Below are 246,525 nucleotides of genomic sequence, written 5' to 3'. Positions count from 1 at the left end.
AAAGAGATGGGAGGCACAGAGAGAGAGAGAGAGAGAGAGGGGATGTGTGGAGTGGTGAACAGCAGAGAGGGCAATAACACAGAGAGAGAGAGAGAGACCCCACACCCCCCCCAACAATCTGCGCCAAACTAACCCCCCCTTATCACGTCATCGAGACGACTCAAAGAGCTTCACAGGATTTTTACTGTGAAGTGTAGTGACTGTGTATTTGTAGACGAATGCTACAATTAGCAGATTATGATTAACTACACATGCAATGCCCTCACTAGTCTGTGATCGGGAGTGGGAACCTTGGCCGATTTTCTCACTCCGACCCTCAGCCCAGGGCCACTGAGGCTATCTCTAGCCCCCACCTGCTTGCCCTGACTGCAGTCCTCTGGCTCAGCACAGACTGAGGATTGAGAGCGTGACTGTGTGGTTCAGGTGCTCGCTGTATAAACACCCGGTGCCTACTTACCTTTGGTGACAACCTAACGAAAGCTGGCGTCTGCGTCATTAAATAAAAGATTGGTCATTCGCTTCATGGCTGTTTGTGGGTCGTTGCTGTAGGCAAATTGGCTGCTGAATTTATAATAATAATAATAATAATAATCTTGCATTTGATATAGCGCTTTTCACGTCGGGAGGACGTCCCAAAGCGCTTCACAGAACACACTGTAAAGTGAATTGACTGTATATTTGTGGGCGAACGCGGAAGCCAATTGCGCACAGCAATGTCCCACAAACAGTCGTAGATTGAAAATGACCAATTTATTATTGTTTTGTTTTGGAGGGATTATTATTAGGCTCTGTGTGGAGTAAGGAAACTTGCCCGAGGTTTCGCCCTCTGCCTGGAATTGAACTCAGGTCTCTCACTTGCAAAGCGAGTGCTCTAACCACTGAGCCACAGGACTCCACACATTAGGCAAATTGGCTGCTGAATTTGACTCCAAATACACAGTAAATCCTGTGAAGCGCTTTGATGTGTCCTGATTTGAAAGGCACTATTCCAAATGTAAGGATTATTATTATTATTGATTGATTATTATTAATGCACTGTTAATCTATCGGCCCCAGTTTGGTGGATGTTATTGGATGTCTTTAATAATAATAATTAATAATAATCCTGACATTTGGTATCGCATTTTTGGCATCGGGAGGATATCTCGAAGCACTTCACAGGATTTCTACTGTATGTTTGGAGACATAGTAAAGCTCCCTCTACACTGTGCGTCCACACTCCGAGGTCTGGGTTTTGTGGGCAAACACGGCAGCCAATTCGGGCACAGCAATGTTCCATGATGGGAGTGACCATTTTTTTAAATATATACCTGGGGGGGGGTCGTTGGCCAGGACACCAGGAGAGAGAAACCTTCTCCTCTTTTTGAATAGCTCTGCGGGATCTTTAACGTCGACTTAAATAGGTGGACAGGGCCTTGGTTTAACATCTCATCTGAAGGATGTCTCATCTGCTGAAGCAGTGCATTAGAATGTGAGTCTGGACTATGAGCTCAAAGTTCTCTCTCTCTCTCTCTCTCTACCCTGCAACTCCAACCCCCCCCCACCCCTCGGTGTAGCCTCAGAACCACTGTCCCCCGGGGCAGAGGAAGAAGAGGAGGATGAGCTCGAGGAGACTGAGAACGGAACGCCTGGAAAAGGCCACGGTCTGCGAGGAACCCTGCTGACCCGGCGGGGCATCACACTGCGAGTGCTCCTCAAGGACAAGGTCATCCAGGCCGGGGAGGGGCTGCTCTCCATCCACTACCTGGTAAGACACATTCCTCGCCCGCTTTCAGCAAAAGGTTTATGTGTTGGTGGTGCGGAGCTCACCCCTCTGACCCCTTCCACTGACTGCTCCTCTGTGTGTCTCTGGTCACTCTCCCTGTCTGGCCTGTCCCGCTGTGTGATTGAGCTCTCACCTTCACCATCACCCACTCACGGCATTAATACTGCGCGGACAGTGTAGAGGGAGCTTTACTGTGTCTCTATCCCTGACCTGGGATTGTGGACGCACAGTGTAGAGGGAGCTTCACTCTGTCTCTAACCTGTGCTGTAGTGGGAGTGCTGGATGGGGAAACTGAGTACCTGAAACCTCACGAGTCTCAAACGTATTATTTGGATGGAGGGACGTTTTATAAGATTGCTCTGGAGTGTTTTTTTTGCTGTGATGTTTGCAGGGGAAGAAGTTTGTGGGAGACTTGCTGCCTGATGGGAAGATTCGCTGGCAGGAGACCAGCCAGGTCTTCAACTCTCCCAGTGCCTGGGCCACTCACTGCAAGAAGCTGGTCAACCCGGCCAAGAAGTCCGGGTGTGGCTGGGCCTCGGTCAAGTACCAGGGCCAGAAGCTGGATCAGTACAAGACCATGTGGCTGAAGAAACAGCGTCCGCAACTCCAGAGCCCCGAGATGGTGAGGACCCCAGTCGAATGTTCTGCCCATCACGCTCCTGCTCCACTGTTTAATGTTTCCTTTATAACCACAAGTGACATTTACGCAGTGCCTTTCACGCCAGGAGGACATCCCAAGGCGCTGGGCAGTCAGAGATTTGGACCCGAACTGGAGGTTAGGATCAGGAGGGGTGGTGGGCAGGGAGAGTAGGGGTAGGAGGGTGACCGAAGGCACGGTCGAAGAGGAGGGCACTTGAGACGGGCCTTGTGCTTTATCGTAGAACCCTCGACATTTACTACAAAAACAACTACAACTTGTGTTTACACCGCGCCCCCAAGAGCGCTTGACAGTGCTGGAGCCTGCACTGAGCTGGAGGGAGGGCGGAGGTGACTGTTGGCACGGTTGCAAAGGAAAGTTTTCAGGCGTAAATCTGATGATGGGGGGCAGGGGGCAAGGCAGAGGGATTGAGGGTTTCGGGGAGTAGTGGCTGAAACCGATGGTGGAACGGAGGAGACAAGGGACAAGCAGGTGGCCAGGAGCCAGTCGAGCGGAGGCAGCGGGTGGTGGATCGGGGAGTAAGCAGGTCGGAGAGATAGGGAGGTGCCAGGGCATAAAGAGATTTAAAGACGAGTGTGAGGATCTTGAAATCGATTTACAGAGAAGAAGGAGACCACTGTCGAGGGCTCTGAGACGTCCTCCTGACGTGGAAGGCCGGTGCGAATGTAAAGTCGTTGACTTTTTGCAATTGGTTGGGTTTTCCCAGCAGATCCTGGCCAGCGAAGGTGAAGATGAGGAACTGGCCGAGGAGGAAGATTACGAAACCCGGGAGAGCAAAATTCCCAAAGTGGACGGAATCCCGGGCAAGAAAGTGGAGCAAAAGATCAAAAAGCTTCAAGCTAAGAGCTCTCGTGACATCAGTCTAACAGGTAACCTGTGCCTCTAATCCATGATAAACTACAGAGGAAGTGATAATCTTCAGCAAGAAACCAACGGAGTCCTGTAGCTCAGTGGTTAGAGCACTCGCTTTGCAAGTGAGAGACCTGAGTTCAATTCCAGGCAGAGGGCGAAACCTTGGGCAAGTTTCCTTACTCCACACAGAGCCTAATAATAATAATCCCTCCAAAAACCAAAAACAATAATAAATTGGTCATTTTCAATCTACGACTGTTTGTGGGACATTGCTGTGCGCAATTGGCTGCCGCGTTCGCCCACAAATATACAGTCAATTCACTTTACAGTGTGTTCTGTGAAGCGCTTTGGGACGTCCTCCCGACGTGAAAAGCGCTATATCAAATGCAAGGATTATTATTACTATTATTCTATTAACGCTGGCACAGATCAGGGCTACAGGAACCCTCTCAGGGCATTAGGATTATTTCCCCCCCCCAGCCACACCCAAAAAAAACAAAGGGAAAAGTTGGGAAAAATCATATTCCACAGAACAAAGTCAGTGTTCCTCACACATAAACTAAAGGTTAAAGCTGCAGAACTGGGTTTCCTTTGAAACATTGACTGTGCGGACTTTATGCTCTCTCTGCTTGTCATGTTATTAGTCTTTTAAAGAAAACTGGTCGTATACGACTATTTAAGGTAAAACGGGGTGTATTATAAAAAGGTTATTGACCCTTTTTAAACGTGACTTTTTTTCTTCGAAGGAAGTCGACACCTATACTTTTACACAAAACAAACAATCATTGCAGTTACTTTCAGTTTCGATACTGTCCATTGCTGTGCGCAAACTGGCTCCCACCATCGCCCACAGAATACACAAGATTTAACGATTTAACAGTGTAGGTGCCGTGAAGCATGTTGAGATGTTTTGCTGTTGTACAACAACAACAACAACTTGCATTTATTTGGCACCCTTCGCGCCGGGCGCAGCCTTGTAGGCACAGGATCAGGTGTGAGGAGTATTGATTGTCATCGGTTTCCTCTTTGTGTTTTCTGATCAGAAGACAACGGGCAATATGGGAAGAAGCTGGAAAGCAAGGACCGGTGCCCTGTTCGATACTCCAGCCTCGGAAGCAGAGACTCAGGCAGGTGGGTACAGCCTTAGTTATAATAATAATAATCCTTGCCTTTGATTCAGTGCCTTATCACCTCGTCAAGACGCCTCAAAGCGCTTCACAGAATACGCTGTAAAGTGGATTTACTGTGTATTTTGTGGACGAAACGCGGAAGACAATTGCGCCCAGCAGCGTCCCACAAACAGTCGTGGGTTGAGTGACTAAATTTGGGATTATTACCCCCAGAAAGCGACCCATCAATCGATTAACAACCAGGTTCCTACTTATTTCTGGGTAAACAGAGGTGTGTGGAGTGAGGAAACTTGCCTAAGATTTCACTCTGCCCAGGTATTGAACCCAAATCTCTCGCTTGCGAGGCGAGGGGTCTAACCACTGGGCTACAGGACTTGATACTTGTGTTTGTGTAGCAACTCCAGAACGCTACGGCTTCGCTTTTAATGTGCAAACTTCACTTCTGCGTTCCCTTTTGTTACAGAGATCCCCACACACTGGTCGAGTTGATGTCCTTTACCTCGGTGAATAGATTTCAGCCCTTCAACGTAGCAGTTTCCAGCAATGTCCTGTTGCTGGTGGTGAGTATAATAATAAATAGAAATATAATAATAATCCATGTATTTGATATAGCGCCTTATTGCGTCATTGAGGCGTTTCAAAGCACTTCACAGGATGTATTCACAGAGTATTCAACCCAATTGAGCTGCGGACACCTGAGGCGGTGGAAAGGGTCCATGTTATTTGCGAGTCACGAGTGCTTTGACCTCTGCCGTAATCCCCTTTACATTTCTCGAACAAATGTTTTTCTACGGTTAAGGCTTTTGCAGTCTTGCTGGTGCCGTTGAGCCTCTTGTATCGTTTCTGACACCAGGGCGGTTAATTTACAGAAGCCCTAAATCTGAACTGATGATAGGCAAACTGGTCAGTCGGCGAAAGGCTTTGGTCAGACTGGGTGTCTGACACACGCAGAAACCTGTCGCCGTGATCAGCCAGGTGTCTGGCACACAGGGAAAAACCATCACCATGATCAACCGGGTGCCTTGACACACGCGGAAACCCTGTCGATGTGATCAAACTAGCGTGTTCGGGTGTGGAAACCCAATGCCGTGATCAGCTGGGTGCCTGACACAAATTATACAGAGAGTTCCATACATCCCGTGCAAATTCCTTCTCCGCTTGTGAAGTGGAGTCCCAAGAAAGTTCCTGAAGGAGAACCATCAGCTGACGTTCCGTGCAGGTCTGGCGCCCGGAATTGCTGTGATCGTTTTCCCTGAAGAATCTCACTTTGTTTCTCCTTTTTTTGTGTGTGTGCGTGTCTGTGTGTGCGCGTGTCTGTGTGTGTGCGTGTCTGTGTGTGCGCGTGTCTGTGTGTGCGCGTGTCTGTGTGTGTGCGTGTCTGTGTGTGTGCGTGTCTGTGTGTGTGTGTGCGTGTCTGTGTGTGTGTGTGCGTGTCTGTGTGTGTGCGTGTCTGTGTGTGCGCGTGTCTGTGTGTGCGTGTCTGTGTGTGCGTGTCTCTGTGTCTGTGTGTGTGCGTGTCTCGGGGGAAACCTCTCAGCATTTTTTTGTGATAATTTCAAGTCCGCAGCATTTTGAATCGTAAATCGAGCAAAAGAAAAAATAGGCCAAATCAGCGGATGCGGGACTGAACCTGGATTACTCAGATAGTTACCACAGAATGTTACTGCACGGAAACAGGCCATTAGGGCCCTTTGTGCCAGTGTTTAGACTCCACTTCAGCCTCCACCCCTCCTAATCCCTTCTCCTTCATGCACCTAATAATAATGAGCCTTATGTTTGGTACAACGCCTTTCATGTCAGGAGGACGTCCAATAATAATAATAATCCTTGCATTTGATATAGCGTCTCATTATATAGTTGAGATGTCTCAAAGCGCTTCACAGAATATACTATAAAGTGAAATTGACTATTTTGTGGGCGAAGCACTTCACAGGATTCACTGAAGTGGAGTGACTATGTATTGTAGGCAAATGGGGGAGACCAATTGCGCACAGCAAAGTCCTGCAAACAACTAACTTTATCTGGAGAATTGTTGGCCAGGAAACTGGGAGAAACTTTTGAAATAGTGCCATGGGATTTTTTAACATCCACTTGAACAGGCACAGGTGAGACTTGGGTGTAATGACTCATCTGAAGGACGGCACCTCCCAACAATGGAGCACTGACCAGTGCTTTGGGACGTCCTCCCGACGTGAAGGGCGCTCTATAAATGTAATTGTGTTGTTGTTGTTGAGTGCCAACTTAGGCTATGTGAGTTCCAAGTCCTATCGTGGGGCTTGAACCCAAACCCTGTTAACTCCGAGTTGAGAGTGCTCGTCAGCCAGGGTGACCCCAATATGACACCTTGTTAGAGTAGGGATTGTGTGAGGCAGTTTGCCGCACCAGGCTCCGCGACCACATCACTCCCACCCTCGCTCGCCTCCACTGGCTCCCCATCCCCCAGAGGATCGAATTCAAGATCCTCACCTACAAGGCCATTCACGGCCTCGCTCCCTCCTACCTCTCTGACCTATTATCCCCCCACGTACCTGCCCGTACCCTCCGTTCCTCTGGCTCTGGTCTGCTCCACCTCCCCCGCCCCAACCGCCCTACCATCGGTGGCCGGGCCTTCAGCCTCTCAGCCCCGAGGCTCTGGAACTCCACCCCCAGTGCCTTCGCCGCCTCCTCCCTTTCCTCCTTCAAGGCCGGTCTCAAGACCTTTCTCTTCAGCCGTGCCTTCAGCTCCGCTCTTGACCATCTACCCCTCCTCCTCGCTCCCGCCCTTCCCTCCCCTCACCCTGATCATTTCCCCTCTGCTCGGGTCCCGACCCAACTGTCCAGCGCCTTGGGACGTCCTCCCAACGTGAAAGACGCTCTATAAATGGAATCTTGTTGTTGTTGTGGGGATTTGTTCCTGACAATTAAGGTGTTTTTTTTTCCTGTTGTGTAATTTTGTTTCTTGTAGGATTTCCACTGTCACCTGACGAGGAGCGAGGTGGTGGGGTATCTGGGGGGACGATGGGACACGAGCACACAGTGTACGTATTGTGGTTTATCCACTGAATGAATGGCCTTTTGGGGGGAGGAGGTGGGATGGGGCTTTCTATTCTGTCTGAATAGTCTGTCACAATACTTCGTGAGCTTGTGTTTTTTTAATGAGTGAATGAATAAAACTATCAGCATTTTATCGGGCATCTCGTTACCTCGAAGTCTCTGACTCACTCAAGAGTCGCTTGGGAAACAGAGCTAATCGTGGCCCTAGTTTCCCCTCTCCTCCCACCCCCCCCCTGCGCCCCTCAAATTACAATAAGTAACTGACATGTTTTGATGAGGGGTGGGATATCGGCCAGGACTGGAGGGAGAAGGTCTTGATTTCCTCCCCCCACCCCCCACACTCCAGTGACAGTCTCTCTTTTCACAGTGTTGACTATTCTCCGTGCGTTTCCGTGTCGGGTTCGTCTCGGGGACAAGGATTCGGCCTCCGCAGTGGAAGAAGAGGTAAAGAAAAAAAAACCACAACAATACCCTCGTTCCCGGATTCCGCCCAGTCCCCGAATCCTGGACTTTTCCGGGTCGGAGCCTGGGGACCTGCCTGGCTGTTCGGTGCCGATGTTACCCACACCTTTTAAGTTAAGATACGGTAACCTGATAACTCGTCACTCCCAAGGCAAAAGAGTTCAGTGACGTGTTATCAGGAGTGCCGAGTTAGTCAGATGTGTAAACGCCTAAATAAATGTGGCTGAGATATCAACAGCAATGATGACTTAAGTGATAGTGACTGGTTAAGTCAGGGTCAAGTTATCAGAAGTTTAATGTAACGAATAAGCAATGAACTACAGTGTATTGGAGGGTGGGGAGCGTGGGGGCTGATTAAGGGCAGATAAACGGGACTAGAAAGGTTGTTTCCTCTGCCACGTTGCCTGAACCTAGAGAGGGCTGAAAGCCGGGCTGATCGGATGTCGAATGATACAACTAGTGACTCTCCTCCGTTGGAGTGGGGGTGAGGTAAGCGAGCTCTCCTGGGAGCTGAAATGGCTCCAAGGTGACATTTTTGGCAACGGTGGTCTCTAGTCCGATTCCCGAGCTGGGTGGGTTTGTAGTATTGCAGAGCACTCACTGCTGCTGACAGCACAGCCCGGCCTGGCTCATCAGCAGGACCTTGAAGGACAGACCAGTCACTGGGGGCAGAGAGTCATCCCACTCCTGTTAACCCCTGCAAGCCAAAGCCCTAATAGGTAAGGTGGTTCTAGCTGGACAAGCAGCGGGAAAGCTTGCCGTGTTGTGTAAAGCCGGAGTGACTGACCCACTTGTGCCCTCTTCGCCCCAGATCTGCCAGAACCTGTTCCTGCGAGGTTTGTCACTGGTGGGCTGGTACCATAGCCACCCCTTCAGCCAGGCCCTCCCCTCCCTCCAGGACATCGACTCCCAGATGGACTATCAGCTCAAGCTGCAGGGCAGCACCAACAGCTTCCAGCCATGTCTGGCTCTCATCTGTGGTAAGTGCTGCTGCTTTTATTTGGTGCCGAGCAGTAGAACCAGAGGACACGGCCTGCGATCGAAGGGGGTAAATTCAGAACAAAACACTACTTCAGTGAGCGAGCGGCAAACTTATGGAACAGGCTCCTGAGGGAAACAGTGGAAGCAGAAAGTGTTGATACTTTCAAGGACAAATTAGATAAGATTTCTGTTAGGAAATAATATCTCGAGATACAGCCTTTAGTTTGGGACATCACATGATGTGATAAGCGACGGCGAGGCCGACGGAAGGCAAACTGGATGGAACTTAGGCTTCTTTCGCCAGCAAATTCCTACATTACTTGTTACTTGGTCGTTACATCCCAGCTTGACCATAAATCCCGGCTCGCTGGACTTCCCAGTTCTTCTCTCCACAAGCCACATATTATCTGGAACTCTGCAGCTCCTGTCCTTTCTCACGCTAAACTCTTTGTGAGGCAATCACCCCCATCCTCGCCCAACTTCACTGGCTCCCCATCCCCCGGAGGATCCTTGTCCTCGCCTTTAAAGCCCACCATTGTCTTGCTCCTCCCTAACTCCGCGACTTGCTAAACCCTTACCAACCCGTCCGCTCCCTCCACTCGGCGGGCACTGGCCCGCTCCACTATTAGACCTTCAGCCTTTCTGCCCCCACCCTCTGGAACTCCATCCCAGAGCCCCTCTGCCTTGCCCCTTCCCTGACCTCCTTCAAGGCCCATCTCAAGACCTTCCCCTTGCCAGACTATGGAAGGTGTCACAGCCAAGCCTGACCTCTCTCTACCTGCTGCACCCCCACCCCCCCACCACTCGCCATGCACACACACAGAACCAGTAGGAGGCGATGTGTAGGGACCAGGAGCAGTGACTCCGGCTGGTTTAACCCTCCCTCTGACCCGTGTGATTTGCATTCATAAGGACAAAACTGCAAAGTATCTTCACTGCTTTTCTCTCTTCCTTTGAAGCACCGTATTACCATGGCAACGCCGAGGTGGAATCTAAGATCTCTCCCTTTTGGGTTATGCCCCCTCCAGAGGTAAGTGATTCGTCTTCCCCACCCCTCCCGCTCTGTGTGGGTGGGGTGGGGTGGCTGAGTGAGTGTGGGTGGGTAAGTGAGTGAGTGTGGGTGGGTAAGTGAGTGAGGGTGGGTGAGTGAGTGAGGGTGGGTAGGTGGAAGCCTCACACACGAGGTCAGAGCCACCATGATCGAGAGGAGAGCAGCAAAGCTGAAACGGTGAGGTGAGGTACCAAACGGACACAGCAGCTCCTTGGCACCATTTACCCAACCTCCCTGTTTGCTGATTTGCTAACTGTCTTCAATTCTGGGGAACCTTTTTTAAGCTAATGGATTGTTGACCAGGATACCGGGCGAGAGAGAGAGAGAGAGAGAGAGACTGCCTTCTCTTTTTGACTAGTGCCCAATGGGATCTTCAACGGCCACCTGAAAAGATAGAGATGACCTCGGTTTAATATCTCATTTGAAGCACAGAACCTCTGGAATGCAGTAAATCCCCAGCGCTGCCCTGTAGTGTCAGCCTAGACCATGTGTACATGTGTGTGGGGGGGGGGGGTGTGGTGGGGTGGGAGATTGACCCCACAACTCTTCTGAGTCGAAGGCAATGGGCTATCCAGTGAGCTAGTTTTTTTATGTTGATGTTTCCAGCAACGATCGAATGACTATGGTATTCCGATGGAGGTGGAGATGACCTTTGTGCAGGACGCGTTTCTGACGCCAGATGTCCTGCATGAAATGGTAACAACAATCGCTCTTTATTTGCGGGGATAAGAGAAAAGCTTTTGCAGCGTCTGATAATCATCCAGGGTGGGCTCGCATCTCAGCCTGCACACGGCTCAGAGTGCTCGCAAGACGTTAACTGATTGGGGGCTTTCAATTCTTGAAGGATATTAAGGTCTCAGAGGGGACCTTATAGACGTGGGCAAGATTTTACATGGGATTGAGAAAGTCAACCCAGAACAACGGGGGTTGGGGCTGTAAATGCACAGATTGCTCTTCTCTCTCTCTCTCACGCTCCCTCTCTGCTCAGACACACTTACGCATTCATGGACACAGACCTAGACATTCAGAACGACACTCACACACACACACATGCAGTGGATACACTGTCACATACACACTTATGCACACACAGTCGCTCAATTTCACACTCAAGACACTTGCGATACACACATTGACACACACACATTCATACTCACCTGACATATATATTATATATACACACACACACACTCGCCAAAATACTCAGATACTCTAACGCATATATATACTCAGACACACACACACACTCACCTTCAGACACTGACGCATACACACACACGTACACACACGTACACACTTGAGAACATTTACACATCTCGAAGTCTCTGTGAGTTGCTGAGCTCTGACTGGTTACAGATGTTGCTGCTGGAATACTACAAGGCAGCCCCAGACCTGGTGAAGTTCAAGGACAAATGGCAGGAGGAGAAAACCTACCTGGACAAAGTTAAAGTAAGTTTAACGTCCGTTCTGTTATTGATAATCAAACCCCAAGAGGAGATCCCCAGAGCTCATTGTTAGAGGCATCATCCTTTGAGGGTTAAGCCGAGGTCCTGTCTGGCTCTTATCTGAATGTCTGCATTACTCCCCAAATATACAGTCAATTCACTTTACAGCATATCCTGTGAAGCGCTTTGAGACGTATAGAAGATGTGAAAAGCAGTATATCAAATGCAAGGTTTATTATATTATTACTCCCTCCTGCCCTCCTTTTAGATAACAACTTGAGACCTTCCTCGTCAACCGTGCTTGCTGTCACCTCCTCCCTCCCCCCGGCTCTGTGTCAGGTTCCGTCACTGTTAAGCGCTCCGAGACACTGCCCCGCGTGAAGGGGGCTGCGTAAATGCAAATTGTTAAAGATTTTGTTAGGATTGAAAAGAGGAGGGAGTTTCTCCCTGTGTCCTGATTGTTCACTTCATTGGCTGTTTGTGGGACATCTGTGTGTGTCTATAAATACACTTTTCAGAAAAACTGAAACATTTAGATGTTATTACAGTAATATTCCTTGCATTTGATACAGCAAGGATTACCGTTCTAACATTGAAACAGGCGTTATATCAAACACAGGGTTTATATTATATTTTTGCGTCTTTTGAAGGGATCGCTGGCCACCAAGACACCGAAAGACCAAATGTTTGCTAAAGTGCTGGAGCACATTTATAACCAGTTGGACAACTACAGTTAAGTCACCCGCCCGCCCGCTTCTCTACGTCCCAGAGAGCACAACGAGCGACAGAGGAGCTGGTTGGTGATCAACCATTTGGACAACTATTTGGAAGAGATTAAGACCTGCACCTTATATGATCATTCCACAACCCCCCCAAAATGTTCCCTAAATTTTCAACCAGACTTTACACACTTACAAACACCAAACCTCTCTCTCCCCCCCCCCCCACCCCCACACCAATCTCTCACCTGCCTCCTTCGCCCACTTTCTGCTTTTCGAACACTATTGAGGAAATGGACGCAAAGTTTGGCTCAGGTTCCAATTAGTGGAAGTTGTCCATTAGGAACCACAATGCGAAATAGTTTCGACCCGATATTCTGAGCATTAAACGTTCAACCAGACTTTACACACAGTAAAGTGGTGAAAGGAGAATGGATTCCCCTCCCTTCCCCCCCCTGGTGCTTTATTTAAAATTTGACCCTCTTCCTTTGTATAATAATCTCCCATGACAGTTTCAATCCCCTGGGTGCAGGAGGGGCTGAAAACTGTTCCCATATCTTTGTGTGACCCTCGGTAGCTGGATTGAGGGAGGGGTTGGGGTCTTTGGGGCGGTGAGGTGGGGGGACCGATGGTGAGCAGGGCGGGGAACGTGAAGCAGCCCAATGTCCGTTGAGCGGAGGGAATGGGCAGCTTGGTAAAGTTTTAGTAGGTCGCAGAGGTAGGGAGGAGCAAGACCACGGAGGGCTCTAACAGTGAGGACAAAGATCTTAAACTCGATCCTGTGGGGAATGGGGTATCGGTGAAGCCGGGAGAGGGTGGGCCCATGGAGCTTAATGCAGGAGAGCGCGAGCTGCAGAGTTTGAACAATCTGCAGAGTTGTGGAGGGGAAGAATTGGGAAATCGGACGAGCAGGGATGAGGTGCCAGAGGGCTGTTGCCCAATATTGTATCACAGTGTCTCTGTCAGGGAGGGGAGTGGGGGGGGAATGGTGAGAGAGGAGAAATGTCAGTGTAAGGGAGACAGTGAGCAGTCAAAACACTTCTCTGTATCCAGCACTAAGAGCCCAAGCCAACTGTTAACCAGTCTTTTCCAGCTTCTCAACAGGACCGTGCAAGTTGGAGACATGTTCTCTGCCCTGAAGCCCCGTGCAGCTGAGGCTGCTCACGTGAACGAACGTTTTACAATCACCATTGTGTACAAAAACAGCTTTATTCGCCAACACTGTACTGTGATGGTTTTGTTTTGGCGTCAACCTTATCCTCCCTCCCTCCCCAGCACTCGCAGTAATTCTTTGAGGAGATGCCAAACAAGAAGTTAAAGATGTGACTTTGTTTTCCCTCCCACCACCCACCCCACTTCCCCACCACCCAGAGTGTGATGGGATTAACAGGCTGTGCTCTGTATAGTCTATAGTCCAGTTAATGTGTTTGTGTCATTTCTGAGTATGTTTTAAAGCACTTTAGAGAATCTTTAGAGAATCTAGTCAGAAAAAACCCAAGCGGTCCCTGCAAGCTCCTGGGTCTGAATTGGCTCCTTCAACAGCAATCCTTTCAGTCCCTGTTTACCTGTCCTCTCTCGGTCTCACGTCTGGTGAGATCTGCTAACTCAGCCCAGACCAGCGGCCGATCTAGAATCCTTCCCTGGTCTTCACACTGGGCAGAGGCGGCTTTACCAGAGGAGCCACCAAAAAGCTCCCACTTGTCTGTGAATACATGGCCCCCAACCACACTGGGCAACCATTTGCTTCAACAAAGGCCCTTTCATTTAAAAAAAACTAGAATCAAAATGTAAGACCTGTCTGCCTCTTATGGTTTACTTACAATGTGGACACTGTGTGGCTTTGTATAAAGTTCAGAGCCAGCCTTTCTGATCCGTTGCCTAAAACACTAGTCTGTAATATAAGTAATCTGCTTGGTTAGCCCTGGCTAACCTTACTTTGATGTACGGGTGTTAGTCGATTGGCAGATGGCTTTCTGGAGATAATAATCTCAAGAAAAAATTGTGTCGTTCAATCCATGACTGTTTATGGGACACTGCTGTGCGCAATTGGCTGCCACCCTTTACCCACAAATACAGTCAATCCATTTTACAATATATTCTGGGACGTCTCGGCATCGTGATTTGGCTCTATATCAAATACAAGAATTACTATTTTTATTACTATTACATCAAAGATCTCTCACCTTCAGCAAATCTGTGCCCACTAGTTAAATTCAGAACAATAAGTCTAAATTTCCAAACATGTGGGTGTGCATGTAAGCTTTTCTGTGTGTTTTGCGTCAAAAAGATTCAGAGAAAAGTGGGTGGGGAGGGAGGGTTAGGGTAGGGAAGAACAGGCTCGACTTTCAAAGCATAGAGAAAAGTCAAACAGGTTCCTTGAGACAGAAGTAGAGTGGGAGTTTTGTGCACAAGCCCAAACACCAGTAGATATTTAGCAAACACTAACATGGTCTCTGAGATGTGTTGTGAATGTATTAACTTAAGATTTTGTAAAAAAAAAACATTTCCCTGAATGGAGGGGAGAGAAAGAAACAAAAAAAAGTTTTATTCCCTCCTGATATTGATTTGCATCGTTCCATTTGAAACATCCACGGAGCCTCTGTTACTGCCGAGGCAGAGGTGGAGCTTCGTAGAGAGCTGGTCGATGTGTTCTTGGGCTCCAATTCGGCAGCCCTACAAAACGCAACAGAAGAAAACAAAACCTGCCCCCAGGCAACTACGTGGATTGTAGTTTGCTCTCCCCGACTCCAAACCGTAATCTCCACCTGGTTCTTCTAATCCTTTTTACAAGTTAATGGTTCATTTCTGTTTCTTCGGCTCTTGCGTGTCACAGCCAGCATTTAAGTAATGCTGGCTGGGGGCTGGGGGCGGGGGGGGGCGACAATCCCAGGGAATGTCGTTCAGGGAGTGCTTTCAGGAACCCAGCACCATAGACAGGACAATTTCCTTTGATGAATTCCCGCACTGTGAGCTCCGAGTTTCAGTCATTCTCTCGCTGGATCTCTCGCAGCACAGCAGAGAGTGACCAGCACTGAAGGCCACAGCGGTGCACTATTGCAGGACAACTTCTAATCTCTCATGTTACTCTCGTTAACACATCTCTTATCCGCCCTGAATTGAGAAGGGGTTTTATCTTATGGTTATCGTGTTCCTGAAGACTCTATGGATTTAATATAAAAACAATGTGTAAATAGTTGTAGCCTTTGTTTCATTAAATTGCAATTAACTTGTGGAGAGAAAGCCAGATGTAGACATTTGTTTTTTATTCCAAAGTATAATTTTTGTAAATTTAGTTTTCGTTAATAAAAAGGTTTTGAAAATTTTGTGTCAAACTATTAATACAAATAGTCACTACACTTCACAGTAAATCTTTTGTCAGCCTGGCGAAGTTGGTAACACTCCTATCTCGAGTCAGAAGGGCGCAGGTTCAAGCCCTACATTGGGGCTTTGAACTCATCGTCAAGACTGACTGTGCAGCTCATTGCTAGTGGAAAGCGCTGCACTGTTTGAGGAGCCATCCTTTGGATGAGACATTAAAAGCAAAGTCCCTTTGAGCTGGGTTCAAGATCCCACACCACTATTTAGAAAGAGAAGCAAGTTTCTCCCACTGTCCTGGCCAACAACCCCCCAGAATGTTTCTATAAATCAGTGGCAATTTGTGAGCGAATGCAGCAGACTTGTGCTGAAACAGCCACAAAATGACCAATATATTTTTAAATCTGAGGGAGTGTTGGTTAGAAGACCAGGAGAAACTCCTTTTACTTTTCACACAGTCCACGGGATCTTTAACAGGCAGCCAGGACCCTCAGTTTAACATTTCAGCCCAAGAATGGCGCCTCCAGCAACATAACTTCCTCCAGGACTACAAGTGGAATGGCGGCTATGGATACGAACTCCAGACTCACACTTGCCTTGCTCAAAGTCCTGGACATTGGCCTTGATTGAGAGAGGCAAAGGTGCTACCAACTGAGCCGTGGGTTAATCTGCTCTGGCCAAAGAGGCTGATCTCAGTTGCAACCTCCATCAAGATGACATTGGGAAGGGAACAAAGGAGGTTTGCTTCCCAATGCCCGGCTAGAGGTCAGCAGCTGAACAAGTGGTCTCCTTACGACAACCTCCAGACACAAGATGTACTAGTTACAAATCCTTCGGTGACTTGTAACTTAGGGTCTCAACCACTGGTTCAGAAGAACATCCATTTTTGGATCAACAGTATGACTGAAGACAACCAAATTAAAACATTTTGATGACCTCGAAAGTCTGAAAAGCAATGTGTAACATGCAACATTTACATACGTTTATAGATTGCCCTTCAAGCGCGTAGCATCTCAGAGCGCTTGATGTGGAGTTGACACTGAGCCGGGGAGGGAGGGGACACAGACATTGTTAAAGAGGAACATCATCAGGTGTGATCTGAAGACAGACAAGAGGAATTGAGGCAGAGTTCCAGAGTTTCAGGACATAGTGGGTGAAAGCACAGCTGCCAATGGAGGAGCGGAGGGGACGAGGGACATGTAGAAGGTCAGAGTCAAGTAGGGTGACAGCAGGTCGGAGAGGGAAAGGAGGGAGCTAGGCCATGAAATGATTTGTACAACAGTGTGAGCGAGGATCTTGCAACTGACCAGTTCTGCAGTCGGGAGCCAGTGGAGCCTGGTAATGATTGGGGTTGATGTGAGTGCAGCGCTTGGTAGGGGTGAGAATATGGGCAGCGGATTTTGGGATTAAACACATGGTTACGGAGAGTACAAATGCAGACAAATTGCCTCGACAAAACCCAAGCCCAGTCACCTGCTGCTGGTTTATTCTTTACATAATCCTAACAAAAAAAAACACTACAGTGTATAGTTCTATACATACTACATGCAGGATTAAACGGTAAAAAAAGATACATATTTTGAGTTACAAGTCCATAACTTTATATCTTTATCAAAAGATAGATCAGGTTCTTAAAGCATTAGTACAGATACGATCACAGATTGTTAACTCTCACAAAGCCCTCTGTGACGGTATAAAAAAAAAGTACGACACTGATATACGTGGAACGTCGTGATTAGTGTTTACAAAGAACTAAGTGTGAATCTGGGAGTTCCGTGGCCCAGTCTCCAACCGAGGACACTTCTGCAGGTCTTACACTGGGATCATTTGTCACATTCCGAGGTCAATGCAGACATCGGTACGAAATGGTTCAAACTTTCACGACAGTTAAACGACAGAGTGCAGGCCAAAGGTATCGAGGTCGAGGCTTATTCGAGCGCCGGGCAAAAACAAAACAAAGTTTCAAATCCATTCCAGTTACTTACGCGTGAATATAGGAGAGTGGCCCAATGCAAGAGTCGTGCACACAGATGATAAAGAGTGACTGACAGTCACGCACACACACACACATGCACGGAGAAAGATACAGAGAAAGACACGCACTCATGCACAGATACAACAAACACACGCACACACACACACGCACAGACACAAACAAAGAACGATACAAAGATCAAGTGAGACACACACACACTCGTACACACAGTTTCAGAGAGAGCAAGAGAGGGAGAAAAGGAAATAGGGGGAGACCTATCCATGCAGTGTGATGCACAAAAAGACACTTGTGCAGAAATGCATCGCCAAACAGATACCATCCGGGGATTTTTCGAACAGATCAAGAATTCTGGGGGAAAATATCTCCAACTTCCTCGTGCATACGTACACAAAGATAGAAGAGAGGTTAAGATACAGACAGACTCACACATACTCAGAGACAGATGCACACATACACAGAGGCAGACGCACACATATACAGACAGCAAGCCCTACAGAGAGAATGTGGGGGGGGGGGGGGAGGGGAAGGCAAGTGTCAAAATTTTAATTTGTTAGAACTCCCACCCTCTGGGACGCAGAAAGTAAAAGGGAGATTAGCAGCCCCACGGCCAAGAACAGGAGCCCTGAGACAGGATCATGGCAGACAAGGCATATCAGAAAGGCCCACCTTGACTTCACCTCCCACCCCATCCCTCCACCCAACTTCTCTGAACGGTCGACAGATGGAAAGATAACACTGCCATTTGGTTATTAAGATTCCATAATTGTAGTCAACTGAAAAATTCTCTGAGCCACGTACAGCACTTTAAACAGCACGTGTTAACTGCAACAAATTCATGGCATTAAAAATTCCAACCTTTATTACGGTCCAGGATTCGCCACTCTCTGGCGTCTCGGGAACGAAAAGCAAATTAAATAATAATCTGGACTTATTTTTCTAAATTTGACAAAATGATTAACTTTAATCTGTGAAAAAAATGATAGGGTTTTCCATTAGGTATTGTTAGCTTTTATCTAAATCCTGCAACTGATTACTTTAGCAACAATATTCCGTAGCCACGATCTCACTGCCTTTTACAGCTGCAAAGAAAAATATTAGAAAAAAAAACAGCCAATCTCGGCCAAGGGACTGACTGGACTTTACATTCAGCCTCAGATTCCTGGGCTTGGGGAGGAGAGAAAAAGGAAGCAAAAAGAGAGGTGGGGGCTAAGGGGTTTAATTGCAATGCTAGATTCCCTGCTGGAAGTGACTGGAAAGCACATTGATTCAGAACGGAATTAGCTCGGCTGCAATGCCCCCTCCAAACCGCCCCTACTCTTGGACAAGCAAAGAATGGATATCTGAGCGAGGCGGGAGAGGGAAGTCCATCTATGGGAAAGTGCTTGAGTCAACACCTTCGGGTGGGGGCTTGAGGTTGAAGAAACTTGTGATGTGGCGGATGAGGAAAGAGAAATTAAGAAGCTACTGTTCCGATCCATTTCAGAGCGAGCTAAGTAGCAGTGTCACACACCCAGACTTGAGTTACTTACGGTTTGTTGAAAAGATGCATCTTGATTAACAGAGCTGGAGAGGGATAAGGATGAGGAAGAGGAGCATTTAGGTCAGAACTGAGAATGAGAAGCTTCCTTACGAGGGTACGGCTCCGCCGAGGAGAACAGAGGGGGACTTGCCCCTGTGTTAAGGCAGTCGCTGGTACATTTTTGACCACCTCAAGTCTGAGGCTATTCCCCATCACTAATCATTGGACAGATAGGGTTTCCTTAATCCCCTCAAAAAGGAAATAAAGAGGAGCAAAAACCCTTTCTCGACATGGGGTAAAAATGACTGACGGCCAATGCTGTAGGGAGTACTTAATGCAAAGAGGGGGAAGGAGAATAGCACCTTACTCCCCACATCCCACTTTACTGCTAAGAAACGATTTGTCCATTTGCGCCGCACTCTGGCGGTGACCTGTGCTACTCCAAGCTGAGGTCCTCACAGCTCTCACCTCCCCATGGACATGTCCTGCTGGCCTGCAGCAGTCTGATACAATGCCCACAGCCTGCTCTCAGCGAGTTAAATAACAGGAGCATCACCATTCCTCCTTAGGTACCACTTACTACGCTGGTGTTTCAAATGATGTGCTCCTCTGACTCCGATGGCTCACCGGGTAAAGCCACAATCTGGGTCAGAGCTACATTACACAGAGCACAAGTTCAGGTTCCTGGCCTGAGTTTAGTTGTTCCTGGCTGGAGCAGCATTTGGGACAACTATCGGCCTGTTTTTTTTTCGGGGGATGGGGAGGTGGGAGGGAGTGGAAAGAAGAGGATTTTTTTTTTCTTTTTTTTTTAAAAATCAGTTTGGTTCCTGTTCCCAACCCAATCTCCAGTGATCACTGCTAAAAACTGCAGCGGCGAGGACAGAATCAGCCACAGTGTGAGGTTCGCAAGGGTTGCGACTTTCACAGAATCAGCTGCGATGCCCCCCCTCTCCTTCCCGGCTATTGGATAACCTGCAGACCGCGTCTGGGCTCAGATAAAGAACGGCCTCTTGGGCAGGTTTCAACGGGCGCCCAGCACCCTTACGACTGTTCCCAGCACGAGGCAGGCAGCCCCCGAGAGGAGAGGAGGAGGAGAGGAGGGAATCAAAAAGAAAAGTCTAATTCGGCTCTTACGCTTCTGTCAGCCCGAGCCAGAACGTTAAGGAAAAGGATCCGTGCTCCTGAACACCGACCTCTCACACACCTGCTGGAGGACATTCAGAGCAGCTCGGGTGCACTTCAGACCTCACATTAACCCAGGGAAAAAAAAATCAAACACATTTTTCCTGTCGATTCAAAATGACACGATGCATTGGATGCCACGGAACACTGTACTGTGGGAACAAACAGAGGACGACGTGGGTTCTTAAATTAAAGGAATGTTTCAAAAGCATCCCTCCATTTGGATCAGTTCCGGTGTCCAGTTCAGCACGTTTAGTGAGGTAATGGGACCAAGACGTCGACATAATTGACTGGGAAGAATCCCGACTGGCCGTGGAGCATTCCTTCATACCAGTTGTCGTCGATCTGGTTGGTCAGTGTGATGATATCCCCCTCCTTGAATCCAAGTTCCCCCTCGTTCTCTGGCTCAAAGTCGTACAGCGCCTTGCAGCACGGCTGATCGAGGTGAGCTTGAACAAAACACAAGAGAATTCAATCAACAGCTTGCACAAAGGAAAGCCTAATAACGGGTCTGATATTACCTCAGATTCCCATTCCGCTCACTGGCTTCAAAGATGTAAGATTTTCCTTACAGCAGGAACTTCCTGTTGAATCAAAATTAATCTGAACAGTGAAATACTTGGAAGTAACATCTGTGCTGCGGACTGTAACTCACAACAGTTTTCTTTCTTCTGTGACAATTGCATGCTGTTAATATGCCAGTAGAGCAGCAGTTAGCTTCGGGGATCATTGGAAGTCATCATGGGGGACTAATCTGCAGCTTCTGTAAACTGTAGCATTGTGCGAGAGCACCGTACTGTGGCAGACCAATTTTCAGTCTTTGCCACTTTTCGGGATCAGCCGATATTCGCGCACCAAGAATTGCAAGCTATGCAGCAAATCCATTTGACTGACAGCCAATTAGCCCTCGGCACCTCCATTCGTACACAAGTCCAAACAAAACTTCCATCAAAAACCTGCTCTAAATTTAGAGCACGGAGTGCTGGAGTGACTGTTGCAGGCTCGCTTGCGATTTGTTTGGAACGTAAACCAATACTGATCATTTAGCCATCAACAAAATTAGCTTCCCTGCTGAAATAAAACACTAGCAGAAAACTTCCAACACCCTTCATAAAAAGAAAACCTGAAAACAAAGACAGAAGTCGCTGTGAATGCTCAGCAGGTCAGGCAGCATCTATGGAGAAAGGAAAGTGAGTCAACATTTCAGGTCCACGACCCTTCCATGGACCCAAAACGTTGACTCACTTTGCTTTCTCCATCGATGCTGCCTGACCTGCTGAGTGTTCCCGGCGCCTTCTGTTTCTGTTTTCAAATTTCCTGCACCTGCAGTATTTTGCATTTTGGTTATAAAAGAAATCCTCTTTTACCGCGCATTCGGTCATCTCCCCTCCTACTTCCTACCTGACCTGGTTTCCAGTTTGTCTCTGTGAAGGGTTTTGAGATGTTTAACGATAATAATAATAATAATCCTTGCATTTGATATAGCGCTTTTCACGTCGGGAGGACGTCCCAAAGTGCTTCACAGAATATACTGTAAAGTGAATTGACTGTATATTTGTGGGCGAACGCGGCAGCCAATTGCGCACAGCAATGTCCCACAAACAGTCGTAGATTGAAAATGACCAATTTATTATTGTTTTTGGTTTTGGAGGGATTATTATTAGGCTCTGTGTGGAGTAAGGAAACTTGCCCAAGGTTTCGCCCTCTGCCTGGAATTGAACTCAGGTCTCTCACTTGCAAAGCGAGTGCTCTAACCACTGAGCTACAGGACTCCACGATGTGAGGCGCAAAGCTTATTGTGGTGCTGAGATCTCAAGCCTGAGATCTGGAAAGGAGACAATGTTGTGTTGTGCCAGTGGGTGGTGCTGTGCTGCTGCTAAAGATGCCGCCAACCGCGCGTGAATCACCACCAAAAAACTTCAAACATTAAAGTATCTGCCTCTCACGTGGGAGGAACAAAACCAGCCACACAGCCCCACACTCAGGAATGACTGTTAACAGCTCGTTGTCATTATTTTCAGAGTTTTTTTTACGATTCATAGGACAAGCATCGATCGGCGCTCAAACACGACAGGCCCTGCAGCCCTGGAGAAGCGGGAAACAGATCAGGCGCTTGGGCCCACTACTCACGAGGAGACCCAGCCGATGCCGTCCGTGGCTTTTCTGAGCGGAACGAAGCTGTTTTGGAGCACAACAGAAAATAAGAGTTCAATGTAATGTATTAAATGGGACTGAAGTGCAGCTCAAGGATAAACCATTCATACTAATCAAACTGGATCTAAATCTAATCATTTTCTTTCTCCCCCCAAAAACCTAATGAGTTTTCTCCTCCAATAGGGTGACTAAGGCTGCGGTCTTCATTGACTGTCAGACTGCACTATTCCCTGTGGATTATTCATTCCCCTTTTTCTTCTCTCTCATTAAGTTGATAGACTAAGCGCTTTGGGACGTCCTCCGGACAGAGAAGGCCTATACAAGTGGCAATTGTAACCTCCATTGAAATGTGGCAGGACAGAAGGACGCATGGAACAAGAAGTCTACCTGGTCCATCAAGCCCACTTCCTCAACATCCACACAAAACCTCTCCTATCCTGCCCTCAGGTTACCCAGTCTACCTTCTGGGGGTAGTTTTATGTAGAGCCTTCCTAATTCCAAAATATAATAAACAAACAATGCAGTACATTCAACTATCACATCGCCACGAGTCTGTCCTTTCATCCAGACATTAGTCTCTTCCTTTGGCGGCGTCCCATGTAGTTTTTGCACAGCTTTAATAATAATCTTTGCACTTGATATAGAGCCTTCTCGCATCGCTTCTCACCAAAGCACCTTGAGATGCCTGGAAGACGTGATAAGGCACTATATCAAATACAATTATCATCATTGAGATTTCTCAAAGCGCTTTGCAGGATATACTGTAAAGTAGTTTTGACTGTATTTTGTAGGCAAAACTCAGCAGCCAGTTTGTACATAGCAATGTCCCATAAACGGCCATAGAATTAACCAATTTTTATTGAGGGCATTGTTGGCCAGGATACCAGGAAGCTTTCAAACTTCACAAATCTATTGATCTTTACAAACCAGATCTCGTCTTAAAAATAAAAACTATGATGAATTAATTTCTCTGTCCCTCCCCCTCATACAAAAGCCCAACAGTTAATGGAAGCTTGCCCTCCATATTCATTTATATGCGTTTTGCCCGCAAATATACAGTCCAATTCACTTTAGTCTGTTCTGTGAAGTGCTTTAAGACGTCTATTATTATTATTAGTATTATTATGTCAGTCAATCAGAACAGTCAGGGAAACTAATCAAAATTGAATTACAGACAAATGATCAAATAACATCAAATAAGAGATGACACTTGCTTTTGAAACCAATTTTAACTCACAGAAAGAGATTCGAAGTGTAGGGGAAATTCAGGGAAGAGCTGGACCAGGTACAAGCCATTACATAGAACAAAGGCAGCTGTGCATTCATTTGAGATATTACAGAGGTATCCCAAGTCCCTGAATAATTTATGTTCAGCATTTGTTCTTTCTGCTCTGCACCAGATACGAACAACAGCAGCAGTAGTTTAGCGTTCATACCCACAGGCACTGCTGTCACTTATGTGAAGGAGATGCTTAACAGTGCATGGATGTAGATCCATCTCTGTATGCCCGCTGAATGTCTGGTTGCAGTCAAAACATGCAGTCCATGTATACAGACATTGGCATGCACTGCATGTGTGCCATCACCATTCGCCCGGGCAGCAGGCATGAGTTTGCAGAACGGAGGGTATGGCAGAAGAGTGGGACTGGAGGGATTTGACGGTCAAATTGAGGATATCATGGATCACGTAGATAATAACAATGCTTGTATTTGACATAGCCTTATCAAGTTGTCCAGACATCGCAAACCGCTTCACAGAATATATGCTAGCGAATTGACTGCATATTATATGGGCAAAACGCAACAGCCAATTGCACACAGCAGGTCCTACAAACAGTCGTGGATTGAGTGACCAAATTATAAATTTTTTTTGGCAGGGATAATTACCTCTGGAAAGCAATCCGCCAATCGACTAACAACCAGGTTCCGACTTACTGTTAGGTAAACAGAGGCATGTGGAGTAAGGTTTTGCCCCACCTATGAATGAAACCCGGGTCCTCTCACTTGCGAGGCGAGTGTTCTAACCACTACACTGCAGGATTCCACACAGATGGGAGGGAGGGATATTTTTCACTGGGTTGAGGTACAATAAATAGACCAGGCAGTAAGTAAATCTACTCCTCACCAGATACAGCTTGGTGCTAAACATTACAGAGTTTGGTGAGAAAAGGCCTGATCACGCAACAACTGATAAATAACACTCACATGTGCAGTCAGCCTTTTACACATAGAACAAAGCTTCGCTCTCCTCAGTCTGACCCTCGTCTGTCTCACTTGCTCTCTCTCTCTTATCCCCTCTCGAAAGAGAATACTTCTGAAGGAAGAGGTGGTAGCAATCTGGTAAACTAATCTAGTCCATATATTAAGCCCGACAGCCTGCCAGCTGGATCACATGTGGTCTCAACTAAATTTTCTGGTACGACTTCATACCACAATCAGAACAGCTCATCTAAGGGTGGTTTGGGGGTGGGGGGGGGAGAGGCAATCAGGGTCCTTGACAATGGCACCCAAGAATCAAATCAACCCTCTCGGTCTCAGTTGGCTACTTCCTGAACTATTCGGATGCCTAGCATTTCAGAGCACAATATCTTTTAACTCTGCAAAGCCAAATCCCTAAGGGGTAGTAGTAGTGGCCCTAGCTGGACAATCAGGGAGAATCTTGCCAGACTGTGCTCTCAATGGCAAAGCTGCGTAGCTTTAGCTGATTGAACTCCCAGCAGTAACCCACTGGAGGGTCCTCAAGCCTCAGCTCTCCTAACCTGTGCCTCATACTTTCCAGGATTAGTAAGCAAGGTAAGTCCCTCCATGCAGAGAGTGCACATGCCAGACACAGGGAATTTTCTGTGTGTAAGAGGGATACATATGGGGTTTGGATACTCTTTATGTATGGCGATGGGTTTCCAAATGTGTCAAGCACCCGACTGACCAAAATAAAACCGTCATTTCCCCCCTTCATTTCAGTCCAGTTTTCACAATTGGTACATCCTGTTCAGTAACGATCCAGATATTATCAAATTCTTCACCATAATAAAAACGGAAAAGATAATCTTGGTGCATTGCTGGTTGCAGAGCAACAGGAGGCCCAGCACATTCCTGCTGAGCACAATGAACAATCAGTCTCAGAAGATAGTGGGCTTTTGTTCCTCACCGATTTACTCCTGTCCCCTCCACTTAACCAACATCCACACATAATAATATTATTATTAACATCCATACATGTGAACCTTCGAACAGTACATTGGGTAGAATCAGTGTCACCCGAGTGTCAGCCTGGCTCAGTTGGTAGCACTGTCACCTCTAGGTTAGAAGCTTGTGGGTTCAAGTCCCACTTCAGGCCTTTGAGATCACAGTCTGGGCTCACACTCTAACTGAATGCCAGGAGAGTGCAGTGTGGAGTTATAATTCTTTCCATAAGACATTAAACTAAGATCCCGTCTGCCTGTTCAGGTGAATGTAAAATATTCTGTGGGGCTATTTGGAAAGAGAAGGGAGTTACTCCCAGTGTCTTAGCCCACAATTCCCTGGATAAAATTGGCCATTCACTTCATAGCTATTTGTGGGACATTGCTCTATGGAAACTGGCTGTTGTATTCGCCTAAGAAATACAGTCACTGCACTTTACACTAAATCCTGTGAAGCATTTTCAGACGCCCTGACATGAAAGCGATATAACAAATGCAGGAATTATTATTTGTCGAGAGTTAACAAACTGGTAAAACAGGTTTGATGGGCTGAATGGCCTCCTCCTGTGTTCTATGTGTCCTAAGACCAATGGACATACAGGAGCCCAGCCCAGCTCAGACTAACAGAACCTATCTCTCACCTTGTGTTTTTGTTGGTCCGCTGTAAGAGAAGCCACCATTAGAATGGTCTGTATCTCCGTAATCGGAATAACTACTTCTAGGTTTGGGCTGATATTCACGCCTGGGACGACCGGAAGCATCTTGTATCCTGCAAACAAAGAGTTAACACAAGAAAGGACGCAGGATTAACAGCAACAAACAACAACAACCACTTGAATTTATATACCATTAACGTTTCAGGCCGATGTCCTTTCGTCAGACAAAATGTCATCGGCCTGAAATGTTAACCTCTCTCCATTGATGCTGCCTGACCTGCTAACCTCCTGAGTGTTCCCTGCGACTTCTGTTTTTATTTCAGTGTTTTGCCTTTTACATTTATATAACACCCTAATGCGCGGGGCAGCAACTCAAAGCACTTATTAATCCTTTCCTAGTTCACAATAGTTGAACAGGAACTTTCAATACACTGAATCAACCCGTTTACTTTGTGGAGCTCAGCTCTGGAAGCTTGAAGTCCAGAGGAAAGAGCAGAAAAACTAAACAGTACAAGGGAGTCACATAGAACGGAACAGAAACGGTTCTTTGACCCAACTAGGCCTTATTTTTCGACAGTGGGCAGGATGACAATTGAGCAGAATACTCTCAATAATAATAATTATATCCTCTTGCATTTGATATAGCGCCTTATCACTTTGTTCAGACATCTCAAAGTGCTTCAAAGAATACATTGCAAAGTAGATTGACTGTGTATTTTGTGGGCAAAACGCGGCAGCTAATAGTACAGAGCAGCATCCCACAAACAGTCATGGATTTTTTTTAAAAAAATTGTTGTTTTCCTTGTGTTTCTGTTTGGTTTCAAAATGAAAACTAAAATTTAAACACTCTCCAGTCACTAACGCTTCTCCCTGTGGTCCAGACTGTGATCATATCCCAAACAGACTCCGCAGTCTTAACTAGTTCATGAAGGGTTTTTGAAAATATACTTCACATATGAAAATGACTCACTGACTCCTAGGCTGAGACATCTGCAACAAATTAAGGTTGCTGGTGGTTAGGAGTCAAAAATAAAATCCAGAGGTTTCAGACAGTTTTTAAGTCTTGGCTGCACATAAACAACTTCCTACCAACTGAGCAGTGATGGTTTGTGAGTTTTTACAATTTCTCCCATCTTGACCGTGCCAATTATGAGACAGGCTTGCAGGCGTTTAACTATAAAAGTCACCACCATTTGAGACGTCCTCCTGACGTAAAAAGCTCTATATCAAATACATGGATGATTGTTATTTTCTCCTTAAACTGAGCTTTTCATAGTTTCACTTTTACCTAAATCTTGCTCAAGCTTTTTATATTAAAGCACACTCGATTCTCCTCTACAGCAGGAAGATCAGCAAAAAACTGGAAATATGGAGCTTTGCAGATATGACTAACACTCCAAAGACATGTAGCTTACAGTGTTATCTTTGATAACGTCAGGATTCATGCTATTCATATGAAAAAAAGTGGTGCTTTGCCTCTAGAATTGATTTCACACTGACAAAAGGGGGAGAGGGGAAAGAAGGCAGGAGACAAACAAGCATGTGTGCGGTGGGGGGAAGGGAAACAAAACATTTCATTTCAAACTAGATCCCTTTGGAGCAGTGGGAGATAAGATTCCCATCGAGAAGCTGGTATGTGGCAGGCTCACAGTGGGGCAGCCGTGGAAAGTACTTACAAGTTCTGTCAAAGGCTAAAGTCACTCAACTTTGAAGGGTTATTCATTAACCAGAGGCACCAGCTCTGAGCAAATGTCCCCTTCTCACCCCCTCAACTCACACCACCACACACTTGTTTTTCAAAAGAACCTTTTTTGGCCAACAACCAACCCATCGCCAGGAAGTGTTTCCGCCAAATCAACATTTACAGGAGCAGTTTCCAAGGATACAGACCACAGACGGTGAAAAGAATGCATTCCGAGAAACTCGCAGAAAGTATAGGACTGAAACAAAAAAGAAATCAGCACTTCCAAAAAACCCCAAAGAATAAATAGTAAGGTCCAGGTCTAAATTCAGGGCAATTGTCCCATTATTGCAGGTCCCAATTTGCCTGGGTTTGAGACAAAACAACTAATCTAGTCTGACGTGAATTTCAATTAACCCCTTCCAGCCCATTCTTCCTTGAGTGAATGGCTTGGAGAAATCTGAACAAAAGCAGCAACAAAAATATTACATCTGTATAGCGCCTTTCACATCGGGAGGACGTCCCAAGGCGCTGGTAAGTGGCACAGTGATTCACGGTGAGTGGCAGAATGTGGGTGGGAGATGATTAGAGCCACCTGGAGGAACTAATACTGTTCTTTATTTTTAATTATTTTTAATAATTCCTTATTCTAAACCCCTGATAATAATCCCTCAAGAAAAAAAAACCAATAACAATTTGGACACTCAATCCACGACTGTTTGTGGGATGCTGCTGTGCGCTGCGTTTCGCCCACAAATATACGGTCAATTCATTTTACAGTATATTCTGTGAAGTGCTTTGAGACGTCTAGAAGACATGAAAAGCGCTATATCAAATGCAAGGATTATTATTATTATAATACTGGTTAGCTACGATATCTACATTTATTTATCATCTCCAGATAAGCGCATGTCAGTCCACTTCACAGGATATACTGTCAAGTGTCTGTATTTTGTGAGCGAAACACTGCAGACAATTACCCATAGCAATATCTCACAAATATCCATGGAGTAAGTGATCAATTTTATTTGGGGGATTAGCCAGGACACCCAAAAGAAGGAAACTCCCTTCTCTTTTTATTTATTGGTGAACCTAACACTGACACTAATACAATGCGGAGAATAGCCTCCTGCTGTGCTGCAGATTTCTAAGGTTCTCTCAGCTGCAGCTTTACCAGCTAACTACAACATCTATTTGCTCTCTCTGTTGAAGTTTGGTATGAACTGCTTGTATAACTGCTCATTTCTGCTACTGAGAAACTCGCACAACAAACAGACCTCCTTGCTTTTAAACGCAACCCAGTCATCAATACCAACTGTCTTTCCTACTATGTTGGGCAGGACCAGTTTTGCAGGGCTATGGGGAGAGCGCGGAGGAGTGGGATTGATTTGGAAGCTCTTTTAAAAGAGCCGGCACAGACACGATGGGCGAATGGCCTCCTCCTGCGCTGTATAATTTGACTTTAAGCTCATTCTCCTGCCTGTTTCGATGTTTTAAAACACTGTCCTAGACAGAGTGCCGCGCACAATGATTTAGTGTGACACACAGGTGTTTGCTATATGCAGGGTCTCCTCAACTGAGTGGAGTAAGAGAGTGTTTCTTACCTCTCCTTTAGTTTGTCTGAGAGCTCATCCAGTATCTGTACCGCTTGTCTGTGGTAATCAAGTTGGGCCTCCACCAGGGCTGACATTTGACTCACTTGCTCGATCTGCAAACAATTGCTCCGAGTTAAGCTTAGTTCAGGTTATTGCACACCCAGATTCTAGAACACGAAAGTCATTGACAGGTTCATTCCTCATAAAATAGGTTACTCTGCTTTATTCTAACTGTAAAATACTTATTTGCCAGTTGGAGGGCTCAGAATCTCAGCAGAGTTTCAGTGCCGGCAATTCAAAAGAATTGAGAAGTCCAGTACTCGCCAATAGTATAAACAGGCTCATCCTATCATTATGAGGTTAAACCTCAGTAAAAAGGAATTTCCTGCACTTTACCAATACAAAGGTCTGATGTCCATGTCCTGCAATGAACCTCTCATGGCTTTGGCAAGCAAGGTTGAGTGTATATCTAAATTTCCCAAAGCCTCATTGATCATTACAATGATCCTTCAGTCTGCTCAGTTTCTTTATATGAAATGCGTGAAGACATACTACACATTTCATCAACCTTGAAATGGAGAAGCACTGAACAGACACAAGTAGGATTAGAACCTCTGGTCCCAAGTTCTGTGCACAACTTATTGAGTTAGCCAGTTTGATCTAATTTTTGTATGTTTACGAGGAAGATACCAGGAAGTTCGTAGCCAGGACAAATGTAAGACAGAGACAGGGGATCAAAAAGAGAATTTAAGAAAAACTACCTCACACAAAGGGTAGTGAGTGTGTGGAACTCACTGCCTGAAGTGATAGTTGGTTGAATCAGAAGGTGGAGATGCATCTAAGAGGAAGTTAGACCTTCACATGAGGGAGATGAAAATATAGAATGATATGGGAAAGAGTAAAGAAATGCGTGGAGACAGCAATGATGTTTGATCAGATATTACTGGTTACTGCAAAGAACGCAGTGTAATGTGGATCTGTGAAAAGTAACCCCAGAGCAGGGCAGAGCAGACGGAGTTGCAAAGCTCCTTACGTCAGTTTCTAAAAGGTTGTACATGCTGGTCTCAGCCACTTCTTTGGACTCGTCAAACTTCTCCATGGCTTGTCTGATCTCCTCCTCAGGGATCTTGCCCTGCCGTTTCTTCTTGTAGTCGTAATCCAAGCGCCTGCCCTCCAGCTTCTTCAGGTGGTGCTGACAATCCAAAGTCAAGATAAATAGTTTAGAGCTTTAATTCGTACCATGCAGACTTCTAAATCAATGCAGAGCATTGCTAATAATAATAAAAATAGTAATGCTTCCATATGATATGGCACCATATCATGTTGTTGAGACATCTCAAAGTGCTTTACAGGATATACTGTAAAGTGGAGTGACTGTATTTTGTGGGCAAAATGTGGCTGCCAGTTAACCACAGCAATGCCCTACAAACAGCCATGGGATTGAGTGACTCATTTTATTTGAGGGATTATTAACTAGGACACCAGGAAAAAAAACATCCACCTGAACAGGCACCAGGGATCTCGGTTTAATATCTCATCCAAAGGCGGTACATCGTACAACACAATACACCTAGCACTGCACTGAAGTGTCAGCTTAGACAATGTGATTCCAAATCCTGACATGGGGCTTGAACCCACACCTTTCTGACTCAAAGGCAAGAGTGCTACCATTGCGTCAGATTAACACACAACACTTATTATCAAATGCAATACTTTTTTTAATAGAAAAAATTGACAAACGTTGCAGGCAATTTGTGCTGAGCAAGTTCTCTCAAACAGCAGTCATGCGACCGCCCAGAAGGTGGAAGGCAAACTAGATGGACCTTGGTCTTTTTTCGTCTAGCATTTCTTATGTTCTTATGAATGATATCTGCATTGTTTGTCAGGACACGCAGAACAAGCAGGAGAATCACCAGCGCAATGTGTTTTTATATATAAGTCGCCCTTTCCCAATAAATTACCTGTATTTCTTTCAAATCTTTATCACATAGACTCTGTAATGGATCAATAAAGTTCTGTTTGACTTCAATGTCCAGAGAGTCCTTCACCTCTGCCATCCTCTTCATTGATTCACCAACGTCGATGAGCGCTCCTCCTTCAATCAGACAGAATGAAAAGATAAAAATGGACTCAGTTTACACAGCACTGCAATGCCAATACTCACCTGGACCACATCACAACCAGAGACATGTAACTGCAGCTCTGCCTGGCCAGGAAAAGGGCATCTTCAAAAATAGTTGGCACAAAACACAGATAATCATGAGTATTCGGAGTCCTGTGGCTCAGTGGTTAGAGCACTCGCTTTGCAAGCGAGAGACCTGAGTTCAATTCCAGGCAGAGGGCGAAACCTTGGGCAAGTTTCCTTACTCCACACAGAGCCTAATAATAATCCTCCAAAAAACCAAAAACAATAATAAATTGGTCATTTTCAATCCATGACTGTTTGTGGGACATTGCTGTGCGCAATTGGCTGCCGCGTTTGCCCACAAATATACAGTCAATTCACTTTACAGTGTGTTCTGTGAAGCGCTTTGGGACGTCCTCCTGACGTGAAAAGCGCTATATCAAATGCAAGGATTATTATTATTATTATTATTATTATTGGTGCCAAGGTTGTGACTAATTTAAGAAGAGCCAAGTCTAACACTCCCTTCCCTGGGGATGTGGATAAAAAGGATGATGGAAAGGCAAGGACATGAATAAAATTGACAATAAAATTAATTTTACAAAGGAACAATTTCACAAAGTACAGTAAACCCCACACACGTCATATAAGTTGGGACTATACAACAAAAACAACAAATTATAAATGTTTAGCGCCTTCCATGACAGGAGGACGTCCCAAAGTGCTGGACAGTGAGGAATCTGCACAGAGCTGGTGGTTGGGATCAGGAGGGGGTGGAGAACGGGGAGGGTAGGGGTAGGAGGATGACCGAAGGCTTGGTCAAAGAGATGGGTCTTCAAGGAGGCAAGGGAGAGGCGAGGCGTAGAGATTGCGCCATGGAGTTCCAGAGGGGGGGCAGAGGGGCTGAAGGCTCACCGCCAATGGTGGGCATGCAAGGTGGGGGACGTGAGGCAGGCCAGAACCTACTGAGCAGAGGGAGGTTGGTAGGGGGTAAGGGGTGAGGAGATCGCAGAGCTAGGGAGGAGCAAGGACGCAGAGGTCTTTGAAGGTGAGGACTGTACATTTAATATGACTTCTGCAAAGTATAAGTAATTGCCAAATTTGCAGAGAATATAAACTCTTGAATGGGACTTGGGAAGATAATAATAATAATCCTTGCATTTGATATAGTGCTTTTCACATCTTCTAGACGTCTCAAAGCACTTCACAGAATATGCTGTAAAGTTAATTGACCGTATATTTGTGGACGAAACGCAGCCAATTGCGCACGGCAGCTTCCCATAAACAGTCGTGGATTGAAAATGACCAATTTATTATTATTGTTTTTTTTGTTTTGGAGGGATTATTATTAGGTGTGTGGAATAAGAAAACTTGGCCGAGATTTCGCCCTGCCTGGAACACTCGTTCTAACCACTGAGCTACAGGACTCCACATGTATGACTTAGGCAATTATGATTTATATAGATCAGACTTATGTGTGTTTTACTGTATAACTGTCTCAAGGCCCCTTTCAGAGTCTTATTGTTGAGTATCAGAATCAAGTAATAAATGTTCACATTTTTTTAAAAAAACGTCAAGCTTCTTTCCTTGCGATGTTTTCTCCTTGCTCAAGATAAGAACCAATACGTCTTTCTCTCCCTTGGCTTCTGTTGGATGGATAAAATGATTTCCAGGCAATGATACTTCACTTACCGAAGTTTGATTCTTCACCCAAATCCCGTCCAAATTTGTTCATGGATTCTCCGAGAAGCCCTTCCGGTTGAGGGTAGCCTGGATTCTTCACTTGCCCTCGAATCTTTGACATTGTGTTCAGCATTGTGAGTTTTGCTCTGGATGCTGTATGAAGACAGAATCGATTAGTTTTCCCCATAGAAAAAGCCACAGAAGATGCACAAGATTACAGACGTCCATGCCAAAACAAAGACTGACAAATAGCTGACAAATTCCATGATTGAATGGCGGGGCACGCTCGAAGGGTCGAGTAGCCTACTCCTGCTCATACATGTTATGTTAGCTGCCATCAGCTCGCAAATACCGTATTCAATACTGTAACAATTGTCTTTATGAAAATTAAAGACATTGCAATAGTCTACCAAATTGAATTGTAATTTGTTACCCATACAATTCAAAATAATTAATCAGAAAAAACTATTTTCTTCCAAACACCTCATTTCACAAGAACCTTCACAAGATTACATGAGTATCGCTAATACAGAGACATGTTCACGGCCTGTAAACTGAAGACATCATAAAGTCCTTGTGTTTTCTTTGTTGTACATGAAATCATAACGTTCATCTAATCGATAATGGGCTATCTCCTTGCAGAAAGCTCCTGAACACCCATCAAATCAAGCTAAAACTCCAGAATAATCAACCATGAACACATTTCAAATTTAATCTGCACCCCCACCATACTAGCAGCACCAACAGTTAAGTCTCAAACAGACTCACGTGGAGTATAAACACTGGCATGAATTGAATGGCGGGTTTCTGTACATTATACAGTCTCTATAAATCAATGCAAACAGAATCAGTTTCTCAATTGTGATCCATTGGGTGATTTTGAAACTACCGTACTATAGTTAAAGACAGCTGGAACGCTTTTGCAGAAGTTTTTAAAATTCCATTCGCGAGTTAATAATTATACCAAACAATCTATTGAATTCAGCTTGAATTTTACCACTTAAAAGCCACATCAGCTGCGATGCCCTGGTACCATCAGCAGAGAAACAAGATTCACCACGAAACCTCACACGTCATCAGGGCCAGCTCTGTATTCCCCAAAGCCTGGGCGCTTTGGTCAGTAACTCAAATCAGAACAATTGCAAAGCCATTGCATAGCTGCACCCATTACTTACGACAGTCACATTTTTCACAGCACAATTATTTTCTTTGCTCTTTTAGCCTCAGCATATATATATATATAATACATATAATATATAATATATATAGGTCATTATCAAATATTAAATAACCCAATAAACTTTTTCTTTCTAAAATCACATTTTACTTTTTGAAGGGTGAGAAACACTCGCTTACGGCATTGGCTAACAGCCACAATGAAGTGGTGCAGAAAAAAACGGTTGTTAGCCAAGAAAATTTTAGAGGCCCTGCTTAAACTTGCACTAGTACCTAGTTTAATCCTTGGGATTTATTTTTGTGGATCAATAAAACAATGTACTTTGTCACAGCTCCGATTTGGTACTGATTTTTATTAGCTGCAAGATTCGGAATTCAAGAATTTATTGAAATGCTTAACAGACGTTCGTTCCATCAGGAAATGAATTTTAAAAGCTGCAGAGGAAATTCATCCTGAAACTCCTAGAGTTCTGCCTTTGCTTTCTGCCCCTTGGAGAACACAAACCTGGTTCTCATCTGTTGACAGTATGAGGGAAATGCCACGTCACAAATCACATGCAGGGCTTTGTGGTGCAACAGCAATTATTTATTAATAGTATATTCTGAAAACAGCCAATATTCTTCATCTGATTAGTTTTTCCTCTCCCCTTCTCTCCTGACACCAATGGCTTTCTTTTTCATTATATAATTATTTGGGGAGGACAAGTTTGCAGGGCTATGGGGAGAGAGCGGGGGAGTGGGATTGATTTGGATAGCTCTTTTCAAAGAGCCGGCACAGCCACAATGGGCCGAATGGCCTCCTCCTGTGTGGTATAATTCTATGATTTTACTGGGAAAAGTGGGTGTGTGAGAGAGAGAATAGGAAGAGGGGATTGATTAGGGGTGGAGGCTCTTGTAAACACTGGCATGGACTAATTGGACCAAAAGGCCTGTTTTACTGCTGTACAGTCTATGCAATTCTATGTAGCTCGTCATCACCATTATTCATGTGTGAGTCTTGGCAGTGTGAGGTACAATTAACACAATTAACACTGAATGTCCACACACCGCATCAAGTTAAACACCTCAAAGCACTTCACAGGAATGAAGGTTAAACGTAGGGACTAGGCCTTTGTAGGCACAAGAACAAGCAATGCCCCACAAACAGCCAGAATGACCAATTTAACTGGAGACTCTGTTGGTCAGGATCCTGGGAGAACTCTCTTCGATTTTTGAATTGTGTTAGTTCTTTAACGACCATTTGAGCAAACTTCTGACTGCTTGTCCAACTAGGACCACCCTAATCGTTGCTCCCTGGCTCAGGAACTAGATTACCGAGACCACCACTGATGATTCAACTCCAATATTCTGTTGGCAACATGTCACTTAGGTGCCCTCTCAACTCCGAGGAGACACCACTTACTTTCTTCCCCCATAGGAAGATAGTCTGAGTAAGCAGTTAAGAACTCAACTTAACATCCCATATGAAGGACGGCACCTTCAATAATGTTGTGATTCTAAACACTACGTTAGAATGCCAGCCTAGATTATGAGCTCAAATCCCCCTGACAGAGAACATACCCACAACCTTCAGACCCAGAAGCAAGATTGTTACCAACTGAGCCAAGGTAATAGCCAAGGCTTAGTTGCTTGATCAATCAGTCCGCACCAATGAATTTTCGGCACACAAGCAACATAACTGATGACATGGTTCTTACTGGTTGGAAGTATAGGAGTGATGACGGCGGTTTTTATTGGGGTGGGAACAGTACCAGAGGACAGGGAGAGGTTTATGATGTCAGTGAGTAGAGAGACAAGGAGGTGGAGCTGGGAGGTAAGGAGAGGAGTAGGGATGGGGTCAAGAGAGCAGGTGGTCGGTTTCATGCGTAGGCCCACATGAAAGGCGCTTTACAAATGTAATTTTGTTGTTGTTGCCATTGTACAAGTAGATTATATTCCAAATGAAATGCGAGTTCTCATTGCTATTGCGCCTTCTGTTCCGGATTATAATCCTGGATGCAAAGCGATAGCGTATCCTGATCGACCCTGGAAAATCACAGCACCAGCAAGTAATGCAACGGTACTCTTTTGCAAGCAATTGGCAACTCCAGATAAGGCTCCCAGGTCATTTCAAAGCACCCATCCCCATTAAACTAATGCAGCTATTCTGGAACTTATGGTGTGTTTCTTTGTTACACAAATAGACTAGAAGCTGAAGAGACAGGTCCCCAGAGTGCACTAAACAAGAGGATTCATTGTGATAGCAAAAGCTTATTTTCCTGAATTCTTGATAATTGTGTGGTTTGGAACTCCAGTCCAATCCATCAGCTTCGCTCCCTTCCTTCTTTCCTTCAAGGCCCTTCTCAAGACCGTGCCTTCGGTCACCCTCCTACACCCAACCTCCCTGTCCTCCACTCTTCCTGATCCCAACCTCCAGCTCGGGTCCAAATCCCTGACTGTCCAGCACCTTGGGATGTCCTCTAAATGTGAAAGGTGCTATTCCCACGTAATTTGGTGGTTATGCTGTTTCAGTATTTTATTTTTCTGAATCTGGCAGCATGGATTGCCACAATTCCCAGTAGCAAATCCTTCAGATCCATTGTGCAGTCAGGGGCAGAAGGTTGTGGGTACGTTCTCTGTCAGGGGGATTTGAACTCGGTCAAAATCATTTTCACTCGACATGGAACAGTTTGTAAAATGGCTGTGTTGTTTTCTAGTCGTTTCATTCTCTTTAAATGCAGCAGTAAAACCACCAAATGCATACAATGCACAGCTGGAAGTTATTACTCACATTCCTATACATGACTGTAACACAAAGATGTTTCCTTAGCTATGTCACAACCCGAAGATCTAAGTGCTGCACAGAAAATATATTTTCCTGCTCTTCACACATGACTTGTGCTCACTGGCTTTGGCCTCCTCACCAGTCATCAGCAATCGTTTGCCAAAGTCGCCAACATGTTTTAAAGTATAGTCCTTCCTCTTCGACAGTGCATATGCACCCTTTCCCCTGGTCCGATTCGTGCTCGGCCATTGTCAATTGCTCTGGGATGCTAATCAGCATGAGGGTGCTCTCTATATATATATTTGTGGTGGTGGTGACCACTGTTTTTCAGAGTTCAGACAGCAGGTTTGACCGTGGTGGGCCTGAAGAAGAGGCTGAAAACCACATGCACACCAGACATCGACCAAGAGCAGAAACCCTGGTTTAATTTCCTAACCTTGAGCACTGAGAGCGATTGTAGTGTCCATATTCACATCCGTGCAGAGATTAGCAAACTGAGCACAGGACGAGAATCAAAGTTGAGATGTGTAGCTCAGCCAGCTACTGATTAAATAATTTGAATTGTAGCGAGTGCCATGTTGGGAACATTTCTCATTATGTGAAGTTCTTTTGAGAAGTTTTGATGTGACAAAGGCTTGAAACAAGGTAGTGGCTAATACAACTCTGCCTGCATCATTGTGAGTTTCCAATGCTACAGCCTAGCAGCACATTACAAAGCAAATACACCAGAAGTGTACAGTTCATTTAGAAATCAACATTTCCTGTCTCAGGCTCCTGGCACTCTCTTTTACCTGGGTTGGGTTGCAAGTACTCTGTGGTTTTGGTCAACACATCCATCACAGCTTTGCTGGTGATATCCACTTTCTGAAACCAAGCAACACAATTAACAGTAATCTCACCTTGGTTCAATGTGCATCAATAAGTTGTCAATAAATCAAATGGTGATCAGAGGATGTACATTAAAAATGGTGAAAGCTTGGAACAAATATTCAAAATATTTCTTGTGATACAGGTATGCCCCCCCACACCTTGCCTCCTTCAAGGCCCGTCTTAAGACCCTACTCTTCAACCAAGCCTTTGGCCACCCTCCTACCCATAACCCTTCCTGCCTTCTACACCTCCTGACCCCAATCCTCAGCTCGGGTGCAAATCCCTGACTGTCAGCGCCTTGGGACATGACCCCGACGTGAAAGGCACTGTGTAAATATAATTTATTGTTGTGGTTTGGAACAATTTGCCAGGTGAGTGAATAGACCTTTATTTTAAGACAAGTGTTAGGTAGGCCCTGTTGGGAACTCATGATATTGAATGTTAAATATCCAGCAGATGGCACTAATAGTAACTTTTTCAATGGATCAGTTCTACACATTGTTGCTCCACTTAATCTACACTGACTGGTAGCCACTTCCCCTTGATGTAAGGAACTTCAGATTAAAATTGATGTAAAAATCTTGCCAGTTAGATTTCAATTGCTCAATCAGTTGTTCACAAAATATTGCCATTATTTAGCTATGCCCTGGTGAAAGGAGAAAGTTCAACTTACTGTTTGCAACATTAAATTATGTTAAAATAACAATCACTAAGTTCTGATGTGTTCTGTAAGACTTACTTACTCACAGAGTCCTGCTATGCTAAGGATATGTAGAAGTTTTCAACAGTTCAGTGCAAGAATTATCAGTTGCGATGCTTTTTTAGTGTCTGTAATGAATTGCATTTACGCTGTACATTTTGCAGCTATGTTGTTCAATTTTCCCAAACATGCTGTGCAAATTGCTGGTCCCTTAGCAATCTTAGTTAGAGATGGTGGTTGTATAGCAAGACCATGTGTTTTTTGCATCAATACCATTGCATATCATGTATTCGCTCCCCGCCAAGAAGCCACGGGTGTCTTAACTACAGTACCTTCTATTTCAATCATCTACAGAGCTCTGCATTTCAAGTAGGGACAAACCAAGCAGTTTCTCTTTCTCCTGCAGATAATTGAGCTTTAGGCAGTTTAGTCAGAAAGCATCGTGTCTGGGAGGAAAATGGTACACTTTGTGGATTCAGTACAATGACTCCATCTGTGGATTAGCTTTGAGTCTGGGTTATTATGAAGGGTAAAAAAAAATCTGATATGGCCTTAACATTTCCTGTAAGACTTGGGACGGGTGAGAGTTCAGGCATTGTAAATAATATAACCACAATCAGTGTCTTTGTGTATCCTAATCTATGGTAATATAGTCTATTTCCTAAAACAGAGAGATTTATAGTTACCATCAGGCTATGTAGAACTAAGGAAGTCTCCAAAATCCAAGAAAAAACATTCTGATTTCCTTAGGCTCTTAGCACATCCACCAATGTTTCTCTGAGCTGTAAACCACTTTAAAAACTATTAAAGCTACACCAACTGACAGGACTGTGCAAAAGCAGCTAAAAATGTCCTTGCAATCTTGATAATATTAAATGAATTTGGTAAATATCCAAGTCTGTTAGTAGCCCAGTTTGATGTAGTTTATATATGAACTTCTTCCACTCCTTTTGTTTCAGTTCTGATGAAGGATCCTTTAATTCGGATTATGATTAATTCTATTACAATAAAAGATGTACAGTAGTTGGGTTCCCATTGCGCACAGCTAAGGATATGAAATAGACAAACACCACCAATTTATATAATGCCCGTCATGTAGCATCTCAGAATAATTCACAGAGATGCAGGCTGGACACTGAGCAGGGGCAAGGAAAAGGGGGAGGTGATCATAGGCCCGGTCAAAAAGATAAGTTTTAAGATGGGACTTGGAGTGAGAGGTAGCGAGATGGAAGGATAGAAGAAAGGATTTCTGAGTTTAGGGGCCTCGAAACTGAAGGCTCGGCCACCAATGGTGGTGCAAAGGGGACAGGGAACTTGCAGCGAGTCTAGGGAAAGGAAATGACTAGGGTAGAAGATTAGAGAGAGAGAGAGAGAGATGCTAGGTTGTGAAGGGATTTATAGGTGAGGACCTTGAAATCAATCTGATGGCAGCTAGTGGAGCTTAGTGAGCACCTGGGATGATGGGAGGTACACAGTTTGATGCAGGTGAGGATATAGGCTGCAGTTTGGGATAAGTTGGGAGTTTATGGATGGTGGAGTTTGAGAGTCCAGATGAGATGTAACAAAGGTGTAAATACGGATTTTTGCAGTATTTGGCGTGAAACTGGGGTGGGGGTGAGTGATTTGAGCGGAGGTGGAGAAAAGCAGTCATGGTCAGGGTGATAAACCCATCAATTCACCTACCCGTTCCATGTCTTTGAAGTCTTCATCTAGTTTGGTTCCTTCTGCACCGCCCACCTTTTCACTGACCAGCTGAAAAGAAGAAAACAAAAGTGTTTAAACACTTCAAAATAAGAATGAAAAGTGAATAGTAATATGGTCATTTTACAATAAGGAAGCTCAATTTTAATGTCCTCCAGTAGCTTTTGGAATAACAGAAACAGTCGCCGCTTAGAAACCTCCAGAGGTGACTGTGCAAGCTATAAGTTCTACTATCTTCAAGAATCCTACACTCAAACTCATCTCATTTGATCTGGTCAGTCATAGGATTGAGTCAGTCTAGCCTCTGAGCCAGATGGGGTACAAGTGCCATGTCAGCACAAGACCTCACAATGTAGGCTGACGTTCCAGGGTAGCACTGGGGGGGGGGGGGGAGAGGAGTGTTGTATTGCCAGAGGAGTCATCCTTCAGATGAGGCATTAAACCAGGGTTTAAGTGGATGTAACGAACCCATGACACTGTTCAGAAAGAGAAGGTTTTTTTCCAGCAATCTTCAGTTAAATTGGTCATTGGGATCCAATGGGCATATTTCCAGTGGGCATATTTGCCCACAAATGCACATTGACTACATGCCAGCAATTCCTTGAAATACCTCAAAGCACTTTACAATATCATACTTACTATACCAAGGCCTGGATTATTATTTTCCTAAGATTTCTTGGTTTTGCTAGTCAGTGCTCGGTATATTGCTTCATCAATCTTGATTTAATTGCTCTGTTCTGTAAATGTATTTTTGGTTTAATTGGAAAGAGTCTATGTTTGCTTGTAACACTTTCCATCTTTTGAAAGAGACTAAGATCTAACCTGACTATAGAAATATATGAAAATAGAGGGTTAGTTGTTGGCTGTTAAAGCCACGTCACTAAAAAGCGAGCGCTACAAAGGCACGCTACAAAGGCACGATTATAACTAATTAGAGATGATCGACCGTTATCATGCTCACCAATGAAAAAATGTAAAATTAACTGACGGAGTCTTAATTATAAAGCAGGAATGTGGTAAGGATTGACTGCACGGTTGCAAAGTTGTTGCAAGGAGACAGGAATGTTTGCTATACATGTAGATGGCAAAGCTATGCAAGAATATAAATATACAAGCACTAGGGCTTCCCAGAGGTACAGTGGATGAAGTTATTGCTTGGTGAAGCACTAAGTTATACAGACTCAGCTGACTTAATTGATCTCAGAGTCCCTGGGTTTGTGACGATAAGCCAGGATTCCCACTATCCAATAATTCCCCCAGCTGGAAAGCATGTGTGAGTGGATGTCGGGCAATGACATGATCAGGGACGGTTGTGATCTCTATGAAGACTCACCATTCAGGTTTGTAATATGGAGGATCAACACTTGGACAAGGTACTTGGGAAAGGAGAAAAAGCGGGGGGGGTGGGGAAGAGAGGAAGAGAAGAAAGTTGACAAAACAAACATGTGTACTGAGGGACAACATACTTGCATAGTACTGAGATAGGTTGCACTTAAAGCCTCAAATTACCTGCATTAACTTTGTACTTTTATATCTGAGATTTAACAACAACAACTTATATTTCGTGGAGTCCTGTAGCTCAGAGGTTAGAGCACTCGCTTTGCAAGTGAGAGACCTGAGTTCAATCCCAGGCAGAGGGCGAAACCTTGGGCAAGTTTCCTTACTCCACACAGAGCCTAATAATAATCCCTCCAAAACCAAAAACAATAATAAATTGGTCATTTTCAATCTACGACTGTTTGTGGGACATTGCTGTGCGCAATTGGCTGCCGCGTTCGCCCACAAATATACAGTCAATTCACTTTACAGTGTGTTCTGTGAAGCGCTTTGGGACGTCCTCCCGACGTGAAAAGCGTTATATCAAATGCAAGGATTATTATTATATTTATATAGCAGCCATCACACATGGTAGAATTCCAGAGCACTTAAATTTGAACAATATCTTGATGAAGATATCGGTCACAGGATTAAATTTGGACATTTCTGGTTTGCAAATACCAACAGTTACTAAAGTGAAATTGTAGAAAAGTTGCTTAATTAACCGTGTCCCTTAGGGTCCCCTGAACAGCAGAAAGGTCAGAATACTCAAGAGTTTTCAGTGTGGCCAAAGTGACAGAAAACATAAATAGTCCCAGAGGTACAAAGGAAAAACAAGGAAGTTGCAGGGAATGGAGACTCTGGGGAGGTAGTGGGTGGGATTCAGCAGAAAAACCACTTTCATACTGACCAGAAAATGGAATAGTCAATGGGAATCGGGGGTCCTACACGAGTTTCACAGCAGAGTATTCATCTCCGTAGCTTTATGGATCGCTCTTGTTTGTAAATGACCAGCAATGAATTGAGAACATACCAGTGCAATGTTTCAAATGTCAAGAGAAACAAAATAATCGACTGCAATTCACCAAACAAGATTTGGAGCTTGCAAATATCACTTCAGACAGGCACCATGTTTTAATGAGACCGATGAACTTAAGAGATAAATCTTCGCATTAATGCACAGGCAGCCACTCATCGCTGATTGTGGACAGTATCATTGTGGGAAACATTGATTTTGCATCATGACCGGGAGTGGGGCACAGGGGCAGTGATCGATATAAACAGCGGTGAAGCAAATACACTGTTATATTTATAGCACATGAGCAATCCAAACCACTGGGAACAAGATAAAATGGGGTGGAATAACATGCACACGAGCCACAGCTTTAACAAGGAGAGAGAGCCCACAGATGTGACTCTACTGGTTGCTGGGAGCTGAGAGAGAAACAATAGGAAAGTTAAACATTTCTAAAGCAGTTTTTTAAAAAAAACAATTGAGGGTCACAGGCTCAGGCGGTGCCTCACTCGAGGAGCAATGGTTCCATGCCCACAATTCCCCACACAGTCAGGGGGATGTGAAATACAATGTTGTATACCTATTTTCAAAGGATATTATCCTGCCAGATTTTGTATTTTTAAACTTACTATCCTATCCCACTCAATGTTCAAACATGTTTTGCAAAGCTTGTTTGCATTCTTGATAAAACAACACCCAAAACCCACAGCAAGCATCAGAAGTGGACATTTCTTTCTTGGATGAAAAAAAATCTTATGATACAACTGTATAAACAACATTTTGATTTATTTTGTTGACCAGTTTGGCATGAGTCATCCATGCACAATCTATGGCCACCAACTATCCTGACGTAAAGCTTGAATCCATAACCTTCAGAGAATGTAAAACCAAGTCAAAATGGCTACTGAGAGAAGATTATTGCAGACTACAGCATATAGCTCGGCCAATGTGCTAGGCGCCAACCAGTGATGCAGCAGGAGCCCGCAGGCACAACACTCCCAATCACATCCATCATGCGCTCCATAAAAAAGAAAGCAAACTGGAGGCAGCTTCATCCCTGAGGCTGAGATACTGACACAGCCATAGGACCAGGTTAACATGCTTACATGCACAGAGATTTATGCCAAGTATTTACTGTTTCAAGTGAGTGATATAAGTCCCATTAACAAAGCAATTAGGAACAGGAAAACAGATTTGCACTTCAGGCCCTAAACACATTGTTCAAGGCTGATGACAGCTCGGAGCAGATACAAAACTGCACAAGTTTCAGTTTTTTAATGTCAATGGACTGGCTATAATACTGCATCAAGAGTCCTTTACAAAGTTCATCGTCTTTTCATTGGAGTATTCAAGACATTTTAAGAAGCCATTCTTGAGCCGATTCGGAATCGATTTGCCCAGTCTGCATTCAAATTGAAATGGTACAAATCTATATCCCCTTCAAGGTGGTTTCTGGCGGGAGGCTTCTGCAGCTCAACCTCACCATCACCCTTACCTTTCATTATGTCATCACCCAAACCATATATTATATATATTAAAAAAAAGCTACTGAACATACCAACACATTTACATCCATGAACACAAACCTCTCCAAGTGCTGAAGTACCTAGAATCCCAATCTACAAGTTACTCAAATAGGTACTTGCACCCGAGTGAAGACATCAAGCCCTTTCACTTTATTCCACACATTCACATTGGGTTTCAGGTCAACAGATAGACAGTACAAGAGAAAATTATTGTTTGCTAAAAAATGCGTCCTTTTCGACCTCGAATTACTGACTCCCACTTAACAATTTCATTCGTATAAAAACAAAATCGTACACAAGTACACAGTCACTACACTTCAGACTTTCAGATGTTCAACTTTAAAAAGCAGATCACGTGAGGATGATTATCACTACTACTAAGTTATTTGCCAAACTGCACCACACGGTTTAAAAAATACTAACACTAATTTCATCAGTGATGCTTCTGCCTGGGGTAGAGAAGCTATGATGTAGGTTCACAGAAATACACAGGAACAGGAGTAGGCCATTTAGCTTCTCAAGCCTGTTTCACCATGCTATAAGATCATGGATGATCTGTACCTAAACTCCAGGATCATTCTGGTTTCGTTTTGAAAATACTGTAATGGACTCTGAAAATTGGCAGTGTGGAAAGAGGCTTAGGTGGGACTTTGTATTATTCCAGGGAGGAAGTGGGATCTGTGCCAAATAACATACTGGGCAGCCCTCCCTAGGTGAAAGGCCCTATACAAATGTAATTTTGTTTGTATAAAAGGCATGACCAAGCCCCAATATGCCATTTATACCCTGGACAGCAGCACAAGGAGATCGTGCTGCTCAGAGGACACAACAAAGGCACCTTATGGTCTAACCACATGGGTGGCTGTTAATGCAGGTTGTGAATATTGTGGGACTGAGCTGGGCAGAACCATTGAAGCATAGAAGTGGTGTGGAAGTGTTAGCCCAGGTGCCTGCAACCGTGGGGTCAGAGAAGTAATGAAGTACCACCACCCGACTCGGAGTCAGGCTCCGCCACTGTTAAACACTCTGATGTTACCCTGTGTGGAGGGCACTATATAATTGCAAGTTGTTGTTGTTGCATGCTAACGCTCACTTTTTCGGGTCCATTCCTACATCAGACTATTTCTTTCAGTTAGGCCGCAATTCCAGAAGTACTGATTCCACCCCTCTGGTCTCAGCTAAACAGCCATTTGGTTGTGTGTCAGCTGTTTTTTCAACTGTGCAGGATCATCACAGCCAAGCGTGATTCTGACAAGGTCAACTGCACTACTTTTGGTGACTGACATCAGTTACCTCAGCACAGGACATGGATTGATTCTGGAACTATGCAGCTGAAGTCCTCGTGGAGTCCTGTTGACCAGTGGTTAGAGCACTCGCCTCGCAAGTGTAGCGTGAGGTGGTGGATTGGGGAGGAAGGAGGTTGGAGAGGTAGGGAGATGCCAGGGAGTGAATGAACCTGAACACGAGTGTGAGGATCTTGAAGTCGATCTGTTCGATGATGGGGAGCCAGTGGAGCATGTGAACCTGGTCGTTAATCAATTGGCGAATCGCTTTTCCGAGGATAATAATTCCTTAAAAATAATAATAAATTGGTCACTCAAACTACGACTGTTTGTGGGACACTGCTGTACACAATTGGCTGTTGCGTTTTTCCCACACAATATATAGTCAATTCACTTTACAGTGTATTCTGTGAAGCGCTTTGACAAGATGCTATATCAAATGCAAGGATTATATGCAGCTCAGTCAACTATTCGAAAACACCCTAAGCAAAGGGGAAAGTAATCAAATTCAAACTGTATAGAGCATTCAGCAACTTCTTGAAAATGAGTCAGGCAATTGTTCACACAATGAAAGGATAAATTGCACCTAGGAGCCTTGTTCCCCCTCTAACCAAGTCAACAATGAACATCAATAATGCTCTGACATTTGTCAGCAGGGAAATACACATCGAGTTGGAGCAACTAATAAATACTTCAACCGCTGAAAGTAATCACAATTAATATCGACATCCAAATACATTCAGCCCTGAATTAAGATCCAATTATGGGACTGTGCAAATTCTTTTCTGGCATGAGATCTTATTGGAACTGATCACCCTCACTGAAGTGACGTACAACAGAGCACAGTATTAGTGAGCTGCCAATGCAACCCACAGCAAGCTTATTTCAAGAATACAGAACAAAAAATAATATTCAGATGGATTTCTGCATGCTCAGCAACTGCATTTTCCTTGTGTATAGACTTTAACCTCCGATCTATTGCAGATTTTTTTAAAGCATCAATGTGGAATAGTCCTTTCTCAAGCCACCTGGAACTGATCCACAATCCTGGGCAGCACTCCAGCATGTGGACTAAATACTGCTTGGCTCTCTTGCCTAATGAAGTTGGGTGGTGGGGGGAAAAAGAGTGTAATGGCTAAAGCATGTTTTGGCACCTGGCAGAGGTTAGAGCCAACAAAAGTTGGATAGTCAATATCAAGTACTGAAGCCGCATGTGCTTTGGATCAAAACTTGTACAGAGGCAATATCTACAGTAAACTCAGGAGAGAGACAATCTTTCTGGGGCTAGTGGAAGTTTTTTTTTAAATGACAGTACCACCAAATGAGATCAGTTTAATATTGCAATGCTAACTTTCCATACATATGATGCAAATATGATGTGCCCCAGGGAAAGCATTAGCATGAGGTAACTAAGTAACTCGGGGGCATCACTTTCAACTTTATCTGGTAAACGTTCTGCAATAATATGAGACATTCTAATTAATAATAAAAATAATCCTTGCATTTGATATAGCCGCGTATCACATCGTTGAGACATCTCAAAGCGCTTCTTTGAATGTGCAGATTTCTTCAGAAACACTTTAATTTAAATCATTGTACAACAAAAGCATTCAATTTCAATTTATGAAGCTCCCCAACTTACACAAAGATCTGGCGTATCCTAAAGAAAGCAAATAAATATTGGTACAAGTGTACTAGTTATTGGCACTTTCGACTGATTCAAATAACAACTGAACAAATTGTAAAAGGTGTGCGCAGTGAGCACAGTGTGTGCACACGCGTACATGCGTTCTAGACAAATTCTATCTTTCCCCTCGGTTGAAAATGCACATCAGGAAGATATTGTTAACCGGGCTGATGAGGTGATGTGCTGCTTCAGGTGACAATGCAGAACCAATTGACAGTGTGTAAAACCAGTGGACCAAAGTAGACACCGTCAGTGGAATCCCCTTCCAATTTGGTAACTTACATCCTTATTGTCCACTTCTCAATAATTTGCTCAACAAAGAGATCAAGTTACACAAAACCAAACGCAGGAGGATAGACAACCTCAGGCTAATTGAATTCCTTCTTGATTAGAAAGGGAGTTGGTTTAAGTTGGAGAGTAAAGGAGTCCCAGTGGAGCAATAAGGAAAAAGCAAGTTCATACTTGCGACTATCTACACTAACTTACTCACATCAGCCAAGTTATTGGGGCATGTTTAATAATAATAATAATCCTTGCATTTGATATAACACCTTACCACATCTTCGAGACGTCTCAAAACGCTTCACAGGATACACTGCGAAGTGAATTGATTGTGTTTAGTGGGTGAAACATGGCAGCCAATTGCACACAGCAGCATCCCACAAACAGTAATAGATCGAGTGACCAAATTATTATTTTGAAGGGATTATTACCCCTTGAAAGCGATACGCCAATCAATTAACACGTGGATTCCTACTTACTGCTAGGTAAACAGAGGCGTGTGTGTGGAGTAAATAAGAGAGAGAGCCCCCATATTGACCCGGGTACCTCATAACAGCATTTACAAGGGTATCACAGACAAAGGTTGCATCAGGCAGGAATTGAAGTATTGGAAATGGACATACAAACACACACCTACAGGTCCTCAAATACACTTTCCTTGCTTCACAATATATTCTGTTAAAAACGACTGCTTGCAATAACTTGCACAGATCATTCAATTTACTCTGTGCTTCCATACAAAAATCCTGAAGAATCTAATAGAAAGTCAAGTGAATTGATTTTGTGAGAATATCTGAAAGTTACAGGAGCATGACGACACATACTGCTCACTGACTTGACAATGGTGAGTTACAAAGCCAGGTTGATTTGTACAATAATCACCCTACAACCCTCTGGGTCTATCAAGTAAATGTTAACATTGATTTTTATTGGAGGAGAATGGAAAATTCAATACTTCATGCTGCAGAGCAGGATAGAGGCTCGCCTCCAGTTTCCCACATGCTGACTTAATATCAATCATGCTGTTAGGTGAATGATGCGAGCCAGGAGATCAGGCAGCCCACGTAAAATAGGAAAGATTTAAGATTGTTTTGACAACTTCACACACTTCTAGTGAATATACCCAGAGTCATTAGAGGGAGGCATGGTCAGAAATATTGGGACTTTAAACTCACAGCTTAGGCTGACACTCCATTATCAGAGGAGCACTGCATTTTTGGAGGGGCCATTGTTTCAATGAAACACTAAACCAAGGTCCTATCTTTCTATTCAAGTGGATGTAAATGATCCCAAGGCACTATTCAAAGTGAAAAGCAGCTTCTGGTGTTCTGGCCAACGCTCTCCAGGTATAATTAGTTATTTATCCCATTGCTGCATGTGCTTGCAAAATTAATTAGTATTAATCTCCTTTCATTTGATATAGCACCTTTGATATCATAACCGATCCTAGATTTATGCAATCAAGTGTAGAATCGAGAGAGTCAACAAATGAGGACTTATATCACAATCTCTGTCCTCTGTTCCCCCACTTCGGTCCAGGGTGCAAAGGTGAAGCAAGAAAATGCAACTAAATGTATATAAAAAATAACACTACAACCAGAGTACGTTATGACCATATAATAGGATATGCATTTCCAATCACAACAAGCAAATCATGAAGAATTTAGCCTGCATCCCTTGAAAGTAAGTGGTTTATGATTTAGTCAATTCCTATTATGGGATTTACTTCGTTGTTAACATACTTCTGCTAATATACATGCTGCAGAAAGATATATAAAAAAATTGCCGTTTCAAACTAAACAAAAATGCAACCTTCAGTCTAAATTTTAATAACACATTCCCCAGAATCCTTATGAGTTGTTATGAGCAATATCACAGGTAACAGGGCCAGAGGCTGACAAGAGAAGCTTATGAATAAAAGAAACACTTCATAATAAAAATGGATGATAATGTCCTGGAAAAATACAGCACAGATCCAGCTTGCCAGTGGAACTATAATAATACTTGCATTTGATATGGCATTTTATCATGTCTTCGAGATGTCTCAAAGCACTTCACAAGAACACACTGTAAAGTTTATTGACTGTATAGTTTGTGGACAAAACACGGCAGCCAATTGCGCACAGCAGTGTCCCACAAAAGGTTGTGGATTGAGTAAAAACATTTTTTTTAAATTTTTGAATTAATTATTATCCCTGGAAAAGCGATCTGCTAATCGACTACCAACCGGGTTCCTACTCACCGCCAGGTAAACAGAGGCATGTAGAGTAAGGAAACATGCCCTGCCTGAATCGAACCCAGGTCTCTTGCTTGCGAGGCGAGTGCTCTAACCACTGAGTTACAGGAATCCAAGGGGAAAAAAATGTAATGTGATGAGATGAAATGAACACCATAACTGTTAACAGTGAGCCATGATGACCCAACGTCTGCCTGGACCAGCCCCAAAATACTCACTACAGGTCACCTTCCTATTATGTGTATTGTTGCAATTGATGGTATGTGTTAAATGAAGTCTTAACTGCAGTCAGAAATACCATTATACAAGAAGCTGATCCTTCAGACAGCCAAAGATTTTGGCAGAAATCAAGAGTGTGCTACATTGTTCTCTCACTTGTGACATTTTCTGCAAGTTAAGCTGTACAGAAAGGATTTGATCGGAAGGTCACTTTCAAAACTGCAGATAGGCACAAAACTGCAAGTTGCACATCTTTAATTCTCAGAACAGATTGCAGGAAGTTTGTCGATTGGAGTGTTTCATGCGAAGAATACATCTCTGAGGGAAACTGGGCTTAGATGTGTTATTTTATTTGGGATTCCCACCGCTTGTACACAACGTAATGTATCTTCAATATACTGCAGTAACACACAGAGCCTCACCCACAATCGGGTTAAGACTGTAACATTTAAGAAGGAAGAAAGGGTGCATCTGTATTTGGACCTACAATTTTGCAGAAGATGTGGGGAATTAAATTATTAAGTCTCTAAAATTAGCAACATAAGTGAATAAGGACATAAAGTAAATAGAATTCTGTTTTTTTGTCCAGAGGAACAGAATACAAAATCAAAGTAGTAATGTTAAAGTTGTACAAAATATTGGTTAGACCATATTTAAATACTGTGTACAATTCTGATCACATAACCACAAGAAGGCTTTTGTGACAATGGAGAGAGTGCAACATAGATTTTCTATGCAATTAGCAGGGTTGAAAGGATATAACTATTGGGAAAGACTAGCCATGTAAGCCTTTTTTCCTGAGATGAGGTAATTCAGAGGGAACCTGAGCCAGGTGTTTAAAACAGTGAAAGGGTTTGAAAAGGTGACCATAAATAGACCATTTCTACTCACTCGAGAGCCCGTAATAAAGAGGCATAAATATGCTCCACAAACCGATTCAATAGAAAATTTAGGAGGAACGTCTCCACACAGAAGGTAGTGAGAATGTGGAACCTACTCCCAGAATCTGTGATAGAAGCAGAATGTATAAACTCATTTAAAAGGAAAATTAATGCATATATGAGAAAGGAATAGAGAGCAGGCTAGTGGGGGGAATCAGATGGGTGGAGGATCACATGGAGTACTTGCACACCTATTGAGCCAAATGGTCTGTTTTGGTGCTATAGTTTCTATGTCATTCTACAATTGCTGTGCGCAATTGTCTGCTGAGTTTCACCCACAAAATAGTCAATTCACTTTACAGTATATTCTGTGAAGCACTTCAGTGAACATTACCAATAGTGTTGTTGTTGTGAACATTTACAACCAGTAGCTGAAACATCAAGCCTGAATTGTACAGTAATAGTTCTTGAAGGGCTGGGAACAACAACAACAACAAGATTCCATTTATAAAGCGCCTTTCACGTCAGGAGGACGTCCCAAGGCGCTGGAAATCGTGCTTTGAGGCATCCTCTCGACTTGAAAGGCGCTATAGAAGTGTAAACTTATTGGAATTATGAATATGAGAAAGGGTTCCCAAGATTGGATCATTTTGTTGAGTAAGTTGCCGCTCTCTGGAACTCCACCCCCGAATCTCTCTGATTCCGGAATTGGAGCACCATCATGTACATTGGTGGGACAGACACCAATGGGTGCAGATTGGCTGTTAGTCATTGCATTGCTTGGGATGCACATGAAATGTTGATTCACCAGGAAAACTAGTTCTGCTCCCTAATAGTTAATCGTTTAGCCAGTAATCAGCCAAGTCACTGAGTCGAGGGAAATCCTAGAGTTACTCATCTTAGCCAGCAGTAAGAGCTACAACTGGCCTCAATAGATCTGTGTTAAAAGAGTAATTTCAGTGGGCATCCCCCCATTTTTTTTGCTGCAAAGTATACGTGTGCCAACACAGGAAGACAGATTGAGCTCAGATGTGAGACTCCTGCATTTGAACTCCCTGCCAACGCTTGCACCTCACACATGAATAATGTGTCACTCAGAAATATGTACAGCAGTAGAAGGAAGAGAGTAAAACACTTTCAGCATTGTTGCTAAGAAAATATTTATTCAGCAGACTATTGCTTCAGTGAGTTGGACGAATAGGAAACGACCACTGTGAATAGAACCTTCCCTCCCCTCACCCTGACCATTTCCCCCTCCTCGCTCCCTCCCTTCCCTCCCCTCACCCTGACCATTTCCCCCTCCTCGCTCCCTCCCTTCCCTCCCCTCACCCTGACCATTTCCCCCCTGCTCGGGTCATGACCCAACTGTGCAGCGCCTTGGGACGTCCTCCTGACGTGAAAGGCGCTCTATAAATGGAATCTTGTTGTTGTTGTTTGCGGTAAGATTAATAAAATATCATTTACAACAGGCTGAACATTGCAAAACTATAAAAATCATCTCTACAGATGAAACAGTAGCAACTAAAAAACTAACAATCTTCATACTGACCTGGTCACTGAGAACTGCTGATAATGCACAACCACAGCACTGAAAGCCAAAACAATCACAATATTATCACTCAATCTATTCCAAAGACAGTTAGTCTCTGTATCCGAGGATGAAACTAGAGAGAGATATGGATATATGTAATGTATTCGTCCCATATGACGTTAACATCCAAGTAATCATTTTTCGCCCTCGATTGAAAGAAACATTTTTTATCTTTGAAAAAACACCTCAAACAACAAACCATAGAGATCAGAATGTGGTAGGTATGCATTATCATCAGAGCTGAGGTAGTTTGAGGTTAGCCAGGGCAGCAGTAGAGATAAACAGCTTTAGTGCCTCTTGCGCTGAGTGGAGAGGAAGGGAATATTATTCAGTTTCCTCCTCTTGCTGTCGTGCTGACAGGGAAGGCGTTAGGTGAGCCCAAGATAAGGCTCATTAATGATGCCCTTCATGGTCTAAAAGCCTACAGACTGACATTCTCCGTCTATTCTACCTTTTAGATTCATAGAATGTTACGGCACAGAAGGAGGCCATTCGGCCCATCAAGTCTGTGCGGCTCTTTGACAGAACAAGTCACTTTCACTAACCCCAATCACCAGCTTTCTCCCCATAACCCTACAAACCAGTCCTTCCCAGATACCTATCCAGTTCTCTCTTAAAAGCTTCACTGCCCTTTCGGGCAGATCATTCCAAAGTCGAACAACTCACTGAGTGAAAAAATTTCTTCTAACCTCCCCTCTGCTTCTTTTGGTAGATATCTTAAGACTGTGACCGCGAGTCACAGACACACCTACCAGCGGAAACAGCTTTTCCCTATCTCGCCTGTCGAAACCTTTCATGATCTTGAAGACCTCTATCAGGTCCCCGCGTAACCTTCTCTGCTCTAATGGGAAAAGTCCTATCTTCTCCACTGTTCTCATAGCTAAGGTTCCCCATTCCTGGTATCATTCTCGTGAATCTCCTCTGCATCCTTTCCAGTGCCTTAATGTCCTTCCTGAGGTAAGGTGCCCAGAACTGGACGCAGTACTCCAGCTGAGGCCTAACCATTTTGTATAGATTAACCATAACCCCTACTCTTATACTCTATGCCCCTACTAATAAAGCTCAGTACACCAAATGCCTTTTTTACTGCCTTATCTACCTGCCCCACTACCTTTAATGATTCGCTTACTTGAACACCCAGATCTCTCTGTACGTTCACCCCCTTAAGATTGAGCTCCAAGTCTATATTGCCTCCTATCATTTTTCCTCCCTAAGTGTATCACCTCACACTTATCCACATTGAAATCCATCTGCCACATGTCAGCCCATTCCACCATTCTGTGTATGTTTGCTTGCACTCCGTCACAATCTTCTTCACTATTTACTACCTTACCTAACTTTGTATCATCTGCAAACTTGGAAATCGTGCTCTCTATGCCCAAGTCCAGATCATTAATATATATTAGAAAGAGCAGTGGTCCCAATACCGATCCCTGGGGGACACCGCTGCACACCTTCCATTTGGAGAAACACCCATTAACCACCACCCTCTGCTTTCTGTCACTCAGTCAGTTCTTAATCCAAACTGCCACTGTCCCCTTAATACCGTGGGCATCTAATTTTTTTATTAATCTCTTATGCGGTACTGTGTCAAAAGCCTTTTTGAAATCTATATAAATAACGTCCACCGCATTTCCCTCATCAACCCCTGCAGTCTCCTCTTCAAAAAATTCTATTAGATTTGTTAGGCAAGATTTGCCTTTAACAAATCCATGTTGGCTGTCTCTAATTACCTCATGTTCCTCTAAGTAGAGATTTATTCTGTCCCGGATTATTATTACCTAAATAATAATAATCCTCGCAATTGATATTGCGCCTTAACACGTCTTCAAGATACCTCAAAGCACTTTGCACACTGTAAAGTGAATTGACTATACTTTGTTAGAGAAACACGGCAGCCAATTGCACACAGCGGTGTCATACAATCAGTCGTGGATTTAGTGACAAAACATTTTTAAAAATTTTTAATAAGGGATTATTACTCCCGGAAAAGCAATCCGCCGATCAACTAACAACAGTGTTCCTTCTTACTGCTCGGTAAACAGAGGCGTGTGGAGTAAGGATACTTGCCCAACGTTTCGTCCTGCCTGGGAATCAAACCCAGGTCTTCTCGCTTGCAAGGCGAGTGCTCTAACTACTAAGCTACAAGACTGTGCCACCTATGTAAAAGACTATGTAAAAGTCATGCACAAACCTTTTTATCTATAAAGAGATTCACCTGCACATTTCCACTTCTTGTGTCATATTTCTAACAGGCATAGTTTCATTTTTCCTTTCCACAAAGGCCCTTTGGCACAGTGACTTCTGCACTACTTATACACACACAACGGGGTGTGTTTTCAGCACCAACTGTATAGCAGGCCCATTTTGTTTTGTTGATTCACTCCACTAAAATATTTCTCCCTTCCCCCACACCGGAAAGGAATCCAGTGCATTTTGAATGAAGAGCACTAAAATGATTGTTGCAATTACCTTTCCTGGCAGAGGAATAGTATTTAAACACAGGCTACTTCCTTGCCAATTTCTGATCAATCTGGCACAAGACCTCACAGTTTAATCCCTAATGTTTATTATAACAAACATAGTTGTGCTCCAGATGGGGAATATGAAGTTTCACATGTACAGCCAGGGATGGGCTGCATGTACCTGATCGAGAGATTCATCAGCAATTTACCAACAAACATGCTGCAAAAATTGAGGCTTAACCAGGATGAATCGTCACAAGGTGATTTTGATAAAAGATAACCACTTCATCTCCTTCACCACCTCCACCCTTCGCCCCACCTCCACCAGACCCATCACCATCTTCTACCGCCCCTGGAAGAAGTTACCCCACAATCCCTAACCGCTGCCTTGGAGTCCTCTGAACTCCTCTCCCTCTGGCCTTCAAGCCTCACTGACCCCTCTTCTGCTTTCACCCTCCTCCACAACACCCTCTCCTCTACACTCGACACTCTTGCACCCATCACCTCCCGTACTGTCTCCTACTCTCGCTCCTCCCCCTGGTTCACCACCCACCTCCGCTCACTGAAGAGCCAGGTGTGGGCCGCTGAATGCACCTGCCTCAAATCTGGCCTAACGGTCCACCGACAAATCTGGCTGGACCTCTTCAAAATCTACCGCTCCACTCTAGCCTCGGCCAAGTCGTCCTTCTACTCCAGGATAATCCTGGAGGCGAACAAACAACCCCAGGCTTCTGTTTTCTACCACATCCCGACTCCTCCGTCCCCCCCGCCACCCCGCGCAGGTCATCTCCAACCTTCACTGCAAGGAGATGCTGGATTTCTTTGAATCCAAAATCAAGGGAATCTGCTCCGCGGTCACTCCCCCTCCAACTTCCACCCACCCTCCACCCCTTCCCTCCCACACTCCGACTCCTACCCATCCTCCCCTACACACCTACGAACCCGTTTCCCCACCCTCTGTCACTGAACTCATCCTGTCCCTGAAACCCACCACCTGCTCCCTTGACCCCATCCCCACTCCACTCCTTATCTCCTTCACTGAGTCCTGAGCTACAGGACTCCTACAGGAAGATGTAATACCCAGTTGTTTTAAAGTTCTAAACAGCACTGTAATGGTCAATTCAAGGTGCCTAACTTCAGGTTACTTTTGTTGACAGAAGAGGAAGAATCTGAACAGTAGATGTGGCCTATAGCAAAATTAGAAGCTAATTGATGGACAGAATCTCTCATTCCATTTGAAGGGAATATAAAATAGAAGCATTTATGTTCTTGCAGTGTGCTGAAGACCTGTTCCATTCATGGCTCTTAGTAATAATACTAATAATGACATTATTGATATAGCATTTTTCACATCAGGACAGTCTCAAAGTGCTTCTCTTTTTTTACTATAAAGCATAGTGACTGGGTTTTATAGGTGAACATTGCAGCCAATTTCCACATAGCAATGTTCCACAAACAGCCATGAAGTAAATACCAATTTTATTTGGAGAATTTAGGACACCGGGAGAAATTCTCAGCCTTGTTCGAATAGTGCCGTGATTTAACATCTCATTCAAAAGACGGCACTTCCAACATTGAAGCAGCAGTATTGTATTGGAATGTCAGCTTCGACTGAGTTCAAACTCTTGATGTGTGCTTGTTTTTTTCCAAAACGATTAAAGGAAGTCATTTCTAGAATTTTGTTCAAATGAGGAAACTGAGGTGACCCATTAGCCGCAGATATTTCTCGCGTGCTCCTCTTAGCAAAAAATCCAACATCTGAGGGCAGGGGAAAAAGTTTAGTCTTTTGAAATAATTCTGCGGAGATGGACAGTTTGCATTCATAGATGGATACCACCAGAAAGATTACCCAACTGCAGAACAGGGCCCAATGAAAAAAGCCGAGCGTCTTTATATCATGGTGAAAGTTGAAGACAGCTTTGGTGACCTTCTCGCTCGCAATATCAAAACAGTGTGAGGCAGCAATAAACAAGGACACTGCTAAATCAACTGAGTTCAGACCCCATGATTTTCTGCTCAAACTGCACAATGTTCTAGTTATAAATGAAAACCTGAACAATGCAGAAACTTCCCTTTTCGGACAAGGATTCATCTCGGTTAAATCTGCAAATGGAAATGAGATTAAACTAAGTTAAAGTAACAAGTCTATTTAAGGTCAATTATCGCACACCAAAACAACCAGCCTCTTGAAGCAGAGAACATGAATGCCAACACGGTTAGAGAATAAATAATAAGAGTTGGAAAGAAAATTCTCCTCTTATGAAGCTGTGCTTTAATCCAAGATCATATAAAATTACCTCTTATTTAAATTTCTCAAATTGTGGATGCTCACTGGAATAATTTGTTCATCACTGGTCATAATATGGCTGCAAAAGCATAGCTGCTTTTCGGAGTGAACAATTATCTCCCCAACAGAGCCTATCTCAATCATAACCTCAGTCCCAACACAAGCAAAATCCTAAACCGTGCCTTTGTTACCTTCAGACTCGATTTAAGACTTGCCTTCCCTAATTACCTGCCACAAGCAACAAATTATCCAGAATTAGGTAAGCAGGATATGTCCCTCCAACCAACCGAACTTGGTTTGAATGCTCATAAGCGTGGTGATGAGTCTTCGCATGTGTCAGACACCCGGGTGAACTGCCCATACACATTATGTTTAGTCCACTTTCTCTCCCACATGCCCCATCCTTGCCTGGTTGCACTGGCTTCCCCAGCAAACTCTAAACTCTTGCAACCCCACTTCCTTTGCTTTATAAGCTCTGACCTCTCTCTTCATATCCCCCCCAACACTCTTCCCCATTCCCCATCATCTGTGAGTGAGATTTCCCTCTGCCTAACACCTTGCTTTTAAAATACACCTAACAAATCCTTGACTGTGCCTTTTCTTATCTTATCCCTATCCTCAGAGACATCTCTCCCCAATCAGACTTTGCAGAGAATTTTGAGGCTTTCCTGCATGAAATACAAGGGTAAATTGCTGTTGACAGAAACAACCAAAATACTAAAGATACTGAGTAGTGGAATGCTCTTTAGTAATTCTGCTGATGTACCCACTATTTGACAAAGACAATGGGCATTGCTGGGCTATCTCTAGAGCTCCAAATGCCAATTTCTTGGAAAACAAAGTCTGCTCGAATATCAGCAATTTAATTCATGCCAGATATTTATGGCATTGATCCCATCTCACATCATCCTTTAATGTTACACATTTTATTAACCTTGAAAGGACAATAGAGGCTGAGTAGATATCAACTCAGAAATTTAGGTTCCTAAACAATGCTGAACTGACTTGAGCTAAGTGCTATTTGAAAACCATTCAGTGAACAACACAAAACATACTACTAAATTGACAATTCTTTGGATGAGATGTTAAAATTGTGTCTCCCCGATGAAGTGAAAATTAAAGATTCCATGGCATTACTCAAAACGAAAAGGACATTTCCACTGGTGTACAAGGCCAACATTTTATCATTCACTTCATGCTTGTCGTAGAACAAAATTGGCTTCAACCCACAAACACAGTCACGATATTTTATAAAACCTGAAGCAAGTTGAGGTTTTCATCGTTCTTGGCTCTATATAAATAGCAAGGATTATGATCATTGTTAAAATGCAATTTCTTAGAAGTTATGCATTTAAGAAAACAAAAAGGCACCACCAAAAGTTTGAAGCTGTAATCATTAATTGCAAATCTAGCTGTTCCAGAAACTCTTCATATTCACTTCTCCATCCTGCTTCTCAGTCTATGTCAATGGCACGATTGTGACTCTAGCCAATTATACAAAATGAAAAGCAGGAATGCAACAAAGGCATCTAAACATGCAAGTTGCAAAGGAGGAGACATTTCTTGAATGATGGAATCTTTGGTAATTGTGAACAAAGAGGTCTACACTGTACTGAATTCACACGCCACACCACAATTTCACTTACATTGCCGTTTTTTGCTAAATGAAAAGGATTGTTATTTTCAGTTTAAAAACGCCTCTACGATATTCTAAGAGTTCAGACTCCAAAATTCATCCCACAGCTGGTTGGTTCAATCGGCAAACAAAACCAGGCCAAGTTAAGTTGCAGTATTTATTATAATGTAAGGCGGCAATAAACAAGGACAGGCTACACTGCCAAATCAACCAAGTTCAGATACCTAGATTTTCTGCTCAAACAGCACAATCTTCTAGTTATGGTGCATGAATATAAATGAAAATCTCAACAATGCAGAAACTTCCCTTTTCGGACAAAGACTCATCTCGGTTAGGATACTCGTAAGCGTGGTGATAAGTCTTCTCATGTGTCAGACACCCGGCTGAACTGCCCAAAAGCATCAAAGAACTGTTTAGTCCACTTTCTCTCCCAGATGCCTCATCCTTGCCTGGTTGATTTTTGGCTGTAAGATCGCTGAGCTCATTTTCAACGCCTTCATGGCTGTGCCCCACCCAAACTCTAAACTCTTGCAACCCTACTCCGCAACGCACTCCCTATGCTTTATCAGCTCTGACCTCTTCATGTTCCCCCACCACTCTTTCCCATTCCCCACCATCTGTCAATGAGATTTCCCTCTGCCTTTTAAACCCTGCTTTTAAAATACACCTAAAAATCCATGACTGTGCTTTTTCTTACCTAATCCCCATTCTCTGAGACTTCTCTCCCCAATCAGACTTTGTAGAAAATTTTGAGATATTTTCCTGCATGCAATACAAGTGTAAATTGCCATTGACAGAAACAGGACATCTCAAAGTGCTTCACGGGATATAGTATAAAGTGTATTGACTGTGGATTTTGCAGGTGAACACGGCAGCCAATTTGCACACGGCAATGTTCCACAAACAGCATGGCCCGTGAAGTGAATGACCAATTTTCTTTGGGAATTATTGGCCAGGAAACCAGGAGAAATTCCCTTCTGTTTTCCAATAATGCAATTGGATCTTTGAAGTCCACCTGCAAAGGCAGATAGGAATTTTGGTTTAATGTCTCATTTTGTAAGTTTTAGCAAAAGTGAACTCCAGAGCAAGTCTTGTTGCTTTTGAGAGTTCAAATATTAACTAAAAACTGAAAGTTCTAACTGCTTTTATTACTTTATAATTAATAAATTAATAAGAATAATGAGAAGTTAGAAAGAGATGAGGCTTCTCAGGGATGTGGATGGCCCTGCCAAGTAATGTTGCAGAAGCAGAATCTATTGTGGGTTTCAAGAGGAAAGTAGACAGGTATATGAAAGATTGAAGGAGAATGGGGATAAGGCAGGGCATTGGGATTGAATGAATGGTTGGGTAGGAAGCTAACAAAATCAGCCAGGGTTTCCAATCCAAATTCTTTCCAGTCACTGCAGCTGGTGTGAGCATGAGCAAGGTCAGGATCTGAAGTTCAGGCTGTGTTGCAATTCCCCCAGTGGTCAAATAGCCTGTCTACAATCACGAAGGATTAATAGGGGGGAGTACTTAATGCAGACAGATGGCTGTAGCCCAGTACAGTAGAAGGAAAAATGGAGTCAGAACTCCTATTGGAGAGGAAAGAAAATTAGCATCACCTGTGGTGCTGCACTAAACTTGTTGGCAGTTTTTGGTTATTCCGTTGATCCTCATTTTTTAAAAAAAACATCAGTGTCAAGACTTGGAAGTGTCCATTTCTTAACTAAGCAAGTGTGATGGTAACATAGTTATATCCATGTCCACATTGTTTAAAAATGCCTGAATCTCTGTAATGACTCACACACTGAAGAAACAGAACGGCACCCTGACAATCTGCCAATTCTTCTATTTATTTGCTTATTTTACAAGTATAAGGATTTCATGATATATACACATAATCATTTTTCCATTTGGTAAGTTCAAAAATATTTCTTCTTTCCCTTCCCCATCCTTAAGATCCCTTGGAACACACACCCTTGCCTGGCTGAGAGAACGTGCAATCTAATCTCTCTGTTCTCAGGCCTACACGAATGCCACAAACAAACTAATTAGATTGGCCCATCTAAACACCCACCCTACCATTCTCCATCATAGCATCAAGCTGGTTTTCAAATCCAGTCCAAGTCTGGCAACCTTTTCCAGTCACTGATTACCCTCGAAGTAAAGAAAAACTTCCTGTGTCCCGAAATTGCCCTTTACAACTCTAAACTGTAAACTTTACAACTCTAAACTTACAATTATGGAGTCCTGTAGCTCATTGGTTACAGCACTCGCCTCACAAGCGAGAGATCTGGGTTCAATTCCCAGCAGGTCGAAACATTGAGCAAGTTTCCTTCCTGCCTCTGTTTACTTAGCAGTAAGTAGGAACCCGGTTGTTAGTTGATTAGCGGATCACTTTTCCAGGGGTAATAATTTCTTCAAAAATAATAATATGGTCACTTCAATCCACGACTGTTTGTGGGACACTGCTGTGCGCAAATGGCTGCCGCATTTCGCCCACAAAATATACAGTCAATTCACTTTACAGTATATTCTGTGAAGAGCTTGGAGACGTCTCAAAGACGTGATAAGGCACTATATCAAATGCAGGGATTATTATAAACCTATGTCCTCTTGTTCTAATATCTTGGTGCATCATCAAGTATTGATCTAGGTTTAACATCTCACTTGAAGGACTGCACCTGTAGCAGACAACTAGAACAAATTGCTGGGACGATTTCCTTACTCTCTTGCCTCCCTCCTCGCCCCGATCCAATCCCTTATAAAGATTTTTTCAGATTTTAATGCAAGAATGCATTCATGGCTGTGGTCAACAGAGAAATGCCTTGCCGTCAGAGAAGGCAAAGTATTCTCCAGTGTAACTGGTTTATAGTTTGTTCCTGCCCCAGACTGAAATTACATTTAAAGGATCTACTGGTATTGTTTCCAATGCGCCACGGCAACAGAGTATTGAAAGAACAGCAGGCGTACTGGAACACAAGATCAGAGGGCAAAGTTTTCTTGTAAGGAGGAATGCCACGTAGGAAATTGTTCAAGTTGTCGAGAGACTAGAATGACATGGAATCTTTATAAAACCTTCTCGTTATGTATGAAGTCAGCGATTTGCATATTAAAATCCAACACAATAGGTTGAAGAGTGAACTCCTGATAATACGACTCTCGCATATATCATCGCATGGCTCATCACGCTGCAAGTATCCAGTTACATGCAAAATGTAAATAAGGAACCCCTTTTATTTCATCACTTGCTTATAACGTATAAAGTCGCATTCAACACATCCTCGTAAGTAAAGCATTGGATACATCATCGGAACGAACTTGCCTGCACCACTCAGCCAGCCGTGCTGTGAGCCGGAGACACTCAGCAAACTCTCACAATGAGCTGCCTAGCACTTGAAAACTTTTGACTATCTGACCCTTTGATTATCAGGGCCTATTCCCCCCCGCCCCCCCGCCCCAAGTAGAATGAGATGATTACTTTTGCAAGCTACTTTTAACATTTCTAACATGCAGTTTGTGCTTTTCAGGAGTGTTATTCTAATTATCACTAGAATGAGAGTGGCAAGATGGTTAAACGCATGCTCTCGTGAAATATACTACCTTGCAAGTTGGGGAGGAAAAGCTATGCATGTGTAGGAAGGCTGAGCAATATCTAACTGTCTGCCATGTTTTGACGTGTTGAAATTATAGTAGTGTATTTTGTTATTTGCAATTTGTTTATTACATGTTTGATGTTCACATATAACCTACAAATACAGCTTATTTGTTCAATAACACTGCACAATAATAACATCTTTTGAGAAGTGCATAGTTTCTAATATAGTAACAGGAAAAAGAAACAGAAAATAAGCACTTTTATAGACACTATACATAAAAACTTAATTATACTGTACTTAGCTTCAACAAGTTTTGACAAATAAACTGACAGGCGCTGGAGCTGCTCCATCACACTGCTGCTTGTTGTGCGCAGGCCTCCTGCGCTTCTAGTGGCCCAGGAGGACTACATAGTCACCTTGGATATAGATTCACTGAGCCCCATCACTTGGAATGATGCTACATCAAGAGTTTACTGTATTTACAATAAAACATTGCATATTCTCTCAGTCTAGTCGATAAAGATACTGCTTGTACCCAAGTTCCATATTTTTTCAGATAGCTGATCTCAGACAGAATAGCAATTGGAACAACAATTGGCCTCAATATCTATGGGTAAGAGAGAAGTTAGCCAGAGTTCGAGCCCTAGGTCACTATCCATTACGTATTTGCTGGAAGATACACGTGTCGAGGCCTGGGGCCCTAGAGTGTGCGCTAGCGTACTGCTGGAGTTTAATTAGCTGAAGCTACAATCACATCCATTGAGATCTGTCTGGCAAGTTTCCTGTTCCTTGTCCTGCTTAGATTACCCTACTCCTTAGGGCTCTGGCTTACTGGGTTAACAAGAGCCGAGTGGGAAGAATCCCTGCCTCTAGTGTGCCAACGAGTCAGACTGGCTGCCCTGGAAACTGCAGACCCACCTGGCTCAGGAACTAGACTACTGAGACCACCATCGAGGGTTAACTCAATTCGAACGTTTTGTTGCCAGGCACATCATCTTGAAGTCAGCTAAACTCAAAGACCCAGATTACCTCTCCCCCCCCAAGGAGAACAGTCACTAGTTGGTAATTAAATGGATCGTGGTTCCATTAAAGCAAATCATGGCACCGGAATTAAAAATCTAGATTTAGCATACCCTAAGTGCTTGTAGAAATGAATGAAAACAGAAAACAGAAGGCATTCCTTCAGGAGAAATAAAGCAATGATCTTTGGATCTTTCATGCAACATAAATACAGCATTTTGTCACAATATAGGTAAAATATAATTAAGAGTAGAATGTCAATCCAAGGTTACAGACTGCAGGCAATGTCTTACCAGGCAACCCCTAAAGCACACCAGATTTTTAATTAAAGACTCCAGCAAGATGGGTACTAATTTGTGCAGATGTCTAAAGTTTCATTTAGCTATTTTAATGACAGTAAACATGATTAATGGATTCACTGAATTACACCATAATTACATGCCTGATTTTCTTTAAAATAAAGTTAGGAGTGGAAAAACGAAGGAAACCACAGCTGTCACTGGGCAGGTATAACTTGTTAAAAATAAATCAACTAAATTCTACCCTTTCAGCAGCACTGAGCAGATGTCAGACATACTGACATAAGAAACAGGAATAATTGGTGCTGCCAATGATATACAGAAACCCAAGTAAAATAGCTCAATTCTATTATATTTTTTGGTACTGTTGCTGGAATGGTTCAACTTCTTGTTTTTCTGATTGTTTTTGTGCGTTTTGAATTTTGAGTCCCTTTTCACCGATCTCAGCAGTACGGGAGTCAAGCATTAAACGGGAATAGGAGAAAACCATTTGGACATTTAGGCTTGCCTCAACAACAACATTACAACCGGAGTAGTTCCCCTGGGTTATAGCAGAGAAAAATCAGCTAAGTCTCTCCCACTCATGGCTGCTATCCAGATCTTTTATATACCGGAGGTGCTCTAGTCTGGATGTTGGTTGCGGACAGAAAAGATCAACCCACGATGCCTCCCACAATTAAACAGCCTGCCGATCCTCACCACTAAGATTCACACAATTAATGGCTGTTTGCGCAAAGTACCAGATACTCGGCAAAAAAGTGCCTGCGGAATTGTACTCCAGTAAAAGGGAAGGAAAAAAGAGCAAGTTCCCTTTGAAGAGGGAGGAGAGAAAATTGGTATAATTTGTTTTTCTTCTCCTACTGACTTCCTCATGCTATACATTCCATAGTCAATGGGATGGGCAAGACTGGATCTGTTTTACTCAACTGGGTTCCTAATTTAGCCACCAATAGAATGGAAGCACAACATGGAATTGATAACTTCTCTCTCACACCCACCATTTTTGGGAGATGACTCAGAACACTTAGCACCCATTGCAGGCAAAGCAGAGGTGGAGCAATCCAATTGTGTTCGAGGAATCACTGGAATGCAACAATAATATAATAATCCTATCATTTGATATAGCGCTTTATCACATCGTTGAGATTTCTCAAAGCGATGAGCGAGTTTTCGTAGGTTTCCTGGACCGCAACCCCCCCACCCCACCCACCGCCCCCACCCCACATACAAAATGGTCATTCACTTCACGGTTGGTTGTGTGCACAAATTACCTACTGAATTCATCTATAAAACACAGTCACTATAGTTTAGAGTAAATTCTGTGAAGCACTTTGAGACATTCTCTTGACTGGAAAGGCGCATCATCAAATGCAAGGAGTATTATTACCATGATTTTACTCAGTTAATAGGATATGAAATCTGCTGTCAAAAAACAAGGTTGAAGTACAATAAATAATAGCTTTTAAAAGGAAATTGGACAAGTAAATTTGAAAAAATATATAAACAGATAAAGGGAAATGGAAAGCTCTTTTATTATAACAAGGAGACAACAACAACAACAAAATTACATTTATAGAGGAGGACGTCCCAAGGCGTTACAATTAGCTTTTTGGTCACTACAATCACTACGCAAAGTTACAATAGGATGAGTGGGACAAGAAATGAAAGCAAAAGCCCAACCGTAAAAAAAAGTGGCACATTAATTCTTAAGATAATTGGAAAATTCAACAACCCAACAACTTGCATATACACAGGGCCTTTTACATAGAATGTATGAGCCCTTTACAATGAGAGGCTGCAGACTAAGCAGGGGAGAGGGCTAAGGTGAACATAGGTCAAAGGCAGACAGAGAGGAGGAGAGATAGAGGGTGGGAGTTCCAGAGGTTAGGGACGTAAACTGTGAAAGCTCAGCCACCAATGCCTGAGGTCGAGGGTACGCTAGCTGCATAAGCAGTGGGAAGCTTGCTAGACAGTGCTCTTTATGGCAAACTATGCCGTTTTAGCTGGTTGTACTCCAATACTTCACTAGACTAATCTAATACTCTACAGAATTAGATAAGCAGGGTGCATCCCTCCAGGGAGAGGGTGCCCATTCCATACCAATAAATACCTCTGGAGTTTTCTTGTAGAAGGGGGACACATGGAATTTTCAGTTTGGTTTGGATTCTCTTAAGCAAGCTAATAGCCAGGGAAAAAAATCAAGTAGTATCCAGGCGACATCTATTCTGGCTTTTTAAAACTGTTTGCTGGATAGGTTCACCAGAAAATATACAGTCAATTCACTTCACAGTATATTCTGTGAAGCTGTTTGAGACATCTCACGATGTGATAAGGCGCTACATCAAGTGCAAGGATTATTATTATATTAAAAAAACTGAACATGTTCTCTGGGAACTAAACACTAATAATCCTATAACTTGCAAGTGCCACAGATCCCAATTACTTTTATTGCACAATTCAATGGAGGACAATCATTAATCATGATAGGGAAGATCATAGCACTTTCGAAATATTTGGAGATCGAATTGCAGCCTGTAAATTGATTCCCCAGCTATAAAATATACAATGGATTCTGTATTCAGGAGTGTTTGCTAGACAGGTAGGTGTGGCAGGTCGTCAAGCAAAAGATTTTATAATAATGTAATTATAATCCTTGCATTTGATATAGCACCTTATCACTTCTTCGAGACATCTCAAAGCGCTTCACACAATATACTGTAAACTGAATTGACTGTATATTTTGTGCACGAAACGCATCAGCCAACTCACACAGCAGTGTCTCATAAACAGATTACCAAATTTTTAAAAAATATATTTTGAAGGAAAAGTGACCTGTCGATTGACTAACAACCGAGTGCCTACTTACTTCTAGGTAAACAGAGGCGTGTGGCGAATGGAAACTTGTCCAACGTTTTTGCCTGCTGGGAATCAAACTCAGGTCCTTGAGGCAATTGCTCTAACCACTAAGCTACAGAATTCCACGTTTTATAGTGAATTGTTACAACTGACGGTAAGGAATACAGCAATGATATTTACCTAGTGAGTAGGAAAATCAAATTAGTGCTAGGAAGATCAAATTTGATTCCGAGTTGACTCATCTGCAATGTGCCCCACAGGTAACTAACCCTCTACACTTACTATCAGGACTCACATGAATAATGTGCATTGGGTGAGATTCCAGAAGACATCCAAGAAATTATTCCATCGATAGAAGGAAAGGAATCAAAACGCTTCCACCAGAGGTTGGGGGAAGGGATGAAAATGGAAGGAGAAAAGCTGGCATGAGAATAAAAAGGAAAACATCACATGATGGATGCTGTTGTACAATCCTCGCCTCCTTCCAAAAAAAAGCAGTGTACTGGTTTATATACAGCTCAATGTTTACATGAATGCCACAGTATTCAAGCACACAAAACAGTTTTAGAAAATAAATGACTTACAGTCCACTTTTTTTAAAAAAAATTCTAGTCCAATAAAGCAAGCAGTCCTGGAAAGTGTTTGTGAAACTGCTAAATTCCCTGGCAGCTGATTTTAAGTCGTCCACATGAAACCTTCCAGTGTTCAACTGAACGAGAAATACAGATGTCATAAAAAAATCTATTGGCGGTAAGGAAGATGCTCTGAATAGAATTTACATGCACACAATGTACATGACTACAGTGCAATGCAACTTGGCAGCACGTTGTACAAAGAAACCCGACACCACAACACATGCAAGCTATTAAACATTTACTAGCATTTCTATGGGCACAAAATGTCTTTTTTTTTCAACTCTGGTCTGAAAATTTCAACTCTGGTCTGAAAGGGCAGTGAACTCCAATTCGATAACAGCTTTTAAGAGAGAACTGGATAGGTATCTGGGGAAGACGGCTTTGCAGGGTTATGGGGAGAAAGCTGGTGATTGGGGTTAGTGAAAGTGACTTGCTCTGTCAAAGAGCCGCACAGACTTGATGGGCCGAATGGCCTCCTTCTGTGCCGTAACATTCTATGAATCTATGAATTGAAAGATGAAATTCATGTCATTTGAGTTTATCATTGGAGATAATTCTCATTGAAGACTGAGTGAGGAGTAATTCCTCAATGAAACAGTTAGAAAACAGTTAGAAATTTGTCTCTATGCTACAGCACATTATCCTGAACATCCAGATGTTAACAAATAAAACGACTAGTACTGTTGGTATTAAAGAGGCTGTAGCATTAATATAGATGGTGTGTCAATGAGAAATTTCATGAATGGGAAATGCCTGCAAATTATTTCTATTTGTTCAGGTGATTACACAAATCTCAAGCGTTGCTTGCTAGGGTGACAAGTTTAGTATGGTTAAGTTGCAAGCAATCCAGGAATGAATCACAAAGAGTTATTAATATTTTCTTTGTTAGTATTAACCTAGAATGAACCTAAGAAATCCCCTGCAAGCAGTCACAAAGCTCTTATCTCAAGATTCCAATTATAAAACAGGGTTTATAAATATCTGAGTTACAAAATCAGATTACAGCCTTCTAATCTCATTTCTATTATGTTCTTGGACTAAAATAGAATCTATCTGATGAAAGCTGAAGTATATTCATATTTAAAGATAAATAATAAATTATTTTAATTGGTAGCAGCAAGCAAAACGTTTCAACAAATGACACCGTTGCACAACTACACGATTAAAGGTGGGGGTGGATGAAGAAAGCCTTTCAGTCCATTTGATCTCACATTTCAGAACATCAACCATTCCATTTTTCCATTAAGTGTTAAACGTATTCCTTAAGAATATTCTGGACCTGAACCAAACTTCCTGGTAAACACACCCACCTGTATATAAAGAAATACAATACTTCCTAGTGTCAGGCATAAAATTGCTGTCACACTAACTGCAAATACAGTGAGGTTTTCCACGAGTGAGTCTCAATTTTCACAAGTTTATCAAAAATATTCCATGGTGGTGGTAACCTATTTGGAAGTTTTGTGCTTTGTAAATATTCACTAAGTGTGCTGGTTGTGGCAGGATTTTACTGCTAATCCACAAATATACAGACAATTCACTTTACAATCTATTCTGTGAAGAGCTTTGAGACGTCTAGAAGACGTGAAAAGCATTATAACAAATGCAAGTATTATTATTATTATTAACCCAGTTTGCTTCCCAGTGCACCAAATTGGATTTCTACAGTTCATTGAATAATCCTGACATTTCTATTACAAGAGTCTTTTCAACAAAGGGATGAACTGGAAACTGAACAATTCTGCACTGTAACCTGAGCGAGGCTGTCACCACCAGGAAAGAGTATTTGTATATCCAGCCTATCATTAATTCATGCAGAGAATTGCTGATGTGAAACCGGCCAGGTTATGAGCAATCGCCTTGTTTAATCTGCACAAAGATCTGGAAAATAATGCATCGAAATATACTATTAAGCATCTATAGCCAATTACCTAAGTGTGAAATCCAGGTTGAGCTGTGGTCAACACAGAAAGTTTTCATTGAAAGCTAGCCATGAATGCCATCTAAAATCCCAGGACTTGTGGAAGGGAATCACACTAATACTACAGGATATCATTCACAATAGGGGGATTTCTAAATGTTTTTCATGTTAGATTAAGAGATCAATCGCTAACGATATACACCATCAATCTCATGATAATTAACATTTTGGTAAATCAGCTTAAAGCAACAGAAAGAAACGAGTCAACCAATTGTAAACAGCATTTGAACCAGATTAAGAGAAGGCCAGCACACCTTCAAGCAACCAATTTAATAAAGCATCATAATTGGTTTGAAAGGGGATCCAAGACACTCTGACATTGCTACACGCACTCAACTGGCTCCAGGTAGGTTAAGGAAAATGGGAACAAAGCCAGAATTAGATCGAGCAGTCTCTTTTCTACCCATTTGAGGGGGCTGAATTCCATAGATCCTGTTTGATACCACATTCCCGTGGCCATTCTTACAGTTTGACAGCAAGTATCAGCAAACTGTTGAACTCTTAGGGGCATCATAACCATCAGTGGGAGACAAGTAAACTCTGTAATGCATTATTAATGCACAATTATGCAAAAAATGCAAGGATTATTAATTAATAAGGTGTACGGACAATGCCCTACATAAACAAAAATAGAAAATCTCCACTCTTGAAATCCTGAAACAAAAGTATTGAGAACATATGATGCTATAGAAACTAAAGCTAACTGGAGTCTGCATGATGAGTAAGTTATTAGTTTGGAGGAACCGTAAACTCAACCCTCTGTCTTACCCCTTCTCCACCTGTAAAAGCCATCTAAAAAAATGCAGTCACTTCCCTCCTAACCCCCTCCAGTGTCTGGAAACATCCTTGTGAAGGCATCACTCCACATGAAGAGAGCTATATAAAGGCAAGTTATTATAAAGAGCACAATTATGTTCCTGCTTCAAAGACACAGTATTATAGTGCAAAATCATTATAGTTGGCAAGTTGCTTTCAGTGTTTCCATCAACTAACTAGATTTTTCTGGAAATGTTTTGCCTCCTTCTCTCTGTGGAATGGTTCATGAACTGCATGGAATGGTTGGGGGGTAATTGTGGCCCTGCACAAGTCAGTGTCAGCAAAATATTTGATTAAAGGTTACGTTTTAATTGGAGTCAATGTTGAGTTAGCAAATTTCAGCTGCAGAAGTAGTAGCTGCAAACAACTGGGCTTTGTGCTCAATGAGTGCAACGGGGGGGGGGGGGGGGAGGATAAGATATCCAGTGACTTCTGCATGAAAATGCATTGTTTGTGGATGGGTTCAGGCTTAACTTTGATGCTCTCACTATCTAAACACACATTTGAAGACTACTTCCCCGAGGCAGCCTTTATATACGTGAGCAGTAGGCAGGAAAGAGTAGCTTGTATGATAAAAAAAAGCAAAAGAAATTGTGGGTGGGTTGAGGGCAGGAGAGAGTAAAACAATCTCCAATAGATTTCCAGTTGTGCATTTCAGCTGACATGGATGGAGGATATTTCACTGTCCCCCATCTGTTCCCCACATATTGCTTGGTTCCACTGGAGATATATCAATTAGCTTGGGATCCTGAATCCCTCCCATAACAACAACAACAACAAGATTCCATTTATAAAGCGCCTTTCACGTCAGGAGGACGTCCCAAGGCGCTGCACAGTTGGGTCATGACCCGAGCAGGGGGGAAATGGTCAGTGTGAGGGGAGGGAAGGGAGGGAGCGAGGAGGGGGGAAATGGTCAGGGTGAGGGGAGGGAAGGGAGGGAGCGAGGAGGGGGAAATGGTCAGGGTGAGGGGAGGGAGGGAGCGAGAAGGGGGAAGAGAGTCGAGAGGGGAGCTGAAGGCTCGGTCAAAGAGAAAGGTTTTGAGACCGGCCTTGAAGGAGGAGAGGGAGGAAGCGGCGAAGGCACTGGGGATAGAGTTCCAGAGCCTCGGGGCTGAGAGGCTGAAGGCCCGGCCACCGATGGTAGGGCGATTGGGGCGGGGGACGTGGAGCAGACCGGAGCCGGAGGAACGGAGGGTACGGGCAGGTAGGTAGGGGGATAGTAGGTTGGAGAGGTAGGAGGGAGCGAGGCCGTGAATGGCCTTGTAGGTGAGGATGAGGATCTTGAAATCAATCCTCTGGGGGATGGGGAGCCAGTGGAGGCGAGCGAGGGTGGGAGTGATGTGTTCCCGAAGCCTGGTGCGGGACAGTACACGAGCTGCAGAGTTCTGAATGATCTGCAGTGTGGAGGGAGGTGGCGGGAAGGCCGGCGAGGAGAGAGTTCCCATAGTCCAGCCTTGAGGTGACAAAGGCGTGGACCAGGGTTTCAGCAGCGTGAGGGGTGAGGTAATGCCGTAGTCTGGCGATGTTCCGGAGGTGATGGAAGGCGGTGCCAGTTGTGGTGCGGATGTGAGGGAGAAAGGACAGCTCAGGGTCGAACAAAACGCCGAGGTTCCTGACTGGCTTTGAGAGGTGGAGAGTGCGGCCTTGGATGCTGATGGTGTCGGCGCCTGAGGTGCGGAGGCGCTAACGCGAACCAATCAGGAGGGCCTCGGTTTTTCGCACGTTGAGCTGAAGAAAGTTGTCTCTCGTCCAGGACTCGATGTCGGACAGGCAGCTGTCAGGACATCGGTGGTCGTGGAGTTGAGAGTAGAGGAGGAAAGGTAGAGTTGGGTGTCATCCGCATACATGTGGAAGTTATCTCCATGTCTGCGGATGATATCACCAAGCATGTAGAGGGTGAAGAGGAGGGGACCGAGGACAGAGCCCTGAGGGACTCCACATGAGACAGTACGGGGGGGTGGAGGAGAAGCCATTCGTCGAGACAAAGTGAAGACGGTGAGAAAGGTACGACCTAAACCACTCAAGGACACTGCCTTGAAGGTTGAGGTGGGAGGACAAGCGGTGGAGGAGGATAGCGTGGTCGACCGTATCGAATGCTGCCGATAGTTGTCAACGCAGCGGGAGATGGGAGCCACACAGAATAATACACACTCCAACAAGGAGAATGGCTGGTGCAGGTCACTGCCCTTTCACCTCTAGGTTAAAATCCAGAATGAATGGGATGAAATTCCTCTGCACAGTAGATGCAAAGGTGCTAGTGGAGGCACATCTTAAAACAACGCACAGTAAAATGGCAAATGAACTTAGAACTGCACAAGATATTTGGTGAGAGAAATTTAAAAAATATTTCTGGCAGTTGGGGAAGGTCTTTTCCGTGTGCATGTGTGCATAACTCGTGTCTCACTGTACCAATACTGACTTACACGCGCTTGACATAAGCACTGGATATATGAAATAGAGAATGTTGATTTCCCAAAGATCTCACCATAAGCACAAAATTCACCCCATGAGCGATTCTTAAACTTCACTGTTGTTCCAAAACTCAGATATTACATTCACTCCTCGAGCATAGAAATATTGATTGCAATCCAAGGTCATAGCAGTAAACTACCTACCCACAAGTCTGAGTATTTTAGTGCGTGTTGTAATGCTGAACACAAAGGATTTATGCATTACTCTACACTCAATGTTACGTCCAACACAAGAGACAACAGTTTATCATCTACAGTCCATAACTCCTGTCATTTGGGTCCTGCGGGTCTATCTCCATACTGTACGTTTTGTTTTCTTTTACTACAAATATCTTTATGCATGCATAACCTGCAATTGGAGATGCTAGCAGGCAGTAAACTAGACTGCCCGAGTACCATTTCAATCACATTTATTACAGGTTCAGTAGAATAAACAGGAAAACCCAAGAGAAGATTGCAATCTTCTCCCTGGAAAACATGAATCACGTGTAACGAGTCCATAATACTCCTCAATTTACAACAACAGATTGCCATCCATCAACACGAAGATTTCTTCAATTACCTGGTTTAATGTTCACATCTAGTCAAATAAATGGTTTCCTCCTTGCCAATTTTGTCTCCTCTCCCTCCTCTCCTAGCAGAGTTTTGACTGACATTTATACTATAGGTTCTGGACACCCTTTCATACCTTGCACAAGTGGATTATATTATTACTACTTATACTTGCACTTTCACAAGATTGATCTGGGCAAAGAAGGTCCTTCAATCCATCCAATCTCATCGCAGCAGAACACACAGCCACCCGATTCCCCATCACTGCATCAAGCTGCTTTTTAAATGAAAGTAAGCTTCTCAATGAACATAGGCAGGGAATTCAGCCCAGCCCGATTCTGTCCTTACTGTACAATCATACAGGTGTACCTTCCAGCAGGGACCTCTGGACACCAATCAAGAGTTCAATCCTTGGCTTCTTCCTCTTCATAATTTGTAGTCACTGAAATCATTGCTGTGTTCCCAACTGAGATTAGCTAATTCAGCAGTGACCTGTACAAATACATTTACTCTTGAATCTATGGTTAAGTGCTCCCTGTGTGAAGGGTGCTACATAAATGCAAGTGGTGATGTTATAATTGCACAATCAGTAAAAATATTCCATTAATCTGGTCTAAAAGCCACAAGTCCTGTAACTTAGTGGTTAGAGCACTCGCCTTACAAGCGAGACATCTTGGTTCAATTCCAGGCAGAGGGCGAAACCTTGGGCAAGTCTCCTTACTCCACACAGAGCCTTATAATAATCCCTCCAAAACAAAACAATAATAAATTGGTTATTTTCAATCCACGACTGTTTGTGGGACACTGCTCTGCGCAATTGGCTGCCGCGTTTCGCCCACAAATATACGGTCAATTCACTTTACAGTCTATCCTATGAAGCGCTTTGAGACGTCGAGAAGACGTGAAAAGTGCTATATCAAATGCAAGGATTATGGTAAATTAAAGCACAATTATGGGTCAAATGTGTTTTGAGGATTAATACTAGCATGGAAACCTCAAAATCTAATTTTTAAAAAAAAATTCCAGTGATTTATCACATGGGGCCCTGGGGTCTGTTCACTTTGTGCCAATATACATAGCAATTCAATGTTTCTGACAACAGTAAATCTGAACAGTCACTGAAAGTTTTGTTTACCCTCGTTAAGTGCAACTAATGGACCTATAATCCAGGAAATTGAAGGTTCCTTTCTGGTTTATCTGGAATCAACAAACCTCAACCAAGGAAGTGGATATTTGCATAAAAATTGGTCTCAGTACCTAAAGGATATTTTTGAAGGGGGGTGTGGGGGGGGTGTATTTGGCCATTGTCAGTGCTCCCATTTGCTCCCAATGACCCTGAAGGAAAATTCATGTGTTTGGACTTCGGGTGAGTACAGGATTAATATTGGCTGTGATACACTCAATGGTTTTCTGACACATTTTCCAGCTTCTGACGTGAAGACCAGATACCTGATCGGTTGGTACTGAAGACCAATCTTGCATACGTAAGTCATTGTCCTCTGGAAGGGAGCAAAGGAAATGAAGTAATGAACTAATGTGCAGGTAGTGCCCATTATGCAAACATGCCCGCAGATGTATTTTTATGGAGAATCTCGCAACATAAACTTTGCTCTCAGAGTTTCAGGTATCAAAAAGGCTCTGATGAGTTATTGGAAACCACACGGTACTACAGTTCTGTCATACAATGTCAGCGCCTTGGGAAGTCCCGCTGAAGTGACAAGCACTATACAAATGTAATTTGTTGTTGTTGCTGTTCCAGAGGCGTCCATAGAAACTTACAGGATAGAAGGCAGCCATTCAGCCCATTACATCTGTGTTGGCTATTAAAAGCAATCCTTTCAATTCCATTTACTTGGCCTTTCCTCATGCCCCTGTAGTTGATTCAAGTAGCACTGCCAGAAGTAACCTGCTGCACTTGACATAGTCGCAAACACTGTTCAGCTATTCATTTCCCAGAGAGCTTCACACTTTATTTTGCATATGACCGTCACTATATAACAGGTGCATGCATGCCTTCCTGTCACATGCAGGAGTAACGCAGACAGCTGTCTACATGAAATCCATACAGATTGACTTATAAAGTGAAAAAATAGGCTGCATGATTGAGACATCTGTTTAAAAACAGGAAACGTCACGGAATCTATGCAGCCTGTAGACTGGGTTAGCTGACCAAGGTACTACATTTTCAACACCCTGGGCTGAACATTTGAAAAATTAGCTACGATTCCCACTCCCGATCACTATCCAGTGACCTCCTTGTTGGAAAACGTGCACATGTGCATGTCAGGATGAGAACAGTCTACGTGAAGAACGCACATTTCTTTCTTCACTCTTACAGAAGTCGACTAACAATCTCACATACGATAACTTTGCACACATTCCAATGAAAACGTGCATCATGCTGTTAACTATCAAAACCAGAACAGCTGCAAGGTTAGTCTGATTCCAAGGTACAAAAAACACCGTGAGCTTTCTGATAAACCAAATTTCAGCTACAGTTTGCAAATTTCAAATCGCTGTACAATTTCAAAGCTGTACCATTAATTCAGAGGATGGTTCCTTTTCATGTATGCTATAATAATAATCCTTGCATTTGATATAGCGCTTTTCACGTCTTCTTGACATCTCAAAGCGCTTCACAGAATAGACTGTAAAGTGAATTGACTGTATATTTGTGGGCGAAACGCGGCAGCCAATTGCACACAGCAGCGTCCCACAAACAGTCGTGGATTGAAAATGACCAATTTATTATTGTTTTGTTTTGGAGGGATTATTATTAGGTGTGTGGAGTAAGGAGACTTGCCCAAGGTTTCGCCCTCTGCCTGGAATTGAACCCAGGTGTCTCGCTCGCAAGGCAAGTGCTCTAACCACTGAGCTACAGGACTCCACAGGACTACTATATCCTGCACGGTTGCATAATTGACCTCACCGTGACAAACAATGAGTTGTAGGTTAATCGGGGGGGAGAGGGGGGAGAGAGAGGAGAAAAGTGGAAGGAAATTATAGAAAATTCCCTGGATCAGGATCTTACTCAAGTATAAACCTTCCGTTAAAGAAACATCATTGGAATAGAATAGACCTTTCAATCTGAGCAAGCAAGGAAGTCTGGAATTTGTGCCTGGAGTCTCTTTTTAACAGAAGTCATTGGTGCCTTTATTTTTTCCACTTTTCTTCCTGCCCAATTGGGTTGACCCAAGTTAAACTGCATTCCTGTAGTTAACAAGACAAAATTCTAGTTCTAAAGAATCATTGGCTCTTTGTTCTCCTGTATTTTACACAACCCTGTTCTCTAGGTGATACGCAAAATCATTATCAAATTGCAGTACTAAGAGAACTCATAAGTTCCGGTCTTATATATAGTAGTAATTAAGACAACAGCTGCTGCAATAAGATGCTATAAAAAGTAATTTGCATAGCAATTAGAATTTTAAAAGGCTGAGTAATATACCACCAATTTTATAGTGAACCCGCTATCTACAAACTATACTGAAGACCTAGAGGCAAATAAAATGGGTTAGCAGACAAATGGTTCAATATCTCTGATGTTAATCAGAGATTCAACAACAACTTGCATTTATATTGCACCCCTCATGTAGGGTAGTATCCCAGAGCACTTAAATTCTGCTGTTCTTGTGGTTCGGCTAAACATTAATCCCACAGCACAAGGGGGAGGGTGGTTGAAGTTCTCTAGGTGTCTTGGCAAGATTCAGATCTGAAAGGGATTAAGGTCATTAAATTCTAAGTAGAGCTTGTGGGATTTTTTAAAATATATATTTAACAATGAATACCAGAAAAGCTATGCCCATTCAGGTCAGGATTTCATTTGGTATTGCAATTTCACTGCTGAATCCAACAGGCACCATTGTTTCAATCCCCAGATGCTATATTAATGTGGTCAGAGGAGTGTAGATTTACATCTGTATATTTAATTATAAAGTAGTTTGTTCCTCATAACATATAGGAGCAGAAGTAGGCCATTCTGCCCTTCGAGCCTGCCCCGCTATTCAATCATGGCTGATCTTCTAATCTAACTCCAGCTAATAACCTGACACTGCCTTATCCCCATATCCCTTAATCCCTTTTGCAATAAGAAATCTATCTATCTCAGTCTTGAATATGTTCAAGGACTGAGCATCAACAGCCCTTTGGGGTAGTGAGTTCCATACATTCACTGCCCTTTGAGTGAAGAAGTTCTTCCTCAACTCAGTGCGAAAGGGCTGCCTCTGAGTTTAAGGTTGTGACCCCTGGTTTTAGTTTCTCCAACCAGGGGAAACAATCTCCCACTATCTACTCTATCATGCCCTTTGATGATCTTATAGGTTTCTATAAGATCCACTCTAATTCTTCTATATTCTAGAGAATATCGGCCCAAATTGGTCAGCCTATCCTCGTAACTCATCCCCTTCATCCCTGGCACTAACCGAGTAAATCTAAGCTGCACCCCTCCAAGGCAAGTACATCCTTCCTTAAATAAGGAGACCAAAACTGCACACAGTATTCCAGGTGTGGTCTCACCAGGGCCCTATACAGTTGCAGCAAGACTTCCCTACTCTTATACTCTAATCCTTTCATAATGAATGCTAACATACCGTTCGCCTTCCTAATTGCTGCTGCACCTGCAGACTAACTTTCTGTGATTGGTGTACAAGGACACCCAAGTCCCTCTGAACGCTAACACATTCCAATCTCTCCCCTTCTAAAAAATAACCCGCTCTACTGTTTTTGCTACCGAGGTGGATGACTTTGCACTTCCCTACATTATACTTCATCTGCCACCTACTTGCCCAATCACCTAACCTATCTGTCGCGCTGCATTTTTTTAAAGTCATCCTCTGTGTTGACACTTCCTCCTAGTTTCGTGTCATCCGCTAATTTAGATGTATTAAATTCGATGTCCTCATCTAGATCTAAATAGCTGAGGCCCAAGGACTGATCCTTGTGGCACTCCACGAGTTACATCCCGCCAATCTGAAAAGGACCGGTTTATCCCTACTCTTTGTTTCCTACCCATTAACCATTCCCCAATCCACATTAATATGCTCCCCCCAATTCCATGGGCCCCTATCTTTTGGACTAACCTTATCGAATGCCTTCTGGAAGTCCAAATAGACCACATCCACTGATTCACTTATCTAGTTTACTCAAAATATCCTCAAAAAATTTTATGAGATTTGTCAAACATGACTTCCCTTTTGTAAAGCCATGTTGACTTGGCCTAATTATATTGTGTTCCCCTAAATACCGCACTACCACATCCTTAATCAACGATTCTAAATTTTTTCTTATCGCTGATGTGAGACTAACTGGCCTATAGTTCCCCATCTTTTCCTTTCCACCTTTTTAAATAGTGGTGTGACATTTGCGATCTTCCAATCCATGGGGACTGTTCCAGAATCCAAGGAATTTTGGAAGATCAGACACAAGGCCTACACTATCTCATAAGCTCCTCTTTTAAAACCCTGGGATGCAAACCATCCGGACCGGGGATTTGTCACTTTTTAGTGCTGACAGTTTCCCGAGCACCAATTCTCTACTAATGAAAATTTCGCTAAGTTGCTCCCTGTCCTTATCCCTTTGGTGCATCTCTATTGTTGGCAGACTGGTTGTGTCTTCTAGGGTGAAGACAGATGCAAAGTACCCATTTAGGGACTCTGCTAAGTCTTTATCCCCCGTTACAACTTCTCCCGTCTCTGACTAAAGTGGACCTACATTTACCCTCACTAGCCTATTCCTTTTAATATATCTGTAAAAACTTTTACAATTAGACTTAATGTTCCTAGCTCTTAATGAGTTTTTAGTTTTTTTTGCTGGTTTCTAAAACTTTCCCAATCTTCAGATTTGCTGCTTTTCTTGGCAATTTTTTAAGTTTATAAGCTAAAAAGTTTCTGGAAGGTATATATCTGTGATGTGTCCACACTGAAGTCCAAAACCTTATGCTTCAAAGGGTACTTTTAATATATCAATTATGTTTTACACAAAGTACTGCAAAGGTCTTTGAATCAACAAATTTTACTGCCTATTAATTGTTCCTTTATTGCCCAGCTGTTATTTCAACTGGAAATCTACACATGCAAGTGACCTCTGGCATGTAAAAAGTGCTGAAGACAATCAAATGCACTTGTTTGGGTTATAAAGAGACATGAATTCACATAGTCTGAAAAGAAAGTTTGCAATTAGATTCTTCACAGAACCAGAATTATGGCAGAATTATGTTAATGACAGGAATGCAGCTCAACTTGGGTCAACCCAATTAAGTAGGAAGGAAATTGGGGAAAAAAATAAAGGCACCAATGGCTTTTGTTAAAGAGAGACTCCTTATACGAATTCCTGACTTCCTTGCTTGATCAGTTTGAAAGGTCTATTGCGTTCCAATGACGTTTGTGTAACGGAAGGTTTGTACAGTAGTGATGTTTTATGCGCCGTGTTTCGCCCACAAAATATAGTCACTCCACTTTACAGTATATTCTGTGAAGCTCTTTGAGACGTCTCAAAGACATGATGAGGCTCTTTATCAAATGCAAGGATTATTATTACTTAAAATAAGCCGCTGATCAAGGGAATTTTCAAGAATTTCTTCCCTCTTCTCTTCCCCTCCCCCTATTTACCCCACAACTTATTATTTTGGTCATGCTGAGGTCAATTAAGGAACAGAGCAGGATTTAAAGCATATTTAAAGCACTATCCTGCTGGAGTCCAAAGTATGCAATCAATCAGAAAGAACCCCACAGGAGAATTGAGAATTGTATAAGATATTTGCCACTTTTTCCCAGTGGAGTAAAGTGAAAGGTTAAACATATTTCAAGCCTAAAAGACAGATTGCTTTTACAAAATCCACTCTTCTGAAGATGCTGACCCAGGTCGGTAATTCCACAGTGATGGATATCCTCTGCTACATTCAAGTAACCAATGATCATGTTTAATAATAATCCTTGCATTTGATATAGCGCCTTATCACATCTTCGAGACGTCTCAAAGCTCTTCACAGAATAAACTGTAATTTGAATTGACTTTAATTTAATGTATGTGTTTAGACAGTCAGGATAGGCAGGTGTTCGACTGGGGACATCACAATCGAGCCAGAGTGTCCTCACTGACTTCAACACAAAAGCATTTAGCAGTAATCAACAGCGGGAACCTTGGCTGATTTTCCCTCCCTAGCCCATGAGAGCTGAGGCTAATCCCAGTGCCCATCCTGCTCTCCTGCCTCAGATCAGAAAACTCAGCTGTGACCTTCATAGTCTGCATACCTTTCTGTACACTGGGTAGTGTATTTACCTGTTTGGGAAACAGGTGGGTACTTTCTATATAGTAGTGTATAGTACAATGTATATACAGAAAGACAGCAGTGATGTTTTCCAAGTAATTAGGAAGGAAATGCCTCTTGCACAGCCTGTTATTTCTCAACCTGAGCTGTATGTGCTGCTGCCAGACTACATGGACCACTAAGGGAGTGACAGTATAATGATCCAAAATATTTATGTGGAAAGATTGCCCATTAACGTCCCCGGCAGGTTGTTTTCAAACCCTCCTACATCCTGCATGCTATCTCTTAACTGATCATGTTAAAGTGCTGATAATTTTAACATGCAGCTGACGCACACCATTTTGATTTCCTGCTCGTTTTGTCGTCCTTCCTCACTTCCAGCCCAGGCTCTTCCCCTTCCCCTTCTGATTTCTAATCTTTACTTTCTGGGGGGAAATTATCTTATCGTAATCCTGCAGTAATTTATTGTGACTGAATGTGAAAAACATTGTGCATCAGGACAACAATCAGTTGCTCTGGACGGAATCAGCCCTCAACTCCCTCATACTTTGCTTCTGATGATTTACTTGATATATAATATAATAATCCTTGCATTTGATATTGCGCCTCATCACGTTGTTGAGATGTCTCAAAGCGCTTTACAGAATATATTGTAAAGTGGATTGACTGTATTTTGTGGGAGAAATACAGTTAATCCACTTTCCCTTCTTTTCCCTTTTATTTTCAAGATGTTGACTGATGCTGAATTAGTTGCCCCGAGAACTGGTCACTTTTCTGTATCTCGGCCAGTGACTGTTATGTGTGAGCATGAGTGTTGTATTTGACTGCAGGGATGCATTGCTACGGAAACTCACTCTGGTGATCACACTGGAAAGTAATCCGGAGTGCCTGAGTTTCACTTTCCTATTCTGGGACGAGGCACCAAAGGGCAACAAGGTCCCATAAAACTACATCCTCAATGAAAGGATCCAAGTCAAAATAATTTGGGAGATGAAGGGTTAAATTGGTGAGGAAAACATTCATCTAAACCATCAGTGCATGCATCTGCTACAGAGCTTGTCATGCCATTACAGTTTATTACATAAAATAGGTGGGAAATGGAAGCCTGAGTCATCAAATCCCATTCTCTACCACTTCCTCACAGTAGGTTAATCTGGCTGTGGCACCTCTTGGATAGGAAATGCTGGAAAGTGTGGGTGTGTGACTACCTAAAAGTGAGCAAACAAGGGAATTTATTTTGTTTTTGTTTAAAACAAAAAGTTTTAAGACAAAATCATTCCTTTCATCAAGTCTAGCTTTCGACAGCACTCTTTGTGAAGCAAACTCCAGTATTCCCTGATGCATACCACAGCACATATCTGCATTCTAGACTTTACAGTACATTCAGATCCTTCCTACATTTACTTTTTGGCGATACGCTGGGCTAATAGAAAAGTGCAGCGATGCAGCACAAGCGGCAAATGGGCTTCACTCAGAGCAACCGCTGTTGTGATTGTCTGTATATCTCTGTCTGTGTATGTCTCTTTGTGTCTATGAGTATGTGTGTGTCTGTGAGAATGCGCGTCTCTCTCGGTCTGTGAGTGTGTCTCTGTGAGTGTGTCTCTGGGTCTCTGTGTGGTTCCAGGTCATGAGAGGCAGGAGGTGGTGAGCTCCTGTAGCCTCGCTCATGTCCCTCCCAATAAAAAAGTCACCCAGTTTTGTTAAAGAGGCAGTTAATAATTGTTTTTGGAACAATCAATGTGTTATTTCCTCATGTTTAGTTTTTAATCAATAAAGTGAGAAAATGTAGCAGTAAAATGTACCTCAACATGACCAACCAGCGCCCTGCAATTTCACTCAGAATTTGCAAATTTCCCTGCAATTTGGAGCAAATATTTCCACACTTTTCTATTTGCCCAGGTGATAAGATGTGGATGCTTCAAAAGATTAATTGTTTCCCAACATTTGAGGAATTATACATTTTTCAAGAATTCATTGAATCTTCAGAAAGCCAAAGGGATCAAATAAACCGGGGGTGGGTGGGAAAATGGGGTTAAATATTTTAACGTAAGGAAATAAACTTGTCCAAGGAATTGCTCTTCAGGATACTTTTTTCTGCGCCTTTACTGTACTCATCTCATGGCAATGGTTGCAGATCAGATTGAGAGATAGTAAATGCCTGGAGCTATGAAGCTGAAATCAATTGAGGGCTTCAAAACCTAATATATTGTACAAGCAATTTTCCTTATACCCACTCAGGTTAAATTTGAAAGATATCCATCCTTGTTACATTTGCTCCAGTCCCATCAGACCAAAACAATACTGTTCTTACAGTCAACATTGATGCTTTTGTAAATAATGGCAGAGGTCATGGACATTTGACATAGTAAATGGTTATATTCTAGCATTTATCTTATCATAATTGCCAACACAGTACATTCCGCTTACTATGATTTATGATTACATTGAGTTTCATTTCTGTTGCTTAAATGTGATTCTCAGATATTGGTAATGCTCTGGTTGGACCTGAGACATGTGTGGGAGTCAGATGCTGACAGAACTGAGCTTGGCAGTGAACAGAGGCCAGGATATACTAACCAACCAAACCCTTACACATGTTCCATACAGAAATTGTGTGTTCAGGGAACTTTTGCTCAGCATATTAAATAACAGTTACAATACTGTGACAGAGAGATGGGGAATGCCATGAAGCAAACTAACCTATGCTAAGCATATACTAATGAAGACAAAATGTCTGTCTGTGTGTCTGCCAAGAATGCAATAACCGACTGAGGTAGAGATATGATTTATACCTCATCGGAAAGGTTTTGCATGGGGGAGCATCATAGGCACATTTTTTTCAGGGATGCCTCTATTATCTACACAAATAACAATGAAATGTCTGTCTGTGTCAGGAGTCCTCCCAACAGGAGTCGTATGCAAATTTGTGAACAAGGGATGCTAACAAGTTCAATAGCACATTTCTTAGTCTTAAGGGATAAAGATGCCTAAGAAGCGAAGATCAAGCCTTTCAAGGACAAATAAAAATGTCAGACGAAAGAGAGAAGGCCAATTAAATGCAACTGATTGCAAGCATAGATCCAATGGGTACAGCTAGCATTTGCATAAAGTCAAGAAGACAAACTTGGTAAGAGACCCTTTTTACTTGTCTGGGAATACATACTCCTCCACTGAAGCACTGTTTCACCTCTCAAACCACATCCAATAACATGGCTTACAGAAGTTCCACCAGCTCACCTCCACTATTGGAGTCAAACCTTAATTTGCCAAGAGGCCATTCTGAAATGAATCGAGGATTCATCCACCATGTCTGGAGTTCTCTGCCACTAGCACTAGCTGCCTCTATTATTCCAGTTTTCCTCTGCTGCAAACCAATATCACTTCCATCAGTAAAGAGATCAGGAGTGAAAACCCAGGAGTCCTGTAGCTCAGTGGTTAGAGCACTCGCTTTGCAAGTGGAGACCTGAGTTCAATTCCAGGCAGAGGGCGAAACCTTGGGCAAGTTTCCTTACTCCACACAGAGCCTAATAATAATCACTCCAAAACCAAAACAATAATAAATTGGTCATTTTCAATCTACGACTGTTTGTGGGACATTGCTGTGGCAATTGGCTGTCGCTTTCGCCCACAAATATACAGTCAATTCACTTTACAGTATATTCTGTGAAGCGCTTTGGGACGTCTGGAAGACATGAAAAGCGCTATATCAGGCTTATTATTGGATTATTGGTAAGAGATTATTAGGATTATTATTATTATTATCTCTTTCATATCAAATTGGTTGCTGCCGAGAATTCTTCAGATGATCTGAGCATCTGTGCTGTATCACTGGACTGCGCAAAAACTTTTAAAGAACCTGCTTCTGAGCTGAACTCAAACTGATTTGCACCAACTGCATTCATGTTGCGATTCACCCCAAATAATCCAAGATCACTCCACCATAATCAAAGACCATGAGAGATCTTGTGGGCTAAGGCACCAGTAGTTGCTGCACTAGAAGGCTGCAGGTTCAAATCCTGAGTTTGTGGCACAATTAGTCTCGGTGCTTCCTGGGCTCCAGAGGTATGTAATCAAAACAGTTTTGCACCCAAAACATGACTTAAGCGATTGGTGCTGGTATGGACATCAGGTGAGAACGTGGACATTAGGTGGGAATGGAAACAAACACAGCTGTGATGTCCTTCCTGCAAAATGACCTGCTATACAGATACTTAAAAGAGCAGCTGTGCAGAAAGAGATACAAAACTACACAATTCTGCAAAGCTTGACAATCTCTAGAATATAAATCCCCACCATCTTCTTTTTGAGAGGAAACAGCTTTCCCCAAATCCTGCCTGTTCCCAACCCATTACCGGTTGTACTCTAAAAATTTGATTGAGTCAGCTCACTCAAGTAAATAGACAATCACAGCTAATTTGTCTATGTTTACGATACTTAAGTTTCCCTCTGGATATTGGGAGACCAATATAATATGGATCTCTGCTGTCCTTTACAACAACTTGTTGGAAGAGAATCTGGCTGTGTAAACGAGTTCCAGAAGGAGATGGAAAAGTACAAAACTGCTGTGAAGTTCTTAAGCACTTTCCCTGATTCTAAAATGCATCCAGCCGTTATTAGGCAGTTATTGTGGATATTTCTGCAGATTCTCTATTTTAGGCAGCATCTTATCTCCAGTAACTAGTGTAATCAACAGTTTATGTAAATATATATATTTCTGAAGCCTGATATATATATGTGTGTCCATTGAAATGAATAGACAAGGGGGTCTACTTTGCAATATTCACAACCTACTTTGACATGCTAATTAAGACTTCCAGCTGTAGATATAGACACTACTAAATAACCGATGACATTGACAACCGATATTCGCAAAAAGGGCATATTCCATTCCACATGCAGGGCAATTACCATGCATAGGTGGCATGCAGATGTGGAACTCTGCCTGGTTTCTATACACTTGTTTTTGCATATGTGAGACACCAAGCTGATAAAACAAAAATCATAGCTCTCTGTGAAATCCAAAAGCCAGCGTTTTGCTCTTAAACCTTTTTTTTTTGCATGTTGCCTGCTTTTGGAAGTCGCAATTAACTGCAGATTAGCTGGCTGTCAATATTTACAATCTGAAGTTGCGTGTACTAATATTGTGACTTAAACTCCAGTGAAAAAGTTTGTAATATTTTACATATTTGAGGTCAATTCTATCATGACAGCTACAAGTTTATCATAAATAACTAATGGCTTCTCATTCCCCAAGGAAGCAAATGCTAGACACACTGGAAACCGTAATAATGATTATACACCACAGAGCCTAATCAACAGCTGGAATGAGTTACCAGCAAAATGTTCAAGGCCAGTGCACAGGATTTACAAAACAGCCTATTGCTGCAATAAGATGATACAGTTGAGAATCTGGAAGGATGAGAAATGGGCTGATTGGCTTTCTTCATTGCAACCTCTCGGGATTTGGGGAAAAAACAGAATGTGAAAGGAATTTCAGCAACCTATCTCCTCTTGCATTATAGTCCATTTATCTCCCTTCTGTCGCAGATATAAACTTACATCCCAAATGAATCATCTATCAAGGGCCAGTATGAAAATATACAGCTCCACACTGGAGGACAGTATACAAAGAGAATCATAGACCAGTGAGGTCAAGTTCAATCCCAGCTTGTGTTAGGTTAGCTCACTGAATTTCAAGCAGCATTAGGGGTGATACAGTTGGCTTCAGTGCCCAGATAGGTGGGGGGAAAAAAAAATTGAATTTATATAGCACCCTTCACATGGAATAGTGCGAGCACTGTAAGTTGGCCAACTTCAATTGCCAGTGACCCGCCTGCTCTAGGCGAATATGTGTAAACATTGGGTTAAGACAAGATCAAGGCTCAGCTATGATACTTCCCTTGATTGAATAGCCTACTGACTGACACACACTGTCAAGGCTCACACCTCAGAAATATAATGAATGTCAATGATATAAACACATTCAGTTGATCCTAAGTCAAAACTCATTCTCATTTTGATAGAAGTCAAAATGAGCGTATATTGTACAGTTTTAGAGAGTAAAGAGATAGAAATTTAATACAGAATTTAATGCAACAGTCCTCACCAACTCTTTTCAACGGCTAATCCATACAGCGTTTATCCAAAACTGAAGATTTAATAACCGTTTCAATAACCAGTCTGTGTAGATGCTTACAGTTTTGAAACTTGCAATTGATTCTTTTCACAAGTTCATGGATGGTTAATAAAATGAATAAAATCGTCAACAATGGATCTTACGATCTTGTATTATAATCGACCATCAAAGAGCCCACATTCCATCCCTCAACATACAAAAATGTTTTCTGTATGTACAAATACAAGATTTTATTTTTGATAAATTTTAGAGAGATTTTATTAAATTTGTTTTCATCAGTTATCAACAAAACACACTCACTCCACTTTATAGTATATACTGCCATCCTACTCGCTCCCTCCGCTCAGCGGGCACCAGCCTGCCTCACGTCCCCTGCCTCGCTCGGCCCACTTTTGGCGGGCGGGCCTTCTGCCACTCTGCCCTACCCTCTGGAACTCCATCCCACAGTCCCTCCACCTCATGCCCTCTCTTGCCCCTTTCAAGACCAATCTCAAGACCCTCCTCTTCGACCGTGCTTCCCCCTCTGTCCTCTACCCTCCCCGACTTCGACCCCCAGCTCGGGCCCAAAACTCTGTCTGTTCAACACCTTAGGACTTCCTCCCGATATGAAAGACGCTTTACAAATGTAATTTTGTCGTTGAAGCGTTCTCCCAATGCTAAAGGCGCTATACTAAATGTAAAGATTATTATCATTTCTGTTAGACAGAAAATCTTGTGCAAAAGAGGCCAACCTGCTCCATGTAATTTATAAAACCAAAAATCCCTTTAGCTTTCTTCAGCTTTGTCTCCTTACCTTGTCACTTTTAAAGATTTACATAAGTTTCCCCACATCTATGCTTTTAGAACTTCTTTTAAACTGTTACCCTTTAATGTACACTTGCTCCCGTATTCTTCCTCCTAAAATGTATAACGTGCACAATTCTGTATTAAATTTCTGTCTATTTCCTCCTGAGGTTGCCAAGGTTTCTTCAGTGTTAATATATGCTCATTTTGACTTCTATCAAAATGAGAAGTCCATATTTTTGTCCGCAGCAGTTAGAAATTATAAATAATAATAATCCTTGCATTTGATATAGCACTTTTCATGTCTTCTGGACGTCTCAAAGCACTTCAGAGAATATACTGTAAAGTGAATTGACTGTACATTTGTGGACGAAACAAGGCAGCCAATTGCGCACAGCAGTACCCCACAAACAGTCGTGGATTGAGTGACCAAATTATTAATTTATTTTCTTGAGGGACCATTATGAGGCATGTGGAGTAAGTAAACAAGGTTTCACTCTGCTGGGAATCAAACCCATGTCTCTCGCTTGCAAAGCGAGTAACCACTGAGCTACAGGACTCCAAAATTGTGCCCTTTTACCGGACTCCATATAATAAGAACATGAGCAATGCTAGACGAAAAGAAGATCAAGATCCATTTAGTTCGCCTTCCACCTTCCTGCAGTCACATGCACGTATATCCCGAACTACCTATGTACTATATCCCATAATGTTATTTCCTAAAAGAAAACTATCTAATCTGCGTTTGGAAGAATCAACACTTCCTGCTTCAACAATCTCCCTAGGGAGCCTGTTCCAGAGGCTGTTCCACATTCGCTCATTGAAATAGCGTTTGTGTAGATTGGTTCTGAATTTACCACTTCAATCGCAGGCCATGCCCTCTGGTTTTACTATTCTGCACAAGCTGTCATGATCTATATTGACTAGCCCCTTTAAAATCTTTAAGATGGCAATCATGTCGCCTCTCAATCTTCTTTTCCAGTGTGAACATGACCAATTTACTTACTCTATCCTCATAGTCCATCATTTTGGTTGCCATCCTCTGTATCTTCTCGATATCTCCAATATCCTTTTTGTACTGCAGCAACCAGAACTGTACACAGTATTCTAAGTATGGTCTCAACAATGATTTATACATTGGCAGGATTCCCCCACCATTTTGGCTTGCTATTGATCTTTTGATACCACTTTTTATACCATTTATATCACTTATGTAAATGGAGAAAAANGCACTGGTGCGAAATAAAGACGTCTGGGGTACACCATTGTTATATGTACTCCCACTCTGTTCTTTAAACAACTTTTTATCCAAGCTGCCATCTTTTCTATTAATATCGTTCAGCTTGATTGCCTTAACTAGGCCTCTTATGCAGGCAAATTATCAAAAGACCTTCTGAAAATCCAAATGCATCACATCCACAGCACTACTTTTATCCGTCAGCTTATCTCGCGTCTCAGTTTACCACTGGGAAACATTTCTCCGACTTCCTTCCTCTCAATAAGTCAGACTCAATTGTTTCACAAATCATAATACTGTTCACTCAGACTATAAAACTGCTGTCAAGTGATTGAAAGGTAACATTAATCTATTTTAATTTTGATCTTGACAAGTCAGTTTGGTTAACCGTAATTAGAGGCCATTAGTGAGCAAAGACTACTTTTCTAAATGACAGTTTTATTAACATGAAACAAAGTAATTTTCCAGCTCTAGAAAGAATAATCAGCATGGCTCGGACAGCTAATCTTGCAACACAATAGTTTCACACTGTCCAATACATCCTGTTCAGTAGGTCCTTTTCTTTTAGATTTGTATGTGTTCATCATCCCTTTCTGTTCATACATTTACACTCAGGCAAGAAATCATTATAAATGTAGCTTTGATTCTAATTTGAATACACGACAATGTAGATAACGGTACACAGACAAATATCCAGAATTTATAATCATGTACTTTACATTCAAAACCTAAACTAATTCCTCACAGAACAAATTGCATAATTCATATTGCATAGAATGACTACTATGGAGTAAGCCTCTAAGTACCTTTTTTTTGCATATACCATAGAGACAAACTAATTTTATGATAAAAGAGCCAATGGTCACTTTGTATATCGAGTTCTGTGACCTCCCAAAGTTTGGAATTTAATGCATTTGAGAAATATTGCTCGTTGCTCCCCTCAGTATACTTTTTTCGGCAGCCAGTAAGTAAACGTTGACAGAAACAAAACTTGTTTGTTAAGTATACACATTCTGGACCGATCTATATTAGAGAGAGAGAACCTTTCAAATCGAGTAATCAGTGCTCCAGTCATCAAATACAAATTTGTAATGTATTTGAACAATCCAGGTGCTGTGACAGGTTGTGTTGCCGCGCTTTGCGATGGAATTACGGCAGTCAATTTCGCACAGCAGTGTCCCACAAACAGTCGGGGATTTAAGTGACCAATTTTTTTTAGAAGGAATTATTACCCGCAGAAAAGCGATCCGCCAATCGACTAACAATCGGGTTCCCACTTACTACAACGTAAACAGAGGCGTGTGGAGTAAGGAGACTTGGCCAACATTTTGCCCCGCCGGGAATGGAACCCAGGTTTCTAACTTGTGAGGTGAACGTTCTAACCACTGAGAGCTACAGGACTCCACAAACAGTTAGAGTAAAATAACCAAAGAGTTAGAAAATCATGTGCTTCAATACTCCCCACCCCAGCGCATTAAAAGCGCAACACGATGAATGTCAGGGCACCTCGGTTTACACTTCAGGTGTTATTTCTAAAAAAAAATGAATGCCCACAGCAGTAAGTGGATCTGCTGACTCGGACTGCGCATGTCACACTTCGATAAAATTGATGATACAAGTTGATAATTCATAACAGGATTTATAATACATGATATATAATAGCATACATAATAAATATATCATAAATAAGAATGTAAACACAAATTTTAATACTGATGCAAAAAATACATTTTGTAGTAGGAGGGGGCCAAAGAAAAAGAAATGAGATTATTCTGTACAACTATTGCAGTTTCAGAATGCAATGTTGAGTTGAGGGCAATGCTTACTCGATGAATTCCACCAAAAATAAGCTTTCGATCCAAATCAATTCTTGATTTCACCCTCCCCCATAAATAAAAATTGCAATCCCACCTGCCACCTATGTGCTGCATTCAGAAATTATTCTCAGGAAGTTCCCAACAATTCTTAAGCATTAGTTTTCTTAAAAAGAAACTTGCAATTAAGAATGAATTTAGGAACGTGGAAGCTTCTTAAAATTCAGGCACGTGTCTTTCAAGAACAACTGAAAAAACAGCTGCAAAAATTTAAAAAAGCGCAAAAATTATTTTTTTAAAAAACGTGCAGATTCAGGAACGAAAGAAGAAAAGTCTAAGGTCAAGTCAAGAGTCAGTTGGAAGTGAAATTCACATTCTGTCTGGTAGTAATATTACTATTTTCTTAGCATTTCAGAGTATCCAGGAATTAACGAATTGTTGGAAGATCGGCTGTAACTTGCAGGTCAGTTTTCTGTTATGTTCTTAAAAGACTCCAACGGGGGGAAGGGGTGGAGAGAGAGAAGGTCTTCAACTTTAAGTCGAAGTTTAAGAAGCTGCCAAATTCTAGAAAGCCAAGCGCCAAAACAGAGTCAACGTCGAGCCAGATGGAATTCAGATTTAGATTCATTCCAACCCCAACTCTGGATATGTGAGACTTTTCTCCTCAGCATTTCTTTATTCTGTTTTTTATATAAGGAGAGGGAGAGCGAGAAAGAGAGAGGGGGGGGTGGAGGGACTCTTAAATTCCAGTCACTTGTGAAGCCTTTCTCTCTCTCCTCACCACCCCCCCCCCCCCCAAAAAAAAATATGGTGTAGATTCCTAAAGTAAACCTATTGGAAAGGTACAATTTCTCTTGTCGTCTCTTCCACCTCCTCCGCAGAGACCTGCAGCAGCAGTGTGTGAGAGTGAGGGAGGGAGGGAGTGTGAGGGTGAGTGTGAGGGAGAGAGGGAGTGTGTGAGGGAGTGAGTGTGAGGGAGCGAGGGAGTGTGTGAGGGAGAGAGGGAGTGTGTGAGTGAGTGTGAGGGAGAGAGGGAGTGTGTGAGTGAGTGTGAGGGAGAGAGGGAATGCGTGAGTGAGTGTGAGGGAGTGTGTGAGTGAGTGTGAGGGAGAGAGGGAGTGTGTGAGGGAGAGAGGGAGTGTGTGAGGGAGAGAGGGAGTGTGAGGGAGAGGGAGTGTGTGAGGGAGTGAGTATGAGGGAGAGAAGGAGTGTGTGAGTGAGTGTGAGGGAGAGAAGGAGTGTGTGAGTGAGTGTGAGGCAGAGAGGGAGTGTGTGAGTGAGTGTGAGTGAGTGTGTGAGTGAGTGTGAGGGAGAGAGGGAGTGTGTGAGTGTGTGTGAGGGAGAGTGTGAGGGAGTGAGAGAAAGAGAGGTGAGGGTCGGTCGGGAGAGTGTGGAGTGTTGCGGTGAGAGGGAACGGCAGTGGTTGCGGGGGCGGAGGAGCGAGACTCCGGGCAGGTTGCGGGGAGGGGGGCGGAGAGAGAGAGAGAGAGAGAGAGAGAGGCGAGTGTCACGGGGGGTGGAGGGGGGGCACCGGCCGCCGCTTTACCTGACTGGCCTTGTAGAACTGCTTCTTCAGCCCGGCCACCGACATCCTGACCGACTACCGGCCCCGACCCGACCCGACCGCACAGTCGTCGTCGTCCCCCCTCCCAACTCCTCCTGACTGTCTTGTCACCGCCTCTCCTCTCCTCTCCGCTTCTCGAAGCTCCTCGTCTCCCCTCAACAGCCACAGCCGCCTTTCCGGGCGGACGACGACTCCCAACGCGCGAACCGATCCTGTCAGGATCTTACATGGCAACCGCGGCGAACTGCCGCCAACGAGCGTCCGCACCCACTCCCCCGCCCCCCCCCCCGGCAAGATGGGGGAACGGCCGCGCGTTCAGAGACGCTTCCCTTCCTGCCTCCTCCCACCGCTGTTCTCCAGCTCCAGCGCCATCCCTCGGTTGGACGCGGCACCTGCGCTGACGTACACTCTGCGCTGGGTCCTCCAGGCACAGCGCCGCCTGCCGGCAGGGCAACTCCGGGCTGCCCGCGCCGCTTCGCACCAGTGCACAGCGCCCCCTCTGGAGGGAGATAGCATTGCCTCTATTCCTCTCTGCAGCTCTGTCATTGTTATTATTAATAATTAATAACAATAATAAAGATGGACTCAATTATCAATAATAATAATCCTTGCATTTGGTATAACGTCTTTGAGACGTCTTAATAATAATAACAATAATAATCTTTGCATTTGATATAGCGCTTTTCACGTCTTCGAGACGTCCCAAAGGGCTTCACAGAATATACTGTAAAGTGAATTGACTGTGTATTTGTGGGCGAACGCGGCAGCCGGTTTGCTAAACCCTAACCCTAATTGTACATTTAATCAATGACAATATTTTATATTGCACGGTGGACCTTTGATAGAATGTTTCTACTTGTTGGGTTGAAAAGGGAGGAGATAATGTAAATGATAAGATAGAGCATAAATTATATAATTTATATAGCACCCTCCAGGTGGGCAGTGTCTCGAGCCGGAAACACAGTCGAAGAGGAAAGTGGTCGCGTGCGATTTCAAGATGGGCAAAAAGAGGTCAAGATGGAGGGAAGGAAGCAGGAAGGTCCAGAGGTTTGGGGCACAGTGGCTGGAAAATAATCAAATCAACAACTGCAACTATTTATTTACATTTATATATCGCACTCGCCGCCTCAGGAGGACGCCTTAAAGTGTTTCACATACCCAACTGGGAACCTGAGCTGAGTGGAGCTGAGAAAGGTGCCCAAAAGTGTGGTCTTAATGGAGGAAAGGGAGGCAGATAGTCTCTTTAACCCCCCCCCCCCCAACTAATGGAATTAATTAGGCAGGGGACATGAAGCAGGCTGGTGTTGCTGAGTGGAGGGAACAGCCAGATTAGTAGGTTGAAAGAGGTCGCAGAGATGGGGTGTAGGGACAAGAACATGGAGGGATTTGAATGCGAAAACGAGGATCTTGAACCTGATGTGCATGGGGATAGTCTGAGCTTGTTTAGTGTGGAGCTGAGGAATTCAGTAGGCAGAGAATTGGAATAATTGAGCCTGGATGTGATGAAAGGATGAACGAGGGTCTCAACAGGGATACACTTGCAGGGAGTTAGGAGAAGTCAAAGTAGAGGCGGGCAATGTTGCGGACTGAGTCAATGCCAAACAAATGAGAGCCCCAAAGTAGGACAGTTGAGGGTTGAACAGAACTCTGAGGTTCCACACCGGTTCCTTGACGGAGAGTGAGCATCCGTGCAGTCAGAGTTGTGAAATGAGAAGGCGCTGATGGGAGCCGAGCACAAGGACCTTGGTCCTGTTGACATTTAGCTGGAGAAAGTTAGGACAACCGGGATTTCATGTCTGACAGGCAATTGGTCAGAAAAGCAGTGGTCATGCAATTGAGAGTAGAGGCAGAGAGATAGAACGCATCCACATACATGTGAAAATCTAGTGATGAGTTTAGGAGCACTGTATTTTATTCATGTAGAGGGTGGTGAGAATGTGAAACTGAATGCTGGAAATTGTGATTGAAACAATTGTACATAACTGTTTAGATCCTATCTAGATTCAAAAAGCATTAAATTAAAAAATAGAATATTCACCCATCATCACCATTTTTTAATCCTGGCCTTTTTTTCCTTTACAGGCAGCATTCTGAGATGTTTGAACATTACAATTCTTACATCAAATGTCAAATGCAAGGATTACTACTGTATTATCGTCCCTACGTCATCGTATATTATCATCGAGCACAGTTCAGTAGTAATAATAATGATCATTTCACATTGCGAGAATGTCTCAAAGTGCTTCACCGCAAGAGCATGATAACTGTGTGTTTGTAGGCTATGGAGACGGTCAATTTTTCACACAGCAGTGAACCACAAATAGCCATGAAGTGAGTGATCAATGTTATTTGGTGGATTATTAGCCAGGACACCGAGAGAAACTCCCTACTATTTTTGAATAGTGCCATGGGATCTTTAACGTTGACTTGAACAGGCAGATGGGGCCTTGGTTTACCTGTTTATCTGAAGTACGGCACACCCCCAGCATTGCATTGGAGTGTCAGGTTTGATGACATGAGCTCAAAGTCCTGACATGGGGCTTGAACCACAAACTTTTGACTCAGATGCGAGAATGCTACCAACTGAGACATGCTGACGGAAACAGTTCTTATCTGTAATTCAGTTGTTGCACTACACAGTTTCCAGCACTAAGTTTCACATTCTCACGTGCCTCTGCGTGAATCAAGTGTTCTGAGATGGTACCCCACATGAAGGGCACTATATAAGTGGTTATTGTTATTGTCATAAAGTACTCCTAAACTCTCTATTAGATTTCTACATCGCTGCATACGGCCCAAATCGCTCTGTGAAACTATGCAGTCAATGCATTTCTTCTACCAAGGAGACATTACCATAAATAGGAAGCTACTGAAGCAGATTATTAAATACAACTATAATTAACAATAGTAAAATATAAAATATTGTATTAAAGAGGAAATACTTTCAGCAAAGAAGTGAACGCTTCATGTGCCAGGGTTTGCATATGAAGACACATGCAAATATCTTGTACGAGAATGCAAACCATTAGCCGTAAATACTCCTTGCATTTGCAATAGACACTTTGACGTCAGGAATAATAATAATAATCCCTGCATTTGATATAGCGCCTAATCGCGTCTTCGAGACGTCTCAAGCCATTTTAATGGGATCATAAGATGGAGCGACTGTGTGTTCTGTAGGCGAATACGGCAGACAATTTGCACTCAGTAGTGACTCATGAACAGCCATGAAATGAATGACCAATTTTATCTGGGGGATTGTTAGTCAGGACACCGGAAGAAACTCTCTTCTGTCCCTGAGTATGAGGGATCCAAATCCTAAATACTTTAACAGGAATTTATTTTCACTTGAGAAACCTTGATTGGTTTTGAGCTTGAAATCCGTTTAAAATACAATGTTATTTTGACAGGCAATGACTGAGTAACAATCGACAACCGTTGATACCTGATAATCCAAACCATCAATAAACTTGCATTGTTATCGGAAGAACTCCTCAAATAGATGTTTTCACAATTGGAGCAGAACAAGTAAAAAATGATACAGGCCGGTGAATCCGAAGGTTCAGATATTCGATTGCTGTGCTATCTCATTTCCCTTGCACATTGTAAACTGAATCCGTTATTATTTTTGCCAGCAAGGAAATTGGATCCATTAACGCGAAAATCTGTCTTTCATGACTTCCTTGTTGCCGTGACATCTGTTTGGAATGAATGGCAGCAAGAACTAAAGAGGTAGAAAGGTACCCTATTTACTGTACACAAGAAGCTCCCCATTCGATTTATTGATAGAAAACGTTTTCAATTCCTGCTACAAACATAGACACTTTGCAGAGTTTCTTCAATGCCTCATCAGGTTCAGTGAGCAGCTGAGCCAATACAGACTGTAAAGCAGCAGGGTTGAATCCTTAGTGTTGTTATTATTATTAGCCTTCAGTAATTATAATTAACGACTGTTTCTGGGACACTGCTGTGTGCAATTGGCTGCTGTGTCTCAACTCATAAAAATATACAGCGAATTCACTTTACAGTATATTCAGTGAAGCACTTGGAGATGTCTCAAAGATGTGATAAAGCGCTATATCAAATGCAAGGATTATTATTATAATACTCCTAGTCTACACTGGGTTATCTCACCTCAGTCTACACTGAGTTTGCTGTTAGCAATTAGGGCACAACAGATTGGGTTGATTGCCCTGGTCAAGAGAGGGCAAAGCAGCTCGTAATTCCTCCTGAGGAATCATGTGTGTAAATGTGTCCACCAGGCACATGGTTCATTCACCTTATAGGCAAAACTAGAGTAGAGCTCCTGAACATGGAGGGAACTTCAAACTACTTGCAATGATCATTCTCAAAGAGGTCTCAAAGAGCTTCACAGAATACACTGTAAAGTGAACTGACTGTGTATATTTGTGGGTGAAACGTGTCAGCCGGTTGCCTACAGCAGTGTCCTCAAACAGTTATAGAATGAAGAGACCAATTTATTATTGTTTTTTTTTGGAAGGATTATTATCAGGTGTGTGGAGTAAGGAAACTTTCCCAAGGCTTCGCCCCGGCGAACCCAGGACTCTCGCTTACGAGGCGAGTGCTCTAACCACTGAGCTACAGGACTCCACGAGGGTCTTTTTTCTCCGAGCAAATTCTTATGTTTTTACATTCTTACTCTTTCACAAAGATTTCAAAGCTTTCTATCATCTCTTATTTGTGAATGATTAAGGAAGAAAGATTAGGCTTCATTGGTAGGAAAGTGTTTGACTGTACGCTGATATGAGCATATTATGTGACCGGTGTATTAACTGCAATAATGGTCATTGTTTAGGAGTTTTGCATTGCAGATACAACTTATCAATACAGCAATTTGCATGATTTAGGTTGTAAAATCGGTGGTTGTGGTCAATGGCTCAGAAAGAACAGGATAAAATTGGCAATCAACAGAAGTGAGACATCTTTACCACTCAACAAGGAAACAGAGATGTAAATCACTCCCACATTTAAATTTTAAATTCTGCATGTATTTGCATATAGAATGGGCTCTGAATCTATTAATAGTAATATTTCTTACATTTGAATATAGCACCTTTCACTTCGGGAGGACGTCTTAACACGTTTCACATTGTATATTGAAAAACAGGGTGATTGTATGTTATGTGAGTGAGTGTGGCAACCAATTTGTCATCAGCAATGTCTCAAAAATAGCCAGGAGGTAAATGAATAATTTTATTTGGGGGCATGACACCGGGAGAAACTCCCTTCTCTTTTCGAGTAGTGCCACTGGATATTTGACATCCTCCTAAACAGGCGCTGAGACCTCGGGTTTAAAGTGCCATCTGAAGGACGACACCTCCAACAATCCAGAGCTCCCCCAGCATTGCATTTGAGTGTTAGCCGAGACCAGGGGTTGATTGCCGCTTAGAGACCCTCTCACACATGATCAAAAAGACAAGAAGAAGAAGCAATAGAAATGTTTTATTTAGTTGTAACGCAGTGCTTTCACTCCTTCCTCTTGACTTTTTGACACTGTAGCTCAGTGGTTAGAGCACTCGCTTTGCAAGTGAGAGACCTGGGTTCAATTCCCGGCAGAGGGCGAAACCTTGGGCAAGTTTCCTTACTCCACACAGAGCCTAATAATAATCCCTCCAAAACCAAAAACAATAATAAATTGGTCATTTTCAATCTACGACTGTTTGTGGGACATTGCTGTGCGCAATTGGCTGCCGCGTTCGCCAACAAATATACAGTCAATTCACTTTACAGTGTGTTCTGTGAAGCGCTTTGGGACGTCCTCCCGACGTGAAAAGCGCTATATCAAATGTGAGGATTATTATTATTATTATATTATTATGTCAGCACCTTGGGACGTCTTCCCGACTTGAAAGGCGGTATACAAACGTAATTTTGTTGTTGTTGATGTGTGAGAAGGCTTCCTAGTTATTTAGACCAATTGAAAACAAAGCCAGACACATCTCGAAATAAAAACATTTATGTTTAAACTCGGGTAAATATCGCGCCTTCCTTGTTTTTAATTGAATGTTCACGAGAAGGACAGCTCGCTCCGATATTTAGATTTTTTAATCTTTTTAAATTTAATTTCCAATCGTTGCTGTTAGTTCTTTCCTTTAACATTGTGGATAATCCCCGTTGCTCTCGTCTGCACTCACGCGCCATCCTCCATTGTCCTGGTGACCAGATGCAGTGCTCAAGGTGCTGTCTAACCAGATCAGAAAAAATAATGATAATAATTGGGTCACTTCAATCCACGACTGTTGGTGGGACTCTGCCGTGAGTAATCGGCTGTCGCGTTTCGCCCACAAATATACGGCCAATTCACTTTACAGTATATCCTGTGAAGGGCTTTGGGACATCTCGAAGATGTGATGAGGCGCTGTGTCAAATGCGAGGACTATTATTATTACTGAGAATGACTCTGGGGGCTCAAAACTCGGGTGATTTGGCTAAGTATAAATTGCTTAGCCTCCCTGCGTGTCGGGCTCCCCAACTCCTCGCTCCACAGGCATGAGTGTGACGCTGTCGTTGTCTGCGGCCGCGACAGTAGAATAATACAACAGTGTTGATCACAATAAGCAATAATACGAATTTGTCTTTTTTTTATATTACTCTAATAAACCGCCGTACGAAATGCCAGAGTTACATTATTGTTATAACAACAATAATAATTAAAAAAAACCTGGACACAGAGTGGACTGAAGCACTTTAATGCTGATTTCCTGTTGGATGAGGAAAAAAAAATTGCCTGAAAGACCACTTTGGTCCCAAATCAGCTGCTGTGAGGAGCGCGCGTGACGTCACGCCCAAGCCCCGCCTCCTCCCCCCGCTGGCTCCTCCCCCGCCCCGCCCCGCCCGCCACCCGCTCGGGAGATTGACAGCTTCAGCGACCAATTAGCCGCGGGCGGATACCCCACGCCGACCAATCAGGGCCAGCGAGCGTGAGGGGCGGGCGGTGGACGAGGCTGCGCGGCTCCGGGAGGGGGAGGGGTTGCATTTGTAACGTTAATCGGTTGCATTCGTTTTTTCAAATGTAACTATTCCGACAGTAAGTCAACGGTTTTCAGTTGAGGTGGAGCGGGAAATAACGGCCGGGATTGAAGGTGGCGGAGGGGAGAGTGAGAGAGGGGGAGGGATCGGCTGCGGCTCACGTGACCGCGGCGCAGCCAACACGTCGCGCGCCGGTTCCCGCCAAATGTTTGAGAGAGACACACACACACACACAGAGCGCGAGCGGCAACTGTGGAGGGAGTCCGGCACTGAGGGGAGAGTGTGTACACAAGGAGAGAGAGGGAGGGAGGGAGAGAGAGAGAGAGCTCGGCCCCAGGACCGAGGGGGAGAGGGACAGACCGGGTCTGAGGGAGGAGGAAGGGGGAGAGAGAGAAAAACACACCGGGACTGAGGGGGGAGATCGAGAACCCCGCACTGAGGAAGGGTAGGCCCCGACCCTGAGGGGGTGGGGGGGAGAGTGAGTGGGGAGGGAGAGAGCCCCTGAATAGGGGGGGGAGAGAGCCCCTGAATAGGGGGGGAAGAGAAGTGTGAGCGGGGGGGGGAAGAGAACCCCCAAATTGTGGTGGGGGGGGAAGAGTAGGCCCCGGACCTGAAGGACCCCCGACCCCGACGGTGGGGAGGGGGAGAGAGGGCGCGAAGAGCCGCCCGGTAGCCTCAGCGGAGACTCGCTCAGCCGGAGCCGGGGAGGAGGTGAGTGAGGTGAGGTGCGGTGCAGCCCGAGCCCGGGCCGGTACAGTGAGGGAGGGCCGAGCGGCGCAGGCCTCACCCGCCCGGGCGGCCGCTCAGTGGAGGGAAGAATATCGGCGGGTATTTTTATTCCGGGGGGCAACTTCCCCTCCTCCCCTCCCTCCCGCCCGCCCCCCGGCCTCTGCCTCTCCCTCTCTCTCTCTCCGGAAGGCGGGAGGCAGAGCCCAGCCTCGGGGGGTGTGTGTGTGTGTGTGGGGGGAGACTACCTGTGGGGGAGAGCGTCTCTTCTGATAGTTTTCACTAACTTTGCAGCCCTCTCCGCTCCGGGAGGTTTGTCTGACGGCCCCGGGGTTACCGTGACTGGATTCCCGCTGGAAGCCGCGGCCGGGAGTCCAGTCACTTTCTCGCTGAAAAAGTTTTGTCGTTTTTTTTTGTGTTGGGGTGGGGGAAATAAGGATTCTTGAACTTTTTTTTTAATTTGAATTTTTTTTTCGGTTCTCCCCACCACCACCTCCACCTCCTCCCCCCCCCACACTCCCGCCTCGCTCGTGGCTGACGTTGTCGCCCACTCCTCCCGTGGATTTCTGTGCTGCTTTTGTTTTTGTGGTTTCGGTCTGGTCAACACACCCGCCAGAAGGTATTTCTCTTCCACCCCCCACCCCCCCCCCCCCCCCCCAACACACACACACATCCTGTGATCGATCAGTCCCTTTTCTCGGTATCTCAAGTGTTTTTGTTATCAGCTTTATTCCCCCACCACCACCACCTCTTTCTCGCCCCCACACACCCCCATCCTCCTTCATCCTCCCTCCCCCCCCTCCCCCGTCCTCCTTCATCCTCCCCCCCCATCCTCCTTCATCCTCCCTCACCCCCCCATCCTCCTCCCTCAGCCCCCCCCCCCCATCCTCCTTCATCCTCCCTCACCCCCCACCACCATCTTCCTAATTGTCTCAGGTCATTGGAGAATTTCCCTTTTATGTGACACTGAAGCAAGGATTTGGCTTTAAACTGGTTGATTGAATGGTGCTTTACGGTCAGGTTTCTTCACAGACTGGAAGGATCGGCAGTGGATAAAAATGCTTTTCCCCATCGCATTGCTCTCGAGCGACGAGCATTTTTTTGTATCTGGAGGGAATCATTTAAGATGGCATTTATGCCACAAGACGCTATCGTCAGAGCTCTGTTTCACAATAGTACAAATTCAGGAATTCGCACCTTTGTCAGGTGGAATTGGCAATGATGGAGATGTGACTGATAATAATAATAATCCTTGCATGTGATGCAGCGCTTTTCACGTCTTCTCGACGTCTCAAAGCGCTTCACAGAATATACTGTAAAGTGAATTGACTGTATTTGTGGGCGAAATGCGGCAGCCAATTGCACACAGCAGCGTCCCACAAACAGTCGTGGATTGAAGTGACCAATTTCTTATTGTTTTGTTTTCTTGAGGGATTATTATCAGGCGTGTGGTGTTAGGAAACTTGCCCAAGGTTTCGCCCGGCTGGGAATCGAACCCAGGCCTCTCGCTTGCAAAGCGGTTATTGCAAGCGAGAGGTTATTAATATTTTCGTTTACTTTTTGGTTGTCGCTATCTCATATAAACTCAGGCAATGTCTATAGCTAAATTGTGGGAGGAATCTGAGATTGTTTGTCTCTGTTACTTTCTTCTCTAACCCCCCCCATCCTTACCCGCAAGGTTCATTGAATAATAATCCTTGCAAAATGCAAAATACTGCAGTGCTGGAAATCTGAAACAAAAATAGAAGTCCCTGAGAATATTCAGCAGGTCAGGCAGCATCTATGGAGAAAGGAAAGCGAGTCAGCGTTTTGGGTCCATGACCCTTCGTTAGAACTGGGGCTGAGTTCTTCGAAACGTCTCAATGCGCTTCACAGAATGTATTGTAAAGTGGATTGACTGTATATTTTGTGGGTAAAACGTGACAACCAACTGCAGTGTCCCACAAACAGTCGTGGATTAAAGTGACCAATTTTTTTTGAAGGGATTAATAGCCCCGGAAAAGCGATCTGCCAATCGATTAACAACCGGGTTCCTATTTACTGCTAGGTAATCTTTTGTGGAGTAAGAAAACTTGCCCAACATTCTGCCCTGCTGGGAATCGAACCCAGGTCTCTCGCTTGCGAGGCGAGTGCCTCTAACCACAGGAATCGTGGCATGATAGAGGCAAGGCACCAGTTAAGATTGGAGCAGATAAACTAATTTAAACGTATACTGATTTCAAATGTAGTTGCGAGGACAGTGAACTTGTGACAAACATCTTTCAGAATAGAATCATAGAATATTTCGGCACAGAAGGAGGCCATTCGTACCTGTGCCGGCTCTTTGGAAGAGCTACCCAATCAGTCCTACTCCCCCACTCTTTCCCCATATCCTTGCAAGTTTTTCCTCTTCAAGTAACTATCAAATTCCTTTTTGAAAGTTGTTGTTGAATCTGTTTCCACCACCCTTTCAGACAGTGAATTCCAGACTTAACAACTTTCTGTGTATCAGGTGTTTTTACACACCTGTATAAACTGAAACGGGGGTAAAACTAATGGATATGATGGAAGCCGTCCTCCTAGGCTCCCCTCCTCCAGCTCTTAAGTTCTTCAACCTCCTTGGTCTCTCTGCACAACTTTGGCATCCTGTTCCATCCCAAGCTTTCTCCCTCACTTCCAGTCAGCTATCCTTCAGCCCTGCCATAGAATCATGCCTGCCTTTGCCCATTGGCGGTGATTAATGTATTCATCACATCCTGCTTAAATTTTTCAAATACACATCTTGCTGGTCTCCCAAATCACTCAGCAAGCCCATTACCATGAGTCCTCACCGGTTTCCACTGGATCCCAGTAGATTGATTTAATGGTCTTTAACCACATCTACAAGTTGATCTGCACCTGACATCTCTTCAAACTCCTCCTACCCAACTCGTCCAGCTGCACGCTCCGCAAAACTAACTTGCTGAGCATTCCTTGCCCTCTTCATACCGCCAGATGGTGGCCAAGTCTTCGGTTCCTATGCCCCTAATCTCTAACTCTGATCTCTAACTCCCTCTCTATCTACCATTCTGTCTTGTATTTCAATGTGCTTATGTCCCTCTCCTTTGCTTGGTGTCCAACCCCATGCTTATGAAGTGCTCATGAGCACTAAATAAAACGTTGTAACAAATAATGCTGGACTCCTTATATATTCATGTGCAAAAGGATATAAAATCTTTTAAAATGGGAGTTTGGGAAAAGATTAGGGATTATTTAGGAAAAGGATTAAGGCATTATTTTTATGGAAATGCTGGTGCAAAACTGGGGAGGGCATAAATTTTCCAATCGATCAGAGATGGATTTGTAAAGTCCTGAGGATTATCGGCATAGTGATATACCCATTTCAGTTATGAGGTAGATAAGTAGGTACTTCCCCATAGTGAGGAAATTTTTTTGAAGTATTCCCAGGACTGCTGTTTGTTATTATTCTGAACTGAGATTGGCAGTGGTATGATCATCTGTTAGCTGGTGTTTGCTTCTGGTATAGAGAGGCAGGTGATAGAACTGAAGTGGCCCAAATGTTTGGATATAATTTTTTTCAAACTATTACTTCTATATGGAGAATAATTGTACAGTGCTGCTAGAATTAGTCTGAACTGCTCCTCATCTGATTGGTTGTCATGTTGAAACTCCCTTAATTGTGGCGAATGAATAATTGAAGTCAAATTATATGTAAGACTTTGGATAGGATAAAAATGAGCATGAAGTTGTTGTATCACATTATAAATTAAATGTATTGGCCTGTATTTGCTTAAGAGTGTGTTTTGTAGTGAGTCACAGGAGTGGATGAGGTTCAACTCCATAATACTTCCACAATGTACGTTTGGCCAATAAGTGCAATGCATTGGTGTTATGTGATTTAGCTAAGTATAAAATGTTACATTTCCCAGATAGTTTGTGGTAAATTGATTGCCCCAGGTAACATTTATTTCCCCACTGTCTGCTGTTTTTCTTTGTTGGCACTACATGTTCTAATCCAAACTTTCTACATGTATGTGATAATGCCCAATGCTGTCTGCCGTCCCTGAACTCCAGGATCATTGTTCCGCACCTGTTAAGGCATCAAATTCTGGATGAGGCATAACTTTCTCTTACTCAACATCGACTACTTCCTTCCACCTCTGTCAGGTGAAATTCTTATTTCTGAAATTCTTATCTGTGACTTTGTCACTTCCAGAGTCAACTTATTCAATTCTCTGCTTGCTGGCCTCCCCAGGTATATCATCCTTAAAAGTCCAGACAGTATGGAATTCCATAGCGCATTCTGGGGTCCCCAAGTCTTGGCTTTTGCCTACATGCACCTAATACTTTCGAATTGGGTAACAGGTTTGCATTCCATTCAAATATTCTCTCTGGAATTTCCACGTGTAGGCGCGTGGAATTCGCAGTTTAGTTTAGAAACTCATGAGCATGGTGATTGGTTTCCGCATGACCCACCAAAAAAGTACACCTGGCGAGTATACCTTTAGCCACATTAGGCTTCCCTCTGGAACTGCCTCCTGAAATCTGCCTTGCCTTTTTCCTCATTTTTCAAATGTCTCAAGATCCAGCTCTTTAATTGCGCTTTTGGGCACATTTTCCTCTCTTCCTTCCCCCCATCCCCCCCCGCATCCGCGTCCACACAATTTTTGGAAAACTCTTTGGCAGTGTTCTCCCAGAGTATAAATGTAAATTTTTGTAATCTTCCCTATATACCCTCATAATAATCCTTGCATTTGATATAGCGCTTTTCACGGGTTCTAGACGTCTCAAAGCACTTCACAGAATATTCTGTAAAGTGAATCGACTGTATATTTGTGGGCGAAATGCAGCAGCTAATTGCACACAGCAATGTCCCACAAACAGTCGTGGATTGAAAATGACCAATTTATTATTATGATTTTTTTTGGCGGGATTATTATTAGGTGTGTGGAGTAAGGAAACTTGCCCAAGGTTTCGCCTGGAATTGAACCCAGGTGTCTCACTTGCAAGGTGAGTACTCTAACCACTGAGCTACAGGACTCATCCCACTCTACCTTTGTGGCCTTCTGCCTACCTGCCCCGTCTGCTTGCCAACTCTGAATATGCTGCACGTTCCTTGTCACCTCCATGCCACCATCAGTGGTTGAGCATTTAGTATTAGCATTAGTTTATGGAAATCCCAGTCTTAAATTCAGTAGGTTTTCATGGTGCTATGTTATAGAAGAAACCAACATTTTAGGTTGGTCTCTTGTACATTGGAAAAACCAAACGCAGATTGGGTGACCGTTTTGCCGAACACCTCAGTTCTGTCCGCAAGCACAGCCCTGAGCTTCCGGTTTTCTGCCACTTCAACTCTCCCTCCCACTCACATTCTGACCTCTCCACCCATGGTCTCCTAAGCCGTTCCAATGAACCACAGCGCATATTCGAGGAATAGCACCTCATCTATCTGCTAAGGATCTTGCGGCCCTCTGCCTTCAACAACAACAACAAGATTCCATTTATAAAGCGCCTTTCACGTCAGGAGGACGTCCCAAGGCGCTGCACAGTTGGGTCAAATATTGATTTAAATAATTTCTGACCATAACTGCTCACCTTCTCCCTCCCCCTCTTCTGTGAACATTACCCCCTCTGGCCTCAATATTGAATTAAATAATTTCATACAATAACAGCTCATCACCCCCCTCCCCTTCTCTCTGACCATTACTACATCAGCTGGGTCTCAGATACACCTTTTCTTTCTCTGGTCTGCCTGTTTTGTTGCAACCCCCCCCCGCTTGTTTTGCATCAGTAACACCTCTATAACCCATCATCCCTTGTTCTCTACCCCATTTTCTCCTTTGTCTTCCTTGTCCTGCCTTCCCCATCTCTGTTAGCACTTAAAAGCCTCTCCCTCCCAACAGGCCCCAGTTATGATGAAGGATTTGTGGATTCGAAATGTTGACTCGTTTTCATTTCTCCATAAGTGCTGCCTGACCTGCTGAGTACCCAGCGACTTCTGTTTTTGTTCCAACATTTTAAGGTTGGCTTTCTTTTAGTCCACAAGTATATAGAAAATTCTTAAATTGATTCTTTGGAAGGCAGCTCTGTTTTTATTTGGAAGCCAATTTGTGGCTTTTGCTAACTAAGACTGAATTCAAGGTACTTTGCTGAAGCCGGAAAAAAATTGGACTTTTCTTAGTTTTGTTCCTTGATTCTTAAATCTTGTCTGCTTGTTGCTTTCCTTGAACTGTGTTTTTACGTTGGAACAGAATGCACTCGTGCCTCACCATTGCAGCATTGTGCTGTGTCTTTGTTCTGGCCGGGATAAAACATTTCATAGTTAAGAACTATTGCTTGGTATCAGAAGATCCTTGTTATCAGTATTCTTGTGATTCATCTCTGCCACTCCTCATAAAATATTCCTCTTCCGGGGCGAGTCTTTGAAAATTTGCCTTTCACACTTTTAATTCGTTTTGAAAAAGGAGTAATGGAGAACCTCCCAGTCTGAAGACCTGTTGCAGAGTTCTGAATTTAACGTCAGTGAGAATTGTAAAAACTTGATTAAACATTTTGTTGAAACTTATTTTGTGGGGATGGGCTGGACTTTGCTTTATAAAAAGCAAAACTGCTGCTTTTTAAAAAAAAAAGTTCAAATTCTCTCTCAAATACTTCAATAGTGGAAGCCTGAATATGAGCAACAGGCAGATTTTTTTAAAATGTAGTTTTCCATTTATAACTGAGTCTTGTGGCAGTTTACCATTTTAGGTTTGTAAAGCTGATTGCACCAAATGTGTTAGATGTTAGAGTGTTATTTATGAGCAAACACAAGCAATGGTTGCTACACAAGGTTCATTGGTTGTTTTGTGTTAAAGTTGAGTTATCCCTTCCTTTTTTCCCAGCAGGATAGCTTTTTTCACCCGATCAGTTGAGAAAGCAAAATATCATGCACGCTTGAAGATTAGGAATTTTAAAAAAAGCTGTAATTAAATGAGCTCAATCATTCTAAAATGGAAACTGGTCCAGCCAAAAACAGTGCTTGGTCACATTTTTCATCACATTCGAACATTAGCTGCACTGTAAAAGCAAATCATTCATTCTGGATAGTGTCAAATACCTGAGAGCAGATAGCACACTGGTTGACTGCAGAGAGAATTTGAGCAAGTCTCTTTTCCTGCTGCCACAAAAATATGCTTTACTTCACAGCTCTTTCCTCAGCAAACTCCAGATCATCCAGAACTCCGCAGCCTACATTTTCTCCCACAAAAGAATCTGCAACCCCTTTACCCCAGTTCTCGCTTAATATTAAGATCCTAGTCCATGCCTTTAAATGTCTCTGATCTTGCCTCTACTGTCTTTTCAACTATGCCTTTGGCCTTCAGGTTTGAGACATTTTCTTATGTGAAAGGCACTGGAAGTTGTTGCAACCACCAAAAAAACAATAATTTTATCCTTTTTAGAACCTTTGTCCTGAAAATGGTATTTAATAGTACAACTCATTAATTGTTAAATAACTTTAGCCTTCAATATCCATTTCTAGAAACACATTAGGTATATGCTTGCTGCTTGGCTGCACATGTTGTCGTCATTTTCTTTCAGTTTGTGCCATTCAGACTGATGTCTCATTACATCTAAGTAGTTTATTTAAATTCTTCATTTAGTGACTGAATGGATGAAGTAAGTGCTGCGATAGCCAAACAAGACAGAATGTGCTCGAAGATACTTGAATTCATTTTGAAAGAGGATAGTTGCAAGCATTTCATATTTTTTGTTTTGAGTGTAATAAATATACATTATATTCGATTATTTTCCTAAAAAAAGAACTTTGCTTTATGTAAACCAACTTTTTACTCTTCTTTAGTTATGGAGGAGTGCAAGTTAAAGACTGTTGCTTCGGCAAAGAAACTAGTCCAAGGTAAGCACTGTTATACATTACATGATGCTGTTCCAAGGGAATACAACAAAATTATATTTATAGAGTGCCTTTCACGTCAAGAGGACGTCATAAGGTGCTGGACAGTCAGGGGTCAGGACCCGGGCATGGGGGAGGAGTGGGGTAGGGGTGAAGGGAGGCAGAGAAGTGGGAGGGCACGATTGAAGAGGAGTGGTCTTGAGACTGGCCTTGAAGGAGGCAAGGGAGGAAGTGGGGCGAAGTGACTGTGGGATGGAGGGGCAGAGAGACTGAAACCTCGGCCACAGTTGGTAGGGCGGGAGACATGGAGCAGGCCGGAGCCCACTGAACGAAGGGAGCGGGCAGATTGGTAGGAGGTAGGAGGGGGCAAGGCCATGGATGGCCTTGAGAGTGAGGACGAGGATCTTGAATGTGATCCTCTGCGGGATGGGGAGCCAGTGGAGTCGGGCGAGGGTGGGAGTGATGGGGTCACGGAGCGTGGTTTGCGAGAGTACACGAGCTGCAGTGTTTTGGATGATCTGCAGCTTGCGAAGGGAAGAGTTGGGAAGGCCGATGTGGAGGGAATTTCCTTTATCGAGCCTTGATGTGACGAATGCGTGGGTGAGGCAGTGGTGGAGTAGGCGGTGCCAGTCATGGTGCGGATGTGGGGGAGAAAGGACAGTTCAGGGTCAAATAAGACACCCAGGTTCCTGACTGGCTTAATGAGGTTGAGTATGCAGCCGTGGATGCTGCGGCTGCTAGCGCCTGAGGTGCGGAGGCGCTGGCGCGAGCCAATCGGGGGCCTCAGTTTCGCTGTCGTTCAGCTGGAGAAAGTTGTTCGTACAAGACTGTAGGAATAGAAAATAATATAGCTTACCGTATTGTACTGCCTTAAATGGGAAAAAGATTACACGGGCGGTATATTTGTTAAAAATATTCTTGATTATAGAAGAAAATGTTATAATTATCTCAGCTACAGTGCGAAATAGTCATGTTTCAAGTCACTTCAGAAAAGGGTAAGCAGGTCGTTGGTGGGTGTAAAAATGTTCTTAATATTGCCTTTAGAGTCTTTTTCTAAATCAGACGTAGGTATAGAATTACTGTTTATTCTTTATTACAGCTCGATTACCATTTAAACGCCTCAACCCTGTACCAAAGCCACAAAATGAGACTACTGATGCTAAGCGAGCAAAATTGTCCCCCACTTCACCTGCACAACTGACTGCAGTCAAGCTGGTAGCCTCTGTAGATGATGTTGAAAATGACTGCGAAGTAGACGTGGAAGATGAATCCAGAAAATCTTCACCAGAAGGGAGTTTGGTGTCCTCAAAACTTGTTATGGGGAAAGGACCTCTTGATAATTATGTGTGCTCTGTGCAGAAGAGCAAGTCTGCAGTTAAAATGGACAACAATGAGTGTAAAATTACAATTGACTTAACAGAAGAATCTAGCAATGGTGTCTCGGACAGTGCAGTTGACCTAGATTTGAAAACGACTTCTGCTAAAGGTCTGAACACAAAGAAAAAAATTTACTTAGAAAATAAATGTAACTGGTTGGTTAGTGTGAAGACTGATGTAACTGAAGGAGCAAGCTCTTCTGAATTTGTAAATCACCAAAGTTCATCAATTGAGATGACCAGCAGGCATGCTAAAGCCAAGCCAGAACAAGACCATGAGGATATTTTAAAGGGCAGAGTACCAGTAGTGGTGTTAAAAGATATAATGGCAGACAAATCCTACTGGTCTGGTAGTCCAGAGAAATGCATTGAAAAAGAACAAACGTCCTTTACTGAAAGTGAAAGCAGTGACTCCCCCGTCAGTTCTCTATCAAGTTCTATTTCAGCATCGGAGAGCTCACCAGAAGTGAAGTCTCCAGAAGTGACGTCTCCAGAAGATGAGAAGTGTTCGGACTCTCCTACTTCCACTACTCCTAGACGCAAGGTCAATGTTAAACATGTTTTTATTTTCACACCACTGAAATTTTCATGGGGAGGGAATACTGCAGAGAATCTAAGTCAGACTTGGATTGTACACCTGATTGTTAAAATGCTTTTGGTTTATGTTGTAAGAGAACCGTTGTCAAAGGATATCTAGCATAAAATGTTATTTGACTGGTAATTTTGCAGTCTATGTAGAGTCTGGTTGCTCAGGCAAATTTATCACAGTGCTTAGTAGCATTGTGTATTGTGTATCTCAATTTGCAGAAGCATCAATCAATTTGATTTCCACTTTGCTTGAATATTACATCATTTGCTACCCTTTTCACCGTGAAAATTTTGTATTGTTAAGTGTTAGGAAATTTGGTCTTCAGTTTCTTGCATGATCCTTTGCATAAAATTCAAAACATTCTTTTTTTATACATATTCTTTCAATGGATGTGAAGAATCTTAAGTTTCATTCTGGTAGAACCATCGAAATTTACAAAGAAGAGCATTCAGTCTATCATATTTGCGTTGGCTGTTTTTAAAAACCTTTCAGTCCCATTTACCTGTCCTTTCCCCATACCCCTGTAGTTTTCTTTTTTTAAGGTTTTTATCTTATTCCCTTTTGGATATGGATTATACCTCAACTTCTGCTCCCAGCAGAGTATTACATATCCTAACCACTCTGCATGAAAACGATTATCTTAACCTCCTCGTTTGCTAACTATCTCAAATTGATGCTTTCTAGTCACTGAATCACTGACTAATGGAAATAATTTCTCCCTATTGACTCTCGCCCAAACCACTCATAATTTTAGAGACTTCTATCAGTCTTCTTTGTTCCAATGAAAAATATCCCAGTACCTCTGGTCTCTTCTTGGTGGCCCTTATGGTGTTGATGTTTAACTTTCTTCAATTGAATGTTAGTGAGACAATTTCTCCTACTTGGCTCCCATCAACACCTTCTCACCACAGCATCAAAGTATTTGGATGCATACTGCACCTCATGATTCTGGACAGAATCTCGGGGTATAGTTTGACTCAACTGTTCTTTAAACCTTACACATGCACACTGACCCCACCTCTGTAATGTTATCTGCCTCCATCACTGCCTCTCCCCTCGGGAGGCCTGAATCCATGTACATATCACATACAGGCTAGATTATGCCATCTCTGCTTACTGTACTACTCACTTGTTCCCTTCGCAGGTTGCAGACTATCCAGAACTCTGCACCGCATGACTTTTCCCACACTAGGCTCTGCAAGTCTGTTATCCCCATCCTCACCTGGATTGTGCCATCGCACATTGGATTGTGTTCGAGATCCTCATCCTAACCTTTAAAAACCTCCATGGATTCGATTTCCTCTCCCTCTGAAACCTCCTAAAGCCCTAGCAACCGCTCCTCCGCTCAGTAGGCACCAGCTGCTTCACATTCCTCCTGCACCATCAGCCATCCAGCTTTGAGTGTATCTGCCCCCACTCTCTGGAATTCCATCCCGGAGTCCCTTTGGCTTGGTCCTTCTCTTCAAGATCTGCCTCAAGATTTTCATCTTTGTGCTTTTGGCCATCTTTCTCCCCCCTCCCCAATTCAGATTTAAACCATGGACTGTTCAGGGTCTTGGGACATCCTCCAGACGTGAATGGCGCTGTACAAATGTGAATTTGCGTTGTATCAGTGGCGGGAAAGCTTTCAGACATCCTATCCTTGCTCAGCTCCACTGCCTCCCCCAGAGACTCTTATCTGCTCCACCATCCATGGGTGAGCATTTGGACATTCTCTCCACCCCCCCCCCCCACCTTGCTCTGGAACTCCAACCAGGATTCCCTCTGACTTGGCCCTCCCCGCTTTTAAAGCCCATTGCTTCAAGACCTGCATCTTTGAGTCTTCAATCATCTTCCCCATCCTCAGCTCGGGTTACTTGTTGGTTCTGAAATGCTTTAAACATCCTTCCAACATGAACGGTCTATATCAACAATTTTATGTCACAGTTGGTTCATTTTGTGGATGAATTGTGTTGGCGGGAGCTTCCCTCATTTTAAAACCCTTCAAGACCTTCCTCTTCGACCGTGCCTTCGGTCACCCTCCCTCCATCCCACCCCCCGCTCTCTTCCCTCCCTGATCTCGGGTCCGAAACGCTGATTGGCCTTGGAACCTCCTCCTGGTGTGAATGCGTTATACAAATGTAATTTTGTTTTTGTTAAAAAAAAAAATTTTCATGTGAGCAAAGGATACTGGTTTGGGGTTCTGAGTTTCTAGTTTGAACAAAATAATTTACATTGGCAGTCTTTCATTCTTAGAATGCAGCATTTACATAGATACTTGAGGAATTTATATGCATTACTTGCAAAATTATCACAGTAACTGTCTAAACAGTAATACAGGATTAACTTTGTGGCAACATACACTCATTTAGCTAACTTGATAGCATTGTATTGCTTTGTAACTGCCTTAAATGCAACAGCTTACTCTAATAGGCTGGGTTTACAAAATTAATTGTGCATATACAAAGGAATCACAGGACAGACAATATTTTAGTGTTGGAAGAGACTAAGCCTAATCAAAAAGACTAATGGGAGTCTAGAACATGGAGAGAATGAACAGTAATTTTTACATAGGGAGTAAAAATAAATGTAGAGTAAAGTAGCATACAGCAGAAAAACTGAAGTTTTTATACTAATTGTGCTACAGTAAATGTACTCTGCTGTTATGTCGAGGAGTATTTTGGGTTTGAATTACTCCCAATACAATTAGAAAATATTAATAGTATATATTAATTGATCATTGCTCAAATATCAAGTGTTGAGGATTATGGAGCTCTACTCTTGAGGATCCCTTCACCTAGGCCACTCCATTGATGTCACTATCCAAGCTCCCTGAGCATTTGGAGCAGTTCCATTTACATTGGGGGTTTGGGCGGGTAGTGGGGAGGGTGGGTTTAAGAGGAGGCAATGCTACGGAAGTTAAATGAGAATAAACTGTGTACATTTGGGGATCCATGCAGATTCAGTTAATGACATCACTAGAGCTGCCTCCATGAGCAGAAATGCTAGAGTTCATTAAAATATTTTCAGATTGTTCTTGCAGGAGTAATTAATAGTAATAATAATCCTTGCATTTGATATGCGCTTAATTACCTCTTTGAGACATCTCAAAAGTGCTTCACAGTATACTATACTGTAAAGCGAATTGACTATTTTGTGGGTGAAATGCGACAGCCAATTGTGCATAGGTTTAAGCAAAAAGTACTAACTTTTTATTTTGCCTTCTAACTTCTTTGCCTGCTGTCTTAATGCATTTTTTTCTCTTTTGAAAGGCTTTCTTTCTCAACATTTTTAGCTTGCGTTTTACTTAAAGAAATGTGCTGCCCTAAAATCAAGACCAGTCCTGAGCTGTCAATTCCGCTGTTCTCGTTCCCCTTCCACTCCTAACCCCCCCCCCCCACATACACACATTTATTTCAAATACTTGTTACGAGAAAGGGAATTTATAAGCAAGAGCCCTACGTCTGTGGGAAGCCACATTTTGTTTTGCCATTTTCCTCTGCCTTAATCTGCTTGCAAAACTCCTGACATTAAGTGAAGAGGGGAGTATGCCATTATTTGTTCATCAATCCTTCTACCCCTTTTCAATGCAGCATCCATTTTGTATTTGTAACAAAATGGCAGCTGTATTAAGGTGTTTCTTAGCACAGGGAATTTGTTGCATAGCATTATAGAACCAATATAGTGTCAAAGACGTCGAACCACGCACCTCATTATTCCATGGGGTACGGTATTCAACTTGTGGTATGACAATTGTTTCTTATGACATTACATACTTTGAATACAATTATTGTGTAAATGCAATCCACTACAAGATGCTCTCATAGTCAGTTTATTGTTGTTTCAAATGTGTTGAGATACAAAATTGAGAAAAAAATTGCACTGCAGGCAATGCAAATAAAAATTGGCTTGGTCTTGAGATACCTACAATCTCTTCTACTTCTCTGCTCTCTCCCCCACCACCCCACCCACCCCAAAATAAAATATAGTAAATAACTACTTTGGAAAAAAAACTATTAACTGTGCAGCTCTGGGGGCAGAAAACTTGTCTTTATTAATTCAAGCATAGGTGGCGCTATACTTTGCCACATGCTGCTATGGAGTTTAAGTTGGAAGACTTGATTGAATGCTGGTGATCAGAACTTATACTAAACACGAATTTGATGGTTTGGGAATTCGAGGGGAAAAATAAATGATAAACATTTCTCCAGTATTGCCCTTGTAAAAATGACAAAACAAAATGGTCCTTTGGGACGTGTGAGGTTGATTTTTAAAAGAAATTAAACCCATTTTGCGTTCCTTTTTTTTAAAGGATTACATTCAGTGAACTTGTTCATGCAGGATTGAAAAATACAGGCACTACATTGAGCCCCAGCACACAGATGCTGCAGTTCTATAATGAACAAGTACAAAATCTCATGTTTCCCATTATATCTGAATTTTTTAATGGTCTGAACTTGTTACGTAACAACTTTTAAAATGTGGAGGAATTTATTGAGCGAAAGTTCAGCAGCTCTGCGTTTTTCTCCTTAGGGTGTTGCATTTAAATGTGGCATATTCAAAAGGAGTATTTAAAAAGCTTTGGACAAGCAGTAGAAGAGGGTACATGGAAAGCATACTGAATTAGGTTGGACAGCTCTGAAGGAGCAGACACTAATATCGAAAAATGGTCTGAATAGCCTTCTACTCTCGAACCGTCTATATATGGTTCTGTATTCAGGATCATTATATTTTCTTCCAATATACCCTCTTAAGTGTAAATTCTCTTGTGAGATATATATATATATATGTATAATACACACACACATACATACGTAGTTGCTTGGGGCTGGAAACTTTAGATTCTGGGTACCTGTAGGTAACCATTTCATGATGTCTGGAGCCCAAAATTGTAGTTGGTTCTCAACCCAAAGGCCTAAATCGTATGCATTTGATTCTGTAGATACAAAAGTATTGAAATATGGTAACGAGTGGTGTTGGTGCCTCATTGGGGAATTGGTTTCAATGCAGAGGGACCCAAATAAGTCCTCCATATCAACCTGATCAGGAAGAGCTTTTCTTTGTATCTATTTTCTGTTCCAAGCTAGCAATGTACAAGTCATGTACACTTGTACAGAATTCAATTTTCCCATCCAAAACAAACCCAAAATGAACATGCCAATCTAAAAGGAGTTTACAGATCAGAGAAACACGAGTAGGTTATTCAGCCCCTCGAGCCTGTTCCACCATTTTATAACATCATGGCTGATCTGTACCTCAAGTCCAGTTACTCATCCTTGGCCCACATCCCTTAAAACCCTGACCTAACAAATATCTATCTACCTCCATCACACAGCATTTAAAGGGTTTCATGCTGCCCAAGATGTATTGTTCCCATTTTAACAGTGGGTTACACTTTTTTTTAAAATAAAAAGCATCATCTCGCTAAGATCTGTTTCAACCTGTTCTGGAACTGCCTGATTTGAAAACTGCTTCATGACTGTTTTATTTTGGTGGTCCCTTACCAAAAATAGTTTTGTGGTTACAGATATCAGAGGGGCCAAGGATGAAAGGGGAGAGATTCCAGAAGCAACAGGTAAATGTGATGCTCACAAAACTTGTATCAGTCAGGTCCATAACATTTAATATGATTTGTGCGGAATCTGAGTTGCAGGCAAACTATTAGTTGTAGAAAATCTATTTAATAAATCTACACTCGCATGTGTAGTTCAATGCAGCCGGTAAGTGTGCATGTGGTGACTCGTCAAGACTACTTTTCCCGCGATTCAATGGGTCTTGACCCATTGCCGCATGCACACTTGCCGGCAAGCATTGGAATCGCGTTGAATCCCGAGAAATGAAATTCTGATCAGGACTACGTTTCCATCGATTCTGAACAGCCGGCCAGTAAGTGCGCATAGTTCAATGGATAATTTTCCAGGATTCAATGCAAGTTACAAGTTAGAAGGTGGGTGCAAAGAAATCTTAAGCGGCTTTGATAGGAATCTGAATGGGACTTGGATGAGTCTACAACTTAGGCGATTATACAATTTATAAAGATAAAACGTTTGCAAGTTTTACTGGATACCCATAGCATTTTATGGTTAACAATGTTAATCATGTCTAAATGCTTCTCACACATTGATGTTTTATTGGTTCCTTTAAAAAATGTAAATTTAGGAACGCGATGAAAAGAAGCAAAAACTCCAAATGGAAAAGCAAGAGAAAGGACGTGCAAGAGATGAGGCCAGGATTGCCAAAGAGCGTGCAAAGGAAGAAGCAAAGAAAAAAAGAGATGAGGAGAAAGAACAGAAGGACAAGGAGAGGAGAGAGAAAAAGGAGAAAGAAGAAAAAGAGAAAGCAGAAAGGCTAAGAATAAAGGAGGAAAAACGAAAGGAGAAGCAAGATGCAATGGAGTGAGTCCCCATCCTTGTTCTGGTCTTTCTCTCCTGTAAGGTTTCAAGATGGAGGTAGATAGATATTTGTTAGGTCAGGGGTTTAAGGGATGTGGGCCAAGGATGAGTAACTGGACTTGAGGTACAGATCAGCCATGATGTTATAAAATGGTGGAACAGGCTCGAGGGGCTGAATAACCTACTCGTGTTTCTCTGATCTGTAAACTCCTTTTAGATTGGCATGTTCATTTTGGGTTTGTTTTGGATGGGAAAATTGAATTCTGTACAAGTGTACATGACTGATTTGCAGCTCCTGCCTGAAAATAGTTGAGTTGGATAAGTTACAATCCAATATCCGGCTGCCTGTTTGTATAATATATTACTGTACATTTGAGTTTGCTTAATGTTGTACTCTATCGGACCAGACAAAATTACAAATTGTACATGCTATAACAATAGGGGAATGTCCCTTTGCAAATACTTCCAGTCTGATCTGAAAACATTTATAATTTCAGGGATACAAAAACATGTTAAAAATGTAATATTTTACTTCAATTTAACTGAAGCTAACTCCTTGCTAGCTGGACTTCCCAATTCTTCCCTCCACAAACTGCAGATTATTTAGAGTTTTGTCCTCTCCTGCCCTAAACTCTGAGCCAGTCACCTCCATCATTGCCCAGCTTTACTGGCTCCCTATCCCGCAGAGAATCAAGTTCAAGATGCTCGTACTCACTTTTAAAGTCCTCCGTGGTTTTGCTCCTCCCTACCTCTGTAACCTACTAAAAGTTACCAACCTCTCACTCGGCAGACACTGGCCTGCTCCATGTCGCCAAACCTACCCGCTCCACCATCAGTAGTTGGGCCTTCGCCCTTAATGCACCCACCCCATCACTGTCCAGCACCTTGGGATGTTCTTATAAATGTAATATGGGTTATTTAAAAAAAAATCAGTTATTTTTGACGTCTTTGAAATTGAATCTCAAAAATAACGGCCACTATTGGCACTAAAATATTGTACTGTAACAAACTTCTCATTGGACCATCCACCTTCCATCAACCTGCCCCATGCTCCCATGGGACCATCCACCCCTCTCCTCATTCCAGATTTCAGGTGCTGGAGCGATGCTACGGCAGCACTATGCCCCCGGGTACAACATTATTCAATCTTGTTTATTGGGACTTCAAATTTGCATAATATTAGATGAATTATGACATTTTTACTGCTATAACAATACTCAAATGTGTACAAAACATACCAAGCAAAGCTGGTTCCATCCGCCAGTATAACATTAGGTGGATTATAACAGTGGGTGATTTAAGATTGTGCACACTCGACAGTATAAACAATTTGATGTAGAATTGAGAAGGGTCAATAAAGAGTTTGAATGGGCGAGTTTATTTAAGTCACTTGTGTTAATGCTTGTTCCTGTATTTTACAAAATCTGTTAATTGTTAGTTTTGAAACCTTCACATATTTTCTACACATATGGTGCTAACATTAATTAACAAGTTGTATTTAAAATCGACTAAAAAATAGCATTAAAATAGGACTTAATTTGATCTATCTAGATACTTAAATTAACCTTAATTTCTTTAAAGAGCCAAGCTTGAAGAAAAAAGAAAGAAGGAAGAAGAGAAACGTTTGAAAGAAGAGGAAAAGGTAAAAATAAATCTGTTGACACAAGATGGCTTGTGAATGAGGGTATCCATAAGTGCACACTAATATGACCATTATATTTCAGACATTGGCAGAACTGATTTTAATTGGCCATCTTCATTTTCAGTTGCTGGAAACTAATGATTTGTTTTTCAGCAGCAATGTGAATATGGAACTTTTAAGAACTGAAAGAAATATTGAGTAATTTAAATCTAAAGTACCTTCTTTCTGATCTTTTAAGATTGGAGGAAGGTCAAGAAAATGGCACAACCTAATCTAAACTTAGAAAATCGAGTACCCGCTAGGCAATCTTATGAATTTAATATTGAATTTTCCCAATTTTTTAACTGGATTAGCTTTTGGCATCCAGGGGCAGAAGACATGTCATACTTCATCATTCCTTGTGGGTGGAGTTGCAGCTTCTTTGAAAGAGTGACTTCAAAATGGGGAGAGTTAGTTTATATAAAAACTATCCCTCTATCACCTTTCATTGGTCTTTCAGTGAAAATAAAATAAGTGAGCTGTCAAGCAGTGATTACATTTTAATTTGCTAGAAGATGACAATTTATATTTTAAAAAAACCCTTCATCTTCTAGTCCTTGTCACCACCAGCTTTCTTTTGTCACATTGCAGCAGCAGTGATTAGTGCGATCACTGCGTAATGATAGGCATTCGAAGGCAACTCAGTTTTGTGATGAAACTGGCAAGTCTATGATGCAACTAGCCAGTGGGATTAAAGCTGTAATTGGAGCTTGACTGCAATTGTAAGCTACTCAAGTTTCACTCTTGTGGCTTTGTCGGAAGCACTCAATTGTTCACCTCTTTCATCACTGCCAGCTATCTGTTGTCCAAGATAACTAGAGTGTATAGTAATTTAGGAGTGAATGTCAATCATAAGGATACCAGTGAACCTTTTCAAACAATCTGTTCTCAGCCCAAATTCTATCTATACTGGGAAATCCATTCTGTGTTAAATCAAATGAGCATTACCAAATCTCTCAAGTGATTGAGCTGCAATCATTGAGCCTCTAATAGAGGTATTGTGCTGTGAATTACTTCACTTTCTGAAGATCCTACTTCATAGGTTTTCTATACTGAATTCACAAGTCATGTAAGAAAGAAAACTCTCTATTCTTGTACAGTCGTATGTGTGTGTGATTCACTACATTATCCATTATTCAGAAGTGCCATGTTAAATGTGATTACAGCGTATGAAGGCAGAAAAAGTAAAGGAGAGCTCAGAGATATCGAGGTTCTTCCAAAAACCAAAAGCTCCTCAGGCCCCTAAGGTAAGAATTATTTTCATAACCTTGAATATACATATAGCTTAAAGCAAACTTCCTTCCAGTACAAACCTATTCAAATCATTTCATTCAGTGTTATTAAAAATCTCCTGACATGAAAGGCGCTATATAAATGTAAAAGCAATTTATTTTCTGTCATTATCTTAAATACTTTACTTCAGTATGTATACCTTGTATATTGTATCTCCAGTTTAGTCTAACAGAGTCCATCTTTCCCAGACTCTTGCTGGATCCTGTGGGAAGTTTGCTCCTTTTGAAATCAAAGAACATATGGTCCTTGCTCCAACAAGCCGAATATGCTTGGATCCAAAGTCTCTTGAACAATTTGATGAACGGTTGGAAGATCAGAGTTTTACCTCCAATTATTTAAAAGAATTACATGGCTATAAACCCAGAACTTCAGGGCCTACATGTCCCCGATTGAGTGTTGCTGAAAGCATTGCATGCAGGTAAAAAGCATTGCACAAACTAAGCATTTCTTGAAGACCATTGTATTTTCTCGGAACAAGTCAAATTATAACATGGACAGTGAAGAGAAGCTTGATAGAGATTTTGTTATTGTTTGTTGTTGTGTGTTTGTAGGCAGTCTGTGTGAAACCCTTACAAGAGCTGAAAGTTGTCTGACTTACCATTTTGTGAGTTAATTTCCTGTTGCATTCGTTCACAATTAATGCCCATTCTGTTTTTTCCCCCTAGTGATGTAATTGTTGTAGAAACCAGTACAAGTGATGGAAATGTTGATCGGAAGAAGTTTGGCAGGATGAAGCTGCTACAGTTCCATGAAAATCACCGTCCTGCTTACTGGGGGACATGGCAGAAAAACAGTGTGAAGGTGAACCCAAGACATCCTTTAGCCAAAGATGAGGTGAGTGTGTGCAGAGATAGGAAAGGAGGAATTGCAAAATATATATTGGCTATCAGTATGTTTGAAATGTTTTGTACCAGTATAAAATGTAGATTGCAACTGGTGAATTTGGTTTCATTGTATTGAAATAATTGTCTTCAAAACTCTGCCTTCCCTCACCTCCGTAACATCGCCTGACTCCGCCACTACCTCACCCCTCAAGCAGTTGAAACTCTTTTTCATGCCTTCATCACCTCTAGGCTATGCAAACGCCCTGCTTGTCGGCCTTCCTAACTTCTCCATCCACAGCCTGCAGATAATCCAGAACTCTGCAGTCCGTGTCCTCTCCCGCACCAAACTCCGTGACCCCATCTCCCCCATTTTCGCCCGACTCCATTGGCTTCCTATCCTTCAGAGGATCCAGTTCAAGATTCTGGTCCTCACCTACAAAGCCCTTATGACCTCGCCCCACCCTACGTCCGTTTCCTCCGCTCAGCCAGCTCCAGCCTGCTCTACTTCCCCGACCCATCCGCCCCACCATTGGCGGGAGAGCCTTCAGCCACTCTACCCCCAACCTCTGGAATTCCATCCCCTAATCACTCCACCTTGTCCCCTGCTTAGTCTCCTTCAAGTCCCTCCTCAAGACCCGCCTCTTCGACCATGCAATCGGCCTCCCCCCACTGACCCCAGTTTGGGTCTGAAGTGCTGTCCAGCGCCTTGGGACGTCCTCCCGACGTGAAAGGGGCTATACAAATGTAATCTTGTTGTTAAGAGTGGAGCATGAACTTTATGTGCCTATGATTGTTTTTAGCATTCAGCATCTTTGCCCCCACACTCTAGAACTCTGTCCCGCAATCCCTCCGCCTCACCCGCTCTCTTGCCTCCTTCAAGTCCCACCTAAAGACCCTTCATTTTGACCGTGTCTTTGGCCACCTTCTCAACCGTACCTCCCTCCCCTGCCCTGCACCAACTCCCAGCTTAGGTCCTAAACTCCTGACTGTCCAGCGCTCTGGGACGTCTTTTCGACGTGAACAACGGCATTCAAGTGTAATTTGTTGTTGTTTATTCTTGCCTCACTCCCTGATAGCTTGCAGGTGATGCAAGCTTCACTGAGCAGTGCTGAGCAACCATCTGTCAATAGGGCGTTCCAACTGACTGCCCTTGCAGGCAAGGGCATTTTTCTGCCCCAATTTCTTCTCCGTCTCTCAATTCTAATGGATAATTGGCACAGGCTCAAGGCCCAAACCGTAATCCTGATTTTTCAACCCATTCAAGGTCTTGAACTACCCCATGCATAATTATCCTGTATGTTCCATCCAATAACTCTTCACTCTTCCACCTCTGATCTGTGGCTTGCTCCCCAAACTGTCATTCCTTCAGTGGCAGCCAAGCCTTGAGCTACCATGTCCCTATACTCGAACTCTTTCAAAATCATTTTACTAAGCTACGTGTTCTGCCTTCGAAAACCTCTCAAAAGCACCTTGTGTACACCATATGTTTGTCAAGCCCTTTGATGCATTATTTTAGGCAGTGGATTTTATATAAATAAAATGTAGCTAATCCCAGGTTTGCAATGGGACAGTCGAATAAATGTTTGATGTTCTTGAGCTAAGAAACAGGATAAATCAGTGAGGTTTTTTGCTTTACGTAGCTCCATTGCTTATTCTAGAAAATGAGTGCAAGTGGAATGAAGACTGGATCAAGTTTGGCTGTGCTTGTGCTCAAGCAGCCTGCCAAAACATTAGGTGTCTGGGCTCACATGTGGAGAATGACAACTTGAGAGAATTACCAAAAAGCTATCGGCTCCTTTAGTACCATGTGCTAGCACCAGTTACTCCCTTTAGGAAGTGGTAAAAATGTTTGCTTTTAAGCTTGGGTAGGTACTGATTATATAAAACTTATTTCAACAGGTTTTACTGGATTATGAAGTGGACAGTGATGATGAGTGGGAGGAAGAGGAACCTGGTGAATCTCTCTCACACAGTGAAGGGGTTAGTTCACATTTGTCTTCCTATGTTGAACCCTGAAATAAATTAGATTTTTTAAATATTTAGCAATGGATTGCTTTTATAAATCTATAGGATTCCATTTTGATGATCTGATACGTGAACTCTTCTCACAATATTTTCATGGCATGTTTTAGTATTACTCACAAAGAAATGCACTGGGGTGGAGTTCTGTTGCATTTTTCATGTGGTAATCTCCATTGCAACTGGAAACAAAAAGCAACTTGTAAATTAAAACGATTGGAATAGTTTCCATGTTGGACCTTATTTGTTAAACAGAATTGTATCATTAAATGTCACCGAGGAGCACCTTCCAAGTGTTGCAAAGCATTTTACCTGTACTACGAATGGGTTGGAGATTGAAATCCAGGAAGAGAATCATTGACACCGACTCAATAGTTTGAATGTATTTATGTGCAATATTTTTTCCACTTTCAGTTTACCTTTCAGTTTACCTTTATTGTGTTTTTCTTTTACATTCCAGCATTTTCATATTTCGAATGTGAAGTACAAATATGGATTAAAAGAGATTATTTATTACAAATCAAATTGAACCTAGATCTCTCGCTTGCAAGGCGAGTCCTCTAACCACTGAGCTGCAGGACTCCATAATTAACATAGTGGGGAACTCATCTATACGAGCTACTCCGAAGAGCTTGTTCTGACGATGCATTTCCTCCTTTACAGGATGATGATGATGAGGGAGATGATGAAGATGATGACGATGGGTTCTTTGTGCCTCATGGCTATCTGTCAGAAGGAGAACGGTCGACTGATGAAGTAAGTACTCCAGGGAGATTCTGCCAAAACTCAGCTCACTTTAAAAATAACAATCTACCATTTGATTGTGGATGTCTAGTTGGTTTATATAAACATGTTGTAATGCTCTCCCTCAGGAGAGGCTAGAGAAGCTGGGATTATTCTCCTTGGAGCAGAGAAGATTAAGAGGAGACTTAGTAGAAGTTTTCAAAATTATGAGGGGATTTGATAGGGTGAACAAGGAGAAACTATTTCCACTGGCAGGTGGGTCGGTAACCCGAGGACACCAATTTAAAATAGTTGTTAAAAGAAACAGAGGGGAGGTGAGAAATTTTTTTGCACAGCGAGTTTTTGGGATCTGGAATGCATTGCCTGAAAGACTGGTGGAAGCCGATTCGATAATTTTACAGCTTTTAAGAGAGAAGTAGATAATTATTTGGGGAGGACAAGTTTGCAGAGCTATGGGGAGAGAGCGTGGGAGTGGGATTGAATTGGATAGTTCTTTTCAAAGAGCCGGCACAGACATGCCCGAATGGCTTTCTGTATAATTCTATGATTCTACGATTCATACTTCTGACCACATTTTAGCTGGGATACCACATGGTGCTAAGTAGAGGCAGGTATCTCTCAAAAAGAAGGGACACATCTCATTGTCCCTGATTGATGTACAGCCTTGGTAAACTATGAGAGAGGATGGAAGTGCAAATTACTATAATTGAGGACAACAGCAACTTGGGTAGCATCACAGACCGCTTAACAGCAGAGTGGGTTAGACTTGAGCTGGAAAAAGAATGGTGATGAGATGTCACCTCTCAGCTTCCCATCTTCCTCTTCCAGCATTCCCTCTGCATCCCTCCAATCCAGTTTTTGCCCTACACAACACTCAGACTCCTTTGGTAAAAATCAGTGTTCTCTCCATCTGACCAAGTTTCTCTGCCTCTTTGTTCTCAGTCTCTGGAGCATTTGATGCTATTGACTGCATTCTCCTCTCCTTGCTCCACTTGTTTGGTTCTGTTCTTTCCTGGTTTTACTCGTATTCATCCTAGCATCCCCGCTTTGTGTCCTTCAGTGGTTTGTCCTCCTGCTCCCGCACAGTCATTTGCATGTTTTTAAGGGCTCTATACTCTTTCCTCGCCACCAAAGCATTTGGACCTTTCTTCCCTCATTCTGAAACTATCCCTGAATTCATACAACTTCAAAATCTGCAAAAGACCCATCTCCAGCCATGCATTTGGCCACCCTTTTTTCTCCCGTCCCTTAGCTCAGGCTTTCAGTCAGTTGTGTGAAGGGCTCTGAAATATTCTCTCGGCATGAAACATGCTATAAATGTTGATATTGCTACTTGAAATTGGTCTATACATTTCTACTGCCCCACAATAACATGGGGGGAAAAAAAGTTTTTTTTAAAAGTGAAGTTCTTGTGAAGTGTTGGTTCTTAAAGGTGCAGTTGATGGAAAGTCTGGATGGTTTATGTAGGAGGGTGAAAACCCTGAGAAACAGAAAATCCGTCAGAGGCTCAAGGCAAAGGAGTGGGATGAGCTGATGAAAGGCAAGAAATTCCAGGTGCTGCAGCCTCTCCTGATTGGATGTGTGTGGGTGAACGACAGTGACGAGGTGGACAATCCTGCCCTGAAGATATTGCAGCAGTTTTCCGTCTGTGTGTTGAAATCTCGCATTGAGGATGAGCAGCAGCAGGAAATGCACAACAGGAAAGCAAGGGATCATCAAAGTAAGTGAAATGGTAGATTGTAGATCTAATGGTAGATTGTGTGTGGGGTGGGAAGAGAGTCTGTTGAACCATTGTTTTTCACATGGAATGGTATAATTGATGGTCTCAGACGGTACTTGAATCTCTGCTTTACTTGCAGCATTTTTCTTTCTATCTAAAGATTAAGGAAAGAATAAGGAAACTTGCTTAACATTTCACCCTGCTGGGAATCAAACCCAGGTCTCTCACTTAAGAGGCCAGTGCTCTAACCACTGAGTTACAGGTCTCCCAACAGTACAACAATTCCCCATCACTGCGTTGGCGGTTCAGCTTAGACCATGGTAGCTCCAAATCCCACTGGGGTTTGGGCAACCACCTTTGACTCTGAGGCAGTAGTGCTACCACCTGAGACAGGCTGATGCGCATAAGGAATGATGTGCGTCTGATTACTGTCAGAGTTAAATATTTCTGATTCCCTTTTGTATGTGTACAGATGGTATATAAACTGCAATAAAGCCTTGATTGAAATTACAGCCTGGAGATGGGGTTAGTTTGTAATGTTCTATAACCTCTGTGTGGTCTCTTTTTTTTTTTTCCAGTATTAATACAGCTGCTTCCTCTTCTTCATGGTAATGTCAATGGAAGAAAGGCCATAATCAATGAATTTCAGGAATGGTATAGACAGAAATTATCAGACACCTTGACAGTCTCCGCTTCAAACACAAGTCCAATAAACTCGGAAGCCTCACGACCTCAGACTCCCACAGTGGATGGAGACTTGACCGTTCCATCAAAGGCAAAATTAAAACGTCTCATTTCAGAAAATGGAGTGTATGAGAAGAGAACGGTCTTCAAGTCACGATGCTGGTATGTGCATGAAGAAGTGCTGAAAAGGTTTGGAAGGGAAAACCTCCCTGTTCCCACTCAGTGGAATTACCTCACACCATTGCATTCTGTAATCAAGGAGGATGGCGCTGCAGCAGTGGGAGGTGCACAGACTAACCCCAACTCTGGGAAGATCACATCACAGTGCTTAACAGGTTCAGCCAAGAGGAAGGCCGCTGGAAGCATGTCCATCAAGAAGTTCATGCATAAATATGTAGATGCTGAAGCATATCAGGTGAGATCTTGTTCTGAAATGAGGTTTTTGCTGCTCTTTTTAATGGTCAGGGAGGGTTTATTTGGAAACAAAATGAGAACTGCTGTATAAACTACATAATGTTTGTAAGAATGAATGAATTGCATTAATTGTTTTCTGTTAGTTTCTTGAGCTTTATAAATGTGTTGTGAAATGCCAGTTGGAAAATTATTTTCTTTCTTACACCATCACCAATTGGTCATTTCCAGCATTGATCCAAGGTGAAAACACAGCTGGTGTCTGACAGTATAGACGTGCTCAATTCTGCTTAAATTGCTTCTGGTTTGATGTGGAGTCCTGTAGTATAGTGGTTAGAGCGCTTGCCTTGCAAGCGACAGGACTTGGGTTTGATTCTTGGGCAGGGTGAATTGTTGGTCAAGCTTCCTTGCTCCCTGTTTACCTAGCAGTAAGTAGGAATCTGGATGTTATCGATTTCTGGGTCTCTTTCTAGGGTTAATAATCCCACCCCCCCAAAAAAAACAATAATAATTTGGTCACTCAATACCCGACTGTTTGTGGGCCGTTGCTGTGTGCAGTTGGCGGCCGCGTTTCGCCCACAAAATATCAAATCACTTCGCTTTATTCTGTGAAGCGCTTTGAGACGTTATTATGTAAACCGCCTATGTGGTAATAATCCCGAGACCAACTGATAGGAAGTGTGTGAACAGAACCTTCAAGGTATTGGTTAGATGCCCTGTGTATAAATGGGGAATATGCATTCTGTGAGAACCATCAGCGTGAACTGGGAACCTCAATCCATTAATTTGCCTCCTGAGGCTCATTGTGAACCTGACATGAACCCCATTTTGTTCAGCTCCAAAAAAAGGAGAGTTTCCTGTAAAGCTGCCTTTTGTCTTCACAGTCCAGTTGCTTTGTAGTGCAGTTTATTGTTCTGTGTCTTGGGGAATTAGAGAAAGCCGCTGATAATGGGTGGTGGGGGGAACAGTTTCCCAAATCACTATTCAGTCTCGGCTTCTGTGAAGATTGGAGTTTATTCAGAGGAATTTAAGCTTTGGAGAATGAGCTGATGGGTGTAATGTTTAAATCATTTTGTCTGTGTGGTACTTTGCCAATAGTAGATTCCTTGTAGGTTGGGAATTGTGCAACTGGTAGTAAAACATTCCATGCGTGTAGGTATTTGAACTTTCAGTATTGTAGAACATTCCCTAAATCATGTATCCTTTGTGTTTTTTTAAAAAAACAGGATACGTGTTTTAAGGAACCACAGCCCACTGGGGCTGCCCTCTTTTTTTAAAAAACAAAATGTCCAATTTGTTTTCTCCTTGCCTGATCTGTCCTCACACAGTGGCCACACGTAAACATTACCCGGAACCTTGGCTGTCTTCTCTCCTCCCTAATCCTGGAACAGTCGGCCAATTTAGTCCCGCAGTTCCAGCTGAGATCAGCAAATTCATCTCAGACCAATGAGCTCCTGATCAATAAACTGCAGTTCTAAGCACAACCCACTGGGGCTGCCCTCTACAGCTCCTTTCTAGCAGCCGGTGGGAATTAAATCATCGCAGTTAATTTGGCTTCTGTAATTTCACCACAAATTTCACCACAAATGTTGCTGTTTACTTTTCAGACGCTCCTCTGGAGGGGGTTTACAAACCTGTCTACCTGAATTATGCTTTGTTTTTCATTACAAATGGCAGCAGTGGTAATAGGGATGCCACCAGCTTTGAGGTGAAATCTCTCTTCATCCCTGCATAGATAGTTTGGGAACTTCACATTCAAAACCAATGTCAGATCAGAGTCACCTCGCCTGAATGCCTCACCAACCTTTGGTAAAGGTTGCAGTCCTGCACAATTTCCGAGTTGACTGTTCCTGCTGCTAAATTCAACAAAAAAAACTGCTAATTAGATATTTAACCTGTGGGATTAAGTCTGCCTAAAGGGGAGAGTAAATAGCCAAGTTAAAACCATTTCCACTTTATAAAACACATTGAACTATATGTGGGGAGTGTGAAAAGGTGCATTTTTTATTGAAAATTTAATATTATATTCCTTACTAACTTTATATTCCTCTGCCCCATCCTTACACATCAGTTGCCAAATCAACTTGAATTGTAAGGCCAATTCTCCTGAAGACCCTTTGATTCTTGGTCTTTGTTTAAAATGTCACCAAATCTATGGTGGAGTGCTGTAGCTCAGTGGTTAGAGCACTCGCCTCACAAGCGAGAGACCTGGGTTCGATTCCCGGCAGGTCAGGGCGATATCTTGGGCAAGTTTCCTTGCTCCACACGCCTGATAATAATCCCTCAAGAAAAAAAACATAATAATAATTTGGTCCCTTCAGTTCCACGACTGTTTGTGGGACGCTGCTGTGCGCAATTGGCTGCCGTGTTTTGCCCACAAATATACAGTCAATTCACTTTGCATTATATTCTGTGAAGTGCTTTGAGTTGTCTAGAAGATGTGAAAATTGCTATATCAAATGCAAGGATTATTTTATTACTTTCCCTCAGGACACTTGAGCACCAGGAAAGCAAAGTCACAAAGAAGCAGTTAACACCAGCATATTGCAACCTTGGGTGATTCTGATCTGGCATTAGTGCTGAATGCAACAGTCAGCCAGGCTGGAAAAGCACAGCTCCGATCACAAAAATGATTCTACCTGAGTGGACCATTCTTGAGAACCTGTAGACATCTGCATGTTGTCTTCCTCACCTTGGGGCTTCACAAATATACAGTCTATTCTGTGAAGCGCTTTGAGACGTTTAGAAGACGTGAAAAGCGCTATATCAAATGCAAGGATTATTATAACATGACAGGTTACCATTGTGGAACCTAAATTTGCCACAATTGAGGGTATGTAGTACTCTTCCTTTTGTGGACATGGTAAGTTTCTTGTGGTGAATGAAACTTCTATTGATGTCTTACTCCTGGCAAGCGCTTAGCAGACTTGGTGTATAATGGTCGATGAGAGGACAGACAAACCTTGCAATGCTGTTTGCTTCCTAGGTTGCTGTGATGGAGACCGATGGCTTTCAGGCAGATACAGAGGAGGATGATGACACAGACTGTGTAATTGTTGAAGTACATACAAACCAGTCGGTTCCAAACAAAAACGGTATTTACTTCCCAATGGGGCAACATTTCCATGATGTGGACTTTGTATTGCATTAAGATGAGAAGTTAGTTTTCGACTTTGAAGTGCTGGGATCTCAAAAAGTTTCATAATTGATCCATTCAATTTTGATTTTGGCTTTACTGTAAAGTGGGAAGTTTAATATTCCTCGCGTTGGCTATATTCATTGCCCTCCACCCCTTCATCTGTCTGTTCAAATTAGTTATTGGTCATTGTATTTCTGTCATTGCCAAAAGGCAGGAAAGCTGTTCTGTTGATCTGACCGCCAACTAATGAGTGAGATTATCTTTCACTTTCATTTTCCCTTCCCAATCAAATGACAAACTACCCGTGACCCACAGATGAAGTTGGCAGTTTTGGAATGTGCTGTCTGATCTGTTCTAACCAGACTGTCACCCTGACAGCACTGTTGTGGATGCTTCACTACATTTGCTTTAAGTCACAAATGGATATTCATTTGCAGTAATTGTGTATTCGTGCCTTGTGAAACTCAAGCAACCAAAATGGCATAATAATAATGTTCACCAGTTGTGATTTTGAAAACTCAGTATGATAAAATGTCATCACTCTTAAAGTTGGGGAAACTTCTTTGATTGATGTCTGTTACACATTGTTATGAATTGTGAATAACAATAATCTTTGGTAAACTTTTCACGTCAGGAAATCTCTGCAATAAGTTCTGCAACTTGACTGGGATTCCGTTGCTGATGTTTCTATTTCTCTTCCATCTCTTTTGAAAGAAAAAGAGAAGCTACCCGGAGGATTGTGCCAGGTATCCGCCAGAGGTCCGCAGACACTTGTGGAGTCGTGCTCAGCATCCATCACTGGTGAGCAAAAGCCTGCGGACTTGTGCTTGGAATCTGACGGTGGTGAACAGAGGTGTGCAGAGTTGTGCTCAGAATCTGCTGATGGTGAGCAGAGCTCTCCCAGCGGTGAGCATTTCCCTGTGGAGTCCAGCACGGAATCAGCCAGGAGTGAGCAGCAGCCTTTGGAATCTTCCATCGTTGAGATGATGGACGTTTTTCCCTGTGAAAATTCTGCTGTCGGCCCGTCCTCCAGTCCCTGAATTACTGATATTCTAGTAGCTGTATGTATGTAGAGGGGTATTTTTTAGAAATTTCTTAAAAGCATTTTTGTGCATTGCTTTGTAAACTTCGATTTTAAATACTTGAAGTTCTGAATTCATTGTAAAAAAAAACTAAATAAAACGGCACTTTTGTGACAAAATGCGAACAATTGTAACTTGATAACTTTAAGATGCTGGTTGATTTTTGCTGATACGTAAGAATGTAAAATATTAAACTCATTTGTCATTAATAAACACTCACTGCAATATAATGTATAGTACGAAGATTTGTGTGTAATGGTAATTCACAGCCATGTTTCAATTGGTCTTGCTTGTAATTGAGTTAATTCAGACGTGGCTAACTTTAGATGCACATTTTTATACTAACCACCTGATGTGCAATTGAACCTTTGGCACAATATAGATGTCTTACAGAGCACTGCATATATTTATGTAGGAATAACCCAATTCTGGAATCACTGTTCTGTTTGATCAAATTTGACAATGAATTAGTGCCTCTAATCAATACTCTTCCTCCCCATTTTCTCTGCCTTTCTCTTCCTCTGTCCAGTTAATTCTATTCAGGAGGGAGGGATAAGCTCACAGATAGTTATCCACAAACATCAGTGCCTCTAAATTTTAACCGTTAGACTGCTGACATTCAGGGAACTGACATTGAGCTATTTGTTTTTTTAGCTCCTGCAGTGGCACTGAATGCTGTTACGATGTGTCAGGATAATTTATGTTATTGTACTGTCAGATTTGAATATTATCTGATACATTTTCTGTCCTCAGTTGAAATCAAAATATAATGCTTGCATTTGATATAGTGCCTTGTTACAAGATGTTTCAAAATGCTTCATAGGATATACTGTAAACTGGATTGACTGTTTTGTGGATGAAGATATTAAATATCCTATGTAGACAGCTAAATTATGAATTCATTTAAGATGAAAATTTAAAACTTGAGCATGGTGTATCCCTTGACTACCAAGGACTTGCTCTTAAACATGAGTTTGATGCACTGATCTGATGCAGAAGAAATTTGATTCAAAGAACAGAAGGGGAAAATATTTTTAAGCAGGAAAAGTATGTTAATACGTGACTGCAGTTTGCAACACTTGTATGAATCGAGGTAGGGTGGGTGCATTAACTGATTGTTGCAAATGAAATATATTCCGGATAAATAATTGTAATTGCAAAGCATAATTTTTAATGTGACACAAAGCAAATTTTAGTAGAAATCCACGTGCAAGGCAAAGTGCAATCAGTGAGAAGCAATCCTCCATCCATCCCCAGTGGGTGAACATCTTGAAACTGCACAGTAGGAATAATTCAGCAGGAGGCTGCTGTAAAATGTATTTTCTAGAATTGTAATGCATCAAATAATTTGGTCAAGCAATTACACACATTCATTCCACCTGCATTAGAGAAATGCCACTAAAAATCATACTTATGAATCTAAAACAAATGCCACCTGTTTTGAGGGTAAACTGATAATTATGCATTTCAAATTACTATACAAAGTGCAGCTTTTATCAATTAAATACATATGAGTGCTATGCAAATAAGTTTTTTTAATTCCTCCAAGACTATACGGTGGGGCAGGACATTATGTAAATTGCACAGTAGTTCTAGGAATAGAAAAGGATATTCCATTTACAAAAGTGAAAAATTGGTAACTAAACAGATCAACATAATACATCAATGGGAAGGGTCTCCTCCACCCCTGTCAGGCGGCTTTCTGTTTGCTGATTGTGGGTTACTCCGAGAGAACCGCTTGAGATCACCCTCAACTCACTAGAATTGTCCAGTAATCAAAGAGGAAAAATCTCCTTTCCTGTTCGAAGGCTAAGGCCATTTTTCAAAACTGGATCTTCAGCTTCTTATTAAATAAAATTGCCCTCCCTCTCGGACAATAAATCATGAAACACTTCTTTGAAAACCTTATATCACAGTTCCAGAATAAGTTGCCCTCACATTTAATCACTCGTTATGTTAACAGATACCCAAGGCTGAACATTTAGAGCAACGCTGAAGATGAAAGTACAATTTGATACGGCAGTGTAGAGTAGATACAGTGATTTCAAATGGGAATCTGAAGGTTATTTGGGTGGGGGTGGATTTCTGGTCTGACTTATTTTTGACGAAACACAATTCTGCAGAGGCTGGAAATCTGAAACAAAAACAGAAGTGGCGGGAACGCTACTCAGCAGGTCAGGCAGCATCTGTGCAGAAAGGAAAGTGAGTCAACGTTTCACGTCCACAACCCTTCATCAGAACTGTTGAAAAACATTGACACTTTTTTTTCTCCATAGATACTGCCTGACCTGCTGAGTGTTCCCAGCGCCTTCTGTTTTTGACTTATTTTTGATGCTGCCCTTCTCATCACTGTTTTACATTTGTGTACACATTTTTTTCTCTCTGTTTGAATTGGCTCAGGGTCAAGCATCCTTCCTTAAGAAATCTGGGCAGATAACTCTATTTAGCACCACCCTAACCAGCTCTCGACTGTGCTGGAGCAGACTTTGCCATCAGATCTCAAATTCACCTTCACAAAGGACAGGCGCTCCTCACAACGGTCCCTTACAATCACGGATGAGCCAGGAATGGTAGGTGGGGGAATTGGAGTGAGTGCATTTGTTATGTTAAGGAAAATGGGGGAATTGGACTGTAGTGCAATTGGATGTTAAAGTGTCATGGTGGGTGTTCCTTGGCATCAATTGATCCAAAAGGGTTTGTTTCTCACAAATTCCCACTTCTACCCTCCTTCATTTGATACAATTTTAACACAATTCCAAAGCATTATATAAAAAAAATACAATATTCAAGTGAACATTCAAGCCCTTTTTTTACTTATACAAGCGTTTGGACATTAGAGAGGAGTTCTGGCTTCAGTATGCTGGTATGATTCTGCCCGGCAGCCTCCAGATCGGCTAGAATCTCTGCGTCCCACGTCAAGGTCAGCAATGCAGCAGGAACCTAAAACAGAAAGAACAACTTGTGAAACTGGAATCTGGGTGGGTGTCGGAGGGAACAAGTATCAGCTATGGAATGACAATCAAGCAATCAGATGCTATTGACCAGCCTTCAGAAATGAGGAAAGTTCCTCTGAATTTCTCACGCACTTCCCTCAATGGCTCAATGGGTTTATCCATTGACAATATCTGAACCATACACATTGCTCTTACCAACGAGTGACTCTCCTCCGGGGTGGGGGGGAGAGAGGTATGTGGGGTCTCCTTGGAGCTGAACTGGCTTCAAGGTGACATGTTTGGTAACAGAATGTCAGGAATCAAGTCCACCCTCTGGCAATCTCGATAGTCCGAGACCTGAGCCAGATGGGTCCGCAGTACTCCAGGGCACTGCTGAGGACAGCACAGCAGCCTGGCTCATCGGCAGGACTTGGAAGGGCAGACCAGTCACTGGGGGCAGGGAATCATTCCATTCAACTCCTCTTAACCCTACATAACAGGGTGGGGGATAGGGTTGAGATTAAACAAAAGTCAGTCAAGGTTCTGGTGTTCCTGCTGGTAGTGCACACACGGAGATGTCAGGAATAAACAGGTTAGAGCTTCGCTGCAGTCAGACATTAACAACAGATGAAGTGGAGGAGGCGAGTGACGTGCAGAATCGTACCCCAGCAGGTACCAACCACTTCAAGAGAAAATTGAGAAGGAAAAAAAACAATTGAGTAGAAAAAAGTAACTGGGAAAAGCGGCACCACAAAGTCGCAGAATTTCTGACGATATTTACCAATCCCACTTCATTAAATAATGAGTCGTCATCTTTCAATTTGTGTCCTCCAGGAGCGACCAGCTGAAACGGCATCCAGTCATTCATCAGTGTACTGCTGATAAACGCCCGAAGAGCTGAAACTCGCTCTCGTGCATAGAATGTCCCTAAAGAGAAGAAAAGTACACATTACACCGTTCTGACGATTCTCATTGACCCAAGTTGTGAAGTAAACTGAAGCCAAAGTAAGGTTTGACTTGCCTGTTCCAGCCCACTGCAGAGCTAATATTTGAACTCAGTTTAACAACAGCTTGTAATAATAATACTAATCCCTGCATTTGATAGAGCCTTATCACGTCTTTGAGCTGTCTCAAAGCGCTTCACAGAATATACTGTAAAGTGAATTGACTATATATTTGTGGGTGAAACGTGGCAGCCAATTGCGCACAGCAGCGTCCCACAAACAGTCGTGGATTGAAGTAACCACAATTTTTTTTAATAAGGAATTAATACCCTTGGAAAAGCGATCCGCCAATCGGCTAACAACTGGTTCCTATTTGTATTTATTTAGTGTCTTTCACATAGTATCAACTTCTCGAATCAGATATTGAAGGCATTATTACTGACATATGCAAACATGACCCAGATGGCACTGAATTTGGTCAGGACCAGGACCAGATTGGCTGTGGACACCACCTGAATGCAATGGGACTGTGGATTGTAGATCACACATCACTGAAGCCCCTTGTGCAAGTGGAGACTGTTCCCAAGTACTGACATAGTAAAAGTAAGAGTAGTAAAAAAAAGTCTTTCCAATTAATCACATTAGTTCAATATTCAGATTCAAAGCGCTTTGAGACGTCCGGCGTGGAGGGCGCTATATAAATCCAAGTTGTAGTAGTAGTTGTACATTGAGAAACCCCAAGTTTGATCTCCTGTCAATGCTGATCTTAGTCTAACCAGCAGGGAAGGGGGGGGGGGGGAAGGGGGCAAAGAAAGCAACCTTAAGTTCCCATTCTGGTCACTGTCCATCCTCATCTTACTTGAGGAATGGCCTCTTGAATGGAGAGCACACAGTGACTTGAAAGAATTCCTTTAAAGAAGGAAAAGGAATCACCTTCCTCCAGGGGGATAAGGAGCAAAAATTGGGTGAGAAAACCAAATGCATGACTGAATATCTACATACTGAGGTGAAAACTCCTTCAAACTCTAGAGAAAGAGACGCCTAAATTTGTGAGCTCAAGTCTCTCAATGTTACCTTGTAAAATGTATCCATCCGGCAATCTGACACGTAAGAGGGTGTAGTTATATTTCTTGAGTTCCCGCTGCTCGTTCCTTTCCCTCATAGCCTTGGTTCTCAGCATTGAATTCCTTTCCACTGCATCGGATCTACCATCAGACACAAATTAATGCATTAGTGCTAAGAGGTGCAACCCAATAACTTTCCTCAAATTGGTTCGAAGCTGACAAACAATCTAGATTTGTAATAATAATAATAATAATTCTTGCATTTGATATAGCGCTTTTCACGTCTTCTAGACATCCCAAAGCGCTTCACAGAATATACTGTAAAATGAATTAACTGTATATTTATGGGCCTTTTATGTATATTTGTAGCCTTTGCTGCTGAATTTGCCAACTCGCTCAGCAACTGTGGTGAGAGTGTGGATAAATCCTGACAAGCAGGGTCTACAACAAACATCTCAAGCAATGTAATGGGCAGCCTATCCATCGAAGAGATATCGACAAGGCTACCACCCTCTTTAACTAGTTTCCTACAACATGCGGTTCATTGTATAGTAAACCTCACATAAGTCGTATCAGTTGAGACCATACATTTAATATGACTTATGCAAAGTATGAGCTATGTCAAACAGAGAATCTAAACTCTTGGATTTGGGCAGATGTACAACTTGGGCGATTATACAGATCAGCGAGAGATTTGCAAGTGAGAGACCTGAGTTCAATTCCAGGCAGAGGGCGAAACCTTGGCCAAGTTTCCTCCACACAGAGCCTAATAATAATCCCTCCAAAAACCAAAAACAATAATAAATTGGTCATTTTCAATCCATGACTGTTTGTGGGACATTGCTGTGCGCAATTGGCTGCCGCGTTCACCCACAAATATACAGTCAATTCACTTTAGTGTGTTCTGTGAAGCGCTTTGGGACGTCCTCCCGACGTGAAAAGCGCTATATCAAATGCAAGGATTATTATAATAATTATTATTATCATCATCAGAACTTATGCAAGTTTTACTGTATAAAGAACTTTGCTCAATTCCGTGGTGTACATTGGGACTGCAAACAATATCTCTGCTCCCGAGGCTCCAAAATCCACCCCCCACAGCAAAAAAAACAAAAACTAGGGCAATTCCTCAACCATTTGTGGAAGATTTTTCTAGAGTTGACTATGGGCACCAGCAATAGGTGACTCCAACTGAGCCGCACCTCATCTGTTGCTCCCGCTTGACCTCCTCGGCTGTCAGGTTATAGAAGTCATCGGGTAACTCGAATCTCGCCGCCTGGGGAGTCGGACGGAAAACTTTGATCCGACGATCCAACTGCAGCCGGAGGGGCTCAGCGTTTAATAAGTCGTCTTTGTACTGTCTCAGCTGCTCAAGAGTTGCCAGAAACTTCTCATTCAGTACGTAAAAATCATCTTCGTGATCTGCAAAAGGTATCCATAGTTTACTTTTTGTCATCAAACCAACAGTTGGTGTACAAATGGAACAAAATCTACAACTTAGCCACTTGACTGAATCTCTCTCCTCTAGTTCAGCAAAGCTTTTTAACAGCCATGAAGATCTCCCGAATTCTGGTAGAGACACAAATGTCTCTGTCAGGACAGCAGTGGTCCTGGAGTCCAGAGTGGGAGGCAGAGAGGTGGAGTTGGGTGTCAATCACATACATGTGGAAGTTGACTCCATGTCTGCAGCCCCACAAGAAGCTAAAAAAGATATCGTACAGGTGGAAGCGATCAGATACTCACAGGACACAGATTGGGAAGACTAGATATGGAGAGGAGTATTTTTTTCCTTTTTAAGATAATTATTTAGGAGAATACAGAGATGACTGCGTGATCCACACAGGGAATTGTCACTCTTTCCAAAGCTGGTGCCACTTGACTGCTGTGTTGGGATATTCCTATTTGCACACACGCATTAGTGAGAATTGGAGGTTGCTGATGGGGTGTGTGATTGTGTGAGGAGCTCACTGAATTGCGATACAATCTATTTGAACGCCACGAATGATTCAACATTACCTTGTCCTGGAAGTTGAAAGGTTTTCCTTTCAAATCCAATTGACTGCAGAAATTCATGCGTCCCTTCCAGTTCAGATATCCTCTCCTGCAGAGTAACAAAACGATGGCTTACATGTCAAACCTCATTCCTCAATTTCAATTTAGAAGCAATTTAAAAAAAACTCAACGTTAAGTAAGAATGAATCCGCACCTGAAACACCTTGTTTTGCAATTTTATTTTTCTGTATTTCTCTTCAGTCGGGTTATTGCAGATGTTGTCAATGTACCTGAAAATAAATCCAGTTTTTATTTCTTACAGGTTACATTCAATGTGGTTCAGGGAATGTTAGAAAAAAATATGAGCCTTAAGCCTGTTTGAGCTCACCCCCCCCCCAACCACCCCATCTATAATAATAATAATCCTCTCATTTGATACCTTATCACGTAGTTGAGACATCTCAAAGCGCTTCACGGAATATATTGTAAAGTGAATTGACTACTTGTGGGCAAAACTGAGCAGGTAATTGTGCACAGCAGTGTCCCAAAGGCAGTAGTGGATTTAAAAATCCACGAATGCCTTTGGGACACTGGATTTAGGACTCCAGTCGATTTGTCTATGTCCTCAACACAGCAAAGTGTCCACAAGCAAAATAGGGCGATTTGGTTTGAAAGTTCGGCAAAAATTATACTAAGTGCATTGAATGATGTTTCTGAACTACTTACTTGGCCAGAGTCTCACATGCGATCTTTACTTTCTCCTTGTCCTTGTTAAACGTGTGAATCATCATAATGGAGGAGCCGATGGGATCATCAACTAATCTCTAGATTAAAAGAATTTAATCCATTAGCAAGGCAGTCACACAGCCTGCCCACAGTCTGCAACCGGCTTCATTGGCAAACCGCATAATGTGAAATAGAAACCTGAGATAATAATAATCCTTGCATTTGCTATCGCACCTTATCATGTCGTTGCGATGTCTCAAAGTCCTTTACAGAATATACTGTAAATTAAATTGACTGTATATTTGTGGGTGAAACGCAGCAGCCAATTGTGCACAGCAGTGTCCCACAATCAGTTGTGGATTGATGACCAATTTTTTTTAAGGGATTATTACCCCTGGAAAGCAATCCACCAATTGACAACCAAGTTCCTACTTACTACTAGGTACACAACAACAACAAGATTCCATTTAGAGAGCGCCTTTCACCTCGGGAGGACGTCCCAAGGCGCTGTACAGTTGGGTCAGGACCCGAGCATTGGGGGGGAAATGGTCAGGGGGAGGGGAGGGAAGGGAGGGAGTGAGGAGGGGGTAGAGAGTCGAGAGGGGAGCTGAAGGCACGGTCAAAGAGAAAGGTCTTAAGACTGGCCTTGAAGGAGGAAAGAGAGGAAGCGGCGAAGGCACTGGGGGATGGAGTTCCTGAGCCTCGGGGCTGAAGGCCCGGCCACCGATGAGAGGGTGGTTGGGGCGGGGGATGTGGAGCAGACCGGAGCCAGAGGAACGGAGGGTACAGGCAGGTAAGTAGGGGGATAGTAGGTCAGAGAGGTAGGAGGGAGCGAGGACGTGAATCGCCTTGTAGGTGAGGATGAGGAACTTGAATTCAAGAGGCGTGTGGAGTAAGGAAACTTGCCTAAGGTTTCACCCCGCCCGAGAATCGAACCCGGGTCCTCTCACTTGCGAAGCGAGTGCTCTAACCACTACACTACAGCCAGTTTGACGTTAGATCTTGCATCAAAATATCCATTCTTTCCTGCTCCTTCTGGTAATTCTAGAACCAGTTATCGCACACCAATTGATGAGCAGTTTATTGGGGTGGGGGCGGAATAGGAGAATAAGTATAGCTATTTTGGAGACAGGCAGTGAAAGAGTGACTAATGGAAAGAAATGTATTTCATTATTTGAGTGAACATCACTTTGAGTGTACATCAAAGGAACAGTTTGGAAATAATTGTAACCCAGGGAGTGGCAACTTCACCAGACAGAAGAAAAAAGGGTGCATTGCATAATAATATTTTTGCATTTGATACAGCATCAACTTGTGGAGTCTTGTAGCTCAGTGGTTAGAGCACTCGCTTTGCAAGTGAGAGACCTGAGTTCAATTCCAGGCAGAGGGCGAAACCTTGGGCAAGTTTCCTTACTCCACACAGAGCCTAATAATAATCCCTCCAAAACAAAAACAATAATAAATTGGTCATTTTCAATCTACGACTGTTTGTGGGACATTGCTGTGCGCAATTGGCTGCCGCGTTCACCCACAAATATACAGTCAATTCACTTTACAGTGTGTTGTGTGAAGCGCTTTGGGACGTCCTCAAATGCAAGGATTATTATTATTACTGGATCTGGTCTTAATTCAACCGAGATAGTTTCAGCTATCAACAAAGTGCTATTTGAATATTTACCGGAGGAGTCATAAGTTCCAAACACCCAAATGCTAACTTTTTCTTCTTATTCCTCACACCTTTTTTCTGTTTGAGCGCTGGCCGTTTGCCTCCGCCCTTACACCTCATATGGTGTGTAGGGTCTCCTCCCACCTCACCACTACTCATCTTTTACTGGTAGTCAAGGGACAGGATTTACTGTAAAGTGTAGTGGCTGTGGATTTTTGTAGGTGAATTTGCACAAAGCCAATAACATGACCAACAGCATCATGGCTCAGCAACAAAAGATACTGTGAGGTCATCAGATAATCTCCCCCACACCCCTCGCTGCATAACATACACACCCTGTCCCCACCAATTCACACACACACACCTCCATTCTCCTCCCCATACACGCACACCCCATAACTCTTTACCACTTTCTGTTTGCCTGAAGAAGGTTTCTCTGAACATCTTAGCCAACAAACCCTCAGGTAAAATTGGTGGTACCTCGTGGCTGCTTGTGGGACATGGTTTTGTGCAAATTCACATACAAAAATCCACAGCCACTGCACTTTATAGTAAATCTTGTGAAGTGTTTTGAGACGTCCTCCTATATCAAATGCGAGGGTGCTTATTATTTCTAGCGGTTATTATTTTAAATATTTTAGGAAAATATTTCAACATCTGTACGGATTTAAAAGAGCCTTCATTTTATTTATTTAAATGAATTAATCATTTTAATAAATTATGAATCAAAGCTTTGTTCATGCAAGATACAAGTCCAAAGTCATGAGCTTCTCTTCCATGCCCCTGAATAAAGGAGAGAGAACGAAAGGTGAACACAGTCAACGTGGAATGAATGAGAGGTCAGAATTTTTAATATTGGCCTCACAGTCCATGCTGCCAAACAATAACATTGCAGTGAATTGGAACATAACAATTACTCCATTCTTTCAGGCATTTATACCTGACACGAATTCCTCTGAACGATTAATACAAAAATGAAAAAAAACTGAAGAATTATAAATCGGTAGTTTAGACCAATTTTGTGTCCATTTTGGTTACTCTGCTCTAGGAAGGATGTCAGGGCCATAGCAAAAGTGTAGAGGAAATTTATTAGGATGATCCTGGATAAGAGTGATTTGACATATAAGCAGAAAGCTGAGGGGAGACCTGATCCAAGGTCTTTAACATGATGAGTTACTCCGCCATTGCCTCACCCCTCAGGCTGCCGAAACCCTCATCAACACATTCGTCACCTCAAGGCTTGATTACAGGAACTCCCTCCTCATTGACCAAAGGCGCGGTCGAAAAGAAAGGTCTTCAGCAGAGACCTGAAAATGGGAAGGGAGTGAGGAAGGCAGTTCCAGAGCCTCAGGGCATATGGCTGAAGGCACGGCCGCCGAGGGTGGAGCGGAGGACTTGGGGGACGAGGAGGAGGCCAGACCCGTGGAAAGAAGGCAACGGGTACTGTTTTGAGGAGAAAGGAGGTCAGAGAGATAGGGGGGTGCAGAGGAGTGCAGGGATTTCAATACAAAGGTGAGGATCTTGAAATCCTCAGATACCCAGCATTCGGTTTGTCCTATTGTAATTCCCCGCCGGTCTGTAGATTTCCCAGCGCTTCACACAGTCAAGGTTTGCGGGAATTAGGATACAGGTCAGGGACCCGTTGTATAAACCAACAGTTTGATGAGACTTGCAAGATTTCTGTTTAATACCCCGGGTACAAACGAATACATCATCAGAGACGTGAAGAATGACCATGGGAAGGGCAGCGAGAACACAATTTCATGTACATTCTTCCAGCGCCTTTCACGCCGGGAGGACATCTCAAAGTGTTCACAATGCTGAACGGGCACCTGAGCCTGGGAGTGGTGAGAGCCAAGGGCGGTATGGGGAATAATAAATAATAATCATCATCTTTGCATTTGGTAAAGAGCCTTATTATGGCCTCGAGAGGTCTCAAAGTACTTCACAGATTATACTGTACAGTGTGTATTTGGGCAAAGATGACCAAACTTCACAAATAATTACCGTCAAAGAAGTACGTTTTGAGATGGACCTTAAGAAAATATACCTGAAAACCTTCAGATGGGAATGGAAAGGGTGAAAATGAACAGTGAGCTAAAGAAGCTGTATCCACTCCAGCCTCGCACCAAAATAATTTTCACAAATAATAATCCTTACATTTTGATATAGTGCTTTTCAAGTCTTTCAGACTTCTCAAAGCGCTTCACAGAATATACTGTAAAGTGAATTGACTGTATATTTGTGGGCGAAGCTTTATTTCAGAACTTAACATGAACAAAGGCCTTTGAATCACCACATTGTAATGTAACAGATAATAATAAAATCTTGCATTATTACGTCGTTGAGACATCATCTTAAAGCGCTTCACAGGATATACTGTAAAGTGTAGTAGCTCTGTATTTTGTGGGCGAAACTCCACAATAACTGCATCTAAAAGCACCAGTTATACATACGACTTACCGTAAGTAAAGCCTCCTTAATATGAGCCTCCCTTTCGGTTTTATGTACAGAGATGGCTGTTAAAGGGCAGATAAAGTACACACCATTGACCGAGAGATCAGTGCGACATTCCCTGTTACTGTTGCTGGATGCCTAGGATCACAAGAAAGAGGTTTCAGAGCATTGGTACTTTTCAAACTGTAAAAATACCTGGAAGATCATGGTAGTTAATTCACGTTTTTGAGAACTGGGAAAGAGCAAGATGCAGATACAAGCTTCAAATCAGGCATTACGTTTAGCATTGGTCAATTCTGAGTAGTTTTGTGCTTTTGATTCAAACCCACTATAGATTAAGTCCTTGAGGTGAAAGGGACAGTGTTCCTTTCAATGCCCTGTGTTATGTCTCGCCCATGTCCGTGTATATGGAACTGAATTGTTTCTCGGTGATATCACAAATTAATTTGGTCCCCAACATTCAATACGGTCACAGAGGCATGATGTGTTTCTGCTACATGTGTTGGTCTGTATCTCCCACGTCTAATAGACAGACCCGCTCACCGATATGAAGATGGTACAATAAGTAGAAACAATTGTAAATATAAATGAAGTGACAAAATTTATAACAATTAAATAGGAATAGAGATTTAGGACTAACTTTTTTTATATAGTTTTATATAGTTGATCACTACATTGAAATGTCTCTAAGTGCTTCACAAGTACTTATGTGTCAGCCATTTATGCCAGCACACAAACAATAATAATAATAATCCTTGTATTTGATATAGCGCCTTATCGCGCCTTCTAGACGTCTCAAAGGGCTTCACAGAGTATACTGGGAAGTGAATTGACTGTATATTTGTGGGAGAAACGCTGCAGCCAATTGCGCACAACAGTATCCCACAAACAGTCATGAATTGAGTGACTACATTACTATTTTTTTTAGGCATTTTATCCCCAGAAAAGCGATCCGCCAATCGAGTAACAACCAGGTTCTTACTGACTGCTGGGTAAACAGCGGCATGTGGAGTAAGGAAACCTGCCCAACATTTCACCCTGCCGGGAATCAAACCCAGGTCTCCCGCTTGTGAGGCGAGTGCTCTAACCACTGAGCTACAGGACTCCACTGACAGGACTCAAATGACAAAGATTGTTGGCCAGGTCACCGGGATAAGCTCCATTCTCTTTTCGAATTGTGTCATGGGAATGTCCACTTCAACAAGCAGATGTTCGGTTAACGTCTCATCCAACAATCTGCACACCTCCAGAACTGGAGTGTCCGCCGAGACTATGAGCTCAAATCCTGATGTGAGGCTTGACTAAAACTACAGTACACAGCTTTTTTAAAATCATGCGGAAGACTTGCAGCACTTAATATTGAAGACATTAGCACAGTATTCACCTGACTGTTCTGAGATCTAGCTTCATTGTGTGCAGCACTGCTCTTCTTTACTGTAATAAAACAAAAGATAAAATAATTTTGTTAGCAATTCATTTTGAACAATTGAGTTGGTCGGAATGAACAATCTCGTGCAGTAATCTTGTGTTGCTGGTTTCAGGGGAGGGAGATGGCCTTTGATTTGTCACTTTCATGTATAAATGAGTTTTATACTATCAGTGGAATCTCAGATGTATAAGGGTGTATAGTGTTTACAGTTCAAAATCCTTGTCCTTGCCTTCAAAGCCCTCCACTGACTTCCACCTTACCTCTGTGACCTGCTAACTCCGTACAGACCTGCCCGCTCCCTCCGCTCAGTGGTCTCTGGTCTGTTCCATGTCCCCGTTCAGTCCCCGCCCCACCTTTGGCGGTCGGGCCTTCAGCCTCCCTGTCCCCCCCAGTCTTTGGAACTCCATCCCACAATCCCTTCACCTCGCCCCCTCCCTGGCCTCCTTCAAGACCCATTTCAAGACCGCGCCTTCGTTCACCCTCCTACCCCCACCCTCCCTGCTCTCCACCCCTTCCTGATCTCAACCCCTAGCTCGATGCAAATCCCTGCCTGTCTAGCGTCTTGGGACGTCCTCCCGATGTGACAAGTGCTGTGTAAATGTAATTGTTTGCTGTAGTTTTCACTGTGCAAGTGTAGAAATGGCTGAGTGTGTGAGGAGAGTCACACGTACCGTCCATCTTCAAGCTGCTGGGCCCAGGAGATCCTCGCGCTCGGTGCTGGTTGATGTCCAGTCTGGTCATAGCAGCAGCGGCTGCCATCTGAGCCTCCTCAGCAGGCCCCTTGCGAGGCTTTTCGGGGGCCTTGGCTTTGATTTCCACGGGTTTCGGGCTGGCGGGTGCAACAGAAACAAGAAAAATTTAAGTTCGGGATTTCAGATACTTCGAAAGGTGCCTCTGCAGGTTTGTACCAGAAGCATTTTTAGTGTCTACAAAAAATATTGAACAGTACACACAGGCATTGCTGCTTTTGCAAAAGGGCACTGAAACACTGACCGTGTCTAACCAGCATCTGATGTAGTGCCTTACTACATTGGGCCATCTGAGATGCTTCACGGTAATTACTGTTAAGTGTAGTGACTGTGTATTTGTAGACAATTCTCTCTGTAATAAAATTTTCTCTGGTAAGGTCACGCCTTCCTGGGTTGTCAAGAGGAGATTTCTGCCCTGGAAAGGAGAACGATGTTTCTCTGCCCAGCCCCCACTCCCTTCCCTCACCTGCTCACCCAGACACATGGAATGCTGTTCAGACATTCACATCTGGGGATGTCATTTGATGAAGTGTCAAATCTGAAATTGATGTATGCAATTGGCTGCCACGAAAATATAGAGTCAATTCACTGTGTAGCATATTCCATGAAGCACATTGAGACCTCTCAACGACATGATAAGGTGCTATATCTAATGCAAGGATTATTATTATTATAAATGTTCACCAATCTGGATGCTGGTTTTACCTGCTGTGCATTTCCAGCATTTTCTGCTTTCATTTCAGATTGCCACCATCCACAGGGCTTTCTCTCTAGGAATTCCTCTAGGGCTTTCTCTCCTGATTGTGGACAATTGAGAAGACGTTCGATCGAGACAACAGACTGGACACAACAAACTGCTCAAATCCCAAGTGGAAGACGTGGAGATAATCCAACCCACATCAGCAGGATGTAACTCACAAGTTACATTATTTTTGTGCATCGCTATTGCTGCCAGCTTAATTATCACACTGGGGGTTGAAATGATGATGCACGTGATCCCTTATGATGACACCCTATGTCATCCCTAAGTTTACTGTACAGACCAGAATAACATATTCGACTAAAAAGTCAGTCAGCACTTAGAGGCAGTGGCAAAAAGTAGGTTTCCTTCTAGGAAGGTGGGAATGAGATACTTAGATTCAAACGTCTGCACAACAAGAATAGATTTGGTTCTAGATTCTTTAAAAAGATTTGGTTTACAAACCTCCCTGAATTTATAACTAACTTTAGGAGCCATTGGAGGTGCGGAGAAGGTAAACGGGTGGGGGGGGTTAAGGGGGAGTAAGGAAGTCCAATATTACAAGGGAAGAAGTGAATGTTCAACAAACAAAACAGGGTATTGTTAGAATACGCTTAAACTAGGGTTTTTACTGGGTCATCAGGTGAAATGCTGTGTCCGCCTCTACAGGGATAAAGCAATGCATTTCTTCCCCCATTAAAATCATTTTAAACTGAAATAATCATGGTTAGGATTGCATGGGCTGGGAAATGGACTTAGATGAGTCAATTGTGGGAGCTGAGTGTCTGCAAGGAGCACTCACACAAGTTAGATGAAAACAATATGCCCTTTGACACGATTGCACCAGTGTAACATTTCTAATAGAGGTGGGAGGGGAGCAATTATTAGGAACAGAACAATTAAGGACAGTCCTTTCACCTCTGGAAAATGGGTTCCCTTCCAGCCCAAACCGATCAAACGAGCAGATTGTTTGTTTGTTTTACACAGCTTAAGTGCAATGAGAAGGTCTCATATCTCAAGACACTCCCAAGTGGGCACAAGAGCGCAAAAAAAAACTCAATACCCTACTTGGGAGCAGGAAATAGTTTAAAAATGATGCGCAACTTTCCGAAATGAAAATTGTGATAATTGCTGAACTCCTAATGGCAAAGAACAGTCTCGGTGGTAATGCCTTCCATCTGAGCCAACCAACCCACAAGGGCAACACGGTAACGTGTCGTGGAGGTACAGACCTGGAACCTAGTGGATTTCAGGAGGATTGCGGAAACAAAGGAAAGATTCAAAGCATTACCTGAATGCGTAACTTATAATTGTCACCTAAAGTTAAATCTGCCCAGTTTATATTAATGTTTCTGGTTTAAGTATGCAAGTTAGAACTTCAATTCCTTACCATCAATGAGGAAATTCCCAACTTCTCAGTGACAAGCTAGTTGTGAGAGTACAGTATTAAAATCTCTCTCAATGATCCATCATCGCAGATTGGTTTTCAATAGATTACAATACAATTTATATAGCACCTTTCACATCAAAAATGCACATCGCCACTGTCTCACACCGCAGGCCGCTGAAACGCTCATACACGCATTCAGAACATCCAGCCTCGCCAATTCAAACTCTCTGCTTGTCGGCCTCCCCAACTCCTCCCTCCATAGGCTACCGATCATCCAGAACTCTGCAACCCGTGTCCTCTCCCGCACTACGTTCCGTGACCCTATCACCCCCATCCTCGCCTGACTCCACTGGCTTCCCATCACACAGAGGATACAGTTCAAGATCCTGGTCCTCATCTTCAAAGCTCTCCATGGTCTTGCTCCACCCTACCTCTGCGACCTCCTAACCCACTACCAACCTGCTCTCTCCCTACTCAGCGAGCTCTGGCCTGCTTCATGTCCGCCTCGCCCGCCCCACCATTCGCAGGTGGACCTTCAGCCACTCTGCCCCCACCCTCTGGACCTCCATCCCGCAGTCCCTCCGCCTCGCCCCCTTCCCTCCTTCAAGGCCCATCTCAAGATCCTCCTCTTCAACTGTGCCTTCGGTCATCCTCCTTCTCCCCCCTAACCCCCACCTTCCCCGATCCTGACCCCCAACTTGGGTCCGAAACACTGATTGTCCATCACCTTGGGACGCTTTCCCAACGTTAAAGGCGCTTTACAAATGTAATTTTGTTGTTGTTGTTTCCAGCACTCTGGACAGAGCCCTGAGGGACGCGGCACAAGACGTTGCGGGGGCTAGAGAAGCCGTTTGTGGAATTGAAGTGGAGATGGTGTGAGAGGTAGGATCTGAACCAGTCAAGGATAGAACCACGAAGGTTGAGGTGAGAGGCGAAGCGGTGGAGGAGGATAGAGTGGTCAATGGTATCGAAGGCAGCAGTGAGGTCAAGGAGGATGAGAAAGCAGAGGGAGGCCTGGTCGCAGATGGACAAAATATAATTTGTCATTTTGACCGAAGCTGTTTCTGTGCTGTGGGCGGCACAGAATGGAAACCCGAATGGAAGATTGAAAGTGCTTTATTGAGACAGTGTGGATCACAGAGCGAGATGGGAAGGCGGAATGTTGACTGAAAGCACAGTCATAGGTTTTTAGAAAGGCTTTGAAGACCGGGACAGAGGGTACAAGGCAAAACTATTTTTGGAGAGAATTCCAGAGAGAATGGGGGTATGCCAGGTCCCACACACTGGAAGGCATCAGTGGATTAGGCATGAATAGATTTCTGAAATGCAGTATAATGCATTCTACTCTGTCTTAGCCTGGCACGCACTCTTGCTCTCACACACAAACCAAATCACAATTTTACCTCTGGGCACTCACCCCAGCAATCACAGGCTCAATTCCCAACCTGTATTTTTTTGATCAGCCAAATGTCTGACTCTTGCGGAATCCCATCACCATGCTTAAAGAGTATCCAGGGCAGGTTGATTTTTTTTGCCCACGAAATACACAGTCACTACACTTTATAGTATATTCTGTAAAGCACTTTGAGGTGTGATAAAGCACTGTATCAAATGCAAGGATTATTATAATATTATTATATTATACATACCGAGTTCCACATTTGTATGAAATCTGCACATGGAAATGTCCTCGTCTCTGAAATGGAAGGCGCTCTCTCTCTCTCCCTGGAGGGATGTCCCCTGCTTACCTAATTCCGAAACGTATTAGGCCCGGGTTGGCAAGAGCCAAGGTTTGGGGACCCCCCAGAGTGTGTGTTGGGGTAACTGCTGGAGTCTAACCGGCTAAAACCGCACAGCTTGGCCATTGAGAGCGCTGTCTGGCCAAGCTTTCCCGATGCTTGTCCAGCTGAGACCACCCTACCCGTTAGGGCTTTGGCTTAACAGGAGCCTAGTGGTTAAGAGTTCCTGCTCCCTAACTTGTTGTTGCTAAGATCCACCCCAAACCGCTATAATCTTATTTGGACATGTCAATCCCTATAAACCGTGTAACTAAATAAAGCCACAGGCTTTAAGGCGAGGCCTTATTAAACATTAACCTGGTTTATTGGGAGGGAATTTAATTACCAGAACTGTCTGATAAATAGATAGTACTTTAATACTATTCCATCATTTGTGTATTCACCAATAAACGTTGCGTTAATAACCTAAATCCGACACTCTGCTGTTACTATATAGATATATAGGGAGTGACACATAATATTGGGCTACTTTTGGGCTACAAAAGAATTGTCATTTCTGGCCATCCTGATTCCCCCACTCTCTCTCCCCCCCACTCCCTCTCTCCCTCCCACTCCTTCACTCCCCCTCCCCCCACTCCTCCACTCCCTCACTCACTCCCATTCCCCCTCCCCCCACTCTCCCCCATTCCCCCTCCCCCACTCTCCCCATTCCCCCTCCCCCATTCCCCCTCCCCCCACTCTCCCCCTCCCCCACTCTCCCCCATTCCCCCTCCCCCCACTCTCCCCATTCCCCTCCCCCCACTCTCCCCCATTCCCCCTCCCCCCACTCTCCCCCATTCCCCCTCCCCCACTCTCCCCCATTCCCCTCCCCCCACTCTCCCCCATTCCCCTCCCCCCACTCTCCCCCATTCCCCCTCCCCCCACTCTCCCCCATTCCCCCTCCCCCCACTCTCCCCATTCCCCCTCCCCCCACTCTCCCCCATTCCCCCTCCCCCCATTCCCCCCCCCCATTCCCCTCCCCCCACTCTCCCCCATTCCCCCTCCCCCACTCTCCCCCCCCATTCCCCCCCCCATTCCCCCTCCCCCACTCTCCCCCCCCCCCCACTCTCCCTCCCCTCTCCCCCCCACCTGTTACCTGGGCTCCACGTTCAGCGCGTGGCCCTGACCCGCGGACTTGAACTTTATGTCGCGCTTCAGGTCCCCGAAGAACTTCTTCATGTTGTCGCTGTCGACACTGTCGGCGGCGGCTCCGACCGCCCCCCCACCGGCCCCACCGTGTTTACAGCCCCGGCCGGAAGTGCGTCACACTCTCCCCCTCCCCCCCGCGCCCCACCGCGCTGGTGCCCGGAAACGACCCCATTCAGCGCCGCACCGGCTGCTGCCAAGGCAACCAGAGGCCGCACAGCCTGGGAGGGTGTGGGGGGGGGGGGGGGCTGACAGGAGGGTCTGGGGGGGGCTGACAGGACGATCTGGGGGGGCTGACAGGAGGGTCTGGGGGGGGCTGACAGGACGATCTGGGGGGGCTGACAGGAGGGTCTCGGGGGGCTGACAGGAAGGTCGGGGGGGGGGCTGATAGGAGGGTCAGGGGTGGGGTGACAGGAGGGTCGGGGGTGGGGTGACAGGAGGGTCGGGGGTGGGGTGACAGGAGGGTCGGGGGGCTGACAGGAGGGTGTGAGGGCTAACAGCCTGGAGTTTTTTTTGAGGGTGTGGGGGCTGACAGGAGGGTCTGGGGGGGTGGGTCTAACAGTCTGGATGGGGAGGGGGCTGACAGGAGAATGTGAGGGCTGATAGCCTGTGTATGAAGGCTATTATTATTATTATAATTATATAGAGTGCACTGGAATGCACTGTCTGGGAGCAGATTCAATAATAACTTTTAAAAGGGAATTTGGTATACAGTGCACTTGAAAATATATATATTTTTTTACAAGGCTATGGGGAAAGAGCAGAGGAGTGGGACTAATTGGGTAGTTCTTCCAAATGCTGGTTATCATATACAACAGGAGCCTCCTGTTCTGCCGAGCCTCATATGTCTCGGTTGAAGTTGTGCAGCCTGCGGACCTCCCCCCCTCCCCTCCATCTTATTCCTCTGACAGCTAAATTTCTGTGGAGCGTCCCTCCGTGGAGAGTGTAAAGATTCCATACCAAGCACAATAACATTTCTATGTGCAAGTACAATAGATACGTGGATACTCTTAGACATGGCGATGGGTTTCAGCATCTATCAGACAACCGGCTGACCCAAAAGAAATGGAAAACAGGCCAAGACGGCCTCAGGTATGATCCTGTTATGTACTGCATTCCCTAACCTCAGCTGGGGGCAATAGTAGAAGCTCTACAGTTAAGCTCAGTGCCTCTGGGTGCAAGTAAAAAAAAATCCTGCCTGCCTTCCAATAACTACAACTGAAAAACGCATTTTGGCGGATCTTGGATGTGAATGGCATGTGCAGAAAAAATACCAGCAGAGACCTGATGATCTGAATGACCTGTTATTGTGTGCTGTACTTATAATCCTTGCATTGGGACTCCCAAAGCCCTTCGCAGTATATACCATAAAGTGCAGTGACTGTATTTGTTTTATGTAACCGACAATTTACACATAGTAATGTCCACAAACAATCATAATGTGAATGAGCAATTTTTTGGGGAGTACTCTTTGGTGGCACTCCAAGAGAAACTCCCTTCTTCTTTTGAATAGTGCCATGGGATTTTTAACAACCATATGAAATGACAGATAAGTCTCGGATTTTCATGTTTCATCTGAAGGACAGCGTAATAATAATAATCCTTGCATTTCATAAAACGCCTTATCACATCTTCTAGACGTCTCAAAGTGCTTCACAGAATATACTGTAAAGTGAATTGACTGTATATTTGAGGGTGAAACGCAGCAGCCAATTGCTCACAGCAGCGTCCCACAAACAGAAGTGGATTGAATTGACCAATTTATTATTTTTTTCTTGAGGGATTATTATTAGGCTCTGTGTGGAGTAAGGAAACTTGCCCAAGGTTTCACCCTGCTGGGAATTGAACCCAGGTCTCTCACTTGCAAAGCGAGTGCTCTAACCACTGAGCTACAGGACTCCACAGCATCTCCGAAATGCAGCACATGGAGTGTCAGCTGAGACTATTTAAATTCTTAATCCGATGTGGGCCTTGAACCCACAATTTTCTGACTCAGAGGCCAGAGTGCTACCAAGAGCCAGGCTTATACACATAAGTACATAACACATGATTCTATGAAATTCTTGCTGTGGGCTCCTCAAAGAAAATTAAAAAAAAAACAACTGAACAGAAGTTTGGGAGAAACATGCTTTGTATAATATGTGGCATAGCTTGGTAGAGCTACTGGTGGGGGTGGTCACCGTAACAAATGATAAATGTCTCGCGAATTAGACCTAATATTCATTGGAATCACTGAAACAAATTCTATTTGTAATTGAGATGAAGTTTAACCAAACTTTCATTCCCAATTCAGAAACTCTGTCTCTGCAAGTTGTGATTTACAATTTATAACTATATATTTTATATTCAGCAGGTATAATTTCAGGCAACTGTCTTGCTTGGAAGAAAGTGACAGTCATGAAGAATGGTGTCAAAAGCTTTGCTCTTAGTGAGATTTCTGGCATAAAGCATGGAGGACTGACTTAACTCCCTATTGTTATCTTGTAGATGAGTAAACTCTTCCAGACGGCCCCACTATCCATACACCATGCATAATCTCATTTGACACTCCAATGCAGGACAGAGAGAGGATAGACATGTTATATAGTTGACCACCCCCAACCAGTCTAGTTGTGTGCACTAAGTTTTTACTTAAGTTGTGATAACATTCTATGTCCCAAATTCGTTGGTAACAACAAGTGACTCAGAAACTTTCATGATACCGGAGATCATTATTCCAGATAGTAAAAAAACACTCAAACTGAAAGATCAAGCAAAAATGCTACTGGGGAAGTTAAATAACATGGCACCTTACATTTTAAAGTGCTTCACAGATGTTTGCTGTCACGCATAGGCAATTTTATTAATTTTTCATTTTGGGGGATAAGCTGGGTGTTTGACACAAGCAGAAACCCACCCAGAGATATTTGTTGCGATGCAATGCACACGCTCTTCCTGAAGGGACATGTCCTGCTTACCTAATTCCGGAAAGTATTAGGCGCAGATTGGCAAAAAAACAAGGTTTGGGGACCACAGAGCGTACATAGAACTCCTGCTGAACTCTAACCAGCCAAAATCACATTTGGTTGCCATTGAGAGAACTGCTTCTCCAGCTTGGCCCACTCTACCCCGTTAGGGCTTAGGCTTGCAGAATTAATGGGAGGTAAGTAGGGTGAATTCCCATCCCAGTGACTGGTCTGCTCTTCCATGCCCTGCCAATGACCCAGCATCATCAACAGTGATATCATCAACAGTACCCTGAAGGACTGAAGTCCTACCTGGCGCATTGATAAATGTTGTAGCCATTTTTCTTTACTTAGCAGGACCAGCAAACAGCCAAAAGACAAAGGGCCAAAGTATTGGCGGGGCGGGGGGGATTGATGACAAGGACAGTGGGAGAGACTCCCTTCTTGTTTTGAACAGTATTGTGGGATCTTTTGACATCCACCTGAACAGGTAGAGAACAACAACAACAACTTGCATTTACCTAGCGCCCACACCAGGTGGCATCTCAGAACGCTTAATAATGGCGGAGCGTGAGGCAAAGCCAAGGGGAGGGGGAAGGTGACCGTAGGCACGGTCGAAGAGAAAGGTCTTCAGGCGCGATCTGAAGATGGGGATGGAGGCAAAGGGGTTGAGGGAGGGAGTTCCAATGTTTCAACTCCAAAGAGTTCCAAAGAGAAGACTTTGGTTTAACGCCTGAAGGATGATACAATGCAGGATCCGCCTCAAGTATTGCACTCGTGCCCGACTTTCTGTGTTGCACTTGAGTTAAACCCCCAGCGTACACACAACCCCTATCAACAACAGCAGCAGCAAATTGCATGATGTTGGGAGGACGGCCAGTCAAGGGTTTGCACCCGAACTGGGGGTTGGAATAAAGAGGGGTGAGGGCCGAAGGGGATGGGGTGGGAGGTTTACCCACAGTCAAAGAGGAAGTTCTTAATAATAGTAATCCTTGCATTTGATGTAGCGCCTTAGCACGTCTTCGAGACGTCCGAAAGCGCTTCGCAGAATATACCGTAAAGCGTAGCGACTGTGTATTTCGTGGGCGAAACGCGGCAGCCGATTGCGCACAGCAGCGATCCCACACACAGCCGTGGGTTGAAGTGACCAAATTATTATTATTATCATCATCTTTTTTTTGAGAACCAAGAGAGGAAAGAGCTTAAGAGCATCAAGAAGAATCCAACCCCTTCTGTCCCCCCCCCCACACACACACACACACACACTCCATCACTGGTGCGCCCTCAACCTAACCTGATTCTCCTCGCTCACCACCCCCCCGCCCCCTCTCGCCTGACGTCGCGCGACTGACAGCCGCACCGGCCAATGGCAGGCGGCGGGGCGGACCCCACCGGGAGAGATGATTGGCGGAGGCGGCGGCAGCAGGTTAGGTAGCCGCCCCTCACTGTCTCCCTCTCCCCCGCCCCCCCCCGGGGTTGAATTGTGCCGTTGGCTCCCAGTCGGACGGCACCGAACCCTCCCCTCCCGCTGAGAGACACAGACACACACACACACACAGAGAGGGAAGGAAAACGAAAATGCCTCACAATTTCAAGCCGGGAGACCTGGTGTTCGCCAAGATGAAGGGTTACCCGCACTGGCCGGCCAGGGTGAGCTGAAAGCTGAGCGCCGCGCTTTGGCGGGAGAGGGAGAGAGGGAGAGGGGGGGGAGAGCGCGAGCGACAACCGCCGCGATCACCTCGAGCGTCCGTCCGCTCGCCTGTCACCCACCACCTCACTCACCACCGACCGACGACCCGCGGCGTCGCGAGCGCGGTTTACTCCCCTTCACTCTCCCCCCCCCCCTCTCCCTCCCTCCCTCTCCCCCCGGTCCTTCCTTTCTCTCCCTCCATCTCTTCTCCTCTCGGGGCGCAAACAATGAATTTATGAGGTAAAAAAAAAGTGGGCGCTGGCGAGGCGGAGAGGCCTGGGCCGGCGCTGTTGCCATATTGGCGCCCCCCGTTCCCAGCCCTCGCCTCGCTACCGACTCGCCGCCAACGGGGCTGCATGTTTACCAGCACCGGCCTGTGTTTTATTTGTGTGTGTGTGTTGTGCGTGTGGTAAAATGTTTGGGGGGGGGGTTTCGAGGAGAAGGAGGAGGGGAAAAGAGAGAGAGAGAGACGCGGTGTTGTCCGCCGTCTATTGGTCTAGGCGCATGCGTGAGTGTTGCTGGTGTTGGGGCGGACGCCGGAGCGGCGCGGCTCGGTGTCGCGGTGCACCCTGGGGGGTGTAGTTCCTCGCGTGGATGTTGCTGGGAGGCCGCTGGCCTGGGGGACGACATGTCCCGGCCTCCCCCGCGGCGGCGGCGGCGGCCGAGGCTGGTGCTTGGGCACCGTCACCTGACCCAGTTCTCTGCGGAGAGTTCAGGTATCCGCTACGTACAGTCCGTCTCTCTCTGGGTCAGGAGGTTGTGGGTTCGAGTCGGATCCTTCCCCCACCACCACACACTCGTTTGGGCTGACCCTTTTTTGCACTGTTGTGTCAATAGCAACAACAACGACGACGACAACAACAGCAGCAGCAACTTGCGCTTATATACTTTTTTTTACAAAAAAATTATAATTTGGTCACTTCAAATCCGTGACCGTTTCCTGGACGCCGCCGCCGCGCGGACGCACGCAATCGGCTGCCGCGTTCCGCCTGCAAAATGCACAGTTGGTTCACTTTGCGGTGTACGTCCGTCCTGTGAAGGGCTCCGCGACGTCTCCCCAGACCTGATCAAGGCGCTGTTTCAAACGCAAGGGTTATTATTATTATTATGATGTAGCGCACTTTACGTGGGGTAGCGTCCCGAGCGCTACAACCCCCAGGCCGCACAGGGTCTCGCGCACAGACGTCAGAATTACAGAAATCTGTATTCGGCCCATTGCGGCTGTGTTGACTTTTTGAAAGTTAGATACCATCATTTGTTAGTCTACGAATACGCAGTCACTACACTTGACAGCGAATCCTGTGGCGCGCTTTGAGCCATCTCAACGACGTATGGCAGTGTAACATGCTGGGGGTTATTATCAGAGCTCCTGTTTGCCAGTTTTTCAGGTGGGCTTTAAAAATCCATGACACCGTTCGCAAAAAGAGCGTTTCTCCCAATGTCTTTTCGTTCGGCGCTTTTTGTAGGACTTATAAATACATTCACCATCTTAACAGTAATGGTGAATAGATTCAAATAATCTATTGTGGAGTCCTGTAGCTCAGTGGTTAGAGCACTCACCTTGCAAGCGAGACACCTGGGTTCAATTCCAGGAAGGGCGAAACCTTGGGCAAGTTTCCTTATTCCGCACTCCTCCAAAACAAACAAACAAAAATTGGTCATTTTCAATCCACACTGCTCTGCGCAATTGGCTGCTGCGTTTCACCCATAAACATACAGTCAATTCACTTTGCAGTCTATCTTGTGAAGCGCTTTGAGAAGTTGAGAAGACGTGTAAAGCGCTATATCGACTGCAAGATTATTATTATTTGCGATGTAAAAAGCATCTGCTGATCAAGTTGATTTTATATGAACAAACTAGACTGATACTGCGTTCTAAACTACAATTTTGTATTGCTTTAAATCTTAGAATATTTGGTGCAAATTGATAAATCTTCCCTTGCTGTCACTTATTCAAGGGAATTGGACAAATCCTTCAGGTAAAATAATATTATTAGGTAACTGAAAAGAGCAAGTAACATCACCTCAACTCGATGTATGAATATCCTTCTGTACAGTAAACATTATTTGATTCTACTACAAAATGCAATTAAGTGTATCTTCTTTCAAATTACTGTTTTGTTTTATACTGTTATGTCTGTTTGGAAAACTGGGTTTAGATTATTTAAAACATTTAAAGTACATTGTTGTAGGGTGGTTATTGGGTGTTGGGTCTGTTTTTGTTAGCCACAGAGTGCTGATAAATTGTGGTGACATTTCCATTGAACATTGTGCAATTCCTCTAATGGTTTTTTTGCATTTGTTTAAAAAAATCTTCAATGGCCAATATAAGTATTAGAGAGTTGTGCAGCTATGTCAAGATAAATGCACCCTTTGTCTGATATCGATATAAACATAGCACTTAACTGCTCTTTAAAAGACATGATAGGCTGAATGGCCTTCTTCTGCACTGGTACATTTCTATGGTTCCTTCTTTAAAGAATAAATTTTTACTTACCACAAGAGTAAATGTATTTATATAGTCTCCAGTCAACAATATATGCAGTACAATATCTCTAAAACTCACAATCTGTATAATAGTTACTTCTTAATCAAATGTTTATTGTTATTTCCCTTGTGATAAGTAAGTATGAGCATGGAGAATTATTGCTTCTTTTTCTCCAGTATGCTGGAACATTCTTGATTTTACATGCTACTTTTCTGCTCAAGTTTAATACTGCAGTGAAATCTGATGTGTTTTTTTACTCTTCATGTGTAGTGTTTAATTGCATCACACACAGACATTGGAATCATGGAAATCTACATGTGGCCCATTGTGTCTTTGCTGACTCTTTGAAAGTAACATGCTTGCCCGACTGAGATAATTTTTTTTGAAAATATATATTTATAAAGTATTTGGTACAACAGAAATCCAAAGCGAACACAAGTGTACAACATCTTCTGTTACAATTTTTTTCCCCTTTCTCCCGAAACAAAAAAAATTCTGTTGTTTAAGGTACATTCCTTCACTGCACATAGGTTGTGCACATGTTTTTTGGGACGCTCGCTTTAAAACAGTCGCCCCTGTGTACACCACATCCATATGCGTGCCTGCGCACACCCTGATAAGGTGCACCTGCCGTTTTCGGAAGAGAGAAGGGGCAGAAATCCATTCACGACGCTTAATAATTTTGAAGCAAGCACTTAAGACTGCTCCCTCCCTCACATCATTTAAGGTCCATCTCAAGATTACCACACTTTGGTCAACTTTCCCCTCCCATTGTCAGCTCAGGTCACAGCCAGCAGTGTTAAGTGCTTTAAGACGTTCTCCCGATGTGAAAGGTGCTACATGAATGCAAATTATATTGCAAGAAGTATGCTGAATTGGGTTAAGATGATTAATTTGTCAAATAGTTTTGACGGAGATTCTCCCAGTGTCTTGGCCAACAATCCCCTAAGTAAAATTGGTCCTTCACTTCATAGCTGTTTCTGAGACATTGCTGTGCACAAATTGGCTGCTGAGTTTATCTACAAAAAACAGTCAGTACACTTCACAGTAAATTCTGTGAAGAGCTTTGAGTTGACCTCTGGATGTGAAAGGTGCTATATCAAATGCAAGGTTTATTATTATATTCCCCCTTTGAGAGTAGAAAGTTGTGGCTGTGATTGCTGTTGTCACTTTCAGACACCCATCTTGCTTCCTGCATTTCTTAATCTTCAGGAATTTTTCATTGGAACTCTGGCTTCTGAATGGAAGTGACTGACTTTGTACTACAACAGCTATTACTACAGTTCACTTAGCACCTTTCACATAAAAGAATCATCTCTAGTGCTTCATAGAATGAAATTAATTAGAAATGAAGTGAGCTTTGTCATGGAGACTTACATTCCGCTCTTTGTCAAGCCACTCATATTTTAAGATGAATCCTGAAGCACAATTAAAGAGTATTTCTTCTGGGACGAGTTTCTAAGTAACTGCTAAACATGAACAGTTTTCTTATTTTCCTTTGGGAAGAAAATTATATTTTCTGCATTCATTAACTTTGATTTTTTTGGGGGGCGTGGGAAATTAACTTTTGCCCATTACATTTAACATTAACGGATATATATGATGCAATTTTATTGGACATCCACACCATGCCTGAACTATCTGTGTTAAAACATTTTAATTTATGGTAGTCCTTAAAATAGATCTATGTAATGTGATGTTCTTGACATGATCATTCTTGCTAGCATTGCCAAGGCTGCCATTTTGGAACCTGTCTCTAGAGAACTAATCTGTCTCGGTTTGCATTAAACAGAATTTTTTAAAAAAATTATACATTTTCTAATTTATAGAGTTGCTTAAAATTTCACAGGTGATGCTTCCAGTGACAGACCTGGTGTTTTTAAAAATATCTCAGTTGAGGCAACTGCTTAAAGCATCTATCTCCCACAAATATGTCTGTTTTTACCTTAATTCAGAAAAATTGCAGAGTTGGATGTAAACTTGTTTCAATGAAATGCTGGATTTTGGGAATTGAAGTTTCTAGTATTGGTCTGTGTTTTGTTTATTAGCCATATTTTATTCTGAAATTTGTGTTCGCCGTGTGTTAAGGAATGTAATTGCAGGTCATTATTCTGCATCTGATGGGAGCCTCGCATTCAGTAAATTTGTTTTCAGTTGAGAGCAGCCTAGCCTGGTGATATTTATGGGTCCTAAGGTCACTTTCATTGTGTGTGTGATTTTTCGGTACTTTATGCAAATTTGTTAGAAGCTGAAAATTAAGTCACCAGCGGTTTTGCTACAGCAAAAGTCAAAATGTTTTGTGTTGTACTTTGTTTATAGTGTAGTCTTAATTTTAAAACTTTTTCTACAACTTTTTTTTAAATGGCTACAGAAATCTGACTTCAAAGTTGAGACTGAATTCATCAATTGCTTATTTATGCTCTAAAATGCTATATGATAGAGTAATTTGAGACCCTGGTGGATTTGCTCCGCAATAGTCTGCAAGCACTCAGTTTAAGAGCAGTCATGAAGAATAGCTCTTTGATTGAGTTAGAGAGCTGGCAGAGCTTACGGAGCCATATCTCAGCATATGAAACTGTCTTCAGTAACATATGCTATAACATCCTCTTCGACTGGGCCTTCGGTCCTGCCCTGACCTAGCTCGGGTCCGAAACACTTGGGACGTCTTCCCGATGTGAAAGGCGCCATACAAAAATAATTTTGTTCTTGTTTAGATAGTGGAGGAAATGTCTGCGGATGAAAGTTGGTTGTGTGTTGTCAAGTTGCTTTCTTATTCAAATGGCATAATTTTACTCTCTGGCTAGGGAATCTACCCGTCTCAGTACAGTAACTCAGTAGTAATTTTGTACTGATATGATTTCAGGGCTACTACTATTACCAATGTCTGGTAATCCAGCTGGTTTATACTGTGAGCCTGGGCAATTCAAATGCAACCAAAACATCAATTGATAAGACCTAATGATTTTCTTTACAATATCTACATTTCGGAGGATTGCTTCCATGTGAGGGTGTATGACAAGTCTTTATATGTATGGAACATATATTCTCACTTTATTTTTAATAAAGCACTTGAAAGCTGTCTCCTGAAAATTTATGTTTAAAAAAAATGTTTGCAATCAATCTTTGTAAACATCAGACTTTATAAGCTTGGAATGTTCTTGTATTCTGAGATGTGGAGTCCTGTAGCTCAGTGGTTAGAGCACTCGCTTTGCAAGTGAGAGACCTGAGTTCAATTCCAGGCAGAGGGCGAAACCTTGGGCAAGTTTCCTTACTCCACACAGAGCCTAATAATAATCCTCCAAAACAAAAACAATAATAAATTGGTCATTTTCAATCTACGACTGTTTGTGGGACATTGCTGTGCGCAATTGGCTGCCGCGTTCGCCCACAGATATACAGTCAATTCACTTTACAGTGTGTTCTGTGAAGCGCTTTGGGACGACCTCCCGACGTGAAAAGCGCTATATCAAATGCAAGGATTATTATTATTAATATTATTATCTAGGTGAGCAAGCATTCGCTTGGTATTTTCAATAGCAAAATTATGTTTTGTATTTGAGCTGTGGTATGTTCCTTGAGAGCTGAGCGTTCCAGGGAGCCTAGTTCAGGATTTAGCATTTTTAAGTTTATGTTAGCACAACCTACTCTGAATTTCTAGAAGACCAGCATATACAGTAACTTCAGATTTACTGTTTGTGGGGAGAGAGGATGTATTGAGAGGAATCTTAAAATACATTCTCTTGAGTTCTGCTTGCACCAGTTGTACACAGATTTTAGATATATATCGCTGTTATTCATGGTTGGTTGCCCTTGGTTCATTCTTTGGTTAAAACTGAGTTAAAGACCGTCTTTTCCCTTCGGGTAACTTCTTGCTTTTCTTTTCCTGAGTGTTGTATATACCTAACACTGCCTGCCCCCTCCCCTAACCCTTTCAGGCCCCATCATGCACCTTTTACTGCTGAGTGGGGAAAAAAGGACCACCTGTTCTCAATAAGCCAGCAAAAAACACTCATTTCTTTTTACCCTGAGGGAGGTTCAGTAGTGCTCAGTGTGAAGGGAGGGTGAAGCTAAATTCTACTTTTTGGTGCTTTGTCTTTGCTCAAGCACACTACACCACTATTTTTCATGTTAAGGAATATGGGTCAGCACTATTATACTGTATTTCTTCATTACTATGAATCCCTACTTCCATCCACCCATGTGACTGAAAATGAGGTCCACTGCCATTTTAAAAACCCACTTAGAATGTGTCTCTGAATCTGGCCTTAAAATTTGTTTTACTCTGTAATACTGTGGGATAGTATTACTATCAGAATGCTGTGTCTGAACATGCAATGGAATTTAAGCAGCATGATTTTATAAATGCCTTTTGTTTGTTAATACCCCAAGAACCAACTTTAACATACCGTGCTGAGTAATTCCTGTTACTGTGTGCGGCTAAATTGCTCAGTGTAGACTTTAGCAGGTGTCCTGAACAAACTTGAAACCTGTTTGCTACTGATGACATTTTCACTGTTCTCTGACTTTCATTTTCCTTCCTCTGTGAATGCAGAGGTGACCCAGTGCATGTCAAAACACCAGGGACCCCGATACACCATGCACACTTTGGTATTTGGTTCCAATATAACTGTGATTTAGTGATGGTATCGGTAACTGTGACCTGATAGCGCTGACCGGCACCTATTTTTATAACTTGCCGCATTAGAACACAAGGCCTAATTTTTTTAAATGGACTCAATCCATCACATTTAATAGGCTCTAATTATGCTAATGCCTATAGAACAAATACATAAATAAATGCACCCAAGACATTGACAGTACCATGAGTTAAGTAGTAGTGACAAGTTGCGCCACGGTTGAGTTATCAGTAGTTTACTGTATTGATACATATGCATAACTCGCCATTCCATACACCTCATCACTAAGCCTTTTCCCCCTTGGAGCGATGAGTTATCAGGAGTTTACTGTATTGTGTACAACTAAATCTTCCCACTGACATTGACATTAATTTTTTTTAAAAGTAGCCATATCATCTAATGATGAAGAATCTAAAGAATTGTAGGCTTGTTGACTTTAATTTCAGGTTTTAATGATAGAATATTTTGTACCATTAGTGCAAAGTATATGTTGGCAATTGAATTGCTGTCTTACCACTTGAAACAGATTGTTTTGTTCAGTTGATTTGGACATGTAAAATGTAAGATTTCCATCTGATTCAGTAACGCTGCTTCAAGTTAATGAAACTCATACTTTGGAGCAAATGATCCTGTTGAGTACTGCAATGTTATATTCTGCAGGTGATACTTGTATGTGAAATAGAATCTAAACAAAGGGAGAAAATGCTGAAGACTGCATTAGGAAAAAATGCACAGAAGTGCAGCGTTTATTTATTTATGGTATTGTCTGAATAAACCCAGTCAAATTCAAGATCCTCATCCTCACCTACAAGGCCATTCACGGCCTCGCTCCCCCTACCTCTCCAACCTGCTATCCCCCTACCTACCTGCCCGTACCCTCCGTTCCTCTGGCTCCGGTCTGCTCCACATCCCCCGCCCCAACCGCCCTACCATCGGTGGCCTTCAGCCTCTCAGCCCCGAGGCTCTGGAACTCTATCCCCAGTGCCTTCGCCGCTTCCTCCCTTTCATCCTTCAGGGCCGGTCTCAAGACCTTTCTCTTTGACCGAGCCTTCAGCTCCCCTCTCGACTCTCTACCCCCTCCTCGCTCCCTCCCTTCCCTCACCCTGACCATTTCCCCCTGCTCGGGTCCTGACCCAACTGTACAGCGCCTTGGGACGTCCTCCCGACGTGAAAGGCGCTCAATAAATGGAATCTTGTTGTTGTTGTTGGTGTGCAAAATCTCCAGCACACCTAAAAAGCTTGGGTTTGTAAAGACATGAACCAATTATAAATAGAAAATTGGGTGTTGATGGAATTAAGTACAAAGAAAACTATTAACTATTTAATGTTTTACTTTGTATTAGGAAAGCAAAAAATAACCTGTTTAAAAAGAAGTGTTTAAGTGCATGTCCTCTTTCTTATATCCCACAATTAAAAGCTAACACACCCAGACTGGAGTTCTTCATGACCCGAGCTAAGTACTCTTGAGACATTACGCTGCATGGGGGGGCCATATAAATACATGTTGTTGAATTTCTTTGATAATATTGTATTAATAATCCTTGCCATGTCTTAATAATATAATAATCTTGCATTTGATATAGTGCCTTATCATGTCTTTGAAATGTCTCAAAGCGCTTCACAGAATAATATACTGTAAAGTGAATTGACTGCATTTTTTTAGCGAAACGTGGCAGTCAATTGCACACAGCAGTGTCCCACAAACAGTCATGGATTGAGTGTCTAAATTATCTTTTTTTGAAGGAATTGTTAACCGCAGAAAAGCAATCTGCAATCAACTAACAACTGGATTCCTACTTACTGCTAGGTAAAGAGAGGCAATATGAATAAGGAAACTTGTCCAACGTTTCGCCCTGCCGGGAATCGAACCCAGGTTTCTCGCTTGCGAGGCGAGTGCTCTAACCACTGAGCTACAGGACTCCACAGTCTAAGAGAATTACTAAGAGAATTAATGAAAGTAATGCAGTGGATGTACTATATATGGGATTTCAGGAGGTTTTTGGTAAGGTGCAGTGTAAGAGGTTTTGTTTTGTTTTAAAAGAAATTAAGGTGCATGATATTCATGCAGTGTGGTGGCATGGATAAAAAGTTGGTTAACATAACATGTAGGAGCAGGAGTAGGCCATTCGGCCCTCCGAGCCTCTGCCCCGCCATTCAATCATGGCTGATCTTCTAATCTAACTCCAGCTAATAACCTGACACTGTCTTATCCCCATATCCCTTAATCCCTTTTGCAATAAGAAATCTATCTATCTCAGTCTTGAATATGTTCAAGGACTGAGCATCAACAGCCCTTTGGGGTAGTGAGTTCCATACATTCACTGCCCTTTGAGTGAAGAAGTTCTTCCTCAACTCAGTGCGAAAGGGCTGCCTCTGAGTTTAAGGTTGTGACCCCTGGTTTTAGTTTCTCCAACCAGGGGAAACAATCTCCCACTGTCTACTCTATCATGCCCTTTGATGATCTTATAGGTTTCTGTAAGATCCCCTCTAATTCTTCTATATTCTAGAGAATATCGGCCCAAATTGGTCAGCCTATCCTCGTAACTCATCCCCTTCATCCCTGGCACTAACCGAGTAAATCTACGCTGCACTCCCTCCAAGGCAAGTACATCCTTCCTTAAATAAGGAGACCAAAACTGCACACAGTATTCCAGGTGTGGTCTCACCTATACAGTTGCAGCAAGACTTCCCTACTCTTATACTCTAATCCTTTCATAATGAATGCTAACATACCGTTCGCCTTCCTAATTGCTTTGCTGCACCTGTTAAAGGAATTCAAAAGAAAGTGGGAGTAAGTATATGTTCTTATTTGAAATTGAGAGATGTAAATGGTGGTGGTCATGGACCACTGCGTTTTATATAAACTGAACTGTGATACAAGATGCTCAATTCTAAGATTATATGAGGTACAAATTAACAATGAAGAACAATGAAGAATGTAAAGATCAGGAGGAAATAGACTCTACGTAGGCAGAGAGATGGCAGATGAATTTAATGTAGAAAAGCGCGAGGTTATACCTTTTATGGGAGGAGTAGGGAGAGGAAGTACGAGGATATGATAAATGGATACAATTTTAAATGGAGTGGAAGGGCAGACAGATGTAGGAGTTAACATATCTAAATCCTTCTCTCAAGATGGACAAAACTGTGAAGAAAGCTCTTGGGATCGTAGGTTTTATGAAATAGTATATAGAATATAAAGCCAATGAAATAAATCTTAACTTGTATAAATCATTAGTTAGGTCACATTATTGTGTCCAAAGATGTTCACGTTGCTTTTAGGAAGGATGTCAGGACCATTGAGGATGCAGATTGAAAAAACGATTCAGTCGATTTCATTGATCTAAGAGCCAGCACAGATATGATTTCGGTTCAGTGTGCATCTGGAATAATAACATGAGAACTAAATTTTGGAACAGTTGTATCACATGCCTTGAGTTTCAAAGGAAATTGCACCATTCAAGTATCCTATAGATTAAGTGTTGATCATAATAATAATGATGATAATAATCCTTGCATTTGATATAGCACCTATCACAACATTGAGATGTCTCAAAGCACTTCACAGGATTTTACTAAGAAGTGTAGTGACTGTATATTTGTTGGCAAACATGGTAGCCAATTTGCACACCACAGTCCTACAAACAGTATGGGTATTAAATTTTTGTCTCCCTCTTTAGCTGGACATTAAAGATCTCGTGACACAATATGAAAAGTGGAGGGGAGTTTCTCGCAGTTTCCTGGCCAACAATCCTCCACATTAAATTTGCATTTGCTTCAGGGATTTGTGTCGCAATTGGCTGCCGCATTTGCTTATAAATACAGTCACTACATTTCATAGTGAATTTCCTTGACGTGCCTTGAGATATTTTGATGATGTGGTAAGGCACTGTATCAAATACAAGGATTATTATTAAAGTGATACAATGGATTCATAAAATCAAACCTCTTGTAGATTTGGTTAAAGTGCTTGATTGTGTTTGGAATAAAATTTTATGGTCAACAAATTTGTAAATGTCGCATTTGGATTCATTACCAAGAAGGGATGCCAGTGGAAAGAATAAAGAAATTGTTTCAAATAGTTTAAATTTAGGTCATCCAGTATGTTCTTGAATACATTGAGGTTAAAAATCAGCACATTCCTGAGAGAGTGAGAGAGAAGCTACTTGTGTGAGATGGGAGATCTGTCTTGAACATTTCTACTTGGATTGACAATAATAGCCCAAGACCTATTCTCTTTGCAAGTTTTCAAAAAGCTTAGAAAGAAATAACAAAATTTAGGATCAGCAGAGTGTTTGGCAGCTGTGATACAATTCTGTTTGGTTTCTTGTAAGGCTTACTCTCAGCGATTTAGCCAGGAAGGACTATCTCTGATCTTAAGGGGAAACTAAATTTAGCTACAGAAATGTTTGTGCAAGTGTATTTTTTATATAGAAAATGTACAGGTGCATTGCTGAGGGTTCTGGTACACCTCCCATTGACTGGTTTCAGAACTGTATTGGCAAAGAATGGTGTAGAACATCTGTGTAACTTCTTGGCGAGCAATGGCATTTAACTTTGGAACAAGGGATGGAAAAACCCAAGAAGAAGGGGGGAAATGCAGTTTATTGTTGAGTTAAACTACACTGCATTGAAGTCCATAAATGTTTTGACTCCAGATATGAATAATGAATGAGCTGCTTGTGAATTTATAAAGTCTACTTGTATATTAACTATTTGAGGAATTTAAGATTATTATGGCCTGTAAATCATATTGAGACTGCTGTTTACTCAGAATGTGGAATGGGAGAAATAAACACATCCTCCTTGTTGACCCAAATAACTCTCATTAATAATTCTTCATCCGTTTCAGATTGACGATGTAGCAGAGGGTGCTGTGAAACCACCATCAAATAAGTATCCAATTTTTTTCTACGGCACTCATGAGACGTACGTATCTCCGCTTCGTTACAGCACTGTGCAATGTACGAGTATTTTTATAGTATAATATTTACTGATAAGTCATGAACCTCAGTGGGGGGACACAGAGAGATGGTTAATGCAGGATCAGTTTTCAGTTGTAGACATCAAAAAAGCAAGAGTTAAATATTTTCCAACTTTCTGAAAAGAATCTCAAGAACATGAGAATTGCTTGATTGAAAAAAGAATAATAACCATTCAGTTTGCCTTCTACCATCCTGGCAGTCACATGTCATGTCCCAAACTATATAGTATATATATATATATAGGGAGAATAAACCTCCCCTATGTAGGTTGGTGCCCATTGTTTTACTTGGTTATTTTACATTTTTGTGATACTTTTGAAATGGTCCTAGTGTAGTTTTGAGCTACTGCATGTATTTTACAAAAAAGTTTTTTTTCAAAGAAACATTGCCTTATATATGGCTCCTCGGTCATGTCACTCGCCCACATTCAGTCATATCCAGCCCAGAGATCAGGTGTGGAGTTTTGAAAGAACAACTCATCTCTTTCTGGGGGTAATAATCCCTTAAAAAAATACTAATAATAATTTAGTCACTCAATCCACGACTGTTTGTGGGACACAGCTGTGCGCAATTGGCTGCTGCGTTTCACCCACAAAACACACTTTACAGTATATCCTGTCAAGCCTTTTGAGATGTCTTGACGAAGTGATAAGGCGCTATATCAACTGCAAGGATTATTATTATTATCTCCTACTTGGGAAGTGACTATATTGGGGAGTGCCTTGGGATGTCCTCCTGACATGAAAGGCGCTATACAAATGTAATTTTGTTTTGTATATGGTGCACCACTGAGCTGCCTAGAATGATTTTAAAGATTTGAAAAATATTGCTCCAGTTGCTGTGCAGAGGGATCAAAGTCCACACAGTGGGAGAAGCTTTGCTTTGCCAGGTAGCTGTTGATTCAATATTAACACGTGTTCTGTAGAAGATGGTGTCTTTTAGGAATAATTGACAGCGGTCAAGAGAGTCTTTGTAAGGCAACTGCTGTGTCAGCATTTTCACTTTTACATGAACCACTATGTATGGTTGACGGCATGGAGGCAGTGGGTTAAAACACCAGTGCTTAGTGTGATTTGCTGCTATGTACATCTGGAGAATGTAACACTTTGGTGTCTCGGGGTGTGAAATAGGGTCTCGACCACTAAAATTTTAGAATGGGAGGGGTGGCTAATTAGGGTAAGAAGGTTTGGATCCTCTCGCAATATTTCACACGTGGGTTCTTAATAAATGATTTTTAAAATTTCTAAACCGAGAATATTGGCTAATCAATGTACCCAATTGAGAGTCTCCCTTCTCCCCCCTCCAAAAAACTGCACTATAAATGGAAAATCAATTTCCTGAATATTAAATCTAAGCAATTCAGAAAAGCCAAGTCCTGTATTTTAGACATGAGGCTTTGACATAACCTCTTGTGAATGTATTTCTAACTGATATGGTTGCTGACTCAGGAGATGGAGAAAAGTCTTTTCACCTGCACTGTTGAGATGAGAAGCTTGCAGCACTGTTTACATTGGGGGAAATAAATTGCAGAATTTGTTTGATTAATGATCAATGTGAATTAAAGTTTAAAATAGAATAGGTTAGAGTTTAATGCACTTTCTCGTAAGTAAATTGTTTTTGTCTAAAGCGTGTGGATTTGCATGTTTTTGTAAAAGAAAATTGATAAAATCCCCTAAATTTCTAGTCTGATTTTAAACATGATCAAAAAATCAATACCGAAAACCTACAGGTCTTCATATAGACTTAGAATTAAGGTTTGAAGTGATGGAGTGATGCATCTGTTTTTATTTAATTTTATTTAAGCATGGCTTGTCATTTAATCCCTTTTCTCTGTGCTTTCTTTGTATCCACTTAATACCTGCAGGTTAGCTTGCTAATGTTTGGTTTATTGTTTGTTTTGCCCAGGGCATTTTTGGGACCAAAAGACATTTTTGCATTTGAAAAATATAAAGACAAATACGGAAAACCCAACAAAAGGAAAGGATTCAATGAAGGATTGTGGGAAATAGAAAATAATCCAGACGTCAGCTTCAGTGCACCATTAGTGAGTTAATAATATAATTATAATATTCTTGCGTTTGATATCGCGCCTTATCACGTCTTCAAGATGTCTCAAAGCCTTTCACGGGATATACTGTAAAGTGAATTGACTGTATATTGACTGAGGTGCGGAATCCAGCACCTCCACACCTCAGGCATTGACAACATCAGCATCCACAGATGCACACTCCACCTCACCAAACCAGTCAGGAACCTGGGCGTCTTGTTCGAACCTCAACTGTCCTTTCTCCCCCACATCTGTGCCATAACCCGCTCTGCCTTCCCCCAACTCCACAACATTGCCTGACTCTGCCACTGCCTCGCCCCTCAGGCCACCGATGGTGGAGTGGAGAGGACACGGGCCGAACATTTGATATAGCGCCTTATCACGTCGTTGAGACGTCTCAAAGCTCTTCACAGATATATTGTACATATCTCTCTGCTTCTGGTCTGGTTTACTCTCGTTGGGGTATGGTTTCATGCGTGCTGGTTGTCACATTGTTCATGTGTGAGCCGTGTCAGTGAGTATCGGCAGGGTACTCGATTTTGGGGGACACCACAGCCGAGCCTGACTTGTCCCCCCACCTGGCTACCACATGCACACCACCAGTAGATGGTGCTCTAGAGGGCCTACAGAACCGCAGAAATTTACAACACAGAAGAATGCCATTTACCTGCCTTTCCCCTGCAAATGGCTGCCTTTTTAGGAGTATCTAGTTCCCCTTTGTAAGATAATATTTCTAGATAATATTTTTAACCCAATCACCACACTGGACAGGGTATTCAAACCATTCTGTGTTTAGAAAAATACTCCTCGTCTTCCCCTTTGCTAATTATCCTAAATTGACAATGACTCACCAGCCAGTTGAAATAATTTTTTAGAATCAACTCCATGAAAACGTCTCGTAATTTTAAAGATCTATTTTAGGTCTGACCTCCACCATCTCTGTTCCAATGAAAATAGGCCGAGTTCCTCGACTCTCTTTTGTGTATGTCAGGATGATTAAAGTCAGGCTGATTTTCAGCATAACAAGATGAGCTTAGCCTTTCCATGAGAAAAACAAACTGAGCATGGATTGGGACTTGTACCCTCAAACACCTGTTCTGCAATCTGCAGCTCTGTCTACTATACTATCAGGGCTGCCTTCATTTATATCATTTAAGGTGTCATTTAACTCTTTAACATTCAAGCCTGTTTTGATACTGGTTCAAATATCTGTAAATCTGAATGAATTAACAATGATAAAATCATGCAAGTTCAGTCACCACCGCTACTGCCTTTGTATACATGCTAATTTGGACCGTTTTATTTTGAGGGGGGAAAAAAATAAAAACCTCTCCCTTAATTTAACTATCGATTTGCACTGCCAGGAGCAATTGACAATCCTCGTGGGATGAAGAGAAGAGTTGAAAAAAGACTACTTATATATTTTTTAAAAAGTGCTGATTAAGCGAATTAGTGAATGTGTTGACAAGAGGCATACTAGAGCAGAAATCTAATGAATGGAGTAGAATGGTCTTACTGTATTGAGAATCTGAATGGAGATGTTGAAATCCCCTGGCAACTGTGTGGTAAATGCTGCTCTGCAACCTCTACAGTGACTTAACATGCCCAGCTATCAGTTGTGTGGAGGAAAATTTCTGCGGATTGAGTTTTTTTCGTTTTTAAATAATTTCCGTACGAATGTGTCGTAAGGAGTTAGTTCCCTGTGGCGTACTTTTCCAGGTCAGCAGATTTCAGGAAGTTTTACCATTAGTGGAGCACGCTTTTTTTTTCTTCCCCCTTTGCCTAGCCTTTTCTCTTCAGGAACTGTCATGCTTTTACAGCAAATCAATGTGCCCAACTGGCAAATTTACACTTACTCAAACTTACACTTTGAGTAAGTAGAGCGCACTAACACCAGGTATTTTTCTATATTAAAAAAAATGTTAAACAGCAGCAGATCCAGTCGATGTAAATGACCTCTGTTTGTCCAGGTAGAATTGCGTCGAATTACATAGAGATTACAGGACGAAAACAGGCTATTTGACCCAACTATTATTATTATTGTAACTATAATAATAAATAATCCTTGCATTTGATATAGTGCGTTTCACGTTGGGAGGACGTCCCAAAGCGCTTCACAGACCACACTGTAAAGTGAATTGACTGTATATTTGTGGACGAACGCGGCAGCCAATTGCGCACAGCAATGTCCCACAAACGGTCGTAGATTGAAGATCACCAATTTATTATTGTTTTTTGTTTTTTTGGAGGGATTATTATTAGGCTCTGTGTGGAGTAAGGAAACTTGCCCAAGGTTTCGCCCTCTGCCTGGAATTGAACTCAGGTCTCTCGCTTGCAAAGCGAGTGCTCTAACCACTGAGCTACAGGACTCCACAGAACTAGCCTGTACTGGTGTTTAAACTCCATACGAGCCTCCACATTTCTTAGTCCACATTTCCTAATCTCCCTCCTCCCATATCCCCGTGGTGTTACTTTTCCAGATCAGCAGATTTCAGGAAATTCCACTCATGTATGTATCAAGATTCCTCTTCAACACATCAGTGAATACCATGTACCAGGAATATTAATTCTCAGTAACCCAGCAATGTACTTTTTTAAACTACCCCTCTCTGTCATATCTTGGACGGAATGATTATAAATTTCTGAAACTGTAGGGATGTACAGGTCAGACAACATTATATTTGCAAGAATGATTGTCGGCTTACTGAAGTCACGGTAACGCTTCCTAAGTAAGTGTTGGAGGGTGGTGAGGGGAGCCAGAAAGTTGAAATGCAACCACATCATCCCTGTCTGTTTTGCTTCGTCTTTTTGCCCGCACTTCAATGAAAAGTTGCCAACTGCACCAGCTGATGTAGGAGTCTCAAATTAATATTTCCACCACCAACAACAAATTACATTTATATAGTGCCTTTTATGTCAGGAGGATACCCCACAACCACTGTTGTGATTAGTACATAGGAACATAGGAATTAGGAGCAGGAGTAGGCCATTCGGCCCCCTCATTCAATAAGAGCTTCAGAGCTTACTCTCCCACCCAGGCCTCCTGCTCCTGCACCCTGCTCCTAATTCTTATGTTCTTATGTTACATTTGCGATCTTCCAATCAATGGGAACTGTTCCAGAATCCAGGGAATTTTGGAAGATCAAAAACAAGGCATCCACTATCTCAGCAGTCACCTCTTTTAAAACCCTAGGATGCAGGCCATCAGTCCAGGGGATTTCCCATTTTTCAACCCCAACAGTTTCCCCAGTACTAATTTGTTACTGATGTTAATTTCCCTAAGTTGCTCACTAACATTAGCTTCTTGGTTCCCCTCTATTTTTGGTAAGTTTTCAGTGTCTTATAACGTAAAGACAGAAGCAATGTATTTGTTTAATGACTCTGCCATATCTTCATCCCCCATTATAATTCTTCCTCTCTCTCTCTGCCTGTAATGGACCATTGTCACTTTTGATAGTCTCCTCCTCTTTATATATTTGTAAAAACTCTAGCAGTCTGTCTTTATGTTCGAAGCTAGTTTGCCCTCATAATCCATTTTCTCCCTCCTAATCAATTTTTCTTTGTTGATCTCTGAAGCCCTCCCAATCCTTGTGTTTAACTGCTTTTTTGGCAGTATTATAGGTCTCCTTCTAATTTTATACTTTCACTAACTGCTCTAGTTAGCCATGGTTGAACCACTTTTCCCGTGGTATTTTTATTCCTCAAGGGAATATGTGATTGCTGGGAATTATGTACTATATCTTTAAAGTTTTGCCATTGCTGGTCTACTGTCATATCTTTTAATGTAATTTCCCAGTCTATTTTAGCTAAATCCTCTTTCATACCTGTAAAGTTGACTCTTATTTAAATTTAAGACCTTTGCTTCGGACTTAACCACACTCTCTAACTTAATGCGAAATTCCATCATGTTATGGTCACTCTGCCCTCGGGGAGCCTTCCAGCTTGCTGATTAGCCCTATTTCATTATTCAAAACAAAATCGAGGATCGCCGGATCCTTAGTTGGTTCCTCAGCATACTGATCTGGGAAACTATCTCCAATGCATTCTATAAATTCCTCCTCTAACTTACTTTTGCCAATTTGGTTTTCCCAATCTATATGGAGATTAAAATCACCCACTATTAGTGTATTTCCTTTGCTACATGCTCCTCTAATTTCCTGGTTATTACTCTGCACAATACTGTAACTGCTGTTTGGGGGACTATAAACTACTCCCACTAATGTTTTTTGCCCCTTGTTATTTCGTAATTCCACCCATACTGACTGACTCTACATCCTGATTTTCTGATTTAAAATCCTTCCTTTAAATCCTGATTTAAAATCCTGTTTTTATCCCATCCTTTATTAGCAGGGCTACATCCCACCTTGTTTCCCACATTGCCTATCTTTCCTATATGCCGAATACCCCAGAATATTTAGCTCCCACCCTTGAATCTCCCTTTAACCACGTCTCAGTAATGGCTACTAGATCATACCCGTTTGTTTCTATTTGTGCAATTAATTACTTATCTTATTAAAAATGCTTCGTGTATTCAGATATAGCGTCTTTAATGTAGACTACTTGCTATTTCCCCAACTTGTTAATGCCCCATTTTCTTTGCTGAGCTTCGTGTCTCTCCTTGACACACTCTGTTTATCTCCCTCGCTAATCTGCTCTACCTTGTTCTTAGTTTTACTGGTTTACTTCTAACTGTAACCTTCCCTCACCCCCCTTCCCCCCACCCCCCACCACCACCACCCTTAGTAGTTTAAAGTTCTGCCTTACCTCCCTATTTATTCGTTTTGCCAGGACATTGGTCCCAGCCCGGTTTAGACTGAGCTCATCTCTACGGAATAATTCCCTTTTCCCCCAATACTGGTGCCAGTGGCCCGTAAAACGAAACCCCTGCTCTCCGCACCATTCTTGATTCTTTAATTTGCCTGTACCTGTACCAATTTGCACATGGCTCAGACAGCAATCCCTGTATTATTACCTTGGAAGTTCTACTTTTTAATTCCCAATTCCTTGAACTCACTGTACAAATTAACAGCAATAACTTGCATTTATAATGCACCCTTCAAGTGGGGTAGTGTCCCGGAGCGCTTCCAGAAAATAGATCTCTTTCTGTAGTTCTTCTTTTGATCTTTAGCAGTAAAACACTTAACAGTCTGTGTTTATTTCAGCCAGCAAGCTCTTCAGACAGTGAAGCTCCTGAGAACGAGGTGGCTGCAGAGAGTGGGCCGGAGGAAGAGCCCAAAGTAGTGAGTGATGTGGAATCAGACAAGGGCAGTGTTGAGCATTGCGGGTTCAAAAGACAGCTTCTGCCCACAAAGGTGAGCTCATTCACATCGATTGGAGAATGTTTAGGGGATTTAACCTCCCCCTTATTTACTCCCCTTTCCTGTACAAGTGTGTTTCAATTAAAACCAAAGTGAGCCAGAGATCCTGAGGACTTGTCAGTGGTAGTGGTAAAGGTTTAGCACTGATGTATGCAAACCAGAAGCTCCCAGGTTCAATTCACAGTCTTGTGACGTGTTAGCTGATCACAGCCCGGGGTTGTGATAAAATGCACTAACTGTGCATTAAGCAGTGCAAACTTCTTACCACTGCTTCTTTTGTAGAAACCACCCCCTAAACGTGCTCGGAAATCAAGTGATGAAGAGGAGGAGGAGGAGGAGGAGGCTGGGTCAAACTCACTCGATGAGAATTCTGAAGGAAGTTCGTCGGAATCAGAGAAAAACAGTGACCAAGTGAGTATATGTAGAGTGAAGGCAGATTTTTCTGCAGTACCTCAAAAGAATAATATTAAACAATTCTTGCACTCTTCTGCTTTTTTATTGTAAAATCAGGGGGAGGGTGGGTGAAATGTTCGTATTAATTGCACTACAGTAAATTATATGGCAACTCATTGACAACTGAAGACCCTAGGTCTTTATAAACCATACCAAATTGAGGTTGACAACCATTTGCATGTCCCTCGTTCCACTATCGGTGGCTGCGCTTTCAGCCACTACGCCCTGAAACTCTGGAATGCTCTTCCTCTATCCCTCTGCCTTACCCCTTCCTTCCCCATCTTCAGGTTGCGCCTGAAGACCTTCCTCTTCCACCGTGCCTACAGTCACCTCCCCCCCAGCTCAGCATTGTGTGCTCTACCACTGACAAGGGCCCCTACCCTGCGTGAGGGATGCTATATAAGTGCAAGTTGTTGTTATTTGATACATTCTCTTAAACTTTTCCTCTAGGAATTCACCCTAGAAAGGAAAGTCGTGTCCCGAACACCTCGGAGGGGATCAGCAGCTGGAAGGAAGAAAAAGGTAAATTGATTATGACTTTGTTTATGCTTTTGGGGAAATCTTGGTTTCAGGGATTATATTTGAAACGGGGAAGACGATTATAAAGGTTTCACTTTGGCGACAAGATCATAAGTGAGGTTTGGATGAAGAAGACCCTTTTTACCCATTTGATGGCATCCTTCCATAATATCAACCCGACTGTCCTCCATTACAACATTGGACTACTTCTTTAATGAGTCAATCACCCTTCCTATTAACCTGTTCTATTTGTTGATGATTTTTCAAAATGGTGCCTGCTGGTTGTTAAAAGATCCCGTAACACTATAATCCTCCTTGGGAGGGTAGAGGGATGGGTGGGGGGGGGTGGTGGAGAAGCAGGATATTTTACCAGGACTGAGTTTGCTCCAGTATGACACTGGGTAATGGAAGACCGGCATTAAGTTGTTCCTCTGTGCTGTCTGTTATTCTCTTAACTAATTCTAGATGTCATCATCTGACGAGGACTCGGAGGATGAAGAGCAGCAGGAGGAGAAAGAGCAGCAGCAGCAGGAGGAGGAGTACAAAGAGGAGGAGGAGATGGAGAAAGTGGAGGAGGAGGAGGAGATGGAGAAAGTGGAGGAGGAGGAAGAGGAAGAAGAGGAGAAAGAGGTGGAGGAGGAGGAAGAGGAGAAGATGCAGTTCCAGGAGGAGGAGGATGATGATGAAGATTACAAGAAAGAATCAGATTCTGATGATTCTGTTAAGAAACCTCCCAGAGGCAGAAAACCAGGTATTGCAGTGTAGATGAGGAATCTCTAAACATCAGATTCATCCGTAGCCACTGTACCAACAGGGCCAAAAGTAAACGAATCACCTTTAATGGGGGAAGTGATTTCAACTTATTTAGAATTATGAAGATTTGGGCAAGTTTGGATGTTGGAAACTCAGGAACAAGAGGCATCATTTTGATAAGGCACTAAAATCAAATGGGAAATATTATTATTGAAATTGGAGTCCAGTAGCTCAGTGGTTAGAGCGCTCACATCGCAAGTGAGAGACATGGGTTCGAATTCCGTCAGGGTGCAACATTGGACTAGTTTCCTTACTCGACACATACGCCTCTGTTTACCTAGCAGTAAGTAGGAACCCGGTTGGCACATTGCTTTTCTGAGGGTAATAACTCCTTTTTTTAAAAAAAATTGGTCACTCAAATCACGACTGTTTGTGGGACAATGTTGCGCGTGATTGGCTGCCGCATCTCGCCCACAAAATATACAGTCAATTCACTTTACAATTTATTCTGCGAAGAGCTTTGAGATGTCACAACGACGTGATAAGAGGCTGTATCAAATGCAAGTATTATAATGAATTAAGTGTTGAAGGAGTCCTTTGGGATGTAGGCTGGACAGATGGATGTACAAATGATTGACACCTGTCTGATACGATTACCATTGTTTAGTTTTCTATAACTGAATGCCCACACCCCGATTTTAGAGATGAATGTTTTTGTTTGTTTAGTGGCCGAGAAAAAGACTCCAAAACCTCGAGGGAGGAGAGCAAAGCCCGAGAGGTTACCATCTGTCTCCAGCAGCATGAGGTGAGCAAACTGACCAAGAACATCATTCAATAGGAACGAGAAGAAAATCTGAATGATCAACTTGATTGACTTAAAACTTAATTAACTTAACCTAATTAACTTAATTAACTTAAGTTCATTGACTTACTCAAGTTGGAAGAGGCGTGGCAGGTGTTATGTGAGGAGTGTGACATGTGGGAGCTGATGGAGGGCAGTTTGACCCCGGGTGACCACATCTGCAGAAGATTCTGAAACTTGAGGCAGCTCCAGCTCAGAGTAGCTGAGCTGGAATCTGAGGTGCAGACACTGCGGAGTATCAGAGACAGTTGGTGGTACTTCACATAGGTACCAATGACATCGGTAGAGTAGGCCAAGATGACTTGAGAAGGGAATTTGAAGAGCTGGGGTCCAAATTGAAGTTGAGATCATCGAAGGTGGTAATAGCGGGACTACTGCCTGTATCATACGACAATTGGTACAGGAACAAACAAATTAAGGACTTGAACGCATGGCTAAAAGAGTGGTGTGGAACTCAGGGGTTTCTCCTTATGGGCCATTGACACAAATATTGGGGGAAAAGAGAGCTCTTTCGGAGAAAAGGGCTGCATTTAAATCGTGCTGGGACAAATGTCCTAGCTAAACGAATTAACAGGGAAATAAATAGGAATTTAAACTAGTAAAGGGGGGGAAATATATAGGTAAGAGAAACCATAAGTTAGCATTAGAAAAAGTAAAGATGACAGTGCAGAATAGCATGCCAGATAATAGATATATATTAACTAGGGGTAAGAAGCTTGGCAAAGTAGATAAGGAATCAGAGAGTAGAGGAAATGGTAGGAAATTAAAAATGTGATAACTGAATGCGCGAAGCATTCGGAATAAAACTGATGAACTAAAGGCACAGATAGACACATATGGGTACGATCTAGTAGCCATCACTGAAACATGGTTACAAGGAGATCGAGGGTGGGAATTAAATATTCCAGGGTTCTCAGTTTAGAGACAGATAGGCACTGTGGGAAAAGAGGTGGGGGGTAGCCCTGTTAATTAGGGATAAAATAAAAGCAGTGGAGAGGAAGGATCTGAAATCTGATGACCAGTAGGTCGAGACTATGGGTGGAAATAAAAAATAATAAAGGGCAGAAAATATTAATGGGAGTGGTTTATAGACCCCCCAAACAGCAATCACAATATAGCACAGGGTATCTATCAAGAAATCAGTGGAGCACATGTAGGAAAGGTAAAGCGATAATAGTGGGTGATTTTAATCTCCACATAGATTGGGAAAACCAAATCGGCAAAAGTAGGCCAGAAGAAGAGTTCATTGAGTGTATGAGAGATAACTTTCTGGAGCAGCATACCGAGGAACCAACTAAGGGACAGGCCATCCTAGACCTTGTTTTGTGTAACGAAACAGAGCGAGTTGGCAGTGTAGGTATTAAGAATTCTCTAGGGCAGACTGATCACAATATGATTGAATTCTGCATTAAGTTAGAGAGGGATATAGTTAAATCCGAGGCAAGTATTCTGAATTTAAATAAGACTAATTTTGTAGCTTTGAGGAAAGATTTAGGTAAAATAGACTGGAGAATAAGATTAAGAGGTAAAAATGTAGACCAACAGTGGCAAATATTTAAGGATGTAGTGCAAAATTCTCAGCGGTCGCATCTGAAGATTGGGAGAGTTTTAGAAACCAGCAAAATAAAACTTAAAAAACTCATTAAGAGGGAGAAAAAGGATTATGAGGGTAAGCTCGCTGGGAACATTAAGTCTGATTGTAAAAGTTTTTACAAATATATTAAGAGGAATAGGCTAGTGAGGGTAAATGTAGGTCCACTACAGTCAGAGACGGGAGAAGTTGTAATGGGGGACAAGGACATGGCAGAGTCCCTAAATGGGTACTTTGCATCTGTCTTCACCCTAGAAGACACAACCAGTCTGCCAACAATAGAGATGCACCAAAGGGATAAGGACAGGGAGCAACTTAGGGAAATTTTCATTAGTAGAGAATTGGTGCTCGGGAAACTGTCAGCACTAAAAAGTGACAAATCCCCGGTCCAGATGGTTTGCATCCCAGGGTTTTAAAAGAGGAGCTTATGAGATAGTGGAGACCTTATGTCTGATCTTCCAAAATTCCTTGGATTCTGGAACAGTCCCCATGGATTGGAAGATCGCAAATGTCACACCACTATTTAAAAAAGGTGGAAAGGAAAAGATGGGGGAACTATAGGCCAGTTAGTCTCACATCAGCGATAGAAAATTTTTTAGAATCGTTGATTAAGGATGTGGTATTTAGGGGAACACAATATAATTAGGCCAAGTCAACATGGCTTTACAAAAGGGAAGTCATGTTTGACAAATCTTATAGAATTTTTTGAGGATATTTTGAGTAAACTAGATAAGAGTGAATCAGTGGATGTGGTCTATTTGGACTTCCAGAAGGCATTCGATAAGGTGCCACATAAAAGGTTAGTCCAAAAGATAAGGGCCCATGGAAATCCATATTAACATGGATTGGGGAATGGTTAACGGGTAGGAAACAAAGAGTAGGGATAACCGGTCCTTTTCAGATTGGCGGGATGTGACTAGTGAAGTGCCACAAGGATCAGTCCTTGGGCCTCAGCTATTTAGATCTAGATGAGGACATCGAAATTAATACATCTAAATTAGCGGATGACACAAAACTAGGAGGAAGTGTCAACACAGAGGATGACTTTAAAAAAATGCAGCGCGACAGATAGGTTAGGTGATTGGGCAAGTAGGTGGCAGATGAAGTATAACGTAGGGAAGTGCAAAGTCATCCACCTCGGTAGCAAAAACAGTAGAGCGGGTTATTTTTTAGAAGGGATTGGAATGTGTTAGCGTCCAGAGGGACTTGGGTGTCCTTGTACACCAATCACAGAAAGTTACTCTGCAGGTGCAGCAAAGCAATTAGGAAGGCGAACGGTATGTTAGCATTCATTATGAAAGGATTAGAGTATAAGAGTAGGGAAGTCTTGCTGCAACTGTATAGGTGAGACCACACCTGGAATACTGTGTGCAGTTTTGGTCTCCTTATTTAAGGAAGGATGTACTTGCCTTGGAGGGGGTGCAGCTTAGATTTACTCGGTTAGTGCCAGGGATGAAGGGGATGAGTTACGAGGATAGGCTGACGAATTTGGGCCTATATTCTCTAGAATATAGAAGAATTAGAGTGGATCTTATAGAAACCTATAAGATCATCAAAGGGCATGATAGAGTAGACAGTGGGAGGTTGTTTCCCCTGGTTGGAGAAACTAAAACCAGGGGTCACAACCTTAAAATCAGAGGCAGCCCTTTCGCACTGAGTTGAGGAAGAACTTCTTCACTCAAAGGGCAGTGAATGTATGGAACTCACTACCCCAAAGGGCTGTTGACGCTCAGTCCTTGAACATATTCAAGACTGAGATAGATAGATTTCTTATTGCAAAAGGGATTAAGGGATATGAGATAAGGCAGTGTTAGGTTATTAGCTGGAATTAGATTAGAAGATCAGCCATGATTGAATGGCGGGGCAGAGGCTCGGAGGGCCGAATGGCCTACTCCTGCTCCTATATGTTATGTTATGAAATGTACCATTGGAATCTGAAGAGAAAAAATGGGTTGATTTTAGAATCTTTAACCATCAAAGCTAATTTTTTTTTCCCTCAATTTTACATTGGTTTCACATTGATGGTGGGTGTTGTATCCTTTCTCCTCTGCTTGGACCTTTGATTAATGAAGCTGATCCTTGCAGGGTTGATAGAACCATAGAAATTTACAGTACCGAAGAAGGCCATTCAGCCCATCATGTCTGTGCTGTTTTAAAGAGCAGATGCTGCTGAATCCTGGGACAATTTCACAGCCTCGCATCTAGCCAGTGGCGAGGCAGTGGATGATGTGCTATTCCTGACCCTAACTGGGTGAACCAGGTCAACAACAACAACAACAAAATTACATTTATAGAGTGCCTTTCACGTCGGGAGGACGTTCGAAAGCGCTGGAAAGTCCAAAGCCCAAAGAGGGGGTCTTTAATATTCAACGTGCTTTAAATGTTCTTATGTAGCAAAGCTATAGATGAACACCAGGAAATGTTGCTTAACACAAAGGGTTAATCAACGTTTGGAGCAGGTTACTAGGAAAGTTGGCAGATGCCAGGGTACTGGACTCATTTAAGCTTGTTGCTGTAATGGGCAGAGAGTAGGGTGAATATTCTGGGGGATGAGGTCAAATATTTCTTATTTTCAATTGTTTGATTTGTTTTCCCTCGCTCTTAGCAGCAGTGACAGTGACAGTGATGGAGAAAATAAGATAAGCGACTGGAAGAAACGTGATGAGGAGAGGAAAAAGGAGCTGGAGGAGAGAAGAAGGAAACTGCAGGAGGAAGAGCTGAAGAAACTGAGGAAAATGGAACGGGAGGAGGAGGAGGAAGAGAAGAGGAGACGGAAAGAGGAGAAGGAGAAAGAGGAAGATAGAGACAAAATAACTGATGTAGTTGCCACAGAGAGGAAGGAGGAACAAAAGAAGACCAAGAAAAATCGGGCCAGATTGAAGGTCTCTTCTGATTCAGACTCTGAAGTGGAAAAGGAAAAAGAGGTGAGTGTGTTGGGTCTGGATGTTTCTTTAGATTTATCTATCTGATGAATTGTTCCATGGGTTGAAGTCCATCTTACCAATGGTATCCAGTAAGTTACATGGAATCTGCAGTCCTGGGACTGTCTATTTCAGCCCATCTATTCCTTACTGGTGTTTATATCCCACATGAGTCTCCACCGATTGTAATCCTCCCCCTCTTCCAGCCTGTCTCTATTACCCCCCTCGCATGTACGCTCTCACTTACACTTGAATTACAGTTGGTGACATTGAATGAAATGCCTCTTTTGCCTCAATTAGAAACGATTTTGGTGACCTTCTTACCTAGTGGTTATAGAACTAATTTGCAGATTAGAGGGTCAAAAAATTAGTTAATACAATTACTATAGGAATAACGTGATCGTTTTAAGCATCAACCCGGTTAAGTTCGTAGCACTCTTGCCTCTGAGTTAGAAGGTGGTGTGTTAAAGCCCCCATTTGGAGTCTTTGAACTCAAGTCTAGGTTAACACTCTCAGTACGTTGTTGGGCTAGTATGGCATAGTTGGAACAGATGTTAAACCAAGGTCGTTATCTTTGGTAACAATATGGTTAAGCAGGGGCTGCGTTGTTTTGTTCTTGGCAGGTGAAGAAAAAGTCTAAGAAACCGCATTCTGAGCCGACAAATAGATCCAATCGACAGAAAAANGAGAGAGAACAAAAGGAGAGAAAGCGTAAGCAGGAAGAGAGGCACAAAGAAAGGTATGTTTCCAACTCAACTGCTAACCAACACCTATGCTAATAGAGTAAACAAGGTAAATCCAGATGTCATTCAATCAGTGTCTAGCAATTGTCTTAGCGTGCAGAAGAAAAGCTTAAGTTAGCTCTGAAAAATACAAACGAGTCTTGTAACCTGTTGCTGCTCGGCATGTAACATTTGTACAAGAAACAGATTGCCCCCTCTGATTCTCTCCATTGTAACCCTCCCCACTCCACTCACAATAGAAGGCAATAAATCATTTTTGTGTGGGTAGGGGGAGAGATCGTGCTACCCTCTGGTGTCTCATCAATAGGTCTTTCTTGCGTGAGGCTGGCTGATTTGTGTCAGTAGGGTACTTGACTGCGGAGGTATTGCAACCCAGTCCAGCCTGGATCTGTTCTCATGACTGTCAGTATCCAGCTTGCTGCACTTGCTTAGATTTAACCGAATCTCTGGATTCAGGTAGACTAGCAACCATTTGTGATTTGCTGTTGAGTTTCTGACCCTACCTGAACTGCCATGATTATTTGGACACATTGCAAGGCAGCTTTCGTTATCTACATGCGGGAGTATTATTTTCAGTGAATCCTACAATCTCAATGACCTTTGTCTAGCCTCGTAATCTTGTAAAAGGATCTTGAGACTCGCAATGTAATTAAAATCCTCCATTGACTACTAGCCATAGCAAATGTGTTACTATTTCACATTTCTTTAATCTTGCCTCTAAATCATCCAACACCACAACAAAAAAGCAAAGCAAAATAATACACTCAGGAAATGGTGATTTCCAAAGCTTAACTAGTCTTAACAAATTATTATAAATCATTTTTCAATTGTTTGGAATATCTCCCAAGAATGTAAGACAACTTTTTGGGGATTGGAATAAACTTCTTGAATTTTTACTTTCGTTCCTGGTCTAGTTTGTGGAATCGATCGATTCCGAGTCGGGTTTACTCTCAGCAACCAGAATCCCATCACACTGATCCTCAGCATATCCACAAACTAATTTCACGGCAAAGGTTACACGGAAGCATTTCTGATTTGTGACTTGGAAAAGTTAATATTAAAGATTGATTCAAGCTATGAGTCCCTGCAAATTAGATTGAATAACCCACTGAGTCTTGTACCCCATTCCCTGCAGTAAGTTGTGTTTTTAAAATTAGAGGAGGGGGGGATGACTAGTCTTATAACATAGGTTTTCCTGAAGGTGAAGTTTAATTTTGTCCTTTGCAGAGAGCTGAGATGATTCGTGAACCCTCTTATCTCGCTGATCCTTGTCCTCTTATTCTTCACAGTAGGAGAATTTGTCCGGAGGACCTATAAGTAAAGACCTCAGATCAACAAAAGCTTCCCAGTAGTTCACAATGGAACTGTATGAGTCACTTGTCAACCGAGCCAATGAGTCAATTTGCTTCCTGGCAGAGAGGCAGAGTCTGCTGGGCTCTCCTGTTTAATACTGAAATAACAAGAGTTCAGTTTTCCAGTAAGAAAAATATAGTTTTCTAGACAAAGTACCCTGTTAAAGGCAAAATTGTGATGGATGTGACTTCGAGAAGATCTTGTCATACTGTCTCCGCCTGGTTTAGGACTTTCTACTCCCCTGCCATTGCTTGGATCTGTGTGCTGTCCACCATTTGTCTTTGATAAATCTCCCATACTTTGTCCCTCCTTCTGTGTATATACACACACCATTCCACATGACCTCCCATACATCTCAAGTCTGGTGAAAGTATGTCATCTTAGTGATCATATTTTCTTCAAAGGTTGTAAAGAGACCTTGCACCGGTGAAATTCTTTCTAAATGGAGACAGTAGCTATCCAAACTGTCTAAGGTCATTGCAATCTCCTTAGTGACACTCCAAAACATTCTGCAGCCCTCTCCACAAAATCTTAATCAACAGAATAAATAATGGAAGCTGAGGTGCAGAAATGAACAAGTTCTTTAGTCACTGATGGTGGTTTCCATAGTTACCAATCCTATAAACTCACAGTTAGTGGAAATGCAAATTGCTTTTATGTTCGTTCTGTCTTGAGGACTCCCTTGCTGTTTTCCAGCATGCTTGGCTATAGTTCTTATGAAATCTGCATTCTCATGCAAGTACTTGGATTGACTGGCTCAGTCCATAAGGGCTCAGGGACAGGTCTGCTTCTGGGTTGTCTTTGCTGATTTGTGCTATCCCGCACCTGCTCGAGCACGTTCCCTTATTGTGAAGAATAAGGAGTCTGGATCTGTGAAGAAGCGAAATGTTGGAAACCTCCTTTACCAAGCACGTAATTATCAAATAATTCATCCCATTGGGAGGAGAGAGGCAGGATCAAGCTAACTTTTAATCCTCCATCTTTGCGTGTGCGTTGGAAATTTGGCCCTCTGCATTACTGACTGACTTTCCACATCCCCTAATCCCCACCGCTGTCTCTCTCACCTCCTCTGGCGATGGAACGTTGCACTGCACAGCATCAGAGTGTTTAGCAGTGGATTGTTCTGCCTCTGAAGGAGATGCGAGTTGGCAAAAGCGAGCGGATAGTTCCTTTGGAGGTTGAGGTTTGGGCTGCGTTGCTTGACATTCTGGTGCTTTTGACACCCGAGCTGCCAGAAAAGATGCCTTTAACCCCATCTGCTACAGGTGAGATGGGCAATTCTCACCTGGTCGCACCACTTCAAGGGAGGGAACTAAAAGGTCATGTAATTCACCAATTATAAGCTGTATTGATGGGTATCAATGGTATCTGCCTATTATTCTTTTGTTGTGGAATGTTTTATAAAAGGAAAATCTGTACTCGTGCCCTTGTGATCAGGTTCCTTGTGTTGTATGTTGAGCGAAAGGATGTTGCTCTGGATCATTGAGAAGTCACACGTTTGTGATCTTTCTGTAGGGCAGCCAAACTAGAAAAACAGAAGAAGAGAGAAGAAAAGTTACAAGTTAAGAAAATAGAAAAGAAAAAAGGTAATTGAAGCCTCTGTTGTATGAGCGTAGGAGCCCATTGGTTTATTTTGTAAAATATTCTGGTGATTGTCTTGCTTGAGCTTAGAGAAGAGCGAGAGCTCCCACTTCTTTAAAAAAAAACTATACAAACTACCCACACTCACATACAAAAATACCACGGTTGACTTGAAGAGTGCATCAGCCTCTGTCCCATTTCATCAATCTATAATGTGCAAGATTACCGAGAGTGCCAGGCAACCGTCAAACAACGTGGAGTCCTGTAGCTCAGTGGTTAGAGCACTCGCCTCACAAGCAAGAGATCTGAGTTTGATTCCCAGCCGGGCGAAACCTTGGGCAAGTTTCCTTACCCCACAAGCCTGATAATAATCCCTCAAGAAAATAAACAATAATAAAATTGCTCACTTCGATCTACGACTGTTTGTGGGATGCTGCTGTGTGCAATTGGCTGCTGCATTTCGCCCACAAATATACTATCAATTCAATTTACAGTATATTCTGTGAAGCTCTTTGAGTCATTTAGAAGACGTAAAAAGCGCTGTATCAAATGCAAGGATTATTATATAACATCAGCAGTCGGAGAGTGATTGGAAGGGAGTGGACCAAAAGATGGTATTGTGGAAGCTAAAACTTGTTGCTGACACCACATTCTTGTTCTGACAGAAGTGTCAACCGAACAGAAGCTACAGAAGTTACACACCGACATTAAGCATGCGTTGAAAGTCGACAGTCCCGTGAGTATCAGAGAACAACTTGCACTGAAGCCCAGGCGCTACAGGGGTGATGGTGACAGACTGAAGCTTGTGATTTTGCTTCACCTGTTAAACAAAGAATCCAAACTACAACGCCGTTTATTTTCCAGGCAGAAACTCTGATTAATTCATTGCACGCAAGCGTCATTCGTTTGAAGGAGACTGAGCTGGTTTATTTTTCGCTGTTTAGTTTTGCCCCTTGTGCAAAAAAAGTGAATGGAAAGTGTTGTTTTTGTGCCATTTGTTGTTGCATTGACGTACTCTATGCTGAAACCATATTTTTGGCGTGGAGAATAGAGGAGAGGGGTGAGCCACAGAAATACTCCCTGTTGGGTGAACACGTTTGGCCATCCAAGTTCTCGAACTGCGCTGTTAATGGGAAGTCACTGGGTGGCGCCATTGCTACAGGTCTGTTTATATCGGACTCGGGTCAAAAAGAAAATTCCAGTTGCTATTATCCATTTATTATCCATTTATTACTGCAAATCATTAACACGCAGAGGGATTCGAGTCAAAACATGGAGGGGAATGGGTGTGGCGGGAATATTGGGGCTTTCCCAGATGAATGAACAGTGGCAGAAATGGAACATAGGACGCAATTCTGTTCCTAAAACAAATGGGGTTTATTTTTTCTAAATGGTAGGTTAGAGGTCAGTGTGGACAATATCGCTGCAAGAGTTAATCCATCTTAAACTTCAGATTTGAGAATAAGAACCTAACTTATGCCTAATTTGTAAATCCTTGTAGAATTGCTATAATTTGCTATCAATCTGAAAGTCTCTTTCATAGAAACGGGTGTGGTGGTGTTTATTTTGTGAGATTTTACTGAGATGAGCTATTGGTAAAATATTGGATAAGATGAAGATATCAAAGTGACAAATTGGGTTTATGAAAACTCCCGAGGTTTTACAGATGCACCTCATCGGCTACAAAATACAGTACTCTTTACAGTAGATCATTGAGGCGCTTTGAGACGTCCTTGGACATGAAAGGCGCTATACAAAATACAACATTTATTATTATTACTGTAATTCTATTCAATATTCTACCTTAGCACTTTGAGACTTATTATAAGTTGTTATTGTAGTAAGATGCAGCTTCCAGAACTTAAGACTGGGAGGTCTGTTCTCAGACTCTATCCCACAATATCATGCGTGGGGGAAATCCATTCTCCCTGAACACAAAATATTATCTTATCCAGGAAGGCGGGGGATGTACTTCAGTAGCTGTTTGACAAACATATTGTTTGAGAGATTCAACAACAACAATAACAGGAATAACAGAGGGAACCCGCTTATTAGTCGATTGGTGGATTGCTTTCCCCAGGGTAAAAGTCCCTTCAAAAATATATTGAAAAATAATAATAATAATTTAATCACTCAACCCACAGCTTTTTGTGGGACACTGCCGTGTTTCACTCACAAAACATACAGTCACTACACTTTACAGTATATCCTGTGAAGCGCTTTGAGACGTCTTGACGACATGGTAAGGTGCTATATCAAATGCAAAGATTATTATTATGATCCAGTGCTACGACTTGGAATTCTTTCCTTCTGAGCTGGCCAGATGGCCCAGAGTAGTCCTTTCAGTTCCTCTACATTACTATTCAAACTAGACTTAAACTTTGATGGAATCTTAAAGTTTTACATTGATCTCTGAGTTCAACAACAGCAACTCAGAGAGCTTAAATGCAAACAGCATGCAACAGTCGTCTGCAGTTGTATTATTGAGATGTCTGTGAATGTTTTAATCCTAATTATCTGAATTTTAGAAAAGTAAATGTATGTAAATCCTATTTCTATCAGATCCATACTTGTTGCTGAACTAACAAAGGCTATGGGGAAAGAGCTGGCGAACGGGTCTAATTGGATAGCTCTTTCAAAGAGCTGGCACAGACACGATGGGCCGAATGGCCTCCTCTGTGCTGTAAGATTCTATGAACTGACTATGCATTCAGTATGACTCCAGGCCAAATTTTGCACTGTCCGGCATTTAGACTGTCTATTCCCTACCTTTGTTGTTGATTTTTAATTTTTGGTGTTTTGTAGGATATAAAGAAATGTGTAGAGGCATTGGAAGACTTGAGGACCCTCCAGGTCACCACACAACTGTTACAGAAACACAGCGATCTGGTTGCAACACTAAAAAAGGCAAGTGTCTTCTTGTGTTACAGTTTCCCAATGGGTTTTATTTCCACGTTGCCTGTGTCGCTGTCCATGCAATTCAGTAACTAACCTATATTAAATCAATTCAAAAATCCCTTGTTTCTATCGCTGGACTTGGACGGAGAGCAGATGCAAATTTATAGATAGAAAAGTGAAGCATGAAACCTGGAAATAACGTGTGATAACCCAGAATAGCATATAAGGTCCATTAATTCAGATGTGGTCAATCGCTGTATTAACTCTATTCTGTGGCTTGAAGTGGAATGTTGAAAGCAGTGTTGATAGATATGTTTGACTAGATTGCCTGCATGTTGTGATGTTTTAGATTCGCCGCTACAAAGCCAGTCAGGAGGTCATGGCAAAAGCAAGTGAGATCTACACTCACTTAAAGTCTATGTTTGTGGGAGGAGACTATTCAGCAAATAGCACATTGAAGAGGCTCCACTCTACGGAGGAGAAAGAACACAAAACCAAAGAGGAGGAGGAGGAAGCAGCACAGAACAACGTCAAGGAAAAGCAGACAACAGGTGTGTGGTTGCCCACTATACTGAACACTTCGCTTGTTCACTTTGCTTGTCCTTACTTGTGTCAGCTTGGCTCCGTTGGTAGTACTCCAACCACTGGGTCAGAACAACAACAAAATTACATTTGTATAGCGCCTTTCACTTCGGAATGACGTCCCAAGGCGCTGGACAGGCAGAGCTATAGACCCGGGGTCGGGAGGGTGGAGGGCAGGTGGGGAAGCAGGGAGATCGAAAAGATGGTTGAAGAGCAGGGTCTTGAGATGGGTCTTGAAGGTGGGAAGAGAGGGGACGAGGCGGAGGGCAAGTGGGGCGAGCAAGGCGGGGGACGTGAAGTAGGCCAGAGCCTACTGAGCGGAGGGAGCGGGCAGGTTGGTTGGGGGTTAGGAGATTGTGGGTTCAGGCCCCCACGTCAGGGACTTTGAGTTCATGGTCTAGGTTACGAGCCTGTGGGGTTGGGGCAGCATTGCATTGTCAGACATGCAGTCCTTCCCCATCTGTTTGTTCAGGTGGAAGTAAAAGAACCCATAACATTATTTGAAAAGAGAAGGGAGATCCCCCCTAGTGTCCTGGGCAACAATCCTCCAGTTAGAAATTGGTCATTCACTTCCGGGTTGCCATGTTTGCCTACAAATACATTGCCATTATACTTACAGTATTTACAGTGAAGCCTTTTGAGATGTATTGAAACATGATGCTATATCAAAACAAGGATTATTTTATTCTGAAGGTATGAGCCTTTGAGTGTTAGATTTTGTACATAGCAAAAAACTTATTGAAGACAAATATTCTAAACCGTTATAAATACTTTTATTTAAGTTTCCCTCTTTTTTTCTGATTTCAAGAGAGAAAAAATCCCAAGGTGGCCAGTGCTTCCTTATAGCTTTGCCCCCTAATTAATCGAGCAGTTCTCTGCTGCAATTGAAGACAGGATCTCTTGCTTTTTTTGCACTTGTTTTTGCTCATCCTATTTATTTTAGGAAGTTGCAAGTGCTGTGCGCAATTGGCTGCCGGGTTTTCGCCCACAAAATACACAGTTACTCTACAATGTATCCCGCGAAGCGCTTTGAGACGTCTCGAAGACGTGATGAGGCTCTGTATCAAATGCAAGGATTATTATTATTATCTGATTTGTAATCTTCCCACCAATCACTGCCAGACTCCTCTGGGGCAGTAAACGGAGAGGCACAGTCTGAGAAGAGTGAGACCCACCCAGAGAAATGGACAGAAGATGAGTTGCGGATGGAGAAAGAAAACAACAGTGAAGAAGCCAAGGTCAACAGGCAGCACAGGTGAGGGGGACTGTGAGCGGACAGGACGATCTCTTCTTTTGGGTGATGTTATTCCTCATAGGGGATGGGAGGTGAGAGGTGAGGGAGGGATTCCAGGATGGAGAGCGCCAGATGCTTAAAAATGACCAACTTCCAATTCAGGATGTGATGTTGACGGTGATCTCATGACCTCAGAAGTTGGTCATTTTAGCGCGAAAAGCTGGTAGTTTTACGGGAAGTGAGCTGGCCAGCTTTGTAGTGTTGAATGAAATCTACAGCATAACCGGGTTCTAAGCAACTTTGTGTCATAGTAATATATGTTAAAACAAAGCTGCATTGTACTTGCCTTTTCCCCATATCCTTGAAAATTACTCCTTTATGGACATCTGTCTGATATGACACGGAAACAAAGTTTTTGGGCCCAACTTGTCTGTTCTGTTGTTTATTCTCCACATTAGCATCACCCACCCCTCCTGTACCTGTCTCACGCCCTCGATTCCCTTTAAGGGGAGGGAAATACCTCTTGACAGGAGGAAGAGGGAGTTCGCCCTTAGGAACATGATCTTAAGAACATTGAAAGTTAATGTGGACTGTGCCACGACCACCACACCTAGCAGGGTATTCCACATCCTAACAACTGTCTGTATATATTAAAAACTAATTTCTCACTTTTTGCTAATTAATTTTTGGTAATTAATTGATGCTCTCTAGTCACTGACTCAGGGGAATAATTTCTATCAACTCTATCAAAACCCTTCAAAATGTTAAAGACTTATCAGATCTCCTTGAGAATAGATTCTGCAGGGGAAACGAGAACTAGCTTAGCAAAGACTCAATGAATGATGGTTCCTAGGTTGCGAGTTCATTGATTTGATCTATTCTCAAATGGCCCATTACATGGAATGGGTCTACTCTCCCAGGAGATGTGTGCTGTGGGGTCTGAGACTAGATCAGCCATGAAAGAATTTGAGCAGTTTAGCTCTCTGTGGTCTTTTATAGCTTGTCTTGTGCCGACTGGCCACGAATGATGCAAGGCTTTATACTCTTTTTGCCTTACAGCCCTCGAGAGACATCCGAAGTGGATCATTCAGATGACAAGCACAGAGCTGAGCCCGAGCCCATTCCTATGGAGATGGAGTCGGCTGCCGAGAGCTGAGACATTGAGCCACACTTGACTGTGGGACATATTTTAAATCCTGGCTTCCTTTCAAAAACGTGTCACTTGAATCATCCTAGAACCTAGTAAAGGCTGTTTAGATTTTGTCCGCCAACAGAAGACGCTGAAAGAGTTGACGTGCTATATGGAGCTCTGTATTTCTTCACTTTGTTTAAAAAGGAAATTATTTTTTTTCTCCCCGTCTGCACTTCGATGTTTTTTTTTTCTTTTTTGTTGTGAGCAAAGGAGATGAATGTGATGTGAAATACAGACGTCACTGCTTTTTAGTTGATAAAGTATATGTTTTACTTAATTACAGACCGAGCCTGTGTGTGTTTTTTCCCTTCTCCCCCTGCCCCCTCTTCCCCCTACCATCACCTTAACCAAGAAGACATCAACACCAAACGGAAGAGCCCTCTCCAGGATCCACCTGCTCACAAGATTAGCCAAACTCCAGCCAAAAATTAGCCACCACGGTTCTTTATATGGGCTAAATTACAGCCCTTGTATAACTTTTTTTAAAAAAAATTTATGTAGACATTTTCAGTTACATCATTGTAAGGTACAACTTTGTAACCGGTTATTAAAATGTGATTTTGTGGGAGTTCTTATTAACGTGCTGTTGACGGTCATTGATGTAGGGTTGCACCGACTGCCTTTTGCCCTGATTTTGAGGGGGGAGGAATCAAAAAGCTACTTCTGGTTGAAGCACAGACTGAACCAATATTGCTCACCCTGGCTGAGGAGGAAGAAAGCTGACCCACTGTCGTTAAGTTGTTGTTGACTTAAAATAGCTGTTCATTTTGGAGAGTCTTGAACTTTGATCAGATCTGTTGTTGAAAGGAAGTCAGCTGGAAATGGCAGCATTCAGCAGCTTAACAATCATCATCCTTGCGCTTAACGTAGTGCTTTATCGTTATCAGTGTCGCAAAACATTTTACAAGATTTACTGCAAGGTGCAGCATTGCTATTTAGACGTGAACATGGCTGCCAATTTGCACACAGTGACATCCCACAAACTGCCATGAAGCGAGTGACTAATCTTATCTGGAAGATTGTTGACCACGACCCTGGGAGAAACTCCCTTTTTCAATACCGCCATTGAAAATATGTCTGATGATTGGGTTGCAGGTGGTAATTGCTGACTACAGGTATACATAGTGATGAACACCGCAAATCTTGGTACAAGAAAGTTTCATTCCATTGTGTGCTTAGTGTATCAGTTGCATTGGAGGCACATGTTGAGGTATTTGAGGAATGAGCTGTATTCAGGACCCAGAATGTAAGTTATGAGGAAAAGCTAATGTAAAGCATTGACAATAGAACAAAGATAAATTGGAAGGTACCAGCCTGAGAGAGCCCAATCAGACTATAACCATAGCCCACGCACTTTCTGCATTGCAATGGTGTATGATCCCCTAGACTTCCTTGAACACATTGACCTTTATTTCACAATTTTTTCTTGTACGGAAATTTTTTCTTGCACGAAAAATGAAATTGACCAGGATTGTGGGACATGGATTAGTCAGAAATCGGAGCTGCCCATGGGTATCTGCAGACCAAACACTAAAAGCATCTAATTTGTTACCGGTAAGCACTACAGACTTCTCTCTCGTCTCCAAAATCAGACCCTTTCTGACATTTGTCTCAATTTGGCGCTGAACTTAAAGGGGTTGAGTAAGTTCCAGGTCTTGTAGCAGTGGTTCTAGGAATGATTGGGGTTTGTTGCCTGCCACTATTGTGCCATTCCACGCTACGGTATGCAGTAGCTTTTCTTAGGATGGAGCAGAGAGGGTCAACTGTTTTGGTCAGACAACAAAATTTAATGATGGAATATTTCTTGATTTATGCCTGTAAATCAAGAAACATTCAATCGAGAAAATAAACTGAAAACACTGCCGACCGAACACAGACTAAGCTAGACACGTGCAACTGATCGGGACCACTTCTTGAGGGCCACGAGAGCCCATGTGCCACAGGTTGGCCATTGCTGATCTTATCGTGTGACAAGCAGGGCACAAACCAAAAATATTGTAAACTGCTGGAGAGTAGTGTAAATTTGGTTTTAAAGCCAAGTTTAGGTCTAAAGTAGATAGCTACCTGTTCTCCATTTACAGGTGATCTGCCATGTGAAAGAATTAACTTGCAGTTTCATTCAATGGAATGGCATCTCACAGCGCTTAACGATGCTGCAGTTTAATGGGGTGGTGGAAAGTCTTCAGGTGCGATTTGAAGACAGGCAAAGGGGGTGAGGCAGAAGGATTGAGGCAGGGAGTTCCAGACGTTTGGGGGCTTAAAGTAAGTGTAACGTTCTCTTAAATTTGTCATGACCGTGATTCTTATTTGCCGCTTTGCTACAGACACGCAAGGAGGCATTTGGTATCTGGAACGCCTCAGCCAATGACAGTGAAAAGTTGCATAAGGACACAGTGCAAGGAAGCACGGAGTGAGAACAAGGCTGTCAAGCCCATTCTCTTAAGTTTTGCCTCTTGGAAGGAAGTTCTGCTTACATGCCCTTAGCTCCCCATGGCACCAAGCACAAAGGCAAAGATATTCAAGGAAGAACTCCGCCCCACACGTGTGCTGTGTGTCCCTGGCCCGGCTGCGGCAAACAGCTTCTACTTTCTCTACCCCCACCCCCTCACTCTCTCTTCCCCCTCCCTTCAAAGCTCCACGCAGCATAAAACCATTATATGTTCCTGGATTACTGTATTACCTCACTATCACTGCTGAAAAGCTTGTACCGTACCACTATCTATTCACTTAAAAAGTGATTTACTTGCAGTAGTGTCTGGCAAGTGATGCTGTGCCTTAAATAGTTTTATTATGCAGCTGTTAAATTGTGCAAATTCAAATTGCTTTACTGATACAGTGGAACTGGCAGGTAGTTAAGTGAAAATCTCTAAAGGTTTCATTGAGTTGAAATTTCTCGGAATTAAAAGGTAAACATTGAATTATTTATTCCTTTCCCTGTGATAGCTTGGAGTGGATCAAGTCTGGAGCGGTTTGCACCATTCACAATGTGGTGAGAAGGCAGAGGAAGTGGCAGTGATTGGTGCCATGGAATGGTCTGTGGCTGAGCAGCCTCGATGAGTATTTGTATTAGGTGCAGGGGATCCCAGAGTGTGTGGGGTAACTCCTGGAGTAACCGCATAGCTGGCCATTGAATGTTCTGCCTGGTAAGTTTTTCTGCTGCTTGTCCAGCTGGGCGCACACAACCCATTAGGGATTTGGCCTGCAGGATTAATGGGATCTGAGTGGGATGAGTCCCTGCGTGCAGTGACTGGTCAATCCTTCCAGGTCCTGCCGATGAGCCAGGCTTGGCTCTGCTGCTAACATAATACTGCGGATCTGTCTGGCTCGGGAACCAGATTATCGAAACTGTCGCACAGAGTTGGCTCGACTCTGACATTCCATTGCCAAACATGTCGTATTTGGAGCCAGTTCATCTCCCAAGGAAACCACACGTACCTCCCCCTCACCCACCCACCCCCCCAAAGGAGGATAGTCGATGCGCCGACAAAACTCCCATTCCTAAATTTCTACAAATAATAACTGGAGCTGGCAGAATCTAACATAAAGAAAGGGAATGTTGCATATTTTATATAATTTATATATAATTTTTTAACATTCATAGATTTGAGAATCCAGCAATCTCAAAGATTGAGATTGAGATTAATGGAGAGAACACAATGACGCTGTGGATATTGTTGCCTTTGGAGATGGTATGAAGACCCACTTCGGGACTGAGAGGCATCGATCACTATGGACCGTATTGTTGTTGAAGGCAGGGCTGCTAAAACCAAAGAGGGCTTGTTGATTTCATGGTGAGTTAGGAGCATTAGTGGTCAGTACTATGAAATTAGTTTTCGTTCAGATCAGATTATTTCCTGTAAGTCTTGTTCTTTCTGCAGTTCACACACCCACCCCCTCCCCACACACAGACACCCACCCTCAAACACACAGACACACAACCACACACAGAGGTGCACGTATACACACGCCCCCAACCACACAATGCCACGTACACATAAACACACGCACTACCGCTAACCAGGATGTGTTTAACGAGGCCACAGTAAGCCAGAGATATTTCCCAGTCCCATATATTGATTCTCACCTCACATACATGATCACTGAATGACAACAATTACTTACAGGGCTTTGTGGAGTCCTGTAGCTCAGTGGTTAGAGCACTCGCTTTGCGAGCGAGAGACCTGAGTTCAAGTTCAGGCAGAGGGCCAAACCTTGGGCAAGTTTCCTTACTCCACACAGAGCCTAATAATAATCCCTCCAAAAGCAAAAATAATAATAAATTGGTCATTTTCAATCTACGACTGTTAGTGGGGCATTGCTGTGCGCAATTGGCTGCCGCATTCGCCCACAAATATACAGTCAATTCACTTTACAGTGTGTTCTGTGAAGCGCTTTGGGACGTCCTCCCGACGTGAAAAGCGCTATATCAAATGCAAGGATTATTATTATTATTATGATAAATTAATTGGCACAGTTTTCAGTTGCTGGTACCTTGCCGTGCGTCTTCAGACACAACAGCTATTCCGCTTTGCACTAAACTGAACTGTCCATTTTCCCATTTTAACACTAAATGGTTCAATTCGTTGTTAAGACCTTCAATACCACAGGTTCCAGGAATTTCTGAGTAATATCATTCTGTCCAATTATTCCAATCCTAGTCTTCAGTTTCCAGTCGTTAATCACTTGGGAAGAAATTAACAATAACATTACTTTCAGAGAGCTCAGTTAATTCATCCTTAAAAAGCAACAGGTCAATGGTAGTAAGTGATGCAATTTTACATCGCAGCTTATGGAATTATTGAAGGATGGCAACACTTTTGTAGCACTAATCCCGGTGATTAAATGGGTGAGAGTTCAGCGGAGCTGGAGCAGAAAGCAAAGGCGTTCTTTTTAAACCCCTCTCTGACATTGCCCCTCGCTAGTTAAACTATTCCAATTTAATACAGCAACTATTTAAAATTGTCATCGTTAGCTCCAATGGTGACTATTAATGCAGTGATCCATTTAAGCAGTAGCCTCCTGTCTGCTCAATTTGCTGTATTGCTCGGGAATATTTCTGGGGAGTAAGGGAGGGTAAAGGCAGCATCAGCTGTAACCAGCTCATTAGACAATAACCAGATTCTAGTTTAAAAGGAATATCATATCCAGGCAGCCTCCGCTATTTAAAACAAGCAGCCCTGCAAGAAAGAAAATCATATATAATATATAATCTCCAAATCATTCCATTTGATATTCTGCCCTTTACATCAGGAAGGTGTCTCAAAGACCATCACAGGACTTACTGTCAAGCGTGGCTTCTATTTTGCAGACACAGATGTATGAATAGCTATGTTAAGCATTATGTATTGGAGATTTGTTTTGTGTTTCATTCATTGTAGTTCATTTGCAACAGTGTGAAGACACTTCAATATTCATTTAGCTTGCATTCAAATAGGTATTAGAAAAGGACAGCTGAACTGATTCACAGAAAAAAGATTTCAAAAGATAGAGTTTGATATTAAAATCCTAAGCTTTGTCTTGATATTCACAATAAGTCAATCAAGGAGTCTCATTCGATTCTATAAAATCACGTCATTATTTGACAGCAGCAATTTTGAAAAAAAAATTCATATTTCTCTGAGTATTTGTCAAAACACACAAAGACAGGATTGATCAATGAAACCACACGACTGACAAGTGCTGACTATCTAGTAGAAAGTGTTGCTTGGCTCACAAGCTTAGTCAACTCATTAGTTAGCGGGCACAGCTTGTCTCAATTCAGGTGCTACTCACTTTGCTGAAAGCAATTTCAGCTGCACCTTAGTGGTCTCAGACTGGTTTAAAAAAGACCCAAGGTGCCTGATGCAATGTATAGTGAACTTAGAGTGAGATGCTACTCTGGGTGAAGGGCGCCATATAAATGCAAGTTGATGTTATCCACAAAGTACACGCAGTCTCACCACTTTATATCCCGTGAAGCGCTTTGAGGCGTTCAAGAAAACATATTGATGTGATGCAAAAGTTCTAGAAGAGCAGACATACAGGAAAGAATCCATAAAGCTATAGATCGATAATAATCATCCCTACATTTGATGCAACGCTTTCTCATCATCCAAATGGCTTAAAGTGCTTCACAGGATTTATTGTAGAGTATAAGTCCTGTGTGTTTTGTAGCCCAACATAGCAGCCAATTTTCACACTACAAGTGGTGAATGAGCTATTTTATCTGGGGAATTGTTGGCCAGGAGAACCTTCCTTTTTTTTTGAATAACGCCGTGGGAATGTTAACATCCATCTTAACAGGCAGACGCACCCATTTTAATGATTCATCCGAAGGACAGCACTGTGTTGGAGTGTCAGTCTTGACTATGAGTTCAAAGTGCCAATGTTACAAAATACAATACAAAATTGGGTTTGTATAGTGCCTTTCATGTCGGGAGGGCATCCCAACACACTGACCCAACAACCATCTGACTCTGATGTGAAAGCGCTACCAACTGTGATCGTATTTTCTCCTCTCACTAAGAGTTGAGTGAACTGGTTAAAGCAGATAAATTGCAGTATAGACTTCTAGCTTTACAAAGGGCTCCCAGCTGGTGATTAATTCATCATTCAATCTATTAAGTTCATCTGTGAAGTCCTGAATCTTTGCTATTTATTCTTTACCTGTGTACCAAAAAGTTGCACAGAGATCTTGTAAGGAGTTGGCCGACAAGAGAGAAGTGTGTAGATTTTCTATTGCTTACGGATCTGCTGCACTTGAACGCATGGATGCAGACCACGAACATTTGAAGCCAGAGAAATATAAATAACCTTCAATTCATTGGCTTCTTGACTCAAGCTGCAATCTAAAGACATCACAAGGCTCCTTTGCAACTGCCATTGTCAATGTAATCAGCTCCTTCAGATCAGTTACAGCGTAAAGTGGTACAATAAAGTGAAATGCAAGTGTTATTGCAGTAATTCGCTAAGTAGCGTTTTGTGGGGACAACGCTTTTTGCTAATAGGTGTTTCACACACAAAGTATACGGCCAATTCACTTTACGGTATATTCTATGAAGCGCTTTGAGATGTCTCGTAATGTGATAAAGCTCTATATTATTATTATTATAATTCAGTAGTTTAGAGAATCTGATTAAGAACAAGAAAGGTGCATAGTTATGAACCCAAGAAGGATTTAATCCAGTTTACGCTCCACTTGACACCATTCCCACAGATGTTTTGTCAGTGACTGACTCTTACTTGAAGCCGTTGTCTCAAAACCCAGGAGTGGACTATCTCAGCACAGCAAATATCAAACAAGAAAATATTACACTAGTTCTGTGTAGTAAGGATATTTCCACTTGTTGGTGAGTGCAAAACAAGAGACCATGAATTCTGTATAAGACAGCCAGCAGATCTAAAAGGCAGTTTAGGAGGAACATCTATATAACCGGCAACAAGATCCAAATCTAGTATAGACAAAAGGTTACTACCAGTACTATTAATAATCCTTGCATTTGATATAATGCCTTAACACAGCCTCAAGACATCTCAAAGCACTTCACAGGATACGCTGTAAAGCGAATTGACTTTACAATATACTTTGTGGGTGAAACCCGGCAATCAATTGCACACACAGTGTCCCACAAACAGTCGTGGATTGAAGTGACCAATTTATTATTTTTTTCTTGAGGAATTATTATCAGGTGTGCAGAGTAAGGAAACTTGGCCAAGGTTTCGCCCTGCCGGGAATCAAACCCAGGTCTCTCGCTTGTGAGGCGAGTGCTCTAACCACTGAACTACGGGACTCCGCACAAGGAAGAATGTAGACCATGTCTGACAGCTTTGTGTTGAAGGAGAAAACATTTTTTTACGCAGGTGACCTCACTCACCCTCATCAGTCATTGCATGGGGAGGGTGAGTCAGAGCTCAACAACTGGGAAAGGTTAACACTGGTGAACACACCACCACATTGAATGGGGGGGGGGGTTAGCTATCATATTTTCCACACACGTGGCCTTTTTGGAGAAAAGAATAATTTGCAAGGATTAAAAAGGCACCATCGGATCACATTTATCTTTTGATTTAGAAGTGATAAGGCTACTCTAGAATGACTAATGTAGAGCAACCTCAACACAAAGAAGACTTGTGATACAAGGACTCTATCACGAATGCACACAGAGCAGATTTGAAATGATCACTGACTGCCCGCTAGGCTGAATGAATTGCCCAATTTAAAACGTTAGTAGAGTTTAATAAAATTATACTTTAACCTATTTATCACTTGTATTCAATAAATGATTAATTCTGTTCATTGGGTGCTTTGATGCCTTCTTGCTGCTGTTAGATTTCCTGATGTTGTGAACGCCGTAATGAGTAAACAGTCTGTTCCAAACCAGGAGCTAACATTAATACAGCAGGGGTCCTGTAGCTCAGTGATTAGAGCTTTGCAAGCGAGAGACCTGAGTTCAATTCCAGGCAGAGGGCGAAACCTTGGGCAAGTTTCCTTACTCCACACAGAGCCTAATAATAATCCCTCCAAAACCCCAAACAATAATAAATTGGTCATTTTCAATCTACGACTGTTTGTGGGACATTGCTGTGCGCAATTGGCTGCCGCGTTCGCCCACAAATATACAGTCAATTCACTTTACAGTATATTCTGTGAAGCGCTTTGGGACGTCCTCCCGACGTGAAAAGCGCTATATCAAATGCAAGGATTTGCAAGGATTATTATTATTATTAATACATTTTTTGGAGATTGCAAAATCACCACAGCACAAAACGATCAGCAGAATAACACCAGTATATTGGGACAGTCTGAGACAGTCTCCCATAGATACACATAGGGGGTTGCTACCTGGAACCTTATAACGCACGCACAACCTTCCAAAATTAACCTTTTCACACAGAGAACTTTTAGACATGATAAGGCTGACTGACTAGAGTGGAACATCTTCAACCTGGACCAATTAAGTGACTGTCAGAGGAATGGAAATGGATTTTCACATGGTGTTCACAATGGGAAAGGATTTTTCTGGTTGGCTCGCGCCAGCGCCTCCGCACCTCGGGCGCTGCAACATCAGCCTCCACGGCTGCACACTCAATCTCACTGAGCCAGTCAGGAACCTGGATGCCTTGTTCGATCCTGAACTGTCCTTTCTCCCCCAGATCCGCTCCATGACCGGCACCGCCTACCACCACCTCCGCAACATTGCCAGACTCCTCCACTGCCTCACCCCTCAGGCTGCCGAAACCCTCACCCACGCATTCGTCACATCAAGGTTCGATTACGGGAACTCTCTCCTCATCGGCCTTCCCAACTTTTCCCTTCACAAGCTGCAGATCACCCAAAACTCTGCAGCTTATGTACTCTCGCGCACCAGGCTCCGCGACCCCATCACTCCCACCCTCGCCCGACTCCACTGGCTCCCCATCCCCCAAAGGATCGAATTTAAGATCCTCGTCCTCACTTTCAAGGCCAAAGACGTGAAAAGCGCTATATCAAATGCAAGGATTATTATTATTATCCACGGCCTTGCCCCCTCCTACCTCTGACACCCTACCAACCTGCCCGCTCCCTCCGTTCAGCGGGCTCCGGCCTGCTCCATGTCTCCTGCCCGACCCGCCCTACCATCAGTGGCCGGGCTTTCAGCTTCTCAGTCCCCACACTCTGGAACTCAATCCCACGTTCCCTTCGCCTCACTTCCTCCCTCGCCTCCTTCAAGGCCGGTCTCAAGACCCTTCTCTTCAATTGTGCCTTTGGTCACCTTCCGTCACCCCTACCCCAGTCTCAGGCCCCGACACCTGATTGTTCAGCGCTCTGGATGTCCTCCCGACGTGAAAGGCACTCTATAAATGTCATTTTAGTGTTGTGATTTGGTGGTCATTGTTGGCTATTCACTGAGCATAGGCAATCAATGTGAAATTAATGATATGAGTCAAGGACATTCCTCAAGAGGTCCTACTTTGTCCTGGAGAATATAAATAGAAATCTGTGCTAGGTTTTTATAATGGGATTTCCTTTATGGAGCTCATGAGTTTGGAATATTGTCTACATGCTTGCAGGCCATAGCCTCAAAAGAATATTGTATTGGAAAAGGTTATCTGAAGCTGCCCTGACGGCTGAGTTTATCCACTGAGTAACTGAACCAAAAGCCTCAAGTACCTGCCTGGTTCATACATGGATCATTCAATAGCATTCTCACCTCGGAGTCAGAAGGTTGCCTTATGTTGGGACTTGACCTTAAAGTCTGACAGTCAGGTGTAGAGCTATATTGTTGTGTTTGTCACAGTCTGTTCAGGTGGAAGGGAGTTTTACCTGGTGCCTGGCCAACAATCCTCCAGATAAAATTGGTCATTCATTTCACGGCTGTTAGGAATAATCAGCATTTTTGTTAGGATATTGCTCTGTGCAAATTTATCTGCTTTGTTTGCCAATAACGACAGCAGCACCTTGAGTTGTTTCAGCACTGTTTCAAATGCAAATATTGTATTTATGATGTCTTTTACATTATATTTATTATAAAAACCTATGACATTGACAGCCCCAGGTTTATGTTTTTGGTCAGTGTATGCTATAATGGGTTTAAGATCCCTGGATTAAGAGATATTCTACTTTATTATTTTCCCTTGAGAGGATGTAGAAGATTTGCAGAACCCGGTGTCAAGAAATTGAATGATTTGGGTGGAGAAAGGATACATGATCTGTAGAAGAATAGACTTGATAAATTGAAGGGTCTTTTATAATAATACTTGCATTTGATACAGTGCTTTTCACGTCTTCTAGAATATACTGTAAAGTGAATTGATTGTATATTTGTGGGCAAAACAGAGCAGCTGCACACAGCAGTGTCCCACAAACAGTGGTAGATTGAAAATGACCAATTTATTATTGTTTTTTTGGAGGGATTATTATTAGGTGTGTGGAGTAAGGAAACTTGCCCAAGGTTTCGCCCTGCCGGGAATTTTCGCCCTGTCAGGTGTCTCGCTTGCAAGGCGAGTGCTCGAACCTGTCTTTCCCAGCAAACAATAAATTATATTCATACAGCGCCTTTCATGTTGGGAGGATGTCCTAAAGCGCTGGACAGTCAACAATGTGCCTCTAAACTGGGGTTGGGATCAGGAGGGGTGGAGGGCAGGGGTAAGAAGTGACCAAAGACACAAATCAAAGAGGAAGGTGGTTAGACGGGCTTTGAAGGAGGCGAGACTATGAGATGGAGTTCCAAAGTGAAATGACAAACATACTGAGGACAGATATACGCCAGATAGCTGATGAGGAAACTGAGGCTTGGAGGGACAGCTGCTAGAAGGTGTTATCTTGAGTCCAAGTTTGTGAATACACATACTTACATCCAGTGCCTGGAATCCATCCACCTTGATTGGCTTGCAGAGAGGCAAGAAGCTGCTGTTTCAGTGAAATGACAAACAAGCTACACCAAACCAGCGTGTTCTCTAAACTAATTAGGGCAATTTCTTATGTTCCTTGTAGATAGCTTTAAACTTGTGAGCTTTTGTTTTTGATATCAAACATGAAGACAAGCGCACAATAAGACCAATCCAGGGTAAATATGGTTGAACTCACACCCCACTGAACAGCATAAGCTCGATTGCCACCTTGGGCCAATTTGAAAGCACAATTTGTTCCATTGGCCATGTCATTTATCGCCGTGGGCTTTGAACAATTTCCAGGAAATGTTCTGGCCCTGTATCTGCCTGAAATGGTCCAAGTTAACAAAGCTCTTAGTTTGATCTTAGTTGTGGAAACAATTTCTAGGGAAATATCTAACAGCCTTTCACTTATGAGCAAACCAATCCTCCAGATGTGGAAGGCACTTGACAAATGTTATTTCACATCGTCTTTTGTATTGAAGGCATTTTTCCCTCCATTAGACTTGTAAAGCACTCTAAGACACTACTCCACACGAGGAGCGCTGTATAAATACAAGTTGTTTTAAAGAGTTAACTTTCTACACTGAAATTCTGGATGGTTCCCCATTTGCTTCAGGGGTTACATCACTCATGTTAGTTACTTTCCTTTTTCCAATCTAAATGGAGACAAACCTTTCATTTACTTTGATAGGAGAGATGGCAGTGATGGATCACACCTAGCTCTTAGCTGCAGCAGATTAATTGGCATTTTCGTAATTAACTATATTGGGTTGTTCCAGTATTTATAGTGCAATATATTTATACTCTAATCCAGTGCACCATTCCTAGATCAGAATGATTAGAACCTCTTGCTCAAGGCAGGAAATAAACCAAGCATTCTGCTCAATCTCTTGAAACCCACTAATCAATTTCAATACTAGAGGAAACAAGAACTTACATTTATTATAATGTAGCACCCTTCACACAGTATTGTCAGAGCAATTAACAGCTATGTGGTTTGATACTGAACTGGAAAGATGACCAAAGGTACAGTTGAAGAGGAAAGTCTTCAGGTGTCATTTGAAAACCGGTAAGGCAGAGAGAGGGATTGAGGCAGATTTCTAGAGATTCAGGGCTTAACGGCATCAATGTTTGAGCAGACGAGACAAGGGATGTGCAGAAGACCAGATACATCCAAACAAAGGTGGCAGGTAGCGGAGTGGGGTTTTAAGCAGATCAGGGGTGGGGGGGGGGGCAAATGAAGTGAGCTTAGGGAAACTGGTATTGGATGAATGGCCTGTTAATTCTTAAATTAATCAAGACTAAGCTTTTTGCTCCATTGTAAAATACTAGATTTACAACTGAATGTTAATCCACATAGAGCCACAATCACTGCAATGATGTGCAACTCCAACTGCTGCTAAGAAGCAACATCCATTGCCAGTTCCTTTCCCAGTTCTGGAGTTGCAATTAAAAATTGAGGATTCGCTTCATGGCTGTTTGTGGGACATTGATAAATGCAAATCAGTTGCCATGTTCACTCACAAAACAGTCACTGCACTTTGGGATGTCTTGACCTTAAAGATATTATATCTCCACCAAGATAACTTGTTCAGTCAGACATCACAACAGTAATTGGCTGCATTAATCCATTTAATGTAACAGGATTATAGTTACAGATAAAATGGCACGTTCCACAATACGTCACAGAAAGTGGAGGCTTTGAAGTTAAAGTAGACAAAAAAAACTACATGCACACACCCACCCACCTGTTTATAGGTTAAGACTTCAATTCTACTTTTCTTCAAGCCACTTTTGAAGGTTTACACACTTATCAAATCTAAAAGCTCCCTTTGAAATATTACAAGTGTCTAACAATGTTGGCAGCTTTAGAACAGGATGCAATTACTGGCTGTACACTTAAAGTTATAAACTGTCTTTAGACATTATAATCTAGTTATTAGCCCACATCTAAAATGCAGATTCAGAATATTCTGCAAAATTGGCCAAGTAATTCATTCAAATTGACAAACACAAGAGTTGCTGGCATCAAACCCACCACAGCTTGTTGGCTAGATTTCCCCTCATGTAATCTGAATACAAATTTCAGTAAATACAAAGAAAAACCTTAGGAGTTGGAACCAGGTTAGTCGATGCCCATTAACTCCTGTGGCTCAGTTTGCTCAATTGGCTGTGGGGCGAACGGTCCCACCAGCCAGTTGAGATGAGTGTTGTGATGCATGTAGTCCATCACACTATCCAGAGACTCTCGAATCTTCTTCATTTGCTCTTTGCTTTGGGCCAGGAGTTTCCCCGAGAGATCCTGGAAGGAACCAGCTGAGGAGATGAAGGTACTGATTTCTTCAGCCGCTTTGCCCATCTCCTTCACTTGGTCCACAGTGTTTTGGGGGAGACCAGAGATATTGGATGCCAGGGAGAGGCAGGTCTTCTGCAGCTGCTCAGTTAGGTTACGCATGATTGCCAATGTATTGGATTCAGGATGCTGCAAAGAGACAAAAAAAAGGACTAAAGTGATAATTTGTAGGCACCACCATACATTGTTGATGCATGAACATAAGAGTTGTGTACAGATGGAGCCAAATAGTCAAGAAGGTACTTAAGATCTTAAGAGATTTAAGATTTAAAAAAATACACCAAGAGATTATTCATGAGTAGTATGTGTTAGTGCTGGAGAATACTTAGCACATCCAGTGCATGTCCTGGTTCAGGGCCTTCCCTCACAATCACAAAGAATCAGGTCACCAACATCATCTTGCCCTCGGCTTCACACACTAGATTCAAATGTAATTTGTTGTTGTTGAGCAATTCTTGCAGCAATTACTTTGGGTTCATCAAGAACCTCCGTCTGATCTTCAGGCTGCTTCGTGTTCTGACCTTCCTGAACCTCCTGTAGTTTGTCACGAGTCAGTTCAGTTCCTTTCTTGGACATCTCAATCTACAGACAAGACAAACATTTAATATAGCACCTCAGATGTCAGGACAACAAGGTGCGCCACAGGATTTCCTGTAAAAGTATGGAGACTTTTTTGTAGTCAAACATACTATTTGTTGCATTTGAGAAAGAACCTTAGCCATGTCGTTGAGATGTCCCAAAGCGCTTCACAGGATATACGTTAAAGCAGAGTGACTGTATTTTGGTAGCTGTTTTGCCATGGAGTGAATGTGGGTTTTTTTAATATATAAAATTGAGAGTGGGAGTAAGGGAAGAAATGGTTAGCCATGATACCAGGAGAAATGGTACCAGCGGATCTTTAATGTCCACCTGAACAGGCGGACAGGATCTCACTTTAACATTTCATGTGAAGGTTGGCACTGTAACAGAGCAACACGGCCCTGGAGTGCAGCCTAGACTGAGCTCTGGGACACTATCCCACGTGAAGGGCACTCTACAAATGCAAGTTGTTGACTGCAAGTTAAGTCCAGATGTGGAGCTCAAACCCAAAGCCTTCAAACTCAGAGGTGAGATTGAGACGTCTAAAAGCGCTGTGAGACATCTGGAAGACGTGAACAGCACTATCAAATGTATATCATTAATTATTATTATTATTAAAGATTGCTACCAACTGAGCCTGGCTGATACTGAGTAAAGTTATGAACTAGTGCCTTGCTTACGGCTTTCTAGGAAGCATCGTTTTGGCACCTTAGTATGCTGATAGCATTAGCCAACGCAAATTGTTTAATTAGTGCTGGTTAGTGTTCTTTCCCACCATATATCAGATTTGACTATATGATGGCACCTCATTAGAGTACAATCGATACAGACAGTGCTGTTTGCCAGGCTGCCAGCGTACGAGTAGATACAAATGTCAGCCACACACTGCATTGAATTGCGCAGCTTACTGAAAATTCATATGCTGGGTCTGTTCAGGACAAAATAAAATCTCGTATGAGCTGCAACACTTGTGATGTTATTGTTACCAGATCAAAGAGATGGTGGAGCTGAGAGAGAGTTTCCTGACCACTGTTCCTGACGAGCTGAATCTTGGCGACAGAATGCTGGTATGCACGATTGCGGACCTTCAAGGAAAGAGATCCCAGACGCACATAGTAACTCCTCTCCTGGCCTGGAGTCTCCTCAGAACCTTCAACGGAAGTGGCCAGTTCAGCTGAAGCACAAAGTGGGTTAGCTTAGTTATTAAGCGACTGCGGCTCGACTCTTCAAAGCATTCAGCAAGATTTTCTGTGAAGTGTAACAACTATTTGTAGGTGAACGCAGCAACCAGCTCGACTGGCTCTGACCTACTGCACGTCTCTCGTGCCCTCTGTTCCACCATTGGTGGCCGAGCTTTCAGTCACCACACCCCCAAACTCTGGAACACTCTTGCTCTATCCCACTGCCTTGCCCCTTCCTTCCCCATCTTCAGGTTGCACCAGAAGACCTTCCTATTCGACCGTATCTATGGTTCTCCAACCCTCCCCCACCAACTTGGCGTCGTGCTCAGCCACTGTCAAGCACTGTGGGACACTATCCTGCATGATGGGCACTATCTAAATGCAAATCATTGTACACAAACTGTCCCAGCATCATTGAAGTGATTGCGTGGTGCAATGCTGCATTTGCACCAAATAACTGCTCTCTATGTAACCATCTGAGTGAGCCACAAAAGGCAAAGGACTTGCAAGACACTAAACACTACAGCAACTTGGTTTTATTTGAAGTTACCTAGTTCCTCCTGAGTCATTGGTAGATAGTGATCAATTAGCTCTTCAGATTTGGTAAGCGTGGCATCAACACCACTAGCCACTATCTGGCCCACTTTGGAATCCAGGACTACGTGGACACCTTCAGCCACAGCTGCCGTGGTTCTCTTCAGGCTCTCCTGCACAGCATCCTTGGCCACGTCAACAACTCCAGTCACAGCATCTTTTGCATCAGTCACCTTTGAGGTCACCAGCTCCTTGGCATCAACAAAGACCTGAGAGTTACAATGAACTGAATTGAGAAACATTTCAAGCCAGGAGGAGGACCAAAGAAAGCTTGGCAGACTTGGATAAACAGAGCCAAGTCAGCCTAGACAGGGCCAGACAGGTTATAGAAGAGCACACGCACACACACACAATGTTTGGAATGGCAAATTCAATTGATTTTCCTCACAAGTTATGCATGGTTATCTTTCTACAACAGATATCCTATTCTGGCTGGTTGGATGCCAAATCAAATTACAATGCTGCATTGGTCACATTAACAAAATAGAGTTCAGTCAGCAACATGTTTAATACTATGTGAAAGCAAATAGTTAAAGACAAGGGATGTATCATAAATCAGATTAATCAGGTGAGCCCACAAATTCCAAATGGGTTTAACCAGACCTGAGTTCAATTCCAGGCAGAGGGCGAAACCTTGGGCAAGTTTCCTTACTCCACACAGAGCCTAATAATAATCCCTCCAAAACCAAAACAATAATAAATTGGTCATTTTCAATCTACGACTGTTTGTGGGACATTGCTGTGCAGAATTGGCTGCCGCGTTCGCCCACAAATATACAGTCAATTCACTTTACAGTGTGTTGTGTGAAGCGCTTTGGGACGTCCTCCCGACGTGAAAAGCGCTATATCAAATGCAAGGATTATTATTATTATTATTATTTCTTATTAATGATGATTACTGGTTGCACATTCAACAGAATTAACTGTTCAACAAGTTTCACATTGCAGCCAAAATTCCAGTAAGGTTGTCTATTATTGCCACGATGATCTAATAAAATCACAGCATCATCTTTACCATCAACTTCACAGTAAACAGGGCTGACTGCCCTGGCGTAGAATTTATATAACTCCATCTCTTTTTCTCTCCCCTACACCCCCCGGACAGCCACCATCTTAAACATTGGATGGTGTAACATAATTTGAGACTTGAAACCAAATTTTGTGACTTGGAACTTAAGACAGTAGCAAAAGGTCGGGTTAGTATTTTATTAGTCTACAGCTGTAGCTGCTATTCTGTTGGCTGTCATCCACCCCTCACCTGATCTTCAGGCTGATTAAGGATTGGAAGTTTCTCCTCCAGTGTGTCCAAGCCCCTGCAGGCATACTCATTAACAGCTGAAACTGAGCACAGAAAGTTCAATACCAGTGACAATTGTGAGCATCGAAAAATACAAGGCAGCACCGGTGGTGCTCAGTAGATTACAAAACAATCCCTGCTCGGAGCAAGTGAAATGCTGAAGCATCAGCTCAGACTGTTTTGTCAGAAAACGTGGCCCAACGTTTAACCAGCCGCTTATATATAAAAAAACGTGACCGCCAAGATTTCATTGACATACAGCTTTGTGTGGCACGGAGGTCAAATATGGAGCGAGTGACCAATTTTATTCGGGGGATTGTCGGCCAAAAACACCAGGAAAGAGAAACTCCCTTCTCTTTTTGAATCGTGCAGTGGGATCTTTAACATCCACCTGAACAGGGGACCTTGGTTTAACATCTCGTCCAAAGGCCGGTGCCTCCGACAATGCAACACGCGCCCAGCACCGAATTGTGATTCCGAGTCCCGATGTGGGGCTTGAAGCTTCTGCCTCAGAGGCGAGAGTGCCACTGACTTAGCCGAGCTGACATATTTAAGCTAAAACTTACACTCAGCTTTATACAAACTCAGAATAATGGGTCCTAGGATCTCACTTTGAGCATCTACAAGTCTAGCGTACAAGGCCCTCCAGCTTAAGTGAGGAAGCTCAGTTTAAGCTCTATAAAGACCCAGGTCACTTACTCTGAGGTTCCAACTTGTCCAGAATGGGTTTGGCACCACTGGCAGCCACAGTGGACAGAGTCTTCACTCCCTGCTCAGCCACATCACACACAGTCTTCACATAGGGGTGGCTCTCCTTCGTGTTGTCATACACGGCTGATACCGTGTCACAGGCTGAGCTCACTAGAGGCAGGTTTGTTACTCTTTCAACCACACTCTGAAATAGCGGCATAGAATTATGGCAAGTTAATGTACATTCAAAGGTGGGCACTAGTCAGTCCAGTGTCACAATTATCATGACGTCTTTGATTTAGTGTCAGTGGGGAAAAACAAAAAAAACCTTTAAAACTGCAAAATAGTTGGTATATATATTAGTCTTCTTTTCCAAGTTATGTGGGCATTTTCAGTTGTCCATTATAGCCTCTTAGTGGGCAAATAGGTTCAGCTTACCACCATCTTCAAGTCCATCTCTAGACATTTCTAATTGACACACCTGCAGTTAATTTTCCCCTTTCCTCCACACCCCACTCTCCAGCTCAGGTGTAAAGCACCTACTAACCTAGGAGAGGCACTATATAAATAACTTTAGTATTTGTCAATGGGCAGTTCCACTCACTTATTGCTTCAGCACCACATGTAGCATTCATAGAGAAGCCAGTAGTCACTATCACGCTAAGAAACCTTAATCAGAATTAGTTGGGAAAGGAATCCAACTGCATGGTTACTTTCATGTTTAAGAGTAAATAGATCCTTGAGAGCTTAAGTGTATCCAGACCCAAAAGAGGTCACAATTATCTAGAGCTTAAGCGGCAAAGTCAAATAAGAGGCTTTAAAGTGAGTTTTTTTTTAAAAAAATTTAAAAAAAAGGCACTTTTTCCAAATTCACCCTCGACAGTTACCTGCTGGGTTTCTGGCTCTTGCTGTTCTGCTTTGGAAACATTCTCAGTTGATGCCATGATGGGTCACTAGAAAGAGCCTGTTTAAGAAGAAAGCCACAGGGTGGTGGGGGCACAATTCTACACCGATAATAGTTATAGCATTAATAACAAGTGTGGCACACCACTAAGTGCAATTGGCTACTGTGTTTCACCCACAAAATAGTCACTACATTTTACTGTACTCTATTTTGTGAAGCACTTTGAGATATATCAATGACACTATCTCAATTGCAAGGATTATTATTGTAGTTATTATTATTATTGTAGTTTCTGAACACACTTCCTTGAGCCAGGCAGAGTCAAAGAAATACAGGAAGGAATTTCTAGACTACTTTTGGTCAGCAAAGGTCTGTAAAACACAAGAGTATTTTTTTAAAAAAAGAAAGTAGATATTTTACAACCCCCATCCCAGTAGTTAACCAACAATATTTTACATACTTTCACATCCATTTCTGAAATATTGGGGGAAATAGGGATATTATGCTCAAGCCTTGCTTACCTAACAGTCACTTCACTTGCTCACACCTCCACTGTTTGGCACACAGGCTTGTTCTTTTCATTTTATACACCCCACCCCAAAGGCTATCAGCTGGTGGGGGAGTGGAGGAGGAAAAAACACATTAAGATTGACAACAGATCAAACCATTAGAAATTCACCTCAAGAAAAGAAGATCCATCCTACGACCAATTGAATGTGTCTGTAGACGGTGTCAAGTAACATGTCAATTGGTTTACAATTCAACTCCATGGAAAATCTGGTGTCCAGTTAACATGTTGAATTTAATTCAATTGGAACTAATTTAATGCATTTGCACAGACTGGGAAGCAGGTGGACATGAAACTGGGTGAAAAGTTGCTAAATGATGAATCGGAAAGCGAAACTTAAATGGAGGAAATAAAACTGTTGCGGGAAGCTTTACAACACACAATTGAGAGCAAGTGTCATTTGTAAGGCATTGAGAGGTTAGATAATGAGGAGTTTTTTACACCTTTACCTCTCTGACATCTTTGTACCCCACACTTCTAACTGTCCCCTTCGTTCAGCTCATTCAGGCCTCCTGTGTGACCCTTTTTTTTGGGTCAGCTGAGTGTCTGACACATGCGGAAACCCAGCACTGCACTTAAGAGTATCCAAACCAAACTGAGAGTTCCATGCATCCCACCTACACATGGAAATTTCAGAGATATTTCTTCGAATGGAACGTGCTCTCACTCCTTGGAGAGCGACATCACATCCTGCTTATCTAATTCTGGAAAGTATTTAGCAGACGTTGGCAAGCGCCAAGGCTTGGGGACCGAGAGAGTGCGTTGGGATAACTGCTGGAATCTAACCAGCTCAAATCGCATAGCTTGCCATTGAAAACGCTGTCTGGCACCTCTTCTCTCTCATCCACCTCAGTGGGACTGCACTCACCTGGTTTGAGTCCTACTTAACCAACCGCCATCACTTTGTCTTCACAAATGTTTTTTCCTCCCACCCTGCCCAGTCACCTGCGGGGTAGCCCAAGGCTCCATCCTTGGCACAGAGGATAATTGAAAGTAGGTCAAGTCCAGGACTGTTCAATAGTTCTTCGGATAAATCCAATGCACTTGTGATGTAGGGTTCTTCCTGTATTCCTCTGATTGCTTTCCAGCATTGTATTGATTTAGATGTTCAAAATAATGACAGCAATTAACAAAGTGGCAAAGGCGATCGATTTTTTGGGGGGTCAGTAGGGTCTCTGACACATGCGGAAATCCCACACCATGTTTAAGAGTATCTGTACAGTAGCATTGAAAGTGCTGTCTGTCAATCTTCCCGATGCTCGTCCAGTTTGGACCACCCTACCCGTTAGGACTTTGCTTTACAGGGTTAACAGTAGCTGAATGGGAAAAAAATCGCTGCTTCCTGTGTCTGCCCCTCCTCATCCAGCTAATGACCCAGGCTGGCTAGTCTGTCATCAGCAGTGCCCACTTGGCTCGGGAGACAGACTTCTGAGACCGCCAAAGAGGGTCCACTTGGGTTTGACTCCCGGCAGCGCGAAACGTTGGGCAAGTTTCTTTACTCCACCCACACGCCTCTGTTTACCGAGCAGTAAGTAGGAACCCGGTTGTTAGTCGACTGTCGGATCGCTTTTCCAGGGGTAATAATTCCTTCAAAAAATAATAAATGTGATCACTCAATCCACGACTGTTTGCGGTGACGCTGCTGTGCACAATTGGCTGCCGTGTTTCACCCACAAAATGTACATTCAATTCACTTTACAGTATATTCTGTGAAACGCTTTGAGACGTTTCGAAGATATGGTAAGGTGCTATATCAAATGCAAGGATTATTATTATCCTCTTGCCCACAGCTCGGACACAAATCCCTTCCCATTGAGCAGTTGGAAGCATTAGCAGCAGCTGCTAGACTCTCTGCATACCAATGAAGGCAAAGGGCAATTGAAAATGAAGGAGTTGGAATCGTTCATTGTCAATTGTCCTGAGTATTTGTGGGACACGGCTGTTCTCACCTACAAATACACACCTCACTGCAAACACCTGTGAAGCACTTTGAGATGTTGTTGTTACTGCAGGGATTATTGTCCCAGGAAAGGGATCAGCCCTATTTAGAAATGTGTTGGTACACGTTATCCATTGCGTAATCAGGTTCTCTCGGCCAAAACATAATTAAAGAAAAGTGCAAAGGCCTTTGATTCAAATACATAATAGCTTGTGGGGTAAGTGGACCTGCAATAAATTTCATAGCAACAGGTGTGAGAAGCCCCAAATACCAATAGGTTATAATAATTTGATTAGCTCCCCCCCACTCAAATTGTTGTTGTAGGTTTCTCCAATGCCATGTGAGATTTCCAGTAGACAAATGGGGTCAGATCAGTGCAAAAATCACTCCGTAACACCAAATAGTTTGAATGCAGTGTTTATTATTAGCGTAAAACAAAAGGACAAAGAATAACATGCCTTTTAACTCGCTTTCCAGAAGGAGGCAGAATTTGAACGTGTGTTAGTTGTATCCAGACATTCAACGAAACCCAAAGCCAAGTGTAATTAAGTCCCGAAAGGTTAGAGAATTTGGGGTTAGCAGATGTGGCTTCCTGCGCACATTAATGGGAGTTCTGAATTTCTGCAATCACTATAGATAGCACTACTCGAAATTGATCTTACCCGCGAATCAAATCCAGCTGTTGAATTTTCATTTTCTATTAAATTTCAGTTTGCGGGGGAATCATTCTGACATCCTTAATCCTAAAACAGCTGGAAGCCTGGGGAGGGTCGGTGCAACTATTACACCCAGCGGCAGCATTGTTAATTGGATAAGTTAGCTGCAGTCAAGGAGTTAGTAGCCTTGTGACATTCGGCGACAACAAAAAGAGCTCAGTTTCAGAATTCCACAGAAATCACAAGAAATTGGACCGGGGCAGGAACTTTTATACGAAACACGAGCAGGGAAATGGCTAGTTAGGAGACGGATTGAAATATTTGATTCCGTACATTAAAATGGTAGAGCCATTAGAAATATTACCCAATTTTTTTTAGTACTATCAAAAACAAGTGATTTGAAGATGCAAGGATTTTGGCAATTCTCCAGTGTGATTACTGCTTATTATACAGACAGAAACTAGCGCACACAATAACACACTTATTGGTAAGACAGACAATTACACTGGGTTTCAGATCGAGGCCTGGCCATCTACCCCAAGTGAGGGGAGCGAAGCAGATTCTCCAGTTCACTTCATTTCCACCATTTCTTGTGGCTCAGGGTTTGCGATGGGCTCAGGATGCTCGATCACCTGTGGGGCGAAAGGTCCCACCAGCCAGTTAAGGGGAGTGTTGTGAAGCACGTAGTCCAGAACCCCATCCATCGACTCCCGTATCTTAGACATGCGCTCTTTACTCTGCGCCAAGAGCTGCCCGGAGAGGTCGCGGAAGGAGCTGGCCGACGAGAGGGAGGTGTGGATATCCTCGGCTGATTTGCGGATCTGCTGGACTTTGTCTTGGATGTGCTGGGGAAGGCCGTGGACATTGGTGGCCAGGGTCAGGCAGGTGGTCTGTAGCTGTTGGGTCAGGTTCCGTGTCATGCTGAGGGTTTGGGATTCCAGCTGCTGTAATACAAACAAAAACAAGTTGAATCCAACTCATGTGGACTTAATAGTAATCCTTGCTATATCCTTATTACATCTTTAAGACATCTCAAAGCGCTCCACAGAATCTACTGTAAAGTGAATTGAGTGCATATTTTGTGGGTGAAATGCGGCAGCCAATTGCACACAGCAGTGTCCCCACAAACAGTCGTGGATTGAGTGACCAAATTATTATTTTTTTGAAGGAATTATTACCCCCGGAAAAACAATTCGCCAATCGACTAACAACTGGGTGCCTATTTACTGCTGGGTAGACAGAGGCGTGTGGAGTAAGGAAACTTGCCCAGCGTTTCGCCCTGACAGGAATCAAACCCAGGTCACTCGCTTGCGAGGCGAGTGTTCTAACCACTGAGCTACAGGAATCCAGCTTATGTGGACATAGTCTCTTTCCAGCAATCCGAGACGCTATGTGTGAAGGCCACTATATAAATGCCTTTCAGGTAGAATTGCCTGACTGGGCGAGTCAAGGTTAGCGACAGATCTAGGAATGTGCGCTAAACTACACCATTCTTCCAGCAACAAGTGGCAGGAATAATTCACTCCGGGATTCCTACCTCTGCGGGTTTTGGAGGCACTTCATCAGTGTTTGCTCCTGGCTGTTGTTTATTCCAGTCAACCCAGGTCTGGTGAAACTTCTCTTGAATGACATGCAGCTTCTGATTTGCTGTATCTACTCCTTTGCTCGCCAGTTCAATCTGAAAAAAATAAAGTTAGCAATAAATTAAGAGATTCGGGAAGGGGCATCAAGTGGGAGAAATCAAGCCACAGGTCAAGATGTAGCTGTCAATCCAATGCAGTTCTGGGGCTTGCTGTTCTTCAGATGAGAAGATAAATGGATGTTAAAGATCTCGTGGCACTACACAAAAAGAGAAGGGAGTTTCTCCCAATGTCCTGGTCAACAATCCCCTGAATAAAATTGTTCCTACGTTTGTCAGATGTCAAATATTCAACTCGTGGCTAACCTCTGACTAAAATTACTAAACTAAAGCCACTACACAGCTATTTGTGAGATGTTACTGTGCACAAATTGTCTGCCATATTCACCCGCAAACTAGTCACTACCACCTTACAACATATCCTGCAAAGTGCTTGAGCCATCGACAATGTAATGAGGGGTTGTATCAAATCCAAGGATTATTATAATATTATAATATTAAGTCTGAGGCCTGGGTACACAACAGTGCAATTTCTGCATCCCCCATCGTAGTGTGGTTTATCTGAGTGACAGCTTTACATGAGGACAATTTATGGAGATTTGCAGCAACTGGCGGTTGCAGTCACCATGATTTCAGCCCAAGTACTTACACAGTTAGGTATCTTTTATCTCTACTCTTCCCAATCGTTTAAAATTTAAGGAGAAACATTGAGATGGTGCAATTTTGCTCTCAGGAATCGAATGATCAATCCACAAGCTGGCTGTTCCGAATCACTTTGCCGCTTCATAACTAGCCTTAAGTAAAAGTACCAGTGACATTATCTTATTCTTCAATAGTCTGCATACTGGCTGTACACCGCCCCCAACCAACCCAACATAAAGCATATAGTCGGTGGGTAGAAATCATCCCAACAAGTTACTGAGATGTCCCAGTTCAGGGACCACCAGATCAATTTGGATGAAAGAGGCCCTTCGGCCCAACTGATCTCATCCCTCCAGAACACCCACCCTATCATCCCCTCCATCACAGCATCAAGCTGTCTTTGAAAGCATGTCTTGGCCTTAACCACCTTTCCTGGCAACCTGTTTCCAGTTGTTAATTACAACAACAACAACAAAATTAGCCTCGGAGGAAAGGATAACTTTCTGGTGTCAGTCCTGAAATTCCATTTTGACCCTCTAACCCCATGTCCTTGGGTCTCTATTGCCTTGATGATGCATCCCTAAGTATCGTTCCGGGTTTACTACTTTGTCAATCACCATTTAAAATGTTACACAACTATAAACTGAGTGTTCTCTCAGATGAAAGCAATTCTTTTGGGCGTGGGGTGGGTGGGAAAGAGCCAAAGTACAGAGTAAGACATTGAAACACAGTACGACAGTTTGTAATTATAGAACAATAACTGTCAAACATTCAGAATCACTGCAATGCAAATTACCGGCTAAGGTACTCTTCTTGTCTGTCATTAGCTCATTCTTTGAAATCTCTTAAGCCTCAACTCTAGTCAGTCAATATATTAAGGTGGATTAAATGCATCGTACGATATTCATGTAGAATATTAATTGATCAGGTATCTTACAGCAAGACACTGTGGAACACACAGCACCACATTTTACGGCCCACTTCTCTACCAGCTCAGTTTGCTCAGCTGGCTCTGGATGTCTGCACATCCCTCATCCTTTTCTTCCCACCATTGGCGGTCGTGTTTTCAGCCACTACACCTCGAGATTTTCTGCCTCAATCCTTTAAGAGTTAACAGCGCCTGTTAAGCTCTCTGAGACACTACCCCATGTGAAGGGCACTAGATAAACGCAAGTTGTTCTGATGAGCCTACAGTAGCAGGCACTTCAGTGGAAAGCAAAAATGTACACTTACACAACGCACTTCATGTCAGGATTTGTCTCAAAAGCACTTCACACAACTGACTGAGGGCCTGAGCTTCTTTTTTGGGGTGGGGGGGAAGAGAAGAAAAATGTGGCCGCAAGCACGACTAAAGAAATGGGTCTTAATGCAGATTTTGAAGGTGGAGAGGGAGAAGGCAGGGCTAGAGATGGAGTTGTAGAGAACAGAGACAGAGAGTGGCTGAAGGTTTGCCCACAATGCTGCGGCAGAACGGATGAGGGATGTGTTGGCAGGCCGGAGGGAGTGGGTGGGCAGGGCAGGAGGGTGGCAAAGGTGGGGTGGGGCGAGGCCCTGGACGAGAATCTCAAATTCAGCCCGCTGAGGCATGGGCTGCCAGGGGCTAGTGTGGAAGAGGATTTGACCCGCTCAGTCTTGATGGTTTGCAGCTTGTGTCGGGAGAAGGTGGAAAGTCTGGTAGCAGAGGCAGACGAGACAGAGGTGGAGGAAAGCAGAACTGGAGAGAGCCCGGATAATAATAATCCTTGCATTCGATATAGCGCCATTTCACGTCTTCAAAGCATCTCACAGAGCTTCACAGAATATACAGTAAAGCGAATCGACTGTGTATTTTCAGGGCGAAATGTGCCAGGCAATGGAGCACAGCAGTGTCCCACAAATAGTCATGGGTTGAGGGACCAAATAATAATTTTTATATTAAGGGATTATTACCCCTGGAAAAGCGATCCGCCGATTGACTAGCAACCGTGTGGAGTAAGGAAACGTGCCAAATGTTTCGCCCAGCCCAGGAATCGAGCCCAGGTCCTCCCTCTTGCGAGGTGAGTGCTCTAACCACTGAGCTACAGGACTCCTAGGTGGAAGGTTTGAAGTGACTCTGAGCTAGAGAAAGACTATGTAAAAGCTATCCCGACGTGAAAAGCGCTATATCAAATGCAAGGATTATTATTATTATTATTATCCACCAATCGACGTGAAGTATTGTGATCAGCATCATTCTTACCAGATCTACAGTGTTGTGGAGCTGAGAGAGAATGTCCTGGCCATTTTGCCTGGCGTGCTGCATCTTGGCGACTGAATGGCGATAGGCACGCTGCTGGACTTTGGAAGACAAGGATCCCAGACGCACGTAATAGCTCTGATCCTGTGTTGGAGCCACCTCAAAGCCTTCAACAGAAGCTGCTATCTTAGCTGAAAGGGTTAAAGACCAGACTTAGAGATACAGTTGAAGAAAAAAGTTGAACAGACCATTGCTTCTCACTTTAAGAACCTGCCATAATGATGTTAATTTATTTGTTTGAAGCCGGCAAACTAACTCCGGTTCCCGTAAAAATTGATCAAACGGCTGCTACAACAAAAGCGGCCCAGGTGCACAGCAGAGAATTCCTAGATGGGCGCATTGTAGATGCACTGAGCTGTTAGATCTTTGTTTGCCAACAATATATGTCATTAATTTGCTCCTCTGAGCTTTTCCTTCAAACATCGCCAAATAATTCATACATATTTATCTTTACTGTTAACCTCATTCTGAACCAGGCTCCAAAACTCAAACTCTTGCCTTCCTCCTATTTACATTCTCTCAGAGCTCAAGCTTTAGGTTTTCTTCAGACTCTACACACTAACCTCCTGTGATGTTCTGTACTCAGAGCATTAGCCCACAAAATAGACAGTCAATTCACTTTACAATATATTCTGTGAAGCGCTTTGAGACGTCTCAAAGACGTGATAAGGCGCTATATCAAATGCAAGGATTATTATTATATTATTATATAGCCCTTCACAGTGTCTCAGGGTTAAATGGCACAGTCATCAAGTAAACATTGATTTACTAACATTTCACCAGCACTTTTTCTCCTTCTATAACAGGCTGGAAATACACAAGTAGGAAAGCTTCCTTTCTGGGTGAAGACACTCAAAAGGGAGGCAAGTTACCAGCTGTATACTCGATCTGGGTATGGTTCACACAAGTAAACTTACTCCTTAAGATTTAATTTCATCTCACCCGCTTATAAATTGGGGTTCCCCAAGCCTTGGCTCTTGCCAACCTGCACCTAATACTTTCTGGAATTAGGTAAGCAGGATCCTCCCTCCAGGGAGAGAGTGAGCATTCATTCCAACAATCTATCTCTGGGATTTCCATGTGTAGGTGGGATGCATGGAAATCTCAGTTGGGTTTGGATACTCTTAAGCAACAGTGATGGGTTTCCACATGTCAGACACCCGCCGGCTAAACAAAACAAAACAAAAAAGTTCCATCCTCAAATCCACGTGGCATCACTTACCCAACTCATCTGGAGTCATGGGAAGGTAATGATCGACCATCTCTTCTGATCTAGCCAAGGCAGTGTCCACACCAGTGACCACCATCTGACCCACTCTGGAGCCGATCACAGTGTTGACGCTTCCAACGACGGCAGCTTTGGTCATTTCGTAGCCACCTTGCACTGCACCCTTGGCCATGTCCACCACACCAGTCACGGCTCCAGTGGCTGCATTTGAGACGGCGTCTTTAGCATTGGTTACCGTTGAAGTCACCAGCTCCTTCGTATCAGCAACAACCTGTGAGGACAAGAGGACACCATGTATGCAGACAGACATCGCTTGTGGTTTGTCACAAATCTCTCCTGACCCCCAGGTGAAAAACGATACCATTTGATGCAACAAACATTGTTTATGGGACGTCCTCCCGACGTGAAAGGAGCTTTGCACCTGTAATTTTGTGTTGTAATCCCCTTGTTCAAGGATCCCATTGAAAAGCCAGAATAAGCACTCCCCCGTATCAAGTAGTAAGGCAGCACCATTTCGTACACTTTTGCAAGTTTACCCTGATGAATCCCATGGCAGTGGATTAGTCTACGCAGAATTCTGGACCCAAGAAAGAATTGCACATTCATGTTCTAGATTAATCTGAGCATTTTCTAGGTTAGAATCCTAGATGTTTATAGCGTTGAGAGGCCATTCAGCCCATCGAGTCCGAGCCAGCTCTAAGAGGAAGGAGCAAGTTCATTCAACCCCACCGCCCTGTCTTATTCTCATTCCCCATAAAGCTTCTACCAGTCGTGCTCACCTACTCTGCAACCCTTAGCTTTCCTTCCAGCACGATTTGGTGGATTGCAAAGCTCCCATTTTGCTGTCACAAGCTACAGCTGTGGTGCATCGCGTAAGCCTGTCAGTGGGTTATGGATCTGCTTCCTACCTGGGTTGTAGACTGATGAAGGATTGGAAGCTTCTCCTCCAGTTTATCCAAGCCTCTGCAGGCATACTCGCTCGCTGCGGCAACTGAACAAAGAAAAACATTTAAAATAACCTACTGTAGTCTCACGTGCCTATATTGGGCAGGTGTGTAGTACAGTTGGTCTCCTGTTATAACCACCACGTTTTGAGTCCCTAAAACAAGCTTGTGAACAGGTTGCATTATACAGCAGTTGGTCACTGGGGGTTGGATCGTGAGGGCACAAGCGATGTTACCAAGATGAAGCCTCACAGAGGGTGAGGCGGCAACTGTTCTTGTGAGCATTTCCTGCTGATGTCCAGAGTTGCAGTAGCTGATGTGCCAGTCAGCACTACACTCTGGTACCCTGTGGATCTAATAATGGCCTTCAAAATACACAGTGAATCCTAACGAAGCACTTTGAGATGTTCTCCCGATGTGAAAGGCTCTGTATTAAGTGCACATTTTTTTTGGGGGGTGGAGGGAGGATACATTTATGCACATACTTACGCTTTGCATTTATACATCTGAACACTTCACAGTAGCAGTTGGATGCTGAGAACAGCTGAAGTAGGAGGAAGCGGTACAGGCAAAGAGGATTTTTGTGTGGGATTTAAAGGTGGATGGTCAGGGGTGGGGTAATGGTGGGGGAGTAAGTGGGGGAGCCAGAGGGATCAAGGCATGGAGTATCAGAGGCTTCAGCCATTATATTTTTAATATACAAACCTTCAGTTACTGAAAAATGTTATAACTGGAAGGGGACTGTATGTCACACTGTATTCGGCTCCCAGCCACACAGAAAGGGCTTCATACACAATCCAAAGTGTTTTGCGTAAACCGTGTGTACAGTGGGAATTACAGTTATCTTTAATTATGTAATTAAACATAACAGGACTAAATAACAACCAATACTTTCATTGATTAATTATAATTAAAGGTACTTGTAAATTCCCTCTGTGCCCGTGGTTTACACAATACATATAATACGGTCGGCCTCCCCATCACTCCTTTGCAGCAGAACTGAATGAAAGCTCTATGGTGACTGTTTCATTTAGAAAAGATATTCATTCGCTTTTCCTTTCAGCCAGAGTTAGTCACTAAGCCATCACAAGCCAAAAATGTCAGCGTTGAAAGTATACATCAGTGTTTAAACAGATATTTATTCTCGTAACAAGCAAGAATTATGAACCCATTTTCTATATTATTCTGACCATTTTCTAGATGAAATAAAATAACTCCCAAATGTACAACATTAAACAGGCAGACAGTTGGCCATGCATCAGTGGTTGAATAGTCGACTGTTCAATTTCAACGACAAATTACATTTACGCAGCGTCTTTCACGTTGGGAGAACGTCCCAAGGCGCTCACTGGGCAATCAGGGATTTGCACCTGAGCTGGGGGTTGGGATCAGGAGGGGTGGAGGGCAGAGAGGGTAGGGGTAGGAGGTGGCCGAAGGTGCGGTCGAAGAGGAAGATCTTGAGACGGGCTTTGAAGGAGGCGAGGGAGGGAACGAGGCAAAAGGACTGTGGGATGAAGTTCCAAAGGGTGAAGGCAGAAAGGCTGGGGTGGGCTGGTTGGGGGACGTGGAGCAGAGGGAGTAGACAGGTCAATATGGGTTTAGCAAGTTAGGGTTCACAGAGGTAGGGAGCAGCAAGGCAAGGCCGAGGATATTGAACTCTATCCTCTGGGGGATGAAGAGCCAGTGGAACCGGGCAAGGATGGGGGAGATAGGTTCACAGAGCTTGGTGCGGGAGAGGACACCGATTGCAGAGTTCTGAATGATCTGTATGTGGAGGGAAGAGTTGGCAAGACCGATAGAAGCAGGGCGATAGAAATTTCACGTGTAGAATAGGAATAATCCTCACATTTGCTGTAGCACTTTTCAGGTCGTCAGAATGTCTCAAAGCGCTTCACAGGAAAAATCTGTAAAGTGGAGTGACTGTGCATATTGTGAATGAAAGCAGCAGGCAATTTGTGCACACATCGACAACAAATGCCAAGCAGTTAAAGTGAGCCAATTGGTGGTTGCTCAATGCAGCCCTCGTGCCTGGAACCATTACAATGCCCAGACACAGAAAGATAAGAGTCTAACCCAAAGTAAACTAAATCAGATCCAGGGCATTTAGGAAAGATGAAGAGTGTAGCTAGTATTTGGGTGAAGGGTCACACATTGTGCATTTAGGGCCATTATTCAGGCACACAGATTATTTATGGCTATGAATAATCTGGGGCGCAGTTCAACAGTACTGAGTCAGCCTATGATGCAAGACTGCCCCAATCAGTACTCCACGAGTTACAGTGAAACTGAGTTCTCTGGAACTCCCTGCCTCAGTCTCTTTAGTCATATTCTCTTTGCTCATCTTCAAGTCGCCCTGAAGACTTTCCTCTCCGACCATGCCTTCGGTCACCTCCCCTCCATCCAGCTTTGCATCGAACCCCATTGCTGCAACGCACTCTGAGACACTACCTGCTTGAAGGATGCTATTCAGCCCTCTGCAACCTTGCTCCTTCCTACGTCTGTGACTTGCTAATACCTTATTAATCTGTCCGCTCCCTCCGCTCAGCGGGCTCCAGCCTGCTTCACGTAACCCACCGACCCGCCCCACCACGGGCGGTCAGGCCTTCAGTCTCTCTGCGCCCCCCCCCCCACCCTTTGGAACTCCATCCCACATTCCCTTCAGCTCGCTCCATCCTTCAAAGCAAGTCTCAAGACTCTCCTCTTCGACTGTGCCTTCGGCCACCCTCCGACCCCTACCCTGCCTTCCACGCCCCCCATCCCAGCCCACTGCTCGGGTCCAAATCAACGTCCTCCCGACGTGAAACGCGCTTTATTTTGTTGCTTGTGGTTATAAATGCAAGTTACAATAGAGTCATTGTACTCTAGTTTGAAAAAAAATTACTATGAACTACTGGAAGCGAAAGCAGACTCTAAATCTTGGATGAAAGTCTTAACAGTCGAATATTGTCACTGGTTCAATCCACTATCTACAACAGGTTAGATTTAACTCGAATGTTTGAATTACATTCTTTGACTGCACCTTTGGTCACTTCTCCTCTCCCTCTGTCCTTGCTTGGCACCCAAACCCACCACTGACAAATGCTTTGGGACATTAAAGACGCTATAAGGGTAAATTGTGTCATACAGCTCTGAGATATTATCCTATGTGATGGCGCTATGTGATAAGTGCAAATGGTTGTAGTTCAAGACTTACTCTGTGGCTCCAATTTGTCTACGATTGGTTTAGTTCCACTGACGGCTACGGCTGAGAGAGTCTTCACTCCCTGTTCTGCCACGTCACACATGGACTTCACATAGGGATGGTTCTCCTTGGTGCTGTTGTAGGCTGCGGTTACCATGTCATAGGCTGAGCTCACCAGAGGCAGATTTGTGACCCTGTTAACCAGACTCTGAAACAGAAACAGATTGTTACATCCAAGTGCTTGTGTAATGACAAGTTATTCCAGGAAGGGCAAACGTCGTGACTGTATTAACACATCATTCGTTTCAGTATCTTTCGTAATTGGCAGTAAGTATGACAGGCTATTTAACGGGAAATGTGGACGACACAAAATTTCTTATGGCTTCTGAGCATCAGCCTGGTTCAGCTGGTAGCACTCGGAGTCAGAAGGTTACGGGTTTCAAGCTCCCTGTTGGGACTTTGAACTCAGTCTAATCCTATCTTCTAGAACCATGCTGAGGTAGCACTGCATTGCTGCCGTCCTCAGGATGAGACATTAAACCAAGATGTCGTCTACCTGGTCAGGTGGGTGTTAAAGATTTCCCCCTATTCAAAAAGATTAGGTGCCCTGACCAACAATCCCCCAAATAAAATTGATCATTCAGTTCACAGTTTTATGGGACGTGCAAATTGGCTGCTGTGTTCGCCTACAAAATACAGACACTTTCCTTTACAGTTAATCCTGTGAAGCGCTTTGAACTTTCTCCTGACGTGAAAGGCTCCGTATCATATGCAAGGATGAATTATTAATAAGTTATTACATTCCTCACAAACTGGAGACAAGTCAATTCATAAAATGTAACATTTTTAATGGCTCAGACAGTCTGCTTTACTGGGTATTAATGTACAGCTGAAGTTTGCTCAGGGAAGATGAGATACAAAGCAACATCCAATACATTTAGTTACTAACAAGAAGGATTTTATTCCCTGCCCAAGTCTTCCCAAACCAGTCCTACCGAGAGGACAGGAAAGAATCTTACTCATATGCTGCTACGTGTTAGTCGTGATTTTCACAACAGCTCCTGGGGAAATCAGTGGGAGCGCCTTGATCCTTTGTGGTCAACTAGCTATTTGCATATTCAATCCGATTTCAGACACACCGTGTGGTTGAAGAGCAGAGATTCAAAGCCATTGAGGTTTCAGTCCAGTTGGCCGCACTAAATACAGCCAACAACGGCAGCTGCTTGTGGAAAACAAGGCCCTTGTGTAGACAGGCAAAGACTGTCCAAATCAGGCCTGGCTTTCGTTGTAAAGCAGAAGGCAACAGGACTCCAGTGTAGAATCAGGGAACTCGACCAAACAAAGCTGGAGCCCAGATTACGAGAACTAAAATACTTTGCGTGATACGTTCCTGCAATTTAGATTAGATCTGAACTCAGCGTTAGCCCATTTTAATAATCCTTGCTATTTGTCTCATCCTTTCTGTGCCAGCGTCCAGAGGTTTAAAGTGAGTTCCGCCTCCTGGCCTGGCCTCCACCACCCTTCCTGGTCACTCATTCCAGGAGCTTTTTAAAAAAAACCCAGACAAATACTTTACTTTCTGCAGTTTCTCCTAAACTTGTAACCATTTGTCCTGCTGCCTTGGTGCATCTGAAAGCCTGAAAGTCCTGCATTTATAGTCTTTCTCTCATTTCTCATCATATATATATATAAATATAAAAAAGATAATAAATAATAATCATTGCATTTGGTACAGCACCTTATCACGTCGTTGAGATGTCTCAAAGCGCTTCACAGAATAGATTTTGAATACATTTTGCTGCGAAATGCGGCAGCTAATTGCACACAGCAGCATCCCACAAACTGTCTTGGATTGAGTGACCCAAATTTTTAAAAAAATATACACACATGTTACACACACAAAAAATACCCAGTCAAACTCGTCTTTACCAACCCATCAAAGTGGCCTTTATATAAAGGTGTCCTCTGAGTAAGGGTTTATCTTTTGCCCATAAATATACAGTCAATTCACTTTACAGGAAATACTGTGAAGCGCTTTGAGCGAAATACATGAAAGGCACTATAGCAAATGTAAGGATTATTATTTATATTATTATCGTTGGCATGTATAGAATCTCTGTCCAGGATGGTTGTTGATAGGGGGAATGGTTGTTGCTGAATGGAGGTTGAACGGGTATAAACACCTCTATAAGATCTCCTCAGTGACCCAGTCAAAAGACCCCCACCTTATCTAGATCACACATAACTCAAAACCCAATACAACAAGTGCCAACTGCAGGCGATCAGAATATGGACGAGATAACGTCAGCTATTGGCTATCATCATCAATATCATCTGATTCAGGTCCTGGATCGTCAAAACGCTCCACGTGGAATTTCTTACAGTGGAAGTGAATGTGCATTTTGTGGGCAAACACAGCAGCCAGTTTGCACGTTGGAATATCCCGCTGGGAATGAAGTGGATTATTTGGGGAGACGGTTACCCGGGTCACCGGGAGAAATTCTCTTTTTTTTCCTTTTTTCAAAAACAGCGTCATGGAAACTAACGTCCAGCTGAACAGACAAACGGGGCCTCGGTTTAATGTCTCATCCAAAAGAAAGGCACAACCAACAACACAGTGCTATTCTCTTCCCCCCCCCACCGCCCCCCCAGCTCTACAGTATCAGCCTCGACTGAGATCATAGTCCTGACGAGGTTGTTTGAATCCACAACCTCCTGACAGTCACAAGGTCTAAATGAGTTGACAATCGAGTCAGAAGTAGTTGCTGAATTAATTATCACCGAAAGCCCAACAAATCAGCACCAATAATTTTGTTAGCTGGAGGCACTGATCTGTGCAGTTAGTGCTGGAAATCAGCACATGACATTATCTGGCAGAATTTAAAACTTGTAGATTTAACAAAAAAAACACACGATCCATTGTCAAGCCTGAAGAATTAAATTGGACTATACATAATCCTTGTATTCAATACACTGCATACAAGTGCTAACCCCATCTCAAAGCATAGCGACTGTTTATAGGCAAGTTTCTTTGGAGAGTTTACTGAGTTTAGCTAGAAGTCATTATTATTATTATTATTAAGACGTCATATCAAATGCAAGGATTTCACCCTGGTCAACAAAGTTACACATTTGATTAGGGAGACAGAAGGTGGGGGGAGGAGGGGGTGTACTTGTAAGGACAAGATCAGAAAATAAAAATAATAACAATCCTTCCTGTAGCACCTTATCACGTCTTCGAGACGCCTCAAAAGCGCTTCACAGAATATACTGTAAAGTGAATTGAATATATATTTTGTGGGCGACACAATTGTGCACAGCAGCGTCCCACAAACAGCCGCGGATTGAGTGACCAATTCTTTTGAAGTTATTATTACCCCCGGAAAAGCGATCCACCCATCGACTAACAACCGGGTTCCTACTTACTGCGAGGTAAACAGAGGCGCGTGTGTGTGTGCGTGTGTGTGTGGAGTAAGGAAACTTGCCCAATATTTCGCTCTGCCTGGAATCGAACCCAGGTCTCTCGCTTGCGAGGCGAGTGCTCTAACCACTGAGCTACAGGACTCCGCAATAATAAAATAATAACATCCCCATTATTGTCACATGCGACTACCCGGATGGCAGAAGGAGGAATAGATGGATTTGGGTCTTTTATCAAATAGCAATTACTACGTTTCTAAAATACCTCTTGGTCTGTGGCTCCCTGCTGATCGGCAGCTGCAGTAGACACTTCCATTTTTTCTCCTGCTTCTGACGCCATAGTGAGTCAATGAACCCTGTCTGAGCTGGTGGGGAAGAGGTGGGGGTGTGGGGGGGGTGGGGAGAGGAAAAAAAGAACATTAAACTTTTTTTTAAAGGACGTCTTAAAGACTCCCGCAGCCTCAACACAAAGCAGCAACAGGATAGAGACAGTCTCGCTTGATAGAAACAATGAACTCGAAATGCCACCGCGCCCTACACTTACACTGATTCTGGCAACTTTTTAAACTTAATAGTTTTAAGTGTTTTTTTTCCCTTTTTTTTAAAAAAAGAAGCTTAAAGCGTCTGTCGCTTGAACTAACGTCAACTTTTGAAAAGAAAAGTTTGAAACACTAGTTAATCGGCCAAGGCCTGGGGTGAGAAACTCAGAAAAGATTTTCAAGAAATTAACTTAAATAGTCAAAAAATTTTACTAGCATTCGCTAACTTTGGAAACTTTATTAAAAAAAACACACACTATGAAAACTGGGCCACAAACTGTGTGTGGTGTACTCTACTCACCAACTTCTCCTGGTCAGTAACTGCTCACCCAGTGAACTGCTTTGTAATAAACTTTGCAAAACTTTCTTACGACATCAGCTGATGGGGAAAGGTCTTGTGAGAGAAATGACAGGGATATAACCAATTATTTTTGTTCAGAGTGAAATGACACAGTGCGCAGGGCCCAATAGTGCCCCTGTCTGCTCTCAATGCCAATCGCACCGTTGCCTTAACTGCTTGACTTAACAGGATAGGGTGATAGGAAGCCAAGGGAGGGCTTAATGAGTTTTAAACTGAAAAAGAAACTTGATTCCCCCACGTTATCCAGAACATTCTCGGTCTTAATAATAGTCCTTGCATTTGATATACGCCCACAAAATACACAGTCAATTCACTTTACAGTATATCCTGTGAAGCGCTTTGAGAAGTCTCGAAGATGTGATAAGCTGCTATATCAAATGCGAGGATTATTATTATTATTATTATATAGAGCTTTATCATGTCTTTGAGACGTCTCAATGCGCTTCACGGATGCGCTTGTAAAGTGAATTGACTGTGTATTTTGTGAGCAAAACGCAGCAGCTAATCCACGCACAGCAGCGCCCCACAAACAGTCGTGGATTGAGTCGCCAAAAGTCTTAAAGAGCTAATGTCACGGCCACTTGTCAAAATGCTCCCCAAATGTTGCAAGTTTCCTTTCTCCACACGTCTCTGTTTAGCGAGGAGTAAGTAGGAACCCGGTTGTTAGTCGATTGGCGGATCACTTTCAAGGGGTAATAATCAATATTTTGGTCACTCCACGACTGTTTTGTGGGACACTCCTGTGAGCAATTGGTTGCTGTGTTTTGTCCACAAAATACACAGTCACTCCACTTTACAGAATATATTCTGTGAAGCACTTTGAGGCATCTCAACGACGTGATAAGACTCTATATCAAATACCAGCATCATTATTATTATAAAGCGCTGCACAGAACTAACTGTAAAGTGTAGTGACTGTGTATTTTAAAGTTCAACTGCCGCTACCTATTTGGGATGAATTTGCTTTAATCTCGGGCATGAGCCTGGTGTTGGATTTCACCTCAAAGATGCCCTTTTCGATGGGGAGGACAACACGTCAAAGGAGTCTGCCGATCACTCCAGCGTCTTTGGTCGTGATTTCGCCCCCTCCGACCTCCGACTTCACCCCCACCCCTGCCCGCCCCATAAAAAGCTTCTGCTGTCAAATGCCCTGGGGTCCTCCCCAAACCTTGGCGTTTGGCAATGTGTCTTGTCCCATTCCAATACATACATGGAAATTTCCATGCGACACCATGGAATTCTCAGTCTGACCTGGATAAGAGTTTCCGCGGGTGTCAGACGCACGTCCAAAAAAAAAGGTTTGTCTGGCAAACCCCCAGATAAAATTAATCACTCGCTTCACGGCCGTTTGCGGGCCATTGCTGTGTGTAAACCGGCTGCCCGCGTTCCGCTCACAAAATACACTAAACTCGGTTGGAGAGTAAGCTCTGAGGATGATGCAAAAAGATTGCAACGGGATATAGATAGGCGAGGGGAGTGGGCGAGGACTTGGCAGATGGAATTTAATGCGGGGAAATGTGAAGTTATTCACCTAGGGAGAAAAAATAGGAAAACAGATTCTTTTCTAGAGGGGGAGAGATTAGATGGTGTTAGTGTTCAGAGGGATTTGGGTGTCCTTGTACACCAGTCCCAAAAAGTTAGTTTGCAGTGCAGCAGCAACTAAGAAGGCGAACGACACGTTAGCGTTCATTGCTGCAACTGTGTAGGGCTTTGGTGAGACCGCACCTCGAGTGCAGTTTTGGTCCTTATTTAAAAAAAGACATACTTGCCCTCGAGGGGCTGCAGCGTAGATTCACTCGGTTAGTTCCTGGGATGAGGGGACTGACCTATGAGGAGAGGCTGAATAAACTGGGGCTGTATTCTCCAGAGTACAGAAGAATTAGGGAGGATCTTATTGAAACATATCAGATTCTTAAAGGGCTGATAAAATAGTCACTGAGGGTCTGTTTCCCCGGAGGGAGAATCTATAACCAGGGGTTACAGTCTTAAAATTAAGGGTCAGCCTTTTAGAGCAGAGTTGAGGAAACATTTCTTCACTCAGAGGGTAGTGAATTTATGGAATTCACTCCCCCAGAAGGCTGTAGATGTCAGTCCTTGAACATCTTCAAGGCTGAGACTGATAGATTTTTTAAAAATAGAGGGATTAGGGGATATGGGGATAGAGCAGGTAATTAGAGTTGGGTCAGAAGATCAGCCATGATCTTATCGAATGGCGGGGCAGGGCTCGAGGGGCCGAATGGCCGACTCCTGCTTCTAATTCTTATGTTCTTAAAATATGATCACATCACCAGCGTCAAATGCAAGTCATAAGGTGTATTGACCATGTGTTTTGTAAGTGAAATCTTACGTACAAAACCCCAACAGTTGATTGTGTTACACATTTTTGGAAACTCCCCTGGCAGCATTAGATGTCTCCCCCACACACACTCTCTCTCTCTCTCTCTCTCTCTCACACACACAAAACTAATCGCTCATCCCCTCTGTTGTGCGTGGTATGTTTCTAATGCTACTTACCTGCCACGTTTGCCTCCCTATCAATGTTCAATGACTTTGTTCCTAATTATTCTCGTTTTGTAACGAGGACTTTCATCCACTGTGGAAGGGGTTGTGCAAGCGTAGGTTCTGGTTAGGCAACTCTCCGGGGTAGTTATTAGTGCAATAAATTAACTAGATGCAAGCAATGCACATGTTGTAATCTGTACATTCACCAATAAACATTACCATTATCTGTCGGTTATTCCGTCCTTCGTGGATGAGTTGTGGATTCCGCTCCATTCCAGACACAGGGACGTTTCCACGTGCAGAAGGCACACACACACACACACATGGAATTCTCAGTCTGGTTTGGACCCTCTTAAGCACGGTATGGGTTTCCGCTTGTGTCAGACACTCGGCTGATCCCCCCACCCAAAAACAAAACGGTAAATGGTTTGAATCGTTTGAATCAGTAAAAGCACCGTTGTCCTGGCCAAGAGATCCCCTGTTAAAAAAATGATCATTTAAGGCTTTGTGGGCTGTTGCTATGTGAAAATTGGCTGCTCATATGCCCACAGACTACACTTGCCAATAAAAATCCTGGGAAGTGCTTTGAGGTGATTTGACAAAGTGATAAAGTGCTATATTGAACGCAAGGATGATACTGGTCTGGATTATTTCCCCTCGTGTCAGGCCTGGCTGGCTTTGTGGGAGGTGGGGAGTGTTGAGTGTGTCTCTAGGAAAAGGCCACAGAATGTCATTCCCCCAAACCACGGACAACAGCGAGAACCTGCACTTGCTTAGCGCCTTTCAAAGTACTTCCCAGAAACTGAGCAGGAGCCTCGGTGGAGTGGGAGAGAAGGGGGTTATGAGGGAGATAACTGAAGGCACAGCCCAAGATGTAGGACACATCATTTGACCCTCAGGATTGCGACATATCCTTTAGATGTATACAACACACGTGTGTGTGTGTGTGTGCACGTACATGTTTGTGTGTATTTCAGCATGCGTGTGTGTGTTTCCGCGCATGTAGGTGTGCGTGCTTATGTGCATGCGCAATGTATGTGTGCGTGTGCGTGTGTGTATGCTGGTACGTGTGTGCACGCTTGTGCGTGTAGCACTGCGCAGCCCTCAAGTCAAGGCCCAGTCAGAATGGGAAACCTCTATTGTTCAGCTTCAAACACAATGTCGCTCACGTTTGAGCCTCTCCACACTGATCAGAGATCCCAAAGTACTGCGTCTGCGATTCCTTTGCAGTGTAAGAGGCAGAAGAAAAAACAGCTCACAAGAACAACCTCCTGACACAGTCTGTAGGTCCAGAGGTCACTAGACCCTGTAACAAATTAACTAGACCGTTGGTTTGATGGTGTCTGGGAGCTGTGGGATTCATGGAAGCGGACGCTAACCGTGAGTTGTTACTTCCAGGAGAGGAGGGGAGAGAATTGGCCAACGAGAGGAAACTAGGAAGAGGAATGGCAGTTAACTAATTACTCAGCATCTTCGAAACATATAACACCAGCCTCGAGACATTACAGCAATCTGTCGGAACCACCACATCAATAACCGGCCTTTAAACCCGGGAGCTTTATCATGCCGGCAGCGAGGTGTTTATGTGGAAGAAAACCTTCGGCTGGTTCCAAAGATATATTACAGAGTGGGTTGGCACTTTGGAATGTGAACATGCACCTGCTATCTCTGATGTTACACACTGTGATGTTTATCACAGGATCCGATACCACAGGCAGCAAACATAAATCACAGCCACGCTATAATAATGATAATAATAATAATAATTATTATTATTGCCTTTCTAAAGCACCTGTAACGTCTAACCTTCTAATTTGCTGTAAAGCGCAATGACTGTATATTTTTGGAGGCGGCTGCGGCAGACAACTCGCACAGCAACGTCCCACAAAACAGCCATGAAACAAATGATAGATTTTATTGGCGAGACTGTTGGACCTTCAGCCTTTCTGCCCCCCCCCCCACCCACCCTCTGGATCTCCATCCACCCCCTCTCTCGCCTCCTTCAAAGCCCGTTTCTCAAGGCTCTCCCCTTTGATCGTGTTTTATTTGCCACGCTCTTGGCTTCAAGTCCCAGCTCGGGTGTTAACCCTTAGCTGTCCAGCGCCTGGGCGATTCTTCCGATGTGAAATGCACTACGTCAATCTAATTTTGTTGTTGTTGTTGTTGGTGTTCTTCAAGCCCCTTATCAGGACCGTGAGCTCTGTTGAGGCTGATACTGTAGGGCTGGGGGTGGGGTCGGGTGGGATGCGGGTTGTGCTTAGGAGAAGCACTGTGTTGGTGGAGGTGCCTTCCTTTTGGATGAGACGTTAAACCTGTTCAGGTGGGGGTTAGTTTCCATGACACTGTTTGGAAAAAGAAGGGAAGAGAATTTCTCCCGGTGACCTGGGCAACCATCCCCCAAATAATCCACTTCATTCCCAGCGGGATATTGCATTGCAAAAAACTGACTCCTGTATTTGCCCACAAAATACTCATTCACTTACACTGTAAGTAATTCCCCGTGGAGTGTTTTGACATTCCAGCTGCTAAATCAAATGGTGTTTATCATGGTAAAATAGTCAATATCGCTATCAGCAGAGACTGGATAGGTTGGGCCTTTTTAACTACAGAAGAGACTGGAGTTTTAACCAGGATACGCAAATACGACATGACTAGGGGATGAAAAAGAGTACGTAGCAGGAACTACTTCACACAGAGGGTCGTGAGATTGTGGGACAACTCGCTGCCTGGAATGGTGGTTTAACCAGATGCTGTAGAATCATTCAAGAGGAAGTTTAGAGGCAGAGGGGAATAGAAGAGTGTTGGGAGGGAGTAAAGGAATGGGTGAAGACTCGTGTGGAGTATAAACACTGAGTGACCTGTTTCCGTGCTGTGCGTTCTTTGTAATCTTTGTAAATTTCATGGTTGTCTGTGGGGCATTGCCGTGCGCAAATTGGCTGCCGTTCACCTGCATGGTACACACGGTCACTACACCTCACAGTGAAGCGCTTTGCGACGTCCTCCTGGTGTGAAAGTCGCGATATCAAATGGAAGGATTATAATTTTTCCCATTAAATTTAAAAATTAAATTCCGACGTAGCCTTTGCCAAACTGGGAAGAAAGTGTGCCCTCTGGTGGTGGGTTTGAGAACTCGCCCCTTCGAGCCGGCATTGGTTTCCCTCCGCCATCGGCCTTCGGCGTTCTGCCCCACTCTTCGGAACTCCGTCCTGGAGTCCCTCCAACGTGCCCCCCCCTCCCTTCCTCGTCTGATTCAAGGCCAGTCTCAAACCAAACCCACTTACCCTGCGCTTTTGGTCATCTCTCCTGCCCTCCCCCAAGCTTGGGGGCCCATCCAGCTGTCTGAAGCACTTTGAGACGTCCTCCCGACGGGAAAGGGGCTGCATAAATATTATTATTATCTATTATTTTTGTAAGAAATAGCGAATGCTGCCCGTATTTGAGGCCAACCCTCTGAAATTCTGCTTGGACCCCAATCTCCACCTCGTAACATCATTCTTTCATTCTTTCGCAGAAACCTTGAGACTTAATTTCTCATTTGTCTCATAATAATAATAATAATAATCATCCTTGCATTTGATATAGTGCCTTATTATGTCTTTGAGACGTCTCGAAGGGCTTCGCAGGATACCCTGTAAAGTGTAGTGACTGTGCAAGGCGGTTTGCAGTGTGCAAGATAGCTGCCACGTTCACCCATGAAAACAGTCACCACACTTGGCAGTAATCGTCTATAACGTGTGTTCAGGTGACCTGCATTTACAGGCGCCGTATCAAAAGGAGAGGGTTATTATCATTATCATCATAATAATAATAATATTATTGTGCGAAAGTAAACTTTGCATCAATATTTAAGCTGCGTAGCTCCCAGCTCTGGCTATTACGCTGCTGGGAGTTGTGAGGCAACCTTTTAATGAATAATCGGCCAGTCCCGCCCGAGGCTGATTTGAGGCACGCATTTTTTTCTGTTGCATATTTTAATTTAACCCGTGTCACCGACTGCTCGACAGTAATTGTTGCCACGTCCTCGAGCGATTCGAGGTGACCAAAAAATAGACCAACTGCAACATGCTCACGTAAACATTGGGAGGTAATTTTCAGCTCAGTTGCCCTGCACAGAAGCCTGGTGTTATTTCCCTGTAAAGCCTAATTGTACATTTCAGCAGCTGAGCTATTCGTGTGACAAGCCGTGCAGTTTTTGTTTACCCTGAAACTGTCCTAGTCCTTATCAAATTATTTTTTCCACTCACACATCTGCACGGTAATTGTGAAGGAATATGCATGAATTCTTTGACAATTCAAGGCAGCCTCCTTTCCAAACGGCTCCCCTTTGCGCTGCCCTACTCTGCGTCTCTGTAAACATGAAACAAATAAGCTCTCGCTGTTTAACTCCATCCTCGCAACGTTACGCAGCTAAACATTTTCTTTCAAGTCCAGCACGAGCCATGAATTTGCTCGGCGACCCACTGCACAAGAGCTTCTCCGGAGCTGGGAGGAATCTCTTATAAATACCTAACAGCGATTCACAGGGAGTCGCTGTCAACAACAGCAAAACAACAACAAATTACACGTACGCAGCGCCTTTCCACGTCGGGAAAACGTCCCAAGGCTAGACAGTTGGGAATTGGACCCGGGTTGGGGGTTGGGATCAGGAGGGGTCAAGGGCAGGTGGTGGGGGGAGGTGGGTGATCGAAGATGCGGTCAAAGAGGAGGGTCTTGAGATAGGCCTTGAAGGAGGCAAGAGAGGGGGCGAGGCGAAGGGACTGGGAGATGGAGTTCCAAAGGGTGGAGGCTGAAAGGCTGAAGGCCGGTGGGGTGGGCTGGTTGGGGGATGTGGAGCAGTGGAACCGGGTGAGAGTGGGGCTAATGGGGTCACGGAGCCCGATGCGGGAGAGGCCACGAGCTGCAGAGTTCTGGATGATCTGCAACTTGTGGAGGGAGGAGTTGGGAAGGCCGACAAGCAGGGAGTGAGCCCGGATGTGGTGAATGCGTGGCTGAGGGTCAATCCATCAGGACAGATCATTTTGTAAGGCAAACGCAGCAGCCAATTTGCAATGAAAGCACAATTGCCAACTCTGAAGAGAGCATTGGGGATGAATTTATTATTGTTTCGTGCATTGACTTAACCCCGTGTGAATGGCGCCACATTTCATGCAAGTTGTTGTTGTGGTGGCTGTGGTTGCTTTGAGACATGTTCAGATAGTCCTTTCCAGTGCTTTACATTCCCAAGTTAAAACATTTTACCCTCGAAATTGACTGACGTTCATCCGGAAACAGTCGATCAAGACGTTTGTCATCACAAAGTTCACTGTCCTCGCGACTATAGTTGAAGTCAGTAACAGTATGTTAGATTTGTTTATCTGCTACAGTTTTAACTGGTGCCCTACCTCTGAGTGGCTCCATTAATAAGCTACATATTAAAGGAGTGAAGGCTGTTCCTGAGAAGGGGCAGATTATTACCAATCCAAACAAAGATTCCTTGACCGACCGCAAAGGGACTTTGCCACTGATTGCTATGGAGTGGCAGCTTCGATAAGCAATGATTCCCGACAGTCTATCCTAATCAGTGATTGGCCTTAGGCCCGTTACTGCCATGGATCTTTGATCTCGGGCAGCTGGAAATGAAGAGAGACGCTATGAAATTTCAAAGCTCTTAAAGCAATGAATAATGTTTAAGATGTTCTACTCAGGTGGGACATTGCTGTGCGCAATTGGCTGCCGCGTTTCGCCTACAAATATACAGTCAATTCACTTTACAGTCTATTCTGTGAAGTGCTTTGAGACGTCTAGAAGACAACTGCAAGGATTATTATTATTATTATTCTGTAATTACCAAAGCAATCCTACTTGGGACCTGCTCCCGACGGGAAAGGTGCTATACAAATGCAATTTGTTACATAACATAAGAACATAAGAAATGCTGGACGAAAAAAGACGGAGGTCCATCTAGTTCGCATTCCACCTTCCTGGCAGGCAGATGCACATGTGTCCCGAACTACTTATAAAATATTAAACAAAAGAAGACCCAAAGCAGACCATGTGGAACTCCGCTAACACTTTCCCAGGTGATGACATACCCTGTACCACCACCCTCTGGGTTCTTCCAGTCAACCAATTGAGTATCCATTGTAATATTCAAGAGAAACGGTATCAAAGGCCTTACTGAAATCCAGATATACAATATCCACAGCCTCACCCTTATCAAGCTCCCTTGTCACCCCATCAAAGAAAACCAATAAATTATATTGGCAAGTCCTTCCCTTTGTGAAACCATATTGGCAATTGTTTTTGGTGGTGGTGGTGGTGGTGGAAAGAGAAGGGAGTTTCTCCTAGTGAGCTGGCCAAGTATCCTCCAGTTAAATTGGACTCTGGGACCTTGCTGGGTGCACTTTGCACGCTACACTTGCCTGCAGTCAGTATGGTTGACAGCAATTCGCTGTGATATTTCAATGTTACAGGCGCTACATGAAATGTAAGGATTGTTAAGTTGCTCATAAAAATCTTTACATTTGATGTAGCTTTTTTTACATGCCAGAAAGGTGTCTCAAAGCACTTCACGGGATTTACCGTAAAGTGTAGTGACTGTATATTTTCTAGGCAAACTCAACAGGCAATTTGTGCAGAGCAACGTCCAAAAAAGCAGCCATGAAGGGAATGACCAATTTTATTTTGGGAGATTGTTGGACAGGACACCGCGAGAGAAACTCCTTTCTCTTTCTCTTTTCGAATAGATCTTTAATGTCTGCCTAAGATGGGGCCTAGGGTTTAACGTCTCATCTGAATGATTGCACTACAGCAATGCAGCGCATTGGAGCGTCAGCCTAGACTATAAAATAATAATAATAATAATTCATGCATTTGACATAGTGCCTATCATTTCATTGAGGTGCCTCAAAGCAGATATTATATTATAAAGTGAATTGACTGTGTATTTTGTGGGTGAATATAAGTCCAAGGTTCAAAATGGGGTGGGTTGAACCCACAACCTTCTGAGAATAGGGGCGACTGATCCAGGTTGAAAATGCTTTGAAACATTATATAAATGTTCTCGTGCTCATTCTGTGCGAGCTATTAAAGTAATTATTTTATCACTTCCCACTTCAAGCCTCCGGAATGACTTTGAGGCATTTTCATTGCTACCGGATTCAATCTCTCCCCTGTGAAGACATAATCCACAGCTTCCTACAGTGTCAGTGCACACCGTGGACCTGTATAATCTTGCCTGCTTATTATACTTGCAGAATTTCATTTGCACAAAAGGCCATTACCGTTTCTCTGTGAGCGTAAAGGGATAATGAGATCTGAAACCAATGTTTAGTAACGAGATTCTGCAAACACGGCGTTTAGATAATAAGAAATCTCGTAAAGAAATGTTGCAGTTGAGAACCCATCTTTCTCCGACGGTCAAGTCAACCCACGGGAACTCTGCACTGGAGGTGGTTTGTGTCAGAGCTGAGTTCCCGTGGGTCAGCGTGACTTACTGAAAGGTTTCCCCCACTCATGGGGTTTGAGCTGATTGTTAGGGAATGCCATTAATGCTGCAATTCAGGAGCCTCCTCTTCGACCGGGCCCACCATCACCTCCCCCCTCCCCCCCGATCAGCGTCTCGCTCCGGCACTGTCAAGGATTCTGGGATGTTACCCTGGGTGACGGGCACGCTGCAAATGCTGTGTAGTTGCTGTTGGTGTTGTGGTTAAGGTAGGTCTATAGGGAGAGAACGGAGTATGAAGTAACTCGATCCCACAGTCCCTTCGTCTTGCTCCCTCCCTCGCCTCCTTCAAAGCACGTCTCAAGACCCTCCTCTTCGACCACCCATTCGGCCACCCTCCTACCACTACCCTCCTTGCCCTCCAACCCCCTATACACCCTCCACCCCACCCCTACCCCGCTCGGTTCCAAATCCCTGACTGTCCAGCGCCTTGTTACATCGCCATACACATGTAATTTGTGGTTCTGTTCACCCGAGAGGAACTCAAAAAGGCGGTGAGATTTGGGGTACAGAGAGCCGGCATCTTGCACCCAGCGTGAGGTTAGATGGGCCAGTGAGATGCTATGGTTAAAAAATAGAAAGATTCAGATTTTACTGTCTAGTCATAATAATAATAATAATAATTGTTGCATTTGATGTAACGCCTTATCTGGTCGTCGAGACGTCTCAAAGCCCTTCGCAGGATATACTGTCAAGTGAATCGACTGTGTATTTTGTGGTCGAAACGTATCTGTTCAGGAGAGGGTAAGTAAAAGACAAAGAACTCACACAGTTGCACGATATGGCTTAATGCTTGGTGTTATTTTTTTTCAGAAGAACTAAAGAGACAAATCCAATACCGTTTTATAGTCTTATATATAGAAAAAAGGAGTCATTAGGGACTCGCTAACACAGACAAATGCTCTGCGGTCCAATGGATTAAATATTCCGGCTCCTGACAGAGTAAGATAAGCAGATGGTGATGAAATAACATAAAAATGACACGAGACCGATGTCAGGATGCGGGTTTTTTCTCCACAGATGTTAGTGTTTAATACGAGTTGACACATTTCCTTTTAATGGATTCTTCACATCACTATCAGTTTTTCTAACCTGCCAGGATTCATTAAAGGAGTGAAGATAATCAAATTTTTAGTCAATTAAACAGGAGCTAGTCTTTGGGAGGCAGAGGAGGGCCTGTTGGCAATCGTTCAGATGGCAAATTGGAAAACTCAGGGAGAACCAATATTAAACAGAACGTCTTAAACCTATCCTGGCATCAGGATTCACTGTACCTCTGGTAACCCATACCTCTATTCCTCACTGTTTACGATGCACTGGTCTGAAATATTCCCTGTAAGCGCTTTCAATGCTAAATGTTCCGAGTGTGAACAACAACAACTTGTGTTTATGCAGCGCTCTTCACACTGGGACAGCGTCCTGGCAGTGCTTAACATTACAATACAATCCATAAGCAGTGGCAGAGCACAACGCCAAGTTGGGGAGAGAGTAGTTGGGGAGGCACGATCGAAGAGGAAGATCCTCAGGTGCGATCTGAAGATGGGCAAGGTGTGGGGGGGGGGGGGGGGCAAGGCGGAGGGGTTGATGCAGAGAATGCCGTTGTTTCGGGGTCAGGAGAATGTACTAAAGTGCTTTGCAGGATTTACTGTAAAATGGGACGACTCTGTTTTGTGGAAGAATTTGTGCAATTGGCTGCCGTGTTTCGCCCAGAAAATACACAGTCACTACACTTTACAGTATATTCTGTGAAGCGCTTTGAGACGTCTCAACGACGTGATGAGGCGCTGTATCAAATGCGAGGGTTATTATTATTTGCCTTCAATCCTATATCCAGGGCCCCAGGAACACACCACCTGAGGTGAGCAGTCCATCTTGGTGCACACATCCTCGAGTTTCTTCGGGCTCCCTTCTCTCCCTCGTGTATTTTATAATAATTATAATAAATTATACAATAGGATGTGGGGTTGATTCCGACGCCTGAGATTGCGGTTGTATAAACACAGTTAATTTTGAATGTACGGGCTTTTGGTATATAACTGCTGAGATTGTGAACACATTTTACACCCGCTGTGCATTGACATGTGCTTAGCGGGGCCTGAAGGAACTGGCTGTTAAATTAGCTTTGTTGGTCTGGGCAGACATCTTCAGCTGTGCCAGGGAAATGATCCAGCCAAGAGCCTCCCTCAATCAGCAGTAACTTCTCCCCGTGAACTATCCAACTGCTTGGAACCGACAACAAGCGTTCAACCGAGCGGAACCTGTGATCCTGGGAGACTGTGGTATTGGACATTCTTGTACTCCTCCTCCACAGAGAGTGACTATCTGACAGTCCGCTGCCAGGTAACTTGAATTGGCATTGATTCAATGAAAACTTTCCGTGTCTGCGTTGCCTATTGGCCTCAGTTGATGCTGATGCTTCAGTGCAATGTTGGGGATGGGGTGGGGGTGGGGGGGGGTTGCGTTGTGGGGGCTAACAGGTAGGACGAAACCAGAGGCAAGTTTCCTTACTCCACACGCCTCTGTTTACCTAGCAGTAAGCAGGAACCTGGTCGTTAGTTGATTGGTGGATCTTTTTCTGGGGGTGATAATCCCTCCAAAAAAAAATATTCAAACCAGTTTCCGAGTTCCACATATATATGCCACTTGTATGGGACTTTCCCTGTGTCCATTCCCTGGAGGGGCTCGCTCTAAATTTCTTAATATTAACATTAAAATTAATTAATATTAGCGGTCGATTCACTTTGCAATCTATTCTGTGAAGTGCTTTGAGACGTCTAGAAGATGTGAAAAGCGCTATATCAAATACAAGGATTATTATTATTATTATTATTATTAATACTATATTAGGTATTAGAGCATTAGGCACAGGTTGGCAAGAGCCAAGGTTTGGGGGATCGCAGAGTGTGTGTTGGGGAAAACTGGAACCCGCTAAAAACTCCCGGCTTGGGATTGATAGCCCTGTCCAGCTCCCTGCTGCTTGTCCATTAGGACTGTTAGGGCTTTGTCTTGTTGGGTTAACAGGAGCTGAGTGGGAGGAATCTCTGCTCCCGGTGACTGGGGACGTGGCGGGAACAGATCAGCCACTGGGGATTTGTCCACACGACCCGCGCTGGGTTGGGTTTCGAAGCCGCACGGTGTGTGAGTCGCTGTGAGGAGCTTTGCCGTCAGGCCCTGGTTTAGTTTGTGTTTAAACGCGACGTGGACGGCAATGCAGCCGCGACCGGGGAGTCTCGCCCGCCCGGTGTCGCTGTGACGGGCCGCTGCTCCCGGGCGGCCGAGCCGGGCTAGGAAACGGTTCGGGGGTGGGGGTGGGGGGGGTTGACGTGTTGCTGAGCTCCGGGCCCACGCGTGTGTGTGCGCGCGCACGGGCGTGTGCTCTGTGCTGTCCGTGGCCTCCGTGTGACGCTGGCCGGAGCCGGGACAGACGTGGGCCGTAACTGGGAGCCAGACACATCGCACTGATCACAGGAGCGTCTGACACAGTGTTCGTCCACAAACACACAGTCACTACACTTTACAGTAAATCCTGTGAAGCGCTTTGAGACATCTCGATGACGTGATAAGGAGCTGGGTCACATACAACAATTACTATTATTATTGTTGAGACAAGAGCTTGTTACAGGGGGAGAGACACTGGAACCAGCCAAGATGTATGTGTGTGTGGGTGTGTGAGTGGATAAGTGTATGTGGGTGTATGTCTGTGGGTGGGTGTGTGGGGGTGTGGATGTGTGTGTAGGTGTGTGTGTGGATGGTTGTGTACCTGTGTGGGTGTGTGTGGGTGTGGGTGTGTGTGGATGGGTGTGTGGTTGTGAGTGTGTGGGTGTGTGTGGGTGTGTGTGGTGTGTGGGTGGGGAACAACAACAACAAATAACACTTACACAGCGCCTTTCACATTGGGAGGACATCCCAAGGTGTTTGACAGTCAGGGATTTGTCATCCAGTAACAACTCTGTCTAAAAAAATTTCTCTTCATGGTTCTCTGGTTCTTTTGCCAGTGATCCAGTGATTTTCTTCTCTGAAGGCATTAATTCGACATATAACAGCTTTTTCTGGGTCTGTTCCACTCGTCTGCTAACCGTTTGAGGGGATAAATATGATGTTATGAACCGTGCTTGTGTATTTATTGAGTCATATTAGCCAAATCGCTTTGACGCTCAGCATTGTAAAGGTCTGGATCTCAAGAGCTCCTGGACACCACCCTGAGTGAAGGACGCTATATAAATGCACGTTGTTGTTGTTTACACGTGAAGGAGAGAGGAATAGAAGGGTATGGGAAGGATAAGTATAAACGCCGACATGGACTGGTTGTCAAGAATGGCTTGTTTCTGTGCTGTACAGTTTTGTGTAAATTTATGTAAAGCTCATTGAGCGATTCATTTCACAGCTTATTTCTGAGCCTCTGAAAGTCATCCTCGTTGAGTCTTACATTAACATTTACCGAGAAGAGGAACGTGCAGTTTTACAGACTTTACCACGTCAAAAAAAAAAAGCCCCAAATCTGGAACTCTCTCTCTCCCCCAAAAGGCAAATGGCCGCCGGAGCCACTCAAATTTTCAAGACTGAGGTGGATAGATATTCTTTAGGTCAGGGGATCAAGGGATACAGGGCGAGGGCGGGTAATTGGAGTTGAGCTACAGATCAGCCATGATCTTTGAAGCACTCTGGTGCACTACCCAATGTGAAGGGCGCCATATAAATGCAAGTTGTTGTTGTTGTTGATCTGACAGAATGGCGGAACAGGCTCAAGGGGCACTGTGATTAGTTTTGTTGGAAAACTAGGCGTGTGGAGGAGAGGAAGGGGAAATGGTTAAATTGGCAAAATCATTGGTGGATCATTTCAGCCACAATACATGTCCCCCCACCCCACCCTCCCTCCCCAGGCAATTCTCCACCTCGCACCTTCCCTCTTCAACCACGTTTTTTCATCAATTTCTTCCTCCTCTCCACCTCTGTGAAGAGAGCAATTGATGGCTGGAACGTGTAGCCAGGAAGGGTGGTTGAGGTTAGATCAATGGGACTCATTTAAAAACACACACACAGCTCGATGCTGTGTTGGGAGCACAATCGGGCAGATGTTCCAGAGGGATGAGATCAGAAGGGCCTTCTTCATCCGATCCGATCTTGTGTGTCATCTCCGAGACATTCCAGGTTGAACGTCTCTGCCTTTCCTCTGGAAAGCGCTCTGAGATATTCCATGTGAAAGTCACCAGTAAGGTTGTGTAAGTGTAAGGTTGGGTGGTGTACCAGAGTGCATCAAAGTTCATGGCTGATCTGTACCTCAACTCGATGGTGGCTGATCTGTAGCGCGAGGACTAGCACTGAGCCACAATGATGCTACATGGAGCACGTGGGGCAGAATAGACCCCCTCTACCGCCCATGGCCGCAAGAGAGGTCCTGGCACTTTCGGGATTGGAATCAACTCATTTTCAACAGCAACAACAACTTACAATTTGTTCGCGTCGGGAGGACGTCCCAAGGCGCTGGACAGTCAGGGATTTGGACCCGAGCCGGGGGTTGGGATCAGGAGGGGATGGAGGGCAGGGAGAGAGGGGGTAGGAAGGCGACCGAATGCGCAGTCGAGAGGAGGATCTCGAGACGTGCTTTGAAGGAGCCAAAGGGACTGTGGGATGGAGTTCCAATGGCTGCGGGTAGAGAGGGTGAAGACCTGACCACCGTTCGTGGAGCAGGCCAGAGCCTGGCTGAGCGGAGGGAGCGGACAGGTTGACAGAGGTCACAGAGGTAGGAAGGAGCAAGGCCGACAGCTTGGTACAGCAGAACGCTTTATTTCGTAGTTAAAAATCCCAATGTGTACAGTGGAGATGTGAACAGCAGCTTTGGAAAGCTAACACAACTTTAACAGCGATAAACACGCACACACACTATCTAAATCCAGTGCACCCACAGCCAAGAGGGGAGGGGACAGGCGGTGGGGGGGTGGGGGGGTGTGTGGGGGGGCAGGAGTGAGGTGGTGGTGAGGAAAGAGAGAAGAGGAAAAGAAAAATACGGATAAAGCCATCTCCCCCTCTTCCCCTCCCCCCCCACCCACCCTCGGTGTAGTCCTACATAAATTAACTTGATATTCAAAAAACATTTAAATAAAAATACAACTCGCTGGCAAGGAAACCGTGGTATTAAACAAAGGTGAAAAATGAGAGCACGTTACCGGGATCCGAACTGGATAAGAATAGGAATAATAGACACTGCTTGTTATCGAATGTGGATGGTGCTTTTTTTTTTGAAGATTTTTTAACTCTCAACACAGACTTCACTGGCGGGGGGTGGGGGTGGGGGTGGGCGACACGGGACAACACCTCTGCATTAATATTTATAACATTTCTCTTGCTTTCCTCTCCAAACGCAATATCAATACCATTTGTTGGTTTGTTTGTGTGCCTCTGTCTTCCTGAGATGGGCAAAGAGGACCAACCAACCCTGACTAGGTTCAGACACAACGAGAGGCGTTCCAGAGGCAACAGGGATGGCAGTAAATGACACCGAGCACGACGACTCAAGAGCCTGTCAGATACTAAGACTCCTCAAAGCCTTTCATGATTGGTGTTGAGTTTCATATCAAATCAGAAATTGGATCCTTGCCCTTATTTTTTTCTCTCAAGTTGGATGTCAGGTATTTGGTGTTTCTGTTTCGTTCGGGATGTTTAGCTTCCATGTTTTGGGGTGATTGTCGTGGATCATTTCAGGAAGCGCAGGTGCAAAGGCAAAAAAAAAGAGATTGAAGGGCAAGCCAATTCTCACCACCTCAAAGGGTTTGTCTTAGAAACTGAGTGATTATTGATCATTTCCAAGCACATCGTCGAACACTGCATGTTTGGATTCCAGTGTGACCTGCCCTCCACTGTCCAGCAAGGAAAATAATTGTAAGGTCAGTGTTTATATGCCAACCTGTCTTCATTAAGGAGAGTTGTATCCTACCCTTATTGACACTTCAGTGCAGTTCAGTGGAATTCAACAGATTTGGCTCTTTCACACCAAGAAATTAAAGTTTTGTAATAATAATAATCCTCGCATTTGATATTGCGCCTTATCACGTCTTCGAGACGTCTCAAAGTGCTTCACAGAATATACTGTAAAGTGAATTGGCTGTATATTTTGTGGGTGAAACGCAGCAGCCAATCGCTCACAGCAGCGTCCCACAAACAGTCGTGGATTGAGTGACCAAATTTTTTGGAAGGGATTATTACACCTGGAAAAGCGATCGGCCAATCGACTAACAACCGGGTTCTTACTTACCGCTAGGTAAACAGAGTCGTGTGGAGTAAGGAAACTTGCCCGACATTTCACCCTGCCCGGGAACTGAACTCAGGTCCTCTCGTTTGCGAGCCGAGCGCTCTAACCACTGAGCTACAGGACTTGTAGTGGTTATTCAGCAAGGAGCACAGGGGAGGCAGTTGGATAATGATCTTAAACCACGTGACAGAGCGCTGCTCTGCCTCCTCTCTCCCAAAGCATCTCGTGCCAGGAAAAGCCTTACTTTCAGCCAGAAATGTGACACTGAAATGGAGTGCTCAGAGAATTGAGGAAACCTCAGTTATCAAATGAGATCTGTGACATTTGGATTAAAAACAGATCTGTTCTGACGGGAGGGTCACACCTGAAACCAACCTGTCCATCTTGCTGAGATACTAGATACCCTGCAATACTTTATTCTCTGTGCTTTTTAAATGAAAGATTTTCCAGGTTCCAGACTGGCCCCAAACCTTGTCTCACTCTGGTGGCTTTCAGCCCAATGGTCCAACCCGGATTCAAACGCAGAGGCCGAGAGTCGAAAGGTTGGGGCGTAAGCCTTTCATTCTATACAGAGCATTCCGCACTTTCTTATCAATTATACTGTGAAACGCTTTGATATGTCTGAATGACATGATAAAGCGCTATATCAAATGCAAGGATGATTAGAATTATAATTAGTTACCACTTCCGATTCTTGTTTCCCTCTGACATCAAAAAAAGCAAAATAATTTAAAAAGTCAGTAATTGTTTTTGGCAAACATAAAAGGCCACAATAAATACTTTGAATCCACATGTCAGAAGGAGAGGCTAAGTATTTTCGGAACCGACAAGTAAATATGTTCAGCGGAGATGAGGCTGCTCCCCTTTTCCAGACAAATTATTGGGAAACGTTTTGCAAATTAAGATTAATTTAGAACCAAATGTAGGGTGATCCCCGGATTCCGCCTTTATTCTCCGTGCTCCGAAGGACAGCTGAGTGTTTGACTACGGCGTCCGTTTTGTTAAACCAAAGATGGAAAGCATCTCAGCCAGGACTCTGTCTCCCTGCTTCTCTCAAATGAATCAAACCGGAATAAACGTAAGCGTGTTTAAATAGCAAGAACAATATTCCTTCATTTGATATCGTACCTTATCATGCCGCTGAGACACCTCAAAGCGCTTCGTAGGAAATACTGCAAAGTGGATTTACTGTGTAGTTTGGGGGTAGAAATGTGACAGCCAGTGCACACAGCAGTGCCCCATTGAAACAGGATTTAAAACTCCACTGTTAAGAGCAATAGGGAAAGGGCAGGTAAATGGGACTGAAATGATTGCTCTTAAACGAGACAGCGCAGACACGATGGGCCAAACAGCCTTCTATGTGCTGTAAATTTCTACAGTAATCCTTGCGTAAGAAATCTGCTCTACGAAAAAAAGCCACACATCTCTTTTGTATGCATTGCCACCTCAAGCTGAGATACATCGAGACAGTTACTGGGAATTTTAGCTCCAGACGAAGATCACCTTAATTAGAGACATAAAGGATCTAATTGCCCACGGCAGTAAACATTCCTGCGAGGACTGTGATCAATCCAGTGGAGCTCGATCCGTATAGATTATTCTGCCGGAAAGCAGTATAAATAATGAGAAGGGAACTTGTGTAACATTGGTCTGACGCAAACACTTAGAATTCCTGCCTGGTTTTCAGCTCTCAACCTCTACAATCTTGAGAACGCCAAGTTATTGCGTGTGTGTTTTTTTAACAACAATTTACACTTGGATTCAAGCCTTCCCCGAAATTGACCGTCTCTCATTTTTTTTTAATCAATCCTCTTGATTTGGCATAAGGCAACCTGGCACACATTGAGCGTGTGATCTTTTGAGTAACAGAAAATATTGGGAACAGGAATGGGTCACGCAGGGATACAGCCTGCTCTGCCAGGTTATTAGGATAACGGCAGATCTTTTAAACCCCCGAACTGTGGTCCCATTATATACAAAATGGGCGCACAAAATATAGTCAATTCACTTAACAATATACACTGTGAAGCGCTTTGCGACGTCTCGAAGACGTGATAAGGCGCTATATCAAATGCAAGGATTAATATTATTATTGTTATTAATATCTCGTGTGAATTTACACCAGGTCAGGTTCCACACAAGACAACTCCTGGCTTTTTGCTTGCAACATTGTGGGAGCAGAATACAATGCCGTAGGAGAAATGTATTCATTGCAAAGGAGATACTCTGTGACCTTGTATCGTGTTATGCCAGTTGTGTTTTAAAAAGGAACGTGCACGCACACCTACACACATGTAACACACACTCACACACGCGCGCCCAGGCATATACATTTACAGAGATGTATCTATGACCATATCCATTTATCTCGTGCCAATCTGTTCTGGCTGATACTGAACTGACCCCTTCAATGTGCGCTGAAATATTAACCGGCAATGAGAGGTGGAGGAAATTATTCTGTAGCTTTAATGTGTTCTATAAGAATAGAATTCCTTCCCCAATGGGAAATGGCAACCTTAAGGCAAACTGTGCTTCGTCTCTTTCGCACAATCGTGCAAAGAGATTTAGAATTTAGCAGCCGGGTTGAAGTCGCCAGTAGTCAATAGTGGAGCTCAGAATCCAGTCAATTAATTAGGACCATCATTGTCCTGACAATGGATTTCATCTCCATTGAGAGTGGGAAAGGAAACAATTCACTTTACAATGGAGACGCCTTTCAATATGTTACACCAGGTGCAGTGTCCTGCGTTGAAATGCCTGACACTGGAGCTGGACTTGCAGTCCGCACAAGGCACGGGACGGATAAGCAAGTGTGGGAACAACACACAAGACTCTGTAGCAATGTCAGTGACCGAGTGGCTTGATCAGGGCTGGCCGCAGTTCAAACTTAGATCGCCGATGGCTGACCCAAGCAGTTGGAAGTTTTTCCCAAGCAATTTGCCAGCAAATGAGGTTAGCGTGTAACAAAAATGGTCACTTATTTTTACAAAAGGGGGGAAGAAAAAGGAAGATTGCGAAGGGTCTCTTAAACCTTCATTTGGTTCTTCCTACTCTTGTTACTTTGCTTTGTGTCTGTTGCTGTAGGGTCGATTTTATGAGGTTTCTTAAATTAGGAAATGTTTTAAGAAAGACCGCAAACTTGACTCTGGTGTGAATGAGGATCTACAGAGTTGAATAGAGTAATGTTTCTTGAGTATTTGCAGGGTGGATTTAAACCGGGTTACGGGGCGAAGATTTTCGTGTGGTGAGCTTTCAATGTAGTTTTTGTTACCTGTAGAAAAGCCCAGTATGTTACCCCAGTTACTGTTGACTGTTGAGGGCGTAAGATTAATCAGAAATGATGAGCATTTACCGAGGTCACACAACACCCTCCGCGAGACAGAAAAATCATACAATCCTACAACACAGAAGGCCATTCAGCCCGTCGTGCCTGTGCCAGCTCTTTGGAAAAGTACCCAATTAATCCCACTCCCCCGCTCTTTCCCCATAGCCTTGCAGTTTAGCCAATTTCCTTTTGAAAGTTATTATTGAATCTGCTTTCACCAGCCTTTCAGGTCAAATACCATTGAACAAAATACCATTGACAATGCCTGCACTAGTGTGACAAATCCTGGTGCCGTTCGAATTGCAAAAGACTCGGAAGTTGCAAGCCAGTCGCGGGGTAGTACTGCAGCAATGCAACGGCAGTCATGCATCGCGGGTTGTTGCATGGCCCTTGGGTTGAGGTCTCCAGGGCGCTCGCTCATCGGGAATCCCTTATCTCGCTCTCCCCGTTTCCAGGAGCTGTAAAAATAACAAG

The 246,525-nt window shown here is 43.3% G+C and overlaps 7 protein-coding genes across 10 annotated transcripts in view; 3 read left to right on the top strand and 4 right to left on the bottom strand.

Annotated features, from left to right (window-relative positions):
• Positions 1-12,322, top strand: part of mpnd (MPN domain containing) — a 13,954-nt gene extending 1,632 nt beyond the window's left edge. Inside the window, exons 2-13 of the mRNA XM_042342841.1 lie at positions 1,557-1,747; positions 2,157-2,387; positions 3,130-3,292; positions 4,319-4,406; positions 4,869-4,965; positions 7,350-7,422; positions 7,806-7,882; positions 8,712-8,880; positions 9,841-9,911; positions 10,539-10,628; positions 11,289-11,381; positions 12,028-12,322. Of these exons, the coding sequence (XP_042198775.1) occupies positions 1,557-1,747; positions 2,157-2,387; positions 3,130-3,292; positions 4,319-4,406; positions 4,869-4,965; positions 7,350-7,422; positions 7,806-7,882; positions 8,712-8,880; positions 9,841-9,911; positions 10,539-10,628; positions 11,289-11,381; positions 12,028-12,114 (1,430 nt within the window). The 3' untranslated portion in view covers positions 12,115-12,322. The remainder of the gene's footprint in view (positions 1-1,556; positions 1,748-2,156; positions 2,388-3,129; positions 3,293-4,318; positions 4,407-4,868; positions 4,966-7,349; positions 7,423-7,805; positions 7,883-8,711; positions 8,881-9,840; positions 9,912-10,538; positions 10,629-11,288; positions 11,382-12,027) is intronic.
• A 4,553-nt stretch (positions 12,323-16,875) lies between these two features.
• sh3gl1b (SH3-domain GRB2-like 1b) lies at positions 16,876-92,187 on the bottom strand. Of its 2 annotated transcripts, XM_007901129.2 has the most exons (10): positions 91,812-92,187; positions 40,378-40,446; positions 37,916-37,988; positions 33,194-33,337; positions 31,338-31,471; positions 30,410-30,568; positions 29,386-29,489; positions 26,086-26,213; positions 22,239-22,286; positions 16,876-20,557 (listed from the first exon to the last, which is right to left on the bottom strand). In XM_007901129.2, the coding sequence occupies exons 1-10, from the start codon at positions 91,854-91,856 to the stop codon at positions 20,361-20,363; spliced, it is 1,101 nt and encodes a 366-aa protein (XP_007899320.1). In that variant the 5' UTR covers positions 91,857-92,187; the 3' UTR covers positions 16,876-20,360. The 2 variants fall into 2 exon arrangements, with proteins under 2 accessions (XP_007899320.1, XP_007899321.1); XM_007901130.2 differs by lacking the exon at positions 22,239-22,286.
• Positions 92,188-99,377: 7,190 nt separating this feature from the next.
• On the top strand, positions 99,378-129,578 carry chaf1a (chromatin assembly factor 1, subunit A (p150)). Of its 3 annotated transcripts, XM_042342767.1 has the most exons (16): positions 99,451-99,530; positions 100,162-100,164; positions 107,365-107,418; positions 108,515-109,335; positions 114,887-114,934; positions 115,519-115,754; positions 117,333-117,393; positions 118,599-118,679; positions 118,914-119,143; positions 119,391-119,559; positions 121,449-121,529; positions 122,232-122,324; positions 123,780-124,032; positions 124,611-125,131; positions 128,114-128,222; positions 128,981-129,578. In XM_042342767.1, the coding sequence occupies exons 3-16, from the start codon at positions 107,367-107,369 to the stop codon at positions 129,304-129,306; spliced, it is 3,081 nt and encodes a 1,026-aa protein (XP_042198701.1). In that variant the 5' UTR covers positions 99,451-99,530; positions 100,162-100,164; positions 107,365-107,366; the 3' UTR covers positions 129,307-129,578. The 3 variants fall into 3 exon arrangements, with proteins under 3 accessions (XP_007899317.2, XP_007899319.2, XP_042198701.1); XM_007901126.2 differs by lacking the exon at positions 100,162-100,164 and having other exon boundaries at positions 99,378-99,530; XM_007901128.2 differs by lacking the exon at positions 100,162-100,164 and having other exon boundaries at positions 99,378-99,539.
• A 918-nt stretch (positions 129,579-130,496) lies between these two features.
• On the bottom strand, positions 130,497-148,463 carry ubxn6 (UBX domain protein 6). Its single transcript, XM_042342790.1, has 11 exons — positions 148,312-148,463; positions 143,231-143,388; positions 142,515-142,564; positions 141,137-141,268; positions 137,008-137,105; positions 136,496-136,571; positions 136,306-136,390; positions 135,492-135,711; positions 134,300-134,430; positions 133,063-133,208; positions 130,497-132,288 (listed from the first exon to the last, which is right to left on the bottom strand). The coding sequence occupies exons 1-11, from the start codon at positions 148,392-148,394 to the stop codon at positions 132,163-132,165; spliced, it is 1,305 nt and encodes a 434-aa protein (XP_042198724.1). The 5' UTR covers positions 148,395-148,463; the 3' UTR covers positions 130,497-132,162.
• Positions 148,464-152,784: 4,321 nt separating this feature from the next.
• hdgfl2 (HDGF like 2) lies at positions 152,785-189,721 on the top strand. The gene is made up of 17 exons (XM_042342840.1): positions 152,785-152,956; positions 164,974-165,050; positions 167,012-167,150; positions 172,316-172,465; positions 172,754-172,882; positions 173,375-173,446; positions 173,909-173,980; positions 174,077-174,194; positions 174,923-175,001; positions 179,255-179,573; positions 180,194-180,309; positions 183,182-183,252; positions 183,913-183,983; positions 186,053-186,154; positions 186,495-186,696; positions 187,850-187,982; positions 189,021-189,721. The coding sequence occupies exons 1-17, from the start codon at positions 152,885-152,887 to the stop codon at positions 189,115-189,117; spliced, it is 2,019 nt and encodes a 672-aa protein (XP_042198774.1). The 5' UTR covers positions 152,785-152,884; the 3' UTR covers positions 189,118-189,721.
• A 12,909-nt stretch (positions 189,722-202,630) lies between these two features.
• Positions 202,631-208,783, bottom strand: LOC103183563 (perilipin-3). Its single transcript, XM_007901132.2, has 8 exons — positions 208,625-208,783; positions 208,087-208,163; positions 207,209-207,404; positions 206,471-206,553; positions 205,169-205,421; positions 204,424-204,611; positions 203,327-203,440; positions 202,631-202,987 (listed from the first exon to the last, which is right to left on the bottom strand). Exons 2-8 carry the CDS (start codon positions 208,141-208,143, stop codon positions 202,631-202,633), a joined length of 1,248 nt encoding a protein of 415 aa, XP_007899323.1. The 5' UTR covers positions 208,144-208,163; positions 208,625-208,783.
• A 2,230-nt stretch (positions 208,784-211,013) lies between these two features.
• On the bottom strand, positions 211,014-225,505 carry LOC103183564 (perilipin-3-like). The gene is given in 8 exon segments (NM_001292858.1): positions 211,014-212,210; positions 212,804-212,944; positions 215,766-215,953; positions 217,045-217,321; positions 217,959-218,041; positions 221,188-221,383; positions 224,861-224,960; positions 225,436-225,505. Coding segments are annotated over 7 exon segments (1,335 nt in total). The 5' UTR covers positions 224,936-224,960; positions 225,436-225,505; the 3' UTR covers positions 211,014-211,835.
• Between the last annotated feature and the right edge of the window lie 21,020 nt (positions 225,506-246,525).

This window comes from Callorhinchus milii, unplaced genomic scaffold, assembly GCF_018977255.1.
Source record: "Callorhinchus milii isolate IMCB2004 unplaced genomic scaffold, IMCB_Cmil_1.0 Scaffold21, whole genome shotgun sequence".
In the NCBI taxonomy this organism is placed as follows: Eukaryota; Metazoa; Chordata; class Chondrichthyes; order Chimaeriformes; family Callorhinchidae; genus Callorhinchus; species Callorhinchus milii.
The sequence above is the reverse complement of the archived record's forward strand: the minus strand, read 5'-3'. Positions and strand labels throughout refer to the sequence as shown.

Coding starts and splice junctions, on each gene's coding strand:
- LOC103183563 (XM_007901132.2), bottom strand. CDS start 208,143: ATGGCATCAACTGAGAATGTTTCCAAAGCAGAACAGCAAGAGCCAGAA. Junction 207,405..208,086: donor AAGAGCCAGAAACCCAGCAG/GTAACTGTCGAG, acceptor CCGCTATTTCAG/AGTGTGGTTGAAAGAGTAAC. Junction 203,441..204,423: donor TCCACCATCTCTTTGATCTG/GTAACAATAACA, acceptor TCTTGTCTGTAG/ATTGAGATGTCCAAGAAAGG.
- sh3gl1b (XM_007901129.2), bottom strand. CDS start 91,856: ATGTCGGTGGCCGGGCTGAAGAAGCAGTTCTACAAGGCCAGTCAG. Junction 37,989..40,377: donor ACTTCAAAGACATGGAACGG/GTAGGTGAATTG, acceptor GCTTGGTTTCAG/AAAGTGGATATCACCAGCAA. Junction 33,338..37,915: donor GTACTTGCAACCCAACCCAG/GTAAAAGAGAGT, acceptor GTCTTCATACAG/CATCCAGAGCAAAACTCACA.
- ubxn6 (XM_042342790.1), bottom strand. CDS start 148,394: ATGAAGAAGTTCTTCGGGGACCTGAAGCGCGACATAAAGTTCAAGTCC. Junction 134,431..135,491: donor AAGCGGGAGCAACAGATGAG/GTGCGGCTCAGT, acceptor GTCTGATGGTAG/ATCCGATGCAGTGGAAAGGA. Junction 133,209..134,299: donor GGATGGATACATTTTACAAG/GTAACATTGAGA, acceptor TCTTCTCTTTAG/GGACATTCTATGCACGAGAG.
- chaf1a (XM_007901126.2), top strand. CDS start 107,367: ATGGAGGAGTGCAAGTTAAAGACTGTTGCTTCGGCAAAGAAACTAGTC. Junction 117,394..118,598: donor GTTTGAAAGAAGAGGAAAAG/GTAAAAATAAAT, acceptor ATGTGATTACAG/CGTATGAAGGCAGAAAAAGT. Junction 128,223..128,980: donor GTCGGTTCCAAACAAAAACG/GTATTTACTTCC, acceptor CTCTTTTGAAAG/AAAAAGAGAAGCTACCCGGA.